This window comes from Peromyscus eremicus, chromosome 2, assembly GCF_949786415.1.
Source record: "Peromyscus eremicus chromosome 2, PerEre_H2_v1, whole genome shotgun sequence".
Lineage (NCBI taxonomy): Eukaryota > Metazoa > Chordata > Mammalia > Rodentia > Cricetidae > Peromyscus > Peromyscus eremicus.
In genome coordinates this window covers 69229903-69518260 of record NC_081417.1, presented here as the reverse complement: position 1 = coordinate 69518260, position 288358 = coordinate 69229903, and the positions used below count along the sequence as shown (strand labels likewise).

At 40.0% G+C, this 288358-nt stretch overlaps 3 protein-coding genes across 3 annotated transcripts; 2 read left to right on the top strand and 1 right to left on the bottom strand.

Annotated features, from left to right (window-relative positions):
• The first annotated feature begins 46540 nt into the window (after nucleotides 1–46540).
• On the top strand, nucleotides 46541–228226 carry Grin3a (glutamate ionotropic receptor NMDA type subunit 3A). Its single transcript, XM_059254342.1, has 9 exons — nucleotides 46541–47239; nucleotides 96526–97130; nucleotides 128850–129897; nucleotides 176109–176254; nucleotides 180846–180961; nucleotides 191738–191889; nucleotides 220888–221052; nucleotides 222341–222417; nucleotides 227411–228226. Exons 1-9 carry the CDS (start codon nucleotides 46541–46543, stop codon nucleotides 227745–227747), a joined length of 3345 nt encoding a protein of 1114 aa, XP_059110325.1. The 3' UTR covers nucleotides 227748–228226.
• On the top strand, nucleotides 209797–210890 carry Ppp3r2 (protein phosphatase 3 regulatory subunit B, beta). Its single transcript, XM_059254343.1, has 2 exons — nucleotides 209797–210413; nucleotides 210684–210890. Exons 1-2 carry the CDS (start codon nucleotides 209905–209907, stop codon nucleotides 210703–210705), a joined length of 531 nt encoding a protein of 176 aa, XP_059110326.1. The 5' UTR covers nucleotides 209797–209904; the 3' UTR covers nucleotides 210706–210890.
• A 7855-nt stretch (nucleotides 228227–236081) lies between the features above and the next one.
• Rnf20 (ring finger protein 20) lies at nucleotides 236082–259571 on the bottom strand. The gene is made up of 21 exons (XM_059254341.1): nucleotides 259385–259571; nucleotides 259069–259224; nucleotides 258080–258234; nucleotides 253465–253632; nucleotides 253202–253349; nucleotides 252735–252917; nucleotides 250121–250239; nucleotides 248671–248817; nucleotides 247660–247737; nucleotides 247368–247487; nucleotides 244382–244561; nucleotides 243368–243503; nucleotides 242916–243037; nucleotides 242428–242798; nucleotides 241174–241291; nucleotides 239847–239996; nucleotides 239226–239438; nucleotides 238447–238572; nucleotides 238160–238300; nucleotides 237431–237532; nucleotides 236082–237142 (listed from the first exon to the last, which is right to left on the bottom strand). Exons 3-21 carry the CDS (start codon nucleotides 258206–258208, stop codon nucleotides 236966–236968), a joined length of 2928 nt encoding a protein of 975 aa, XP_059110324.1. The 5' UTR covers nucleotides 258209–258234; nucleotides 259069–259224; nucleotides 259385–259571; the 3' UTR covers nucleotides 236082–236965.
• Between the last annotated feature and the right edge of the window lie 28787 nt (nucleotides 259572–288358).

Here is a 288358-nt window from a genome sequence, read left to right as displayed (position 1 = left end):
ATACTTATGATTTTATCTCTATTTTCAATACTATTTCTCCTTCTTGCTCCTGTGCCATTTATGTTTACATATCTTTCTCTACTACATCATTCACTTGACAAATATTTATTATTGAGCCAGGCACTATGCTAGTCATTTGACTGGCAAGAGTAAGAAACAGATGGTCTCTGGACTCAACGGATGTATTGACTAGCCAGAAAGATAGACAACCAAAACCCCACTCTTACACAGTGATGAGTATATACCAGCTTGTACTTCCTCCCTATATCACGGAATTCAGTGACTACTTGCTATTGTTATCATAATCTCTTCCAATACAGATCAGAGTCCAGTCACCCACCACAGGATAAATACATGTTTAATACTCCAGCTTCCTAAAATCCAGCCAGGAAAAGAATATATTCCAGTCTGGAATTTAGAGGAAATATCTCAGAGAGAAAAACCTTTATCAAGTTAGAAGCTATCATACCACAAAAAGTCAGTGACTGACATCTGTTTTCAGTGCATGGCCATTTTAGAAACATTAAACAGAAAGGCCACAAAGGTGGATAAAGAAAAATGCTTCAAGCCTGAGTGGGTCCAAGACAGTCTGATACCACACATGTGCACAAGTGCTTTTCTGTAACTGCGGGTAACTCGCACATAGTAACCGCTTGGTAGATGGGACCAGACATTGTCATTACTACCTTCTCTGAACAACAAATATAACACCAAAGGAAGAATGAGTTGAGGCTCTTAGAAGATAATTCTCTGTACTTCTCTGTACTTTCTTACATTAAAGAAAGAAAACTGTAAGAGGGACAAGACAACTCAGTGGGTAGAGGCATGTGTCACCAAGTCTGAATGTCTGAGTTCCATCCCAGGACTCATATGATAGAGGGAGAGAATGGACTCCCACAAGTTACCTGCTGACCTCTATGTGCACACCATGGTATCACATACACACACACAAAATAACTAAACAAACACAATAATTTAAATTTAAAAAGGAAGGTGCAACGTAACCCAGGTACAAAGAGCAAATCCCTTGACACATTGTAATTGAATCAGAGTTAAATACAAAACCATTTTTAGTCCCAAGATTGCCTCTAAACTGATCCTGTAAATAAATGATGGGAACAATAAGATAAAATGGGAGTGACCAAACATGTTGTATTTTAGAAGAATAATGTCTGTTTATTTTTTCCAGAAACAGAATACAATGCATGGCTGACCCTAAGCTGTCATAGTATTCCACCTTATTTGGACTGTTGCTGCTTCTTTTCATTATCCCTAGAGCACAAATAATAAGTTGATTTTCAAACTGCAAATGTTTTCTTTCTAATCAAGCTCTTGCCATTATAGAGCTAAGTTCAAGAGTTGTTATTACTTTAAAAATTCTGTCTTAACAACACAAATCACTATGGTTTCTAAGCACTTGACTTTGTCTAAATAATGTTACCACGGGCATCCAGAGACTTGAGTTTTAGGGCAATCTTATAAATCTAAATTGTAAAGAAAGCAAAGTTCAATGACTATAGTTTTAAAAAGAAAAGCAAATATTGTTCGTGCCCTGATTTTGAACACTGTGAGTTTTTTAAAGATCATATAAACAAATTGAAGATATTTTACACATAATTATTTTCAAATTACAGGTCTGAGAAGTACAGAGAATTATCTTTACTGGATATTGGCATGTGTCCTGATTTTCAGAAATTTATTTCTAAGAGTAAGCTCTTCTAGTTAAGGAATACTTTATGAGAATAAACTCTTGCTTCTACTGAACTTGATGGCTGAAAGAATGTTTAGTGTAATTGTATAGTCAATTAAATAGTTGGCCACAGGTTCCCTACCCCAGTTAATTGTAGACTATCTTTTGCTTTGACTTCAAAACATTCAAAGTATATAACATTGTATTTTGTAAAGCCATATACTTGCCTAACATGGAGATCATAATGATTCTAAGTCCTGAGGCCACCTGGTTCAATGTGGTGTCATTCATCTTGCTCCTGAACTGCGTAATAACATCTTTAAAAGCATCCTTCATCTAGTGGGAACTCCAGGAATAAGGAAATAACTTCAGATAAAGGTCTGAAAATAGTTTTTAAATGGAAGCCAGAATCTCCCAAGTGTATCTGGAAAAAGAAGACCCAGCAGTTTCAACTAGGTTTTTTTTTTTAAATGCTACCTGGTTCCCTTGAGCCTCACTGCTGACCTGCTGCAGCCACCTTTATGTCAGCTCTTGGAGAACCCTCTCCTTACCTCTAAAGACTCATGCTTGGGAGTGGAAGGCAACCCTTCTCTTCGGTCTCTTTTGGAGTGTAAAATATTGTGGTGATTTCAAACTACTGTGTACACAGGATAAAGGCAGAGTCTACAGAGGCTGTAGGCTGGCTCTTATAAAGGCCAAAACCCTTCCCGGGTTTTATCTGCTAAGCACAGGAAGATGATGCAGTCACCTTGTTTCTTCTTTCATAGTGCTACATTCCCAGGAGCACATGCATAGACTGCAGTGTTCAAACCTGGCATCACCAAAGCCTCAATCATCTTATTGAAAGAGGGGAGAAAGAATAGATTCCTTGAGAGAAAACTTAATGGGAGAGCAATAGATTGGTCTGGCCTAGAAACTATATGCAGTCCTTTGAATTAGAAATGATAATTCATTATGTGCCATAGATTTGCTTTTTTAAAATATTTTTATTTTATAATTAATTTAATTTTACATATCAGCCACAGATTCCCCTGTCCTCCCTCCTCCCACCCCTCAGCCTTCCCATCCCCCAATCCACCCCCCACTCCCACTTCCTCTAAGGCAAGGTCTCCCCTAGGGAGTCAGCCCAGCCTGGTGGATTCAGTTGAGGCAGATCCAGTGCCCTCCTCCCTACACCCAGGCTGAGCAAAGAGTCTCAGTATATGCCCTAGGTTCCAAAAAGCCAACTCATGCACCAAGGACAGGTCCCGGTTCCACTGCCTGGGGGCCTCCTAAACAGTTCAAGCTAATTAATTGTCTCACTTATCCAAAGGGCCTGGTCCATGGGGGCTCCTCAGCTATTGGTTCACAGTCCATGTGTTTCCACTAGTTTGGCTATTTGTCCCTGTGCTTTTTCCAATCATGGTCTCAATATCTCATGCTCATATAATCCCTCCTCTCTCTCGCCAATTGGACTCCTGGAGCTCCACCTGGGGCTTGGCCATGGATCTCTGTATCTTCTTCCATCAGTCACTGGATAAGAGTTCTATCATGACAGTTAAGGTGTTCGGCTATCCAATCACCAGAGTATGTCAGCTCAGGCACTCTCTCAATCATTGCCAGTAGTCTATAGTGAAGGTATCTTTGTGAATTTCTGGGGACCTCTCTAGCACTCTGCTTCTTCCTATTCCCATGGGGTCTTCATTTATCATTGTATCTCTTTCCTTGTTCTCCCACTCTGTTCCTGAAACAGCTGGGACCTCCTGCTACCCTAAGCTCTCTTTCCCCCACCCTTGCCCTCCATTACCCCCCTCACCCTCAGTTTGCTCATGAAGATCTCATCCATTTCTCTGTCATTGGGAAATCTCTGTGTCTTACTTAGGGTCCTCTTTACTAGGTAGCCTCCCTGGAGTTGTGAGTTGCAGTCTGGTTATCCTTTGCTTTATATCTAGTATCCACTTATGAGTGAGTACATACCATGTTTATATTTCTGAGTCTGGGTTACCTCACTCAGGATGACATTTTCTAGTTCCATCCATTTGCCTGCAAACCTCATGATGTCATTGTTTTTCTCTGCTGAGTAGTACTCCATTGTTTATATGTACCACATTTTATTTATCCATTCTTCAGTTAAAGGGCATCTAGATTGTTTTCAGGTTCTGGCTATTACAAATAATGTTGATATGAACATAATAGTTGAGCATGTGACCTTGTGGTATGATTGAGCATTCCTTGGGTATATGCCCAAGAGTGATATAGCTGAGTCTTGAGGGAGGTTGATTCCCAATTTTCTAAGAAAGTGCCATATTGATTTCCAAAGTGGCTGTACAAGTTTGCATTCCCACCAACAGTGGAGGAGTGTTCCCCTTGTTCCATGTCCTCTCCAACATAAGCTGTCTTCAGTGTTTTTGATCTTATCCATTCTGACAGGTGTAAGATGGTATCTCAGAGTCATTTTGATTTGTATTTCCCTGATGATTAAGGATGTTGAGCAATTCCTTAAATGTCTTTCAGCCATTTGAGATTCTTCTGTTGAGAATTCTCTGTTTAGCTCTATAGCCCATTTTTAAACTGGACTGTTGGGTATTTCTATGTCTAATTTCTTGAGTTCTTTATATGTTATGGATATCAGCCCTCTGTCAGATGTGGGGTTGGTGAAGATCTTTTCCCATTCTGTAGGCTGTTGTTTTGTCTTGTTGACTGTGTCCTTTGCCCTATAGAAGCTTCTCAGTTTCATTAATTTGCTATGTTAATCCTACCTATCCATGAGCATGGGAGATCTTTCAATTTTCCGATATCTTCTTCAATTTCTTTCTTCAGAGAATTAAAGTTCTTGTCATACAAGTCCTTCACTTGCTTAGTTAGGGTTACCTCAAGGTATTTTATATTATTTGTGGCTATTGTAAAGGGTGATGTTTCTCTGATTTCTTTCTCAGCCCATTTATCATTTGTATATATGAGGGCTACTGATTTTTTTTAGTTAATCTTGTACCCTGCCACATTAATGAAGGTATTTATCAGCTATAGGAGTTCCTTGGTCTAATTTTTGAGGTCACTAATCTATACCATCATATCATCTGCAAATAGTGAAAGTTTGACTTCTTCCTTTCTGATTTGTATCCCCTTGATCTCCTTGTGTTGTCTTATTGATCTACCTAGAACTTCAAATACTATATTGAATAAAAAAAAGAAAGCATTTTCAACAAATAGTGCTGGCATAACTGCTGTCAACATGTAGAAGACTGCAAATAGATTCATATCTGTCACCATGCATAAAACTTAAGTCCAAGTGGATCAAAGACCTCAACATAAATCCAGTTACTCTGAACCTGATAGAAGAGAAAGTAGGAAGTACTTTTGAACACATTGGCATCAGAGATCACTTCCTAAATATAATACCAGTAGCACAGACACTAACAGCAACAATCAACAAATGGGACCTCTTCAAACTGAGAAGCTTTTGTAGGACAAAGGACACAGTCAACAAGACAAAACAACAGCCTACAGAATGGGAAAAGATCTTCACCAACCCTACATCTGACAGAGGGCTGATATCCATAACATATAAAGAACTCAAGAAATTAGACATAGAAATACCCAACAGTCCAGTTTAAAAATGGGCTATAGAGCTAAACAGAGAATTCTCAACAGAAGAATCTCAAATGGCTGAAAGACATTTAAGGTATTGCCACAGCTTTGCTTTTAATTGCTACAACCATGTGCCATCACCCATGTCTCTGGTATTGCCTTTACTGTATTCAGTTTTTTTCCCAAGAAATATTTGTAGTCGAAAGATTTCCTATGTCCCACCGAGCCCACAGTTAGGACAAATCTCTCTCACCCATATTCCTGCAGCTGCTTATAAAATAATCACTCAGAGGCTTAATATTAATTACAAACTGTAAGGCCTATGGTTTTAGCTTCTGGCTAGCTAGCTCTTTCATCTCAAATTAAGTGAGTGAACCTATGTGGCCGTGGCTTACCCATCTGCTGGCATCTTGTTGCTCCTTTGGTGGCAGATGGGCTGGCGTCTCTCTATGCCTTTCTTCTTCCTGTCTCTCTCTTCAATTTCGTGCCTGACTATAACCTGACTTGTCATAGGCCAGAGCAGCTTCTAAAGAAAGGCAGAGAGAGATGTCAGCCTGACACCCAAGGAACAATATACCAGCAGACTGGTAATCCATAAAACACTTGGCAAAACATAGATTAATAGAAATGGGTTAATTTAAGATATAAGAGCGAGCTAGCAAGAGGCCTGTCATAGACTATATATATAGTTTATAAATAATGTAAGCCTCTGTGTGTTTACTTGGGTCTGAGCAGCTGCAGGACTGCAGGTGAGAGAGATTTATCCCAACTGTGCCGACAGGGAGAAATCTTTTGACTACATTTGGCACCCAGATGAGGTAGCAAGAATTTCCCCCATAAACCTGAGAAAGCTTTAAAAAAAAAAAGATGCTAAAACAGTTTCCTACTTGTGTCTTTCATGTGGGCCAAGGTACAGAGATGCTGCAGCATTCAGGCTTGAGGATAGCATGGTGGATTCCCACCTCAGTACACAGAGCTGCTCAGCACACTGCATGGCAGATTTAGCTTTTACTCATATAGACAAAAATGGTTTATGGGCCAGCTGCATGCTACCTGATGGCAGCATAGACCCCAAAGTTGGCAGGGTAAGTGTGACTCTCCCAGGTACCTCCACCATATTGGGAAACTGAAGTGGGCAGGGTCAGCATCCAGGGCTGCTCCTTCAATCTTAGCCATGCTGCAGTTTGCAATGATCATAAAAGGATTATAGATACACAAAAGACAGATTCAGATGAAATAAACCTCTAAATGTATGTAAAAATGTACATAGGTTTGAAAGAGGGAGGAAAAGGATGATAGACAGTTATATAAAGAAATAGTTTTTTTTAAAAAGTCTTTAAAGAGACGATAAAAATAATATAAAAAAATAAGCCATGTAAAGATGAAAATCATGAGGAGAGTCTGGATTATATTGTCTTTGGGATGTTTAACTGCAGAAAGACATTTAATTGTAAAGGCTGCTGAGTTAAATATGTGAGTGTGTGTGTGTGTGTGTGTGTGTGTGTGTGTGTGTGTGTTGACTTCCAAATTTGTGTCTAAGGATACCTTGCTTTGGAAAAGAGGTTCTGCTTTTGTTTCCATAGAAAATGAGAACCTGTGGATTGCTTTCAGGCTAATATGGTTTGATCAGCCAAGACCCCCTGAAAGGTCTTCAATGACACTATGGCCCAGGTGATCCAACATCCAAAATCAGCTTCAAAGTAACTGGCTGAGATGATCCATCCTCACAGACTACTACAGCCAAGATTTAATTATAATTCTTAATTTTCTCAGGATCCCCATAAGATTACCAGTGCCCCCAATCAGCAGTAAGTAGTAGGAGAAGCTACATTCAAATTCCCAAAATATTGTTTATAAATGTTTATTTTTATTTAAAGAAGGTTGATTGTAAATTCAATCCCTTTCTAAAGAAGAAAATGGGAGATAAATATGATAGGAGAAAAGGATAGAATATTGAATCTACTTTTAAAGAGCAACAACTTATTTGAAATGTTTTACATTGCTATGGATTTTAGTTTATTGATATAAATTTAAAGTTTACTTTGTTAAGTACAACAAAGTATATTTCTGTATTATGTATATTTCTACTCTTGTTTAAAGTATTATGTTTGTGCAGCTCAATTGACATTGTAATGTATAGTTAAATACAGATTAATAGCTAATCATCTATTATAATCAAACTTTTACTCATCTTAGTTGTTTTTTAGGTATACAAAGATATATTTCAATTAGGTAGGTAATCTTCAAATACTTCAAAGACTTACAGAATATGGCATTTAAAGTATTTTAAAAACTTAGACTTTATAGATAGTGAGACACGTCTGCTCCTGGCAGCATTGATTTACTCCAAAGAAGATAATGGACATCAAAGAAATTCTATACAGAGTTTGCTTTCCTTATGGCAAAAGTTAGCCATTTGGGCAAGGAACTGTTCTTGCCTGGACTGCTTGACAAAATGTTGTATAGACTGGATGTGCAGGACCTATGGAAAAACGACCATTAAATTTTGCCAAAACAAGGTGAGATGGTCCTTCAGGTTCCTGCTTCACAGAGGAGACTGCCAGACATTCTACAGGACACAGAGAAAAGTGACTGAGAGACTAGGCCTATAGGATGAAACTGAATGCCCCAATGTTGTGGAGTAACTTTGGGTGACTTTCCAGGCAGTCAGCTATCTCTGTCATTCTAGATTTTTGGAAGTTGCTTACAATGCACTTTCTATTTACTTAGGGAATATTATATCTTTCTGGGGTCTTTGAGATAGACGACTAGTTATAATATTCCTTGGTTATGATGAAAGATAAATTAGATATGAAACTTTAGACTCACAAATATAGGATAGATGATAAAATATTTTCTCTAATTTTGCCAAATACAAATAGACTAGATATTGGAACTGTAATTCTTGCTTGATAACTGTTCTATTATATGTAATTTTACCATGTTAAAATTAAAACCTTCCTTTTTGATTAGATATAAAAGGGGAAGTGTTGTGGGATGTCTTTCTGTATGCTGTGAATATATGTTGCTCCCATTGGCTAAAAAATAAAGTTGTTCTGGCCTAGGGCAAGGCAGCTTAGAGGTAGGTAGGAAATCCAAGCAGAGAAACAGGAAGAAGTAAGGCAGAGAGAAATGTCAGCCTGCTGCCCAAGGAACAACATGCCAGGAGACTGATAAGCCATGGAACATGTAGCAAAACATAGAGCAATAGAAGTAGGTTAATTTAATATATAAGAGCTAGCTAGCAAGAGGCCTGCCATAGACCATACAGTTTGTAAGTAATATAAGCCTCTGTGTGTTTACTTGGATCGAAGTGGCTGTGGGACTGCAGGTGAGAGAGATTTGTCCCAACCGTGCCAGGCAGCACACAGGAAATCTTTAGACTACAAATATTCTCATGCAAAACCTAAGAAGAACATTCTACATCCCAAGCTTTGGTTATTGGCTACAGAACAAACACAAAGTACACTGATTTCATTGTATATGTTGGTCTCCAATATGCCCTTGTCCAAGCAGTCAAGGTGCTCCCCAGTAGCTTTTGTAGTATATAGCTATTTAGAAGACTTTGGGGTTCATATAAAAATTGAGATTTATTCTGAGGTTCCAAATACAGTTACATGGACAATTGGAATATCTATGAGCATTTCATTACTAGTGACACTTAGAACTATTAAAGAGGTGATTGAAACATCCACAGTCCAAGGACTAAGCCTGTTTGACATTTAAGTCACAAGATAAGAAGAAGGGCAATGAGCCCACATTTAGAGGTTCAAGCCAGGCAATACTGGCCAACTGAGTAATATAGATGAGAGCTTGGGAGACTGGATTGATGTTTTCAGTGATTGTTATTATCTTTCTTAACTTGAGTTCACCTTACCTTGGATGTGATATATAAACACCAGGAAGCCCTTATCTTTGGACATAAGACAGCCTCTCCCATGTGGATAGGAGAGGATGAAAGAATGGCTCTCTTCCACAGTCTTCCTAAGAATACAAAGCAGAAGCTAGAAGAAGGCACTCTTTACAAGTAGAAATGTTTATTTGATTTCTTAATTTTACTCACAGAGTAAAGCCATGAACGTATCTTTATATGAATTTATAAAAACTTCAGAAAAGTTCATTATGCCCCCAGTGAGTAGCTTCTCTGGTTTATATGTACATTGCACAGATATCCATAACTGTACAGTGCCATGTTTCTTCACCAGTAAATTGGTTCTTTTATTTGTTCTTCCAAGACTCACATTTCCAAATTCTGTCTTGGAGTTTTCAAATGTCAGAACCTGATTGTTTGAATTGCAGATTACATGTGCCATAAATGCAGGCATCACAACGTATCCAACACTTTACACTGATAGATTTTGTTCTTAGGAATAATGCCTTAATAAACCTCCTTCTACTCACCATGTCCATATGTGAATACTGCTCTAAGGTATTAGAATGAGGAATTGCTGCCTTAGAGATTACACATGTTTAAGTTTTTATTAGATGCTGCAAAAATTACATCCTAACAGCCACACCAATTTGTACATCCAGGAGTAGAGGAAAAATACAACTTCTCATTTACTGCTTCACAATCACCGAACTCTTAAAATTTTGCCAGTTGTGTTTGTGTGTGTGTTACTGCTTAATTTGTGTTTCATGATTGTTTTTTAGTTACGCATCTTTTCATGTGTTTCTAGAACATTTGAATTTATTCTTCTGAATCGTGTTGCTTCTTACAATATATTTTCCATTATTCTGCAAAAGAATGGATTTTGAGGGGGAAGTGAGACTTTAACATAGAAATCAATTGAAGAGTAGAAAATAAACAAATGAAAAATGCATTGTATAGTACTGCAGAATATTGTGCCCACTTAGAGGTAAGCAGAGTCAATATCATCTATCATCAAGCTGATGTAACGCATAATATAATTATGAGAATGGGAGGGTGTAGTGTTTTGTGTAACTGTTCAGAGATTACTTCACATCTCTATAGCTCAATTATTTCATTTAAAAATGGAGACAAGATAACCTTCACAATAGGGTTGTTTTGGTTTAAAATGCATTTGATGGTTTCAATATGTTTGGAATAGTACCCATTACAGTTAAATTTAAAAGGTCCCATGTGCCCCTGTCTTGAATGCTTTATCCCCAGGTGGTGCTGCTATTTCGAGATGCTGTAGACACTTTAAAAGATAGAGCCTAGCTGGAGAAGTGGGCAGTTGAGGACAGGTCATTGAGGTGTAATCCTTGAGCCTCCCATCACACTCTTTGCTTCTGGTCCACAATGAAGTGAGCATCTCTTTTCTGACACATCTCTTGCTACTATGATGTTCCTCCAACTCACAAGGAATAAAGCCATCATGGATCAAACCCTGTGGAACCGTGAGCTGAAATAAGTATCTCCTCCCTTAAAGTTTCATTTCAGATACTTAGTACTTCAACCTAACACAGAGTCAGCATGAAGGAAATGGAGCTGCTGCTAAGACTAAACTAGACCTCACAGTTCTTAGACCTTTGGAACTAGTTTAAGGAAGGAATTTTGAAGAGATTTGAGAAGTAGAGAAGCCTTGGTTTGCTATATTGTGTTTCCATGAGTTACTCTGGTGAACTCTATGACCAAATGCTTCTTGAAGGTGACAGTGACTGACAGGCTGGTAGTGTCCAGATGTGCATGGGTACTGTTTTGTGTAGATGGAGTTTTCCTGCTTGGCCCACAGTCAGGACAAACCTCTCTCACCTGCCAGCCCCACAGCCCCTCAGACCCGACCAAGTAAACACAGAGACTTATATTGGTTACAAACTATATAGCCGTGGCAGGCTTCTTGCTAACTCTTCTTACAGCTTAAATTAATCCATTTCCATTAATCTATACCTTGCCACATGGCTCGTGGCTTACCGGCTTCTTCACATGCTGTTTGTCATCGTGGCGGCTGGCAGTGTCTCTCTGACTCAGCCTTCCACTTCCCAGCTTTATTCTCCTCCTTGTCCCGCCTACACTTCCTGCCTAGCCAATGGCCAATCAGTGTTTTATTTATTGACTAATTAGCAACACATTTGCCATACAGAACATCCCACAGCACTTCCCCCCCCACTTTTTTTTTTTTCAAAAAGGAAGGTTTTAACCTTAACAAAGTAAAATTACATATAATTTGGGAATTTAGGTGTAGCTTCTCTTACTACTTCTTGCTGGAGGGGGGCGCTGTATCTTATGGGGAAACAAAGAAAATTTTAGGATTATGGAATAGTCCGTGAGGCTGTATCGTCTGAGCCAGTTGCCTTGAAACCATTCTGGATGTTGAATAATCTGGGCCATGGTGTCATCAAAGACCTTTCAGGGGGTCTTGGCTGGTCAAACCTGATGTATCTTAATCTGGAACAAATCCATAGCCTTTGGCTTTCTGTGGGAACAAAAGCAGAGACTCTTTTCCAAAGTAACATATCCTTATATCCAAATTTTGAAGTCAAGGTACCTTTAAAATATACATTTTGATTTAACTCAACATATTTTACAATCAAATGTTTTTCTGCAGTTAAAAGTCCCAAAGACAACACAATCCAGATTCTCAGTGTAATATTCATCGTCACGTGGCTTATTTTTTATATTAATTTTACTGTCTCTTTAAACACTTTATTTTTTAAAACTATGTATTTGTTTCTATAACTGTATATATCACCTTTTTTATCTCTTTCAAGCCTACGTATATTTTACACACATTGTAAACTATTACATCTGAATCTGTCTTATTGTGAATCTATTGCTTTAAACTGCAGCAGCTGTGGCTGCTGGCTCCACCCACCTCAGCTTCCCAACATGGCAGTAGTACTTTTTCCGCCAGCTCTGGGAGCTACCCTGGGTCTATGCTTTTATCCAAGCAGCGTACAGCCCAGAAACCTCTTTGGTTTGTACCAGCAAAGGCCAAATCCACCACGCAGCTTAATGTGCCACTTGCAGAGGCCTCATTCCTGCCATACTGCAGGTCAAACGCGAACGCTAGGAACCTGCCAGTAGCTCAAACCGGCAGCTGCCGCTCATTTGAGAGAGACAATTAGGAAGCTGTTTTTTGCTCCATTTTAGAATCTTTTTTTCTCAGTTTTTAGGTGGAAACTCTTGCCCCACGTTGGGCACCATTTGTAGATGGAGTTTTCTTGCTTGGCCCACAGTCAGGACAAACCTCTCTCACCTGCCAGCCCCACAGCCCCTCAGACCTGACCAAGTAAACACAGAGACTTATATTGGTTAAAAACTATATGGCCGTGGCAGGCTTCTTGCTAACTCTTCTTACAGCTTAAATTAATCCATTTCCATTAATCTATACCTTGCCACATGGCTCGTGGCTTACCGGCATCTTCACATGCTGTTTGTCATCGTGGCGGCTGGCAGTGTCTCTCTGACTCAGCCTTCCACTTCCCAGCTTCATTCTCCTCCTTGTCCTGCCTACACTTCCTGCCTAGCCAATGGCCAATCAGTGTTTTATTTATTGACTAATTAGCAACACATTTGCCATACAGAACATCCCACAGCAGTTTTGGAAACTGAATGAGAGGCTGCTGTTCTTGTTACATTCCAGCAAAGAATTTGTCAAGATTTTGTGCATGTCCTGAAACTTTATGAAAGGTTAAGTTTAATTATGGTCCACCCATTACTTTAAGGGGAAATTTCAAAATATCATAGCATTCAGGATGTCATACAGCAGTTGCCACATTGATTTTAGCAGTATTTTCTGTGAGAACCAGAAGAATGAAGACCAGAAAATGATTTGAGAAATGTGCAATCTAGCCCAGGAGGAACAGACTGGAATCTGCCAAGAATTGCTACTTCATTCCTAAAGAACTTCAAGTCATTAAAAAGAAGGCAAGCACTTTGCCCAAGAATATTAGAAAAGCCTGGAGGGCATCTCAGGAATTATCCACACACTATCCATCCCAAGCTACATGGTATAACATTGTAAACTTATTTCAAAGACTTTCCCCTAAGAACAGAAACCACAGTCTGCTTGAACCAAGCTATCTAAGGAGAGCATTTTCCTGGGTTCAATTGTCCAAGCACTCACAGGCCCCTAAAACATAGTGTAATGGGGTCCAGATATTGCTCCAGCTGGCAGCAGATATTATCATGATGCCTATTATTCTGGTTTCACAGGAATATAGAAACAAAAGTTACAGAATGGGAATGTTTACTCTCTACCAATGTATGTTGGGGCTATATGTAACTTGCTTTTAATTTTAAACAGGAGCTCACAGCCAAGAATTTGTCTCCAAAGGGATTTTGAATTTGGACTTCTTAACAATGTTAGAATAAACAAGGCTTTATGAAGTCTTGGAAATGAACTAAATATTTTTTGCAGGATAGTAAGACCATAAGCCTTCAGGGAACAAGGGAAGAGTGTTATGGTTGGATTATGAAATGCCAGTCTCTGGCACTTATTTTGGATGCATGGCCCCCTGATGACATCATTATCTGGAGAGTTCTGAAAACTGCAGGAGGTGAAGTCTAGCTTCAGGAACTGTCACAGCCGTGAATAGATGGTGTACATTATCCATGGCCTTTGTCTGTCATATGCTCTGCTTCCTGTCTTTCAAAAAGTGAAGACTATCCCATGGTCTCTTGAAGTTGCTATGTTCTGCCCAGGTACTGTGGAATGTTGTTCTGTATGCTGTGAATGTGTGTTGCTCTGATTGGTTGATAAATAAAATGCTGATTGGTTAGAAGCCAGGCAGGAAGTATAGGTGGGGTGAGCAGATGATTAGAATTCTGGGAAGAGGAAGGGCTGAGTTAGGAGTCACCAGCTAGACACAGAGGAAGCAAGATGATAAGGCTGAACTGAGAAAAGGTACCAAGCCATGTGGCTAAACATAGACAAGAATTGTGAGTTAAATTAAGTGTAAGAGCTAGTCAGTAATAAGCCTGAGCTAGTGGCCAAGAAGTTATAATTAATATAAGCCTCTAAGTAATTATTTTATAAGCAACTGTGAGACCGCAGGCCAGGCAGGACCAGAGAGAAAACTTGCAGCTACACCCAGGTGCATGATGCCTCTTAGCCTCAATAAATTCTTCTTCCCTTAGGTAGTTTCTGGCAGATATTTTGTCACAGATGAGAAAAATAACTACCACAGTGACTGAAGATGGTAACTGATTTGGGCTAATTACCAGTGTAATATAAAGGAGATACAGATAGATATAGATATAGTTCACTGCACACGGCTAGTTGAGCAGAATTTGTTTGAAAATGATGATTTTTTTTTTATTCTTGCTTTTTTTTTTGTTTTGTTTTTGTTTTTTCAAGACAGGGTTTCTCTGTGTAGCTTTGCGCCTTTCCTGGAACTCACTTGGTAGCCCAGGCTGGCCTCGAACTCACAGAGATCCGCCTGGCTCTGCCTCCCGAGTGCTGGGATTAAAGGAGTGCGCCACCACCGCCCGGCTGAAAATGATGATTTAAAAGCAATTCATAGAGTTCCACCAACATGACAGCCTAAACGTGAGCTGAACAAAGAAAACAGTAATAGATATGCTAATGCGTAGAGAGGAAAGCCCACAAAACCTCAATCCTACACACAAAAAAAACTACAGGCAACTAAGGAAGGTGAGAGAAATAGTCTTACCCAGGAAAGAGTACACCAGTTGCCAACTAGATTTCAATACCAAAGGGTCAGCCCTGAAATCATACATACAAGTGACATTATACTATTGAGCAGGTTAAACATGTGTGTGTGTGTGGAGAGAGAGAGAGAGAGAGAGAGAGAGAGAGAGAGAGAGAGAGAGAGAGAGAGAGAATGCAGACAACAATGAAAAAAGAATCCATAGGTTTGAAAGAAAGCAGGAAGGATTTTAAGAAGGATTTGAAAGGAAGAATGGGAAAAAATAAAAGGAAAAAAAGAAAGAAATGAAATTCAAGGGTTCATGAGATGGCTCAGTGAGTGGATACTTTCTGCTACATCTGACAATCCAGACTTAGTGATAAAGACATAGATGGTAGAAAAAGAACTTGCTCTATGACAAGTTGTCCTCTGACCTCCAAACACATGTGATTCTTTGTGGCACACATCACACACAGACACACACACACACTCACACTCACACTCACACATACACACACAAATAAATTAAATTAAAATGTCTAAAAACAATGGAATTTTTAAAAATAGATTCTTCAGCAAATTTGAAATGCACATTATTTTTAACTATGGTCAGCATGCATGCAGTAGAATGCTGAAACAGCCTCCAAGTTCAGCTGACACTTTGTATCCTTTGATCAACATCTCATCTCACTTCATTCTTTCCTCCACCCCATCCCCACATCAGGTAACCATTGTTTCTATGAGACTGACTTATTCTTTGCACAACAATATTGTGAGATAGATTAATGTTAATGGGTTTCATTAAATTTCCCTACATTATAATATAAGTCAAAAAATCACATTTTGCCTTGTAATTATATTACAGTTATAATTTTTCAGTTAAAATATTTTAAAGGGATATTTTAGAAGAAAATAAAAAAGCAATGGAAAGACAGCAGAATAGTTACTATATGTATCCAGACACACAAGCTTCTCTATGCACAAAATGTAGGGTACCAAGTAATGATAATAAACTTCTTAAAAGAACAAATATCTAAGAAGTCCACTTGCTGCTGCTATTCAGTACTTTGTGGCTGTATTTACCATCCTGGTTTGTATTTAGGCCAATTAGCACTGGATAGTCTACAACAGAGTATTAAAGGTTTGGAGAGGACATGATACACCCAAATGTTGAGACTGCCTTGGAAGCAAGCGTCTACTCAGCATGAGGTGAAGAGCAAGAGGTCTCAATCAAATGCCAGGAATTAAAGAATTCTGTCTGAATGGGACCAGGCTGGAAAAATGGAAACAGAGCAGTTGCAGTAATATTGCTAAAACCACAAGCTTTGCTTTCATTGACCAAGCTTTTAGGAAGGCTCACATATAAAGGAAAGAAGGTCTTCCCCAAGCCAAGTGGAGAAAGAATGGCCATAACCTACATTGGCTAGATGAAATCTACTGCTACCTAGAATTTGCATATTTTTCCTCTGAATAAAAGACACAATATACAGCAAGCTCTCTTAACTGGGGCTCTAACAATTCTGAGTATTTCATCACACTGAAGTCTGGGGCTCAAATACATAGACCACTGTTACTAGATATTTAAGATGTGGACAGCCTGCCGATTTGTTTCATCTATTCAAGGAAACTCTTCACTCTCAGTTGATAACTATAAACACTATAATGACTTTAAAGATGTAGATAATAGGAAATGCCTGACACTATGAACAAAAGCTGATATTGATGAGAACACAAGAGATTTATTTTTTCCCTCTGTGATAAAATTCAATAATTGCAAAGAAAATCACAGAGAAAGGTTTAATCTGTGTCCTTCTGCTACTTGTAATCTATGCTTTGTGTCTGCAGAAAGATACCTTTTATTTTCTTTTCAGTCTGGGTTATTCTGGTGATCTATTGTGACCACTCCCAGTCCAACATAATTGTTTATAACCACAACCTTCCATAAGACTTCCCATGAGTTTAATTTTGAGCAGTAGGTCTGTGCAATTACAAAATTATACAGCAACATAAATTATAATGATATATTGCCAAGGAAGGAGAGGAGATAGCTGGACAGTAATTTAGATTTGAGAGATCTGTGATGAGACAGTGAGCGTCACAGACCAGCTACATAACTCATTAAACTTCCTTTCTTATAGTTGGAAAATGAATAACTGAGGAAAACGGGAAGTTCTTGAGTGATTGAAACTTTCCCACAGCTAACATTTGGAGTGCCCCTAAACAATAAAAACTCAGAGTGTACTCCATGGGTCATTTTATTTAATCCTCACACTAACCCTACAAAGTGGGAATTATTATTTTCATTTTACAAATGAATAGTTTGAAGAGGTTAAGTAAGTGCCTAAAGGTGCCAGTTTGTTTCTTGTAATGAGTAGCGTTTCAAAGCCCAGCACGATCTCTGATACTAAAATTAATGAATATTTTTAATAATGTGTTATTAATATTTTTAAATGTTATACAATGTACTTTGATCATACATCTTCATCCCAGATCTACTCCCTCCCATCTCCCTACTGACTCAAATTCTTTCTCTCTCTCTCTCTCTCCCTCCCTCTCTCTCTCTCTCTCTCTCTCTCTCTCTCTCTCTCTCTCAACCTATCACATCCAATTTATGTTGCCCAATCACTCTTTTTTTTTTTTGCACTGAGATTGTTACATCTTTATTTTCCACATTTCAGGGGTTATCCTATTTTTTTTTAATTTTTATTTTGCAATACAATTCAGTTTTACATATCAGCCACGGATCCCCTTGTTCTCCCCCCTCCCGCCCCCCTCACCTTCCCCCAGCCCGCCCCCCATTCCCATCTCCTCCAGGGCAAAGCCTCCCCCGCAGACTGAGATCAACCTGGTAGACTCAGTCCAGGTAGGTGCAGTCCCCTCCTCCCAGGCCAAGCCAAGTGACCCTGCATAGGCCCCAGGTTTCAAACAGCCAACTCATGCAATGAGCACAGGACCTGGTCCCACTGCCTGGATGCCTCCCAAACAGATCAGGCCAATCAACTGTCTCACCCACTCAGAGGGCCTGATCCAGTTGGTGATCCCTCAGCCATTGGTTCATATTTCATGTGTTTCCGTTCGTTTGGCTATTTGTCTCTGTGCTTTATCTAACCTTGGTCTCAACAATTCTTGCTCATATAAACCCTCCTCGTTCTCGCTAATTGGACTCCCAGAGATCCACCCGGGGCCTAGTCATGGATCTCTGCATCCAGATCCCTCAGTAGTTGAATGAGGTTTCTAGCACGACAATTAGGGTGTTTGGCCATCCCATCACCAGAGTAGGTCAGTTCGGGCTGTCTCTCGACCATTGCCAGCAGTCTGTTGTGGGGGTATCTTTGTGGATTTCTGTGGGCCTCTCTAGCACTTTGCTTCTTCCTATTCTCATGTGGTCTTCATTTACCATGGTCTCCTATTCCTTGATCTCCCTCTCTGTTGTTGATCCAGCTGGGATCTCCCGCTCCCCCAAGCTCTCTTTCTCTCGACCCTCGCCCTTCACTACCCCTACTCATGTCCAGGCTGTTCATGTAGATCTCATTCCATTTCTCCATCAGCCCAATCACTCTTGAGTGTGGGGTCTGCCCTGGGGTGTGGTTGACCGATGTCATCAGCTCTCAAATGTCAATACCTCCTCAGCTAATAGTGCTCAATGAAGAAGATGAAGAGGACGTAGAAAGATTGCAAGAGCTAGAAGTGGTGGAAGACTTCCAGATACAACAGGGCAGTTGTACATATGAGCTCACCTTTATTGTGCCACCATGCACAAAACTTGCTAAAACTCAAGCCAGAACAACTATCTTATATACTGCTTATGCCTATGCTTTTCTAATATGTCAGTACAAAATAATTCCTAACTGTATTACCTCCCTGCCTTCTTAGACTTCTACATTTGACAAGGATTTTTCTGAACGCCATTTATTGCTTGGTGAAACATAGAACTGTTGAGTGCTTCAGGTGTTTTCATTTAATCTTCATGATTACCCATATCATAAAACTATCCACATTTTACAGAGGAATAAAATAAGGAACAGAGAACTGAATTCCCCAATATCATACAGCTACTTGTGAGGCAACTTTGATTCAAACTCAAGTTTGCCTGGATCCAGCACCCATCCATGTAAGGATAAAACTATATGGAGTCAGACATCATTTGGAGGATATTTTAATGTCACGACATCTGAAAAAAATGAATTTAATCAAAACTACCACTTAGTATCCCTTTCATCACAGATAAGTGTCATACATGATTCTATCCTGCACTGCATTGGAGCTCAATAAATTCAGTACCAGAAATCATTTCTCCAGGGCGGAAATGGATTTCTATTTCTTCAACTCAGCATGGATTGCATGCTGAATAAGAGGCCATGTTTTTGAAAGACAGGTACCTTTAATGTAAGAATCACCCCAGCTCAATAAAGTGTTCATTTTATAAAAATTAAATGGTTCACTCTGTCAAGATATCTCTTTCATCTCGAGCCCTCATGTTCCCACTTCCCATTCCCTCCCCTCTACTCTACCCTCCCAGTTTACTCAGGAGATGTTAACCCTTTCCCTTTCTTGGAGCAATCTATGCGTGTTCCTCTTAGGGTCCTCCTCTTTACCTAGCTTCTCCAGGGTTGTGGATTTGTAGCCTGGTTATCCTTTGCTTTGTGTCTAATATTCACTTAGAGAGGATGTGGGGAGCAGGAGAAGGGGAGGGAGCAGGGAACAGGGTTGGGTATATAAAATGAAAAAAATTTAAAGAATTATAAAAAGAAAGAAAGAATTAAATGGCAACTGGAGTTGACTGATTGAATCCAGTGGTTCCTGCTTCATGTTCTCTCTAGGACACACAGTTTTGGGGTGAAATTCTTTACCTGTATTACCAATTTTATTTATTTTGAGTACATAGTATGTGTTCCTACTATATGCTATGGAGACCACATAGTAGAGTGTGCATACCGGAACAGCAATAAACAGGGACTTAAGTATTAGCTAAATGAGACTCACACTCCCTCTTCTATTCATACAGTTTCTATTGCATTTGTAAAAATTCATGTGTTCTCTTTATTTGGTCAGAAACTAACACATGTGGGAGCAAAGACCACTCTGCTGACCAGTTCACACCAGAATCCAGCAAAGTAGGTGGTGTACAATAGCTCAGATCAAAAGATTTTTATTGAGTTAAGAATGTAAAAGCAGAGGCTAGAGAGATGGCCCAATAACTAAGAGCATTCACTGCTTTTCTGGACAATTCAATTTCAGATACCTGTATATGTGTCAGGCAACTCACAACCACTTGTTATTCCAGCTTCAGGGAGCCTGACACTCTCTTCTGTACCTGCACAGACATGCATAAATAAAAACAACTCAAAAATAATAGCATATGATAATTAACACAGAGACCCCAAACTGCTTAATGCACAAAGAGTGAGAGACCTTGGAGCACTCATTTCTAAATGGGAAGTCTTTACAAAGCCCTTGACTCAAACATTAGGGATCTATGCAGAAGAGAAAGCTGAAAGACTCTAAGAGATAAAGGTGGCATGTGACTCCAAAGAAGCAGTATCTTCCAGACACTGCAGGACTGATGGTACACACATGAACTCACAGACCCCATAACAGCATACATAGGGCCTATACAGGTTCAAACCAGAAAAAATCTCAGCTCTAAGAAGGGGAAGTAGACACAGGTCCCTCCCCTAGCCAAGAAGCTGTTTGCAATCAATGCATGCTGGAAAAGGGAAAAACCATTTTCTTTAATTGAGTGTCCCTGGGAACATCAACTACACTCCAGGGAAGACCAATGTCCAGGAATAATTGATCAACACAAAAGAAACTCCATGTGTTTGTTTGCCTGCTTGTGTGTGTGTGTGTGTGTGTGTGTGTGTGTGTGTGTGTGTGTGTATAATTTGTTTTGATTTGATATTTTTATCTTATGGTTTTGTTTGCTTTTATTTTTGGTACTTTTATTAATTTTTTTCTTACAATATATTTTGACCATATTTATTTCCCTTTCCCTAACTCTTCCCAGATCTTTCCCACCTAACTACCCATCCAATTTCATGTTCTCTCTCTCTCTCTCTCAAACAAACAAAAACAAAAAAAATAAAGCAAACAAACAAAAACTTAATTAGACCAAAAAAAAAAAAAAGGAGATAAATGTCCCAGCTTAACTAGTCAGGTAGAGATCAACTTATCACTATTTCCACTGTTCTGTTCAAAACAGAAAACGCTCATGCACATTGTAGACAGCAATCCCTTTACTCAGGTGGCCAATTCAGTACCTGCTGAAAACCCTCTCCCTCTCCTTCTCTCTCTCTCTCTCTCTCTCTCTCTCTCTCTCTCTCTCTCTCTCTCTCTCTCTCTCTTTCTCTCTCTCTCTCTCACACACACACACACACACACACACACACACACACACACACACACACAGAAAGAACATTTAGCCAAATGTCTAGGTTCCCAATTATACAGTCAAGTTATCACAGGAAATTAGCCATCAAACTATCCAAGAGTATTAATGGCTGACAATCCCTGAATGACTTACTCTCTGATAATTTACTCCAACAAAAGGAATAATTTTACCTAAGATTTATATGCATGCATTCATTTGAGACATCTGCTCTTTCAGTGTTTGATAAGAAGTGAAGATAGAGGGATTGAAAACAAAGGCTCTGCCTCTTTGCCTCAATCTGGTACAACTCTAGAACCTCTGGTCTAGAACTCCTGGAGGAGACTGCTGAGGCAACCGCTGAGTCTGTGTGATCTTCTCCTTTGTCTCAACCTTGCTTTGCTGCCACCATCACCACTGGGATTATGAGAACAGCTGGGGTTCCCAGAATGTTCCTTCATGAATCCAAATTCTCAAATGAAATATTGTTTCTAGAGAGCCTATTCTGTGGAAGGCTGAAACGATGATTTGTTTTGTGAGCTCATGGTTTCTCACAGAATTCTATTCCAGGTCTCTTACAGACAGACCAAGGAGTATAACTCTTCTAGGATGACCCCACACTATTTGGCGTCATCATTCCTAGTCACATTTCCCAAACTCCTAACTTGACTTATCTACCCTCCAATTTCTGAGTTGGTTCAATGTTTATTTGAAAGGCTGATACTAAAGGTATATAAAACCATTTAACAATTGAAACATCAATCTATCTACTATAATGAAATAAGATCATTAAAACATGCCATTATTAGAGATTTCAGGGAAATTTCAAGTTTTACCCAATCGTAAAAGACCTTACATTTATTGTTATTGTTTTAATTGTGTTGTCTAAATTGGAATATCACTCTCAAAGCAATCCTGATGAGACTGTGTACAAAGATCAGCCCCATATAAGTAAATCAAAATTCAATTTATTAACACAAAGTTGATGAATTTTGTAACTTCTCTAAACCATACTTACAAAGGTCTTTAACATTATTCCCTCATGAATTCTAATTAAGGCTACAATTTTACACCTTCTGGGTTGGCTGAGTTGAGCTTCTCTGATCCCTACCTCCCAGTCTACAACCAATATATTAACAGTATTAACCAAGAGAAAAATTCATATTCTTCAATGTCTAAAAAGTGAGAACACAGTGATTCAAGTTGTGCCTGGGATTTATGTGGGTCAGCCCATACTTTGGTGGGTATCTCACTGATCATCAATCAGTTCTGACTGGAATATGAGCTTCTGTGTGATCTTACATTGATATTATGCTACAAAATAAAAAACTCTGTTCAATTACTCAGATTTGTTCAGCCTTGTAATCAAATATCTGAGCAAAACAATTTAAGGGAGACCAGATTTATTTTATTTTGGCTGCCTGTTCCAGGGTATTCACTCCACACTCGGTTGGTCCCATGTGCTTGGGCAGACATGGTTGGCAGAAGCATGTTGAGAAAGTTCTTCACCTCATGGGAAACAAAGCAGAGAGGAAGAGGAGAATGAACCTGGAACCTTTAGAGACACGTCCTCAATGAAATACTTCCTCATACTAGACCCCACCTCCCTAAATTTCTATAACTTCCCAGAATAGCACCATTAGCTAAGGGACAGCACAGGAGCCTGTGGGGATTTTTGTATCGATACCATGCCACCTGGATAGTTTATCTATATATGAATGCACATAATGGTAAAAAATTTACAGTCATTTTCCAACTAAACACATGATATGATGAGCCATACTAAGAAATCACAGCCATGAGGGTAAGAAAAGAACAATCAAGAGGCTTTGTCTCAAAACACAACCACACGGTCTTTCAACCAGAAGTGTCCCTCAGGGAATTTTGTAAAGCTGTATAAATTTAAATTGGAGGCCTCTGGAATGTTTTACAGAGAGCTACTCACACATGCTCTCTCTTCTCATAAGAGCCCACAGACAGTTCTCTGAAGAAAAAAAGCTTACATCTGGAGCGGTGCCTTCCTGCACAGAGAACCAGAAGGTTAGAACCCTTCACACATGACTCAAGGTGTCCCATAATGAAGTCCTCCCTGGAGGCGCAGGCTCACTAGATCGGGCACTGGGGTGGTCAGAAGGAAAGGATTCTACCACATCAGCCAACAGGACATACTCCTCAGTGCAGTCCAGCAATCCCAGCTGTGATGACAGCCCATTTGTACCCAGAACCAAACATAACCAGCAGTTTTATTTTCATTGGCAGCTACCTTTATGATTCTGATGCTCCTCAGTTAGACTTTCCAGAGCTTCAAAAATGATCTTTCCATATTGTCTACAAGTTGGCAAGGTGGCAGGAGTATGGGAAAGTGACTGGAAACACCATGTGTTTCTTCTGTTCTTTGTAGCTAAGAGGATGCAGCCCTTTGGGAGAGGGGGTATATATCAGGATTCTAAGATTTTTAGACTAACTACACTTTGGCTTCAGGCTCAAATTTACATAATAATAAATAGCTTTATTTTTTTCAAAAGTGTAAATCCCAGAAAAGCTTACAATGGTGCAACTAGTCATTATTCTAACTCACTAGCGTGTAGGAGGATGCAAGTAATTCACAGGAAGAAGTGTTTCAAAGAACCTGTTCTAGGTTCCTCACTAGATTGGCTAGCGATAAAACACTAGCCAGAAGCAGCTTGGGAAGGAAAGCACACTGGACATACAGCTTGAGTTGACAGGAACTTGGAGGCAGGAACTGAAGCAGAGACCGCAGAGGAATGCTGCTTACTGGCTTGTTCCCATGGCTTGCTCAGCCTGCTTTATTAAACAAACCAGGACCACCTACACAGGGTGGGGCCATCCACAGTAGGCTTACATCAATCATTAGTCATGAAAATGCCCCTATAATCTTGCCTACAGGCCAATCTGATGTAAGCAAGTCCTCAATTGAAGACTGTTCTTCCCAGGTGACTCTAGATTGTGTCAAGTTGGCAGAAACTACTCAGCACAGAACTGTAAGGTATTTTATGTATGAATCATAGAAAAAGAAAGAGATTGAAATACTTTTCTAACATTCATAACTTTTAATGAGTTTGTTCATTGATAAGTTCACAGATGTATATAATGCATTCTGGTTACTCCCAACCACTTATTGCCAATCCACCCCTATCAACCCTTCTCCTCCCTGAAGGACCCATTCTTATATATTTGTTGCTCTGTTTTGGTTTTGAGTGAGCTACTCAGTTTAACCATTGCCATCTTTGTGGCCATGGGTTTAGAACCATCCTGTGGAGCCTGATGGGCTCAGCAATGCATACACAGCTTAAGACAAGGGCTGTCTCTCCTCTAGAACCCCTCCTTGATCCATGACTGACTGGTTACTGGCCCAACCCTGTACAGGCAATCACGGCTGCTATGAAGTTATGCTTACTTATGACTGTGCTTAAAGTATTACCTAACTTAAATTATTTTATATGCTGTAATGTCATTATCACCATTGGACAACATTCTGTCAATGCAAAATATAATGCTCACCTCAAAGGGAATGAGTTAGCTTGTTCTGGAGCCAAACTCAAGCAACTAGGCCCTGGGAACAGATTTGAATCACACCAAAACGACATGTTCCAATATGATAATAATTTCATAAATTTTTAGAGTAATAGAACAAAGAAAGTAATAAACCAAGGCTTTTTTCCCAAATACATTGGTAGAAGCGTCATGTTTACAGTGGATTACAGCAAAGCAAGGCAATGTTTGCTGTAGGTCTCAAATGCAATGTGAGACTATTCTTAGCTTTGGGTTTGGTGGGAGCTAGTATTCTGTTAATTGAATACATTCCAGATAACTGTCCCTGATAGTCACAGAACGTTAGGTTAAGACATAGAAGTGGGCAATGAATGGTCATTACAGGAACTTAGTGTAACAGGGTAAAGGTTTCTCCATCTTGCCTCAGCAGAAGCCATCTTTGGTTTCTACTCTCTGCCCTGAGAAGTCCCTTGGGAAAATATTCAACCCTGTTCTAGAAACTCAGGATCAAAATGCCCCAGCTAACTGCATGTTCTTGGCTCTTATTAAACTGCTTCCTTGCTTCTCCCTGCATCTGCCAATAAGGATGTAGTTTTTCTGTGTTCTTTGTCTTTAAAAGCACCCTGTAAAATATGCATTTGGGGTTGCCCTCTGAGAAGTGTTTCTCTCCAAGTAGTTTCTCTCCAGCTTAATACAGACTCTTAATTTGAACTTTGGTCATGCCGAGTGGTCTCTGGGATTTTTATCCCATAACACTTAATATAGCCTGAGATAATTTAGCTCTGGATCTACTACAATCCAACATTCCACAACTGGGAAGTTCTAGTCAGTCAATCAGCCTTACAGAATCTTTAGCACAAATTTGACAATTTTTTCAGTGAAAATTATTTCATAATTTCCATCTTAAGTGATCCTGTTTTTAGTGTACATATTTATCACAAGGTATAAAATGCATTGATTATACGTTAAATTCTACAAGGTCTTCAGGAGACATCAGTGAGAAGTGAAAAGATAGGAGAGCAGAGGCACACATGAATGACTTCGATCTGCTAGCCTTCTCAGACTACTGCTTTGTATTCCATCTGAGAATTTCCCTGATCAAATTAATAAATTGGAAAAGATACACAGTGTGTAATTTGTATATTTCTTTCTCCATTCAAATTGTACAGAATAGGGTAAAATTGATGTATTGATTGACTAAATTTAGATTTATGGGTTGGAGAGATGACTCAGCAGTAAAGAGCATTTGCTGTTCTTGCAAAGGACCCAAATTTAATTCCCAGCACTCACGTGGTAGCTCACAACTGTCTCTAGTACCATTTCCAAGGGATATGAGGCCTTCTTCTGGTCTCCTCATATGTCTGACATGGATGTAATATACATACACACATGTAACCAGAACACTCACACACAGAAAATAAAAATGAATAAATCACTGTTTAATTTGCATGTGAGGCAGTTAAGCAAAAAAGAAAAAGTTGAAATAGATCATATATATATGTAAATTACAAAATCAAGAAATCAATACAAACATAATTTCATTGTACAAATTTCCAAGTGGACATCGCCTTCTGGTATAGACAATGAAAGGGATAATTAGGGCCAATTATAGTTCTCATTTCAGTAAAGAAGGGATTATCAGTTCTAAAAGGAAAACTGTGTTCTTCTATAAATTCCTTCTAAAACAATTATTCGGAGAAAATCTCATGCAAGGGTGAAATTAGATAGCAGAGAAAAAAATCTTTAACCTTATTTCCAGTAAATGATTTAGCAAATTTTATTGTAGCAACCAGAAGAAATGACAAGTGCCTAACACTAACTATAATTCATTATGTGAGAATTATAGAGAGAATAAGTGAATGCAATCTGATGAGTAGGCTTGTGGTGATTCAATCTAATTGAGAGAATGAGCTGCCCTCTGGCCCCTCCATACTCAGCTGAGAAGCAGCAAAGCTCTCAAGGACTTTTGAGTCACACAACACTATTGCTATTACCAACTGGTGCATGGCCCATATGCTGAGGGCCATGGTGTCCCAGCCTTGCTTGGTCCTCCCCTTCCTTGACATGTCGCCTCCTTCCTTTCTGGAATGGGAATGTTTGCACTAAGCCATGGTATGGTGGAAGGATATACTTTGTTTTTTAATTCACAGAGAGTCACAATTAAGAAACTGCCTTGAGTCTCAGGAAATGCTTTTTTCAGTATATTTATATTTATGGGTTGGAGAAATGGATCAGCAGTAAAAAGCACTTGCTGTTCTTGCAGAGACCCAAATTCAATCCCCAGCATTCCCATGGTTCCTTACAACTGCCTGTAACACCAATTCCAGTGGATCTGATGCCTCTTCTGGCCTTTAAAGTTACTTTTTGACAGATACTTTGAACAGTATTAGGACTATTACAGACTATAAGGACAGCTGAAGCTGAATGAATGGATGAATTCTGCACCATGAGGTAGCCATGAGCCACTGGGTGCCAGGAGCAGAATGTGGATGTTTGGATGTGAAATGTCTTCCAGAGGCTTGTTGGTCACCTGCAGGCAGTATTGTCTGGGAAGGGTGTAGAGGTAGGGCCTCACTAAGAAAAGCAGCCCGTGGAGCTGGCCTTGAGATTTGACAGCATGGTCCATTCCACTTCACTCTCTGCTGCCTGACTGTGGAGACATTGTGACCAGCAGCCCCTGCTCTTGCCTTCATGCCTCCCCTCTAGGATGGACTGGATCCCCTCAAACTGTGAGCGAAAATAAACCCTTCCCCTTAAGTTACTTTTTGACAGATATTTTGTCAAAGCTATGACAAACATAACTGATTCAGAAGTTGAACCTTTGTCCCCTACTGCGTCATAAGTTCAATGGTGATGTTTGACCCACTCATTTCTCTCCAAACATATGAGTTAACTTTCATTTTTCAATTTTTTTTCAAAAGCACTAGAAACACTTATCACCCTAGAGCAAATATACATATTAAGGCATTTCCTCCTATGATGTCTTACTGTCTGTGGCTACATATCTGTCTGGCCACCATCATCAGCTCGTCAGTTGTCACAAAAAGATAGACAAAGAACTTCATTTTGGAAAGATTGTCTGTTACTAATGGCCCTGATTCCAGAAGCTTCTATCAGGCGTATCTCTGTCATTTGTTGGCAGGTGAGTGTTTTATTGTTTTGATAACATACTTTCATATTCTTGCAGACCAAGGGTTGAAAGTAAAAATGCTGGCCAGGACTTGAAGCCCTGGCTGTACATACCCATTTATCAGTTTTGGAATAGTATACCTCTATTCTTCTAACAACTATAAAACAAAGAAAATGTAACAAACTCAGCTATTGCCTAGTTTATAGGAGTAAAGAAGTGACTAGTACGTGTTACACATCTCTTTGCTATTATAAGCAGATTCAAGAAGAGTTAGGCCTTACATATCATCTAAGGAAGAGGATGTCTGTTATCTCCTTATATATGGCATCAGACCCATTTTCCTGCATTCAAAGGCCCACACCTTAAAACAGATATTCAAAATGCAGAGGAAGGCATCTAAGGTAGGAAATCCTGAAGGATAGCTAGTATGCATGTCTGTGTGTGTTGAAAAACAATCAACAGTGCCCAGACTATCTCCCTATGCAATCATTTTGTGAACCTCTGGTAGCCCAGAAAACACCAACTAATCTGGCTAAAAGCACCTTAGCAAACACTAAGTTTTTGTGAAGTCAAAATATAAGATGAAAAGGAATCACAGGACACCTCAAACTCATTTCAAAGGAGCACCACAGACCCAGCCCTCTGGAGACCACAAAAGCTTTTCTCTTGGGAAAGAAATGCTTTGATGTTCATTTTTGCAGCTTTTTCTTCTTTCTAAAGCCCACAGCATAAAGCAATGCCATGAAGAATTCTAGATATTCACATCCATTAAGCTGTTCTGGAATGAAAACAGGCACTTATAAAATTTTCAAGTTACGTTAATTTGTATTCTATGATTGGAATGGGACCCATGGAAATTGAGTTTAAGTTATATGGGCTTATATTCTTAAACATATTCAATATTCATTAAGATGTCACATTGACATAACTTTTAAAAACTCAAAGGTTTTATATTCATCAAATGAAACAATATGTGTATATAACAAAATACCCAGGGCTAGGTAACTGTGTAAAAAATAAAGCTGTCCAAAGTTCACAGTTCTAGATGTTGGAGGAAATGACATCACCATCTTTCTTGCTTTCAAGTACTTATGGTGAATGACATCACAATCACAGGAGCACTTGGGAAAAGAGAGATAGCATCACCAGACAGGAAACCAAAGACCAAGGGGAAGGAGTCAATTTTGCACCTTCCCACACAGGCCTGACACTTAAAGGTCCTATTACTGGTTGACAATGCCTCATGGGCACCAAGTTCCTGACCCATGACTGATTTCTGTAATTCAGTAAATGGAGATTTTACATACAAAATTATAATCAAATTATGTACAACTCACATTTGAATTTTCCCCATGCGATTTACCAAAGGTCAAATTACCATGCTACTCTTTTAACTGTCTGAATTAAAATACAGAGTTGCTGTAACTTAAGTAACTGCACCTCTATGTTAAGTGTTATATTGCTTCCCAGTTTTCTACAATGCCTGGATTCTTTACTTTTTGAATTTTTTTCCTTTCCTTCTTTCTTTTGTCTTGTTCTAGAGCATTAATTTGCATATATTATGTCCTTTTATCCAAAAAGGTCAATTGTTATGTGACTTATTAGTTGATAAGACTTAACAGCAAATAGGCAACTCTCATTTCTTCAAAGCATCATCATTACGATTTAAATGCATCTTTGATGTTGTTACAGGATTATATTTAGTTCTTGTTTGTCGTAAAGTTTCTTTGTTGAAAAAATTTTCACACAATATATTTTAATCATTTTTTCTCATTCCTCTATTCCTCCCAGGCCCTCCCCACCTCACTACACACCCAACTTTATGTTCTTCTCTCTCTCTCTCTCTCTCTCTCTCTCTCTCTCTCTCTCTCTCTCTCTCTCTCTCTCCCTCCCTTTAAAACAAAAAAAACAATAAACAAGAGATACATACAAATGAAAACCCACAAAATCTAAAATCAAAGTAAGTAAAAGACCAATAAGACAAAAATATGTCTAAATAAAGCAAATTGAGACAAAAACTCCATGAAAGTACCATTGAGTTCATTTAGTGTTGGCCAACTACTCCTGGGCATGGAGCCTGTCCTAAAGTGTGGCTTCTCCATTAGACTGTATTAAAGAAAACTGAACTTTTCTTTACCAGCAGGTATCAATTGCAGATAGCTTTTTGGTTAGGGGTGGCAAATTATGTCCACTTCCTCCTCTCAGTTCTGGGACCTTTTCTGACTTGATCTTGTGCAGGTCTTGTGCATACTACTATAGTTTCTCTGAGTTCATATGTGTATCAGTCTTATTGTAACTGGAAGACACTATTTCCTTAGTGTCATCCATCACCTCTGAATATTACAATTTTTCTGCCTCCTTTTATACAAAGATCCATGAGCTTTGACAAGGCCTTTGATGAAAATGGCTCATTTAGGACTGAATGTGGTTAGTAATTCCCATAATATTTATGCCACTGTTGCATCAGTGTATCTAGTAGGTAGGTCACTATTGTTAGCCACAAGGTTTGTAGCTGGAAGATATGGTACCCAGTACCATACAGAGTACCTTCCACTAGTCAGTAGGGATGAAGCTTCTAGTTATGTACCAGCTCAACTTCTCCATGTTCAATGATGTGTGCCCTTGTTATCAGGGAAATCCAAATCAAAACAACTCTGAGATATCATTTTACACCTATCAGAATGGCTAAATCAAAAACACTGAAGACAGCTTATGTTGGAGAGGATGTGGAGCAAGGGGAACAATCTTCCACTATTGGTGGGAGTGCAAACTTATACAGCCACTTTGGAAATCAGTATGACGTTTTCTCAGAAAATTGGGAATCAATCTTCCTCAAGACCCACCTATACCACCTTTAGGCATATACCTAGTAAATGCTCAATCATACCACAAGGAAATATGCTCAACTATCTTCATAGCAGCATTATTTATGATAGCCAGAACATGTAAACAACCTAGATGCCCCTCAACCAAAGAATGGATTAAAAAAATGTGGTACATATACACAATGGAGTACTACTCAGCAGGGAAAAACAATGACATCATGAGGTTTACAGGTGAACGGATGAAACTAGAAAACATCATCCTGAGTGAGGTAACTCAGACTCAGAAGGACAAACATAGTATGTACTCAGTCATAAGTGGATACTAGATGTAAAGCAAAGGATAACCAGACTACAACCCACAGCTCCAGAGAAGCTATCTAATGAGGAGGATCACCTACAATATTTTTGACGTGAGCTTCTGCAAAACGGGCCCAGCTCTGCACTTTGTAAGAGATCATGGTGAACTAACTTCATGGTAACCCCACAAGCCCTATCTTCTCATACACATTTCCTGAAATGACCCTCTCCTTAAGTGGAGGCAGTATATGTGAGTGGACCTTTATCAGTAGAACATGACAAATTAACAGGGTGTATCTTTCATTACTATGTTTCATGGCTGATGTGATGTGGTGATATTAAGGTCTTTGGAGAGATGCATGAAACAAGTGGTCATGTTGAATATGTCAATGTAATAAGGAACTATAGGTGCTTTCTAGTTCTGAGGGAAACTACCAACCAAGAGCAGGCAAAAGCCAGAAAACTTAATTCTGCCAATACCAAATGAGCTTAGAAGGAGAATCCAACCCTGTCAGAATTCCAGATCAGCCTGGCCAACCAGTTTATGGGTGAGGTTTGAGAAGATGGCTTAGGCATCCTGACCACAGAAATGGTTAGATAATATATATGTGTTCATTTAAGCTGCAATTTTTAGTAATTTTTTAATTCTTGAGAATTTTACACATGTATTTAGAGAAATATGATAATGTGTGTCTTAGGGTTGAAAAGACACCATGACCATGGCAACTCTTATAAAGAAAAAACATTTAATTGATGTGGCTTACGTTTTCAGAGGTTTAGTACATTATCATCATGGTGCAACATGGTTGTAGTTGTGTACAGGCAGACATGGTGCTGAAGAAGTAGCTGAGAGTCCTACATCTTTACTCAAAGGCAACAAGAAGTGGTCTGTCTCACTGGGTGTAGCTTGAGCACAGGAGACTTCAAAGCCCACCCCCACAGTGACATACTTCCTCTAACAAGGCCACACTTACTCCAACAAGACCACACTTCATTAGTGCCACTCCCTTTGGGGCCACTTTCTTTCAAACCATCACAATATGTGTCCTGTACTTCCCTTTCCCTTCCAGCTCCCTTCATAGTCTTCCAACATATCTGTCTTAGTTAGGGTTTCCATTGTTGTGAAGAGACACCATGACCATGGCAGTTCTTACAAAGGAAAACATTTAATTGGGTAGTTTATAGCTTCAGAGGGTTAGTCCATTATCATCATGGTGGGACATGGTGGCATGCAGGCAGACATAGTGCTGGAGAAGGAGCTGAGAGTAGAGAAGGAACTACATCTTGATCCCACAGGCAACAGGAAATGAACTGAGACACTGGACATATCTTGAGCAAAGGCGATATCGAAGTGTACAGGCAAACATGGTGCTAGAAAAGTAGCTGAGAGTCCTATATCTTGACTCAAAGGCAGCAGGAAGTGGTCTGTCTCACTGGGTGAAGCTTGAGCATAGGAGACCTCAAAGCCCTCCCCCACAGTGACACACTTCCTCCAACAAGGCCACACCTACTCCAACAAAGCCACACCTCCTAATAGTGCCACTCCCAATGAGCTTATGGGGGCCAATTACATTCAAACTAACACAATATTCTCCTGTCAATACCTCATTTCCCTCTCACTCCTCAGCAAGTCTTATTTTGTTTTATATATATATATATGTGTGTGTGTGTGTGTGTGTGTGTGTGTGTGTGTGTGTGTGTGTGTGTGAATGGGTGTGGGGCCATCCACTGGACATGGAAAACATAACAATGGCAATACTCTCAAAAAAGAATGACTGTCCTCTGTCAGCAGCTATCACCTGCCACTAGCTCCTCAGTAAAGACTGGAGCCTAAGAAGTCACTTGCCTATCTATGCTAGAATTTTGGCTGGCTTGATCTTATGCAGGTAACCATGGCTACTGAGTTCATAAATACAACAGCTGTGTAATATCCAGAAGACAACATTTCCCCATCTTCCTGTTCTTACATTTTTCCAGACTCTTCTGCTATAATGTTCCATTATAAGCTGCCAAATTTTAGCAATTGGTTATCAAAATCAATGGAAAGATAATATAAGGTTGACATCCACATGGGAGAAAAGGATTAATTATATGAATACCCAAATAGCTGACAAGGATTTTTCCAGCAGAAAGAACTTTGGTCTAGCACGTTATATAATAGCCCATTAGACAGGAAACCAGGGGAAAGGCCTCAAGTTTGAAGTCACACGAAGAATTCAAACAGCTGAGGGGAGTGTCTAGACAGAGATGGCTGGCAGACTCCTCAATTTCCACCCAGCCAAGGTTTACTGAGGTGCCTCTCAGAAAGAGGTTTTCATTGCTCCCTAAAAGACACAGAAGTGACTGACAGAGCCCATGATGTGAAGGAACCTGGAGGATTTAGATCTTAAGGCTTGAACAGAAGATTCAAGCCAGCTTCAGAAGCTGTCAGTGAAGGTCACAATAAAGACAAGTGCTTCTCAGATTCCAGGACAACTTATAAGGCCACTTCTTGGAAAAGGAAAATGAGAGAGAAAGAATTCTAGGGCACTATGCTTAAGCAATCAAAGCAGCCCCTATAAAACAGACTATTTAAGTTTCTACTATCAGTGAAAATAGAAAGTTGAAAAAAAGTAATTCAATTTTAGTTACAGAGCAGTGAAATAACATTTCTGCAATTCAAAGTGCTACCCACCTGTTAAGCATATAATTTGGGTACCATTATATGTACTGTGAGAGAAATTACACATTTTTGTGTGTGCATGTATTAATAGTCTATTTGGCCTCTGTCTTACCAGGTTTCATCCCATTTTCTGATTTCCAGCAGAAATTATATTCTTCTGTTATCTCCCATTTTCCCATTGGTTCCTTATATTTAAATACATGTAAAAACTCAATTGCTATCAATGAGGTTTTTTCACTTCAAATACTTCCCATATCTCTTTAATCTGCTTTGTTGAAGCAATAAAACTTCCAACACTTATGAGATCTCGTTCACTTTTTTTTTCTTTTTTTGGGATAGGATATAGCCTAAGCTGATCTTGAACTCATTGTGTGGTTCAGGCTGACCTCAAACAGCAATCCTGTTTCAACCCCTAGAGTTCTGAGACTACGGGTGTGATTCTCCACACTTGGTTTCAGTTATGTATTTCTGCATTCTATGCAAAGCATCTGTCATGGCTCTAACACAAAGTAAATTTCCTTTCTACAAGTACATGTCAGCTGTTTTTAAATTATAAGCGTCCCCAGCCCTTCTCTACTCAGGGTAGCTCCATCAACTAAAGGAGAGTCAGATTGGAAGTCCTCATCATCCTGTCAGCTCTCTCTTGTGTCTGTTCTCTGGGGGCTCATGACAGAGAGTCCAGAAGAAAGGGAAATGTAAAAAATGTTAATGCCATGGGCTATGGCTTGGAAATCTTTAAACAGGGAAAGGCCTTGAGATTTTAAGGACAGTTCAGGAGCAGAAAAGATGTGGAAGTAGTTGCAATGAATAAGAAAATGAAAGAGGAAAATGCTTAAATATTGCTATGATTTATCTTTGTTCCTACTTTTTGAAACAAACACAAGTGAAGTATCTGTGGCTTCAAGACTGCTTTTTGTTTATCTTAAGCATAATTTTACTGATTCTGGCCATTATATAAGTCAACAGGTTTTTTGTGATGCGATGCAATGAGTGATTTTATTTCCTGGTCATTTGTGATCACCATTATACTGAATTGTACAGAAATTAACCCAAACTACCTCACTTACTTTGAAATATTTCATCTGAAAGTAGACAGGATGCATCTTGTGAAAGGTTGTTTACAATTTCATCCACATGTGTTGCTCACTTTGCCCCATAATACAGAATTGCAAAGTCTTAGAAACACATAATGCAAAATCAATCTCAGTCTCTCTCTCTCTCTCTCTCTCTCTCTCTCTCTCTCTCTCTCTCTCTCTCTCTCTCTCTCTCTCTCTCCAGACTTCTGTTGTTTACTGAGATCAGTTGGACTTATCTGCTACAGTTGGGTTTAAATATTTTCTTAATTCTTTTTATGATTATTGGAGTGGTGAAAATTCAAAGAACAGTTTCCATTGTGGGGAAAAAGACAGAAGTTCTAAAAAGCCAATCCACTGCATGTACATTTCAAGCCCTAATTTACATCACATCCACTAAAGATCCATTGATCCAAGTCTTGAGTTGGCTGGCTAAGTGTTGTATAACAATCTCCTCTAAAATTAAAACCTTCCATCTCATTAAGACACAAGATGTTAAAGAAGGATGGGGCAAAACAACAGGATGTTCTAAGGGGAGGTGAAGACTTTCAATCCTTCAGAGATGCTTTTTTAAGCTCATGAAGAAAACAACTGAGTCCTCAAGCAATCCCTAAAATTGACCAGATACAATAGTCCCCAACCTGTCCAAGAGTATATAAGTAGTAAAGACTGTTGAGAGACACTCTCACACCAGCCAAGCCATCTGAAGGACACAAATATCTACCTAGCTGCTTAGAAGATGCTCAGACACGCTGAGCCACCTGGAAGTGATGCACCAGCCAAGCTGCCTGGAATAGGCTCGGACCACCTGAGTTGCCTAAAAGAGATGCTCTCCAACCTGTCAAGCTGCCCGAAGCTGTGTCGTGAGCTCCAGGGTTTCAGCTGTCTCTAAGCTATGCCACTCATGCTGGGCTAGGCTCTTGGTGATGTAACTGTCTTTGAGTTATTTCTGCTCCTACAAATAACCCCTCAGCCATGCTTCTATAAGTAACCACAATAAAACTCATTAGTTCATCAACTTGGATTTGGGTGGCATCCTTACTTTTGATCTGTCATTGGTGTCACATCTCCTGAGAAATAGTGTCAACAACATTAAATCCCAAGTCAAGAATTGGAGATACACATACATCATAGCATAAAGTTATTTTACTACAGGGAAGAATGAAAAACTGGGACCAGTGTTTTAACCTGTACATACCACTAAAATACATTTTTATTATACTTTTTGTCTTAGTCACTGTCCTATTGCTCTAAGGAGATATCATGACCAAGGCACCTCTTAAAAAAATAAAACATTCAACTGGGGGCTTGTTCGTAGTTTCAGAGCCTTAGTCCATTATCATTATGGTGGGAAGCATAGTGGCATGCAGGCAGACACTAGAGCAGTAGCTGGGAGTGCTACATCCTGATCTACAGGCAGAGAAAGAGACTCTGGGCTTGGCATGGACTTTTAAAACCTCAAAGCCGACCCCCAGTAACACACTTCCTTCAAGAAAGCTACACCTCCTAACCATTCTAATCCTTTCAAGTAGTGCCACCCTCTGGTGATGAAGCATTCAAATATATGAGCCTATGGGGACCATTCTTATTTAAATCACCACACCTGTATTGAATTTTACATTTTTATGCATTAATGCATGCTGAAGTATTTCCTAATAAATTCATAGGATCCTGTGTAACTTCTTATTACCATGATTTCCAACCATGTAAAAAATACAGTCAAAATATATACTGGTTAATTTTGTTTCTTTAAACCATAGGGCTTTTCTATGAAGACACATAAGCCATGATAACATTTCAAAATGAATGTTACAAATACATAGATTTGACAGTCATTTAAGAACAAGATGCAAACATCTAAGCCATTCTTCTTTGTCTACTGTGACACATACTTATCTATACTGAACTACTAATTTATATGGCGTCTTGTATCTATTCCTAGCTACCAACTTCTAGAGCTAAAAGACTATATTTTGACACTGGGAAAGATACCCGCTTGGAAGAAAACATGATAACAAATTTAAACCCTACAATGGAAAGACTGATAAACCAGGAAAATCACAGCTTGATCTTAAAAACATTGAGGAGTTAGTAAAGAGACTTAAAGAAGATTCAATAGCTGGTATAAAAGAAAAGGAAGATTGATTTGCCAAAGACTATTTTCCAAACGCCGTAGAAACAAGACAGTCTACCTACTAGAAGATTGAGGACTTTCAGAAGAAACTCTACTAAGGCCAGAGGAATCTGCAAGTCTTTCAGTTAAAAAACACACAGAAATAGTTAAGGCAGAGATGACTATTATAAACAAATAGGTGGTGAATAAAAAAAGAAGAAAAGTTCAGCCCTCATCTTAATAGCATTAAATGTCAGAACAAAGCTGAAGTCTTGTGTGGCAGCAGGCAAGAGAAGAAACATCATCCTGTATGATCCTCACTCCTCCATTGGTGATGGCAACAGCAATGTTGCCTCCATGTTTTCACTGCTATGAAAGAAGCATGATTTTAGTTCAGTGTCTGCTGTTAGCCGTGGAATCCTGGTCTACCACTTACAGACTGCCTCAGGTATCAGCTACTCATATATGGTCATACGTCTACTCTCTTCTTACCTTAGAGACAATGTGGCTGGGAGTGAGGGACAATCTGCAAAATAATGCTTCAAGCTCTTCAAAAGAGAGTTATCATCCTATTTCAGAACACTACAGTTATTGTTGTTGTTTACATCCTACCTCATCCAAATAAGTCTCTTTAGACAGGCGATCTTAATGGGTGATGATGTTTTCCCACTGAGATCTTGGTAGAATCTCACATGGTCATAAGCAATTAGCTACTGACTACTATGACTTCAGTCTGGTTCTGCCTCCTCTCCACTGTGGGTACTGCAATTACAGAATTGTTGTATGTGTGGTGAGGGCAGATTGAGTTTGAACCCCAGTGATAGTGTCCTAAAATAAAAATGTACAGTGTTGAAAATTCAGAAAAAAAATTCATTCACATTCTACAACAATATCTAGAAAACTAACCTTTATTTCAAAGAGTGTTTCAGCCCTCAGAAGACTAGACACACTGATGAGATTTCCTTCTGCCCGCATCAATTGTAGTGTCAGGAAATGGTATGAGGGACAGCTCTGCACAAAGTCCATTCATCCCCAGCAGGGTGAGTTGCTAGTGCCTATTTGTGTAGTGTTAAGCAATAAGGAAACTATTCTCAATATCTTCTTACATTTTAAAAGCTTTAAAGTATTCATTTCTGTGTTCTGATAAGTAATGGTTCCATGGTTGTATCTACCCCAGTATTCCAGTCACATAATGATTCCATGAGCCAGGCCTCCCCTCCATGTCTCCATGAAAGTGGAGATTTAATGAACATGAAATTTTCTAATTGGAGCAAGAGGCTCTAATCTGGCTCCAATACTTAGTAAACGACTCCATTTCACCAACCCTCAATTTCAGCATATAGACAATAAGAATAATTGTGTGTTCATGGAATAAAGAGATCATGTATGTAAAACACCCAGTAAGCATGTCACTCAAGATTTTTAAAAATCTGTAAAACTACAAAGTTTTCATAATGTTTTAACATTTTCTGAAAGTCTTCCCTAAAGTCTCTTTCTAATGAAAGGAAATCAATTTTTCTTACTTGAAATGCTTTACAGGTGCAAAGCATGAGACCCATGAAGGCAAATTTCTTGGAGAAAAGTACCAACCTTGTGGCTACAATTATAAAGCTTATGCTACAAACTGGGCATGGGAAAGGCCTTTAAAAATGCTGCAGTATGTGATGGGCCAAGTTTTATTCTGTAACAGGGACTATTGGGGTCCAGCCCCTCAATAGTCCCCTCCTAGGGTCCAGGAAGAATTTACAACCAGCTGATAATCTAATCTTTGATGATATGAAATGACTCTACATACACGATACTCTTTAGTCCATGCACTTCATTCTTCTGAGTCAGTTCTCTCTACATGGCTTCTATTTTGCTCTCTTACTTAGCTCCTTTCTTGCCTGATTTCTCTCTACATTTATATGCTGCTCCCCTGTTACTGGACTGGACATTGTTAATATATATAATAGAGTTTTTATCTGAATCTGTCAAATGTTAATGGACTAGACATCGTTAAGGTAATCTTGACTTATTGGATATAATTTTTCTTGTATTAGTTATAAGCTTTTTTTAATTTTAGACAAAAAAGGGGAAATGTGGTGGTATTGTATTCCCCAAAATATTGTGTACCCTAATAAATTTATCTGGGGTCAGAGAACAGACAGCCACTAGATACAGAAGCTAGAAAATGGTGGCACTCACACCTTTAATCCTAGCGTTCCAGAGACAGAAATCCCTCTGGATCTCTGTGAGTTCAAGGCCACATTGAAAACAGCCAGGCATGGTGACACACGCCTTTAATCCCAGAAAGCAGCCTTTAATCCCAGGGAGTGGTGGTAGAAAACAGAAAGGTATATAAGACGTGAGGACCAGAAACTAGAAGCATTTGGTTGGTTAAGCATTTGCCTGGTTAAGCATTTGGCTGGTTAAGCATTCAGGCTTTTGAGCAGCAATTCAGCTGAGACCCATTCTGGATGAGGATTCAGAGGCCTACAGTCTGAGGAAACAGGATCAGCTGAGAAACTGGCAAGGTGAGGTGGCTGTGGCTTGTTCTCGTTCTCTGACCTTCCAGCGTTCACCCCAATAACTAGCCTCAGGTTTGATTTTATTAATAAGAACTTTTAAGATTCATGCTACACTTCTCCTATGTGATATCTTAATTTCGTCATCTAATTCTGTCCCATCTAGGTTCTCATCCATCTAGTTCTTCCCCATCTTAGTTCCTCTTTGTCCTTAGTTCCTCTCTATAATTTTCTAAGTTCTCTCTCTCATTCTTTCCCACCCAGTTCTTTCCCATGTCCTTAGTTCTTCCCATCTTATTCTTACCCACTTAGTTCTTCCCCATATGGCCCTTCCTCATCTTCTATCTCATTCCTCTAGCCTTCAAATCTAGTTCTCCTCCATTCCAGTCCTCTTCCAATCTAGTTCTTCCCCATCTCAGTTCGTTCCTCTCCAGTTCTTACCCATCTAGTTCTTCCATTCTCTTTTGCCTTCTCCATCCTCTTCTGAAAATAAAACTGTCTTTTATCCCTTTGGCCCTTATCTCTCCAAGCTACCTTGGCCCCTGCCATTTCTGGCAAGTGTGCTCAGTCACTAGGCAACTTTCGTCACAGCTAGATGTACCTGTAAGATGGAACCCTTTAGTTCTGAGTTAATTGTTAAGGGTGGATCTAAAACTAGAGATAAGACTTTGAGAAGGAAAAAGTTAAGCTTAATTAGCACATCTGCCAGACTTTCTCAAACAGGTAGTCTGGATGCTTAAGTCTGTTCTGAGAGAATGCTGAGTTATCTCTGATAAGATACTTTGGTCTGGCCGGATGCTGCTAATGATGATAATGACAGAAAGGCCTGAAATTAGGGATCCTGGCTGCATTACTTCACAGAGGTTATCTAAATATTCCATTAGTAGAGGGAAAATTGTGCCCAATGAATGGTGGGAAATCTACAATAGCACACAAGAAATTTATAGCAGGAAACAGTTAATAATCAAAAGCCAGTATCACCAAGACTCCTTGAGCCTCAGCTTGACCTCTGGAAGGCCCATGGCTTCTTCCAAATATTAGCTTGTCATAATCAGCTGAAATTCTACTTCATATATTTTTGTGGCCTGCAGCAATTCTGTAAGTCACTTGAATAAGCATTGAATTAGAATGATCATTATGAAAGAGAGAGATCAAAAGAGACCACCATATTAGCCTCCCAAAGCCCCACTTGAGTTCCCTGTAGTGGGGTTTAGGAATAGAACTGGAAAATCCGAACACTCAGCTTATAATCCTGGTGTGTGTCAAAAATGCCACCCTCTTCTAACAAATGACAATACACCCACCCTGACAGCTAAAACAAGGGCACTACAACATTCTTGCTCACAGGCAAAGCATTACTGGCCCCTCCTGATACACAGATAAGAAACACCCTGCCTTTGGCTTCCTGTGGATAGATGATCATGTGTTTCCGAGAAGACATTTTCCTCCATGGTCTGCAGCACAAGGCTGATGCCTAGACAAAACTTTTCAACTGTACAAGATGAATGGTATTTGCTTCCCTTTCTTTACCTTAGAGTCTAATTCTCTTTTTCTCCTATTTCCAATCCCTCGGGCTGCTCGAAACTCCTTTGGCAAGATCCTACTTTGATCATCTGTGGAATATTCCAGGCATGTAGAAGTCACTCAAACTAAAATCCTCTAAAATAATGATTTCACAATTCTTGAAATCTTCTGAAAATCTCCCTTAAAATCTCTCCTATCCCAAATTCCTTTATAATGTCTGATGAACTCTGCCTTCTCTTCCCGTCACCATGTTCCTGATAAGATAGTAAGTTTACAATAATTGTGATATAATAGTTTATGTTAATGTATGGTGGGATGATAGTCCTATAATCAAGAAAGTTACTTACATTTTAAATAAGAATGATTATTGTCAAGATTAGGACAATGATACAAGATATTAATGATACAAGGTATTATATAGAGATTTTTTTTCTCTCATTGGGAAAAAAGGAAAAGAACGATTAAGATCTTGAGTGATGAATCCTCTGGGTCTGTTTCTCCTAAAATTCTGTTATCCTATTCTCTACAGTATCTACTTGTTTGTTGTTGTTTGCTTGTTTTATTATGAAAGATTCTCATAAATAAACCGTAATGATTGGCAATGGAGAGGCTGGTGTGGAAGACGGTAGAGTAGGAGCTATACATTATCAATGGATAGGCACATGCTTTCATCCAGATATTAAGACGTGGTTGTTCTTGTTTCCAATCATACAGCCAGAATGGACTTAGGATGCTGAAACTACACTGCCCCTCACCCTCACCATGTGATGACTTGAGCAGTATTTCTCATTTGATTCCCCATTCCTTGGCCTTAATGACGCAGCAAGAGAATTACCTCTCTTACATGCAACTGCTTCATCTGATCTGGCCCCCTTCTCTTGCTTCTCAACCTACTCAGAAGAGAAACCAAGGTTCCTTATGAGCTCCACTGTCTTCTATGTCCTCATTGCTTCTCTGCCCAGACTTTCCATAACCCTCTCCAACTTGGGTCATTTGGCTCCAGATACCCCAGACTTCTTACTATTATTTAACTACTCCTGCCTCATTTTAATTAAAAAAAAAAACTCTACAAGTTATAAAAGGCAGACTTATAATTGGGGACATATTATTTAAAATAAATGTCATTTATTTAAAACAATACCATCACCACCAAAACCAGGTGTGGAGGAGATGCCTTGAAATTTTTCAGTGCATAAGGGGTAAGGAAAGAATAGTTTTAAAAAATCATAATATGCCAATAAACCTTCCATTTCCATGGAAGTGGAGGCTTGCAGGAGTGTGTGTGCTGCTGTTTCTACACAGACGACTGTCAAGAGCTGTCACCACAACCCATGGAGAGAGGAGGAAACTCCAGCTTTGGGAGGCTAAATGTCATACCCACAGGGAAATACTGCCGAGAAGAGATCCAACTCCAAATTTCCACAGCATCCATCACTGGAGCCTTTCCTGGGCCACATCCAGAATGTTGCAGCTTTCCGTACAGCCATTATTGGCCCCAGAAAGCACAGATGTGCACAGAACACATTTGAAACTGAGCATTTGGATTTGTGTTGTTTGTTTGACTTCCGACACGGGTTCTTAGATCAGTAGTTCTCATTCTGAATAAGATAATAAACGAAGCTCTGTCTTCTCTGGGTGAGCCAAATTTGATGTCTGACTTGCTACCAACACTGCAGCTGGGATGTACCTCCAAAGCTGAAGCTACACTGCCCCTCACAGAGTGATAGCTTTGTCAGTAACTCAGTATTTCTTAAAGTTAATTTCCCCGATGTTGTAAGGGGAATGATCATATTAGACAGATAAGACTGCTAGACTTAGCAAGAATGTTCTCTCTCTGGTGTATTCCTGCAACTGCTCCATATCTGAGATCCTGATTTCTACTTTTGCCTATCTTCCATACACTATGAAAAGAACACCTAGAGGGTTCCTGTTACACTAGTCCTGGTCATCATTGTGTCATAGGATTGTATTCCCAGCACTGGGGATGGGAGGTAAGGCAGGAGGATTGCCTTAATTTGAGGCCAGCCTGAGCTACAGAAGAAGACCTTATCTCAAAAGAAAACAAAAATTAGTCCTGTCACTCTTCTGCTCAGTTTCTTGCCATCATACCTCTGAAGCCAAATTCCATTGCTGGTTTCTGCTGTCTGCCTCCTCCTTCCAGCCTTTCTGCTCCTACCACCCACCACTGTGGCTGTTGTGAGTCATCTTGCTCTGGCAACTTTAGACCCCTCACTCTTACTCAAATACACCAGAAACATTGCTGCCTAAGGACCCTTTCAATTGCTGTTTCCTCCACTTGGTAATCCTTGCCACAAACATTGACACAAATCACCCCCTTACCTCCCTTTATCTGTTTATTCAAAAGTTACTTTCTTGGAGGGTTTTTCCCTGGCTTTCCTGTCTAAAATCACAACTCACTCACAGCCCAACACTTCATTTTATTCCTTTGTTGTTGTTGTTGTTGTTGTTGTCGTTTAATCTCTTGAGCACTAAACAATATGTCCTATGTGTATTTAATTGTGTGTTTTATTGTCTCTCTCTCTCTCACTAGCTCAGAATCTTTGTGCTGGCACTTTGTTGAGAAATTAACTATCTTAGTTTGAGAAGGAGAAAAGAATCCATTTATCCCGAGGCTTAATCATCTAATCCCAGGATAGCCTTACAGTCATACCTGCACACAGTAGGTTTTATTAACTGATTGTTGAGTGATGAAAGAGTTTTGAAATTGATGATCCTTCAGGCATGAAAAAGAAAGAGAAGAAGAAAAGAAAGAGATAAGAAAAGAGAGAATAATGTCAGAGATGTTCCGCAGTGACAAGAGAAGAGAACTGGGTGGAAAAGAAAGACAGAGAAAAAGAACAGCACGGAGCCTGGAGAGAAAGCTTGTCAGAAAAGTGCATGTCACTGAAGCCTAAAAACCTGAGTTGAATCTACTTTTTAAAAAAAATCAAGCATGGCATGGTCGTTTGCACCTTTAATATCAATGCTAAGAAAGAGAGACAGGAGAATACAGAGAATCTCAATGGCCATCCATTCTAGCCCAGTCATTGACTTCCTGGTCTCAGTGAGAGACTTTGTTCCAAAAGATAAACTAGACTTCTTCCGAGGGATAAAACCAGAAAGTGACCTCTGGTCTCTGCACACACACACACACACACACACACACACACACACACACACACACACGAAAAGGAATGACTTCTAACTGAAAGGACCAGGAAATACATAGAAGGAAACAGAAAAGGAAGATCTCTTCTTCCCCTTTGCTCAGTATTCACAAGCTTCCACCACAGCTGTGTCAGGAACTCCAGAAGTACTAACCTCAGAAATTTGCTGATCACCCACTCTTCTTTGAGTAACCAGATCAGCCAATCTCTCAAAGTCATGGTGAACTTGTGAGAGACCTGATGCCAGAAGTGAATCCACTATACATCTCACAGTTAGGCCAAGCTACTCCCTTAGGGATTCCATCTGCACACACCTGCAATGTCATGTCCTAAGTATTGCTGTTCTGAGCCACAGTCATAAAAGGGCATACCATACTCTTTAGTGCACAGACAAGTACATCTCCTACTTGCGAAGATAAGATCCTCTGAGCCATGCAAGGACTGTATATTCTATACTGTGCTTTGTATCTCAAGCACTGGGGTCCTCTGGAACAAAGGGAGATTGCTGACAGGCCTCAAGGTGGAGGAGGGGCTTTATCTTCTGATTTAGCCCCTATTCTGATTTTATTTCTCAATTATGGAAGCCCTTTGTCCCTGTAGCAACTAAGTCTTGCCAAACTTACTTTGTGCTGAGGGAAACAGTCTTCACATTGCAAGCTTCCCAAGATTTTTCTTTTTTTTTTTCCTAAAGTTTCATCATCCCAAAATTTAAAGCATGATAGAAACTTGAGCTCAAGAATCCATACAGCATTTAGAGCTAAAAGCTTGGTGCATTTTTCATAATAATTTAGCAGATCTAAACAACAGGGCAAGGGCAGGTCAAATAAATTGCCGAGGTCATGGTTTTTCAGAGGTAGTTTTGGATTCAGAATTGTTGCTCATCAGTGCTGTTGGCCACATAGTTATCTCTCCCACCCTCCTTGTAAATGATCCTGTAACATGAAATAAAGTCAATTTACTATTTGTAAAGCTTTCACAAGCCTTCCTATGACCCTTTTGTTGTCTTCTAATGTCAGATTATTCAATGGAGAGGAAGTTTAGATAATGGACTCATTGACCTCTGTTTTGCTGTATAATTGAAATAACTCACAAGGAACTACTACTTGGATACTCTTGGTTTATACTAGGGATGACTGGTGAATGTTTTTCAGAATCTGAAAGTATTTTTGTTATATTTTATGGGTTTTGTGTCCGGGATGGGTGTGAGCAGGTGGAGCACAACCATGCAGGTTGGAAGACAACGCACTGGAGTCAGTTCTTTCCTTTCTCCACATAGAACATGGGACCGAACTCCAGTTGTCAGACTTGGTGACAAAGGCCTTTACCCCTGGGCCATCTCTCTGGCCCCTACTTTGATTTCTTGAATTGCTTTGAATCCACTTTATTTTTATTCTGAGGACCCCCAAAACACAAACAACAACCCCTTTAAAAACGCAAAGGTTCCTCTGCCAAAGAAGCAAGACAAAATCAGATGTGTAAATAATTCCTGTTTTAATACCCTGGACTAGGGGAAAGAGAAAAAAAAAAAATCTTTAGAGTGGTGTCTCCAAGGAAAGCTCCTTAAAGTCACAGTGTCTTTAAACCAGTCCCTGTGACCCATTGGGTTTCAGTTGGGTTTCAGGTCTCTCTGGAGCGACTGGGAATTCAGAATTCTCCCGGGCTCGGTCTTTGCGCTCATCCGCCACAGGGAATTGTGCCAACTACCAACTCGCAGCGTTTGAGGGGCGAGGACTTTGCAGGGGCGCGGGACTGTGCGGCAGGAGAATCTCACCATCAGTGGGCGTTTAGCGCAGCCAAGCGACAGGCTGGCGCCAGGGCTAGGCTATAGGGAGGCGCCGGCTGAGGCGGGGAGAACTTTGGCGCTCCGAGCAGAACCACCCTTCGCTGGCCAGTTGTGTCGCTCCTCCGAGGAAGCCACGGAGGTGGCGCCTGGGCGAAAAGCCCGGCAGAGAAAGGAAGAGAGGACGTAAAGAGGGGAAAATGAAGCAGGCGCTGGGGGAGCCCTCGAAAGGGTGGCCGGCGGGGAAGGGAAGCAGGTTCAGCTGCTGCTTTTCTGCACCCCGGGCGTGAACGCCCTCTCCTCCGCCACCCCAGTAAATAAGGGGGTGTCGTCTGGACTGAACAGCAAGAAAAAAGAAGCCAGCCGAGTGAGAGCACCGCTCTTCTGTCACTGCCGCCCCTTTTGCAAGCCTGGAGGCTTCTTGTGGGGCCAGACGCTGTGCCCCAGGCGCCCTGCAGATGGGGTGGGCAGAGACCCGGAGCACAAGCCGCGGGTGACCCGCGCTGGCCCGCCGGCCTGCGGTGCTTGAGAAGGATGATAGGCAGAGGAACCCGGGAACAGCATCCGACACAGCCCGGCGTCCGCTAGGCTGCAACTTGGAATGCCTAGAGACCAGTTCAGCTCCTGCGACCGCTTCACTGTGTCTAGGGAAGCTGCGCTCCGGACTTGGAGGCGGAGACCTCAGGCGGCGGAGACCACCGGCGGAGGCTGCAGAGGGGCGAGCTGGACGCAGGAGGGGGCGCGCTTTCTCCCTGCGGGTCTCAGTAATGAGGAGACTGAGTTTGTGGTGGCTGCTGAGCAGGGTCTGTCTGCTGCTGCCGCCGCCCTGCGCACTGGTGCTGGCCGGGGTGCCCAGCTCCTCATCGCACCCGCAACCCTGCCAGATCCTCAAGCGCATCGGACACGCGGTGAGGGTGGGCGCGGTGCACTTGCAGCCCTGGACCACGGCCCCACGCTCAGCCAACCGCGCTCAGGACGGCGGCAGGGCGGGTGCCCAGAGGGATGAGCCAGAGTCGGGGACCTGGCGGCCACCGGCGCCCTCGCAAGGCGCACGCTGGTTGGGGAGCGCCCTGCATGGCCGGGGTCCGCCTGGCTCCCGGAAGCTCGGGGAGGGCGTCGGGGCTGAGACCCTGTGGCCGCGAGATGCCCTCCTGTTCGCCGTGGACAACCTGAACCGTGTGGAAGGTCTACTACCCTACAACCTGTCTTTGGAAGTAGTGATGGCCATTGAGGCGGGCCTGGGCGATCTGCCACTTATGCCCTTCTCTTCCCCAAGCTCGCCATGGAGCAGTGACCCTTTCTCCTTTCTGCAGAGCGTGTGCCACACCGTAGTGGTACAGGGGGTGTCGGCGCTGTTGGCCTTCCCTCAGAGCCAGGGCGAGATGATGGAGCTAGACTTGGTCAGCTCTGTCCTGCACATCCCAGTGCTCAGCATAGTGCGCCACGAGTTTCCGCGGGAGAGTCAGGTGAGAAGAGTCTGGCGCGTGGAGTGATGTGCGCTGCCGGGAGTCGGGACCAGAGTGGGAGGAAGAGTGTGGGGGAAGCATGGGGCTTTTTAACTTTGATAACCTTTGGGTTTGGACTATGACCCTAGGTGGTAGATTGGAGGACTTTAGTCGAAATAGAATATGACATTTTAAACTCAGACGGAAATAAAATGCCAAGTTAGAGGGGTCGTGGGTGGAGGGAAGAATGTAGAGATCATATGCGCGCGCGTGGGGGTGGGGTGTCTTGTTTTGACAAGCTGAGAGAAATCTAATGGATTCCAGACACCTGAAAGTTGAGGTTCAGAACCATGGACAGCGATCGAGGGATCCAGACTGGAGTGAAGGATGGGGGTGGGGCCCCAGACTCTTCACTGTCTTAAACTCTCATGGGGAAGTCAGAAAGCCTGTAACAAAAACAGCAGCAGCTGCTCTTTTCTACTTCTTCCAGAGGCGTGCCAGGGCTTTGTGGTGCAAGGAAAAGCACATCCCTCTGACTTCCTTTTAAAATTTCAATTTAAAAGTGCAACTAGTAGAGAAGCCATGGGTCAAGAGCAGTGGCTGGCAGTGTTGATATTAGAAACCACTGGAATTACTGAGAGCATAAAAGAAGATGGGGAGACTCCTCTGTGGATTCTTTGTCCCTGTCTTCCTTCTATGATGTGGGCTCAGAGGCCGGACATGTGATTGCTGTGTTGAGCACATTTCTGCTCTCTTTATTTAAAAATAAACAAGTAATAGTTTAAGTTTTCTTTGTGTGGGTTTGAAAAAATCTAAACATATTTTCAACAAAGAAACTATCTGCATACTTAAGTGTTGACAAGTAACAATGAGGAGGTTTGATAGTCAAGAAGAACACAGGTCTTTAGATCAACAGAAGCTCCCCGCATTTTGTAGACTGCTTTCGTCATACCAACTTGTGTCATCTTCTACAAGATATTGGGAGACCAGTGAATGAAAATGGTCCCATTTTTTTTTTTTTTTTTTTTTTTTTTTGGTTTTTTCGAGACAGGGTTTCTCTGTGTAGCTTTGCGCCTTTCCTGGGACTCACTTGGTAGCCCAGGCTGGCCTCGAACTCACAGAGATCCGCCTGGCTCTGCCTCCCGAGTGCTGGGATTAAAGACGTGCGCCACCACCGCCCGGCAAATGGTCCCATTTTAAAGACTGAAAAACTGAGGAAAGTTCTGGGATTCGATGAACATTGGGCTAGTAAGAGTCTAGACATCGGAAGATTTGTAATTCAGCATCATTATAACTCTGTCCTTTGGTTGGCAAGATATTTCTAATCTGCCTCGAATTTTTGGTCCATATGCTGAGACAGAAGTGAGTAAGGGAACGTACAAGTGAAAAGTTGGATAAAATCTGTGTCTAAAATACTTGGGGAATACTAACATTTTCTTTTGTTAGAAGAGGCTCCTTTCAGCAGTTACCCAGGCAATTTGCATTTAATGAAGAGCTATAGAGATTTGATCTGCAGAATGCAGGCTAATTAACTGTTATCTAAAATATTTCTATTACCTGAATCTGAATGGCTTTACGCAGCATTCATGAGAAGGCACAGGAAACAGGGGTGCACAACATTGCCAGTGGCCAAAGTGTTATAGACACAAAATTGCATTCACAGGCCACACCATTATTAATACATATGCAGGCCACACATTATTAATACTAATGAAATGCAGGAGTCAGCACACTGGCTGCTCATCACTGCTTCCTTATTACCTAATCCTTCAGGAGTTGCCAATAACGGTCACAGTCACCAAACTCCTTCCCATTTGCAGATTGTTTGGCAAGACTCTTAAATAGCGAGAAATTTCTCCCCAAATTAGTGTTCCTTGGTTGGAAGGGAAACTGTGTTCCATGATGGATGCATGCAGCTCACAGCACACTGAAAAGAGGGAGACGAGGGAGAGAGAAAAAAATAAAAACATGAAGCAGTGTCTAGAATTAGTGAGCTTCCAAGCTTTAAGGCCACTCTGAGAATGAAGTCCTCCAGGGAGGCACTTACAGTCTGGCTATAAAGTAAATACTCAGCCATGCGCATTTACTTCTATGTCTTAAATCACTGTTCTCACTGTCTTGTCATGGTACACATCTTGAAAGGTAAAGATCATTGTGTGACTCAGACCTAGCTTGTCCCACTGAAGATTCTCCTTCCATCTCCCCTTGCATTTTAAATTCATACATATCTAGCTTGCCTTACCTTACTTTTAGTATATCAGTTAAGTGTCATTCTACAATATTCTACATTTAAAATTCTCTGTTTGATGCCAAGTCACTGTAATGTGCAGTGTTGGGATACGAGCACAATTTTGCTTTCAGCAAAATTAATAGCTACTCTTCCTCTGGCTTCTCCTGGAAAGTGGGCCTTTCTCTAATATACTGATGTAATATTTTTTAAAGACCTTCTAGATATAAAAAGATGTCAAAGTCATTTTACACATTAAATAAAGTCAGCTTAATTTAGGCATTGTCTTTGGAGCCTACTGGACAATGACCTCATTTGTTGATTATCTGATGCCTGAATAAAGTATTCTAGAAGAACGTAGACTTACCCACACAGCCAAGGAAAACAAAAGCATGCCATGTATGCAAACAGTTCCAGACTGTTTTCAGAGCAGAAGCAGCAACAGCTGTCCTCTCACTTTCCCTCAGGTTGCTGATTTTTTTTCATAAAAAGGTTTTATTTAATGAATGATAGTTTTTATATCATACTACAGTTATTGAGTGGAAGGAGATATCAATGAAATGGTCAAAACTCAAGTTTTATTTCAATGTTCTACTGATTGAAAACATAAGCACAGGGCTGGGAAGATGGCTAAGTGGTTAGGAGCAGTAGCTGCTCTGATAGAGGATCCAGGTTTAATTCCCACCATCCACATGGAGGCTCCCAACCATCTGTAACTCCAGTCCCAGGGGATCTGATGCCCTCTTCTGGCTTTTGTGGGCACCAAGTGTGCATGTGGTACACAGACAAACATGCAAGAAAAACATCCATGCACATTAAATACTAACAAATAAATGTTTAAAATTTTACAAAAATATTAAAATATGAGTAGAGAGCATTTGTCATCAGCTAGGAAGGTTCCAATTTCCTTCAAGGAAGAATCCACCAAAACGAAGTGAGCCAACTATTCACTTTGAAAAACATATGCTTATTATCACCATGTAATTAAAGATTAACATGGAATGGGTCAAAGTACAGTTCCGTCCGGAAGATTCCTACTTCACCACCATATTCAAACTCCTGCCTGAGGCTGACCCATTTTACTTAGGAGATCAGTTTGTTCTGAATTCCATTGCTGTGACTTCCAAATAATGATGTTGCCATGAACCAAGTTCCATTCACATTTAAATTGCAGTGAGTTTTGAAAGCTCGCTCTCTCTCTCTCTCTCTCTCTCTCTCTCTCTCTCTCTCTCTCTCCCTTGGTACTTTTTCTTCTAGGGGTTCTGTGTATTTTCTTCAGAGATAACCCCAAAACTTCACCTGCTAGGTAGAGACAGATGCACATTCTTTGCTAAAATGCATATCTAATGCTAAAATGCCACATTGGTTTACATTAGCCAGAGCTAATGAAGTAATGTAATTGACTTAGATCCAAGTACATTAGCTTCAAATGTGACTGCACCACTATGCCCAACTGTGTGTGTGCATGTGTACATGTATAAACACCCATACACATTAAACATACACATGTACATGTGTGCAGGTGTATGTAGAGGTCCAAGGTGTGCTTCCTCAGAAACCACTAACCTTATTTATTTATTTATTTTTAATATTTGATCCAAAATCTCTCACTGGCCTGGACTAATAAGGCAATCTGGCTGGCTGGTAAGTCCTAGGGATCTGTCAGTTTTCACCTGGGTTTTCAAAACAGTAGTTCTGGGAAACAAACTCAAGTCCTCATGTTTTCAAGGCAAATACTTTAATCATGAAATGTTCTCCCCATCCCTTAGTTTTTCCAACTCTAGTTGAGTAAACCAACCATCAGTTTGTCTCATTAGCCATGGGTGCTATCTCCACATACAAGTTAGTATTTCAGATGATCCATTTTCTCTGGCAATACTAAGCTAAGGATTTAAGGTTATTTGTTTTCATTTGTTTTATTTTTTGTGTTCTTTTTTTAGGACTTGGCTAATAGAACAGTATTTTTGCATGGCTTTAAGAACAGAACATGTTTCTACTGTGTAACAAGTGCCTCAGGAGGACTAGCAAAGGGTACTAATTTTGAAAACACCAGCTCTAAGTTGTGTTGGTTTTCTTTTACTTGCCCTATGACAGTGGTTCCCAAGCTATGGGTCATGTCCCCTTTGGCAAACCTCTGTCTTCAAAACATTTTACATTACAATTCATAACAGTAGAAAAATTATAGTTATGAAGTAGCAACAAAAATAATTTTGTGGTTGGGGTCACCACAACATGAGGAACTGTATTAAAGGGGTGCAGCGTTAGGATGGTTGAGGCCCACTGCTCTATGTGAAGCATAGCACTCACTCTCTCCACACCCCCAGAAAAGTATTTTTTTTCTGTGCTTCCTAACAAATGGCTGCTGATAGCACCTAATTACTGGCAACTTGAAAAGTGATTTCACATTTAAATGTCAAGTGGTGCAAAATTTTTGTCTGGTAGTAATCTTTTTAGGGTTCTTCATCAAAATCAGAGGACTGAGATTAATTTGGAAGATTTTTATTAATTTGATAATTTGATAAATTGTTTTCTTAATTATACAATTTTTTCTCTAAATAAGTAGTGCATAAGAGAGTAGCAGACACAACCCATTGAGGAATTAGTCTGTCTTATTGTCTTTGCATTTACACCAACATCAGCTAGTCTACAAAAAATATATTTGGTCTTGATCTTATTTGACTATTATACATTAGACTTAATTATAACTCAGTTACAGTTGAGTACTAATATCAATGACTAGATGTTTAGTGCTTTGTATCTTCCAGTGTTGCAGAGGGCACCATGCAAGTTTGTGCTTTTAGGTTTTTGTTTTATGAATACTTCAGTCAAATCTCTACCACTTTAGAAAAATGGCCAAAAACTATGAAATAATGGTAAAAAGATCTCTAATCTACCTGTCTCTTATGGCCAACATAATCCTGGGCAAGTCACTCTGTCTTTGAGCATATATTCTTGTCAATCAAAAGTGTTTGTTAGTGTTACAATTTGTTTCATAAACCAAATGAGAAAATGAAAAGTACTATGGGTAAATCTATTGTGTTAGCTAAATAACTACCATAAAAGAGTTGGTCAAGGAGCTGAGAAGGGGCAGTAAATCTTCTGCTGGGAGCCATGGCCCACACAAGTGACTCTGCCCCCCAAGAAGGTAAGGAAGGAGAGTGGGTTCATGGCCAACCTAAGCTATATGGTGAGACAATGTTTCAAAAAAAGAAAAAAATATATGTCTTAATCTCCCTACTTCATCAGTCAAAAGAGCTCCATATTTCTCTCCACTCACCTCACTTTTTAAGAACAACTTGGTTCACAACTAACTAGTACACTTGGGAACACACAGATCTGTTTCTATACCAATGGTAAATTTTACTTATGCCACACCTAACAATAGCCAGAACTCTAGACACTGCCATAGAAACTACAATATGAAATGCACATGACTTGTGAGACCCCTGGGTCCTTCGCGTCCACCACAAGTTGTTTTTGTTGTTATTTTGTTTTGTTTGTGACAAATTTTTCATTCAAGAGTCTATGAACACAGAATGTGCCCCACCCCCATGTTGTTGTGCAACTTGACTTATTCAATGTTTTCTTAACAGAAATTTTCTTGAACCAACTCAAGCTGGCACAGGTATCTCATTTCTTAATGAACTGAGAACAATTTGCAAACCAGCTATACTGAGGGCCATTTCCCCAAGTAACTGTGCAGGGTTCTCACAGCATGCTACTGCTCATTTTAGCAGCAGCACGATATAGAGATGAGAATTCCTCTTGTCTTTTCTCCTGCTTATTCTAACTGTCACACCGAGAGAAAAGTATGGCACAAGAAATGTGGTCTGCAACTCAGCAAGGAAAATAATATTGCATAGCGTGCACTGCATTGCTTTTTGAATGGATGCATGAATAACAAGCGGACAGGAGCCTTAAAAACACCCAATTGTCCTTCTGATCCTTTCTTCATGAGATGGGAGGACAGAGATTAAGAGGAAAAGTAAACTAAGATAATTCTTGTCCTTTCTTTCAACTTCTCTAATCTTCTGTTGCTGTTGTTTTGGTTTGTTTTGCTGTTTTCTCTGTAGGCCCTTGAGCCTTGAAGGGAGCTTGTCAGGTTGTGTTAGACCTCCTGCACTGAGAGAGCAGGTGTGTTGGACCTCCTACATTGAGGGAGTACCTGGCCTGGGCTGGTGTGACAACAGAAGGAAACCCTTCCTCTGATTGGACAGGGTTGGTTTGTGCTGGAGATGAGGTTTCAAGGGCTTAGAGAGAAGTGGGACAAGCGCCTCTTGTCCGTCAGGCTGCAGTACACACCCTTGTTACTTACTGAAATGTTAACCTAGGAAGGGTTTCATCATATGTCTTAACAGTGCCTGTGCCTTTCGGGACTTCATCACCAGTGCAGTGATATTATCTCCTTGAGTCCTGTAAGACAGAGAATAATGTATGACCATACAGAGAAGTGGGGGATAGCTGTCTTTTAAGTACCCACGAAGAAGAAAAAATAATAACTCACTCTGCACTTAGCATGTTTTTTAGCCTCCAGTGGAACAAACCAGAAACTGTCATGATGTATGTAACATCTGTGGGACCAGGGTGAAAAGCAGAGATTTGTCTATTGCCAGCTTCGGTTATTCAAAATACATTACACATGACATTTTCAACTATGGGAATTTAGTAGAATCATGACATGGATTGCTGTGCAGTCATTCAAAATGAGAATATACTTACTGACCTAGAGAAGTAGGAAAAATTCTACGAAAGTATACATAAAGTATGACATTTTTCTGAAAAAAAAATGTGGTCTGAAATTTTATTTATAAAAATGTTAATAGCATAAGGGGTCAACTCTAATCATTTATAAATAAGACAAACACTAATTGGACTGAGCATGATATAATATATATATGTATCTATATAAATATATTATATCATATATGTGGGTATGAATATGGCTGGTATCTATGGGAGGAGCTGGATGGGGTAGAAAGGAAGTAAATATGGTGTACTTATATATGAAATGCTCAAATAAAAACACTTTTACCAGACAAAATACAGAGTTGTAGAGCTGAGTCTCACCAGATACATCTACAAAACGACTCCCACACATAAGGCTCAGGGATCCTTGTGTAAGAGGACATGTAAAGATTGCAAGAACTAAAGAATAGGGAGTTTGCTGTGGGATTTTGTCTCTTACCAATGTCAGAAGCTACATGCATGAAGTCTCACCAACATGACTGTCTACCTAAACATGAGCTGAACATGAACAATGACAACAGACATGCTAAAGTAGACAGAAGACAACCCAAGAGGCCTCAGCCAGATGCAAAGAGCTAGAAGCATTCAAGAAATACTAAGAGCTGGAGAAATAGTCTTACCCCAGGAAGAATGCACCAATGGTTTCCCAATACCAAAAGTCATCCCTGAAAACATAGATACAAGTAACCCTATACAGACTGAGCAGGCTGTATTTACTATTAGAAATATATTTGTATGTGCATATATATATGTGTGTGTGTGTGTATGTGTGTGTGTGTGTGTATAGCAATGACTAATGAAAAAGAGGCCATGATTTTGAAAGAGAGCAAGGAAGGGTATATGGAGGGCTTAGAGGGAGGAAAGGGAAGGAGAAAGTTATATAATTATGTTATAATCTCAAAAAAAGTAAAAGAAATTTTTAAAAAATGCAAAAAATAAAAGCATTCTTAAAAATGTTAACAGCAATGTTAACAGAGACTGGAAGTCCACATTTTGTTCCCATACACGAACACATACACACACACACATACACACACACACACACACACACACATAATATATATTATTCATTGTTACACATATATGACTAATATACATATATGTGTGTGTGTGTGTGTGTGTGTGTGTGTGTGTGTGTGTGTATAAGGCTAATGAAAAAAGAGGCCATGATTTTGAAAGAGTGCAGGCATCTTCTCAATACTTCAATAGGAAGAATTAAAGGGAAAATAAACCACAGAGTTTTTTTACGTTCATCAAAAATATTTCTTTCATCCTTATACTTGCTTTATAAAGTATACAGGATACATATTCTTGTTTTATAATGCAACAAGAAAAATAATAACAAATAGGGACAATGTAATGCAGTAAATAAGAGACTCCCATTGAACATGATGACTCATACCTGTAATCTCAGCACTGGGAAGCTGAGGCAGGAGAATTTATATGAGTTTAATGGGAGAAAACAGACTAGAGTACATAGCTATATTTGAATCTTAGTCTGAAAACTTCCTGGACATATTATTTGGGAAACATGCCCAATCTCTCCATGCTTCAATTTACTGAATCATAAATTGTGATCATTTTATAAGTTTATTGTGAGTGCACATCATGGATGCAAAAAGTAGTACCCGAGTACAAGATGTTCTGATGGTGATGAAGCTGATGATGATGATGATGATGATGATGATGATAGTTCTGCTGCTGCTGGTGCTGAAGATGATGGTGATGGTGATGATGATGGTGGTGATAATAGTACTGTTGCTGCTGTGATGATGGTGGTGATGATGATGGTGATGATAGTGCTGCTGCTGATGATGATGATGATGATGGTTGTGGTGGCAATGATGATGATGGGGATGGTAGTGCTGATACTGCTGATGCTGTTGATGATGATTGCATGTGTTGATATACCTGCTTTTCTCTACAGTAAACTACTTCTTGTACACTTTCAGCATGTGTGGAACAAGGCTTTGGACTTCCTGCTTTATTGAACCAAGACAGAGAATAAATTATAAATAAAGAAGCCTGCTGTTTTGAAATCCTACCAAGAGCTGTGGTCTCCTAAATTGCACCAACAATTAAAGTGCACTGTAGAGGTAGTCACCAGTGAAGTGAACTGTGAGGTTTAGTTGCAGCTCATTGCTTCTTGATACGGCTCCAAGGTGGTTGGATTTCCGGAGCAGTTACAATGGTTAACAGTCACATTGTGATGTTTCTAGTGAAGAACTCTCAAGCCTGTCCTTATCTGCTACCCTAGCTTTTTCACAGGATACTGAATAACAAAACATGAAGGACATAGAAGGGAAATGACAATCACTTCATCAGCGAATGTGTCAATGCTCAGAAAAAGATTCTGTTGAATATGTGACTTGAACTTGGAGTTTGTGGGACATTTCTTTTGAAGTGTATTTTTAATATTTGCAAATGAGTATAATGTGTTTTGATCAAATCTATTGCCCTTTTTTCCCTCCTACCCCTACCATTTTTCCTCCCAATGATGGCTCCCCACCTCTCTCCTCCTCTTCCTCCTCCTCCCCCTCTTCCTCCCTGAATCCATTCAATGATTGGATATTCTTATAATAGCATCTACCAGTTCCCAAATGGGCTAATAAAGAAGAGTGTGACAGAGATGGAGGACCAGTAGTATGTGTCTGTGCAAGAATTCAATTATTATTATCTGGCAGGCTAAATAATGGTCTCTCAAAGATGTCCATGCCCAAACTCTCAGAACATGCAAAAATGTGACTAAGTAACACGAGGTGGAGAGGTTATGTTAGTATATTCATGTGGACTCAGTGTAATCACAAGGTTCTGGGTGAGGATGATGCAAGAAGAAGCCAGATTGTGGTGGTGCAGTGACAGAAACAGGTTGAGTTGGTTTTCTAGAAGGGAAATACGAGACATGGAGGGAAAAAAGACATATGCCAGGGAATACTGACAGCCACTAGAAATTGCAAAGGAAAGGGAACAGAGGCTTCATTACAGAGCTGCCTTGCACTATGGATACTACCCTGCACACAGCTCAATTTCAGGCCTATGTAATAGATTAAGACTTCTAGTCACGGGTAATGAAGGCCTGAGGTGTCCTCCTAAGTCATTAAGTTTCTGGCATTTTGTTATAGCTACAATCAAAAAATTAATACACATGTCCACTCAAACTTATACAAAAAGAAGAAAAATAAGAGCTAGAAAGGAATGGCCTGGCCTTACTCGCTGTGGGAAGTTGACTTCTATTTCAATGTATGCATTTTGGAGCTGGAGAAAAAGTTTGAGGGATCAAGTGCATGTTCTTGTCTTCTAAAACCCAGTGGTTCTGCCCACCAGCAACAGGGAGTCAAAAGCTTTCAGCTTTTTGTTAGAAGGGGATAAAGTCGCCTCAGCATAGCCATATCTTTCTCATTCTCTGTCTGTGTGTGTGTGTGAGTGACTGTATGTGTGTGGTATGTTTGTGGGTGCATCTGTCTCTGGTTTTGTCTATCTGTGTTTCTGTTTTTCTCCGTGGGGGGGGGGGGTAAAGTACAGACACATGTTGCCACAGCACATATATGAAGGTCAGAAGACAACCATATCTGTCAGCCCTTGCCTTCCACATTGTATGAAACATAATCTCTTTGCTTTTTACAGCTGTGTATGTCAGGCTAGCTGGCCGGCAAGCTCCTGGTCCCACTTTTCATCTTGCCAAAAGAGCAGTGGGGTCACAAATGTGCAGTACCTCTAGGAATTTGAACTCAGGTCCTCAAGATAGCCTGTCAAGCACTTTACCCACTTAGGATCTCCACAGCTCCACATGAAGTGAATTCCTTTTGTTTTAGTTTAAGCTGAACGTATCAAGGCTGTATGCACACAACTTTGAGGGACTTTTCTGATTGCAAGAGCAATGTATGTGCACAGCACCATATGCATGTCCACTCTACCAGAGGAGTCATGGCTGGGCATCAAGGAGATGAAGAAGAAAGAACAAACAAATATACATATAGGTGGAAAAGTTGGGGTCAGGTATGCTGTATTCACTCTGATGGAGCACAGTAACACAAGAAACAGCCAAGGAAGCTCAGCTTGTTTGTTAAATACAACACAGGGGAAGAGTTAGCACCTCTTGGTAGGAAGTCTCTGTATGCTATTGGTCTCAAACTGTAAATATCCCAGAGAAGAAAGCTACAGTTGTTAGTTTTTGCACACTGGTCATTGTTTGTAAACATTTATACTTGCACACGCTGTCAATTTTTGCACCCAGACCAGCAGAAGGCTTTGCCACCCCACTAAGCCTCACTTCAGGGTATTTCTATGAATTTTATTCCTCCTCAAGTAAAGAAGGTCCTACCTCATATCATTACTCAAATCGGGATTGTCATCAAAGAAAGAGATAAAAGAATGCTGCAGGTGTAGGCGGGTTTCCAAAAATGTAGACTACGTGGTTGCTGAGCCTCTGCCACTCTGAGTTGATGGAATTTCGGTATTATAAAAGTGAGATGTTCCTGTGTATTTGGAATCCGTTTTAGTGTTTTTCAGGACTCTGTAAGTGGCTGAATCTGCACAATTCCAATCAATACCTCCACTTGTGTATTTCCATAGCTCTACCTGTGCATCCCTGTGTTCTCTCCAGGAACGACTTAGAAACGGGCTGTCAGTACCATCTTCTCAGTTAGGGGTAGTTATTAGCTCGACATTCTTAACAGTATTGCACCACCAAGCACTCAAATGGCTGTACAAGTTGAATGCAACCCACTGATATTTGTGGGTTTGGATTTTGTCTCTTTGTTGTTTTGTATCAAAAGGCCCCAGTTAGAAGTCAGACAGACACTGGATTAATACACTCAAGATTAAAAATAGCATTTGTTTCCATGAACAAATTTTAAAATTTATTTTATTATTTTATGTATATTACTGTCTTGCCTGTATGTATGTATATGTACGAAGTGCATGCCTGGTACCTGCTGAAGTCAGGAAAGGGGGCATTAGATTCCTTGGGACTGGAGTTACAGAAAGTTGTGAACCACCATGTGGGTGCTAGGAATTGACCCCTGGTTTGCTCTGTAAGAGCAATCAGTGTTCTTAAATGCTCAGCCAACTCTCCAGCTCCTGGTGAGCAAAAATTTTGGTATGTTTTTATTAAGTAGAATCACAGCCCAATTCAGCTGTAGAATGTTCTGTTCCAATCAGGGGGATTGTGTTAAACCATTTGCTTCTGGGAACTTTGGATTAATGCCAGCAAGTCTGCACTGAGACTCATATACACAAAGGCTAATGTGCTGATGCTATACAAAGGGTTAGATCTCTTCACACACTGGGTTCCACACATAAGGAAATCCTTTAAGTCAGGAGAGATGGGTCGGATATTAAAGGGTAGGCTCACAATAAAAAAAAATAAGAAATGCTTCAATGTGTCTAAAGAGAAATGATAAATCCATACCTAAATGACTCCAGCCTGTCTTCACCTGGTGGCAGGCATAGAGCGCCATCTAGTGTTCTGTAAATATAAGCATCCCGCGAATCCAACCTCGCAGGGTGGCTGGTGAAGGATGCCCAGATGCTATTTAGCTTCTTTACTTTTGACTGTGAAAAGTGCATCACAGGGAAAGCTTCTTCCACTTTTTGCTAAGAAGATGGAAATACCTCTGCTACTCTGCCAGTGTATTGATATCACAGCTAGAAACCATGAAGTAAAATGTCTCCAGTGTCTGTCCACAGGGCTGGGGAGAGAAATGGGAAGAGTCTTGCTAACTTTGAAAATTTATACTGGTAACTTTTTAGTAATTGTATTTTTCTACAACTTTGGCTCTGCAGCCATTTATTGGCTGGAGTGTGCCATTCACCTCACCCATTGTTTCTCCTCACTAAGACAATAGCCATGAAGATATTTCTGACAACAACATGTCAACTATAAACTGAAAAACACTCAGGAATCTACCACGTATGTAGACACATGTATTAGTTGAATGACTGGGATCAGGTTGTGTTATGAGTTCCCCTTCTCTAGCTTCTCCACATACTAAAAACACTGTCCTTCCTGTGTCATTAATATTTTCTGTGAATGGTTCATGTCATGATTAATTTACCTCACCTCTGTTATTTAAACTCATTTTTCTAGTAAAAAAAATAGATAACTGCAATTCATGGAACTTTAAAAGCCAATCATCTTTCATATTTATGTTGCTATGGACTACTCCAAGTTCCTGATGCTATGGAATACTCTCTGCCCGAGTTCTCATGACATCATGATGGATTTTTTTTCCTTCTTTTCCAGTTATTTCTCTATTGTTGACTGACTATGCCTCTGTCTTTGACCCTTTATAATAACAAGTACTACTGCACTGTTCAACATGATACCATCTATTCAAATATAGATGTTTAAATGTAATTAATCAAAATGACATACATTTTGGCATAGATTGTTCAAGCACACAGACCATGTCTCAAGTAGCCAGATGGCACAGATGGGAGGTGGCCCCTGCATTGGACACCTGACACAGAATAACTCCATTTCCAGAGTGTGTTCCTTCGGACAGTGCTGCAAAGAGCAGGGGGCAGAAGCACACGAAGTGTGGCCAGGCTGCACCAATAGAGGAATGTGAAGTACACTTTCCTTTGTCCTCTTCGGGAGCTCCTGGGTTTTCTCTCACATCCACTCCACCCTCTCTCTGAATACCAGTTTTGCCCCCTACTTGCTGTGACCTGTATGGATGTGGCTTTCAGCACAGGAAAGTTTGGAGTCTGTACAACTTGGCAGCTCTAAGAAACCACCCGACTATATTCCCTGTGTCTCTTAGTCCAAGTTCTCCAGTCCCTCTTATTCTCTCAATCCACACACAGTGGCATCTCCTTCCCAAGTTAGTGTGCACCTCCCTCCCCCTCCTAAGCCACTCAGCAGTGGCCATATTCTCAACTAGGAAGCTCAATATGAGCCTTCAAAATCAGCAGTGAAGCGGTGCTCCCCTGCAAGCTGAAAACCCACATTCTAGTCAGAGAGACAGGAAATAGGGCACGTGACCAGACACTTACAGGATGTGTTGTTATTAGTTAAAGACAAGTACAATGAAGAAAAGCAAAGCAGTGTGAAGGATTGAGAGCTACTCTAGTTGGTCAAGTGAGGCCTGTCTGAGGAGTGACACCAGAGCAGAGATTGAAGGAGGGAGCCTACCATACAACTTCTGATGGAAATACACTACAATTCAGATGAACACAAGGCACAAAGACCCCAAGGCAGGCATGAGCACAGCAATGTTAAATGAGAGAACAGATGAACTCTCTTTTGAACCACCCACAACACAATCTATACGTGGGTACAATCCAAACATGGAGCGGTAGACACTGAAGCAATGGCCATATCTGGTGAGCCACACACTCTGACACCAGGAACATCTGACTGGAATCTCAAATGTAGCTCCAGTTCTCCCCTTAAGCTCAAAAGACTTCACAGTTGCCCCAGGGTGTTCAACCTCATCTATATGGATTTTCGTATCCTATGCTTCTCTCTTCACACCAAATTCTGTTACCTTTCTCACTGTATATTTTCTATATCCCCATCCTTCCTTATTTTCACCTCTTACTGATATTCTTAAGCAGCTTTTAAACCTCCAGGTTCCTTCTATCAGCCCATGTTGCACCTGCTGCTAGATAAACCTTCCTAAAGCAAAGTCCTTTTATCCATCCACCTATTCATTCATTACTTATGTAGCTCACTACTCTGAGCTTCATGCCATGCCTCTGCTTTAAAAAAATCTTGTTATGCAATAGTCTTTCTTTCTTCATCTAACACTCCAGTGTGATGAAAACACATGCCTTAAAATCAATCACTTTCTACTAGAGTATTTCACACAATTGGAGTGGGACTCAGCCCATAAGAGAATGTATTCAAGTATCCATGTTTTAAGAGGACTTATAGTTAAAAAGACATTCCTCCTACTGACATGCAAGGAGTCAGACACATCTTCCCTAATGCTGGAAGAAAGCAAGGCAATAATTGTCAACAAAATTACAGAGCTGGTCCTCAAGGCCTTCCAACAACTTGCATGATAAACCTCTGTCGTTCTGTTGAGAAGTAAGTACTCAGAAAATACAAGATCTCTAGGAATTACAGTGTGTATATAATTTTTAATCAATTCATGTAAAAAAGGTTATTCTGTAATATATATTATATATGTTTTATATATATATATATATAAAGAGAGAGAGACAGCAATACACCCAAGCTGTCATAACCTGTCAATGAATTATGCTCAATTCAAGATTGATTTTGCCATTGAAACAACATTGTCCATAGCTTTTAAGACCTCAGCAAGGCTGCCAAAGCCTGCTTGACCCATCAAACAGTGGAACAGTGCTATTAATAGCCCTGTAGTTGTTAAGCTTCATCTGTAAGAGAGGCTTTCTATTTGAGACCCAGAAGACAATGGAGCAGGAAGGAGAACCAGATACGTGGCTTAACACTCAAGACCCCAAATCATACCAATTAACAACCAATATTAATTCGGCAATAAGAACATCCCAATCTTGTTCCACCCTCATGTAATGGACCAGAGTGGTTCTCTCTCTCTCTCTCTCTCTCTCTCTCTCTCTCTCTCTCTCTCTCTCTCTCTCTCTCTCTCTCTCTCTGTGTGTGTGTGTGTGTGTGTGTGTGTGTGTGTGTGTGTGTGTGTATGTATGTGCTCAGGCACACGTGTGTGTTCATACATGCATGTGCACACACATTTGTATGCCTGCATATTATTTTAAACAAATTCACTGAGCCCACCAGTTTGGCTAGACTGGCTCACAGCAAGACATGGAGATTCTTCTGCCTCTGTACCCTCTCCACCCCCCAAGCAACTGGGGTTATAGATGCATGCTGCCACATCTGGCTTTGTTACAGGAAAGCTGGAGATCAAACTCGGTTCCTGAGCTGCAAGCACTCTCCTGAGTCATCTCCCCAGCCCACAGAGTGTTTATTCTATGTTGTTGACAGCAGCCAGGGGGAAAAAAGGCTAGAAGAAAGAGAACTCAGATTTTATGCTTCCCTAACAAAAACCTTGAAAATGTAACAAGAATCTCTTGCAATCTCAAAGGGAAATCAGAACACTGGACTGCCCACCTTAGACCCTAAGGGGAAAAAATGGAGTTTAGGGAGCAGACATGATAGACAGATAACAGCCAAGACATAAGTTGGAATGGCAGACATTTGGAAAATCACAGCAGCAAGTTAATTTGACTAGTTTCTTGTCACAAAAATTCACTGGTTCCATTCAACATTGCATTAGTTTTTCATAGTACTCCATAGTGGGAAGTGATCAGACCCATACCATACCTTCAAAGAAAGCCCCCATTAACTCTTGCAAGGCAGGAGGTACATAAATACCTTTGCGCTTCAAACTTTCAAAGTCACTTGATGATTTACCTCTATGCACTGCCAAGAGAACCATGCAGATGCTCTTTGATGAAATGAAAAAGGCAGAAGTAATACTATGAAAGATCCCGAGCTAGTCCCCATCTCTGCCCACAGAATTCTAGTGACCTCCTATCTGGCTTCTCTGCCTCCTCTCTTGTCCCCCTACCACCTGCCATCCAAGTTGCTGACAGAAAGAAACCCAGGTCACTGGCTTCTTACAGTCCTTTCCCCCACCCCTCTAAATTGACAGCAGTGTGTCCCAGGACTTTAGGCATTTGTGGACTGTCTTAACAGTTTTGCTTTCTCTCTGCAGCATCTATTATTAATACATTTAGTTAATTTAGTGTTTCCAAGACGTTTACTTTTAAGAAATGTTTTCATAACATTAATGAAAGAGATGAACCACTTGTCATAATGGACATTAACTACAAATAGGTACACAATGAAATGAAGGTAATTCTAGCCAGGTATCCTTGCCTAGTCTGAACTTGAGCTACCTTTTAAGAGGAAATTTCCAGGTGCTGGGAAAGCGTGAGACATACTGACACCAAATGGAGGCTTTCTCCTTGGCTAAACAGCTGGGTTAAATGCTAATTGAAAAGGGATTAAGTTTCTCACTCTGTGATTCGGTGTTATTTAATGTCAAGTCCCTGAACAACCTGAAATCATCCCATGAGTCACCTACACTCTGTCAAACACTAACCTATAGGATGAATTCTAAGCAGCTCCAGGTTCAGTTGAAGACCCTTTGGCACCTCCTTCTTGCTCAATTCTCTGTTCATTTCTTCTTGCTATCAACTTTCACTTTGTTCTCTAGCAATTCCTATGGGTGCGATGTGACCCAGTGCTCTCTCAATGTTGGCATGCCATTCTCCATGTGTCTATTGAAACTCTCGTGCACCTTTCCAACTTCCTCTCACATCTCACCTCTTCCATGCAGGGAGCCTGGCCCACCATCTCCTTACCACAATGAATCACTTTTACTCCTACATGACATATATATATATATATATATATATATATATATATATATATATATATATATATATATTCTTTTTCTTTATATTGCACCCTAATGTAGCAATTCATCAGTATTGTGTCTCTTTCCTCCACTATACTGAACCTTTACAAAGTTTGTGGCTCCTGATAGATGCTCCATGACAATTAACTAAGTTGGTGACCCTATTCTAGTGCAAAAACCTCAAGCCATGGAAACTATCATCTCCCAAACTGAACCTATGAATTTATACTGTATTACAAAAAAGGGTCCTTTCTCACTGTGGTGGACAGAGTTCAAGACCACTGGAAATGGATGGTCAGATGTCAGAACAAAAGTAGAATGTTGAGTCAGAGGAAATAATGAACCTGTTCCTACTACCCTGTAAAACATTTTATACTGCCTTCATTTTCCACCAAGTCATTTTTAAACTTCCCAAAGACCAGAAGTAAGAGGAAAGTGGTGTTTTCTCATGTCTTTTTGACAGTGCCTTCCTGAATCCTCATTCCCTCCGTCAAGCCAAATTCAACATCTTTTGTAGCCAACAACTCCTGACATTCAAGTTAGAGAAAGTCAAGTGGATAAAAAAACAAAAATTACTAGAAATAACCATCAGTGGAAAAGACTCTATTGTGACCCGCCTCTGCTATCAAACAAGACAGACAAGAGTTCAAATGGGCCTGTACTAGTCAACACTCCCCCTAGCTTCCCATCCTGTTCCCTGCTTGTCTGTCACTATGTGTGACACCTCTATGAGAGGTGGCAATCTGTGTGTGAGCAGCGTTCCGATAACTGCAAATCCTGCCTCCTGTACTCAGCATGTACATACCGCTGAGGTTGAAGCTTCAAAACCTATTGATAAAACAAACAGCTTCACAGGAGACTGTGTCCACGGATGATTCGGTGTATCACCCTTTGGGCCCACATTATTCTAAGAGTCTAATCTAAAGTGATTTACCATATGTGTCTGGGAATCAGCTGAAGTGAAGCTATATGTGCTTATTTTTAACAAATAGATTTTCTGTCTCAATGGGTTCTTTTAAATGATATTCTATGACCTCACACCTGCATTTCTGAAATAAAATTCCCCAGGTGATTCATATATGCACAATAAAGTTTGAGAACTAATGGCCCAGGGCAGAGATCTCACATTCAGATGTCTTTTAGGGGCCAAGAAGGTAATGAAACTGTGAAAAATCGTCCCAAATCATGCAGAAGGGAGGACTAAAATTTTAAGTAACAGGAGAAAGCCTGACCTTTGTACAGCAGGCCCCACCACTCAACTGGCAACCAGCTGTTATTCATAAGGACCACTGCCAGATAGTCTGACTTCTTGAAGGAAGATAGACTGAATTTTTCTTCTTTTTCCTCCTTTTATTGAAAATAGATTTATAATATGTACTAATCATGGTTTCCCCACCCTCTACTTCTCCCAGCTCCTCCCCACCTCCCATCCCAACCAGATACAATCCCCTTCTGTCTCTCATTAGAAAACAAACAGGCTTCTAAAGGATAATAATAAAATATAATATGATAGAACAAAAATGCATTGGAATTGAACAAAACAAACAGAAAGGAAAGAGTCCAAGATAAGGCACAAGAAACAGAGACCTACTTGTTCCACACAGGAATCCCATAAAAACACTAAACTGGAAGCTGTAGTGTATATGCAGAGGACCTGGTGCGGATCTCTGCAGGCCCTGTGCCTGCTGCTTCAGTCTCTGTGAGTCCATGTGTGCTTTGATCAGGTTGATTTATAGGGCTTTGTTTACTTGGTGTTCTCCATCCCCTCTGGCTTTCATACTCTTTCTGCCTCCTGTTCCATGGAGTTCCCTGAACCCTGAGGGGAGTTGATGGAGACATCCTTTTAGAGGCTGAATGTTCCAAGGTTCTCATTCTCTGCAAAGTGTGTGGCTTTGTGTCTCTGTGTTTGTTCTCAGCTGTTATGAGAGTAAACTTCTCTGATTATGGCAGAGTAGGGACTGATCTATGAGTATAGAAGAATGTCATTAGGAGTCATTTTATTGCTACTATGTTTTTTAGAACAATAGTATTTGGGTTTACTCTAGATCCTTGAGCTATCTAGTTTCAGGGTCTTGGTCACCCAAGCAATGTCAAGTATGGACTTCATCTCCTGGAATGGGCCATAAGTCAAATCAGACATTGGTTGATTACTCCCACAAGCTTTGTGCCACCATTGTACTAGCATGTCTTGCAGACAGGACACCATTATCAATCCAAGGACTTGTGGCATGTTTCTCTTTTGGTAGCATGTAGAGTATTTTCCTGTGTCAAAGATGCTAGAACGTACGGGTGAAGGCTGTATGTAGGCACCAATTCTACTTCTCCATGTCCATTGAGTTGTGTAGGTGTTGTCTTTAGCAATGGGACCTTACTGTCAGTTTGTGGAGAGCAACCTATAGTCTTGGCAACAGCCTGAGTTGTTTGAGGATACCTACCCATGGGACACCTTTGGCTAACAACTCAATTATATGTAACCAAATCCTGGGACTGGAAGCTTCATTTAGTGACGAGATGGTCAATTAGAGCTCTGTGTCTCCCACTATTTGATGATTTCAGTTAGATCAATTCATATATGTATGTATTTTAAGAAGCTTCTACTGCAGTAAATTTTCATAATACCTCTCAAATGACCCTTAATTTTAGCTGTTTCTCCCTATATTCTCTCCATTGTCCCCCTCTTCCATACCCCTCCCAACTCAATTCTTCTGTTCCACCCCCCATGGATTCATAACTTTCTATTTATTCTATTTCCCTTTCCTAGGAAGGTCTATCTGTGCTCCCTAGTCCCTAACTCTATACCTAACATCTGTGGTTCTATGGGTTGTAGCTCGGTTATCATTGACCTAATAGCTAATATCCACATAAAAGCAAATACATACCATATTTCTCTTTCTGGGATACCTCACTCGGGATGATTTTTCTAGTTCCATCCACTTATCTGAAAATTTCATGATTTCATTTTTTTAATGGCTAACACTTCATTGTGTAGATATACCTACCACATTTTTTCTTTATCTGTTTTTCTGTTCAGGGACATCTAGGTTGTTTCCAATTTCTAGCTCTTATGAATAGGACAGCAATGAACATGACCATTTCTGCATAGGATAAAGCATTCATTGGGTATATCAGGCTGAAGTTTTAATAAAAAAAATCTCCTTAAATGCTAACAACACTCTCATCTTTTTAAAATACACTTTTAAATTTTATGTTTTATTAGTGTATGTTACTTATATGCATAATGGGTTTCATTATGACATTTTTACACATGTATATAATTTATTTATATCATATTCTGACACTCAAACACAAACACATATTTTCAAGACAGGGAGCAGAATAAAATATTGACTTTTAGGCACAACATGGCCTTAGCACTCTTGAATTCACAGCCGTTACAATGGAGGAAAGAGAGACTTTTTTCAAAGGTACAGCAACTGGTAATATGCATAAGTATCTGTAAAACAACCCTAATAATATCAAATCTCTCTCTCTCTCTCTCTCTCTCTCTCTCTCTCTCTCTCTCTCTCTCTCTCTCTCTCTCTCTCACACACACACACACACACACACACACACACACATACATACACACACACACTATATGAAGTAGAATAGAAGGGGGAGCTACTTGGGAACAGGAAGGGGATTAAAGGGAGTTGAAGGAAGACATCTTTTTTTTTAACAAACTTCAGTTCTACTAAACATTGTAGATCACTAGTTAAATATGTCTATTCTAGAAAATATCAAGGTATGTGTAGCAGACAAGTATAATGCCTCAATGCCTACCTGTATAATAGGAGATAACATGGACACATAGTCATTACAAGTTCTATACCTTACGAAACAACTAGAAAAACCTAGAATTAAATATTATGAAGGAAAGGTGGACACTTTCCTTTAGAAAGGTACTAAAAGATACAGAATGAAGGTAGTCTTCTCCAGCTATGCCCTTAACTGAATCTTAGAAATCTTGCTAATGAGATAGATGAGTTGGCTTCTCATAATTTTTGAAGTATGGTTGAATAGTTTATATCAGGTGGATTAATAACATCATCAAACTTATAGCATAGATTCAATATTTTTAATTTTCGGTACAGATGTAGGGGTGTAACTCAAGGGTAGAGTGTTTGCCTAACATGCATGGCCCTTTATTCAATCCAGGACCACAAAAAATAAATAAATGCATAAATACATACATAGATAAATAAACAATATTTTTCCCCTTTTGTTAAGCCTTGAACTAAAAATCAACAGGCTCCACAGAAAAGCAAGTTTAAGACAAAAAGTTGACCAACATCCTTGATTATCATGGTGTTTTGTTTTGTTTAGAAAACTGTTAACATTTCTACCATGAGATAATTAATATGACAGTTGTTCAAGCCCTTTGCAAAAATGTAATTTCAGAATACAAGAATGTCCTTGGCCCTCATCACTGTATTTCTTTCCTCTACTGTTCAGTAATTTCAAATCCTGTGCACAGGATGTTTAGAACCCTTGCAGATAATTGTGAGGTCCCAGTGGTCTGGGAAGGCTGCCTCAACTATGGCATATCTTGAACTAAGAAAACATTTGCTATGAAAACAATGGTGTTATAAAATGTGTATAGGACTAAGAAGGTGGCTTGGTAAGTTAAAGCTCTTGCCTCACAAGTATGAGGCTCTGAGACTGAATCTCCAGAACACACATAAAGCTGATTGTGGCAGCATACACCTATAATTACAGACATAGGAGGAAGAGATGGGAAACTCTTTAGAAGCTCACAAGCTGTCTAGCCTGGTGTATGTATCAGTAAACAAGAGAAAGACCCCATATCAAACAAGGAGGAAAGTGAGGACTGACAACCTAGGCTGGCCTCTCTCTCTCTCTCTCTCTCTCTCTCTCTCTCTCTCTCTCTCTCTCTCTCTCTCACACACACACACACACACACACACACACACACACACACAAAAAAAAAAAAAAAATTTAAATAGGTGTTTAAACTTGGGGTCTGAAGAAAATGGCTCAACTGTTAAGAGCACTGGCTGCTCTTCCAGAGAACCCAGGTAGATTCCCAGCCCCAATGTAGTGGTTCACAACCATCTGTAACTCCAATTCCAGAAGATCCAACTCCCTCTTCTGGCCTCTGTGAGTACCAGGCACATAAGTGGTGCAAAGACATAACACCTATATTTGTAAAATAAAATTTAAAAATTAAAAAAAAATAAAATATGTTTAAATTTTAACCAACTAACAATTTCACCACTATAACACACATTTCTTTCCCATTTTTGTCATGTATACATGTTTTTAATCTCTGTAAAGTTGGCATTTCCTATTGTATTTGACCATGTAATCTAGGGGGCTGTATTAGTTCCCTGTACATAATAGTCACTCAAATATTTGTCTCAGAATGAATGAATGAATGAATTAGTGAACTTCTGAAATTAAGATGTTGAATAAGTTTGTATTTGCTTTGCTCATTCCATTGTATGATGAAACTGTTGTAAGTGCCCACCAACTGCAAAAAAAAAAATCACACTTATTTGCCATTTTGGAGATTGTTTTCTGGTTATAAAATCAGCAGAGTGTGAAAGCTTAGGAGAAAAGTTCTTAATCCCAAGATCCCGAGAAAACCATTCTCAGGTAGCTAAGAATTTTCTCACGTCACCTACTCTATAGATCATCTCTAAGCTTAGGCAATTTCTCTTCAGATACTTAGATTTTCTTCATTGTCTCATGTAATTTGAAAAGCCCACTCTTACTGCTATTCTATTAATTATGAGTCTATGGACTATGCCTGGAATGCTGTCTTTGGGTTTTTTTTTTCATATGAATATGTTCAACAATCAAGGCCTTTGCTTGCAGCATTTTGTGCACTTGCAGATTATTGCTTACTATAAATTCTTGAAATGGGAAATAAATACTGGCTAATTAGAGTATTTCCAAGGATGCTTTTCACGGTGGGAGGTCTAAGAGTGGCATATTTTCAGCACCCTTATGTGTCCCAGTGTGTCTTTGCTATTTTTCTTACAAATAAAAGACAGATTGACAGGGCATAAAATTCTTCTCCAAACAAACTCAGTTAGATAGCACTTTCCTGTCATTGAGCATTTAATGTAGCAGAAATGAGAAGCCCTTGGTATTCATATTTATCTTGTTGAAGTTTACCTTTTTAATTTCTTTCTTCCTGAATGCTCGACAAACTCTTTTATTAAAAGACTTAGCCATAATGTAGGTATAGTTGGCTGTTAAGGGTTTTTGTCAAGAAAGATATTTCTATCAAGTGGAGATATTTAACCCTAGAAATTTTTTTCTTTAGCTATAACATTGATTTGTGTTTTAATTTTAGGAATTGCCCCCCTCCCTTGGGTGAACCACGATACTTAACTCGGTTCTTTCTTCCTTACCACACCTCAGTAACCACATCCAACCCAGAGTCATTTTGAAAGAGAGACGAGGAAGGTTTTGATATAGTGATACATGAAGGTACAGGCATGTGAAAAGAAATCGAGTGCTGACTGGAACAGACAGTCACCGTCCCCCATTTGGCTTGATATTCATCATTGTTGGTCCTTTCATTCTGTGTCCTGGGAGATTCTCTAACTTTTGTCTTCTGTTTCACTAGTTGTAGGTTTTGTGATGGTTTTCATGCAGCTAACTTCCCAAGCATAGTTTGATATCTATTATTGGGTTTTTATTTTTCCCATGTCTTTCCTTTACCACTATTCCTTTTCATTCCACCCCATTATTATTGCCTACTGCAGCAAGTTCCCTTGTAAATTTTTAATGTTTCATAAAAGTCAAATTAGCCTGCTTGCTTCTAAATGCCAGGTTCTTTGGTTTTCTTTTGGCTTCTGAAAGAATTTCTCTTCATAATGTAATCCCTTTCTCTTTATTTTCTTCTGTATCATTTGCATATGTTGGTTTAGTCTTTATATAGAAGGGATGAAAGGGTTTTTTTTCCCTAGAACAATAAGAAGTCTATGCATGTCGCCTGTTTGTCCATAAGTGGCTTAAACTGATTGCTAATTGCCTTATTGTGGATTCAGTTATGCACTGGCTGAATCCCCTTCTAATAAGCACAGGTGGGCTCTAAGTTGATGTGCACATCACCTAAACCAAACTGCACTCATCAGACTTGTGCTGGGACTGCAGATCCAGCTGACACCTGCATCATTGTTACCTCACTCTGCTGTTCATCATCAGGAGTCCTAACCGTCTTCCCACAGTACACACTCAGACCCTGTCCTAGACCTCCTGGCTCGAAATCTCAGGATTTATGGGATTAGGTATGCAATCTAATCTCTTGGATTTTTCCAACATGCCTTCTTGGCTGAGAATCATGGATCAGAATCAATATAGTACAATTTCTAAAAACTGGTAAACAGCTTTCAGTTTGGATTCTTCTGGAGTGCTCTCAGAATCTGCTGCCTCCTGTAGTAATTAAACCTCACGTTTGCATTCTTCTTAGAGATGCAGTTTGTATAGATTAAGGAATAAGGGGGCTAAGCTGAAAGCAGAGTGTTAAAAAAAATAAAAAGCATTGAGGCTTTGTCATAAGAGGAGAACCCAGTTGACACAGGCAGCACAGTAAGTCCTCCAGCTGAATAATGGAAGGACAGCAATGTCCTCACCTAAGGCATTAAGAACCAGATGAGTCAGATTACCTTGGCTTGAATCCCATTCTTCTCAATTACCAGCCAAGTGCGATGCAGTGAGCCATTAACCCCTCTATGCCTCAGCTTTCTCATCCAGAGGATACCAACATTAGGACCAATCTCACTGAGTTTTAAGAAACAGTAAGTGAAATAGTTGATAGAAAACACTGAGTTACGTGTTTCATATTGTGGTAAAGAAATATTACCTGTTATCACTTTCTAAAGATGACGCCTACTCCACAAGCTAGTATCTTATGCAGCATCCTCCCATAGTACCAATAAGTTGATTTCTCATAGACATTTTTTAGGTTTGGTATTTTAGTAGGAAGTTGAGCAATCTTTGTCCTATCAGTTTACTCATTGTAAATCTTCTCAAACAGCTACTATGTTCAGTCTTCAGCAAATTAGTGAAAATAATAGGGATAATATTATAATATTATAAAGTTTTACAAGTCATAAGAGACACACCCATGGAATTGAGCTCAATTATTGGAGTGCCAGCACCTCTACTTAACTCTGTCCCATGGTGGGTGATGCTGACACAACATTTTCTTTTGACACAAAGATGTGTTTGTATGTAGTTGATCCTTCTTTGCTTAAAATGGTTTGCTTTTCCTTTATGATCAATGAAATGATTATTTCACAACATTGGATTTAGCACATTACACATATACATAACTCCCTAGAGATGTTGAGATCATGCAGTTTCCAGTTCAACTGAAATCAGGCAATTCAGGCTTTAAAAGAAATATACTAATGTGAATTGTTTGCTTTGAGCATTTATTGTATCTTTTCGGTTGTCTAAAACCGTATCAAATGACTTTGTATCAGGAAATGCCCCCTGTCATTCATTAGCAAGAATCTTCCTACAGGAAAGGTATTTCTAGAGGCTGACTCCCTTCTATAGCCCCCTTCATAGAAATGCATTCATCTGACTGTACAACTTTGGCATAAATAGACATACCTGAGTTATAGCATGAATCTGTAGGGTAGGGTGGAAACTGGAAAGTATGGTCTCTAGACAAGTCTCTACACAAATAGAGATCTCTGTCTAGAAGAGAGAATTGTTGTTTTTAATATAGACTTTGGGCATCAATTATCTGCCAAACCTCAACATCCTTTTATGTCTTCAAACAATGACCAATATTTGCATATACTTGGCATTCTCCCTACATCAGAAAATAGTGTTTAGAGTTAATTTGTATTCATGCTTGAGACTTAATAATAAAAAAATTTGATATAGAAAAAATTTATTAGAATACAAAATTTTTATTGTCTGTCATTCAAGTTTTTTGTTGTTGTTTTGGAGACTCAAAGCCTTAATTTTCTTACCACTGTGGTTTCCATTCACTTCTGCAATTATCATTTAACTTTATAAATAAATACCTGCCTAGTTTTTAAAGCCTGGACTGACACTGCCAGTATTTTAAACTTAATCTCTTTATATTTCCTTTTTTTAGACTCAAATTACTGGAAGTGATTTAGAGTTCTCCAAAACCAAGGATTTCCATAAAAAATAATTTAGAAAACAATAAAGGAGATCAATTTTATACAGAGTAGGTTTGTGTTGGAGGTGTGTAAATTATACTTGTTGAAAGGCCCATTACGTTACTCCATTGATAGATCATAAAACGCCATTTCTGTTTTTCCTAACATATTCTTCAATAACTGAAATAATAATGCAAAAATGGAGTTAAGATAGTGTTCCATCTCCCAGGGAGACAGGGTCCTGTGGACTTGAATAATAATGTGGAATTTGCTGTTTCCAAAGCACCATTGGTCCCAAAACCTCACATATAATAACACAGCAACTAGCATTAAAAGGCCTCACCTCCTATCTCAGTCCATTTTCTGTTGCAATAATAGAACACTCAAACCTGGATAGTTTATATAGAAAACAAGGTTTGTTTTGCCTCCTAGTTTTGGAGGCTGGGAAGTCCAATATCAGGCAGACCCAAATACTTAACTTCTCACAAGGTCTTGTGCTGTATCAATTCACAGCAAGAGGCAAAGAGGGAAGTAAAAACGTACGGAAGAGAGAGACCTTGCTTTATTACAGCCTGCTCTTGTAATCAGTAAGAAAGCCTGCTGGAACAACAATTCCCTTGTAAGGGAAAGACACCCGTCCACTCATGAAGGCCCTAACCAAGATGAAACACCTTCTACTAGGTCCTGCCTCTCAGCACTGCCACACCAGAGCCCAAGCCTCTACATGTGTGCTGATGGGAGCAAACCGTCTTCTACCCATCACTCTCTCCCAAACTTCAAAAGAGGCGACTCAGCCTGCAGTAGCTTATTTCACCAGTAAGAATTAAAAGGAACTTCTCCGACTTCAAGTTCAGTCCTCTCTTCAAATCACCACAGATTCTGAGATTTTCCTTCTGAGACCTTAGGAAGCATCTGTGTGAGTGGTTACAGTGCCAGCTTCAGAACTCAAAGGTCTAGTGACTTTTACCAACATGCTCTTCCACTCCAATAAGACAAAAGGTATCCTAGCAGAGATCCCGTAAGGCAAAGCTGCCTTGTTTTAATAAATGGTTTAGTCTTTAAAGCTTTTTAAAATGTGAAATGGGTAAGTAATTCATCTCATTTCTTGCTGAAAAAGATACTTTGAGTTCTCTGAGACCTATTTGACCTTTAAGATATATTAACATATTTACTTTTAGCTTACCTTGCTCATCTCCAAGCTCTGGAAATGTTAAGCAACATAACTTCCTAGAAGAAAAAATCAATTTAAAAGAGAAAAATATAAAGAATGGGAATACAGGTTATGGCTAGGAAATGTGAGCATGCTAACAGGGAGAGTCCATTGCCAAGGGTCATGGGAGCATCTAAAATTGCCTGTGTGTTATGAGCATTTCAGTCCTTTGCAAAGGTTTTTTTAAAAACATTTGCAACAGTTAAAAATTCAATCTTGAGCTTTCTACTATTATGTGAGATTCATAAAATGTGTTCTATGACACATTCATATATCAGAGATTTACTGCAAAATTTTATATGGGAATCTGCAAAGTTACTCTGAGGACTTTTAATAAACATCTGGGAGATGTTAGTGTGGACTTCATAATGTGAGGGCTGGATGCTCATTCATCTGGTATAAAAGTGTCAGGTTCACTGTAGAAAAGCATGAGACAAATCACTGCTTCATTATTTATGAAGATTTGTGCCTTTAAACAGAAGAATGATAAATGTAATTCGATATATCTAAGCCAAAATGTCCATTATTAGCTATAGCATAGAGAGATGCTTATCTTGGTAGATTTCATACACACATTTTCTAGGACTCATTAACATCTATGACATTGAACTGATTTGGAGGCTTACATCACAAGACCCCATCTCCATTTTCTTACAGAGCTTTCTATTCCCACTGCAGCTGAGAAATGCCCCCAAGTCCTCCTGGAGACAATAGGAAAAACGTGTTATAATTGGCTTTATTTATAAGGCTATCATGAATAGCATCATCCTGTGATATAACTATATTATAATCTCAGAAATAAAAGCAATAATAAAAAGTCTTATGAAGCCACACTCACCAACATTGAAAAACACATGTGCCAGAATAAATTATTTTAAATCTTTGAAAACCATCAAATATAATTTGCTCTTGAGTCTTAAACTGAGATGCATTAGTTATGCAGTGGTCCATTGACAGTGTCAGTCGTCCCTCAATGTGTGGCCTCAAGATCTTAAAGAATGAAAAATACTTCATTCTCAACTAACCCATTCCACATGCTCCTGCCAAATGATGGCAGGGTTCTCCTGCCCCCTTTGTCTGCCTAGTACACACTTATTATCTCTATAAACTGCTCTCTGCAACCTTGACCTAGAACTAATATTCTCCTCATCTAATGATCAACACAGTGAATAGGAAAAAATCCTGGCAAAGAATTATCAAAAAGATATGAGTAACTTGATTTCATGTGCCTTCCCACTCCCCTCCTTAGCAGAAATAAGATACATGAAGCATTACAGAAAAGGGCCTTTTGCAGAGGCTTCCAAGAGGGAATACAGTTGTCCCTTTATATCTGTGGTTCTGCATCTGTGAATTCAGCAAACAGCAGACCAAAAAGAATTTGGGGGAAAAAATCGTGTCTGCACAGATCATGTACAAGCTTTTAAAATGTGTATTCCCTTAATACTACTGTATAATATCCAGTTACATAGCATTTACATGTACTAGGCATTGTAAGTAATTAAAACATCCTTAAAGGATACAGAATGATGCCATCAGGCTAGAAGCAAATACTTCACCATTCTATATAAAGGGAATTGAGAATCCATGAAAAGATTTTGGTGCCAACATGGGGTTCTGGAACAAATCCCCCACAGAGATGGAAGGACAACTATATCCCATGAAGCAAAACTTCACTACCCACAAATCCTAAATTCTAAGGGTAAGTTGTATATCTCCTCTATTGGTGGTGAAAACAGTTATCTGGATGTTTTCTCAAAATTCTAGGCACAGACACAGAGTTAGAACTATCTGTCATTTCTGAGAACTGTGAAAAGCTACCACAAAACAGAAACCACTCTTAAGATATAGACATAAATCTATTTAAACACTTTTTTAAATAACAGGATTCCCGTCTGTACCCATTTTTTGCTTCTCAGCAGGTGCCTGTTGGGAACATTTTAAAAGGCACAGGAAGACAGCATCACCAGGTCAATCAAACGTTCTCTTCACTATGCCAAAGATAGAGTTGGGACAGTAAAGCAGCCACAAAAAGGAGCCGTCCAGTACGGATAAAGAAGAGCTTCTTCTCAGTTCCATCAGTTAGCCTTATTAGACACACATAGCAATTGATGATAATAAATTAAGCTATCTATTGTGTCTCCAGTTTAGTTCATTACACAATTACCACGGACAGAAAAGCAAGGGTGTTTCTGCTGATGTAGCTACAAGCCTGGGGCCACTTATGGACTATTGTGTGAAATGCCACACTCCAAAAGACAAAATATACTGCTGGGAAATTTTGCACTGCATTTTTAACCTGCTCTTTCCACAGCTGACATTTCAGCACCACTGTCGTTTACTCTCCTGGGAGACACTGGCATCTTTTGCAAATCTTAGCTGCTGTTGAATAATTGCTTTTGGAATGTTTCTTTCTTTCTTTTTTTTTCTCTCATTTGATGCCTTCATCTCACCACTTCATTAAAAGTCTGTGATATCTTCTCTGACATCTCTGAGCTTCATCTGCAATTGAGGGGAAAGAAAAGGAGATCAAGCTACTTGGACTTGGGGGGCTATAAAACTTGGTCATTTGGCAATACATTCTCTCTCTCTCTCTTTCCTCTCTCTCTCTCTCTCTCTCTCTCTCTCTCTCTCTCTCTCTCTCTCTCTCTCTCTCTCTCTCTCTCTCTCTTTCTCTCTTTCTCTCACTCTGTGTGTGTGCATGTGTGTTTGTGTGTGTGTGTGTGTGTTTGTGTGTGTGTGTGTGTGCATGTGTGTGACCTTCTACATTTGTAGATAAGCGCTGGGATGGAGAAATCTATGTCCAAGGAACAAATTGAAGCTTCTAGTTCCACCTGGAAATTAAATGAGTTGTAACTTTGAAAGAATCAGTGGTGGCCTTCTGTTAGCACATACCAGCACTAAGCCACATACACAGGGAGGCAGTTTCAAGGAAGAGACACAATTTCCCTTCAATGGTTTATTACATAAGTGTCACTGATTTAATGTAATCATGTCAGAGTTTCCAGTGCCCTGATTGTAAAATCTGATTATGATGTCCTTAAACATTTTTAATTTCTTTCCAAATGGTGGCTTTGGCTACAAGGGGCTAGAACAGGTCAGGAAATAATCAGGATTAATATTGTTCACAACTTAGAATTACTATTGTAGGTGTCGGCAATCCACATCCATCCTGAAGGGAGACCATGGCCGCCCTCACAGTTGTTCACATGCATCTAATCCACAGTCATTCCTTCTGACTGCACACTGAGTTGAGTAACAATAAGGAATGATTATATAGCAGGTAGTGGAAAGGCCAGAATATCCACTCATTACCAAGTTCTCAACGAGGAACCTCTCCATATTTTGCAAAGAGGGTTTAAGTAAGATGAGATTGGGCAGAACAAAGCTAAGGAAATAAAACTCAAAATAATCAAACCAGCCCCAGCTGTAACACCTAAGGAATTCTTCTATGGTTTTCCAGACTCTGGCATGTGCACCCTTTATAATCCTACCACAAAGCCCAAGAGCTTATGGTGATAAGTTTACTTGAAATGGCTCTTGCTTCACATTTTTTAATGAGATTGAGTAAAAAAAAAAAAAATATTGACGGGCTGGAGAGATGGCTCAGTGGTTAAGAGCACCGACTGCTCTTCCAGAGGTCCTGAATTCAATTCCCAGCAACCACATGGTGGCTCACAACCATCAATAATGAGATCTGGTGCCCTCTTCTGGCCTGCAGGGACACATGCAGGCAGGCAGAATATTGTATACATAATAAAAAAATAAATCTAAAAAAAAAAAAAAAAGCCAGGCAGTGGTGGTGAACGCCTTTAATCCCAGCACTTGGGAGGCAGAGGCAGGCAGATCTTTGTCAGTTCGAGGCCAGCCTGGTCTACAGAGTGAGTTCCAGGACAGGCGCAAAGCTACACAGAGAAACCCTGTCTCAAAAAATACATATATATATATATATATATATATATATATATATATATATATATATATATATATATATTGATTGGCAGCAAGGCTGTTAGAGCCAGAATTTCAATCTCATATTTATTTCTTCCCAGTTGTGTCACCTTAGCTGCTTCTTCTGTGAAATGGAACTATTAGTGGTTGCTACATCATAGAGCTGCTATTGGGCTAAATGAATAAATCATTGTAAAGGATATGAACCAGTGCCTGGGACAACACAAATCCTGATATATATTAGCTCTTGTTTTAATATTGTCTAATTAATGGATTCTTCCCTGTTGACTCTCTAAAGATAGGAGGTGTGTCTATTTGCTAATTTCTACTTGCATATCACAATATAAGTTACAATACCTGGCACATAATGGGATTTCAATAAGTCTAAAATTTATCACTTAGAAATGTGAGTTACTCTGGAAGTTGACCTCAAATATCAAAGAATTAAGCTGTATCTCTGTATAACATGACAAAAAGATATGGAAGGACTAACCCCATTCTGTTCTGAAATTCAATGTGAGAATATTGTAGGAAGCATGATTGGATCCACAGGAGATCCAATTTGCAGCAAGGAGCTGTACCATAATGAGCTTTTTTTTTTTCAAAAATAATAATCACTAAAATGTCTCATTTTTTAAGACATTAGCCACAGCAACAAGCTGTTGCATATGATGGTAATGGTTTCTAATGTTTGGTAAATACAGTTGCTTGCAGTTACTATGCGCATTTAAAGAGGACCTTTGCCTTGTGTTTAAACAAGAGACAAAGATAGAAACAGAGTCACAAACAGGTAAATATTTATACAGAGAGGTTAAAAGACCTAGATAGAGATCCAGCACAGGATGGAGAAATAGTAAGAGGTATAGGGGTGGATGCCAAGCAGAAGCGGATAGACAGATTTCTACAAACTGACCAATAATAATTCATAGCAAACACCCAAATGATAATAACAGTAAACTCATTTCTATTGGTATCTTTTCTAAAAAATGCTTTTTCCCAATCTAGGCATGTTTGTGAAGTTTGCAGGAAAAAAAATAAATGTTAATTTATGCTACAAAGACATCCTGAGTCACCCAACAAATGCTATGGGGCATTGTTGCAGGCCCTGGGGAGATGTGAGAATCAACTATTTGAAACCTCTAGAATCTTATATTTTACTAGCAAGAAGTCATTTAGCAAACACATATAGAACAAAGGAAGATAACTTCAGTTAGTGGCCAGTGTTCTAAGGAAGGCAAAATTACAGCATATAAAGAACATGTTAGATCTGACAGTGAGTGCTCCAGAGGGAGGCTATTCACATTAGGATGGACAGCTCTGAAATTTGAGAATATCGGTCATGAAGCAATCTGAGAGAAAAATGTCCCAATAGTAAGGAAGAGTAATCAAAAACTACTAAGAGTGGAGGAAGCTTGAGTACCATGACTTCAGACTACAGGGGTGGAATAAGGACTGTCAGAGCAATTGGCAGGACCAGGTCACTGTAGACAAAGTTTTAAACAGAAAAAGAATGTAAATTTTAAAGTGTGTGTGAGTGTGCACGTGTGTGCGCGCACACGTGTGCGTGCGTGCGTACATGCGTGCATACATGCATATGTGTGAAGCAAACTTGGGGCCTCGTGTATGCAGGGCAAGTACTCTATCACTGATCCCTATCTCCAGCCCTAAACTTGAAAAATTATATTTTACACTAATTGTTATCTGGGTATTAAACAGAGTGCTGCTCAGGTAGTGGTAGAGATGGAACGACTAGTCTGTCCCATTTTAGTCCAGGTAACAGATCATAAAGGCTTATTCTGGAGACAATGAGATGAGAAAAAAACTCAAGATATATTTTGGAGTAGATGGGACTTATTGGTGAATTAAGGGTTAATGTGATGAAAGGAGAATATGAAGCTGATTTCTTAACTTCTACCTGAACTATTTGTGCACTTGCTTAGTTTCAGAAGACTAATGAGAACTCAATGGAGACACCACAAAGGTAGACAGATACTCAAGTTTTCAGCTGGAGAACAAAAAGATGTTGGTGTGCACAATTAAATAGGTATGAGGAGGCAAAGACAGTGTCCTATGTGCACAGAAGATGTAGAGAAATGACAGACTGAGGCGAATCAGTTTGTCAGATAAGAAAACAAGGCCTTAGAATTGAGAGGACTGGAGGATGAAGGCCCGTGTGGACTGGAAATGACCTCTCTCAAGATGTGACCATTGATTTCTTTAATAAAAGTTGTTTTATGGTAAATCTGAAATTCTGATTGACAAGGAAAATATAAATGGGAGAAATATAAATTATATGTGCATCTAGATAAATCACAAGTTTATGTACTGAAAAGTAAAAGGAATGGAATATGGAAGAGTGGCCAAAGAGGGTAAATAGATAATATTTAGAACATCTGTAAGCTGAAGGGAAGTCCTAGGGGACAGAGACACTGCTAATGCAGATTACAGAATGAAGCTATTGAGGAGGTAACATAGGAGTGGGTATGACTGAAAGTTGCCATGCACTTCCAAAAGTAATTATGGACCCAGCTCATTTGGGTTCTTAGCAATATGAACTTTGCCCCCTTGTTAAACAGTTAACATCTTGTACATCTCCAGAAGAGATGCGCCAAGAGGCAGACTAGACTGGTGAGAGCAAGGAGAAAGGACGATGTACAGTATAGTTGTCCTTTGTTACCATCTACTCATCTCCATGCCAAATATGAGTGTGTCTCTAAACTCAACAGAAACCTGACTCCTTGTGAGTAATTAGTAATAGTGATACTAATATGTGTGTTATTTTAACTTTTAAAATCTTAATGAAGCTTCTGACAAGTTCCTTTATTTGTCTTCATTCTTGTCTCGTGTGTGTGTGTGTGTGTGTGTGTGTGTGTGTGTGTGTGCATGTGAGTGTGAGTGGGTGTGTGTGTGTTCTTATGCACATACAGAGAGAAGCAAGAGGTTAGCATTGGATGTCTTCTCCAATACCTGTCCATCTTAGTTTTGAGACAGGGTCTCTCACTGAGCCTGGAGTTTGCTAACTCAGCCAGACTGGAGAGCAAGTCCTAGCTATCTTCCTGTCCCCACTCCTCCGTGATTGGGATTACAGTTGTGCTGGCCTGTTTTGCATAGGTGCTTGAGAATCAAATTTAAGCCTTCACAATTCCACAGTGAGCATTTTACCAAGCTAGCTGTCTCTGAAGTCCATCTTCTCTTAATGTTGTCTTCTTGATTTACTGTAATTTGCATTGTTTGTTCTTTGTTTTCTGGTTCTTTGCTAGTCACTGAAATTTCAAGGTCATGCCTCCAGTTCAAGTATACCAAACTTATTTAACAGATAAATAATTGAAAGATTGACACAATATTGATACCTTTGTATATTGAGTCGTGTTTTGAAAATATCAGTGCTGAGCATTTATGCAAATTTAATTATGAATAATTTATAAGCATGATAAATATTTTTCCTGCAACCTTCTTTAGTGCAAAAGAAATGACTGACATACATTGAGTTTGTGCATATCATGATTCACTCATATTTTTAATGAGTGTCTCAGGCTCGTGTGCACTTGAGCAATTCTGTCAGTCTCCTGCATTCAGGTGCCACTTTTCTGATTGACATCAGAGAAGATTTGTGTCATCTGAAAGGATGCAATTTTATGGGAAAGCAGATAATAATTACTCTTGCTTCTTGAGAGAAACCATATTAGTCAAACAGGAAGGAAAATGACTCATAAAAAAACCACCCTCCTCAGCCAAAGGTCACCCTTCTCCATCTAAATCTAAACTCCATGTCACCACTTATTCATTTATTCATTCAACCAACAAATTTTCACGTCAAGTCGCTGTTTTTCTAAGCAATGTTCTTCACGAATTTATTGTCAAACAAACAAACAAACAAAAAAGCACCTCCAGTCCCCAAATAGTTCCAAGAAGTGCAGAGATGAGAAAACTAACATGAGTGTACCACATAATAAATAGTCAGAGTGTAGATGCACAAACTGGTGAGACAGCAGATGAATGAAGCAGGTCGGGGATGCTCAACTGCAGATAAGAAACCAGAACATAGGCTCACAAAGAAAGGGGTCAAGGGCATCTCACAAAGAATATTCCCTCCTCATGAAAGGAGAGGAGACAGCATGGAGCCTCTAGAGAATTCTAGGCTTTGGGTACAAGCTTCTTAGGTAATTGGAAGCAATAAATATTTACACAATTGGATAAATAGGACAAAGAGATATCAAAGTTCTGTTTCAAAGGAACTAAGCCCATAAGGGCTAGAATATGAAGCAATGGTCTCTTCTGAGGGATCTTGAGTAAGCAAGAGATCTTGAGCACAGAGATTATCCAGAACTCAGGCAAAAAATGATTAAAAAATCATGAATTTAGCATTTGAGATGTTGGATTGGTATATAAAGACTAGATGTGTGTCATCCTTCTCCCTTCCCCTCTCCCTCTCCCATCCTTCTCTTCACCTCCCCCTTCTTGGAAATAAGTTCCTCTCAAAGTCCTCAGTCTTGATTTGTGTCTCTACTCCCTGGACTGATTTAGGAAACTCAATAATGATCTTAAGAGGTTCTTCACATTTTAAAGTTTAAAAGCTTTTGGCATAAAGTGCAAGAATGTCATACAAAATCAGGCCAAGAGATGCAAAATAATGCTAAAACTGAATCTATAAACAATAAATAATTCCAGAGGAAATTCCAGAGTCCTACAGTAGAACATTTGTACCCCATAACATGCTTTGCATGCTATTTATTAATCGTTTTGCAATAGATATATTAATATTTAATATTTCTGTTCTCACAAGATACGATGTGATTGTATATATTTGTCACTTTAAAGACAAAAATAATAAATTCATCAGTCAGTATACTCATTGTACTTTTCATATTAAAGGGATTTATTATGTTTTAAGCATTACAAAAAGGAGGTAGAGTATGCAAGTTGTGGCTGAGCCTGAATCTTTTCTTCAAAATTCAGAAGGCAAAATTTAAACAGAAGCGAGCACACACACACACACACACACACACACACACACACACAAACACACACACACACACACACACACACACACACCTTTATATTTGGATATACAGTCATACCCAAAGGAGAGTATAATACGACTGACCACCTCAATGAAATACATTCTTAACCTCCATAATATGAGAAAAATTGCTCTTCTGCCCATTAATTTATGGCACTTTATAAATTTGGGATAGGTAAAGTTTTCCCTTTAAAAACAAATGACAAAATAGTGAGTTAATTAAACAACCTTTAAGCTTAGCACTTCTATCCCATCTGATTACATGGGACAATGATGGCCTAACTGAGTTCACAAAGATACACTAAAGAATCTGAAAATTAGATACTCCTGCCTTGTCATTGCATATTCTGACCAGATTCACAAGGGCTTTCCAGAAAATATAGCCCCTTGTTCATGCAGGGCTTGTCATGTCAGCCCTGAAGTCACCAGACTGCTAAAAGAGCCTTTGAGTTCGATCACTAACCTGCCTCTGTGACCAGACTTTCAATTTGCTATTCTCAGTGCTTCTTACTGTGAACAAAGATTTGAGAAGTACAAAGAATTAATTACACTAATGTTCTCCTAGCAATTTCAGTGAAATAAAACGTCATTACAAAGCTTAATCACAATTAGTAGATCACATGTTTAAAAATAAGATGCTGAAATGGAAATGTATAGATATACTGTTTAAAAATATGCTAATCCCATTTCTAATGTTAGAGGGGTCAATTTCAGGTAGCAAGCAATGAGCAGAAGCATATTAGAATTTCTTTAAATGCCCAATAAAATAAAAATCTGTTATGCAATAGAACTGAATAATATTTAAGTAAATACATACTGACAATCTTAGAATAAATGAAAGACATATTGTGAGCTGGAGAGATGATTCATCATTTAAGAGCAGTTGCTGCTCTCCAAAAGGACACAAGTTCAGTTCCCAATGTCCACATCAGATGGCTCCCAACTGCATTTAACTCCACTTCCAAGAGATTTGTTGCCCTCTTCTGGTCTCTGAGGGCACTGCATGCACATGATGCACATAGAGACAAGCGGGGACACACACACACACACACACACACACACACACACACACACACATTACACATAAACATAAATATAATTTATAAGTATTCTTAAAAGACATTGATACCAAAACTAGTTGAATCATATTCTAAATGTATAAAACATACTTGTACCAATGTACAGAAATGTATCAAATGACAGAATTGAGAAAAAAAGTTTGTGTCACCCATGTGGCTAGAATAGCCACATGGTATTTAAAACATAAATAGTCAGCATTTAGCTGAGTGTTCATTTTCACTGCAATAGAGCAAATTAGCATGTGACATAAGCCATCTCTTAGTAACAATTCCAGGATGCACTGACATAAAGTATTCAAATTTCTGTAGGAAATTTAACTTGCACATTTGACAGTTTAATTATCTGGTGCATATTTCAGTAGTTCCCATTGTAAGAAAATATGTCTAAATTTTTCACCAAGGATTGTGACAAACTATTGTCCATAACAGTAGTTTCATTTGATAAATTTTAATTCTCTAAAACAGATTGAGAAAGAAATCAGGGAAACAGCACCCTTTACAATAGCCTCAAATAATATAAAATATCTTGAGGTAACTCTAATCAAGCAAGTGAAAGAATTGTATGATGAAACTTCAAGTCTTTGAATAAAGAAATTGGAGAAGATACCAGAAGATAGAAAGATCTTCCATGCTCATGGATTCATAGGATTAACACAGTCAAAATGGCCATCCTACTAAAAGCAATCTATAGACTCAATACAATTGCCTTCAAAATTCCAACACAATTCTTTACAGATCTTAAAAGGACAATTCTCACCTTCATATGGAAAAACAAACAAAAAAACAGAATAGCTTAAACAATCCTGAATAATAAAAGATGTATCACCTTCCCTGATTTCAAGTTGTACTAAAAGAAAGCATCTTTAACAAATGATGCTGGGGTGCTGCTCTACCTGTATCTGCATGTAGAAAAATGAAAATAGATCCATACTTACACTTTGCACAAAACTCAAGTCCAAGTGGATCAAAGACCTGAACATAAAATCAAGCACACTGAACCTGATGGAAAAAGAGAAAGTGGGGAACAGCCTTGAACACACTGGCATAGGAGACAACTTTCTGAACAGAACACTGATAGCTCAGGCACCAAGATCAATAGTGAATAAAAGGGACTCATGAAAACGAGATGCTTGTGTAAGGCAAAGGACATCATCAATCAGACAAAGCAGCAGCCTACAGAATGCGAAAATATTTTTACCAACTCCACACCTGACAGAGGTCTAATATCCAAAACATATAAATAACTCAATAAACTAGATATCAACAAACCAAATAATCCAGAAGAAAAATAGGGTACAGATCTAAACAGAGAATTCTCAATAGAGGAATCTCAAATGGCTGAGAAACACTTAAAGAAACGTTCAACATCCTTGTCCATTAGGGAAATGCAACTCAAAACTGCTCTGTGATTCCATCAAAATCACATCTTGTAACTATCAGAAGGACTAAGATCATGACATAAGTGACAGTGTATGCTACTGAGGATGTGGAGCAAGGGGACCACTCCTCCATTGCTGGTGGGAGTGCAAAACTTGTACAGCCACTTTGGAAATCAATGTAGTGGTTCCTCAGGAAATTTGGAACCAATCTACCTCAAGACCCAACTGTACCACTCTTGGGCATAAGCCTAAAGGACACTTCAGCCTTCCACAAGAACATTTGCTCAATTATGTTCATAGCAGCTTTGTTTGTAATAACCAGAAGCTGGAAACAACCTAAGTGTCCCTCAACCAAAGAATAGATTTTAAAAATGTAGTACATTTATAGAATGAAGTATTACTCAGCTGTTAAAAAAAATACGTTTTGAAATTTGCAGGCAAATGGATGCAACTAGAAAAATAATCATCCTGAGTGCGGTAACCCAGACCCAGAATGACAAATGTTTTCACTTATGGGTGGATACTAGCTGTTAAGTAAATGATAATCAACTACAATCCACAGACCCAGAGAGGTTAGATAAAGAGGAGGGCTCTAGGTGGCACATGGTTCTCCCTGGGAAAGGGATATAGAACAAATTTTGTTGGTGGACTGGGGGCTTGTGGGGATGGGAGAAGGAGTTGGAGGATTAAGATGGTGGGGAAGAGATGGAGGGAGAGAGTGCAGGGAGAGAAGGTTGGAATTAGGGGGCATTTGGGGCAGTGTGGAAACCTAGTGCAGTGGAAACTTCCTATAATCTATATGGGTGACCCTAATGAGGACTCCTAGTAATGGAAGCTACACAGTCTAAACTGGCCATTTTTGATAGCCAAACAAGGCTTCCAATGGTGGGACTGGATTTCATTTGGTTGAGTTGTTGGCCAAGGGGTTCCATGGAGATTCCTAAACAACTCAGGCTTATGAGGATAGGCTAGGATAGAGGGTTGCTTTCTGAAAACTGACAGTGGGACCCCATTGCTGAGGGCAACACTCACAGAGCTCATTGAATGTAGAGAGGTCAAGCTGGTGTGTGCATGTAGCTTTCACCTCTGTGTTATAGTCTCTTTAGTGTGAGAAGGCACTCTGCTGTGGGGATCCCTGCAGGTGTAATACAGGGAAGCAAATCTCATAAAGAGGGGTTCTCAGCAAGAGCAGCAAGTAGCCTTCACTGCTGAGCCATCTCTCTAGGCCTCCAACAGATTTTGATCCTTGTTGTTTACTAGTGGTCTTTTATGATGGCTGACATCCTCATTTCCTGTATCATCCTTTTCTGTGTTGAGACACTTTCTTTAAGCTGGCATCTCTCCCCAGACACCACATGACTAAATATGTTCTGTAGCCACCATCTTGAATAAAGCCTTCCCATCCCCAAATAGGAGGTCTACTTGCAGGGATAAGGGGCTACATTTAGATGGGGCATATATTACATGTATGGCCTTGGAAAATAAGGACCACACAGCCAAAGGCCTTCATGATTACCAAGAATCAGGTGACAGAAAAAAAAACAAACAAACAAAAAACAATCATCCAGCACAAAAAGGCAAAAGTGGGGTGGAATACAGATGAACATGTTTAGTATCAACAATTAGGCTTATAATGGTAAGTTACATATGGAGGCTTATGTGGTTGCCACAGACCAACTTGCTATGTACAGCTTAAATGCTTTTGCTATCTCTTATGCCCCCTAAAATGCATCTCTCTGCTTATGGCCTAAAATATAATGGGCTTTCTTCACATATTTTGTTGGATGAATATATCAGCTGGTTGTCTTTGAAGGCAGTTCTGATGCACATGCCAAAATTTCATAAGTGAACAATAAGACTCATAGTCTTTTCTAGACCAAGAAGTGGACTCAATCTGCATCCCTGTCTTAATTGGGGTTTCTATTACTGTGAAGAGACACCATATCCATGGCAACTCTTATAAAGGAAAGCATTTAATTGGAGCTGGTTCAGAGGTTTAGTCCATTATCATCACAGCAGGAAGTATGGTGCATGCAGGCAGATGTGGTGCTACAGAAGCAGCTCAGAGTTCTACATCTTAATCCACAGGTAGCAGGAAGTGAATGTCACAGTAGACCTGGCTTGAGCATTTGAGATCTCAAAGCCTGCCCCTTAGTGATGCACTTCCTCCAACAAGGCCACACCTTCTAATAGTGCCACTCCCTGTGAACCTATAGGGACCATTTTTATCCAAACTACCACAATCTCCATCTCTCAGCCTTCCCGAGCCTTTACCAGCTACCTACTGTAAAACATACCACACTCAGCATTATTAATTCAACTGCATCCATCCATCCGGCTTTAAAGTCCACAGTCCTGTCTTTGAAGCATTCATTATATGCACTAACTGGTGCTTTATGTACAAAGACACTAAAAAAATTATAAAGAAAATATCCTAAGACCTTTGTTGATATCTCCATACTTAGTAGTTGAAAATTTTAAGTGAGCTTTTCTAAATGTTCTTATTATACCACATACAAAACCGGTCTCCTGAATTATGTAACTGTCTTCCTTCTTTAAATAATTGTCATATCTCTAGAATTGCTGCAATGGAAATATGAGTGAAGAAAATGGCTGAAGGCCATGTGTATCCTGGGAAGCAGATAAACCCCCAATGACACAAAGAACCTCATTTAATCCATGCCATGGTTCATTTTAAAAATGACTTCATTCTGTGGGCTCTTAGGATCACCTGAAGATAGTTGTAACTGTGAATATTAAATTCACAAATGTCAAGGGTCTGTTTCCTATGTTGTTCTTATCAAGTGGAAGGAAAAGAATAGAGTAACTGTAGCTAGAGTTTTCCTGCCTGGCCCACAGTCAGGACAAATTTCTCTCACCTGCCAGTCCCACAACCTCTCAGACCCAACCAAGTAAACACAGAGACTTATATTGCTTTCAAACTGTATGGCCGTGGCAGGCTTCTTGCTAACTGTGCTTGTATCTTAAATTAATCCATTTCCATTAATCTATACCTTGCCACATGGCTCGTGGCTTACCGGCATCTTCACATGCTGTTTCTCATCGTGGCGGCTGGCAGTGTCTCTCTGACTCAGCCTTCCACTTCCCAGCTTTATTCTCCTCCTTGTCCCGCCTACACTTCCTGCCTAGCCAACGGCCAATCAGTGTTTTATTGATTAATCAGTAACACATTTGCCATACATCCCACAGCACTTCCCCCCCCCCTTTTTTTTTTCAAAAAGGAAGGTTTTAACCTTAACAAAGTAAAATTACATATAATTTGGGAATTTGGGCGTAGCTTCTCTTACTACTTCCTGCTGGAAGGGGGCGCTGTATCTTATGGGGAAACAAAGAAAATTTTAGAATTATGGAATAGTCCATGAGGCTGTATCGTCTGAGCCAGATGCCTTCAAACCATTCTGGATGTTGGATCATCTGGGCCATGGTGTCATCGGAGACCTTTCAGGGGGTCTTGGCTGGTCAAACCTGATGTATCTTAATCTTGAACAAATCCATAGCCTCTGGCTTTCTGTGGGAACAAAAGCAGAGTCTCCTTTCCAAAGTAACATATCCTTACATCCAAATTTTGAAGTCAAGGTATCTTTAAAATATACATTTTGGTTTAACTCAACATCTTTTACGATCAAATGTTTTTCTGCAGTTAAAAATCCCAAAGACAACACAATCCAGATTCTCTGTGTAATATCCATTTTCACGTGGCTTATTTTTTATACTACCTTTACTGTCTCTTTAATGACTTTATTTTTTAAAACTATGTATTTGTTTCTATAACTCTATATATCACCTTTTTTGTCTCTTTCAAGCCTACGTATCTTTTACACACATTGTAAACTATTACATCTGAATCTGTCTTATTGTGAATCTCTTGCCTTAAACTGCAGCAGCTGTGGCTGCTGGCTCCGCCCACCTCAGCTTCCCAACATGGCTACGTTTACCGCCAGCTCTGGGAGCTATCGTGGGTCTATGCCTTTATCCAAGCAGCGTGTAGCCCAAAAACCTCTTTTTTTGTTTTGTACCTGCAAAGGCTAAATCCACCACGCAGCTTAATGTGCCACTTGCAGAGGCCTGATTCCCGCCATACTGCAGGTTGAGCATGCACGCCAGGAACCCACCAGTAGCTGAAACCAGCAGCTGCCGCTCATTTGAGAGAGACAATTAGGAAGCTGTTTTTAGCTCTGTTTTAGAATCTTTTCTCTCAGTTTTTAGGTGGAAAATCTTGCCACCACGTTGGACGCCATTTGTAGCTAGAGTTTTCCTGCCTGGCCCACAGTCAGGACAAATTTCTCTCACCTGCCAGTCCCACAACCTCTCAGACCCAACCAAGTAAACACAGAGACTTATATTGCTTTCAAACTGTATGGCCGTGGCAGGCTTCTTGCTAACTGTGCTTGTATCTTAAATTAATCCATTTCCATTAATCTATACCTTGCCACATGGCTCGTGGCTTACCGGCATCTTCACATGCTGTTTCTCATCGTGGCGGCTGGCAGTGTCTCTCTGACTCAGCCTTCCACTTCCCAGCTTTATTCTCCTCCTTGTCCCGCCTACACTTCCTGCCTAGCCAACGGCCAATCAGTGTTTTATTGATTAATCAGTAACACATTTGCCATACAGCCCACAGCAAGTAACATTTAAAAGCACAGGCTTCCAATCCAACAGATTGGGGTTTGGGTTAAGGCTTTATTCCTCTATACTTGTGTCACCTTAAGAGAATTACTCTTTCTGACCCTGACTCTGTCATCTGTTAAAGGAGGCTGATTGTCTTAGTCACCTCATAGGGCTATTATGAGGATAAAGCAAGACACTGCATAACATATTGGAGATAGCAGTAATCATTAGTTTGAAAACGCTTTTGTAACTATTAATGGATTCTGGTTTCTGGACAGAAACTATGCCTTGTGTTTGCCTGATTTCTTAATGCTACTATAAAACAGAGACTTTATTTAAAATCCTGGGCTTCTAAAGACATAAGCTTTAATTTTCAGAAGAAAACAGCTTTCTGCATAATATAAGTCACTTGAGGTGAGAGATGATGAGTAAGAGAAAACCTCCTGTGGCTTTTTTGGTGAAGGAGAAGCTGCCACAGCATGGGAAGCCTATACTGAGCCCCTCAAATGTGTCTCAGCAGCAGCAGACTCATGGAGGAGAGCAAATGTCACCTCTGTGCACAAACATGGAAGCACCCTGCTCACTGGAACACTCCAAGTTCCAGCCTCCTCATCTGGATCTGCTGGCCCAGGAAAACACTAGAAGAATAGCTTCATTCCTTCACTGCTGAAGCATCATTTCTTCTGTTGGGGAATATCCAGAAAAAGAGTATGGGAAGGGAGTGACTACTGAGAACACATATCTCCAAATATCATCCTCATGTGAGATGAGCCCTTTGTTTTCATGTAAAAAAAATGGTGCAACTGATATTTGTAAAAGGCGTCTTATTGCTGAGACCACTGTGTGCAAGTAGATGAACTGTGGGAGAGGCGTAGCAATAAAATAGTGACTTTAACAAGCACTTCCAACTCAAAGACTACATTCCACAAGCAAATTTCTACAGGTACCACTTACTGGGAACTCCTTTGCCATACACTTTTCATGCATTAAATTTCCACATTTAATTAAATTTCCACATTTAAAATGATGAGGCATCTTCAAAATAGGAGATGGTATTGAGGTCATTTTGGAGATGGGAATCTATGACTCAGAGATGCTGAATTACTTGCAGGTGACCCCATGGCTTGTAAGTGATAGAGACATAATTTCTACATAGCTAACCCCAGCTTCTAAGCCCTAATACCTCATAGCAGAAGAGAAGAGAAAAATTCAGATAACTTAAGAGGGCAGTGACCCCACCAGCAAGGAGAGCTTGGAACCTAAATGAGAACATTGTAGACACCGTTTAAAAGGATACTGCAGAATCACACTAAAGGGATATCGGAGCATAATATTTAGCCATCATTCATCTAGAGTGAGAAAGATGCTAGTATTGTAAGAGAATGACCAGCTAGAGACCTTTAATAAAATGAAGTCAATAACTAATTGCTTGTGTTCTTACAGTAAACCACTGTTTATGTTTACCTATATAGTGATTATCTGTTTTCAAATATATCTCTTTACTCTTCTGAAATCAATTATAGAATGCCATACAACACAGGTATCTGCATCCTCCCACTTCTGCTGGCCTTTTCCTGGAATACTCCTCCCTTCCTAGCCCTGCCATACTCCATTGTTTGACTTGTTGTAACTGTCAGGATTTATAATTACATGAAATGTCTATTTTTCCAACTACTTAGTTGTTGTCTCTCTCTTGCTCAGTGCATAGGCAGAGGGCACAGCTCACAGTAGAAGGTTAAAATTAAAGAATAAGGGGAAAAAAAGTTAAAATTGCCTTTCTGGACTGGATGAGTATTCAGTAAAAGATTCTGTGCCCTTGCTGACTAAGAGATGTTACTGATTTATTGTGAACACACGCTCTTTGTCCATCACCATTGCTGCAAATGTTCTTAGCACTTTTTGTTTGTAACAGATTATTCAATGCCAGAAATAACAGAACATAGTATTCAGTTTAATGAATCTTGAATTCTCGCGTATTCACATAATTGGTCTATGTTTAATAATTTAATAATATTTAATAGCTATTAGTAGATAGGAATTTTTTGTTTGTTTGTTTGAGACAGGGTTTTTCTGTGTAACCCTGGCCATCTTGGAACTCACTCTGTAGATCAGGCTGGCCTTGAATTCCGACATTCACCTGACTCTGCTTTCTGAATGCTGGGATTAAAGAAGTGTGCCACCACTGCTCAGTAGGAATTTATTTTTATGTGGCAGAATTAGGAATTTAAGTTATATTATTTTTCTAAATGTTTTGTTTTCTCATCTCTTAATCTCATATTTCCTTCCATTTTGCTTTATTTTTCATATATAATTTATTAATTCAATATATTTAATTGATGTTCTTTATGTATGTTATCTTCTATTCTAGTTACTTCTTAACCCTCTTTTAGTATTTCTGTTTTAAAACTATTCTTGCCTTACAAAAATAGCATTTCCAATATTCTAATGTAGGCTAAGGCAAGACCCTTCTATTATTTTCTTTTTCAAATTTTCTTAATTTGGCTCACTATGTCTTTTTAAATTTTTGCTGATGATTTTAATGAAATTGTAATGCTCAAAGTTGTTTTAATAGCTTGAATCTGTGTGTGTGTATGTGTGCATGTATGTGTGTGTGAGTGTGTGTGTGTGTATACATGCATGTGCATGGTGGGGGAAGGAGAATATCACTTTAACATCATGAGAAAAATTGCAAGATGCTGCATGTGAAGCTGCTCCATAAGTGTCACTAGAAGCTTCTAAACTATTGCTTAATAAATATTTATTTAAAGAATTGCCTCCCTTAAGACTGTGAAAGAATTAACTTCAACATCTGGAGTTCCTCAGTAGAATTGATTATAGGCCTGAGTCTGATTACATGGATTAATCATTATCTGGTAGGGGAAGAAAAGGGCTCTTTAGCTAAAGCCCATGTTGCTTTTTCTTGCCAAATTCTTTTATGTCTCCATCTAGTGCTGGATAATCAATATGATCAGCTTATTTTATTCCTATTGTTGCTTTCATACAAGCCTGTCCCTCATGCTAATCTAGTGATTTCTTCTGTGGGAAGGTTTTGAATGACCCTTGGTTACATTTCAGGCAAAATGGTGGGTCTTGAAACTGTACTGGAAATGGCTTCCTCTCCAATCTTTTGATTTTTAGTTCCTCAGATTATGATCAAAGTCCAGGAATTGGGGGTGAATGAAAGAATAATTCCAGTTGACATACACTATCTCTGGCTCAATCTGTCAGAAGAGAGGTTTAAGACACAATTCCAGTTTATTGTGTGAGATAAGCACTACAATGCGTGCAAGGCGATCTGCAGTGGAGAGATGAACAACATAAGACATACATTGTTTTGGTAATCATCAGAAATTACCAGATAAAAACTCAAGTCACCACATCAAGAAATCAGTAAGTCAAATACATTGTAAATGTACATACATATAAACAAATGAGTAAAAATAATTTTAAAAAGTAAAAACAGGGGCCTATGCAGGATCACTTGGCTCGGCCTGGGAGGAGGGGACTGGACCTACCTGGACTGAGTCTACCAGGTTGATCTCAGTCCGCGGGGGAGGCTTTGCCCTGGAGGAGGTGGGAATCGGGGGTGGGCTGGGAGGAAGGTGATGGGGGCCGAAGGGGGGAGAACAAGGAAATCCGTGGCTGATATGTAGAACTGAATTGTATTGCAAAATAAATATAAAAACAAATTAAAATAAAAAAGTGAAAACAAAAACAACAACAAAACCAGTTCTACATTCAAAGAAGTAAGAAATAGTTTACTCTGAGCCAAATATGGTTGATCACAACCAGAGAACATGAATTCTAGTAATTCTAAATGATATAAGCCATAGTGGAAGAGTTTACATAGGCTTTTATATCCACAAACCTCCTGCCTCAACTTGTGCCATGCTGTGTTGACTCCCATGGGAGCTTTGCCCCTTTCTGGAAAGAGACAGAGGAGGAGTGGATGAGGAAGAGTAAAAGGGAGGTGGGGGAGGGAACAGGAGGAGAGGAGGGAGTGGAAACTGTGGTTGGTATGTAAAACAAACGAAAATTTTAATTAAAAATAATCACACAAAAAATCTAGTTTGTACATCAATAAATACATTCAACAAATACTTTTGTTTATGCATTAGATAGGTGGGCTCCAGCTAAGCAGGAGAATCATTGCTATAAATTCCAGATGTAATCACATTTTTAGTTTTAGGACTGATGGAGTCTAGAAGCCTGCTAAGCTTAGCAACACATTGTAAGAAGTTATCCTAATACTCATGAGACTGTCAGGTCAAACACAGAAGCTAAAGTAAATGGTTTTAAAGCATTTTAGATAGCCTGATAATTTTGGCTCTTAATCTACAAACTATTTTCTCTATAATCATATTGTTCTAGCCAGCCCAGGTCAGTCTACAGAATCTTTAACATAGATACAGCTTCAGTGAATTTTGCTTAACAACAATCTAAAAGACTTTCTAGAAATCTGGATGAAAGCACTAAGTTTGGAAAAATGAATGTAAACGCAAACAGTCTATTTTCAGGTAAAAAGAGAGTTTGCATGAAAATACTTGTCTGGTTCAAGAAAAAATGAATTATCCAGTATGGCTTGATGTGTGTTGTAGGAAAGGAAAATTATTACAGACTAGAATTTTTGCCAGTTCTCAGAGATAGTCCAATAGTTCCCAACTGGAAGGTAGTTAATTCAATTGGATCAATGCTTGTTGTGCAACTAACATTTATAAAGCTTTGTTCTAAACTTTCTCAGGGAATCATTGTGAAAGGGTAAATATGTCAAGTGCCTGCTGTTGGGAAGAATAAATTACAAATATATTAATGCTGCAAGACTACCCTTCAACTATGTAATTTATAATTTGTGACTGTTAAATTAATAAATTCTTCCTTAATTGAGCTGGCAGGTTCCATGCGCAGATGAAATAACAATTTCAGACTCATGAGTACATTCAATGGCACATTTTTGATAGCAAGAGTTCAAGATCAATGCATATAGAAATGTAATCAAGCCTTTAACATTGGACCACACACTTAACCATGATGTATGTACCCTAAAATATTTCATGTGTTTTAGAAGAGCCTTGTTCAAAGGTCTAAAGGTCTATTCTTCTTCTATATTTTCTTATACAAGAATTGCACTGTGCTAAGATGTCTCTGATGGTGGTTTCACAGAAAGCAAAGCAATTTCTTTCAATTATTTCTCCTGAATGGAAAGTCGAACAAATGAGTCATTAAACACCGTGTAAGAAATATGATGCATTAGGGGAGACTAACTGTAAGGAAGAAAAACTCCATAAAAATCTATGACCGAATACATGATTATATCACTTTGCACATTTATACCAAGAGCTGTCTGCTCTCTGGTGCTCTTAACAAAAATCATCAGGAAATTGTGATTAAAGAATTGATTGTTCATTAGACAAAGAGCATTATCTTTTCAAAGTAAGAGAATTTTATCCCAGAGAAAATATCCCAGGGGAAAATAAAGGCTTTAGGCTCACAGGAAAGCAAAAGTACCCTGTTACAGTCTTTGGGCAATACTTTCTAATTCTTCTTTTTCATTATCTTTAAATACAGAATCCCCTGCACCTACAACTGAGTTTAGAAAATTCATTAAGTTCTGATGCTGATGTCACTGTCTCAATCCTGGCCATGAACAGCTGGTACAATTTTAGCTTGTTGCTATGCCAGGAAGACTGGAATATCACCGACTTCCTCCTTCTTACCGAGAATAACTCCAAGTTCCACCTCGGGTCTGTCATCAACATCACTGGTAACCTGTCCTCCACCAAGGACCTCCTAAGCTTCCTGCAGGTCCACCTGGAGAATGTTAAGAACAGCACACCCACGATGGTGATGTTTGGTTGCGACATGGAGAGTATCCGGCAGATTTTTGAAATTTCCACCCAGTTTGGGCTATCACCTCCTGAGCTTCATTGGGTTCTAGGAGACTCCCAGAATGTGGAGGAACTGAGGACAGAAGGCCTGCCTTTAGGGCTCATTGCTCATGGAAAAACAACACAATCTGTCTTTGAGTACTACGTTCAGGATGCCATGGAGTTGGTGGCAAGAGCTGTAGCCACGGCCACCATGATCCAGCCAGAACTTGCTCTCCTACCCAGCACGATGAACTGCATGGATGTGAAAACCACAAATCTGACTTCAGGACAATATTTATCAAGGTAGGATTAAAGACTAGGTTATATTCTCATCCATGGAGCTGGGATAGCAAGCAAAATTTTCCTATCTATCCACTGTGCAGAAATCTTGACTCTAGGTAGCTTTCCAGGCCAATAGTTCTGAGGTGGTTAGGGGCAGCAAAAGAGTGGTATCTCTTGATTTGTTATCTATAATATGATTCATAGTCTTTGACCTGTATTGTAGGGACAGCACTCAGTCCTGGTTAGTTCTTCACTCACTGTTGAGTTCTTGACAGATTATTTAAAAAGCTTTGAGCCTCAATGTTCAAACTAGTAGATTGGGATAACATAGAATTGCTTGATAGAGTATAATAAATAGGTCATAAAATTGTATATGAAAATAATAAACTCATACTTGGCTTGTAGTAGATAAAAGCAAGGAATATTTCTTTCCTTTTTTATTCTTTCCCACATCCATAAGCCTGAAAAATCTCTCTAAATACATACAAAGAAAAAATTAGTCATACGAAAATGGACTTTTCTCTCCTAAAGTTGCTTAAGGCAGTTTAGACTCTGGTTAGAAGCAGAGACTTCAGAGCCTCAGTGAATTAGTCTTTGTTCTGCCTCTTGATTCCTGTATCACTTGACCAAGGTACTCAATTTCTCTTTCCTTAGTTACTTAGGTTTTATTTCTGCGTATAGAAAATGGATATGAAAATTTAAAGATATAAGCATAGGATCTGGTTACTTGTGGAATTTTTGTGATAGATGACAGATGCAAAATGGAAGACACATGATGTGTAGATGATAGATCAATAGATGATACATAAATAACATATAGATGATTGATAGATGATAGATAGATGATAGACAGATGATGATGATGACAGATAGATAGATAGATAGATAGATAGATGATTAGATAGAGAGAATGGATATATAGAAGTAAGAGAGTATTTTCCCAATATACTGTTTATTATTTTATACACAATTGCATGTGTGTATATTATAATTTGGTAACTTTATTGTTTAGTAGCTCACTTGATTCAGAAGATGGAATGGAAAACACCATCTAAAAGAAAGGATAATCCCTTATATAGAAATAGCCTCATAGTTATCAGGAAAGGGGAATGTCCTTAACTGATATTTTTGGGCTACTTGATTTCTATCTAGAAAAAGATGACCTGTGGTCAGAGAGGCCAGGTCAGAGAATGAGTGCTGATTCAGAGGGTGAATCGTCCCAGTAGACTGAGATACATCTTAAGGCAATACTCTTAAAGAAGTGGCATTGGAATATACAAAATATAAGGCAATTTTATAGTGTCTTATCTTAAGAAAACAGTCCATTTGTACCCTACTACATAACTGAGGTTCAGGACTTTATTTAAGAAAAGAAAACTTCTCCTTTCTAAACATCACATGAGCAGAGCTTCAGTTTATAATCCCAAACAGTGTTTATTTGGGAGGACAGTCATAGCAGTGAACAGGAGAAACCACAGCTGAAAATTCCACCATGTTATCTAGCATCCTCTTGTCTCATGTAAAAGGAACAACACAAGAAAAAAAATGTGTTTGGGTTCTAAAAACGTTTAGGGAAAACAAGAATATTTGTTGCCTTGGGTTGTATATATCTCAGAAATTTATTTTATCAAAGTCAAATGATCTTTCTGGCTTCCCAAGGTTTAATTTACAGTAAAATTCCATTTCTCGGGCTGACGAGATTGCTTAGTGGGTAAATCAGTATCCACCAAGACTAAGACTTGAGTTACATAGTAGAAGGAGAGAACTGGCTCACATATGTCATCTTCTGACATCCATACTTGCACAGTAGCACATACACACACACACACACACACACACACACACACACACACACACACACACGCACATGCGCACACACACACACACATGCATACATGTACATGCACTTGTGCACATGCACACACATACTTGCATTTGCACATGTATATGTACACACACATACAAACTAAATGTAATTTTAAAAATTTAAAATCTTCCTCCACAAGGATCCCATGACACTTTCTACACTGAATTCTCCAGTGGTACTTAGCCTACTCTATCCTGACCTGTCTGACTTCTGAGGAGAATACAAATTCCATTAAGTTGAAGAACTATCATTTAGCCTAGACCAGAGCCTAGTATCTAGCATGCTTAATAGACAGTCACTGAAATTTACTTACAGAGGAAGAAAACTTCTATTGTATTTGTGTCTTCCACAATCATTTACTGTGAGGAAAATGGACAGTTGGTGAGTAAATACTTTCTAAACTAAATACAAATTTTTAATTTGCCTAGCTACTTAGACTCTATTTTTCTTCTTTCCTTTTATTTCTTTTACCTTTGTCTCTGTGGTGAAAGGCTCTATCCTCATGATTGCTCCCACATATTTTATTCCACAAAGTTTGAAAGTTATAAGAATGTGAGGTTTGAAGCCCAGTTCACAATGCATAGGGGTCAGTGACAATATTTTCATCCCCGTGGGGGAGGTGTGAGAAATAAGCTCAAAGAACTTCAGAAAATATGCCTAGGACTTTTTTAAACTCCCAGAGGAATACAGTCAAAGGAAAAAAAATTCAAAGTGTCAGGACAGGGTCAGGAGAAGTGGGCAAATCCCCAGAAGGTGTCTTTATAATGAATAACTTAAAGGTTGCCTTAAGCCAGAAAACAGCTGTGGATTTTCCATCATTCTTATTTATTTTGTTTAATTTAATCTTTTAGAAAGTTAGTTATTCTCAGTCCATAAGTCACATCTGCATACAGTAATTTTCTTAATTGTCCCTAAATTTTGTGAGGCTGACCCCACTCCCTCACTGCATAATAAAAGCCAGGGGGATAATGAACTGTGACTAGATGGTGCCAGAGTTATGCAAGCTTTCATTTCTTACACAGCCATTTTCGGTTTGGGCTGACAGAATTGTTAACATTTTAAAATGTTAATGAAATCACCCCAAACATGGCATTTTCAGCACAGGCTTTTAGACTAGGAAAATAATTTCTTGTGGCAGACTACAAAGACATAATTACAGGTATAAGGGATTTCATTCTTTTGAGTTGCCCACAAGCCAGAGCAAATGTCTATCACGACTCAGTGTAGATAAAAGCACTAGAGGACCAGGGTCATTGTGTTATCTTTAACAATGTATTAAAAAGTTGTTTTAGGCCGGGCGGTGGTGGCGCACGCCTTTAATCCCAGCACTCGGGAGGCAGAGCCAGGCGGATCTCTGTGAGTTCGAGGCCAGCCTGGGCTACCAAGTGAGTTCCAGGAAAGGCGCAAAGCTACACAGAGAAACCCTGTCTCGAAAAACCAAAAAAAAAAAAAAAAAAAAAAAAAAAAAAAAAGTTGTTTTACTAAATGTTAACTGTTTGGGGCAACTGTAGGTGGCACATTATTTTGACAATGCCTTGATAAATGCATGTCCATGTGTTTCTACCCAATCAATGACCATTTCTTGAACTAGGAGGAAGTAGATATAATGAATACTTGAGTTTGTCATTTTAGAGCTAACAGTATAATATGTTAAGGGAAATTATAAAATTCCCGGGTATGTACTTCGCCCCCCCCATGAGAAAGAGTCTTCTTATGTAGTCCTGTCTGTCCTGGAACTCCCAGTCTTCTGCTCTCAGTTTCCCATGTGCTGGGATGACAAAACTGTACCTCTATACCTAGAGAGATATGCCCTTTTCCAAATATACAAAAAAGAAATTCATTAATATTCTCAGAGATTTGATGGTAGGTTTTAATAAGTGAATAAAAGTTTTATTCTTGGTGTACTTGGAATTTTCTTTGGGCCTCCAACCAGCTCCCAAATAAAGACACAGAGATGTATTATTAATTATGAATGCTTGGCCCTAGCTTAGGCTTGTCCCACTAGCCCTCTTAACTTAATTTAACCTGTTTCTATTCATCTGTGTTTTGCCTTGGGGCTTTATGTCCTACTTTCATGCTTCCTCCATGGCTGGCTGGTTGGCCCCTGTCATCTCTTTTTCTTTCTTTATTGAGCCTAAATTCCTCCTCATACTTATTTCCCTGCCTGGAAGTCCCACCTATACCTCTTTCCTTCCTATTGGCTGTTCAGCTTTTTATTAGACCAATCAGATACCTTAAGCAGGCAACACATTTTTACATTGTTGAACAAATATTTCATAATATAAACAAATGCAACACATCTTTACATAGTTAAAAAATATTCTACAACATAAACAAATGCAAGATATTTTTGCATAGTTAAACAAATATTCCACAACATTTCCTCCTTTTTGTCTAAATAAAAGAAAGGTTTTAGTGTAGCTGGAGTTTTCTCTAGTCCCACTCAGGCCCGCAGCTGCTCAGACCCAAGTAAACACACAGAGACTTATATTACTTACAAACTGTATGGCCATGGCAGGCTTCTTGCTATCTAGTTCTTATATCTTAAATTGACCCATTTCTATTAATCTATAAGTTGCCACGTGGTTTGTGGCTTACCAGTACTTTATATCTTGCTTCTCATGGTGGCGGCAGCTGGCAGCATCTCCTGACTCAGCCTTCCACTTCCCAGCATTCTCATCTCTGCTTATACCACCTATACTACACTTCTGGCCTGGCTACTGGCCAATCAGCATTTTATTTATCAATCAATCAGAGCAACACATTCACAGCATACAGAAAGATATCCCCAGCATTTTAGCTTTAGCACAGTAAAACTATATACAATAAAAACAACTATCAGGAAAAAATTACTCCATTATCTATCCTATCTTTATGATTCTAAAGTTATATACCTAATTTACTTTCTATCCTAACTTGTATTACCAACCCAAAATTATCTTTTTAGACCTCAAAACATTTTCTTAGATAAACAATTTAAGATTTTATATTTCTCGGCCTTATAAACATTACATCTCTTATGTAAGTTTCTTTTCTGAATTTGATAACAAGGAAAGCTATAACTACCTTGTCTTCAACTTCATCAGAGACCTGAGGATATAAATTATGTGAGTAAACAGGAAGTGGAGAGCAAAAAACTTCCAAAACTATAGAAATGACAAAGACATCTGGCTACCTGGACAGTTACCCAAGGTTCCTCTACAACATTGGAGCATCCATCTTTGGTCTGCAAGCCTAGAGTTTCTGACAGACTTCTTTTGAAGTACTATCCTACCTTGTCTTGACAAAGTTTGGCAGTCACTTTCTCTTGTGTCCTGCTTGTCCAGTTTGTACAGTATACTGTCAGCAATCAAGACAAAGGCAGTTTCTTGCCCAAATTGCTAGCTTTGCTACAATGAAAGCAAACTCCATATGGAGGTACTTTGATGCCTATCATCTTTTTATTAAGTAATTGGTGCTGCCAGGAGCAGACATGTCTCACTGTCATGAAACGTCTTAGGTTACTAAACATCTTAAATGTCATATTCTGCAGATCTCTGAAGCATTTGAAGATCACCTATCTATCTAAAATGTATCTGTTTAACCTTGAAAACATACCTAACATGACTACAAGTCTGGTTGTTATAGACAACTAGCTACTAACCTGCATTTCTTAATTATTCTAAACAGTTTGTAATAATGGCTTTCAAGGACTAGAATTTTATATTACATTTTTAAATGAGATACATAGGTACAATACCATAAACAGGAATAGAAATATACATACAATATAACAAAAATAGTGTTCAATTTGTAACAGTATACAAAAATCCATACCAATGTAAAATATTTGAGATAAATAGTTGTCTCTTTATTCTATATTCCTATATCCTCACTAAATGTTGACAAACATCCATAATCCACCAAATGATCAAAAACTACCCACCCCACCTCTTGAGAATATGGACTTTGTATTCTCTAGACTATTTCCTGTTGTCTTAGGGTAACAGCATCCCCAGGGGACCCTGAAAATTTTGAGATAATGGTCAAGTCCTAAGAAAACTAGCTATAACATTTGTTGTCCAGTCTCTGTATAATGGGAAACTGTAAGGCTTATCTGCCCTCCTGACTAGAATAGTCTGTGAGGCTAGACCATCTCAGCTAACAGCCTTGAAGCTGTTCTGAATGCAGAATTCTGAGGAAACTGCAGCCCAGGCACTATGAAAGGCTAGATCAACCATTTTTGTTGGTATCTGATCCCCTTTCTCTGAAAACACACAAACTTTCAAAGGTAACATACATATCTGCATTAATACAAGTATGGACTGTGTATTGTATACAAGCCAGCCAATGATGATTTTTGTTTCATATTTGAGCAGGTAGAAGATGTCTGTCAACTTTGTAAGTTTATTTGGACTGTATAACCAAACCTCTATCCATGTCATATGAAAGGATGGCATGTAATAATAAGTCATGAGGACTCTGTAGCCAACAAGATTTATCATGTCTCATCCAGTCTCTGAGCTGTTCTCATATCAAGGGATCAGTATGTACATCACATGTCTTGCAGTTTTTCTAGGTTTATTTCTTTATGTCTACAGCCAAGATTTTCAGAGATCTCCCCTAATCAAATCTTGCCTCTATTAATTTTGAAGGAATCCACAGCCTTTCATTTCCTGTGGAAACAAGAGCATAACCTCTCCTACAGTACAATACATTTTCTGAATTCCATTTTAAAGTTAAGATATCCCTAAAATATCTAGGCTGGTTTAATTCAGCAGTTCCTTTTACAATCCCATTCTCTCAGTAGCTGTCATTTACTCATCAGCATTCAAAAAATATTCAAAGTCAATAAGCACAATACAGGATTCAGACTCTCTGTGTAATTCCCATCTTTACATGGCTTATTTTTTTTATATTACTTTACTTGTCCTTTAAAGACTACTTGATTATTTTTAAACTATTTTTTCCCTATGTCTATCTATACCCATTTTTTCCTTTCTCTCTTAAGCACCTAGATACACTGTAACCTGTTTAAAGGGTTGGTTTTTTGTTTTTTATTTTTTTTCACTTTGGACCTGTTCATTCTCTGACCACTTAAGCCAAACCTTAAACTGCTAAAAGGCAGCTAGGTCCCCTGCCCTGAAGCTCTGGTGGTTGGCTCCAAGTGCTCCTGGGGTCTGTGAGAGAACCTTAAGCCTGCTGGCCTGCTAAGAGCTGTGTTTAACTGGGAGCTTACTCTCCCTTCCCAAAGGTTCTGCCTATACCTCCTCCCTCACTATTGGCTGTTCAGCTTTTAACAGACCAATCAGGTGCCTTAGTCAGGCAAGATAAAACAGCAACGCATCTTTACACAGTTAAACAAATATTTTGTAACATAAACAAATGCAACACATCTTTACATAGTTAAATACAACACATCTTTGCATAGTTAAACAAATATTCAACAACAATTTGGAGCTAATTCACAAGCATAGAAAATGTAATATGTGAATTTATTAAGGCCTGAAGAAGAAATGTAACATAATTTAAGGATTAATTGCATAGTAAGAGGACTGGAGCTGTTTCTAGAACAGTAAACACAGCATACCACATATGGTTTTTATGCCAGGCTAAGGAGTTTGCATTTCATGTGCCTAATGGATGTCAGTGGAAACAGAACATTAGCCTAGACTTATTTATAAAACTACAGTCCTGTAACAAATTAGCAGAATAAAGCAACACAGTATACAAGCCTTGAAAAAATATTTTAAACTATCAGGATACAAGAAATTATTACATTTCCTCCTTCTCATATTCTTGTGAAAGCAAAGACTGATTTTACCTGCTGCTTCTGGGATTCTGATTACTCATGCTTACCTGGAAACACTGAGTGTAAATGAATCCATTGTTCTCTGGGAAAGAACTCATTGATTTAAAATGGTCCCATCAAGGGTGATTATCCTTTAAGAATCCAAGAGCCTAGACACAGACATCTTCATCTCCCTGACCCAGGATATTTTTTACTTTTTAGTTAATCATCACAGAAATGCTGGTTATTTTAGTGTTTTTTGTGATTGTTTGTTTATTTGACTAGAGGTTGAACTTTGGGTCTCACATATGCTGGATAAGCATTTTACCAATGAGCTAATTTCCCAGACCTGTTTCTGTTTGTTTGTTTGTTTGTTTGTTTGTTTGTTTTAACTTTTTATTTTTAGATAGGGTCTGTCTAGGTTCAATTGGCTGATCACTGATCTAGCCTACACTTGCTCTATATCCCAGAGTGACTTTGAACTTGTGATTTTCCTGCTTCAGCCTCTCAAGTAGCTGGGATCACAAACCTGTGCCACCAGGTCTAGCCTTATAATCCAGCTTTAAATTACTGAGTAGGATGAATAATCTCTTCTTTGAACAGCTTCTGCATTTCATTTTGGTATTCTGCAAGAATTCTATCAATTGGACAAAGTCATCTGTTTACTCACACATCTGCCTAAGTTACTGACATTGAGCCATGCCCTTGACTGGGACCACAGATCATTGGACTCGGCTTTCAGAAAGCTCCCAATCCCTCTTCTCTGCAGGAGAGAATAAAGGCATCTGATTTTTATCCGTTTTCCTTACTACTACTTCTGCTACTGTGTATCCTCTGCCATCTGCCATTCCTACACTATCCCATTAGTTGGTGTGATCCAACATGCTGAAGACCCTTTTCCCTCCTAACTGTGTTTGTCTTTAGGTTTCCATGGCCAGGCAATATTGAGATTTACTGGCCTTCCCTTAGTAGCAATTTTTTAATTTAATCATTGATTCTGCACATATTGTTAAGAATCTATTATATGCCAGGTATCAAGAAATACTAGAAAACTCTAGGGGAAAATGCTAAAGCACATGTTACAAAAAAAATCTTTAAATTAATGATGGTGCCATGTCCATGTCCATGTCTATTCCTGAACACTAGAAAATTTTCAAAAATAAACTTGAGGTTTCATGATATTCCTGATATAATTCTAATTTTGGATACTTCTACCTATTAGCACTATCATGTAGTAGCATTTGAAACTGGTCAAAAGTATTTAAATTGTATAACCTTTAAATTTATTGTTAAACCAGTTTACCTTATCCACAGTGCAGGGCACTTTCAGGATTAATATAACCCTTCCTTAGTTAGGATTTTGTGACTTTGTAATTTATATTTTCAGTCATATGCTGTTTAAAATCAAGAGGCAAAACTGCCCATAGTAAAAAATCTCCTAAGTACCAACACCCAGGTGGCTGGTTGGCATGTAGGTTTCTCCATGAACTTTAAGAGAAATACAGTTGCACTGAACATGGAAGCCCCAGGCTAGATGCTGCTGCTCAGCACTGATTCCTTAAGAGCCCCAAGGAAAATACATTCTTATGGATGACTTTTTCTGTCTGACTGTGACCCTCTTATCTTAAATTTCTCTGCTGGAACACTTGGGGAGTTGATACGTATAGAAGAAATGCATGTTGTAGAGTTTTATATGCGTCCGTTAGGAAACCTTGTCCCTGGACAGTGGACTGAAACCTTTTGACCATTTCTCTCCTTCTGGGTCACTTAAGGAATGAGATGAATTGAGTCTAAAATTTGTTCTAAGTCATGAGTGGCGCCCAACGTGGGGCAAGAGTTTCCACCTAAAAACTTAGAAAAAAGATTCTAAAACGGAACTAAAAACAGCTTCCTAATTGTCTCTCTCAAATGAGCGGCAGCTGCCGGTTTGAGCTACTGGCGGGTTCCTAGCATGCGCTCTCGACCTGCAGTATGGTGGGAATGAGGCCTCTGCAAGTAGCACATTAAACTGTATGATGAATTTAGCCTTTGCTAGTACAAAACAAAAAAAGAGGTTTCTGGGCTACACGCTACTTTGGTAAAAGTGTAGACCCACTATTTCTGAGAGTTATGGCTCCCAGAGCTGGCGGAAAGCGGACCGCCGCCATGTTGGGAAGCTGAAGTGGGCGGAGCCAGCAGCCACTGCGCGTTTCAGGCTTAGAAGGCTGCAGTTTAAAGCAATAGGCTCAAGCTAATATAAAAAAATAAGCCACGTAAAGATGGCTACCACACAGAGAATCTGGATTATGTTCTCTTTGATATTTGTAACTAAAGAAAAACATTTGATTACAAAAGCTGTTGAGTTATGCCAAAATGTATATTTTAAAGGTACCTTGACTTCAAAATTTGGATGTAAGGATATGTTGCTTTGGAAAGGAGGCTCTGATTTTGTTTCCACAGAAAGCCAGAGGCTATGGATTTGTTCAAGATTAAGATACATCAGGTTTGACCAGCCAAGACCCCCTGAAAGGTCTCCGATGACACCATGGCCCTGATGATCCAACATCCAGAATGGTTTCAAGGCAACTGGCTCAGATGACATACCCTCATGGACTATTCCATAATTCTAAAATTTTCTTTGTATCCCCATAAGATACAGCACCCCCCTCCAGCAGGAAGTAGTAAGAGAAACTACGCCCAAATTCCCAAATATACCAAGCTGACTTTGGAGATATGTAAAGGTTAAAACCTTCCTTTTTAAGAAAAGAAAAGGGGAAGTGCTGTGGGATGGTCTGTATGTCAAGTGTGTTGCTGATTGGTCAGTAAATAAATCACTGATTGGCCATTGGCTAGGCAGGAAGTATAGGCGGGACAAGGAGAAGAATTCTGGGAAGTGGAAGGCTGGGAGGGAGACACTGCGAGCCGCCATCAGGACAAGGAAGATGTAAGGTACCAGTAAGCCATGAGCCATGTGGCAAAGTAAAGATTAATAGAAATGGGCTAAATATAAGAGTAAGAGCTAGACAATAACAGGCCTGAGCTAATGGCCAAGCAGTTTAAATAATGTAAAAGTCTGTGTGTTTATTTTATAAGTGGGCTCTGGGACTGGCGGGACTTGGTGGCGGGAGCTGGAGAGAAATTCTCCAGCAACACATGAGGACCTCAGATAAGGAACACTGGAAAATGCACATTACCGTGAGACCTTATCTTGATGAATACAGAAGGATTCAGAACCCGGCAGGTTTTACACTGGAGAATTTCTCCACATTAGGGGAGCTTCCAAGTTGTCATTTGCCTGAAAGGGAATTGTATTCTTTGTTCACATTTTTACTTCATATGCTTTTATTGTAAAATTTGGAGATAGACCAAAAAGCTCTGAATCCGTAGAGAGCAATGTTACAGCTCTACTCTGGGTTCTAGATCTGCCTCAGGACTGCTCCATTCTCCACACCCTGTAACCTTTCAGAGGAATGTCTGACTGGTAAATACTCTGTAATGTTCCATTTCCAGAACTGTGCCCCAGCAATACTGGAAGAGAAATCAGCACTGATACTGGCATTCCTGATAGATCTAAAGAACCAGCATGTGAGTTAGGGCAGCATACAACACAACCAGGAACAGTCGAAGAGTGGTCACGAACCACAATTATCAAGAGACAAAGTCCACAACAAAACCCATGGAATAAAGAAAGCAACTGGGATATGAAACAAATCTCACTTCTGTGTGGTATATGGGAGAGAAAAAAAGAACAGAAAAGGTGTCTGCTTGCCACGTACAGCACATCAAAGCAAAGCAAAGATAGGCACCTTAGCCCTGTGTCAGATTTCTAGCTACAGCCTCTTCTTCCCACACATCAATAATAGCACAGCACAAAACATACTGCATTATGACTTGCATTTTTCAGTAATTTTCTCCTCTCGTGAGAAAATTCAAGAATGTCAGCAGCTCTCCTCCCACTATGAAGTTTTACTTATAACTGAATATTGCAAGTATTGGCCAAATACAGACCCAGATGATTCATACATGTGTGCATATATTTATGGTTGAGATGATATTGTCCATTTACTAGTGGAAATGTTTTTAAAAAAGATGAGCTTGTATGTTGTTTTAAAATACAATAATATCAATGGTTACATTATATTGGCACCCAGTGCTCTGAGGCTCAAAACTTAGCAATTTCTAGCTCCTATTGAGTTCTTTATCATCAGAGAGTTTTTCCATTGAACTAATTTCTATTTTTGTATCTTATCCATTATTCAGAAGGAAACATATTAGAATCTTAATGCTTTGAACACTCTATAAACTGAAAATGCAAAAGCTTCCTGGCTGATTGAGCCCATTCTTTTGGCAAAGCAATGAGTGCTTTAAGATACTTGTCTGTTCTGAGAAGATATATATTTAACTGCATTTGCCACACAGGCACTATGGAGAAGTTCCCCTGGCCAAACACTGAAGTTCCTATGCCTAAGATTCAAAGCTGACTCCATGTGACAGATGAATGTCTCTTCAGCTTGACAGCCTGTGCGATGGAGCTGACCAGCAAAGGCAGGGTTCATTCATTCTTAACAGCAATACTATGACACTACTGCTTTTTCCATGTAAAATATGTTGAATCTCATGCTTTCAGGGATCCTGTTGTCTAAAACGTCAAAGATGGGGTTAATCAACTGACACTTTGAGAATACTTACACTTTAAGCTATGAGAAGGCCTAAGGGTACAAAGAGTTGTTTTGCAGGTAGGTTAAGAAACAACATAGAGTTGATGGCTAGCTTGGAGACTTGTCTCATAAACGAAGAACTAAAATCAAAATGGCACAATTTGATGGGGTTGGCCATAGGTGCATTCAACAACAGTGCACTGGGTTTTCAAGTTAGCTCTCTGGCTAAAATGTTTAAACTCTTATTAACATATAAAGAAACAGATACAGGGGTCTACATCTGTAAAAAAACAAGCCAAGAATGCAAACTGAGCTAGAAACAGACATGAGAATGGAGAAAAGTCCTCCAGGAATGCAAGAGAACAGTGAGATAATAAAAGAGAGCTTAAAAAATAAAGGGACCAAAGGTCATAAATAGTTGGATTTCACAAGGTACTAGTATGCAGAGAAGCTGGAGAAGTAACAGGGAAGCAGTAATAAACCAGCTGAAACGGTTCAGTGGGTAAAGGCACTTGCAACTAAAGGCGATAATCTTCTTATGCTTACTAAGATGCACACAAATGCCCAAATGCAGAAAGACATGTGCGCGCGCACGCGCACGCGCACACACACACACACACACACACACACAAATAATAATAATAATAATAATATAAATGAAAAACATTTTTAATTAAAGAAGTAGTATCTCTGGGGCTGAATAAAAACAGAACAAGAAATGAATATTCAGGTTGAGTGTGTAAGAATAAAAAAAACCTGACAAATAAGCCCAATAAACCTAACTAGAACTAGATGGTGCTGGTGCATGGGGAGTTGGAATATCAGTAATAATAGTGTTACCGATTTCTAACCAGTGCTAGGCATAGTGGAGTATGTCTGTAAATCTAGCACTTGGAGGCAGAGGCAGGAAGATTAGGAGTTCAAGGTCGTTCTCAGCCACATCGGGAATTCAAGGCTAGCTTGGGCTACGTGAAACCTTGTCTCAAAGAGGAGGAAAAGGAAGAAAGAAAATATACTTGTAATTGAGCAAAGACAAAAGGTCAAAATTAATCCTCACAGGCAAGACTATTAATAGAGCTTTATAGAGGAGGAACAGATCTCCCATTTATCAGAGGAAAAATATTAATATAATGAGATGATCATGAGGGAAAAAGTCAGCTCATTTTTCAAGGTATGAGAGAATGAGGATACAGATTTTGTTAATGAACTAAGAAATTTCCCAAGGGTTTTAAGGCTTTATAGAGAAGATAGATATTCCCATGTACAGATATGATGAATGGACTGCTGTAGTGGCAGAGGGGAGTAAGAAAATAGAGCCATGTGGAAGAAGCAGAAAACAAGTGAGAACATTTGATAGATAAAAAGTTCACGAGCCAAGGAAGAGCACAGTGGAAGTCAGTATATGATGTGTGAATAGTTGGGTATGAAAGAAGACATACAAGGACGGCAAAGCTTTTAAACAGCCTGGTGAAGACAGAATTATTTCAAAAACAAAAACAAAACACAAATTTCTAATATACATGTTTTAAAAACTCTATATGCCAAATAAGACAAATAAAAATCATTATTTTTTTATTTTTGTTTTGAACATTCATAAAATATATTCTAATCACAATTTCCCTTCTCCCATCCCCTCAAAGATCCTCCCCACCTCCTCACTCTGCTAACTTCATGCCTTCTTTTTCTCTTTCTTTAGAAAATAAACAAGCATATTAAGAAAAACAAACCAGAATTTTAAAATAAATAAATAAATGAAGAATCACAAAAATAAACCACAAAAACACAAAATCAGATGTAGATGTAACCATCTTATTAAGTAAGAAACACAGAGCCAATTGCAGAGTTAAAAGCCCAAGAGGTCAGAGCAATAGCTAAGAGTTAAAAACCCTTTCTTAGCCTACTGCTGCTGCTGTCCTTCCTCTCAGCAAGAGACCTACTTCCTGTGTGTCTGCCCTTTTACTGACTTTCTGTTCTGCCTTCTCATTGGTTGTAAACCCAACCACATGACCTCCTCGTCACTGCCTTCTATACAGACCTCCAGGTTATCTATGGTTGGTATTGAGATTAAAGGCATGTATCTCCATGCTGGCTGTATCCTTGAACACACAGAGATCTGCCTGTCATGTGATTAGGATTAAGGGTGTGTGCTACCATTGCCAGACTTCTGCTATGGTTTGCTATTAGCTCTGACCCCCAGGCAACTTTATTTATTAACATACGAATAAAGTCACATTTCAGTACAAATAGAATATCACCATAATCAGAAGCCACAAAATACAAGTAAAAGATCAGTATAGTTAAAAAAAAAAAATGCCGAGACAAAGCAATATGAGTGAAAAAAAAATATAGGCATGCTGCAATCCTTATAACCATGGAAGCTGGATATAGAGTACAGGACTATGGGGAAGGGGAGGATCTCTCAAGGAAGGAGAGATAGAATATGTAGCTAGAGTTTTCCTGCCTGGCCCACAGTCAGGACAAATCTCTATCACCTGCCAGTCCCACAGCCTCAGACCCGACCAAGTAAACACAGAGACTTATATTGGTTACAAACTGTATGGCCATGGCAGGCTTCTTGCTAACTCTTCTTACAGTTTAAATTAATCCATTTCTATTAATCTATACCTTGCCACATGGCTCGTGGCTTACCGGCATCTTCACATGCTTTTTCTCATCGTGGTGGCTGGCAGTGTCTCTCACTCAGCCTTCCACTTCCCAGCTTTATTCTCCTCCTTGTCCCGCCTACACTTCCTGCCTAGCCAATGGCCAATCAGTGTTTTATTTATTGACTAGTCAGCAACACATTTGCCATACAGAACATCCCACAGCACTTCCCCTATTTTTTTTTTCAAAGAGGAAGGTTTTAACCTTAACAAAGTAAAATTACATATAATTTGGGAATTTGGGCGTAGCTTCTCTTACTACTTCCTGCTGGAGGGTGGCACTGTATCTTATGGGGACACAAAGAAAATTTTAGAATTATGGAATAGTCCATGAGGCTGTACTGTCTGAGCCAGTTGCCTTGAAACCGTTCTGGATGTTGGATCATCTGGGCCATGGTGTCATCAGAGACCTTTCAGGGGGTCTTGGCTGGTCAAACCTGATGTATCTTACTCTGGAACAAATCCATAGCCTTTGGCTTTCTGTGGGAACAAAAGCAGAGTCTCCTTTCCAAAACAACATATCCTTATATCCAAATTTTGAAGTCAAGATACCTTTAAAATATACATTTTGGCATACCTCAACAGCTTTTACAATCAAATGTTTTTCTGCAGTTAAAAATCCCAAAGACAACACAATCCATATTCTCTGTGTAATATCCATTTTTACGTGGCTTATTTTTATACTACCTTTACTGTCTCTTTAAAGACTTTATTTTTAAAACTATTTATTTCTTTATATAACTGTATATATTCCTTTTTCTTTCTCTTTCAAGCCTACGTACATTTTTACATTTTTACACACATTGTAAACTATTACACCTGAATCTGTCTTATTGTGAATCTATTGCTTTAACCTGCAGCAGCTGTGGCTGCTGGCTCCACCCACCTCAGCTTCCCAACATGGCGGTGGCACGTCTACCACCAGCTCTGGGAGCCATCGTGGGTCCATGCCTCTATCCAAGCAGCGTGTAGCCCAGAAACCTCTTTGCTTTGTACCAGCAAAGGCTAAATCCACCATGCAGCTTAATGTGCCACTTGCAGAGGCCTCATTCCCGCCATACTGCAGATCAAGCACGTACACCAGGAACCCACCAGTAGCTCAAACCGGCAGCTGCTGCTCATTTGAGAGAAACAATTAGGAAGCTGTTTTTAGCTCCGTTTTAAAATCTTTTCTTAGGTTTTAGGTGGAAACTCTTGCCACCACGGTGGGCGCCATTTGTAGCTAGAGTTTTCCTGCCTGGCCCACAGTCAGGACAAATCTCTATCACCTGCCAGTCCCACAGCCTCAGACCTGACCAAGTAAACACAGAGACTTATATTGGTTACAAACTGTATGGCCATGGCAGGCTTCTTGCTAACTCTTCTTACAGCTTAAATTAATCCATTTCTATTAATCTCTACCTTGCCACATGGCTCGTGGCTTACCGGCATCTTCACATGCTTTTTCTCATCGTGGTGGCTGGCAGTGTCTCTCACTCAGCCTTCTACTTCCCAGCTTTATTCTCCTCCTTGTCCTGCCTACACTTCCTGCCTAGCCAATGGCCAATCAGTGTTTTATTTATTGACTAGTCAGCAACACATTTGCCATACAGAACATCCCACAGCAAGAATACATAATTATGGAGATGCAGGGAGCAGACTGGAGTAATGTGACTTATTCAGATAAATTGAATTAGGTAAAATATGAATAATGAAATTCATTAAAAATTAAGATAAACACAGCAGTTACCATTCCATAGAAAATGTATGCTGACTTTTTCTAATTTGTACCTGGAATATTTACTTGCTTAAAACAGGCTATTAAATTAGGAAGCAGATTTTCGGTTGTGGAAGTGCAAGAAGCCAAAGCTCAAACCATCTCAGTTACATGGCTCTTAGTCATTTTGAAAGCAAAAGCTCAAACTATTAGTAGTTTGTATATGACCAAAGTAATGAGTACAGTTAGGTAGATAGCTCTCAATGATCCAGTTCTAAAATTATGTAGTAAACATGAGTGGAAAAAAAAGGAAATTTTACAATTAACCAAAAATATAAGATATAAGCCATGTGATAAAACATCAAAGTGGGCCTCTCTAGCACTTTGCTTCTTCCTATTCTCATGTGGTCTTCATTTACCATGGTCTCCTATTCCTTGTTCTCCCTCTCTGTTGTTGATCCAGCTGGGATCTCCCACTCCCCCAAGCTCTCTTTCCCTCGACCCTTGCCCTTCATTACCCCCACTCATGTCCAGGCTGTTCATGTAGATCTCTTCCATTTCTCCGTCATTGGACGATCCCCGTGTCTTTCTTTGGGTCCTGTTTTCCAGATAGCCTTCCTGGTGATGTGAGTAGCAGTCCAGTCATCCTTGTTCCATATCTAGTATCCTCCTATGAGTACATACCATGTTTGTCTTTCTGAGTCTGTATTACCTCACTCAGGATGATTTTTTCTGGATCCATCCATTTGCCTGCAAACCTCATGATGTCATTGTTTTTCTCTGCTGAGTAGTATTCCATTGTGTATATGTACCACATTTTGTTTATCCATTCTTCAGTTGAAGGGCATCTAGGTTGTTTCCATGTTCTGGCTATTACAAACAATGCTGATATGAACATAGAAATCCACAAAGATACCCCCACAACAGACTGCTGGCAATGGTCGAGAGACAGCCCGAACTGACCTACTCTGGTGATGGGATGGCCAAACACCCTAATTGTCGTGCTAGAAACCCCATCCAACGACTGAGGGATCTGGATGCAGAGCTCCATGGCTAGGACCTGGGTGGAGCTCTGGGAGTCCAATTAGCGAGAAAGAGGAGGGTTTATATAAGCGAGAATTGTTGAGACCAAGGTTGGATAAAGCACAGGGACAAATAGCCAAACGAATGAAAACACATGAACTATGAACCAATGGCTGAGGGCTCCCCAACTGGATCAGGCCCTCTGAATGGGTGAGACAGTTGATTGGCTTGATCTGTTTGCGAGGCATCCAGGCAGTGGGACCGGGTCCTGTGCTCATTGCATGAGTTGGCTGTTTGAAACCTGGGGCCTATGCAGGGTCGCTTGGCTCGGCCTGGGAGGAGGGGACTGGACCTGCCTGGACTGAGTCTACCAGGTTGATCTCAATCCTCGGGGGAGGCTTTGCCCTGGAGGAGGTGAGAATAGGGGGTGGGCTGGGAGGAAGGTGAGGGGGGCGGGAGGGGGGAGAACAAGGGAATCCGTGGCTGATATGTAGAACTGAACTGTATTGCAAAATAAAAAAAAATTAAATGATTGACATTAAATATTACTTCATCAGTTTAAAAAAAGTAAAATAAAATAAAAAATAAAAATAAATTAATTAATTTAAAAAAAACATCAAAGTGATGGAATCAAATAAATCTAAGGGCTGTTTTGTCGTTTTCTTACCACTGTTGCTCATTTGTTGTGTGGTTTTGTTTGTTTGCAATATTGAGTATTGAACTCAGGCTCCCAAACATGAGGAAAGCACCGTACACTGTACCTCCAGCCTGTGAAGAGTGTTTGTTTGTAGACAGATTCTCCCTGTGTTCCCTGGCCTGGCCTTCAGTTTACTCTGTTGTCCAGGTAGGACTTGAACTTGTAAACTTCCTTCCTGCACCTCCTGAGTAGTGAGACTATAGGCTTGAACTATCAGACCCAACCAAGCTTCCTTAAAATAAGCAAACCTCTTCAAATCATACTTGCAAAAACGTAATGGGCAATGAGGAAGTAAACATAACATATTAAAGCAGATTTTTCTTTTGAAAGAACAGAATGCAAATAAGTTTGGCATCATTAGAAATATCAATAAGTCATTTTCTACTAAAACACAAAGTACTAAAATTGACTAGTAGAAAATTTGAAGAAACCATAAATGTAATTCATACAGATGTGATCAAATTGCCTACCACCACACAGAGATTGCACAAAATAGACCATATCGCCAAAAATGCACCTAGTTGGATGATTCATATGGTCTTCCAAATCTTTAAATTACAGACAATTCTAAAGATACAAAGAAAAGAATCGTAGGTGACCTGATGCAATTTGAAAGTGTATTTTCTTCATAAATTAAAGTTAGCTATTTAAAAAGTAATCTCTGTTACTGCATATTAAATATTTGTTCTAAACACATTGCCAAGAAACTTTTATACACTGTCACAATGAACTTGAGTGCTATGAACGCCTTGAACAGTGCCACAAACTGAAATGCCAGTAATGCATGAACAGGAAGGTGACTAGGAAGATATATGGCACAGGTGCATATGTACCCATATGTGAGGATGGGATGTGGTCCTGCCCCCCACCCCAGAAAATCAGACCCTTATTAGCCCCAGCTGACAGCTGTCTTTCAGGAATAGAAATCCATTATTAAAGGATGTTCTGTTTAGTTTTGTTCAAAATATTATGGCTGTGTGATTCACTAACTTCCAAATGTAAAAAGTATTCAATATATTGTCTAAAATCCCTATATATTAGAAAGCTGTAGTAACCATTTGTATAATTTTGATAAAAAAATAAAATCATTTCTGGTGATACAGATCTATTCAATCTGACTGTATTAAAAGCATACAGAAAGAAAGAACAGGACAATATCTTCAAACTTAATAGACAAACTACACTAAATAAAAATGCATCAAATAATATGACAGCTAAGGTTTTTTTCAAATGGAAAATAATGTAAGCACACACGCAAAATGAGATGTTTGTTTGTACTTCCACTAGATCTCCTAAGAAACAAATGAAGAACATAGAAGATCTCTAAAAATGTAGTTAACAAGCTTTATTTTATATGTGAAGCTAAAATAAATAAATACTTTCTTGTCCATTGAACATTTATAGAAATCTCTTAAACATTTCCCCCACAAAAGAAAAACAACTCCCTTTCCTATAATACAAAAGGAAATAAGCATGCTATATTTGATGCTATGTTTGTAGATTAAATGTCTATTATAGAAGAAGTTATGATCACAAACGTGTCCTCATTGACATAAAATAGAAAAGGGAAAGACAGGAAAACCTAGAAATTAATTAGAATGAACAAAATAAAAAGCACATTCAATTGAGAAGTAACTGAGCAAGAACCTTAGCACATCTAGTACTTTATACAGCTCAATAGCAATTAATTCCCAGAATAAAATCATTTGCCAAAGTTGACCCAGAAAGGGGGAAAGCTTAACTGAGAAGCTGGAAATGTCATTAAAGAATTACATTTTTTCCTGACTGAGGTTGAAAGCCACAAAAATCTATGAATATAAACATAAATATTCATAGGGCAGCTTGACAACCTGACTGTTTAGTGAAACACCAGGGACCATTATTTCCCTAACCATGGCTTTTGACCATGTTTGTACTACCAGGCACGAATTCCTTCCTGTGGAACAAGCCTCAGATCCAATCCAGAGAGTGGTTAGTTAGCCCCCACCCCCATCCCATAAACAGCCGTATCACTATTGCATAATGAGCACTTCTTACCTCATAGGTCAGTATTGTAGTGTGCAGGGTCCACTTAGGTAATCCCCTTGATGAAATCCCCTCCCCCTGCTGGCAGCCAGAATAGCATTTTCCAGCTCTATGAAAACTAGCCAGCAAATAGAGTTTTCTGACAAGTTCAAAATTGATTTCTCAATATCCTGAAACCTATGTGTGTAGTATCTCAGCAATAAGACCTTACCATCTAGTTCTGTTGGACAGCCAAGAGTAACGATAATAGCCTATATTGTTTTGGATATCTGGGGCCTCCCTGACCAATAACTCATAGAGAAGTAATCCATGCCTGGTACTAAGATTTTCATTTAATAACTCATGTTGTGTGGGAGCAGCATTGTTCACTCAGGCAGGGTACCTCTGTTCAAACTTCCTTTTTTGTTGTTGCTGATACACTTTTAATTAGTTCACAAAGTAGTGGGGCTTCTTAAGGCTTCGCCGTACATCTTTAGTTTTGGTTAATCTGCCTGCCGTCCCTCCTTTCTGCCACTCTATGCCCCAATCCCCACTTAAACCTTTAGCTCCTAGTATTTCTCCCTCTCTCATTTCACCTCATGGGTGTTCTACTATCCACTCTTATTTTACTTCTTATTTGGGTTGCAGGATCCGACTCCCATGCAGCTTCTTCATGCACAGTTCATTCTGGCTAGCCCTTCCCCGGCCCCCTCATTTCCTGTTCCCATCACTCCACTACCTGCTTGAACCTTTCTTTCCCGAGCGTTCCTCCTCGCTATTTTCATTTCACTTGTATTCTAGTAACTCCCTCTCTCAAATTGCAACCCCCACCAATAACCCAACTCTAGTTCCCAGGATTACACCTGAACTCCGGGTTAGATTTTATTGCAGTGGGGATGAAATTTTCAAAGAATAAAAAAGGAAAATTGCAATGGAAAAAAGCCAGGCCCGGGTAGTTTTAGAACTGACTACAAAAACTCTAGTGGAAGAGCAAAATACTGATCACTAAAATTTATCTTAATCGTTTCTTAGGAAAGTCCTTGACTTATTGTCTTTTCAAAATACCTTTCTACTTCATTTTGAAAATACAATAAAATTTCTCTCGCTGAGTTAAAGGAGGGAGATCTAATTGGATCTCTGACTTATTTTTTAATTTTTAAAATTAGTGTAAGTTTATGTATTTTATTTTGTGTACCAATATTTTGTCTGCATGTGTGTCTGTGCACCATGTGCATGCTTGGTGCCTGTGGAGGTCAGAACTGTCACATACCCTGGAACTAGACTTAGCATGGTTGTGAGCCGCCATGTGTGTCCTGGGAACTGAACTCAGGTCCTCTGCAAGATCAGGGAGTGCTCTTAACCATGGAGTCATTTCTTCAGCCCTCTATAATTTATTTTTAAATACCCTAATTGTATTTAATCAGTCATTAGACCTCACACAAACTTCCTGATGACATCTACTCAACACCTACCTGTGCCCTCGCCCCCGACCCGTATAATCTCTCTGACTTCAGTCTCTTATCAAAGGAAATGAAAGTATGTCATTCCCCATGTATGCCTTAAGTGCAACACTATTATCCTCCTCTAGAGTGTCATATTGGAAATGTTCTAGTATCTTTTCCTATATCAACACATTTTCTACTTCTGCTGAGTCATTCCTAGTATAAATGCCAGTGTATTTACACCACCAGAATGTACATACATATGTGTGTAGGAGTATATACACATGAGTAAAACACTCATGCAGTGTTTTATTTAATTTTCAGCCTCCATCAATATTCATTGTTTTCTTTTTCATAGTATAGTCCTCTAAAAAAGAATTATGCCCAGCTTCTCTTTTTGCCTTCTTCCTGAAGCTGGTGCTCTGAAATGCTGGGCTGAAAACCTTCATAAAATACCCTACAGACGTCACCAGCAAGCCACACATTTCTAAACCAATGCTTCACTTTAAGCCCTTTATTTAATTCAGTTTGTTAGAAGCATTTGAGACCCTTCATGACCTTTTTACTCGGCATCTAGAGTGCAGCATACCATTTCCCCATGTCAAGGGAAATGTGCCACCCCCACCTGTTAGAGTGCCCCAGACATTTCCCTTGGACTTCTGCTCTTCTACATTATTCACTATAGTCTCGTTGGCTTTTTTTTTCCCCCGAGACAGAGTTTCTCTGTGTAGTTTTGGTGCCTGTCCTGGATCTTGCCCTGTAGACCAGGCTGGCCTTGAACTCACAGAGATCCACCTGGCTCTGCCTCTCGAGTGCTGGGATTAAAGGTATGCACCACAGCCACCCATTGGCTCTTCTTAACTACCGTGCATAGGCTCTTGATACCCAAATTTGTATCTCCTGCATAGACTTCATATATTAACTCTAGATGATAATTATCTACTTTATGTCTACATTTTGATGTTGATAAATTATCTCAAACTTAGCATTCACAAAATAGAACTAGATTATTCTCTTCAGCCTCAAACCTGATTTGTTTTATCATTTTCCTTTTCTCAATTAACAGTAACCCCATTTGGGCTGGCTAGCTTTATGTCAACTTGACATAAGCTAAAGTCATTTGGGGAGAGGAAACCATGATTGAGAAAATGCTCCCAACCAAAATGGCCAATGGAGCACTTCTTAATTGGTGATTGAAGTGGGAGAGGCTAGCTGTCTGTGGGCAGTGTCACCCCTGGGCTTATGGTCCGGGGGTACTATAAGAAGGCAGACTGAGTGAGATATGAAGAAGAAGCCTGTAAGCCACACTCCTCCGTGACCTCTGCATCAGCTCCTGCCTCCATGTTCCCTCCTTGAGTTCCTGCCCTGACTTCCTTAAGTGATGAACTGGGATACGAAAGAGTAAATGAAATAAATCCTTTCCTCCCCAAATTGCTCATGGTGTTTTACCATAGCAATAGAAACCCTAAAACAGCAGACCCCACCCCTTCTCTATCTGTTCTCTCTCTGCTCTGCTCTGTCTCTTCCCCACCATCTTTCTCTCTGCCCATGGCAATGCTCTTTCCCAGGCCTGATTCTCTAGTACCACATCCCCCTCTTCCTCCTAACAAAGCTCTCTGTAACAAAGAAACAAAACAAAACAAAAAACAAAAAACAAAAAACAAAAAAAAAAACACTAAAACAGAAATTGGTACCATAAAGTTAGCTATTGCTAGTAACCTTACCCTGTTGTTTGTGGGAGGATTTTTTTTTTAATGTGGGGCTGGAAAAAACATTCAGTATTCAGAGACTAATACATTGTTCTAAGGAAGTTGCAAGAAAATATTGAGAACAACGCACACAGTGAAAGCCTGATTTGTGAAGTTTCAGGGAGAGGTTTGAGAACTTTTCAAGGACCTTAATAATAAATAGGACTATTTATGTGATGTTTTGAATTGAGAATCTATAGTTCTGGTTAGCTGGAGCTATAGAATCATCTGTAATTAATAAAATAACAAACACTAAAGTGAGACTTTTGCTTTGCTGAGACAATCTCTACTGGTAAGTTGGAGCTGATGAATCAGTATGGTTAAAAAGAGACCAGCATCACTGAGACAAAATCTTCTGAGAAGTGTTTCCTCTGGGTAGCACAAAGAAGCTGTGGTCCAGATGTGGCCAAGGTTGTGCCTTACCCTGGCAGCCAAACTTGGTAATGTGTGAAAGTTTCACAAGTGATACTGGTTTTGAAAGCATCAATGGGTCATGAAAAGGAGCTAAGGTTTTGTACTGAAAGAGGCCAGGAGGGAGCATTAACAAAGGCACAGCTTTAGTTTCACTAGAAGTCCCAAAATTGAAAGAGTCATAGAAAGAAGTTGAGTTTTGGCACCATGTGGCAGGGTCAGAGTCCCTGAAGAGAGTCCAGGAAAAACTGTTGGTGAAGGTGCAGCCTAGTTGCAGTAGAAACCCAAGCATTTGCTTCCATCAGTTGCTGGATAAAGGCTCTCTGTTGACAATTAGGGTAGTCATCAATCTGATTACAATAGATGGCCAGTTCAGGTACCCTCTCCACTATTACTAGGAGTCTTACCTGGGGTCATCCTTGTGGATTCCTGGGAGTTTCCCTGGTACCAGGTTTCTCCCTAACCCTAAAATTCACCCCCCTCATCAAGACGTCTCTTTTGTTACTCTCCCCCTCCATCCTACCCCCAACCTGCCTCCCTTGCACAGCTTGCCAACCTGCTCCCTTAAATACCCATTTCCTCAACCCCCACCCCTGCTCCAGTTTACCCAGGAGATCTCTTCTATTTCCCCTTCCCAGGGAAATCCACACATCCCTCTTTGAACCCTCTTTGTTATCTAGTCTCTCTGGAGCTGTGGATTGTAGATTGGTTATCCTATACTTTACTCCTAATACTCACCTATGAGTGAGTACATACCAAGTTTGTCTTTCTGGGTCTGGGTTACCTCACTCAGAATGATTTATCCTAATTACATCCATTTGCCTGCAAATTTCACGAGGTCATTGTTTTTTTTACAGCTGAGTAATACTCCATTGTGTATATGTACCATGTTTTTCTTATGCATTCTTCAGTTGAGGAGCATCAAGGATGTTTCCAGATTCTGGCTATTATGAATAATGCTGCTATGGGCATAGTTGAGCAAGTGGCCTTGTGGTATAATTGAGCATTCCTTGGATATATGCCCAAGAGTGATATAGCTGGGTCTTGAGGTAGATTGATTCCCATTTTTCTGAGAAATTGCCATACTGATTTCCAAAGTGGCTGTACAAGTTTGTACTCCCACCATCAGTAGAGAAGTGTTCTCCTTTCTCCACATCCTCTCCAACATAAGCTGTCATCAGTATTTTTGATCCTAGCCACTCTGACAGGTGTAAGATGGTATCTCAGAGTCATTTTGATTTGCATTTCCCTGACGACTAAAAATGCTGAACAATTCTTTAATTGTATTTCAGCCATTTAAGATTCTTCTGTTGAGAATTCTCTGTTTAGCTCTGTATCCCATTTTTTTTAATTGGATTATTTGGTGTTTTGGTATCTAGTTTCTTGAGTTATTTATATATTTTGGAGATCAGCCCTCTGTCAGACATGGGGTTGATAAAGATCTTTTCCCATTCTGTAGGCTGCTATTTTGTCTTATTGACAGGGTCCTTTGCCTTACAGAAGTTTTTCAGTTTCGGGAGTTTCCATTTATTAGTTGTTGATCTCAGTGTGGGTGCTACTGGTGTTATATTCAGGAAGTAATCTCCTTTGCCAATGCATTCAGGCTAGTTTCCACTTTCTCTTCTATCGGGTTCACTGTAACTGGATTTATAGGGGGAGGCAGTAGATAGGAGTTAAGGGAGAGGGAACAGGAGGAGAGTAGGGAGGGGAAACTGTGGTCCATATGTAAAATAAATGGAAAATGTTAATTAAATGAAATAAAAATTTTATAAACAAGCATTTTGGAGATGCCGATACCATGGGATGGCCACCAAGTACAGTAGCAGCTACGGAGTGGAGCCCAGCTGAGACTAGGAGACAAGCTGTGTGTGCTTTGGGGGCCATTTGGAGCCCAGTTGATAACAAGTGGGTCTCAGATATCAAACACTGAGCTTGTTGGACTTTACTCTGGTTTTTCTTTTGTTTGAATGCAGCTGTGTCCTGGTTCTTTCCTCTTTGAGTAAAAAGCATGTAACTTATATTTTCTTTTACAGGATCCCACAATTAACAGACTTTGGAACTTAAAAGAGACTTTAGAATTTTAGAAAGAGTGGATGTTTTAGAGAAACTTTAAACTTTGAAAGAGACTGGGTGTTTTAAAGAGATGAAACTTTTAAACTGTTGGAATTTTTAAAGAATGTGGGACTTTCAAAAGTCAGAATATTTTATATTGTGATATTAATATTAACATGCCATCTTGGAGACAAATGCCATTTGAGTAGTGATATAGTTTTGTGTCAAGTTGACAAGGGGTCAGTTGTGCTGGCTTGTTTTATGTCAACTTGACACATGGAGAATCATTTGACAAAAGGAACCCTTGATTGATAAAACACCTGCCATCAGATTGGCCTATGGGAAAGCTTGTGAGATGTTTTCATGATTGGTGATTGATGTAGGAGGGCCCAGCTCACTGTACATGGTGACACCCCAGGCTGGTGATTCTGAGCACTATAAGAAAGCAATGTGAGCAAGCTACAAGGAACAAGCTATTAATCACTAATCCTTCCTGGCCCCTGCCTCTAGGTTCTTGCTTTAAGTTCCTGCCCTGACTCCCTTAGATGATGGACCGTGATATGGAATAAACCATTTCATCCACAGGTTGCTTATGGTCACAATGTTTTATCACAGCAATATAAAACCTAACTAAGACACTAACTTTCCAGTTGTCTAAGGCAACACTATTTAGAGGCATCCTTGTCCCTCCTTCTTCTCAGAAACAATGTCTGCTTAGTCAGCAAATCTGTACATTCCAGCATAAAAACAAATCAAGATGCAAGACTCTGTCTACTACATCGACCTCTCAGCCCACACCATCATCACCTTTTGTCTGTGAAATGGGCTCCTAATTGGTATTGTTTCTGCTCTTGACATTTTAGTTGATCATCATTTAGCAACATAGCAATCCTATTAGGACAGTAGTTAAGTCATAGCGCTTCTCTGTTCAACTAATAACAGTGCATTCACATAGAGAAGAAATGAAGTCCTTGGAATTACCTACAACTAATTTTTTGCAAACTCATTGGTCTATACATTTTCTCTGATTTCATCTTCAAAAACTTGCCTTGAAAGATACCAAACACACACCCACATCAGTGATGTGGGACTTGGTTTTTAATAAACTGTCATCTCAGAGAGAAGGCCTTGCCATCTTTACTTTCCCTCTTTTGCAACTAGTACTCCAAAATATTCAACATGTTATTACTTTTCGGAAATGCTTACTCTTTTTCTTTCTGTAGAGTATAAGTGCATAAGCTATTATCCCCACTCTGCACCTAGCATCTAGAACAGTGCTTGGCATATAGTGACTATTAGTGAATAAGTAAGTGCTTGAATGATTGATGTGTCATCTTTTAAAACATCTTTCTTCATTTGTTTAATGAATGAGAACATCCTTTAGTTAACATGTCAAGATTTTCTATGCAAATGTTGCTTCCAAAATAGATCATAAATATATTAAACACTAATCTGGTATATACTGTGAGCTGTCTTAAAGATAGTTTAATGTAATTTTCAAAGTGCAAATTTTGTTTATGTTGTCTTACAAATCAACACTTACTATTGACTCATAACATAATTGGAAGCTTTTAATAAAGTCAAATTAACTACTGAGCCTCGTTATTTTATGTATAATGGTGCCTTGGTAGGTTTGCGGAACTTCTTTCTTTTAAAAAAAAAATCATGTGCAAAGCACAGTGCTAAACTAAATTCTTGCTTCTACAGTGAGATTCAAGCCACATGTATCTGTGTAGCCAACAATATAAAAAACATTATAATATTCTTCTGCATGGTCTTGGGGTCATCATCAATTCTTTCTTGTTTACATTTTACTTATTTCCAAGCCAATATAACTATCAAAAACCTCTAGCTATGTCATTGAACTGCTCAGAAATCTTTACAGTTCTTGTTTTATTATTAAAATAAAATTCAATCTTATGCAGCAGGTGTGCACACCTCTGTATTCTACATGCCACCTGTTTTCCCTACATTAAATTTTAATGTTTTCTACTCCACATGCCAATCAGATTGTTGTGTTTACTACTCTCTTTTATACAGTCTACCTCTTTTCTTTATAATATTTCTGAATCTGGAATATGTGAGAAGAGTGCATACCCACATTGGAGCAGTTGATTGATAAGCATAGAAATTTGTGATGTTATTATTGCTTTGGATGCAAGCTCTCAATCCTACTAAACAACCTTAAGATTACGTTTGCCTGGTTTTTATAGCCACAATGTTCTCCAGGAATATGATGAACTTCTAGTCAGCTACATCCTACAGGTCTTCTCTATATGACTTCTTGTCAAGCTGAGCTTTGTGTATTAGTACTATGGTTTATGAACTAAATGTAACCCTGTGAATCTGTCCTCTTAAAATCCTCTTTATGAAGATGAAGTATCTCTCACCTCTTTGCATCTGCTACTTGTGGAACACAGAGGGAGGGGAGGATGAGATGGGAGGGAAAGAAGGAAAAACCATCTTTCTTCACATAGGAATTGTGGCCAGCTTCTTCATCCTTCCCAAGTACCACCTATATGCCTGGCAAAGAAAAAGAATCATGTCCCTGCCAGACAAAATCCTGTCAGTGGTTCCCCACTGCCTTCACTGAGGCCTCAGATCTGACATAATTTGTTTGCCATTCCTGGTCTCTGGGCTCATTTTTTTACCACTTGTATCTCATGGCTCGCACCCTTGTTTCTAGATTTTGAATGTGTCGTGCCCAGATAACTGCATCACTGCCCAGCTTCTCTGCCTGGAAAAAAGTGCCTTCTTCTTCAAGACTCAGCCCTGCTCCTCCTGCTCTAAGATTCCTTCCTTGGTACCCTGGGTCAGAATGTCCAAGCTTGGGGAAACCCTACCATACTATAGGGGCTTGATTCACTTATTCATTTTCTTTTCCCCTACAACTAGTCTTTGAGCTCTTTAAGCCAATGAGGTGGTTTTCATCTCAACAGCCATAAGTGCTAAGCACGCTGCCAGGTAGTTTGTATCCATTTATCTTGCCAACAAAATGATTCCTCACTTTTCTTTCTTGTTCATCCAAGAAGAGTCCAGGGCAAGTACAGAAGGGCATGGTGGAATTCAATTTAAGCAAAAATGAGATTTCTACCTTCTAATCTCAGGTAATAGAGTGAAAATCCAGACAGCTACCCACTGTCATTCTTTCACAAAGAATACCTAGTGAGGATGACTGTAGCTGAAAGCTATCAATGAGATGGTTTTCATTTATCCTTACTTTAAAAGGAAAAATAAAAAAGATACAAATGAACTGTCATAAGTATGAATTCACAAACAGAATTTCTCCATGACAATTTAACAGTAAAATATGCTCTGGGTTTTTTGGTTTTGGGTTTTTTGTTTTGTTTTGTTTTTTGACAAATGTCTGCCACAGATGCACTGAGCATTGTCCTTCAGCCATGGCCATGTTAAATGTTCACACTGATAATGAGGAATAGCTTTACCAGAATGTGGGAACCACGAAATCTATGAAAGATTTATACAAACTTCTAATGCCTTTTAACTGGGAAGATTCAAATATATATTTAGTCAGAAGAAATCTCTCCTGGGTCTTTCCAGTTAAAACTCCATCATCATTAAGCCTCAAATATTCTCAAACTAATGAAGAGTTGTTTCTACAACTTTCACTTTATGTTTCTATGACCACAAAATTGGCCAAATGAAACTTACCCATTTACTACCAGACTTTTCATCCCCTGAGTTAGGCCAACAGCCCATGTGTGTGCATGTTTTAAGAAATCTAAAGGTAGGTATTGAATTAAAAACACAATCATACTTGTTCTTCTTTTGTGGCACCAAGGGATTTGTCAGTTGATTAATCTATATATGATTTTAGTGATTTGGATGCCTGTTTCTCTGAAGTAGAAAACTGTTTTAAAGTCTAAGATAGCTGAGACTTCATTACTTCTTGCAAAATAGAATTTATTTAAGTAGTATCGTCCCACTGGGGTGCATTAACATGAGTGATTGCCATTACATGCAATCTACCACAACAAATGGTTTCATTGCCTTCAGTGGCAGTAGCATCTTCAAATGTGATTCACACTTATCACTAATGAAAATTAGGGAATATTTCACACTTTCTGATTTTTCTATATCCCTTCTGCGGCAACATGACTTCTTCTGCATTTGTAAATTATGGAATAATATATGTGGGAGGCAATTCATGAATGTGTTTCTCTGGGCAGCTAGACCTGTGTCACTGGACTCCTCAAAACACATACTATGCTACACCCCACATTTCAATTTAATTCCTTTTCATTTTAAATATGCTGAAGTCACTGCTAAGGGTTTATGCTAAGGCAGTGGTTTGGTCTCCAGCTAATAACACAACATCTCTACATTGGAAGGTGTGTTGTGTATTACATGCACTGTTTGAAAGCCTTGTAATGTAACAAAGATCAGTTTCCCCATTCTTTACTAAGAATTAAATTAAATCTTTGAGTCAAGTAACCTGCTCAGGGTCACTACTATTGGGAAACTGGGTGAAGATTCGAATACAGGTCCATCTGACACCAAAGCCTGAGCTTTTATTCTGAAACAAGGTCATCATTAAGTATATGTGTTAGCTCTGTTATCTCCTCTTCCTGTTTGAGAAAAGCAGATGCTGTGACCAAGCATTTTCCTGTCTAGTCAATGTCAAAATGTATACGGAAAGTGCTGAAGTCCACAGGGCTAGAAATCATGTGGCATTTAGTCATTTTCCTTGCTTTGACTTCTAGCAGATTCTTTCTCTAGAGTTAGGGCCAATTGTTTTCTTCTAATGGTGAGGGAGGATAGCCTGAGGCTGTCCTGGGAACAGCAAGTTTATTTATCATCCTTTTCTTTGTTCTGTGGGTAATATCCAGCATGCATCTCTGATTGGCCCCATGAGGAGAGATATGCTAATTTTCTACTCTACCAGGAAAAACATTGTACAAAAGATGGCTATTCCCTGATGTTATAAATGCAATTTTAAGCAATTATAAAAGAATATACATATTTATTAAAACTCATCTCTATACCAAAAATTTCATGGAACAGATTTCATCACAATCAAAAGTTATAAACAATAGAACTGAATGTCAAAGATGTTCAGAACCTCCATAAGTTGGAAACCTGTGAAAAATATTTAATAGCAATGAGTGCCACTTTTAACAATCAATAAAAATATTTGGAGTAAAACCAATTGTCAAGCACCTTGCCAGAACTAGAACCTGAAGGTGAGATCTCATTAATTCAATGAAATAGAACATTTCCAGAAAGTCTATATTATTCTTGAAGAAAGTATAGATAGACAAAGCCTTTGTTTTTAAAAGTAGGACTCCCCAGGGAAGAGTGTACCAATTGGTTTTCCAATAATAAATGGTGTTGTACTCATTTCTCAAAACCCCCAGAGACCACCAAGGAGCCAGTTTCCAATACAAGCACCTAAGGGTCCTTTCATTGTCAGGTTCAACGTGGGCCACCGCCAGGCAGATGGAAGGAAATGCAGTGGTGACCATGGGCGCAGGGGTAGAGAGTTTTTATAGGGAAAAACCACAAGCTGGGAATTACGTGTTTTGGCAACTTAGGGTTGGGTAAAAGGGATATGAGGCAAGGTGATTTTTATATTACAATTTAAAAAATAAAAGAAATATTTTTAATAGAACTTCTTTTTATTAAGACAGAAAAGCAAGGATCAGCACTGGTTCTTGACTTTGGCATTGCCTCTTTTTCTTACTTTCTACCTTTGATCCTCTTTCCCAGGTTTTTAGCCAACACCACTTTCAGAGGTCTCAGTGGCTCCATCAAAGTAAAAGGTTCTACCATCATCAGCTCAGAAAACAACTTTTTCATCTGGAACTTGCAGCATGACCCTGTGGGAAAGCCCATGTGGACTCGCCTGGGCAGCTGGCAAGGGGGACGAATTGTCATGGACTCTGGAATATGGCCAGAGCAGGCCCAGAGGCACAAAACCCACTACCAGCACCCAAATAAGTTACACTTGAGAGTGGTGACCTTGATTGAACACCCATTTGTTTTCACAAGAGAAGTAGATGATGAAGGCTTATGCCCTGCTGGACAACTCTGTCTAGACCCAATGACTAATGACTCTTCCATATTGGACAGCCTGTTTAACAGCCTCCATAGCAGTAATGATACAGTGCCAATCAAATTCAAGAAGTGCTGCTATGGGTACTGCATTGATCTGCTGGAACAGCTAGCAGAAGACATGAACTTTGACTTTGACCTCTACATTGTAGGGGATGGAAAGTATGGAGCTTGGAAAAATGGTCATTGGACTGGGCTGGTTGGCGACCTCTTGAGTGGAACTGCCAACATGGCAGTCACTTCTTTCAGCATCAATACTGCACGAAGCCAGGTGATAGATTTCACCAGCCCTTTCTTCTCAACCAGTTTGGGCATCTTAGTGAGGACTCGAGACACAGCAGCTCCAATTGGAGCCTTCATGTGGCCACTTCACTGGACCATGTGGCTGGGGATTTTTGTAGCTCTGCATATCACTGCCATCTTTCTCACTCTGTATGAATGGAAGAGCCCATTTGGTATGACTCCTAAGGGACGGAACAGAAACAAAGTCTTCTCCTTCTCTTCTGCCTTGAATGTCTGCTATGCCCTTCTGTTTGGCAGAACAGCAGCCATCAAACCCCCAAAATGCTGGACTGGAAGATTTCTGATGAATCTTTGGGCCATTTTCTGTATGTTTTGCCTTTCTACATACACGGCGAACTTGGCTGCTGTCATGGTAGGTGAGAAGATCTATGAAGAGCTTTCTGGGATTCATGACCCTAAGGTAATTGTTTGCTTTACTCCAGCTTTCCTTGGTTGCCATGATAATTCCATGTGTTTTGTCTTCTTCTGTAGTATTTCTGTCTCCTTCATTTGATTCAAGAATATTCTCTGAGTTGGTTCAGTCAGTAAAGTAAGTGTAGCACAAGATGAGGACCTGCATTTTATCCACAGAGCTCACATAAAAAACTTGGAGGCGAGGGTTGGCATCTGCATCCAATCCTAGTGCTGCAGAGGTGGAGACACGTGGATTGTTGGCCAGTGAGTTCAGTGAGCCAGGATAGTGAGATACCTGTATCTAAACACAAGATGGCTGACATCCTGAGCAGTAACTTTCAACATCATCTACTTACATCCACATGCACATACACATAGATGTACAGGCACACACAGAAATGCATCTACATACATGTATACACAGAAGCAGGCACACATGAATATTCTCTCTGCCAACTGCATAGACTAGTGAAAAGGTTTTACCTAGTTAAACTAAATGGATTATGACTGTCATTGTTATCTGTTATTATTTTATTAAATGAAACAAAATGGGGAGCATTATTAACATTTGTTTTAGAGATAATATTGCTTGTGCAAACATCTGTTAGTGTAGCTTTTCTTGGTTGTTAAGCCATCTGACAGAATGGCTGTTGGGGAGTATTTTTGCAGCACAATAATAGTTTATAGCATTTTACCCACAGAAATCCTAACAAACTGATCAATTACTTTTAGGGGAAATTAATAGAAATAAATAAGAGAGACCATATTTTAAATAGCAAAGCATTTGTTTTATTGTTAAAATACCCAAAGAAATGGAAAGAGCTGACATGTTATCCTAAGCACACTGGGGTCAGCTGTGAGGAACCTCACAAGAATCAAATGAAGGAATTCTGAACTGAACTGGCAAGATTAGCTAAGGGCAGGGTGTCCTTACAGAGTTAAGAAAGCTGAGTAGTCAGCCACTTTTGGCAAAGGAAGGGTCCTTACAGTGTCCTTAGAATGTCCACAAGCATTTGAAAATATTTTATCTGTCTTGGATGCCTCAGACATCCAACTAGGCAGGTAGAAGAAAGTGGGGAGGGAAGACAGACACAAATCAAGATGCAGTGATTAATTATTTTAGCTTGACTGGACCTGGAATGACCTAGGGTGTGTGACTCCAGAGAGGTGTAACTGAGGAGGGAGTACCTACCCTGAACGTGGGAAGCACAATCCCATGGTCTGCAGGCCAAAAATGAATGAAAATAAGAAAACAGAGGCCAGGTGAATAATCAACATATCATTCACGTCTCCCTGCTTCCTGACTGCGGGCACATGACCCACTATCTTACACTCATGTCATCATGGCTTCTTTGCAATTGTCTGTATAACCTCAACATAAAATTAAATAATCTCTTCTTGCATTAATTTATTTTTGTCAGATATTAGGCTCTAGCAGTAAGAAAAGCAGTTAGTACACTAATACATGTGTAATATTCAGGCAAGGATAGCCATGTCTATGTTCTCTCTGGATTAAAATGGAATCCCTTTCAATGGGTGAGTACACAGAGACTCCAGCCTAACTGAATTCCAGGGAAGCCTTTGGAATCAGGCCCAAGGGTATACTGAAGCACTGATGGAGATGCAGATCCTAAGCAGGGTGCATCCTAATGTACGGAAAACAGCTGGTAGAGATGGGAAACACTAAGAACACACCATGATCAAAACAAGATGAGTTAAGTCATCTTTCAAGTGGTACCGCCATCATCATGCCTTTTCTGATGCCCCTCACCACTCACATTTCAAGGTATTGATCCATATGTCATACACCTCTTTTGAATAATTTTAATTCATTTCATAAGACATCAGAGAATTGGGAATCGCCGGGCGGTGGTGGCTCACACCTTTAATCCCAGCACTCGGTAGGCAGAGCCAAGCAGATCTCTGTAAGTTCAAGGCCAGCCTGGTCTATAGAGCGAGATCCAGGACAGGCACCAAAACTACACAAAGAAACCTTGTCTCAAAAAAAAAAAAAAGAAAAAAAAAAAGAAAAGAAAAAAAGAAAATTAGGAATCTATCAACTGTTCTCAGTAACTGATGGAGTGGCCCAGAGGACTGGTGAATTTTCATAAACAGTTGTGATGAAACCAACCAAAAGAACATGAGGAATTTCACCTATATGCAACTACAAACATCCCAAAGTGTAAAATCAGCCCGCAAGAATGGATTGAGCTAAAAATCGCTTCACTAACTAGGCAAGAAATTGTGTAGCTTCTTAATGAACACTTGGGGTTTTATGTTATGAGCTGGAACCCAGCCAAATGCAAATAAGTTCTTTAGAATAAACAAATACATCACCCCAAAGATAGACATTGGTGATGCACCAGCATTCACACTCTATAGCAGTGTTAGCATCTGCCACTTATCATTTCCCACAGTAGTCCTGTAGATCTCTTGAAGATTCAGTCTTGATAGACTTACTGTAGACTTTGTGCAAGAATCTTAGCAATGTGACTTTGCAATTAAAAACTGGAAATGGGAACTATTCATCCCACTCTAGTACAAAAACAATCTAATCCATGCCTGTTGTGCAGATTCTGGATGACTACCGTATGTAAAAGGCTGAGCACAAAACTAACTAGTTTCATTCATCAGAAGTAGGTTGGCCAAAGTAAAGTCATGGGTGCCGTGTTTGAAAACCTGAAGCCGCAGCCAGTCAGAAGATTAAGAAGAAAATCAGACAGGTAAACCATACAGAGCAGAATAACTTCTAAGGAAAAAAAATACTTACGGAGCTGAGGAGATGGTCCAGTAAGTAAAATGCTTGCTGTGCATGCATGAGGACCTCAGTTTGAATCCCCACTGCCCACTTTAAAAGCCAGGCATGGCTGTCTTTTACCCAGCATTGGGAGATGGAGCCATGAGTGTCTGTAGGGCTTGCTTGCTAGCTAGTGTAACTAAATAAGTGAGCTCTAGGTCCACTGAGAGACCCAGTTTCAAAAAATAAGATGGAGCTGGACAGCGGTGGCGCACGCCTTTAATCCCAGCACTCAGGAGGCAGAACCAGCCAGATCTCTATGAGTTCAAGGTCAGCCTGGTCTACAGAGCGAGATGCAGGACAGGCACCAAAACTACACAGAGAAATCCTGTCTCATAAAACAAATAAATAAATAAATAAATAAATAAGATGGAGAGTAACTGAGAAATAATCAATGCTGCCCTCTAGTCTTTACATGCAAATGAGCACATATGTGCACATATACACAACATGTACAAACACATTACACACACACACACACACACACACACACACACACACACACAAGAAGTAGTCATTTAATCCCCAATACCACTAAAATAAAGTAAACTTTTTAGAAAACTAACCTAGCCCACAAGAAAAAAGTCTCCTGCCAGGTGGTGGTGGCACATGCCTTTATCCCAGAACTTTGGATTACGGTGAGTTTGAGGCCAGCCTGTTCTACAAAACAAGTTCCAGAATAGCCAGAGCTGTTACACAGAGAAACCCTGTCTTGAAAAAAAAAAAAAAGTCTCCCAACTGTACTGAGTCAATCTTGTGTTACAGCAGTTCACTTCTCAATAACACAGACAAACCTAATATAAACATGCTTGGTCTGAGACAATGGATGAATACCCAATCAAGGCTCATAAAACTATGTATTTACTCATGTTATTTCTATTTAAAAATCTCTCATGGAGAGTTTTAGACATGCAGACACTCAGATTGTTTGGTCAGGCCAAGTACTTGATATCCATACTTCGCACCTGGACTTTTGTATAATAATGTTGATTACAGAGTTTTTCAGATTTTATTCAGACACATGGTATGATGTAAATTATATAATTTATACACAGAGAGATAAGGTGAGGATAATTTTCAAACCCCTTCATCACTCAGTGTTCATTCCTAAGCATAACATAGCTATATGAAAGCTCTAAGGGTGTATGAGATGCCCAAGGAAGAAGGTAGCAGGGAGAATACTGCTCTTTGAAGAAAAGCACAAGTAACAAGAATTCTGGATGTGAAAGAGGATGAAATTTTTGGAGAGATAAGGTGAAAGGAAAGGAAGAGGAGGTGCCCTGTGTCAAAGCTCACAGGACCCTGACTGCCTTTCTGTAGACTGATTTCAAAGTTTTAATGTTGATATTATCTATCTACAATGCTTAGCTTCTAAGTGGTTATCACAGAGGACAACAAAGCCAGAAGGATTAGGAAATGTGGTGTGGGTGTGAGTATGTGTGCCTGTCTCTCTGTCTGTCTGTCTGTCTGAATGTGTCTTCATGTGTGTATATTTCTGATCAAACTAAACCTTACAGGCCATAAGACGGCTTAGCATATAAAGCTGATGGCCTTAGCTCCAACTCTGGAACTCTCATATCCTGGTTTGCTTTCTGGTGCTCCAATCGACATCACAACCAAAGGCTGCATGGGGAGGAAAGAGTTTATTTCATCTTCCTCTTCCAGGTCACAGTCCATCATTAAGGGAAGTCAGGGCAGGAATTCAAACCAGAGCAGTTTGGGACAGAGGAATAATCCTGCTTACTGGTTTTCTCCCTTTGGCTCTTGCTTAGCCGGCTTTCTTACACAACATAGACCCACAGTCCCAAGGGTATACTGCACACAGTGGGCTGGACCTCCCCTATCAATCAACAATCCAGAAAATGCTCATCAGGCATGCCCATAGGCCAGTCTGATTGAGGCGATCCTCTAGTTGAGATGCCTTCAGTTCTGGCCTGTATAAAGGTGGCAGCTAATGCTCACTAGAAGACTATATAAAGGTTAGAGAGCAGAATCCACAAGCTGCACATCTCACATGTCATGCATATACACACACTAATAGTAAGTAAATTTTTAAAAAGAAACTAAGTTTATGATGTAATTTTTCCCAATGTTTTTGAATTCCATTTTCTTTGTTTTAAGTTATTTTTAGTTGAGAATTTTGTACAATGTATTTTGATCGCATTTACCTTCCCTCTCCCAATTCTTCCCAGATTCATTCCTTCCTCTATTCCCACCCAACTTTCTGTCTTTTCCCCCATCAAAACCAATTTGTGTTGCCCAAGAGTCCTCAGATGTATGGCCTTTCACTGGAGCATCGTCAATTTATTGGCGGCCATACTTTTAGAAAAAAAAAATTGACTCTTCCTTTCCCAGAAGGTAAAAATTGCTAATAGTCTCTGGGCCAGAGGTAGAACTGCAGCTCACCTCAACTCCCCATGCTGAGGTTTGGTCTGCCTTGGGCTTTTGCACAGGTCTTGTGCATGCTGTCACAATTGATGTGAGTTCATATGTTCAGCTGCCCTGCTGTGTCCAGAAGACATTGTTTGCTTGCAGTCACCTACTGCCTCTGACACTTACACTTTTACTGTCCCAACTTCTGCAATGATCCCTGGGCCATCGGAGGAGTTGGTGCAGCAGATATATTCTACTTTGGGCTGGACATCCTGTAGTCCCTTATTCTCTGCAGTTTAGTAATTGATAGATCTCTGTGTTGATCTCACCTACTGCAAATAGAAGCTTCTTGGATGAGGACTAATAAATGCTTTAATCTAGGGGTATAATGATTGGTCATTAGGAGCTGTTTTAATACTATGCCCATTCAGCAGAATTATAGTAGTAGGTTCTCTCCCAGGGTCTAGGATCTGTGTAGTCAGATGGTACTAGGTACTGGTTTCATCTTTTTTTTTTTAATTTTTATTTTGCAATGCAATTAAGTTCTACATACAGGCACAGATTCCCTTGTTCTCCCCCCTCCCGCCCCCCTCACCTTCCCCCCAGCCCGCCCCCCATTCCAATCTCCTCCAGGGCAAAGCCTTCCTCACAGACTGAGATCAACCTGGTGGACTCAGTCCAGGTAGGTCCAGTCCCCTCCTCCCAGGCCGAGCCAAGGGACCCTGCATAGGCCCCAGGTTTCAAACAGCCGACTCATGCAATGAGCACAGGACCCGGTGCCACTGCCTGGATGCTTCCCAAACAGATCAGGCCAATCAACTGTCTCACCCACTCAGAGGGCCTGATCCAGTTGGTGACCTCTCAGCCATTGGTTCATATTTCATGTGTTTCCGTTTGTTTGGCTATTTGTCTCTGTGCTTTATCCGACCTTGGTCTCAACAATTCTCTCTCATATAAACCCTCCTCATTCTCGCTAATTGGACTCCCAGAGATCCACCTGGGGCCTAGTCATGGATCTCTGCATCCAGATCCCTCAGTAGTTGGATGAGGTTTCTAGCACGACAATTAGGGTGTTTGGCCATCCCATCACCAGAGTAGGTCAGTTCGGGCTGTCTCTCAACCATTGCCAGCAGTCTGTTGTGGGGGTATCTTTGTGGATTTCTGTGGGCCTCTCTAGTACTTTGTTTCTTCCTATTCTCATGTGGTCTTCATTTACCATGGTCTCCTATTCCTTGTTCTCCCTCTCTGTTGTTGATCCAGCTGGGATCTCCCACTCACCCAAGCTCTCTTTCCCTTGACCCTCGCCCTTCACTACCCCCACTCATGTCCAGGCTGTTCACGTAGATCTCATTCCATTTCTCCGTCATTGGGCAATCCCTGTGTCTTTCTTGGGGTCCTGTTTTCCAGGTAGCCTGCCTGGTGATGTGAGTAGCAGTCCAGTCATCCTTGTTCCACATCTAGTATCCTGTTATGAGTGAGTACATACCATGTTTGTCTTTCTGAGTCTGGGATACCTCACTCAGGATGATATTTTCTAGGTCCATCCATTTGTCTGCAAACCTCATGATGTCATTGTTTTTCTCTGCTGAGTAGTATTCCATTGTGTATATGTACAACATTTTGTTTATCCATTCTTCAGTTGAAGGGCATCTAGGTTGTTTCCATGTTCTGGCTATTACAAACAATGCTGATATGAACATAGCTGAACAAGTGCTCTTGTGGTGTGGTTGAGCATTCCTTGGGTATATGCCCAAGAGTGGTATAGCTGGATCTTGGGGGAGATGGATTCCCAATTTTCTAAGAAATCACCATATTGATTTCCAAAGTGGTTGTACAAGCTTGCATTATCAACATGTAGAAGGCTGCAAATAGATCCATATCTATCACCGTGCACAAAACTTAAGTCCAAGTGGATCAAGGACCTCAACATAAATCCAGCTACTCTGAACCTGCTAGAAGAGAAAGTAGGAAGTAGTCTTGAACGCATTGGCATAGGAGACCACTTTCTAAATAGAACACCAGTAGCACAGACACTGAGAGAAACAATCAATCAATGGGACCTCTTGAAACTGAGAAGCTTTTGTAGGGCAAAGGATACGGTCAACAAAGCAAAGCGACAGCCTACAGAATGGGAAAATATCTTCACCAATCCCACATCTGACAGAGGACTGATATCCAGAATATATAAGGAACTCAAGAAATTAGACATCAAAATGCCCAACAGTCCAATTAAGAAATGAATTGGACTATAGAACTAAATTGGCTATAGAACTAAACAGAGAATTCTCAACAGAGGAAACTCAAATGGCTGAAAGACATTTAAGGAATTGCTCAACATCCCTAATCATCAGGGAAATGCAAATCAAAACAACTCTGAGATACCACCTTACGCCTCTCAGAATGGCTAAGATCAAAAACACTGAAGACACCTTATGCTGGAGAGGATGTGGAGCTAGGGGAACTCTCCTCCACTGGTTTCATCTTATGGAGCAAGACTTCTATCCAATCAGAAAGTGGTTGGTTACTCCCACAATAGTTGTCCCACTATTACACCAGTAGACATGTCTTGCCAATCCAGTTGCTTTTATAGCTCATAGGGACCACATCTGGATAAGAGTGATGATTGCTTTTCTCCTCCAGTAGTATGCATAATACTTATAGGACAATACAAGCTAATCTATAAACATTAAGTTTACAGGTCAGTACCAGCTTAATTTCTCCATGTTCTGTGACTCAAGTATGTGGTATTTTCAGCAATAGGTATCTTACTATCAAGTTATGGAAGGTAATGAAGAGCATTGTCAGTAGTTTAAAATGTTTGGGGATTCTTTGGGGCCCTACTTCCCAACAACTCTAAAAGAAGTAACCCATTCATGTCACTGAACATTTTATTTGTGAGCCTCTGGTGTCTAGTATAGGCATTATTGTCCCATTGTACAACAACTACTTTTCAACTCTTTTTACATATATGTATAGATATATTTTAGGAAGTTTCTATAGTAGTAGGTTTCCATATGACTTTTTGAAAAGTATTTAGTGCTATTTATCCCTCCCAGTTTCCTTCTTTCACCCTACTTGCTCCTTCTCTACCCCAGTGTATCCCTTCCTGTTCCATAATTCCTCCTCCTCCTCCTCCTCCTTCTTCTTCTTCTTTCTTTCTCTCTCTCTCTCTCTCTCTCTCTCTCTCTCTCTCTCTCTCTCTCTCTCTCTCTGATTCATGTGAACATGAGAGTGGGTTCACCATACTTGCATGTTTGGAGGCAGAGGTTGGCATCGGGTGCCCTCCTCTGTTGCTCTCTATCTTATTATTTGAAATACAGTCTCTGGCTGATCTTGGATCTTACCAATTGGTAGCCCTCCTAGCCAACAAGACCCCAGAATCTGCCTTTCTCTACCACTCCTACCAGTCACAAGGTCATAGACATGTGCCTCCTTTCCTAAGTTTTATGTGTTAGAGATCCAAACTCAAGTCTTCATGCTTATGCATCAAGTGCTTTACTCACTCATTTCCCCAGCACCTGGGATATATTTTATATAATCTCTCTTGCTTTCATTAAATATAAGTCTTAGAAATATAAAGTATCTCTTGGAGATAATATACTTGAACAACAAAAAAATTTTAAAAGCTTATTGACTTAAAAAATAAGATTTATGGTAGCCTGTATTTATACAGGGTCTGCCTAGAAATTGAGTCTTAGTAGCAAAAGCGTCCATAAAGCTGATGACAGACAACTTACAGTGAATGAAACACCTTCATTTTTTCTTTAATATAATTGTTTAGCATGCAAGCTGTTCATTCACACAATTAATAAAACTGTTAAGAATTAAGAGGGTGAACACTTTATCACCACTTCAGTGTTAAGTTTCATTGGCTTCAAACAACCATGTGAATCAGAAATAAAATTAAAAGATCATGTGAGACAGACCAATTTATAATTGGTTGACTGTTGCAGCAGGTAATGGATGCTGGAAATCACCTGAACTCCCAAGAAGTGGTGGTCCTTACCTTACCTACATATAGGTAACCCCAAGAGAGAGGGGCTGTCCTGCTGTGCAAAGAAAGTCAAGAGAGTGGTTTGGTCCTTAAAGTTTTTTCAATAGTAATTTATGTTGCACTTATGAAAGTGATGTATGTGCTTCACACAGATTCTTAACACCCTTCCTGGAAGCAAGTTCCATGCTTCACAGTAGGTGTGCTCCTAAAACATGAGGCCATGGAAGCAGGGTTTATGAGTGATATACTTCATAGAATGTATGTGGATATTCTCCCAACACTAAATTGACACTATAGGTCATGCAGAAAATGTAACAGACAAAACCAAATACCTGAAGTCCCTTCCCTGTAGCATTGACAACTAGATAATTTCATTTCTAACTATCAGTGTCTTAGTTGAATTTTAGCAAAAGATGTGGGTATAGACCCTCTTAGAAAATTCTATCACTGGCGTCTGTCACTATACTAGGATATACGACAGAATGAGAAAATTACTTCACAAATACTGAAGTACAACAATAAAATAAAGCTCCCCTCCCCCACCACAGAGCTGAACAAGCCCTGTTAAAGCACACAGGAGGACTCAAACTGAGCTATTTGCTGATTTTAACACTTTCTAGTATTTTTCTCTCAGCTTCTCACATAAAATGCTGCCATTAGCCTAAGTCTCTAACAAGAAAGAAAAAAGCAGCTCTGTAGAGCAGACAGGAGGCTAGTGTCACTGTTCAGGCATGATAGTTCTGCTTCAGAAAAATCCCAGTGAACAACCAGGCAAATTTTTATGAATTAGACCTTCTATGGGAGCAAGAGAAAATTTAACCAGAAATGCTGTTGTGAAGGATACTGGCCCAGCCCAATAGAAAATGAGCAACACTTCCCAGAATGATAAAACAATACTTTCTTGGTTTATCTTCATATAATACCAAACTACTGCCCAATAAAACATATGAATTCATGTCATAAATGCTAGCCATGAAGAAGGAGGGATCACCATAACTCCAATACAAAGAAAACACTGAAAGGGGGGCTTGAGGGAGGGATCAAAGAAAACCACACCACTATTTCTTCATTCTTTAATTTATCCCAAGTAGCAACTTCTATTTCTGGCACCTCGCTGGCAATTTAGTAATAAGCAGAATAGACACTGCCCTTGCAAATTAGATTTATTGGAAAAGAAAAATATTTGTTAAAGGAGCCTGTGACTCATCAAATGGTTTAAATTGAATTAAGTTGCTATGTAGGAAAATGCAACATGGCCAGTGCCTTGTAGGATAGAGTCCGAGGAGACCACAAGAGAGGTCAAACAGCTACAGAGCAGCAGGTGAGTGGCATGTTAGAGGAGAGCACTTTAGGTTGATGGGGCAGAACATGTAGAAGTAACGCTATATTGAAGTCTGTGGATCCCATAGGAAGTGGGGTTGGTAGAAGCGGTCCATTAAGCATCAACCTTTGCATGTCAACCTGTCTCTAGCTCCTGCCAGCACTCTTTGCCTCCTCTTCCTCTGTGGTGGTATTGTGTTCCCCAATATATTGTGCACCCTAATAAACTTATCCGGGGTCAGAACAGAACAGTCGCTAGATAGACATAGAGGCCAGAAAATGGTGGCACACACATAACCAGCATTTCTGGTTAAATTTTCTCTTGCTCCCACAGAAGGTCTAATTCATAAAAATTTGCCTGGCTGTTCACTGGGATTTTTCTAAAGCAGAACTATCGTACCTGAACAGTGACACTAGCCTCCTGCCTGCTCTACAGAGCTGCCTTTTTCTTTCTTGTTAGAGACTTAGGCTAATGGCAGCATTTTATGTGAGAAGCTGAGAAAAAAAATCCTAGCATTCTGGAGGCAGAGATCCATCCGATCTCTATGAGTTCAAAGCCACACTGGAAACAGCCAGGCATGGTGACACACACCTTTAATCCCAGGAAGTGATGGCAGGAAGCAAAAAGGTATATAAGGCGTGAGGACCAGGAACTAGAGTCTGTTAACCTTTTAGGCTTTTGAGCAGTAGTTCAGCTGAGATCCAGTCAGATGAGGACATAGAAGCTTCCAGTTTGAGGAAATGAGATCAGCTGAGGAATTGGTGAGGCAAGGTTAGCTGTGGCTGATTCTGTTTCTCTGATCTTTCAGCGTTCACCCCAATACCTGGCACCGGGTTTGTTTTTATTAATAAGACCTTTTAAGATTCATCAACATTCCTCCATGATGTGAATAGCATCACCTCATCTTCCTGCCACCACAGAGTGAACCTCTGCCATAGACTCCAGCGCCATGATTTCCCTGCCACAAAGGACTGAAATCTGTCTGAAACCCTGAGCTAAAATAAATCTCTTTTCACACGCTGTTTCTTCCAACTATTTTGTCACAATGATGCAAAATAATTAATACGGTAATCACCTATGAAACTATCATAATTTAACATTAGCTAGTATGCTATGTAATTATAGTTTTAAGGGTTTAACATATATCTTAATCTTTAAAAGTGATTCGGGAACTTGATCTTCTACATGTTGAAATCTCTAATAGTTTTAATAGTAATGATAATAAATGTAATAAAAATAACAGGAATAGTGATAATAACAGTAATAAAGAAAGAAAAGCTAATGCTCATTGACCACTCCTCATATGTTAGGTACTGAGGGGGTCTGGACCTTTGGGGAGGGACCTCATGAATGAGTACCAAAAGTTTCCTAAGCTTCCTGAGTTCGATGAGCCCCTCTCCTTCCCTCAGGAGGAAACATTTCAATCCAGGCATAATAGCTACAAAACATCTTGTAGAGTTTGTCTTAACATACTGTCTTAGTATTGTTCTATTGCTGTGAAAAGACACCCTGACCAAGGCAACTCTTATGAAAGAAAGAATTTCATTGGGGGCTTCCTTACAGTTCCATAGGCTTAGTCCATTGTCATCATTGGCAAGGAGCATGGTGGCATGCAGGCAGGCACTGGAGCAATAGCATGAGCTACAATCTGATCCACTGGCAGAGAAAGAAAAGTTTGGCCTGGCATGGGCTTTTGAGCCCTCAAAACCTAACCCCAGTGAGTGATACACTTCCTCCAACAAAAACACAACTCTTATTTCTCTTTTTGTTTGTTTGTTTGAAAAAAATAACTAAATGCCATTTTTATTCAAGTCGGCTAGTTAAATCATGACATTTTGAAAGTGATAATTATTATTTTAATGTAATACAGCTAGTATATAGTTTTCTTCCATATATTTGCATGTGAATATATACACACATCTGGACTAGCTATCAAGTATTTCTAATCAGGGTTTTAAAATGCTTTAATTGTTCATTTGTTTTCCTTAAGGATCATAGGATAGGAACACCCATTGTGGGATTCAGGCAGCCTAGAAACGCAGGAAATATCAGCTCAGTTTCTTTAGGTTCTTTCCATTTATTCAATTATCTCTGAGAAATTCAGCAATTTGAAGTAGGGGTCTCTATCACTGACATAAATTAGCAAGGTGTGACTGTAAAAATTTCCCATTAGAACCCGCAAGCTCCAGGTTTTATATGATGGGTTCAGAGATGGGCTACACAAAGGCTTGGCTCTGTGGGCAGCCTAACTATCCTGTGTAGAAGACACTATGGCTTTTAATGTTTTTTTTCCCCTTTTTATTATTAAGAAATTTTCTACTCATTTTACATACCAACCACAGATCCCCCCTCCTTCCTCTTCCCCCCAAACTCTTAATTCTTGTAATCTTTTCAAATAGTTTCAAAGTCCAAAGTTCAATGTCTCTTCTGAGACTCATGGCAGTCTCTGTAAAATCAAAGTCAGAAAGCAGATCACGATCTTCCAACATAAAATAACACACCATACACGTTACTATCCCAAAAGGGAGGAAAAGGAGAGTAGTGAGGAAATACCAGACCAAAGCAAGACTGAAAAACAGCTGGACAAACTCCAGATTCTGCATCTCCATGTCTGATGTCAAAATGCTCTTCAGGTCTCCAACTTTGTTTTGATCTCCAACTCAGCTTTGTTGATTGCAACACACTTCTCTCTCTTGGGTTGATGCCATATGTAGTCTGAAGCTTTTTTTGTCAGGTATCTCATGACTCTGGTAAATACTAATATTAATTATATTTATTTTTACTTTTTAGTCTCTGTCTCTGTCTCTCTGTCTCTGTCTCTGTCTCTCTCTCTCTCTCTCTCTCTCTCACACACACACACACACACACACACTGCCAATACTAACCAATAAATGGCAATTCTCCCTTTGAGCTAAGTCCTAAACAGAAGTTAAGAGGTAATGTCTTGCCCACCAATAGCAGATTCATTGACATCATGCTTTGACCCTAAGCATTATTTCTGGCTTCATATTGTTTCTTTTCCTTAGTTCACCCATTTTTAAAATGTATGTTTATATTTTCTGTGACCTTTAAATAACTTTAAGTATTTTGGTGAGTGAATCAAAGTATATATTATGTACTATTAAAGTAAATAAATAATAATATTAACATCAATCTAGAAAGTAAAATTAACCAATGAATATAAAATATGCTCAACCTTTTAATCATTGAAGTATCTAGAAAGTAAAATTAACCAATGAATATAAAATATGCTCAACCTTTTAATCATTGAAGTACTAATTAAAACAATAAGGTTATATTATACTTTAAACCCAGGAATTTTTATTGATAGGGTTTGGTTAAAAACACTAAGTCTGATGTTTTACAGAATTATTTAGGGAGTAAATTTATGATATATTTATAAATCAACCTGACCACTTGCTACCAAAAGTTTTAAAATCCTTTCACCTTTGACCTCTACTATATGAATCTGTCAAAACAAAATAATTAAAGGTGTGGATAGTAATTTGTTGTTAAAAGTCACTAAAGTTTCAGTCAAAACAATAAATGCTTGGAAGCCATATAAATATTTAATCACAGTGTAATTGATTAATTATAATGTTTCTGTATGCTAATTAAGCCAGTAGAGATGGCTTTTAAGATGTAAAAACATTGAAATACAGTAAATGAAAATTCAGGCTACAAAGTTCTACAAAAGTGCTGTATATAAAATTTTCAATTTTAGTGTACATATGTAAACAGAGAAGTGACTTGAAGGAAGTAGCCCATAATTAATATAATACTATGCATATATAATATCACAGCACAGACTTCAGGATACTGCAATTGTGGGAAATACTTATTGTGCTACTTCAATTCCGTGCTTTCTGCAATGTTCCAATAGACATATAAAATGAAAAAGAACTTAACTGAGCATGATAATAACTCGGACTTGGGGAACAGCCGCTGTATGATGGCTCTGTGTGAGCCACTGCTGTCTGAAGCCTTTCAATTCCATATAGGATGATGACTTCTCCACTATGCACTATTCCCACAGTAAAATATCCACACTTTAAACATACTTGGACTGTCCACAGAGAATTTGAGAATCAAAGTTTCATCCTCCCTCAGGCTATGCTCTTCCTAGGATTTAACACAACCTAAGATGGTCACGCTATCTGTTTGTCTGTTAATTGTGCATTTGTCTAATTTGCCACCATATTATTACAACCTAGCACAGTGTTAGGTGAACAATAAATATCCCATTAAAAATGGCAGCACCGTTGAATAAAGGTATAGCATTTTACAATGATCACTTTGAAATCAATGCTTTTAGTGTGGCTTTCTGAAACCAATCTCGTACCAGAGGCTATGGGACAAATAGCAAGAAAGTCTCACTAAAAGGACACTGTAATATAATGCAGAGGGCACAGTTCTGTCAGAAGACATATCTTAATGATGTATGTGTCAATTGCATATTGGCTATGTATTGTTTGGCAAGTTGTGGAACCTCTCATGGCTCAGGATTAGAGATCCTGGGCGAGAAATATCCACCTGATGTTCTCATCTCATCCACCACTAGATGAGAAACTCTGGCAGGAGAGACCAAATCTGTCTTATGCAATGGCAGCTCTGGAGCCCAAGCAAACAGTAATCAATTACTTAAATAAGTGTCAGTTTAAAAAAAATATCTATGACTGTGAGGCCAAGCAAAGATGACCACTGGGAGTCCAGTAGGACAGAAGTAGTTAGAGAAAAGAGCTGCAAAATGCATCCAATTGAAGTCTACAGTATGTGAGTCAGGAAACTAGACATAAACAAACCATCAAAATAAAACAAAACAAAACAAAAGAAAAATCCTAAGACCATACTCTGAAAATGAAGTTAAGGGCCAGATGTAAGATTCATATATATATAATTTTATAATTAACTTAATTTCACATATCAGCCATGGATTCCCCTGTCCTCCCTCCTCCCACCCCTCAGCCCTCCCCCAATCCACCCCCCCATTCCTACCTCCTCCAAGGCAAGGTCTCCCCTGGGGAGTCAGCCCATCCTGGTAGACTCAGCCAAGGCAGGTCCAGTCCTCTCCTCCCTACACCAAGGCTGAACAAAGTGTCCCAGCATAGGCATTGCTCAACATCCTTAATCATCAGGGAAATGCAAATCAAAATGACTCTGAGATACCATCTTACATCTGTCAGAATGGCTAAGATCAAAAACACTGAAGACAGCTTATGTTGGAGAGGATGTGGAACAAGGGGAACACTCCTCCACTGTTGGTGGGAATGCAAACTTGTACAGCCACTTTGGAAATCAATATGGCATTTTCTTAGAAAATTGGGAATCAACCTCCCTCAAGACCCAGCTATACCACTCTTGGGCATATACCCAAGGAATGCTCCATCATACCACAGGAACACATGCTCAACTATGTTCATAGCAGCATTATTTGTAATAGCCAGAACCAGATGTAAGATTCTTAAGATGGTCTTCCGAGGGAACATGAGACAGATAATGCTGCCCCAGCCTGAGCTGTTGAGTCCCCAGTTGGGGAGCTAGTTCTGAAATCTTTAGTGTTCCAGTGAAGATCAGGCAAACTGTGCAGGGCAAAAGTAGGAGCTGAAAATCTTGGTGATTCCCTTCCATCGCCAAAGATTTGCAATCAAGGAACTCTAGAAAAGTCATCATGTCCTTGCTAATTCTAGTTGATAAATGGAAACCAGAACAAATGAGCATGTGATCTATTTATTTGTTCACCTACTCCTAAAATAATTTTCAGGTGGCATCTTTACAAAATTTTTAATAACTGCAGGTTTATTACTTTCAAATAGATACATTAATTCATACTAAATGCATAAAAGTATTTTCAATTAGACACCCTGCTGAGCTTGCTTTAATGAATGTCTAAGATCATTTCCTCTGTTTGAATACAAACAGGGAGAGTGCCAACATTTTGAAAATCCTTCTCCTAAATTAGGGGAAAATTGGCTTATAACTTTGTTTACATTATTAACCTACTTAGCAGACACTTTGTCTGCACATAAATACTTTCTATATAAATCATAATGTCATAAGAGGTCTGTAAATGTTCACATAACTTACATAATTATAAACTGTTATCATCATGCATATATGTTAATGCTGTTCCTATAGTACTTACATTATAGAGACTTGGCTTATAGCTCAGTGGTAAGGTGCTTCCCCCAATACTGCAAGAAAAAGAGGACTCTGTGAATTTAAGGCCAGCCTGGCCTTCATATCAAGTTCTAGGTCACCCAGGGCTACACTGCAAGACCTTGTCTCAAAAGAAGGGAAAAAAGTTAATGAAGGCTAAATCCATGTTTAGAATTCAGGAGAAATAAGTTAATGATCATTTGCCCTGTGAGGAATCTTATTGTCATGCTCAGTAAGTATTTAAATATATGAAAACGTTGCAGACAGTCTCCTAAATGTATCTAAAATACCTTTTTCAGCTGCACAAAAAACAACTGAATGTTGCGTTTTTCTGATTTAACCCATTTGGATATTTGATCCTCAAACAGATCAGGAGCCAGTGTGAGGCCACCACTGATGTACTGTGGAAGCAAAGCCACAATCTTGAGTTCAGCTCTACTATGAGATCAGTCTGGGAAATAGGGACAGTTAGGGTTCACTTTTTTTCTAACTGCAACTAGATACAAGACTGTTCAGGCCTATTTCACAGGCATACATGGTTCTGAAACATATTTTGTCAGAACCCATTAATATTTTTCAGAGTTGAGAAGTTCTCTCACCACAGCATTTTATCAGAAGCTGCTACCTTTAAAAAAAAAAAGTCAAATGAAAGAAAATTTAGCAAAACAGCTTTCCAATTTGCTTTCTATTGCTGTAGTACAACAATTTGACCAAAAGCAACTTGAGAAGGAAAGCATTTATTTGGGTTACATTCCTGGGCTATAACCCATCATTGAAGGAAGTCAGGATAGGAACTCAATGCAGGAACCCAGAGGTAAGAATAATAGGGCAATTGCTTCTTACTGGCCCACTCTCTGACCAGTGATCAGCCAACTTTCTAATATAGCCTAGGCCTAACTGCCTAGGGATGATGCTGTCCACAGTGGCATCAAGACTGTCTCTCATGGACATGGCCACATGCCAAGGTGATCAAAGCAATTGTTCAGTGGAGGCTCACTCTGCCCAGATGACTCTAGGCTGTGTCAAGTTAAATTTAAAAATTAGACAAGTCAGCAGCCAAAACAGAGCCCATCAATGTTTCTTCCTTGAAATTATATTCCAAGTCGTGATTTTTTTATTTTGTCATGCGTGATCCAAAGACACTGTATTAATGATGTTGAGTATGTTAAAAAAAATACATGATTGAATATTATAATACAAATGTATACCTTCTATAATTCATATACTATTAATAATAACCAGTCATTATCCTAAATGTCAAATATAATGACTATAACATTATAGTGAGACTATAGATATATATTTGAGATAGGGACTAAAAATGTCAATAATAATATTTATTAGGTTTCTATGTTCTAGGTACTATGGGATCTGATTTAAATGGATATTTTTCATGAAAAATTTAGTGCATCCATACAGTGAAAGAAACTGAGCCTAAAAAACAAAACAGATAACTTGTGTAAGGCCGTATAACCAATAAATGGTAGAGGATTTGTGTACAGCAGTATCTGACTATGAATTATTCCTACTGAGTATTTAATTTACATACACAGTAAGACTGTCCTCCTCAGCTTGATTTATTCCAGCCAGTCCATTACCCACCCATGGGCTTAAGCTGAGAAAGCTGCTTGCTTACACCACAAAGAAAATTCAAGGGCAAATGCTGCTGAGGCTGTGACAGTTGAATTTGTGCACCTGGGATGAAGAAGGCAGAAAGCCAGGCCCAGGAGGATTACTTCCCATCCCCACCCATCACCATAACTCCACAAACACGATATAAACTAACTCAAATGTTGGAATTTTATTGAAATGCCACTCATATAAAGGGTGCTCAATACTAGAACACAAAGATAGCAAAGGCACCTTAAAATTCTCTGCCCACCACATATTCTAGGAATTCCCCTAGTGGCCATTGCTTTATATTAAGAACGATTCTTTCTGAAGGTCTCTACTTAGACTGCATCCGTTTCAAGATAAGACAAATGGTCCCTGAAAGAGGTGAGAGTTCTCTTGGTTTCCTATGCAGGCCATTAATTTAGGCTAGATGATTCTGCTTTTATGTTGAGAGTGAAAGACTATGTGCTGCTGAACACTGGGATGAATTTTATGGAGACACAAACCATAAGTTTTGTTGAAAGAGACCAAAGTAGAAAGCAGCCGGCACAGCTTCCTGCAAGCCTCAGCTCCCTGTCACTCTCTGAGTCTCATGGTAAAGGCTGCTTCTCCCTCATGTTAAATGCTGTCCATTACCCTTTCTTCTCCACCACCAGGCTCAAATTCTGTTCTTATTCATGAAGCTTTATATAGGCCCTTTCTTTTCAGAAGTATGTTCCAAAGGATCAGCAGTTTTTGTATCTCCAGGTCCAAATGCAGTATTGCAGAATCTCTGGTCCTACTCTAGACCTGCCGAACCAGAATCTGCATTTTTAACAAGATTCCTGGGTGTTTTCTTTAGACTGCACAATGGGAGGAATGATGTTGTTGATCAGCTCCCACATGGTTGACATACTTCTCCTTGCTGCTGGCTTCATTCCTATCCTTTACTCCTGAATCCATGACATTAGCTCAGACTAAGCTCTACCTTTGAATTGGTTCTCTTTATAGCAAGCTCACTGCTCTGGGGACTTCAATTTTGTGTTGCTGCTTAGCTCTAACAATCCCCCAGTATGTAAGGCCTACCTTGCCAGCTACAATATTAGCTCAGCTTCTTGACATTATGGACAATAGAGCCAAGCAATTCTCTTTTTCATTGTTCATGCAGACCTCCCCCATCACACTGCCAACCAATGCAGCCTTCTTTCTGTGCCTACAAGCTGGCCCATCTTCTAAAGAAACTCAGAAAATAGTTCCTTTGTAAGCTGTTTCAATCTTGGCTTCTCCTTTATGGAGATAGTAAATGACTTCACCGGTTTTATTGTTGAACCATTATTAACCCTTTCTCACCCTGTTCTTCCCAACCTGTACATCAGTTGACAAACCTCTCTTTCCAGCTTCTCTGGAGAAATGGAAGCCACTATCCCTACACTCCCAAATTTTACCATTAGCACACTTGGCCACCAGTTCTTTTCTGTGGTTGAACACTAAACAGTAAAAAGCATGACATATGAGAAATACCATTTTCTATCTCAACCCAATGAGTTCCTTTTCATTTTTACATGCTCTTAGTAAAATGATGATTTGGCTCCACTAATGATACTTATCATTAAAAAATGACACACTCCATTGTGAAACTCTTCATGGCTCCCTTCCCTCTATGGCCTCAGCTGATTAGCCACATCCTTGTGAGACTGTCAATGTATTTAAAGTGGAGGAGACTGAGGCCCAGAAAAGTCAAGTGATTTTTTTTTCAAGGCTCAAGCCGATAATCACATCCAGGTTTTCTAACTGCAGATCCATCGCAATTTCCAGTATTGTTCTGGTTTTTTGTTAAATAATTTCCAAAAAGATATTAAGCAACAGCAGTCAGGATCCCCACAGCTCCCAAAGCTGTGCTCAGCATTTAAAAAGCATTGTCTGAGGAAAACAATTACCATAACAAATAATAACTTTGTAACATATATGTACATATACATATGATTATTGCTTATAATCTAGCATTGGTGAGTTATGGATTTTTAGGTGGTTTGAGTTTCAGGATGCTGATTACTTTAAATCAAGTATGAATTCAAGCAGTCGTACACCAAGAGGCAAACCGAAGTCCAAGAATGCAGAATGAATTTTGCTTTGTGTCATGTACCAAGTGACTAATAGGCAGTGCGGGCTCTCAGGGTTATAATTTCTGCTCAAGGTTCTGGTAACTACATGAAATCCTTGAGTGGTTTATGATATCATAAGGTGAAATTATAGCTTCCCGTGGGCAAAAGTTGTTGAAAGGCTTTCAGCCGTTGAGTGCCATAACTAGCACGTCCTCTATAGCAATTATAGGGAAAACTATATTAAATGCCTAGTCATATTGACTAATGACTTTAACCACAGAAATTATTTTTCAAAATGAGAACGGCAGGTGAGAAATTCATTCATTCATCGACTCCATAAATATGTATAAGTTTCTAGATGTCTGGCCCTTAGATAAAGGCAAAAGTTACAAAAGCAAACAAGTCAGATCTCTAACTCCACTTCTCAAGAACTTTTGTTTTAGCAAAGTAATTTGACATGAGGTTCCCATAACCAGAGGTGAGTGTCCTGACCATGATTAGAATGCCCTGCCAAGTGTCTTGGTGACATCTGACCTGTGGGAAGAGGAATGAGAAGCCTTCCTTATTAAAGAAATTAACATAGAACTGACCTTGGAGTGATGACTCTAAATCTATCATTCTTTGAGAATTTCATGTATGTATACAGTGAACTATGATCATATTCATCCCTCATTCTCCCCCTTCATCTCTCTCTCAACATCCCTCAACACGTCTACTTCCCAGTTTTACATCTTCCTCTTTCCTTTACTTTAAAAATAAAAACAACTAGCTAAGTCCAATCAATGTTGTCCTTATGTACATGAGTGTGGGGCCATCCACTGAAGCATGGGCAGCCTGCCAATGGCCACACCTTCAAACATTGATGTGAGTCTGAATCTTAAAGAAAACCAGAGACATGCATTCTTATCAAGTAGGTAAAGAAACCAAAGAGAAATAATAGACTATGAAAGAAGACACAAGTACAGCCTCCCTTCGATTGATAAGAGCTAGAGAGATATGGTAGAGAAAATACTGGTAAAGAATGAGAAAATAGCATGTCTAATAATGGATCCAAGGCATGTAAGATGTGAGTAAGCTGACATGTGTAGGGCTCTTCTGTAATCTCAAAAAGATAGGGGGGTGGAGGCAGGAGGATTATGAGATGAAGGCCGTCTTGAAGTATGTAATGTGACCCTGTTTTGAGAAAGAAAGAGGAGAGAGGAGAAAATAAGGCAGAAATAAAGATGGAGGGAGGATAAAAATAAAGGGCTATATAAATTTCTCATTACATATACATATATAATACACACACATATTCTAAGTGCATTAAACTTATGTTTGTGTATATTATATGTGCATATCATATATATATTATGTGTGATATGTAATGAAATATAGAAACTACTTATAATATAGATTATGGTGTAGACGTATTTTATGTGTTTGTGTGCGTGTGTGTGTGTGTGTGCACCAGACTAAAATTTTCAGTGATGAAACTAATTTGTACGAAATGCCTCATTTACAGTCTTACAAGAAAAGAATTTAAGATTCAAAGACTGTAGAGATAATACTCAAAGAATAATTAGGATGACAAAAATCAGATAAGATCATAAAATTCTGTGCTGAAGAGAACAATAGGTTCAGGATTCTAAAAGAGACTAAGAGGTTATTCAATGTGAAGCACTTACCTAGGGGGACGATGTAATCATTTTGGAGGAGAATACAAAGATTGTTACCAAACAGAAAAATCTAAGAGTGAGTAACCATGCAAGTCATCTCTCAATAACATTTCAGTATCATTTAAAACAACCAAATTGTATTATTACATTAGTGACAACACAGTTTTCATTATATCAACATTTCATGTATTTCTTAGTTGAGTGACCTAGATAAACTAACATTATTAGACATAAATAAATCATCTAAAGGCAAACACAGGAAATGTAAAAACAGACACAAGCAAAATTATGTTTCAGGACACAAAACTATGTCAACAGTAGGTGAAGGAGAATGCAAATTAAAGATATAAAACAATAGATCAAAGCCTTTACTTAAATATGTGCCTCAGGGGTCTAAATAGAGATCCTTGCTTTAAGAAAAAGTTGGTTTTAAGTATTTTTATTTATTTTTCCCAAAAGTTGGCTTCAATTAAAAAGAGCAACATTTTCATTAAAGGCCTCAGCAATATGTCATTTACAATAAACACATTTAACAGAGACCTCACCTAAAAAGTTAAAAACTTGGTTATTATTATGTAAAAAAGATAAAAAATATTTTAAAATGTTCATCACAAATTCAAAGTCTAAAATTAACCTAAATATTTATTTCCCCCTTTGAAAAGCTATGTCTTAAGCAAACATTACCATCAAGTTATAAAACCACTAAATCACTTCAGCCATTGTTATACTAAAATATCCTGACATTGTTATAAAAAGAAAAAGCCTTGCCACTGGTAATTGCAATTCTCTTAAAATATTAGTCAGGCATTGTCCCTGGGAGAAGAAGCATTTGAGGGCCAGCTTTAATAACCATTCATACTTGCAGCTTTTATGCATTAATATTTAGAGTGAAAATGAGCAGCACTTTCCAAAGACAATAATAAATAGAGATATTTGTGCAAATGTTTTGTTTTTTAATATCACCTTGGGCTGAGTCAAGCCATGGAAAATTTTAGCTCAAAGGAAAATTCTTCCTCCTCACTCCACCTCCTACCAAGAAAAATCACAAGGATGTGAAAACAGAGGATTATAATGGAAGCTGCCCTGCACCATTAACTGCGGTGTGCGCTCCCCTAAAAGCCATAATTCATGGCTGCTCTACAGCCTCTTCCTTTTAGCAATTATGTATATTAGAGGAAAGTTTGAATACATAAAAACTAAATGCTGACAGAAAGTCAAGCCTCATAAAAGACAAGTTTAATTCCTCTAGTTTTCCCTGAAGGCAGATGTGAAAACTAACTGGATTGTCCATTCCAAGGCATTCCAAGTCCAAAAATGTCCAAAATATTATGCAACTTCAGGTGCAGGGCATTGTACAGGACTTACTCCCTGGGAGCCCTGTTGATCCATCACTAAGGCAACATACCTTTGGTGGGAGGAGGAGGCTGGGAACCACTAGCTCTCCTGAGAGTTCAGTATAGCTGCTGTTCTTCTTTACAGACAAATTGGAGTGCAGAGTTCCTAAAGCCCACTTGACTTTCTTTACTTTTCTCCCTCTCTTCTTAGAAAGTTCATTGGGTATCACAGGACATACCTAAGGAGAACTACTCCAGGCAATTCAGATCATTCTCTATGTCCAGAACAATGTAGAACATCACATTTGTTAAATATTTGCTTTAGGGGCAGGAAAGATGGCTCAGTGGTTGAGAGCACTTGCTGCTCCTCCAGAAGACCAGACTTCAGTTTCCAGCATCCACATAGGATGTCTCACAACCACCTGTAACTCTAGCCCCAAGGGATCGAATACTTTCTTCTGGTCTCGACAGGTGTACACAACACACACATACACAAAAAAAAAAAAATCAAAAGTTTTAGAATTCCTTAAAAAAAAGAAAAAGCAATTATTTGCTTGAAGTTTAAAAATTAAATTAAAAGGAGAAGAAGATCTCAAATTCCAGTTTAAAGCCAGAATTCCTGAGTTTGGGTTTTGTCTCTACTACATAACTGGATCTTGAGACTGTAAAGAAGTCACTTAAGCTCTGGTCTTAGAATTACCTATGCTCTATAATTATTTATTACATCTAAATACGCCATTTCTTGTAATCTCCAGAGTTGTAACAACCAAATAAATGAAGAATAGATTATTTTGAATATAGGAGCTAAGGGCTCAGTCCAGTTATCTGTTATACCTTAAATACCTCAAGACCAAGTGCATCCTTGACTTGTCTGGCAAGAATGACTGCCAAGATTCATGGCATTCAGAATGTATGCTTGGGCATGTATCTTCAGAGTAAAGCCCATATCATCAAGACTGTAAGAATCCTAGAGGTATTATTGAGGAATGTGAAATGTACAGACTTACATAATTCTCCAAACAAGTGACATACATTTTTGAATCTGAAAAATAAGACACACACACACACACACATGCACACGCGCACACACACACACACACACACACACACACACATACATACACAAAATGAACTCATATCATTGTCCCATGCGTGTGATCTATGTGTGTATACATATGTGAATATACATTTGTGTGTGCACTGAATTGTGTTCTTGAACATATCACATGATCCTATCTAAGGTGACAAGTAAGAACAAGAAGAAATATGCTGGAAATTTTTCAAGAAATTATTCATTTACTTGTCCATAGTCTTTCTAATAATTAATAAAATTCCAAAAATAATAGTGAAGCCCTGTAATAAGTTCTAAAAGACTTCTGAGAAACACATTTTCTCAGCAAATTACAATACAAATAAACAACTAACAGTACCACATTGCAATTGCAGGAATTATGGACATGTACCTGTCACCCATGAGAGTAGTTAGCTTTCTTGAGAGGGTCAGAGAATGGTATGGAATCTAATTATGTCTTTGGGAAAGATCAACATTTAGTTAGGGACCAAATAAAAAGTGAATTTCTTGACGAAGTTAACAGGGTCTGCAGATGCTAAAAGGCAAGATGGTGAGATAAGGCTGAGTCGCATGAGCAATGAGCATAGTTGCCAAATCTTGGTTCCATTTCTGAGTTCTTACTTGGAGTTATTACACTGTACTGGTAACCTATTTCTACAATGATGTACTACAGCAAGCAATCACAAAAATATCAGTGACATACAACAGAAGGCATCTATGGAGTTCACAAGTTACCGGATTCTGCTGACCTAGACCAGACAGAAAATTTGAGAGTCAGATGAGTTTTGGATGATACCTGGTGGCTTCAGTCATTTGCTGAGCTCATGACCCCCTGCTCTGCAGGTGTCATCCTCCAGTAAGTGGAGCTAGGCACTTCCTTCTCATGGTGGTTACAGGGACTATTACATAGACTTACAGACACAGGCATTTCCCTAAGAATACGCTGATGTCATGTCTGCTAACCTTCCAGTGACTGAAGCAGTCACGCAGTGGAATGGAGAGAGGACATCCATAGTGGCAGGCTAGAAGGATGCATCAAAAGGAGGGGAGAATTGGAGCCATTAATAAATGAATCCAACAGAGCTACTTCATCTTCTGAATTTCCCTTTGCTGTAAGTGGAGAATGGACTGATTCCTCCCTCTTGGCACTGGGTTGCTGTGAAGAAGTGTGTGGAAGTTGTTTTTGAAGTGAAAAATCAATGAACAACAACAAAATGTTTTCACAGAAATTCAAGACTAGGGTGTCTTTTGGTTTGTGCACCAACTAGGCACATATTCAAAGTTAAACGGTCATTTCATTCTCCCAAGACTATAAAGGCTTTTGTATTTCCCAAGCACCAGTAAAAATTGACACTGAAACACCAAACCATTCCACACAAAATGGAGGACAGACACAGAGAATGAGATGAACTCTGGAATCCTCCTGACTAAAAATACCAAAAATGGCCACTTTTGGAGGGCACAGTCATCTGAGAGGAAGAAGGATCATTGTGCCACAAACTTCCATTTGAGCTGCACTGTGGGGACAAACTCATGTGACACTTGCAACATTATGTAAATGCATGATGAATACAATTTTGAAATATTTTCTTTTTTTCATTTTTCTTTATTAAGAAATTTTCTACTCACTCTACATACCACCCACAGATCCCACCTCCTCCCTCCTCCCACCCCAAGCCACCCTGCATCCCCACATCCCCCAAAGCAAGGTCACCCATGGGAAGTCAACAGAGCCCAACACACTGAGCCTAGACAGGTCCAAGGCCCTTCCCACTGCACCAAGGCTGCACAAGGCGTCATACCACAGGCACCAGATTCCCAAAAGCCTGCCCATGCACCAGGGACAGATCCTGATCCCCTTGCCTGGGTACCCCCAAAACAGTTCGAGCCAAACAACTGTCTTCCATATCCAGAGGGCCTAGTCCAGCCCCATGGGGGCTCCACAGGCACTAGTCTACAGTTCACGGGCTTCCACTAGTGTGGCCGGTCATCTCCCATCACAATCTCGACGTCCCTCACCTGCAGAATCCCTCCTCTCTCTCATCAATTGGATTCCCGGAGCTCAGCCTTGTGCCTGGCCTTGGATCTCTGCATCTGCCTCCATCAGTCACTGGACAAAGGCTCTATGATGACAGGTTATTCGCTAGACCGGTCACCAGAGTAGACCAGTCCAGGCAACCTCTGGACCACTGCCAGCAGTCCAAGGTGGGGTCATCCTTGTGGATTCCTGGGAGAGGGAAGGGATGGCCAGACTGCAACCCACAGCTCCAGAGAGCCTAGCTAACAGGGAAAGACCCTAGGAGGGACACATGGATGACTCAGCGAAGGAGAAGTGGATAAGATCTACATGAGCAAACTGAGGGGGTGGTGGCAGAGGGCGATGAGGGGGGATGAAAACATAGGGAAATGGGCGGGTCGAGCGCTGGAACAGGGACAGAGTGGGAGATCAGGTAGGGAGATACCATGATAGATGAGGACATCATGGGAATAGGAAGAGGCAGGGTGCTGGGGAGGCGCTCAGGAATCCACAAGAATGACCCCACTCTGTAGCATGAATCTTAAAGGTACTTATTAATAAAATCAAACCTGAGGCCAGTTTTTGGGGTGAATGCTGGAAGATCAGAGAAGCAGAACAAGCCACAGTCACCTCGCCTCACCAATTTCTCAGCTGATTCTGTTTCCTCATACTGGAAGCTTCTGAGTCCTCATTCAAATGAATTTCAGCTGAACTGTGCTGCTCAAAGCCTAAAAGCTTAACCAGGCCAAATGCCTCTAGTTTCTGGTCCTCACGCCTTATATACCTTTCTGCTTTCTGCCATCACTCCCTGGGATGAAAGGCTCACTTCTTGGGATTAAAGGCGTGTGTCACCATGCCTGGCTGTTTCCAATGTGGCCTTGAACTCACAGAGATCCAGACGAATTTCTGCCTCTGGAATGCTAGGACTAAAGGTGTGAGTGCCACCATTTTCTAGCCTCTGTATCTAGTGGCTGTTCTGTTATTTGACCCCAGATAAGTTTATTAGGATGCACAATATTTGGGGGAACACAATACCACCACACCACCTTGAAATATTTTCATAAAGTAAACCTACTTCAATTTTCCCATGACTCTCACATGAACAGTTCATATGTGGGCCCATGTTCTCAAGGCTGTCTCTGTCTACTTTTTATTCCTTACTTGTCTGTATGTTCACACTTGACTGTTACTTACATGACTCATGAACTCAGTTCTGGTCCTAATTTTGCCATGGTCAAGATTTTGCCTTTGAACAGACCACTCAAACATGATTGAGTATGGTTTGTTCATCTGTAAGTTATAACCTCAGTTTAGGTCAAATATTCTATGATTCTGGAAATAAACGGTCCATTTATAAATGAACCAGACTATCTCAAGATTATGAGAATAAAAGAAAAGACAGAGTTGACTCAACAGAGAGTTCTTAGTTAATGGCTAAGCAAATCTGTAAAAATCAAATTTATTCATTTATTGTGACAAAAACTTATTACAAGGTGTACAACTTGACATTTTGATATATTGTATACACTGGGGCATGATGACCACAATTAACACATCTATAACCTCATATAATTAGCTTGAGAAGGCTTTTTAGGGGAAGCAGAGGATAACAACACTTAATATCTATTCTCAGGAAAATTTACATATACATGGAGTTATCAACTGTAATTATCATGCTATACACTAAGCTCCCAGAATTTATTCATCTTATCAACCACAGATTGTAACTTCTGGCCTCTCACCCCACAACCTAGCAACCATCCTTATTCTGATTCCATTCATTTGTTGTTGATGTTTTTTCCTTTTTAGATTCCATAGATGTAAACTCATACAGAATTTGTCTTTCCATGTCTGAATTACCTGATACAGTATATTTTAGGCTGAGTCCTGTTATATCACAAATGGTAGCATTTCCCTCCTTGATACACTGTGTATATAGATATATAATATATAATGTTGTGTGATAGAATATAGATATAGATTCCCTCCTTGGTAAGGTATTCCTTCTCTAATATGGTTGAATAAACACACACACACACACACACACACTACATTTCCTTTATCCAGCAATCTCTCAAAATCTTTCAACAGAAGTTGAGTTACTTATCATGCCTTGAGTTTAGTGAATAATGCTGAAATGAATTTGGGAATACCATAATTTTTCAAGTTACTGATTTCAGTTTCTTTGTATATATGCTCAGAAGTTTGTGGATTATGAGACAGTTCTATTTTACTTATGCTTTGGGTCATTTTCCTTGTTTGGTTGATAGGTTTTAGGAAACTCAATAGCTATACCATTTTTCAAGGCTTTCTTTATCCTCCCCAAAGTTTATTGCTTGGCTTTTTTTTACAGTGTCATCCTAACAGATACAAGCTAACATTTTCTTGTATATTTTTAAGTCAGGTATATGATACCTCTATCTTTTTCATCTTTCCCAAGACTACTTTAGCTATTAAGGAACCTTTCTATGTTCCAAAATAATTTTTACTGGAAAATATGGTTATTTTTAATGAATGCTCATGCAATAGGTAATGATTTTTAAATGATTCAATGATTATCACTCACAATTACTTTTTCATTATTTTTGTTCTTGGAGCTGGGAATGAAACCAGGACCTCATATGCACTTAGCATCTACCCAATCACTGAGCTGCATCATCAACCCAAAATCACATTTTTAAATTAGTGAAATACATTTAATTTATATAATTGTATAAATCAAATGAGATCACGAATCTGAGTCACCTTCCCACTTTTTCTTTCTCTACACAATGACCATATTAGTTCAAGTAACACTTAGCAACTCTCCTCTTCCTATCTGGTTGGGGAGAGAGATCTCACAGCTCACCTGCTATTCTAGTTTTTACTTAGCCTGTCTCTGCACATCAATTAAGAGCTCTTCATTTCATGTTCTCTATTTATGTGCAGAGAGGCCCTCACGCAAGTGTAAATGTTCAGTGTGTATATGACATGACTCCCCTCAGCTGTCCAACCTTAACAAAATTGCTTAGTCCCCTTTTTTTTTCCTCAACTGCAAACTTTATGAATCACTGCAATTTTTTATTACATGTGAACATTTACTAAATTTGCAGAAGCAGGAGAAAGCCAATGCCGTTTAACTCAACTGACTGCTGCCCTCTGAGGCTTGGCTCACAAAGCGAAATGCCCCTTGTACTTCTCTTGTGATTCATTTAAGTGGAGCAAACGTGAAGAATAGAAAAGATAAGCAAACACCAGCCCAGTCATAAACTGTGAGGTGGCCTCCAATGAAAACACTGGGAAGACCCCGACTGCCAGGATGCTCAGGGGAGGAAGGGAAGAGAGGACACATCCTCTCCTAAATAACCTCATTCACAACAGATGCCTGAGTCTTTAAGAGCCCCTCTATTATTGTGGCTCCATTGCTAACTCCATGGGCAGACTCTTCAGCCATGGAAAATGAAATCATGAGATTCACTCTCTCACCCTAGGGGCTACCCTAGGAGAGAAATGGAGCACAAGCAAATTCTTTTCTACCCGTTGCCCAGCATTTTGTCTTTCTGTCTGACTGAAGTTTTGCTGAAGCAGCCTTGCTCTGAGGATGACTTCCTAGGGTCTATGCTGAGGGATTTGCCGACCTACTATTGATTATTTTACATCCAACCCACCTTGAATGAAGGCCAAATTGGACATGCTTTGATATTTAATTCTTCTGAGTTATATAATGAAACAAAAAACATAAGGATGTAGGTAGACTTGTGCCAAAAGGCTTACATCATTAAACTAGGGGTAAATTTATAGCTGTTTTCATTCATTTGCATTTAATCAGCCCAGAATTGCTGACTCTAGGTTCAGCAAGGACCTGACGCCTGTTCAGGCCACAGGCTACAACCCACTGCTGGTAATGGGCAATGACTCAAGTTTCAGCGCCACAGTCCACAGGTCATTTTTCACCTTGAAACTTGGCTGTACTGCCAGCCAATTACATAAACAAAAAGCTAGGGTTATTCTGGCACCTGAAGCTTAAAGAAATCTCGCAACCCCTTTGGGAGCTCTGTAACCTCATAAGCCTTGTCTCTGGGCCCACTTTACCTGATGCAAAGCTCAATTCTGCCACTTACCTTAGAATCACATATTTAAAAGGATTATGGCTCTATAGTGATTGTATTACTATCATAATTATCTTTGAAGATCCCAAATATGACATCATCTTACATGATAGTCGGGCTTAGAATCAGCTTATATATGTGTGTGTAGCCACTTGAGTATGTGGACCAAAAAGTCTGGGAAAGTTATTTCACCTCTCTGAGCTTCATTTTGGCCATTAGTAAACTCAAGTCATTCACAAAACTGACCTCACAGGGTCAGGTCAGGCTGAAGTAAGATTTTACGTGCAAGGCAGGAGGGAGATGCGGTAAAGAAACTGCAGACATGACCCACTCCATGATAACCACTCCATGATATTGTTAAAAGGAAAGTTTTTATTGAGAGAGGGAGGGGAGAGAGAAACAGAATATCCAGAGACATCTGGAAGAGTCCAGAGCAGAGAGAGAAAGTAGACTGAAAGTGGTCAGCAGACTGGACCTGGCCAGGGTTATCTGTGTGGGGAGGGGGGATATAACAGTGGTGGAGAAGAGAAAGCACATTAAGAATAGCGTGGCAGGAACAGGGTATAAAAAAGGGTGGAGTCTGGGGAGAGGGGAGGGCCAGGAGACTGGGATGGGGGCTTGAAATGTATAATAAGTATTTATGATAACACTGAAGGAAACTGGAGCCTAGCATGTGCTTTGATATGCAACCACAGTTGTACGTCCACAAAGAGTCATGCGTCCCTTCTGCCTGTAATAAGGGAAATGGCTCCTTTTGGCAGATAGGAACCTGTTTCACAAGTTCCTGAGGGATGCTGGCTTTTATCTAACCAGAAATCCTCCTACAGCCCAGATTGATCTCATTGCTCTGTATATGGACTGCCTTTTGGAGTTTGGGGAATTGGAGTTTCCTTTGAACCTGAGAGGGATGATAAATGTAAAGGGCCAAGCACATAATCAACACAATAAACGGTAGCTACTAGTATTAACTGGTTGTTAGGGGGCTTATTAAGTTCCCACAATGGGCCATTGGCTACATGTACATTTGCTGAACTCTTTCAATTAGCCGCTTTGCAGATAATAGAGCTGAATCTTACAGCAATAAAGGGAATAGCTGGAAAAGCCAACAAGTTTTGAACTGCAAACTCTAGCAATCCAGAGCATCAACAGGAGACACACACACACACACACACACACACACACACACACACACACACACACACCTGCCTATGCTATCATTTACTGACTCTGAAAATGCAGACAAGTTAATTAGCAGTGCCAAGCCTCAGATTCTTATCTGCATCACAGCTATACAGCCAGGCATGGGGGATACACCTGTTTCCAACTACTGGGAATGTTGATACAAGACAGTCCCTTAAGTCTAGAAGTTCAAGGCCAGTATGGTCCACATGAAAATACCTCATTTAAAAGGGGGGTTAGGTATATAATAGAATCATCTTAACAGGATTGTTACAACAATTTACAAAAGATGAAATGCATAAAGCATTTGAACAATATTTAACACACAATGAGTGACACTGTCATCAACACCATCATGTGGATTATTAATATCCCATATTTAAAATAACTATTCCACACATAGTGGCACACAAGTTTTACTCCCAGCACTTTAGAGGCAGAGGCAGGTTGGTCTCTCTGAGTTTTAGGCCAGGCTAGTCTACACAGTGAGCTCCAGGACAGCCAGAACTAGATAGTGAGACCTTGTCTCAAAAAAAAAAAAAAAAAAAAAAACACCAACTTTGACACTGTTAGTGAAAAAGTTTACGTGACATGTAAGGGACATATGGGCTTAGCTCCACAAGATTATCCAATACGAAAGGAGATAATTTTCCAGACTTTTTATTTTTAAAATTAATTGATAAGATTATGTGTATTTATTGGGTGTCATGTAAGGTTTTGAAGTACATATACATTGTAGAATGCATGTATCTAGCTAATTGACTCATGCATTACCTCACAACTGCTTTTGTGATCACTACATATAACATCTATTCTCTTAATATTTTTAAAGAATATAATATATCATAATTACCTGGCATCAAAATCAATCTCATTTTATTCCTCCTATCCAATGGTGATATTTTTAGCCAATAACTCTCCAATCCAGATGCCAAGCTTCCCAACCTTCGATAACCACACTCTACTGTGTTTCTGTGAGATTAGCTGCTTTAGGTTCCACACATAACTGAGACAGTGAGGTATTTGACTTTCTGTGCCTGGCTTACCACATTTAAAATGATGTTCACTAGTTTTTCATGTTGTTGCAAATAGCAAGAGTTCGTTACAGTGGCTGAATAATATTCCTCAATGTGTGTGTACATGTGTGCGAGTGTGCATGGGCATGCATGTGTGTGTTGTTGCACTTTCTTATTCATTTCTCTGTTGATGGCACTTAGCCTGATTCCACATGCTGATTTCATTTTATTTGGATATATATATGTACTTGATAGTGGGATTGTTTGATTATATGGTCGTTCTTAACTTTTTGAGGAGCCTGCGTACTGTTTCCCATATTCATTTATATTTCTGTCGAAATGTAGAAGGGTTCTCTTCACTCCACATTCACTCCAACATTTTTTAATATTTTGCCTGTTTGATAACACTCACGCTAACAGGAATGAATTCGTATCTCACTGTAATTTTGACTTACACTTCCCTGATTATTAATGGTATTGAGTATTCTTCGTGTGCCCCTCGGCCATTTGTATGTCTCTTTTGATAAATGTCTATTACAGTCTTTTTGATCATTTTAACAACATCATTGATTTTCTGACTGTTTCATTAGTTCCTCCTATATTTTATATATCAACCTCTTATGATGTTTAGTTGCAAATATTTCCTCCCATTCTGTAACTCCTCCTACTGTTGGTTCTTCCCTCCCTGTATTTAGTTTACTATAACCCCATCTCTTGTTTTCTACCTTTGCCTAAACTTTTTTATTAACATTTGTTTATTTTCAAGCTTGTAGTTTAATTACAATGTTTCTCTTTTGCTTTGTCCCCTCAAAATCCTCCTATATGCCCTTTCTTGTTCTACAGTCAAATTCATGGCCTCTTTTTTCATCAATTGTTATTGTATAAATGTATGTATTTGTTTATACATATATATTCCTAAATATAACCTGTTAAGTCCATATGACGTTGCTTGGGTGTGTGTGTGTGTGTGTGTGTGTGTGTGTGTGTGTGTGTGTGTGTGTGTGTGTTTGTGTTTTCAGGGCTGACTGGAACTGGACAACCAATTGGTGTACTTTTCCCTGGAGAGGGCCTCAGCTCCTGCTTCTGTCTTTCTTGGTTATCTGTAGTTCTTTGTGTGGAAGAGAGGCCTGTGGGCTTTTCCCCACAAAGTTTGACATGTTTGTTATTGTCCTCTGTGTTCAGTTCACTCAACTTTTGGCAGTCATGTTGGTAAGACTTTGTGGATATAGTTTCTGATGTTGTTAGGAGATACAGTCTAACAGGAGAGTCCCTGATCCTCTGGCTCTTACAGCCCCCAAGCCCTCTTCCGCAATATTGTCTGAGTTTCAGGTGCAGGAGTGTATTGTAGATGTATCTATTGGGACTGGGATCTGCAGTTTGATTGGTTGTGCTTTTCTGTAGTGGCCTCTGTCTGTTGCAAAGAGAAGTTTCCTTAATGAAAGGTGAAGACTGCACGTATCTGGATATAAGGACAAATGTTTATAGATTGTTGTTAGAGTTTATGCTGGTTTGGTAAATTAGTGATTGTATATTCTTCTCCAATAACCATGACTTCATTGGTGTTGAGTAGTTAGCTAGGTTTCTAGTACTAAGCATGATATCCCTCTTGTTGAGCAGCTCTTAAGTACAGTTGGAAAGCTGTTACCTCCAAGTTCAGAATGACTTACACTTCAAAAACAGGGCCCAGACACTCCTGAGCAGGAACTGACTATAGTGTTCCCACCCAGAGGATTAGTTTTCATGAGACCATAAGGTGTATACAAGCTTCCAAAGAAGGGAAGCAACCAACAATCCTATCCAGCTATAATGCCCACAAACCACATCAGTGACCAGCATGGCACAGTAACCCTAGTAGTGGTATATATACCTTAGTGGTTGCCTGTACTTTGGGGGTCATATTTTTAAAAACCATTAGGGTTAAGAGCATTGCCTGCTCTCCAGAGGACTCTTATTCAATTCCCAACACCCATATGATAACTACAATCTTAAGTTATCCAACACTCACTTTTGGCCTCTATGTGTACTGCACACACATCATGCACAGTACATTAAAGCAAACACTTATATATCTTAAATCTTAAAAATAAATAAATAAAATCCCCCAAAAGATCATTAAGTGAATGAGTGCTGAATAGCATGTCTTCTATATTTTCTTGTAGTAGTTTCATAGTTTGAAGCATTATATTTTCAGTATTTCATCCATGTAGAGATAATTTTGTATGCAATGAGTTACTAATCTAATTTTAATCATCTGCATATATATATATATACCCAGTCATCCCAACACCATTTATTGAAGAGATTGTCCTTTTCCCTATTGTGTGTTCCTGGAACCTTTGTTGAAAACTGGTTGGCTGTATTTCATGGATTTATTCCTGGGCTCTTTATTCTGTTCCATTAGTCTATGTGTCAGTTTTAAGTGGGGTTTGGGGAAGATTTTTTAATAAGACAATTGGAAGAGGCTCATTGGACTGAAAAGGATAGGATGTATCAGATGAGCAGAAAAGAAGGTGTGAGAGCCAGGAACAGAGAAGAAGCAGAGCAGAATGACTTGCATGAAAGGAGAGCAGGAGACAAAGAAGTGCTCAGAAGTATTGTAGTGGAATAGTAATGATTGCTCTGCAGAAATCCTACAGTGCTCTGGCTTCTCTCTATGGTGTCTAAAGGCAGATATGTAACTTGGAGATCATGACAATACATGATCTTCACTCTTGCATTGCTATTAATGAAACAGAAAGACACTAAGACTTCCAGAAGCTCAGTAAATGGGTCCCGCTGTGGCATTCTGTAGTTGCTGCCCAGCAATTTTAATTCAGGAAATTATTCCTTAGAGAATGGAATAAAGACCAGAAATTTATAGTCTCATAAACAGTAGATGAGGACAAGTGGTTGAACAAAGGATATTATAAAGAATGATATTTTATCAGCCATATTAACATGGGGAGGTGGCAGATAATATTGGGATCAGAGTTGGGATTATTTTCTATTCTCTTCTGCACTATTTGTATGTCATAAAGGAAGTCACTTTTGCTTTTCTCATTATGGGCTTAAATGTACTTAGATGAAGAAGCAGTGCAATACAATGTGCAGATAGAGAGCCTCTGGAATCAGATGAAGTTTGGAACTTAAGCTTATTGAATGACTTCTACGGCAGGTTGTTTAAACTAAAATCCCGGTTTATTGTGTGAAAGTTGAAGATAGTAACAGGTATCTTGTATTTAGTGTTGCCGCCCTGTGCTTTAAATTACATAATCCACATTGAGACATCATCAGTATGCTTGATGCATGTAGAGTGCTAAATAAATAGAAAGCACATGCATTGACATCAATAAAAATAAGTGAACAGGTTAAATGATCTCTAACATGTCAGCCTCTCATATTCCCATTAGCCTGGACTTCATATTGCTACAGTTGAGAAACTTTAATATCTTCCTTCTAATTAATTTCTAGCTTTCATCCATATGTAAAACAAGTAGAATAAATAAGTAAACAAATGTTAAGGTGCCCAGTACAGCAATAGAAATGTGTGAAACTGTGTAGTGCAGGAATCGGGAAATTTGTTTCTAAGGAAGGAAAGAGATGTGTTCAGTTCTACACCTTGCGCCAAGATTGCTGGGCACTGAACACATGTCTCTGAACCTCATAGGACCCAGGGTGAATATCTCTAGTGAACTTGGAAAATCCATCTAGCTTTTATGAGCAGAATGCTGGTACCATAAGGCTTCTTGTGTCTCATGAATGAATAATATACACAGTTGCCTTTTGTAAGCAGCACACTCTAAATGTTGCTGTTGCTGCTATAACTATGATAAACATCTTATTTAAAGACCCAAAGGGTATCAGCACTTTGTCTTATTGTTGTAAGCTGCCACTAGTTACTTGGCTGAAACTGATCATTATATTTGTAGAATGTGTACCTTATCTATAGTTTCTCAGAGGAAACTCCCTAAAAGAAGCTATGTCCCAGGAAAAACAGGAAATAATATACTAGCAACAGTATATACCAGAGATAAAGGAACAAGAGATTGATTGTGCAAGTTCTCAGGTTCCTGAGTTCATTTCCTTGATCTGATGTTTTCTGGATGTATGGCCTTGATCAAGCTGCTTAATCATGCCATGCTTTGGTTTCTCCCTCTTTAAAATGGAAGTAATGACTATATGTGTTATAAGGGTTAAACAAGGTGATGAATGTTGCTGGAATATTGCTCATTGATGGAATGGGATATCCAATAAGCATTAGCTATCATCATTGTTAAAATAACAGAAACAATAAATAACCCTGGCATTGATGAGATGGAAGACATACAACCAAAAGGATAAGGAACAGAGGGAAGTCAAAAGAAAGATAAAATGAACAAATAACCAGCTCTCATGAGGAGATGTGTCACTGGCCCCTTCCCATAAACTCAGACCTGTGGTGGCTGTCCCCAAGGCACCTGCCCATGGGATAGGACTCAAATTTTCTTGCACTGCTGCTTCAACTTCAAATTCTGTGATTGTGCCATAACTAGCCACATGAAGAAACAAAGGCCTGTAGTCATGGAGACATTGACCTAGAAGATCAACACCCACAACGAGGGTATGATCCCATCACACAAAAGCCCACATCCATCAGCAGTGCATGGAAGCCTGCAGTGGTGTATCACACCTACCTCTGCCTACTGCCCTGCAACTGTGGTTCTTCTTAAGTGGCCACTGAGATTCGGGAGCAGACTGGAGGAAAATTGGAAACACAAGAGTGGGAGAGCTAGTCAGACTTTCCCGTGTCTCTTTGGAGGGTCAGATAGTAAAGACTTCAGGCTTTGTGGCCAGATGGTCTGCTTCACGCCTACTCAGCTCTAATGTCATAACACAAAAGCAGCGATAGATGATCTGTAAATGAATGGGCTTGGCTGTGGTCCAATAAAACATTTTTATTGCATGATTTATGAAAATAGGTGGTAGACCAGATGTGGCCCCTGGGCCATAGTTGCTGACCCATAGTGACCCATACATGGACCCGATGCAATAACTCAAGTTGTCAGAAGAACCTAGGTTAATACTCATATAAATTAAATATGATGTCATGCCAAGTAATGCTGTTGATTAGAGGTTAGCTGACCTAACAAAAGGGGCTTTGGACTGACAGTGAAGGGAGAGACAGTAACTGATTACTTCTAAATGGAGAAAGTAGCTTTTGTGAAGAAAATACAAACAATATGTGAAAGAGAATTGGAGAATAAGAAAGGTTTGCATTTGCATTAAGAAAGCACTAGAAAGGGCTCAGAAACAATACTTTTTGCCTCATTTTTCTATATTCTAATTCAGAGCTTGTAACAGAGATGAATAGTCACCCTTGTTTGTCAGAGACAGGGTTAGTGTGTTCATGTGTCTGTGTAACTGTCAACGGTGCCCTGTTTGGAAGACAACTGTTCTTCATTTGAAATGTATGTTCTATGACAAAAACCATAAAAAAAAATTAAAATTGTAGCAAAAGTAGTATGTGTCACATAACTTTTCATAAAAACTTGAGCAGTAATACATCTATAAACATAGACATGAGCCTACTACATAAGGGCAAATATGAGCTCCAAACCAGAGCTGGAGTCAAATCCAGCCTTATCCCCTTGTGCAAGTCTTAGATACTGTGCTAAGTCTGCCTGCATCTCAACCACTCAGATGTAATAATAAATAATGAAAATGGCAATCCCCACCCCCATGCTGTCCATCAAGGCCTGAGGCAGGTAGGAGCAGGAGAATTGTCCCCGAGCCCCACCAGCTGCAACCCTCAGTAGAGCAGGCCCTGCACCCCCCCTGGGCAGCACAATAGAGCCAAACCTGTTGGCAGCAGTGTGAGTGAGCCAGCCCTGAAGTTGTGAGTGTGAGAGAGCTGTCCCCATTACTCGTCTGTCATGCAGCAGTGGGGAGGGGGGAGATGCACCCCCTCACCCCTCAGTCCTTACTGTCTGCAACAGATGAGCAAGCTGACCCTCTTCCTTACCAACTACAGCACTTGGGAAGGTAGACCCTGCACCTCACCTGGGCAAGCACACAAGAATTGACCCTGTTGGCAGAGGTGTGGTCGAGCCAGCCCTGAAGTTGTGAGCATGGGAGAGCTGTCCCCATTACTCATCTGTCATGTGGCAGCAGGGACAGAGGAGAGATGCCCTCCCCCACTTGCCCATCAACTCCTGGGGCAAGTGGAGGAGCTAGCCCTGAGGTCATAAGAGTGGGAGAGCTGTCCTCACCCCCTCATCAGCTGCAGCAGTAGGGAGAGCGGCCCCTACACCTCACCAGGACAACACAGCAGAGCTTCCCTGAAGGTATACGTGTAGGAAAACTGACCCTGAGGATGTGAAAGCAGGAGAACTAGCCTAGACAATGCTGGAGAACTCACCTGGATGGTGAAGACAGGGGAGAGCTGGCAGGCTGACCAACCCTGCAACTACATTGGCCCAGAACCAGGGTTAAGTGTTGGCCCACCCCAATATCCACCCCATCTGTGATCTGCTGGAGCATGGGGATGAAGGAGTGGAGTCAGTCCTGTGGACCCAGGATTACAGGATCTCCATGACACAGGAAAACAATAGGATGTCCAGGAAGAGTCCCAGTGAGGGCCCAATGTGGATGGTGTAGCAGAGACCAGGAACCTTGAACCAGATCAATGACTCTTTGCAGTGAATGCCCCACATGTAAAAATGTATTGATAAAGGGGTTTATTGCATGACTCACTGTGTCACACTGCAGCTTCCATGAAGAGATTTTTGTTTCTCCCCCTTTTTTTCTTTAAATTATATTCTGGAAGGGGAAGAAGGGTGGGATCAGGAGGCATGATGTGAAAGACACAAAGAATAAATAAAAAGAAGTTTTTGGTTTTTTTTAAAGAGTCCTTTGGGAAAATTCTCAGGAGTAGGACAGTCAGGTCATATGCTAGATCTATTTTACTCTACACTGATCTGCATATGGCTAGAATAGTTTATATCCCACGAGCAATGTCTAAAGGACCCTTTCCCCATCCTTGCTACTGCTTGTTCTCTTAGTGGTTGGGGGCGAGACAAAATCTTGAGGCAATTTTATTTGTATTTCTCTGATGGCTAATGATGTTAGTAAAGTTTGCCAAGTACCAAAAGAAAAGAGTAATCTTGTTATATATAGATGGGCTTGCATATGATAAATATCATATTGTTTTATTTCTGTCATTTTATATACAAATAGACTAATTGAATGGATGGGGATGCAAAGTCACACTTCATATGCAGAAGATATGACTCAGAGTGACTTCCTTGTCACTGGAGACAGTCAAGCAGATTCAACATCACTTAATATTTATGTTGGAAATAAAGTCTTGCTCTTCCAAGACTGGTCTATGAAGTTGTTGATACAAAACCACAGGTTCTAACCTAAACCTAATGAATTGAATAAAAAATCCTCATTTTTAAAAAACAGCAGTTAATACAATCTCTATAATGAATTTAGACATTAGTGGATAATAAGAGTATATAGATCATACAAAAGCTCCTCTGAGCCAATTAAATATTGTAGAATCTATAGGGCTTAAGTGTATAAAATAATGTCACATGGGGAGACCTAGAAATATCTAGTAGACATCACTCAGTTGGGAAAGTTAAAAATGGCCCTTTCCACCAGAGTTGAAAGGCACAGTCCCAAGTTCAGTGCTACCTCCCTTTATAACCTTAAGAACTTCTCTCGGGTAGGTGCAAATAGACTGTAGGGATACTCTTCATTGGAATTGCTTTTAATCTGAAGCCTCATACCCACCTTGGACATAGAAGCTCATTTCCTGCTCCTGCTTGCATTTGTTTTTAGGCATTTCTCTCCTTTCTGGGAAATATCTGCCTGGTTGTTCTCTATGTGATGCAGGTAGAGTTAAGTATTCCATTAATACTGAACAACTCACACACAAATAGATAGTTTAACCTTAGATTATTTCCCCAAGGCCTGAAGAGGTTAGTACAATATAAACAGAATTGGGTGAGCTGGTAGAGTATTTAGTAGAATCTTAAAAGAAATGTTTCTCTCTCTGGGCCTGCCTGGTAGTGGCTGGAATGCAGCTCAAATGCTTTAGCTCTTTGTAAACCTTTATCCTCTGTCCCTGACTCAAGCTTTCTCATTTCTCTGGCTGTCTGCATTATGCACAGGATGGACTATGCTGACCCACTGGGATGCATCAATCGCTTCTTAGATCTCATTTATGGTTCTATTATTCTGCGGCTGCTGAGAAGCCCACTGTAATTTCCCATTATAACATCACACAGAAAAATAGAATATCTTGTTTTGAAAGCATGAAGGCAACAATTAAAGGAAATGGGTTTTAAGGAGAAGCGTATGACAAAAGTGTGAAACTTGTTATGCACTAAACCTGAGAGAATTCCATGTTGATAATGATGTTTCTCTTATTATCCCTGAACCTTCTAACATCCTTTCTGTACCAAGCAGTGTGTTTTTAGATGATGATGATGACGACAACGACAATGATAGCAGCTAACATTTGTTGAAGACTCAAATCACATGAATAGGAAAGGCTTGGGTCCTGCTCTCACGGACATGGACATGTAGCAGGCAGTTGTAACAAATAGTCTCAACTATTATCAGCACTACTTGAATCTTTAGGTATAATAGGAGGTTTTTATAGATGGCCTGATCTGCTCTAAGGATCAAGGAAGGCTTCCTTGAGGATGTGACATGCAGGAGTTATCTAGACAAAGAAGGTGTGGGAATAAGGAGAGATCCTTCCAGGAAGAGTGAAGTCTATATGCAGGAGCTTCCACAAAGCAAGAAGTAGATGGATTTAAGTCCAAGAGAAAAGTGAAAGGGAAAATTTAAATTAAAGAAACTATTGAAGCATCAACTGCCTGAGTGGGAAGATGAGCTTAGAAACAAGACAGGAACAAATCTATGCTCAGCCTTAGAGGCCACGTAGGCACTGCACTTTACCCCAAGACCATGAGGAACCACTGAGCATTAAGGGAGAGAGTAGTTGATCATATTTGAGTTCTATGATGACCATGAATGGGTTGATAGAAGACAGAGATAATGGCTACTTGGACTGGAAAAGTGGATGTGTCTATGAAATACATCTCAGTTAGTCTGGCTAATAACACGCTTTCTATCCTTGAGTCTGGTTGTTTGTTAACACTTGAAGTAATTTTCCATTCTCAAAACCTCAGATCTACTGCTTTCCCAGAGTCACATGAAGCCAATGTAAGTGCTAATGAGAAATGGCAGTAGATAGTGAAGGAGAGGAAAAACACCAAAGGCCAGCCTGCATCTGCTGGCTCCTATCCCCTAGTTTCTAGGGACAGACAGTGCTCTGATGCAGTCAACAGAGAAAAGGAGGCCCAGAAAGGCAGAGTTGCCTACAGTCAGCCCATGGTTCATAAAGATATTACTGCAGTGAAATGTGATGAAATGTACACCCAGAAAAGATTATTTTCTCATATAAAGCAAAAGTCTAATAACTAATGATCCTGTAACTTTTTCACATTAAAGACAGGGATCATCTGGAAAACCTGAGTAGTAAGCTGGACTGTGGGCACTGTTTATATGAAGTGGAATGATAAAGCTCTCACCCCCCTCTGAGTTCAAAGAATAGTTACCAAGTACCAACTAGCAATTTGTACACTTTTTAAAAATGTTTTATTTAGTAATATGGAGATTTTTATTTTTATTTATGTCTATAGTATACTTGTGTATGATGCATGTGTATGTGGGTGTGTGTGTGTGTGTGTGTGTGTGTGTGTGTGTGTATGTGTGTGTGTGTGTATACAGAAGACAGATTTGTGGAGCTGGGTCACTTCTACCTTTACATGCATTCCAGAATCTAGTCTCAGGAAGTCAGGCTTGAGCAGCCTGCACTTTTACCTACCAATCCATCTCAATGGCCAACCATAAGGCCTTTTTATTGAGAAACTATGTGATGGAAACCATTGTGGAAGGCAAAGATTAGTTAAAATGAACATGACTCTGATTTACATACACTTTACAATTCTGAGCAAAAGCTGATAGTCTAGATATTAACCAAATAATTATATCATTGACTTTAAAACTACAGTCAAAAGTGTGTGCTGTCTATGAGGTTCTGTGATAGGAGACTCTGTGAGCCCCATAGTGTAATGAACAGTACTCTGGACTGTGAAAGGAGGTTCTAGCCTAGACAATATTACAGAGTGATAACTGAACTGGGAGTAGAAGTGTATATACAAGGTCAATGGAAGAACACAAACTAGAGAATGGTGACCAAATGAATTAACTTGGTAAAAAGCTACAGAATGCTTGCAGGTGCCAGTGTCATGATCAGTAAGTAATGTACAGATGAATTAAACCAAATCTACATGCCAAAGGAGGACATCTTGCCAGTTATTAGTAGTGTAAATTTGCACATTATCTTTGTCTCAGCCAGTAAAACAAAGAAAATAACATTTATCTTGTCGTATAATGCTATGGCAAATGTTTAAAGCTCTTGACTCATCACCTGGTGCACAAGTGGTAAATTCTGTACTGACCTGAGCTAGGGAGTCATACAGCATGTGGGAGAAGGGGCATTCCACAGTGATCGCAGACTGAATATTTTAATCAGGCTGTCTGGGTTCAGACCACAGGTGCAGTACTTACAGCCTCTGTGACTTTCGGCAAATGACAAACTTTCTACTCTTAAGTTTCTTTTTCTGTGAAAGGAAGGTAATGGAAATGTCTAATTCAAAGGGAGGGCCAAAGGAGATAATGCATCCCTATGTGAAAAATTGCTCAAGTAAACACCTGGGCTAAGTGTTTTAGGTGTATAAGACATTGTTTTGCACAGGTAAACAAGTAGTTCATTATTATTTTTGTTCTTATCACTCTAAGTAGGAGAGTGCAACTAGATAAGACCAAAGGCTTAACATAGAGAATCTCAATCTAGGCCTTAAAAAGTGAACAGGTATTACATAGAAAAAAGGCTGATAAACCTTTGCTCAAGCTATGGGACAGCAATTGCTATTGTGAGGATTGGCCTGGGATTGCACACTCAAGAGAATACTAAGAAAAGGCTGCCAAGGATCTGAGATAGTGTTTTCTTCAGAAGCATGAGGACCTGAATTTAGAGCCTCCAAGCAAAAAAAAAAAATCAAGAAGAGTGGCATATTATTTGTAATCCCAGCACTAGGATGCAAAGACAGGAGGATCTGTAGGGCTTGCTGACCATCCAAACTAGTCCAATCAATGAGCTTCAGGCAAATGAGAGATTCTGCCTCAGAAGCTAAGATGAAGAGTGAGTAAGGAAGATACTCAGTGTTGACATCTAGCCTGCATGCACACCTGCACACACATACATGCACATGAACACATACACAGAGAAAGGGGGAGATAGGGAGGCCACTGGGTTGCTTGTGATGAACACTTCATCCAGCTGTTCACAGGAGCTGGAAGGCAGGATGATGTGGGAAAAAAAAAAAAAACCAACCAGCATCAGCCTTTAAATCAGACAGACTTGGGTTCTAACCCATCCATCCCTGTCCATTCTCTCTAAGTTATTTTGTACTGGTTACTTCACTTCACTGAACTTCAGCACACCAGTCATTTAAAGAAAGGAGGTATAGTGCTCTTGCCCACAAAGCCATGAGCACTAAACAGAATAAGGTGTATGAAGTATTCAGTTCCACATATGATACAATAAAAGCACTCAGTATTGTTTGTGGTTCTTGTTTGTGCCTCATTATGGTTATATTGGCAGAAAATGTTGGAATGTGTTCGGTGTGGAGGTTAACTATATTGAACACAAGGATATGTCATATTGCCATACTCAACAGTAGAGTATCCAAAGAAATAACATTAATAGTCAGGTGATCAGAGTTCAGGTTATATATATGACTTTAAGAGGTATACATCATAGGGTCTCAATAAACCATGAACAAATAAATTACATTCCTGAGAAGTGATAGTATTTAAACAAACACATACATAGGTAGTTTTGGTCAAGCCCCATTAATGTTTTTCCATTTCTGTGAGAGCACCTGTTTTATTAACTACATCTAACAAACATAATTTATACATTGTATAATATTCTATAAGGATTGACACATAGGTTATTTAACTGTTGTAATTATTACACTTTTAGTATGGGTCAAAATTAAGTCATCTTCAAATATATCAAATGCTTCTATATTGAGTGAGTGCTTAGTTTGTGGGATGTAAGTAACTTGAGAGCCTGATTATTTTCACTAAAAAGAATTCTGTGTTGTCTCCTTCCATAGAAGACAATTGCAAGTGCATATGTGTATGCAATGTTGCTTGAAGTTTCAGAAGGTTTAGAAAGTCCATAAAGCCCATTCATAGCCCCATCTCCGGGGCTTCAGATCAATACCAGTGATGTAAACTATGCCAATATGAAGCAGAACACAGAAATTGAAAGGCCTTACAGGACCAATTAAGGAGAAGAATAATCTCTATACTACTGCTGACCAAAGAATATGTGAATATGTTCATATTATGACCCAATCCCAGCTCTTTCTTCTATTTGTCAGAATCTGTTTTACACTCCATATCAGTGTGTCTCTGTAATTGAGCTGAGTAAGATGTCATGTGTGTGTGATATCTTCATTTTTTAGGTCTCAGTGCGCTGCTCCCTCCCTGTGAGGTCTTGAAACCTGAAGACCTCTCCCGGCTCTGGCCCTAATCCTGCTATCCCTTCCTCCCTTGTGCCCGTCTAGGGCACTATTCCATTTGAGAAAATGCACAGCATGACTCAGCATTGGGTACTGCAACTACTTAAAGGAGAAAGAACAATTCATAACAACACCAAAAGTAAATTCAATACATTCAATATGGAATACAGCATCAAGATTAGTAACACAAAATGAAAGTATTCATAGCATTGGACAAGGTATATTATCATCCCAGGTTGCTTTTAACTTGGCCTTTGTACAGTTCTGAGGGTTATAATCACAAAGATATATTTTAATATTTAATTCTCAATATGATGCTAATTCTACATGCCTATTTGGGCATTGCCTAAAGAATTCCATCTACTAGTGAGCCAATAAGATTACTAAAGCAAAGGTGATCGCCACCAAGCATGGTGAACTGAGTTCAATTCCCAAGACCCACATAGTAAAAGAAGACATGTGAATCCTACAAGTTGTCTCCAGATCTCCATACCTACATCATGGACTATGTGCTCCCCAACACACCACCCCCCAACACACACACACACACACACACACACACACACACACACACACACAATGTAAGTGTAGTAATGTTCTTGAAAAAATGTACTGGGTTCTCAATATGAAGCAAAATAACTGTTTTGTACATTTAGTTTGTCATTCCTATCTCTTCCCTCCTGAGGACAGAACACACTTGGATACACTCAAGCATATACCTACATCTGTGTCTTCATACTTTGTTTGCATGTTAGTGCCTTTAGGTGTGTGAAATGTGCTCAGTCATTGAATTTTGAATCCTAATGGTAAATGAAAAGGTTTTAAACAAGTAATTAACTAAGTACTGCATATTAGAGGCATTTCTTGTTCTCTCTGGTAGCTTCATCACCCTTCTCAAGGCTTCCGTTTTGGAACTGTCCGGGAAAGCAGTGCTGAAGACTATGTACGGCAGAGCTTCCCAGAGATGCACGAGTATATGAGAAGGTACAACGTACCAGCCACCCCTGATGGAGTACAGTATCTGAAGTGAGTGTCACCCCTTGGATCCTAAAAGCTTCAATAAAGGAGAAATCATTTTGGTTTTGCCTGGTTTTTTTTTTTCAATATGGTGGACAAAAATCCCTACTACTGTGTTCAGAAATAGCACCTGCAGGGGCTGTACAGGTGACTCAGTCAATAAAATGCTTGCTGGACACGCATGAAGGACCACATTTGGGTCCCCAGTGCCCAAGTAAGACTCAAGGCACACACAAACACAGCCAGTGATGGACAAGTAAAAGCAAGAGGAATCCCGGGTCCTCTTGGTCAGCCAGTCTAGCCAAGTCAAGGAACTCCAGGTTCAGTGAAAGACCTGTATCAAAAACTAAGGTAGAGCATTAAGGAAGATACCACATGTCAGCTTCTTCTAGCCTTACACACACACACACACACACACTTATTCACCAACATATAAACAATACACATAAACACACAAAGAAATAACCCATACATTGCGAGATCCAAAAGACAATATAGAATGCTGTACAAGAAATTAAATGGCCCAGATTACCAGTTATCTACATAGTCTACAGTTTGCAATGCCTTTGGTGAAAGAGCCAGTAGGGTCATTAGTGGAGTGGATGACAAGGGAAGGAAATGTTGGCTTAAACAACAATGCTGAGATGATTAAACACATGGGGAATGTGGCCAAAGGATAAAGTGTCCCAAAGCAACCTTTCCCTTCAAAGTGAATCCCTAAGCCTGTGGAATGCCTCATTTTGCCACAAGGAAATGGAAATTTATCTCAGAGATTTCCTGTGGGAAAGAAATAAGATAGAAGACAGTGACTCCTATGCCTGCATCCTTCTCATCAGAATTTATGAGAAGCAATCAGAGGCAATCATGTTGCCATGACAGACTATCCGAGCCTGTAATTCAGTAGAGTCAAATGCCAAGCAGTGCAGTGATAAGTCTGCTGGTCTAGTCTGCCTGGGAGAAGGGACTGAATGGCTTTCAGCTTCTGCAAGAGGGGTACCTGTCCTCTCTCCTCTGCCCGATAGCGTCAGGACAACAATTTGCAGCATCCAACCTCCAAGTCCCCACCTCAGTTCAACATCAGGAAACCAGTTTCTCCATGTTAATGTTAGACTTCTCCCAGTGAACAGTAAGTGGCCTCAACCAATTTTTCAAAAAGGAAAGGAGGAAAGACTTTCATAGGACATAAGGCTTTGTGTTTCTCGAGAGATCTAGTAATAGCCCCTTCAGCAATTTTATGGATTTTTTTTTAAACTAGAACGCAGAGAGACTGGAAGCTGTGTGCTCTTTGGTTCACAAAATTATTTATGAAGTTTAAGTGCTACAAAATGACACTTATTTTGCAAAAACATCAAAACATTAGAGTCCCTTTCTGACACACTTTAGAACTCCCTTGCCTCCCAGACTCTCTTCTGTTTCTTCTCCAGACAGTTGCACAGGTGTGAGAGAGCGGATGGGATGCCAGACACATAGCAAGGGCTCTCAGCAGTGGCTGGCAAACAGGGCTCTGCCAGCAGCATGGCAGAATGAGGTGAGACTTTACTCAGTGTCCAGAAGCTCCCCTGCACTCAGAGCTTTAATTTTTCCCAGTGGCTCTACCTGAGAAGGTCTTCATCTGATGCCCAGTGTCACAAAGGTAGGACATTTCCAAAAGTGATATAGCTACCAAGTGGCAGAATATATATATATATAAACTAGGATTCTAGCTTCATGTTAGTTCAGAAACCATAATGGAAGAGTCTTTGAGGATTTAAGAATAATCCATGATGCAGGTGTACCCATTTTGTAGCTGGTGTGAGGGAGCCAAACAGAAGTATAGACTCTTGAGCTCCATCCCAAACCCACTGCAGTTTTCCAAACTTCTCAGGTGACCCGTTGATTGGCATAAAACAAGAATATAGGCAGAGCTTATTGTCAGTATCTCCTCATTTCTTTCTGGGCCTGTCACTGCTTTTGACCTAGTCACTGTGGGTGTTCCTAGGCAACACTCCAAGCAACCATAGTTCTCATACTATCTTGCAACCCCAGCATTCTAGAGCTCGGACCTACAACATTCAGGGTCATCTACATAGGTTGCTCATTTATTTTATTATGTTAGAGCATGACTAATTTTGTAGTATGTAAAATATAGTTTTAAATGAATGCCTGTAAGACATGATTCTACAATAGATGAAGCTGGAGGCTGTGCCAACAACAATGATTCAGCCAGCCTAGAACTACTTATGACTGGATCACTCCAGTCCACCTCCTCCCCAGTGACTCAGATCCCATGAAAGTCTATGAGTTTGTTGTATCTAGCCTTTTCATGGCATAGAAATCAATCAAGGCCAACTAACCTCACTATGCAATTCAAAACCATGAGTATTTATTCAAGGATATCAGTGGCATAGGGCTCAGAAATTACTGGTTTCAAAAAAAATGTATATGAACCTCAAGGATTTTTTTCCCTATTTATCTTATTTTAGCATAGACATTTATGGACTATTGGCATGTTGCTGTGTGGCCCTTTTCAAGGTGCATTCTCTTGCTATGGTAATATTTTGATTAAAGATACATCTTCAGACTAGAATTTGAATTTATTACCTAGATTCCATTAAGATGCCTCATCAACAGCTCCTAGGAAATAATTCACACTCCCCAGACCCTTTATGAACTCCCTCTTGCTAGGGATCTGTGTAGTGTTTTCATTTTAGTTGATGTTAAACATGTCAAAATTAAGTTATTGTAACTTAAGTGAAATATTCCTGGAAAGATAGACGCATTCTGCAGTTTCACTTCCTGGATGAATGGGAAAACAATTTAGTGGCAATTCATGCCAAAGAGAGAACCATTTATTATGTGTCTATGTGCGTTTCAGGCAACATTAGCAATTTCTTGCCTGGTGGTGAATCTCACCTGTGTCTATGGACATCCTTCTCTTTCAAATTGTTAATGAGCCCTAACCATATTCTGCTCTAAGATTAGATGCTACTTCTCTGTATTGGATCTGCACAGCCTCACTCTGGTTTTAGGAGTGGAAGGACTGAGGCCACATTAAATAGAGAAGTATTGTCTTGCAAAGCTGCTTAGACAATTCTAATAGTAGGAAAGTCTTTATTATGAAAGAGAAACTATTTAAGGGGTAAATGAGATGGTGAGAGAAAAGAGGAAGGGGAGAGAAAAGGAGAGGATATGATCATTAGTAAAGAGAAACTATTAAGAAAAGTAGATTGGGGAGAGAAAACAGAAGGATGAGAGAGAGAGGATATGATCAAACTATTACATGCATGCATGAAAATATCAGAATGAATGAGAGTAGTGGCTGGAGTCTGAACTCAACGTATCATGAGATGGAGGCAAAAGTGCATGTGTTTGAAGTCAGCCTAGAATATGTGGTGAGACTTTGTCTGAAAGAGACGGGGAAGGGAGGGAGGGAGGGAGGGAGGGAGGGAGGGAAGGAAGGAAGGAAGGAAGGAAGGAAGGAAGGAAGGAAGGAAGGAAGGAAGAGAGACTAGGAGGGAGGAAGGGTGGAAGGGAGAGGTGGAGGAAAGAAATTTCACAATGAAACTCATTATTCTTTATAATTAATTACACTAATAAAAAGAAAAATCTTAAGTGTATAAATTCTATACTTCAGAAAAAGGAACTTGGGGTGGCTGAAAACAAAGAAATTGCCTAGCTGGCTTTCAAACTCTGCATTCCCTGTAAGGGTTGTCCACCCTGTTATTAGACACAGCTTTCCACTGGGTCATGTATGCACCCATATTCAAAACAATAGAGAACTCTCATGAAGGACACCTAAGATATTTAATGGCAACTTAAGCCCATTGTCGATTAACTGATACAAGCCTAGTGGACCTAAATTAAATTATCCTGAACTACCTATGCAGTAAGAAGAAACAGGACTCCCTGGAGACAGATTATTAAATTGGACCACTAAAATCTGTTACATAAGCTCCACCTTCAATTTATTGGACGTTATACCATAGACTTAAAGAGACCACAAATTTCTTTTCTCCAAGAATACTAGATCTTTTCTAAGTATTTCCTTGATATCTATTCCTAAATACAAAATTATAGTCAATTTCTGAATAACAAAATGGTGATTGTGGCAGGAAGAAATAAAAGTTTCAACACTGATTCACAAGAACACTTGTCTCCAACACTTAACCAGGTGTGTGGCCTAAATCAAAATACTTCAAATCTCTGAGCCTCATTTTCATCATTATTTGTTTCACAGTCCTGATGAATAATTAAATGTATGTAGAATACTGAATGCAGTACTTAACACAAGTTACTTTGATAAATAACAGAAATCAGCCTTCCCTGTGCACACTCCTATTCGATTAAGAGTTACATCTGGCTTTGATGTTGGACTTAGCAGTTAGAAGTGGGGTTGGTAGATAAACCCATGGGAAAGAACTTGTACACTCTAAAAGGAATGCCTATCTCCCTGATATTTATTCCACAAGTGAATGAGATGCCAACAAGAGCCAGTAGCTGACAAGTTTGTGCTACCCTTGGTATCCAAGTTTCCATCCCAAACCAAAGCCAACTATCAGGCTACTCCTTCCTACCCAGTAATGAACCATTTTCATTTTATTCCCTTTGGTTTTAAATATAGGAATGATCCAGAGAAACTAGATGCCTTCATCATGGACAAAGCCCTTCTGGATTATGAAGTATCAATAGATGCTGACTGCAAGCTTCTGACTGTGGGGAAGCCATTTGCCATTGAAGGTATCAATCATTCTTAGTTCACTTTTGCCCAGGATGTGTTGTTTGCTAGCCTAGGAAGTCACAGGTGCCAGAAGCAGAGAGTGATTCATCTTCCCTTGTTTTCATTTTCAACTCACAAGCACTCAGCTACTAAGTTTGTTGACATTAAAGATTTATTTTTCACCACTCAACAAATTTTTCTTTGCAAAATTGTTAGAACAAAAATTAATAGTTTCTAAAACGATGATGTCAGTTCAGGTACCATGGAGTAATAGTCATAAGGATTCTAACACTATTTAATGTGAATTTGTGTTTGTGTTTTATTTTGTGTTCTGTGCTGGTAAGGATCAAACCTTGGGCTTTGTAGTTACTAGGCAACTGCAACTGCTGTACCACAGATCTGTCCCAGGCTCTATCTAATGAGTATTTTTGATGAAGGGTCAAATACCATAATGAATCTGATTTAAAAAAAAATACGATAGGACTCTGTGTATCTTATGTATATCCCATACAATGCCAACCATGTGTGGGTTACATTGCCCGTTTGATGCTGAATCTCATTGGTATCTGAAGATAGTTTTCTCTTCAATTTTTGATGAGGCTTATCCATGTTCTCTTGTGAATTTGGGCTTAAAACAATCTCATGGAGGTGCCAAAGTTGTATTTCTAGAAATCTGTGCTTTCTGTGATAATGCAAGCCTGTAAGAAGAGTCCCAATGTAGATGAAATCTAGTCTACTCATTTTATGCACAAAAAGACCAAGAACTAATATTATATCGTATTTTCATGCCCATATAAATTAGATGACAATACTGGAATTATAATCTAAACATTGTATTTCCCAAAGAATGTTATCTGAGAGTCTGGAAATAAATAGAAAACACCAAATTCTGGGTTTTAGTACCCTTTGGGGCCTTAAGCAGAACCTTGTTTGAGCCCCAGGATTGCTTTTTTCCCACTGGCAACAAGTTTTGCTTCCAAATAGATCAACCCATCAATCAAACTTCAGGACTAAAGAAGCATTGCTTTGTCAGTATTTTCTCTCATTCTGAACAACACTTGATATGTGGACTACATAGTTTGAACCAGCAAATTCCATACCTCCCAATTCCTGGCTTCCCCTCCCTGATAGTACAGTCTGGTGCTCCTACACACTTGTCACAAAACATTTTGGTTTAAAACAATTTTATGGACTGCCAAAGTATTGCTTGTTGTATGTGCTTTTGTGTGTTAGTTGGGGTATTATAAGACTCTTCTGGTTTCAATCTCCCAACCATAGTTGGCCTCTGTCTCCTCTAAACGTATCAGTGGATTTTTTTTTTCTTCAGACTTTGTGTTTTTAATGAACAGGAATTATACAGCTGCTGTCATTTTTTCAAGCCTTTTTGTAGGTGCTATAAGTCTCCTCTCTAGGCAAGATGACAGTGATAAAACTTAAAATGTCAGGATGAGAGATAGTTGGTGGTAGCATTGTTCTGTTAAGACTAGAATATGAATATGTATGCGTGTGTGTGTGTATATAACTCTGTGTATATCTGGTGTGTATGTATGAGAGACAGAGAGAGAGAGAGACAAAGAGAGAGGGGGGAGGGAGAGGGAGAGAGAGAGAGAACTAGAAAACTCAATAGCCTATTTAATGTAACAATAGAAAAATCCATTTTGTAGCATCTAGGGATACAGAGAGACATTTTATTTATGTCCTAGATGTGTGGGGTAATTGAGGTCCCTTCTACCATTAGTGGTTGCTAACAACAAATCATTTGTAGAGGACATAAGAATAAGGGGCTCTATTTTCCACCTTTGTCTCCAGGGAGCAACCCCATCTTGTCAAAAAGTAGTGGTAAGATGGCTTGTTTGCCTCTGCTGGACCTCAGTGCCAGATGCCACACAATTAACTCCCCACTGGTTTCCTTTTTACATTTCCATCTGTGCTCCTGAGACTAAGTGTCTTGTAGTTCTTATCATTCTAGACAATGCTTTGTTCTCAAAGAGAATGAGTAAATAAATAAATGGCACAGTAAAAGAGCAAAGATTTGAGAAGAGTAAGCATGACCATCACTGTTGGTTCTACTCTCTGAATGAATGAGATGTGTGTGATGGTCAATAATATCAACATGACAGGATCTAGAATTACCTGGAAGATGAGCCTCTAGGCATGCTTGTGAGAGATCATCTAGATTAGATAAATTAGATAAGATTGGCTTAACTGAGATTGAAAGACCCACCCTGAATATAGGCAACACCTTTCCGTGAGCTGGAGTCCTAGACTGCTTTATGTTCCTGCTGCCATGACTTTCCCACGTGATGGACTGTACCATCAAACAATGTGCCGAAAAGTAACCTTTTCTTCCTTAAGTTGAATTCTTGTCTGGTACTTTGTCATAACAACAGGAAAAGTAACTAATACAGAATGTAAATGGGAAAATTTAATAAATACTGCCCCCATGAATGAGTTCACAACCTAAACTCAAAATATGTCAGTCAGCTCTCCATTCCTGTGACAGACTATTTGAAATGATTTGGGGAGCTGACAGTTCCAACAGTGCATGGTTACTTGACTGTTGTTTCTGGGCCTGTGTTGAGGCAGAACATTACGGCAAAGAGAACATGGTAGAACAAGCCTGCTCACTTCATGGTGACCATGAAACAGAGATCAAGAGAGGAAAGGGCAGAGCAGGGTACTAACGAGACCCTTAGAAGAATATAGACAATGGCCTACTTCCTCCAACAGAGGAAGAGAGCCCAACCACTCAGTAATTCAGAGCCTTCACACCCCAATCACCTCCCAAATGCCTGACCTTTAAACAATGCTGCATTGAGAGCCAAACCTTCAACACAAAAACTCTCCAGGAACATTTTAGATTCAAACCATAGCATAAAACTTAAACAATACAAAGGGATGTCATTTATAAGAAAGGTGGGGGAGATTAGTGAAGAAAGTCAATGAGCTGGGAGTATAGTTCAGTGGCAAGTACCTGCTTACCATGCATAAAGCCTCAAGGATAATCCCAAGCACTGCAAGAGAACAAAACAGACCTAATAATTTTTTTTTTCTTTTGAATTTTTTTTTGTTTGTTTTTTGTTGTTTTTTTTTTTTTTTCGAGACAGGGTTTCTCTGTGTAGTTTTGCGCCTTTCCTGGAACTCGCTTTGGAGACCAGGCTGGCCTCGAACTCACAGAGATCCACCTGGCTCTGCCTCCCGAGTGCTGGGACTAAAGGCGTGCACCACCACCGCCCGGCCTTCTTTTGAATTTTTGAGACAGGGTTTCTCTGTCTGTCCTGGAACTTGCTCTGTAAACCAGGTTGGCTCAAACTCAGAATTCCTCCTGCCTCTGCTTCCTGAGTGCTAGGATTAAAGGTGTGCACCATCACCACCACCCAGCAGATCTAATAATTTTTAATGCTGATTTCTTGTTCTTGATTTGGTCTTTTGAGATTAGTCTCATATAGCACAGGATGGCCTCACACTTCATATGTGGGTAGTACCTGATCCTGAATTCTTGCTCCTCCTCCTTCACCTTTTTACTGCTGGGTGTCCAGGCAACACCATGCCTGGCTTTGAATTCTAATCTTTTTTCAGTGTTAATTTCAATGATTTCTTAGAGAAATATTTTCAAATGTTACCTTCATTTTTCATGAAAACTTTAAATTATTATGTTTTTCTTTGGCAAAATATAGAGTTTTTTAATTTATAAAAATGTGAGAGCGACTCTTAGACTGGACTACATACATATAAAAAGAGTCATCAAAGTGATTCCTGACCAGCAATTGCCCATTTGGCACATAGGGACATTGCAGGTGCCTATCTACAGCAATCTGTCAGATCTGGAACAATGCTAGCATGAACTGATTGTGTAATTAATGATGTATTTCCAATTATGTAACTCATCAATTTAAATTCAAACAGGTACCTAGTTCACTTATTAACGCAGTAACTCAAATTTACACTGAGAGTTTGCACACACTTTCCCAAGTGTATAAATAATTTCAGGAACTTGGAGGGAAAATAAAGTCTACTGATTCCTTCATTCTGAATATATGTTGGATCAACACAACATTGAGCACAGACTGAGTAGGGTGGCTGCTGCCATCTTCTAGACTCTAGAATCTAGAGGTTGAAGCCATCTAGAATTCACATGAAATCTAGTCCTTACTGCAATGGTAGTAGGGAATTAGGGATTAGACAGAGTGATTCAGTAGATCATGAGGATTTTAACTACAGAGAAATGTCATTAGTACCCATATAAAATGGGCCCATGGGAGCTCTTCGCCACATGAAGACACTGCAAGATAAGTCATCTATGAACCAGAAAGGAGATCTTCATGAGACACTGGATCTGCCCACAGCTGTTCTTGAACTTCCCAGAACCAGGACTATGAGAAATAAATGTCGCCGGGCGGTGGTGGCTCACGCCTTTAATCCCAGCACTCGGGAGGCAGAGCCAGGTTGATCTCTGTGAGTTCAAGGCCAGTCTGGACTACCAAGTGAGTTCCAGGAAAGGCGCAAAGCTACACAGAGAAACCCTGTCTCGAAAAACCAAAAAAAAAAAAAAAAAAAGAAAGAAAAAAAGAAAGAAAGAAATGTCTTCTGTTGTTTGTAAGCTACCTTGTCTCTGAAGTTTGTTATGGTAGCCCAAAACAAGCTAAGATCATTACTAAATACTTCCCCCAACATCACCTTTCACTCTTAAGTTTAAGTAAAAGTAAGGCCAATAAGAGACAGTGGCTCTAGCTTGAGTTTGATGTCCTTTCATGGGTCAACCTTCTTTGCTAGAAAAAAGCTAAGAGCCAGAGGATGTGGAGGAGTGCTCTGAAATGCTATCTTCTGGACATGATATTGCTATAGCACACATTAATTCACTATAGTTAACGTTTCCTGTACAACCTCAATCTAGTCAGCATTCCAGCATAGATAGAGGAGGAGCTCCCAAAGCCCCATTCCTGTGGCAAAGCTGTTGGCAGTTGACTGTTACGGAAGTGTTGGAGAAAGTCACTTTCCTTCATGGGCGGGGCCACTGGCAGGTTACCTCTGCCCCAGTGGATAGCACTATAACCATGCACATACAAGCAGTACTAACTGACCTATGAATTATTAAGAAAAGAAAAATGGGAGGATGAAGTTGGGAGACAGATGTGTTGAGGAGGCCTGAGAGTGCTGGAAAGGGGAAGTGGGGGTGGACATAACCAAGATATACTATATACATATATGAAATTTTCAAAGAATAAATAAAAATATTATTTTTTAAAAAATCTATTATCAGTTCAAGGATATGCAGAAAGTGTTTGGTCAAATTAAATGCTGTGCACCAGAGGCACAAAGATATATTTTGTTCTTGAGAATAAAAGGGAAAGTGTTAAGATAAATGAACACATGCCCCAAATTTATGCATTGGCGTTAGCAGACAATAAAGGTCAAGCAGAGAGAAAGAGTAATGTAACTGCACAATAATGATCTGTGACCTTTCAGCAAAGGGCCTTTGCCTGTTTCTGAGCTGTTCTTTTACTGGCTTTCCAATAATTATTTAATGCAGTGCTTAGAGCACTAACTCCAGAGTCTGGCCCTTGGATTAAAATAGAATTGCTGTCACTCACAGGCAAGCATCTTAATCTGTCCTTCCAGCTCCTCATCTGCATAATGAAGATATGAAATGAACACCTAGCATAAGGTTGTCATGAAAGTTAAGTAAAATAGTGCATGTAAAGCATGAGAAAACACACCCACTATACAAGATGTACTCAGTAAGTCATTAATATTCAGGATATTCATTAAGTTAAAAGCCATGCACGAAAAAAATTCTCCCGAGATATTCTTCATGGATTTCAACTCCTCCAAGACACTTCTCTTTCTAACTTGATGTGCTGAAGCTAAGGGAAACTCATTTTAAATACCTCTTTCAAATTGAAACTATGGTAATATGCTTTCAACCATTACCTCAGAGTAACTAAACATGGTAAATTCAAGGACATATGTAAAATCAAATGACTCTTTGTACTTGGGGCTGTTTTTCAAAAATGCTATTTTTGAGTTCTTATTTTCAAATATCCTTTTTCCAGCCACACATTGGGAAGACTCCTTTTAGCTGTGAGTTTCTAACGTATGTTTGCTAGTCAAAGTATATTTCTACCACTCTTAGCTGAGTAAAGCTGACTTATCCATGAGGAGGAGATCAGGATTCTATTTGGGAAATCATTCTCTTGAGCTATTAAGTTGTATCCAATTTCCGGGGTGCCTGATGCCTTCATCTTTAGGGTTCAAGGATTTCATTTGCTTCATCCATCAACCACAAGACAGTCAGGCCTGTCGGTCCTGCAAAGTGGAGTTTCTAATGATAATTTAGGCAACTCCAAATAAGTCAAGCCATTTAAAAATAAATGGAAAAAAGCAATTTAAAAATAAAAACTCTTTGACCAATAAAAACAATCAACTTTGAAAAGCAACTGATAAAACAAAAGGATAGAAATGAAACTTTCAAAATTTACCATTTTATCTTTCTGAATAAAATGGATTTTTATGTCTAGCAGTAAATTCCCCTCACAGACACATACTTTTTTTCCTAGTCTTCCCTTGCTTTAGTTAGTTAATAATTATTATTAATGCTAGAAATAATTGAAACACCAATGTCCAATGTATGTGTTAAAATAAAAAATTAACAGATGTCTATCTATTTTTAGCTCTCCATTCTGAATTAATCTAGGCATGATGGAGTAGAATGATTTAATATTCATTATTTCCTGGGTAGCCATTTTTTATAAATGTCTTTGTAACTTCAACATAGCTTTCCTTTAGGGACTCTTACTGCTTCTGTCATAGTACCAAAATTATACTCTTAGAATATGTAGGTTTAATCTTAAGTTTTAATTTCACATTTTTCAAACTTTCTTAGGTATTTTGGTCTCCTCTTCTTTAAAAAAAAAAAAAGACACTACCAAGAATCAATCTAAAACACCACTATCTTCCTTTCATTTAGCAGCAATTTCTCATCCCACAGAGTGTCCTCCAATCTCTCCATTGTGTCCTGGTTGTTTATATTATCTGTGTTTCTGCCTCACTATCTTTTTTCCCAGAAAAGTCATGTAACTTTCCACCATGCTGCAGAGCTGCTAAATACGCATCAGCTCCACATGCCACCTTAACCTCTTACAAATAGGCTCTGTGTCCAACTTAACTCAGGCACCTCTAGAACATTACACACATTTTGTGGAACGTATGAGCAGATAAATATGTGCAAAAATCAGTATTTTCCAAATAAAAATGCAAACCATCCTGCCATTATTACACTGATGCAGGTTGAGATTATTAGCTTTAAGGGATCTTTATGAGAAATTTTGTAATTAGTGAGTGCCCTTCCTAGTTAGTTTTCTGACATATAATAGGGCTATTCTTATATTCTTTATAAAACTTATTGCTAAGTTTATAAACAAAATCTACCCATGAACAGTATTTTTGGCTAGTGAAAACTTACTTTTGAAGATTGTGGGGTTTTTTCCCATTTATTTGTGTATGTGTGTCTTTGTGAGTATCTGCTGTATAAAGAGGGGTCCCCATAGAGGATAGAAGAGGACACTGAATCCCCTAGAGCTGAAGTTACAAGCTGTTGTGAACCTGCCAGTGTGGGTGCTAAGAAACAAACTCAGATCCACTGGAAGAACAGTGAGTGCCTTTAAATGCTGAGTCACTTCTCCAGCTCCAAGACTATTTCTTAATGAACTAATTACCAGATTTGGGGCGGACGGCATCCACTCAGTTACAAAGATTAGGCACACACTGAATTGAAGGAAATAGGTCAAGTTTTCCCTTAGCTTATATTGAATATAGTAGAATGAACATTGATTTTTAGAATCAAGCAGACCTACTTTTAAACATTAGTTTTGCTGGCTACTGACTGTGATCTTGGCAGTTTAATCACTCAAGATTCAAATATCTTTAGGTAATACATACTGTCAGGGGTTCATACATGGCAGATATATCTAACATACAGAAGAACTAAGCTTTATGTTAGAATCCCAGAATGATATGACTGAACTGTGTGTCACAAGATAGTCAAAATTTATGTCTAATGCATAGTTTACAGTGTGGCTTAAAATATGCTACTATTGAAGAGTACTTGAGAGTGATATAGAAAGTCCTTGATAAATGTTAGAAGTTGTTGTTGAAAGCTCTTGCTTCAGTGGAGAAAATGCATTAATATTCAGCAAAGTTAACCCAAGCTAATTATCCTATATGTCAACCCTTTTCCATCACATACTTCCAAATCCACCCCCACTATATTCTTAATGTCCTTCTTTTTCTTCTCCCTCCTAAGGTCTGTCTCAATTGTAATGAAACTACTTCATGCAGTTAACTGTTTAATATGTCTCCCCACTAACATGTATGGACCACTTTACATGGTATCTGTTTACTCAATAAAATATTTGATGAATGAACAGATAGATGGATGGATGGATGGATGAGAGGCAGTAGATTAGTGAATGTTATATTATACATGGGCCTTGTATTGCACCCAGCATGTTAATAAATACTGAAAACATATTTGGGAAATTGAATTACCAGTTACCATCAATATGTTTTTTAAAGAAAATAAAAACTTCCTTAGAAATTTACCCATGGGCTGGAGAGGTGACTCAGTTGTTAAGAGCACTTGCTGCTCTTGCAGAGGACATCAGGTCCTTCGCAACCACTGGTAGCTTCAGATCCAGGGGATCTGGTGCCCTCTTCTGGCTTCCTTGGGTACCAGATATACACTTAGTGTACTTACATACATGCAGATATTCATAATGCACAATTCTTTTAATCTTTAAAAAGGTATAGTCACAACTACATAAAGTGTTACTTAATGACTCATCCAAGTTCTATTCCCATCACTCTTGCCTTTCAAATCAGAGCCACCAGTCACAAAGGAGGCCCTCTTAGTAGCTGTTTAAACAGAAAGTCCACATTATGCTTTTGACTTTGTCATCATTTTCTTGATGCTACATTCTTAAGAAACAAACACAATTATCACAAAAACAAACATACAGTGCATTAAAACTCAAAAACTGTTTGGTACTACATGTTTCTGCTCCACATCACTGGCCTCAAATTGTTCAAATGGATTGTGTATCTGCATTAAGAAAAAGAACAAAAACTAATATCTTTGGAATTGAGTTGTGAAGTGAAATAATCAGAGCAGGTATTTGACTCATTAAGTATCTTTGAATCTTTGACAGGCTTTTTAGTCTTGATCTGTGAAAAGGGAACCAACTGCATTTTTAATTTGTCTTCCTCAATCATCTTGAGGGCAAAAAGAAAAATCTTTCTTTCTTTTTGACTGTGAGATCTAATAACCAAAACAAGATGTAGTTAATTAGCCTCTTTCACACAGCTCCTCAAAGTGATTAGCAGTGTGTTAACAGGAAAGCCATGGAGCCGGACAGTGTAAGAATACACAGTCTAGGCTGGTGAATAAAACTCTGATAATACACCCGTATTTGTTCTCTTTGTCTATCCCCACTCCTGTTCCCTTATGCTTTGTGTAACGGCCATCTTGGATCTCTAAGATATCGTATCCTTGATTTTTTTTCTAAATGTAGTTTCATCCACCCATATGTATTCTTAACATGTGTATTAATTTATCATGATTGTTTTTACATGGAAAAAAATGAATTCATGCTGCAGGTTTGGGGGAATGGCATTTTCCCTAATAGCATATATGTCTCAGTTATGTAATATTCCAATCATGAAACTGTTACACAATTCATTTACTCATGGTTTTGTCAAAGAGAATTTGGGTTCTTCCCAAGTTTTGTGGTTATAGACAGTGTTCTTAACCATATCTCTAGGTGTACTTGTGGAGGAGTTGTTTGAAAATGTTCTTAGGTCTTAACATAAATGTTTAACTATATGAAATATTACCAAAATGTTTTCCAAAGTAACTACATCAGTTTGAATTCTTATTCTCCATATTTTCTCCAACATTTGGCATTACCACGTTTTTGACAATTGAAGTTAGTTATTATAAGTCCGTGTGCTCATTTATTTCTCGTGGTGTGTTATTTGTTCATGTGGTATTATGGTTTGAATATAAGATGTCTCCTTTTAGTTCTTATGTTAAGGGCCTGGTTGCCAATAGATGGGTGTTGGAAACGTGATTGGCTCCTGAGGGCTCTGACCTAATCAGTGGATAATCCCTTGATGAATTCATAATATGACAATATTGCTGAGAGGTGTATCTATGAGGGAGATATTTTACCCTCTTGTATGCCCTTCTGTTTTCTAGCTCTCAAAGTAAACTCCTCTTCTATTTCTTCTCCATGTTAATGGACTGAGAATTCTGAAATAGTAGACTGAAATAAATAACTTCTCCCTCAATTAATCTTCTCTAGAAATGCCTTCATAAACATACCCACTGCGTACCTTCCTAATCTTCTAGGCACTTCTCAATCCAGTCAAGTTGACAATTAAGATTAACCATCCCATGAAAGTTTTACTGGGAAAAATGGCTAAGAAATCCCAGACCTGGTAAAGACCTCAAAGATTGCTTCTAAAAACATCAGGAAGAGAAGGGTAGAAGGTGATAAAATGTTTCACAAACACACCTTGCACATCCCTACTTTTAAGACTCAGACTCATTGCATCTTCTCAGAGATGCAGCTGACCCAAGGGTAATCATCTCTAAGTGTATCTGGAGCCCTTTAAGGGAAATGTAATACAGACTCACCATGCCCTTGTTACCAGATCTTGTGGCCAGATTACACAAGTATAGTGGCCACCTCTCAGAAAAATATGAGGAACTCATGTGAGATTGCATTTTCTTCTAGGATATGGCATTGGTCTCCCTCCCAACTCTCCATTGACCTCTAATATATCTGAGCTCATCAGTCAATACAAGTCTCACGGGTTTATGGATGTGCTACATGACAAGTGGTACAAGGTGGTTCCCTGCGGAAAGAGAAGCTTTGCTGTCACTGAGGTATGGAAAGACTGCTGATAATGCTGATGCTCTCTATAGCTTTCCTTTGAAAACTCTAAGGACTTTAGGTTAGTTGTGCGTCCTGATCAATATGTACCAGGAAACTCCATGACATGTACATCACCTGGATTCATTTGAAAACTGTCCATACCTACAGTAATGTTCAGTGAGACATGTTTGTCTTCAATTTAAATGTGAATTTATTTCAATGGATAAAAATCAAAATTCTACTTCTGCTCCACAAACTATCCTGAAAAATTTATAAGTACAGAAGAAATGTCTCTAAATTGTAGCAAGAATGACTGGGACTAACATGAAAAGTGTTTGCTTTAACCATGAATTGCTGGTTCTGGTGTAGATTTTACAATATCCCTTAAAATCTAACTCAGAACATTGCTAGGTCCTCAGTGATGAGCGTTGAGTAATAAGCCCTTTACTGGTCTAAAACCTAGACATACCTTAACTAATAATTGTCAGATTATAGTATGATAATTTTTCAAAATTGAAAATAACCAGTACCTCTTTTATAGTTAAGGGACTAATGGCAAGAGTGACTATGTGACTGGGCTAAGGCACACAAATAGTCAAAATTTCTTCTTTCTGTTGAAATGCTATGTCTTTGCAATGTAATTAAAAAGAAGTTTGCAAAATAAGGCACAATTCTGATGATTAAAATAGGAGACCGAAAACTGTAGCCAGTGCCACAGCCCAAATACTCTACAAAGAAGAGCCAAATAAACAAGTACAAGGCCATCCTGACATTAAAAAGAGAAGAAGAAAACACATCTAAAGCCAATAATTGTTCAAATAGCTGCTATTTGGCGAGAATTCCCAACAGAGTGCATCTCTGTCTTCCTGTTTGACATCTGCTCTTGAATATCCTGCAGGCATCTCAAGTTTCACTTGTCACAAACCGAAGCCTTAATGCTCCCTCTTCACTCTGCTTCTCCTCCTGGGCTTTGCAACTTGGCGGTGACACTTCTGTGCACCTAGTCATGCATTCCACATATTGGCATGGATGCTCACTACTTCTCATGTCCATCTTTTACATACATCAACAAACCATATCCTCTATAAAATAGATCTCAAATAGGCCTGCCTATTGTCAACCCTGGTGTCATCACTCTGACCAAGCTGTCATCCCTTACCTGGCTCACTACAAAAGTCTGCTAACAGGTCTGTTTTACACCTGCCTTGCTTCAGCTGTCTTCCACATAGCAGTTCATTCTTCTGTTTGATAGCCATGCTCACTGGGACAAAATCTGAAATGTTGGCATGCCCTGTGGTACCTGCCCTTGCTCTCTTCTCAGCCCTTTCTCATGCCATGTTCTGGTTCATCATGGCTGGACCACGATGTTCCTTTTAAAAGGAAGATAAATCCATGGCTTCCCTGACTTGGATTCCCTAAACCTGCTGTTGCCTCTTCCCCCTCAAATGCTCTTCCCCACTGACATTTGCTCAGCTAATGCCTTCATAATACAAAATCCCAGCTAAGGGACTGTTCAATGGTACAGAACCTGCCTGGCATGTTCAAGGCCTTTGGTTTGATCCCAGTGCTACAAAAAAATAAACAGAAGAGTCAACAAGAGAATAAACTCACAGCTAGCATCTCTCTTTTCAAATCCCAACAAATACTGACCAATATAAGTCATACCTCCCTTTATTATCTCATATCATTTAATAGCATTCTGTCATAACTATTATTCTCTTAAATAAATATTGTGCTGTAATCATAAAAATAATCAGAGTATTTCTAGTGCATCTCTTCATTAAACTATAAGAGCTCCAGGGGCAAAAACTGCCTTATATTTTCAGTGCCTCCAAATGAAGTAGATACTCAAGAGGTCAAGTAGAGAAAGTAAATAACATACCTGAAAAGAAATAAGTGTCAATAGGCACTCACAGAGATTGTGGCCGCATGCAGAGGGTCTGCACAAGTTCAAGCCAAATGGGGTCCCTGTGTTGAGAGGGGGGAGCAGACATAAGCTCTCATCCCTAACCAAGAGGCTAACTCCAACTGATAACAGCTTGCAAAGAAAAATTATTTCTTTCCAAGTATTTTTTGCACTGAGTGCATAAATCACACCTTTAAGGGTAGGCTCCATGCCCAGCAGTAGATGGCCAACATGCACGTGCACACACACACACACACACACACACACACACACACAAAAATCAGTGATATTTTTGTAGATATTTTTGCCTCATTGCTTTGTTTGGGCACTTTTTTATCTTACTGGTCTTTTGCTTGTTTATCATAGTTTCCAATTTTGTGTTTTTATGGTGTGTTGTGCTTTTTATTGTTATTATTATTATCATCATTCATTGCTTTTGCTGATTGTTTGTTTTCTAAAGAGAGAGAGAAAGATGGCATGGAGTTGGGTGGCTGGGAAGGTGGGGAAGGTCTAGCAGCAATTAGGGGAAGGGAAAGTGATCAGAAAATACTGTATGAAAAAATATTTTCAGTTAAAAAAAAAACTGGAGTCTAAGCATGGATGAAGACAAGAAACTAAATCAGGGTGGATATTGGTAGTGCACTGGGTTGAACAGCATTCCACAAATTCATGTCTACCCAGAACTTAAGGCTTTGACCATATAAAATCATTGACAGAGTAATTGCCAATAGAGTCATTGAAAGAGTAGTTAAGATGAGGCCATATTGGGCTCTCACCCCAATGATTGGTATCATTACAAGGAGGCCAAGTGCACAGGCTCACAGGGGAAGAGATCTACGTAATGACAGAGGCAGAGGTTTTGGGATACAGACACAAGACAATAAGGAGAGAAGCATGCGAAAATTTCTTCCTCAGAGACAACCCCACTGGCACCTGCACTTCAGACTTTTGGGGGCTTCCTAAACCATGAGAGGATACATTCCTGTTGTTTTAAGACATCCAACACATGTTCATCTATACAGTATTCCTGAAGCATTAATATAGGCAGGTAATACATGATAAGAGACAGAGAATAGATAGATGGTAGGTACAATGATAGGTAAATAAAGACAAGGAGATTAAAAAAAACCTCCAACTAGAAGCTAAGGCAGACACTCAAGCCCTCAATGATTAAGTTCAACCATGATCTTCCTGGGAGCCATGATGAAAATAAATACAAGATGGGCTGAAGCCAGACATAAGGGTACATACCTGTAGTCACAGAGCTGGGAACATTAAGGCAAGAGGATTACAAGTTCAAGATCAGTTTGGGCTATATGGCAAGACTTTGCCTTGGGTCAGGGGATAGAGGAGGTGGTAGCACTGGAAAGCTTTATAATCAGAAAAAGGAAGTCTGACTTTAAATTTTTAATATAATTTTTCTTTTCAAAATGACAGTATCAGAGTTAACAGTGTTTTTGAGATGAAAACCTATTTCTTGTCTAGGTAACTGATGGCATTTTATCTCTTTTGGTGAGTATTAATGTAGCTTTTCCTAAAGTAAGTAAGCCTGGGCTTATATCAGTCAGTGAATTTAGCCAAGAAATAAAATCAATTGCTTACGTTAAGCTAAATAACAATAACTTGGAGTTCTCCATCGTGTCTGTCGCCGACTTAAATCAAAATCTCCAAATAATTCAAATTTGACAGGAAGGCATTAGCCATAAAGAGACTCTGAGCCATATTCACCAGCCAGAATTACTGAAAAAATGTCACATCCTGGCCACATGCGCACATCCAGGCTACCGCCATTTCAGAGGGTCATCAGACAAACCAAGCCTCTTGCTACACATGGCTCTGCAGCCTCAGAGCTTGGCCCTGCTTGAGCACGGTTTTGAAGACTGAGTCAAATAAATACTCAAAAAATACTCTGCCAAATGTATTCTGCTTTGAACACACCTAGCACAAAGCATGATGTATCTGAAACTACATATTTCTGGGTTTCAATGCCGATTCTGTCAAGTAGAGCTGGTTAACTGCTCTTGCGTCTGAGTGTCTCCATCTCAGAAAAGGTGTGATAAAATGTGCCATTTTTTTTCCTAAGAATAAAAGGTCATTTGTGGAGCCATCTAGCAAAAAACCTGGTACAGTAAGTGGTAAATAACAGAAATACTATTTCTTCTCCCTCTAGTCAGAGGAAATATCTGATTATTCATAGAATAACATTCGAAGAGACCCACAATTAAATTTCTTCATGGTTTGTTGCTAAAAATTTCATCTGCTTGTGTGTAAACTAATCATTGTTGAGATAATGTGATCACCATAATGGATTAGGCCAATAAGAACTCTGGGACTAGTAATGATGCAACCTACCTTATAGCACATAGAGAAGGATGAAGACCTTGAAATAGGGGAGGCAGCAGAGTGCATGTACAACTGAGGCCAACAGCCCCCCTACACACACCCTAGAGACCCTGGGAAGTTACCATTATGAAATATTTGAATCTTTCAATCTGTACAGGCTTCGCCAAAGTGACCCCAGCTTCTCTTAACATCCTCCTGGAATACGAATGTCTAGTATTCTGTATGGTGTAAGTAGTTTACAGTATCACCTATAGAGGCATCCTAGATTTGAACCCCAAGTTCTACCAGCTGTGAAATATAGGGCATGATCCTTGACCACTCTGAGCCTCCTCTTCTGTAAACTGACTAAACACATACTTCATAGATTATAGTAAAATCAAGTCAAATGGGGTTAAAATACTAAGCAGGGGTTAGTGAGAGGGCTCAGGGGTTAAGAGCACTTGCTGCTTTTCCAGAGGACCTGGATTCAGTTCTTGGCACCCACATGGTGTCTTATAACCATCCAACTCCAGTTCCAGGGAATCTGATGCTCTCTTCTGACCTCCAAAGGCACCAGACATGCATATAGTGCACAAACATACATGCAGGCCAAATACTCATATACATAACATAAATAAATCGAAAAAGAAAATGAAAATACTGAGAGTATATCCAGACATAATAATAAAGATTATGAGTTTGTATCATAAGTGTTCCAGGGGTATATAGATTTATCAACATTTTCAAAGTAATAGTATGTAAAAAGACAGACTTCAGAAAATAAGCATAAATGTAAGATATACATAAATAGATGCAAAATACACTAACTCTTCTTAAGCAAAAGTATTTTGATTTTTTCTACACATATTTGTTTACTTTGTTGTATGCATGTATGTGTGTGCATGAGTTTGCATGCATGTACAGCCATCATGCATGGCAGGGTGTGTGTAGAGGTTAAAGAATAACTTGCTAGAGTCTGTTCTCTTGTTCCACCATATGAATTCCAGTGACAGAACACAGGTTGTCAGCCTTGACAACAGTACTTTTTACCTACTGAGTTATCTCAACAGGTCTTAATGAAGATTTTTTACAAGTCAGATTGAGGAAGAGGCTTTTAGAAACCTTTGGTGTAGTCAGCTGGAAGTGTTGGAGTAGAGGCCATTCTCAGATCAAGTTGTGTTTGTTAAAACAGCCTGGGCTCATTTCTGAGGTGGTTGAATTTGGAGATTTGGAAGATTCCTTCTCAGAAGTAGAAATGGAAAGAATGGGGGAAAGATGTGCCCTTAGCTGGGCCTTCAGACGCAGAAGGAAAAGATAATTCTGCTAACATCTGTATTTAGAGAGAGAGGGCAATGTCAGTGAACATGCATAGCACTGTCATTCCTTTTAAACCAGTGGTTCTCAACCTTCCTAATGCTATGGCCCTATAATACAGTTCCTCAAGTCGTGGTGACCCCCAACCATAAAATTATTTTCATTGATACTTCATAACTGTAACTTTGCTACTGTTATGAATTGTAATGGAGTTATCTGATATGCAGATATCTGATAATGCAACCCCTATGAAAGGATCGTTGACCTCCAAAGGGGCATGACCCACAGGTTGAAAACCACTGTTCTAAGGGATGATGGTCTACACTATGAAATATCCTCATTTATGCAATCACAAACAATTCTATAAGATGTTCACCATATGCATTTACACAGTGATGCATTCCACTCTTGGGCACAGACTGGCATATTTGTCTTGAAGGACCTAAAATGGGACCTTACAATCACCCTTGCACAACCTACTGCGTAACCAAAAGCAACCAGTCCTATGTTCATCAGCTGCACAAGATCTCTTCTGTAAAGGTTCCCTGTTTTCTTTGTTCACTACACCTATACACAGTTCCCCACCTCTTGTGTTTGCTATTCTGTTCTTGTTTGTAATGTTTCCCCAGAAAAAAAAAAAAATCTGTAGAAGTGGCTATTAGCACTTCTCTTAACCACTCTTCTCATTGAATGTCCTGCACTGCAACAGTGTTTACGCAGAGAAACAAGAATCTTAGGAAAGTCACTTTGTCGAGATCACTCGACTTCGTCTCTCTGTGGTTCTTGTGAGTCATAAATGGAAGGGCGCTTTAATGAACCTCTCCCTTCCCTGTCTTCCTCCACCATCCCAGGAGAGGGGCACAGGACACAACATCACAGAAGCAGCTGTGCTCTTGACTGCACCTTTCCAAATGGTGCTCTTGACCTTGGAGGAAAACATTCCTCAGTTTGTTTCTGACCTCACACTCTATTGTTCCAAGTATAGTCCCAGTCAATGTCTGTTCCCACAAAGTAATTAAACACCTTCTTTCAACCTGAAAAAATGTCTGAGTTAGGACAGTGATTTATGTGGTCACCTGGTAGGAAATGGTGAAGGATACTTTTGGTCCTCCGTTTCTGGCAGGTGGATATTCACACTTGTCTGAAAGTGGGAACCTTGAACTATTGACCTCCTGTCTCTTCACAAACCCAACGCTGTTGAGCTACAGTTTCTCTGGAAGATAAATTCATTTAAAAAAAAATCAAGGTTTTATCTGTTCCCTAGAGTTGCCCAGGATGTTGCAAATCTAACTCTGCAGATCAGACTCTGACAACTTTCAGAGAGGAATTTTAAATTGACCTCAGATGTGTCCCCACAGTCGTCACGGGCCCACTGCGTTCTGCCACAGTGGACCCATTGCCGATCAGTTCTGCTGGGGAAAACATATGGCAGAGTGTAAATTCCCTTCATCTTCCCTTGACTCAGCAGAAAAATACAATTTTTTGAAGTCCCAGAGTGAATTTAGGAACTTCAGGGCAACAGAAATATGAAACCCGTTTTTACAAACCAGGGAGGAAGGCAGCAGATACCAGTTTAACAAGCTCCCCAAATTCAGCAAGGCATTATTCAGAGAGCTGATGAGGCCTCTCTTTGCCAGTCTCCTTTAAACAATGTTTTGAATAATTGCACCTTTTAACTAAAAGAGCCTGAAAGGACAAGGAAATAGTGGTCTTGGCAGAGAACAGAAAGCATCCCCAGAGACAGAGGGGAGTTTTAAGGTGAAAACTGTTTGAGACCATATTGTTTAAAGAAGTCAGCGCAACTCCAAGATTGGGTAAAGAGATGTCACCATTACCATCCCCAGGCTGTGGGGAATAAATGGGAAGAGCCATTCTCAGAACTAAGACATGTAATGGGATTAGGTTTTCTAAGAAATTGCCCATTTGGTTGGTGGCATTTGATATAAATTTGGTGGAGAGCTTGCCAACATGCCCAAGTCCCTAGGTTAATGACCAGTACCACAAAGAAGGAGAAGGGGGAGGAGACAGCCATTTCCTTAGGGGCTTAGCCATCCCCTAGGCTCACTGTAAGAGAGCTGGGGAACAAACGTCCTTTCTCTGTCTCCCCCACTCTCAGATCTTATTTCTCTGTCTTTGGGTAAGGAGCCTGCCTATGTGGTCCCTTGAAGTCAATTCCCAGGACACAAAGAGGATGAATAAAGATGTAAATAAATTTGGAAGAGAAAGAGCCATCTAGCACTTCCCTTTGTGGCAGAAATGAAAGGGATAGGGCCAGTGAAGCATCCCTGGCCTGGCTCTCTGAGCTCTGCTGCACAGCCTTCAGAAGGTCCAGCCTTCAGGGTAAGAGATGCAACCATCCTTAGTCAGGAAGGAGAGAGAAGGACAAGCTGAGTTCACTGGAGATCATCTGGTTCTCCTGTCATGGCAAGGATGCAGCTATAAATGCCTGGGAAGTCCACTTGGCCTACCCAGAGCTTCAGGCCGATGTTTATCTTGTTGCTACATGGGCTTCTGGATTGAATATAAGGGTTGCTACTGAGAACTAAAGGAAAGAGAAAATAGCAAGCAAAGGGCTCAGTGTTGCAGAGAAAGTTCTACCCTGGGATTGGGGAAAATAAGTGCATTTAAAAACATTACAAAAGTAAGTTATTAAACTTCTCAGTGTATCTTTTTCAATTCATTTATTTTTCTTTTAGTATTTAAATTGTTTTCATACGATGCATTTTGATCATGTTTTCCCTGCCCCCAGTTCCTCCCAGCTCCTCCCCACTACCTACCCCTCCAACTTCCTGTTATGAAGCTAAGTATTCACCTGGACTTCCTGCCCATTCCTGAACTTACCCCCGTCTTTCAGGTCACCTCTTCCTGACCACTAGCCCTAACTAGCTTTTCATCTTTCATCACCTACCCTATCCTTAGCCTTCCCAAGCATGAACACTGTTCCCTACCAGGTGGGTCTTCAAAGCAGGATGAAGGGAGAGTCTGTCACGCTCCTCGTTGTGAGGCAATTTTAAAAGCTGAAGTTTAAGTGGCTTGTTATTTAGGAGCACTATATGGGTAGATACAGAAGTAAAAATAACCATGGTAGTGAAATAGCCACATCAGAAAAGGCGCATTAAGATGTCACAAACACAAATTATCTACCTCTCTGAGTTGCTTCCCTTTGAAAATGGAGGTGTCATTTTGTGTTTTTGATTTGGAACAAAGAGCTTCTTGATATATGGGTGCTGAATATGGACAGCGTTTTTCAGATTTCTCTGGATTCTGCTATGAGGCAATTATGTGACCTCTGCAGATCACTTAAGTTCTCTGAACAGGTTTCCTTGTCTTAAATAAAAGATCATGTAGCATGGCCAGCAAAGAAAGCAGTGGTTTCCAAGGAGAACTGTTAGAGGAATCCTGGCCTAACCAGCTGAAGACTGGGGAACCTGGAACACAGAGAGGATGTCTGGCCTCCAGTCTGCCCTTCCCATTCATGAGCCAAACTGACTCCCCAAAGTCACCAAACTATGCATCTGTCTATGCTAATAACTGCTCAAATATTAGTATTATTCACTGAGAAAAACAAAACAAAGGCCAAGCTTTCCCACGGTTGATCCATTTTCCTTCTGTGAGTTTTCAGAGAGAGAAAAGAGAAGAGTTACTCAACACTATGGTCTGAGTGTGAAGTGTCCCCAAGGGCTCTGATGAGTCTCCAGCCGGTGGGACTATTCTGGAAAGTTGTAAGACCTTGAAGAGGTAGAGTCTTTCTGGAAGAAGCAAGCGACCTTGAGGTTTTGGTGCTCTGGCCCCACTTTCAGTCTGCCTCTGCTTCCTGACTACACGTGCAATGGGAACAACTACCTCTGTCCCCAGCCACCATGCCTTCTCCACCATAATGGACTACATTGCATCTCTCCAACTGTGAGGCAAAACAAACCCTTTCTCCACTAAGCAGCTTCTCCTCCAGCACTTGATCTCAGCAGTGAATAAGGAACCAATACAATCAACCATACAGTGAAAGTCACATCGAGAAGTTTCCATGCCAGCTTCCCAGCAGTCAATCTTTAGTATATTAACAGCTCAAAAGCAGTGGTTAAGACAGTGGCAGGAGGTGGATTTTAGTGCAGCATTTCCTGCTCTTGACAGGGAGGGCACATCTCAGCACGCTTCTGCCCCTCTCATCTCTACCCTCTCCCACTTCAATTTAAAATATCTGTCTGGTATTCAACCTCCTGAAAGTTACAGTGAGGCAGAGAGTTAAGGACTGTAGATGGCTTTAAACTGAAAACTCATATATGTAGGGAACCACTTTGACAGCTGAATATGTCCCTTGGAATAGCCTAAGTAATTAAGTGTAATATTTAAGCCAAGAATAAGGTTGGGGGGAACCTATCCAGGTAGCGCATTCTGGAATCCTGAAGCACAAAGCTGTACTTGTGTTCTTTCATATAATGTGAAGTTGAATAGGGCATGAAGAAGCAATCTGAGAAATGCCTCACCTCCGTCTAATTGACTTCTGGAACAAACTCAGACATTCACTCACGCATCCGCTAGACCATCTTTCCATCAGCACACATATGTTGAACCCATATGTACCAAGCTCTGTCGATGCAGACAGTATAGAAATGAATACAGAGCTCACAGGCAGAGAGAGATACCATGAACAAATTCCTTGTTCTACATGTCCTCAGGGACAGAGGAAGGCAGGTGGGAACAGTGACAAAAACAAGGTTAGGACTCATAGACCAAGAAAGAATCAAATCTGGTGCCTCAAAGGAGGTGATAACTACGGGGATTAAAAAAAAAAAAAACTACCCAGGCAAGGTGGAAGTGAGACATTAAAGGTACGAAATAAAGTACTGCAAAGTATACCTGCCCCCTGAAAACATCACCAATTATGCATGCCTCAGGGATTCTAAAATTGCAGGAGCATTCTTTCTCCCATCCACATGGTAGATAAACACAGCTAAACTCACAAACAAATTATAGGCCTTTACCTTTTCCTATATTCTTCTTTGTGGAGTCCTTATTACCTCCTCAAGGCAGGAACATTGTTCTAGGCTTCATATAGAGCACAGTCTAGTATAACAAAGAACTTAGCTCTAAAGGAGACAGCAGGGTGGACTCCCAGCTCACCAATGTGTGCTTATGTAAGCCAGACAGCTTCTAAAATTTCAGAACTAGAAGCCATCAAGATTGCTTAGTGGGTTACAGCACTTGCTGCTGTACGAACTGAGGGTTTCAGCACCAGATGTATAAACTGAGGACATGACTACTCCAAGGTATGTTGAGGGGAGGGGAAGGTTTTTATCGTAGATATGTGGGAGAGTATAGCCAGAGCCATCTGGAAGAGTCCAGAGCAGAGAGAGAAAGTAGTAAACTGAACATAGCTAGCAGACTAAACTGGGCCATGAGAGAAGAGAGAGAGAGAGAGAGAGAGAGAGGGGGGGGGGGGAGGGAGGCAAGAAAAAGGGGCCCAAGAGAGGAAGACAAAACAGAGTGCATGGCTGAAATGGCAGGGTTATATGGAAATGGGAAGCTGGGGGAGGGAAGGAAGCCCATGAGCTGGAGACGTTTAGGGTAGGGAGTGAGAAGAGCTGAGAAGAGCCACAGGTAGTTGCGATACTGAGCAAGCCTGGAGGCCAGCATGCACTTTGTTATGCAAACCAGAACCACAGAAAGCCACTTTTCCCTAGTTCCTTTTAGATCTGACAGCAGCCAAGCCTAATGAACTGAGTTCCATCCCTGGACCACATGAGTTGTCCTGTGACCTCCACGTGTATGCTTTGGAATGAGTGCACTTCACATGCACAGCCACAGACAAATAAATAAATAAATAAGGTAGATAAATAAATAATAAAATAGATAAAAGATTAAAACTTCAGATCTTTCCCTTCAAAGCCAAGGATATAATAATTGGGCCTGCCTCAAAGTGTGATGTTCATTTAATGGAACTGTTAGTGGGCAGGTCTGGTCTAACCAAGTTCTTTCTCTTTCACTGAGTAAGATCTATGTCCAAGGCAAGTATACTGGAACAGGCCCATAATGCCAGCAATCAGGAACTGAGTCAGAGGTACCATGGGGTTGAAGCCAGTCTAGGCTACACAGAAAGAGTCTGTCTACAAGTAAAAAAATAAAGTAACAACAAATACTAAAACTGAAAATAAAAACCACCAAACGATGTGCAAAGAAGAAAACAGCTTGGTAAATAACAAACCACTTCCCATAAGACATTGCATTGGTCTTATCCTAACTCCTGGAATCATTTGTACCCACCTCCAAAAACAGAGATGCATCTGTGACCAGCATCTTATTTGTTTGTTTGTTTGTTTGTTTGTTTTCGAGACAGGGTTTCTCTGTGTAGCTTTGCGCCTTTCCTGGAACTCACTTGGTAGCCCAGGCTGGCCTTGAACTCACAGAGATCCGCCTAGCTCTGCCTCCCGAGTGCTGGGATTAAAGGCGTGTGCCACCACCGCCCAGCGTGTGACCAGCATCTTACAGTTCCAGGCTGACTAGCCATTGCTTCCATGTGGAACTGAGGACTTTTGGATGGCAGGGAGAGAAATCTCTGATTCTGAATGTTCTGCCTGGCCCTGTGCTGACGGAACTAGCTTTGAGAGTATGGTGGTGGTGTTTGTTTTCCTTTCTGCCAACTCTGCATCTAGATTTCTGTGGGCAAACATGAAGAAGGGTTATACAAGCCATTAGGTAGCACTTCAAACATTTAGAAAAAACAGCAACCACAGCTATTGTCTACACTGCTCTAGGTGCAGGCCCTCAGCCCACAATTCAGGCTTTGCTTCCCCCTCAACCCACATCAGCAGAAAATCAGGCCTGCTTGTCTGTTGCTTTCTGGTTTGTGTAGTTTGAATTCTGCTACAAGGAAAGGCAATCCAGCAAGCACCCCCTTCACCTGTAGTAATGAGCAAATAAACAGATCTTGTGGGATAAGGGTCTCCTCTTTTGCATTCCAGAGAGGCTCAGGCATAAATTTCATCCAAGACCACATACTGTCAGTAGTTCCTGCTTTTCTCCTAAATTCCTCAAACTAATGAATATTTATGAAACGTCATTTACTATGCAACTAGAAGGCCTGAGCAGTGCTCAAGCTGATTAGAGCCGTTGTGAGAGACAGGTTTCTTTCCGTTTTCTCAGATTTCCATGCACTGCAGCCTATGGGGTATCTCATGAATTAGGACTCCTTCCTCATCTACTTTCTGCACAGTCCTACCTCCAGGCTCTGGAGATTCCAGCTTAAAGAAAACAAGGAATGGAAATGGGGAGTGAGCGCCCTCTAGTGGCTCTAAAGTGAGGTGCTGCAAAATAGAAAAACCACACTTGCCTATCAGAGATGCATAAATTGCACGGACTAGTAAGAGAATCTAAGGCCACTTCTTTCCCACGTGAGCAGTTGGAGTAGGTGGAATTTGTGAGACATATTAGACAAGGAAACAGCATCTTGGGGAGCCCCGGAGCCCTTAAAGGAATGTCTGCCTGCAAAATCTAAGCATACTGTCAGTCAAGGAGGCCAGGCATTCCCATTTAGAGCATCATCATTGCTTCCTGCCTCTGTCCTTCCAGAAAACTGGACTTCTGGCCTAGTGCTAGAGAGCATACTGTTTTCTTCAAGGGGATGTTGCCTTCCTGATGGCTTAACCACAATACATCAGAATGTGATCCGGTTTGTACACAGGATACAAATCAGTGTGTTAAAAATGTCTTATATTTTTGGTTGTGAGCCTAGCCTTCAGAGAAACCCTGTCTCGAAAAACCAAAAAAAAAAAAAGTCTTGATATTTAGTCACACTATAGTAAGAAGGGCCCCAAACACAACGTGACTAGTGTCCTTATGAGAAGACAACTACCATATGAAGCAGGCTCACAGGGAGAGTGGCATGTGGTGAAGGTGAGATTGGGTTTAAGCAGATGCAAGTCAAACTAGTCAGCTTTCCATTACTTTAACAACATACCTGAGATGATCATCTTGTTAAAGGGAAAACTTCACCTGAACTTACAGTTTGGGAGTTTTTAGTCCATCCTAGGCTAGCCCTGTTGCTTTGGGGTCTGTGGTAAGGTGGCACATTGTGATGGAGAACATGTCTGTTTGCTTCATGCTGGGATACAAGTAGGATAGAGACTGGGATCTCACTACCCCCTGTAAGAGCAAGACTGGCAGCAGTAGTGGAAAGGGTTCCTGAACTGGTCATCTCCTGTCATCAGATTGGTGATACCCTAACTGTCATCAGAGAGCCTTCATCTTGTAACTGATGGAAATAAATGCAGAGACCCACAGCCAAGCACTGGGCCCACCTCCCAGAATCCTGTTAAAGAGGGGGAAGAAAGGTTGTACGAGGCTGAGTGGGGGGTCAAGATCATCACAAGGGAACCCACAGAAACAACTTACCTGAGCTCATAGGAACTGACAGACTCTGGAACCAACAGCTAGGAAGTCTACATGGGACTGACCTAGGCCCTCTACACATATGTGACCGTTGTATAGCTTGGTCTATTTGTGGGACCAGAGCCTGTCCCTAATGCTTGACTGGCTTTTGGGAACCTATTCCTCATACTTGGTCGCCTAGCCCAGCCTTAATACTAAGGGGAGAGCTTAGTCCTACCTCAACTTGATATGCCATGCTTTGTTGACATCCATGGGAGGCCTGTCCCTTTATGAACAGAAACAGGAGGAGTGGGGGGGCGCAGAGGGAAGGCAGTGGGGGGAAGAGAACAGGAGGAGTGGAGGGAGGGGGAACTGCAGTCAGGATGTAAAATAAATAAAAATTTTAATTAATAAAAAAACTTCATCTTAAAAAAAAAGAGCAAGATTGGGATCTCACTAATCTCTTTAAGAGTACAGCCTTCAATGAACAGAAGGTCTTCCACTAGGCCTTACTTCTGGAAGTTTCTACTGTGTCTCAGTAGTGGGACCTCTGGAGTACAGTTAAGATGTCCTGAAAACCAATACTGAAACCAAGAAATGCCAAGCCACCAGGAACAAGGGGAAGGCAGAGAAGAATAGCCCTTCGGGTTTCCAAGGGAGCATGACCCTTCCAGCTTCTTTATTTGGGACTCCAGGCTCCAACACTGAAGGGCAACCCATCTGAAGGCACCTGGATGTTGGGACATCTACAGCTATGACACTTGTCTACCTTGTGTCTAGAAAGATTGAATATTTCTTGCAGAAATAAAAGCCTCTGTTTACTGCCAGAAAAAGAAGACTTCACTCCTTTGATGGTATCTTTCACTTCATATCTTCTCTTTCAATTTGTCACAACTCTCTTGTGCTTTAATTCACTTAAGAGTCTATAATCTTCCAGAGCAGGGACAGACTCTGAATGTCCTCAGTGCTTTGTATGTTGAAACATGATTGGCATGCCCATAAGAAATAACTGAATAAGCACTGCTTCTCTTCAGTGTCTGGAGCATGGTCAAGCCTCATGCACTTTCCCGAACAGGATTGCTGTCCTTTGACTTCTCTGCTCTAGCCACACAGGTCTTCTTGAGGTCCCTGCCTCCTCCTTTGTTCCCCTTGCTCCAGCCCTTTTGCAAGTGGGCTTCTTCCAGAACCATCTAGTTAACCTCTTCACCCCCTGAGATTCAGCTCTAGCATCACTTCCTCATGAACTCTTTGGGTACCAGGTATCTCTCACCTGTAATACATAGCACAGAGGCTCCATTATATATCAGGATGTGATGATTTTCTTATTACCCATCTTCCCTGCCTGCTTTAGGCAACTGTTACATTCCTCTCACCCAATAGCTGCTCAATAAATACTTGCATCCATAGAAATACATACATATTCAACTAGTCATTGGTTTTACAAGCCTATTAGAATATTCAGGTCTACAGTAGGCAAAAATTATTACTTCTGCCAATTCTGTGCTAGGCATTGAGCCTGGTCCTTGTGTCCTATAGTTAGTCTTTGGAATGAGTCTATGACTTAGCAGTCATCTCATTTTCCAAATCAACAGTGGCTTGGATAATTAATTCTGCTGGAGGTCATTGAATTGTTAAATAGCAAAACTTTAACTTAAAACTATACATGTCAAAATTCATATTTAAAACTATCCCAGAATGACAAAAGAGAGGCAAATCATTATGATCTGTAATCATTTTGAATGTACATGATAAACATAAAAAACTGACTAAATGATGTTATAGCTTTAAATCCATGCTCATTAAACTAGATTTCTCAGTGGCATCTTCACCACAGTAAGTCCATTATCTGGCACAAGGCCAGCCATGTAGGATATGTTCAGTATAATCTGTTGAATGTATTTAAACTTAAAGCAACATTCCTGACATTCAAATAAAATAAAAAGGATGTAGTCAAAGCAAGCAAATAAATAAATAGGAAAGGGGGCCTGGAGAGATGACTTGGTGGTTAGGAGCACTGGCTGCTCTTCCAGAGGACACAGGTCCCGTTCCAGCACCCACACTGTAATAGAAAGAGAAAGAGAGACAGAAACAGAGAGAAGAAGGAAAAGAGGAGGGGGAAAGGGAAAAAGGGAAGGAGGGAGGTAGAAAGGGAGGAGGGAGGGAGGGAAGCAGGCAGGAAGGAGAAAAAAATTAAATTGAAAAAAAGAAACAGGAAAGAGACAGAGTAGGCACAAATATGTCACCTGCCCATGGTGTGCTACAGCCATTTTAGATGTGTTTTAAAAACTTTCACTTGGGATGGTATCTTGTGTATACCAAGGTACCTACAATAACATTATGCCGTCATTGTTTCCTTCCTGTTTTGCTTGTGAGAACCTGATACTCAGAAACAGGGTGAGCTCAGGGCCTAAGCTACACCTTAAGCTGCAGGTCCTCACATTACATTGTGGCCCACATCAATATAGTTAAGTGTGGCTCCAAGAAACACCACAGAAGCCCTTCCAGGAGAGCCTGCTAGCATGTGTCACCTTGCTCAAAAACCTGTTCCCCTGGCTGACAAAGAGAAGGAGTGGAAGACAAACCACATGTCTCATCACTTCCTATTTTGGTGTCAGTTATTTGTGCATGCAACTGTCTCATGGCTCTTAATCTGAAAGTCACTGAGGAAAAATAAGCTTTTGCTTTCCAAAGACTAGGAGTCCATCACCATCCCAGTGGAGTGGCACCACAGCAGGCAGGTGTAGCCACTGGAGCTGGACGCTGGAAGCTGAGAGCCAAACAGAAAGCAGAGCAACTAGGGAATGACACAAGTCTTTAAAACCTAAAACCCTACCCCACTTCCTCAAGCAAAGCCACACCTCCTAAACCTCCCTAAACAATTTACCACCAACTAGGGACCAAGTATTCAAATGCCAAAGCCTATGAGAGGACTTCTTATTCAAACCACCACAATTACTACCTTTGACAGAGAAAATTAAAATGGCCCAGTGGCTCAGTTGCACCAATTTCACATTGACCTTCCAGCTGATTCTTCATCTGAACTAAAGAACATAGACATGATACCTGCTTGTTTTTGGAAGTGAAGGGATGCTTGCCTCCCTCAGTTTGACTTGGCAGCCTGAAGTTCCCCCAAGGCCCTTTGAACTGGATTGTTCTTGGACCACATGTACTTTTTATACATTTAGAGAATTGGAGTTGCTACTCCAAAGAAAAGAAAGATTGATTCTGGCTGAAAGAACAAACCTAGTAGAATGGAAAGGAGGAAGTGAGAAATGGAAGCTGCCACGCTGAGCACACACAGGCCTTCTTCCCTGGACACTTTACAAAAGCTCTCTAACGCGTTCTGTGGGACAGCCAGCCCCAGGCACCAGACCACAGACCTGGAGATAAATCACAGAGCAACAGAGGCCATGTCCTTGGGAACAGTGATTTTTTTATTTTTTTTAAGTGCTCTGAATTAAGTTTTTATATTTCTCGAGAGTATGTTGGTGTCTGTAAACCTAAGTAAGAAACTCTTTTTCTTAGCAATCTTCTGCCCCTCAGTTCCTGAAAGAGGTCCAGAAGGAAGCCAGTCTGGCTGCTCCCAGGGAGGATTACGAGGAATTCACCTCATGCCAATGCTTGGACTATCATTTTATCTGACCCTTACACCGGGCCTCCACAGGAAGCAGCAGGCTGATGCTACCTACCTTCAGTCGGTATTTTAACATATGTCTGTTATGTATATATTATCTGTCAAGCTACGTAGTCTTTGCTGGAGATAACACGGTGAATTATCTAGATGTGTCCCGAGTTCCCTTAGGGCTCACACTTCTTGAGAAAGGGAGATGAAGGAGAAGATTTCCAGGAGAGATAGAAATGATAAGGGAGACCTGCCTTAGAGAGGAGGCCAGCCCAACGGCAGCTATCCCTCTCCTGGGTAGCTCCAGTTTGTCCTCCTGTCCCCTCCAGCCTCTATCCCCGCCTTGCTGTCCTCAGAGTTTCACCTTCCCTCCCAGCCGCCCACCTCTGGTTCCTACGTGCTCTCTCGCGAGCGAGCTGCACAGGCCAACGGCAGTACTCTGCCTTGCTGTCTCCTTCCTCCTACTGGCTTGGGCAACCCTACTGCCCACCGCCTTCCGCCATGGGCAACGAGGCTAGCTTCCATTCCGAGATGGGCAGTAACTTCGAGCAAGATGAGATTAGAAGGCTGTGCAGAAGCTTCAGGAAGTTGGACGTGGACAAATCCGGCTCCCTGAGCAGAGACGAGTTCATGTCGCTGCCTGAGCTGAAGCAGAACCCACTGGTGACTCGAGTGATCGACATCTTCGACACGGACGGCAATGGGGAAGTGGACTTCCACGAGTTCGTCGAGGGCACCTCGCAGTTCAGCGTCAAGGGCGACGAAGAGCAGAAGTTAAGGTTCGCCTTCAGAATCTATGACATGGACAAAGATGGCTACATCTCCAACGGGGAGCTCTTCCAGGTGCTGAAGATGATGGTGGGTAACAACCTCAAGGACTGGCAGCTGCAGCAGCTGGTAGACAAAACCATCTTGGTTGTGGATAAGGACGGCGATGGCCGGATATCCTTTCAAGAGTTCTCGGATGTGGTCAGAGGCATGGAGATCCACAAGAAGTTGGTCGTGCCTATGTGAGTTTTGTGGGGGTTTTTATTTGTCTGTTTGGTTTGGTTTGGTTTCTTTAAAGGCTCCACTCAACATACTGGGCTTTCTTCTCTCATTCAAGATATCCAGCTACTGTCTCTCGGGCTAATCCGGAAGTGTTTCTCTCTGCCTCTACCACATCTATACAGTGTCATTAATTCAACTCTCGATGATGATGACTACAGACAAGGGGAGGAAGCAGGGAGGGAAATGAGAAATTGAAATAATTCTCATAAATGCCTTTTTCTTTGTTTTAGAGAACACGGTCAAGAAGACTAAAAGCTTAAAAATAAGAAAATGCACATCTTTGCCTTTCTTTCTCAAGGCTGTGTATATGGGAGAAGACTACAATTCTCACAGAGTGTTAGGCACTCTTTTCATTTACTTGTGGCATTCAGACTTTTAACAAATTGTTAACTTCCTATTGTAACAACTAGCAAAAATATATTTATCTTTGCTTAGTATCCTTTAGTCACTCTCTGGGCACAAATACTCGAATAGCAGGATGCACCTGACTCCCCATGGTCATCCAGAAATCCCTGAGCGTGTTTGAGGGATAGAAGTCTAAATGGGGAGATTCTGGCATGGTGCTGTAGCCTGCCAGAAAGTAGTCTCAGAGTTCATGTGCGAACAGCTAAACCTGGACCAAATGGCCAGCCCACCAGGTTTTCAGCCTTGTAGCTTCTGAAAAAGCAGTGTTTTGGTCAGATAGGGCATCCTCTGTTGTACGAATCTTAAAAGTTCTTATTAATAAAAACAAACCTGGAGCCAGGTATTGGGGTGAATGCTGGAAGATCAGAGAAGCAGAACAAGCCACAGATACCTCACCTTGCCAATTCCTCAGCTGATTTTGTTTCCTCAGACTGGAAGCCTCTCAGTCTTCATCCAGAACGAATCGTAGCTGAACTGTTGCTCAAAAGCCTGAAAGCTTAACCAGGCCAAAAGCTTCTAGTTCCTGGTTTTAATGCCTTATATACCTTTCTGCTTTCTGCCATCACTTCCTGGGATTAAAGGCTCACTTCCTGGAATAAAGGCATGAGTCACCATGCTTGGCTGTTTCCAGTGTGGCCTTAAACTCGCAGAGATCCAGATGGATCTCTGCCTCCCAAGTGATAGGATTAAAGGCGTGTGTGCCACCATTTTCTGGCCTCTATATCTAGTGGCTGTTCTGTTCTCTGACCCCAGATAAGTTTATTAGGTTGCACAATATTTTGGGGAACACAATGCCACCACAATCCTCCCCAGCAAGAGCCCTTTCATCCCACACCCAACCTCACCCAGCTGGAGAGAATGGGATAGAGTCAGTTTTCCCCCAAGGCAAAATCAGCAGATTCGGGCTGAGGTGGCCTTTCCCAGGATGCTGAAATGCTATTGTTCAGGGTGATGAGCGGTGCAAAGATTGGCAAACATAAGGAAAGCTGGTAACACTGGATCAGCTTGCTTCTGAGAACCTGATCTGGTCCCCAGCAGAGAAGCCAACAGTTGTCTTATCTCAGGAAAGTTTCTCCTCCACTGCAACATTCAACTTAGAGTTCCTCGTGCCCAAATAATTAGACGAGGATCCTAGGATGTGCTGTCACTTGATTCTAGACAAGATGTAATGTTACACACCTTCTTCTGCAATTCACATAGGGCCCCGTTGGTGGCCTAGGATCAGCAATGGGAGATAGTACTTTATGGAAAGGAACAAGCTCTGTTCTTTTTTGGAGTTGGTTTAAAACTACTATTTGTCCTCACAAATGTCATTAGCTCCCTGAAGTCCCTTATACTATTGTCAGTTCATAGAGTACAAGGTGTCCTGGGAAGGGCAGGTTCAGCCCATGCCCCAGCATCTGCCACTTCACAGGTTGCTCCCCGTAATGAGTCGCCTGATACTCAAAATACTGTAATAATGAAATAAACTCTTCCTACACTTACCCAGTCGAGAGACACCACTTAACCATTTCTAGATTTATTGTTAAATTTTGAAGAAGCTGCCAATTAGTCTTGGAAGGTAGGAATCCACAGATTTCATTCCTGGCAAGGTGCCCATCTATCCCAAGGCATACTGCAACACTTTTCATTTTATACTTGGGAATCACAAGGAATAGGAATTCCTGACTCTATAATTTCTTTTCCATCATAAAATATATATTTGGATTATGCAAATAATGTCATCCCTGTAGCATTGGAGTCAAACCCATTTCACGGTCGGGTGGTCATGGCGCACACCTTTAATCCCAGCACTCGGGAGGCAGAGGCAGGCAGATCTCTGTGAGTTCGAGGCCAGCCTGGTCTACAGAGCAAGATCCAGGAAAGGCACAAAGGTACACAGAGAAACCCTGTCTTGAAAAACCAAAAACAAAAACAATAAAAAAAAAACCATTTCACAATAGTTAGGACAATTAGAGACCCAAACACCCCAGGGTACGGATTCAGAACAGTGTCACCACAGCCGCTTATTAGCCGGGTAAATATGAGCGAACTAGCTTCTGTGTCTTTCCATCCACGTTGAAGATTCGAAGAGATGAAGTATGTAAAGCATTTACTAATTTCTTCCCTTCCCCTCTCTCCCTGTCTGTAAGATCGGTGTGGAAAGGATACTGGCATCCTTTGTATCCTCACTTCTTGACACTTTGCCACACCCACTCTAAAATGAGCTGGACTTCTATGTAATTTGGGCCCAGAAAGAACATGATAGGAACAGATGCCAAGGCCCTCCTCACCACTTATGTGCAAATCACACCACGTATTTCTCAACTTGAGACCTAGAACACACTTGAAAGAGAGCCTTTCATCCTAGCCCGGCATATCTGACTTTGAGAGGAAATGTTAGTAAGAATGGTGAGCATAGCCCAAGAAGATCTCCTGAGGACAGATGTTATTGCTCTGGAAATGCACTCTTTCAAATGGGAAAAAAAATTTGAAATTACAACCAAGGATTTTATTCAGTTAACTGTTCATATTTAACAAGGAAACTCTTTTGGAGTAGCTGGATTAAGTTAATTGTTCAACCAATCTACATATCATAGCTGCCCAAAGCTTTGTGGCAATATCCTTGAACTGACTACTTGTTTCTAGTTTTAGAACAGAAAATATCTGGCTAAATATTTGGGGAAATGGAACATATTTACTTCCAAGCTAGAATGCTTTTTCTTCTCTGTGGGGCGTTTACCCAACCACCCCCACAGTTCCCAAGAGTTGTCTTGAGTGTGAGCAGCAGGAAATATTAGATAGAAGGATTTATTGCGGAGAATATCGCGGAGATAAACAGGTAGAAAATAAAGGATAGCCTCGAGAGGGCCTGGAACCTTTTCCAACAGCCCCGACTGTCTCTGCCCCAGGGTTTTTATAGAGACGCCAAGGGGTGGAGCAAAAGACCTCCTCCCCCAGCATAGCCAAGTGCAGACCATCTCAGACACCTGCACTCAGGCCCGTGGTCCTAATCATCCTCTATGCGGATCTGCTGGGTAAAGCCACGAGGAACCCGAGAACGGGCTCCCACACTTCTCTTAGTTAACTTACAGTTTCTCAAAAAAACAATAGTTCCGTGTAACTATTGGCAATAACAATTGGTGTGGATGGGGTAATCAACTCCTAACTTCTATTATATCATCTGATGAGTGCTGAGGTGGTACCACCATTGCAGCCTTACAAATGACATGGGCAATCTTGTCCAAGGACATGAGACTGGAAAGAAGAAAGGAAAGACCCAAGACCACAAAGACCATGGTTCCTTTATCCCATATTGAATCCCTCTTGTTCTTAGGGTTACTATGTTCACTTGTCTCAAATTATTCTTAATAATTTTATTAATGTAGTCTGGTCAATCCAATTTCCACAAGAGGAGAAACCAAGAACTAACGAACTAACTACCTGTCAAGGAGCAAGAGGCCCAGACCTCTTCAGTTCTACGCATTACAAAGAAACAGCCATATTTTAAATGTGTGTGTGTATACATGCGTGTGCAAGTGTACAAGCACAAGTGTGCACATATATGTGAGGACAAGTCCACCCTGGGTGTTGTTACCAGGGATCATTTCAAGAGAGAGTATCTTACTGGGACCTGGGGTCACTATTGCAATTAGGCTGGCTGGTCAGTGACTCCATCTTCTCTACTCTGGGATTATAAGCATGCACCACCATGCCCAGCTTTTTAACATTCCAAAAATTGAACTCAGGTCAATTACTAAGGTATCACCGCAGCCCCGGAGACAGTTTTAAACTACCTTCCACTTTCATCTTAGCCTGAGAAACAAGTGACCATATTTAAATTAAACTGATAACAGCAATATGCTCCAAGGTTATACATATTAGTAACAACACATTGTTATGATTCTATGTTAATGGAGTGTGTCTGCTTTCCACCATATGTTATAATTTCTAAGCCACTAGATAGATGCCCTTTTTGAAACAGGGAAAATAGTGGCCTCAGCACAATTGGTTTGTATTCCAAGTCAGTTATGCTTTAGAAATATCATAAAGGTGTAGGAGTGTAGCTAATAGTCTGAGAATTAGACTGGATATTTGGGAGTGGGCTGAGAGGGTCGGATAGTAAGCATAGGACCCAGGTTTTCATGCATACTAGGCAAGCATTCAACCATTACACTTTATCCCTGGAACCTGGAATCCTTTGCAGGATTACCTATGCTAGTAGCCAATGACTATGACTTAGAAACTATGTCACAACACCTTTAAATGATTTCTAATGAAAAATAGCAGTGCATAGACACAGCAGCAAAGCTATGTAGATGGGAGGATATTCTCTGACAGTTCACAGGCTACATATAATCCACAAATAGGCATTTTTGTTGTTGATAACATCAGTTTTAAAAGATGGTTTTGCTGTTGCTTTTTAAAACCCAACAATTGCCTGGCATGGCGATGCATTCCTTTGATCCTAGCATATAAAGAACACATACACACACAACCCAAGGATTTTAAATAAAATTGAAAGTTTAGCTTAAAGGAATGCAGGCCATCCTAAGATGGAAGTGACCTTTTAGGGTATAAGCCTCTGCAGTATTGGGACTAAATTGAAAGTCTTGAAGAAATCTTAACATAGCCCCTCCATTCCCTAGCATGAAAACTCAAGATGGACTGAAGAGATTAGCATTCTCCCAAATCACCACTAAACACAAAACATTCTTCTCAAGACAACTGAAACAACAGAAGAATTTAGGGTGGGCAAAATATGCGCATGCAAACTTTCATGGACTAAATCCAAAAAAATAAAAGATCGTATAGGAAAATTTAAAGTGGAAAAAACATAAAAAGTTAAGAAAGGTCAATAGCTTTTTAAAGTCTCCTGTCTGAAATGCATAGAATAGGGAAAATGCAAACATATGATTTACACAAAAATCGGGAAAATAAGCATGGAAAAATATTCAGCCATCTAATAAACAGTAATTACAATAATTAAATCAAACTGGACTAAGGGTATAGCCAGTGTAGAGTGCTTGCACAACACACATTTGATGTTAGCACCAGAAAGGAAAAAAGAAAAACAGGAAAAACTGGTTATGACACAAGATTGGTGAAGTTATGCAGATCTGGAGCTCTGCAGCATCTTGTACCTTTGGTGGCACTGAGACCGGTTTCTGCCATTTTTTAAAGGTCATTTCAAACACCATAAATCACCAAAATAGTTATAGCCACTGGTTTCTGCCATTTTTAAGGGTCATTTCAGACATCATCAATCCCCCAAATAGTTGTAGCCATTGACCTGATAACCACGCCCATAGCAGTATTTACTGCAATAATCCAAAATGATGTTTAACTGATAAGACTTTTCTACTGCAGCAATATTTATTATATATAATAAAGTATAATCATAAACAACTAACAGTTTGAGAGTAGTAAATTATAATAAAAGAAGCAATAGACTTAATCCATTGAAGCTAACAGATTTTAGAAATTAATATTAAAGGTACGTTATTGTTTTTTGTTTTTCAAAACAGGGTTTCTCTGTGTAGCCCAGGCTGTCCTGGAACTAGCTCTGTAGACCAGGCTGGTCTCAAACTCACAGATATCTGACTGCCTCCACCTCCTGAGTGCTGGGATTAAAGGTGTGAGCCACCACTCACTGCCTGGCAAAAGTATTACTTTAGAAAAGACTTGTTTAAAAGAAAACATAGTGTTTACCACTCTAGAAAAATATATATGCCAATGATCTTAGTTCAGAAGAGAAGGGAGAATTTTAAAGCAATTGTACGAGACCAAGCATGGTAGCTCATACAATCCCAACACTACAATCCCAACACTCAGGAGACTGAGGCAGAAGGTTTTCCATGAGTTCACTGCCAGTTTGAACTATAGTGAGTCCCAAGCCAGCCTAAGCTACAATATAAGACTGTTTAAAAAAAAGTGTTTGTCCTATATTAAAAGGATATAGCAGTCTCAGATTGAACTGCTTCTAGCTCCTCAGATGGGAGTGGGGCCTCATGAGTTCTTCACTTATCCATGATGGAATATTGTACATTCAGTCTTGTACAGGTAATCATCACTGCCATGTCATGTACAGAAAACAGTTTCACAGCACTCCTTCCCATTCTCAGGCCCTTACATTTTTTTCCATTTCCCCTTTTGTTATGTTTCCAGAGGTTTGAGAGGGTGAAATACACACACACACACACACACACACACACACACACACACACACACACATCAGTGTTCTCAGCACTTTGACCAATTTTGATTCTGTATTAACCAGCACCCAATACAAGCAGAAAGTTCCTTGACCAAGGCTGAAAATCAAAAACATAAATATTAAGATGGTAGTTGATCAATATGCCCATTTAGCAAAATAACAACAGTAGATGCCCTCCTATGGCTTACAACGGCCCAGCCATAGGCTTTTGACCAGGTTTACAGTACCAGACATTCTTCGTGTGCAGAAAGCTTCAAATCCAATTAGAAAAGTTACTCCCATAACAGTCATGCTATTATTGCACCAATGGGCACATCTTGCCTAGCAGGTCAGTATTATAGCATTCAGGCTCTAGTCCTTTCTCTCAGCAGCCTGTATAGCACCTTCTAGAACTATCAAAGCTAGCCAGCAGGGAGTAAGCTTCCAGATCAGCTTCAATTTGATTTCTCTATATCCTGAAACCACACCTTAAAGTGTGTAGTGTATTTGACAATAGGGTCTTACCATCTAGTTCTTATGCGCAACCAAGAGCAATGGCAATGACCTGTATTGTTGGGGATGCCTCTGTGGTTTCCTTTACCAACAACTCACAGGAATGTATGTATCCCACTCCTGACACTGGGATTTTTACTTAATAGCTTATGGCTTCTGGTAGCAGCATTATACAGCCATGTAGGGTATCTCTGTTCAAGGGAGTTTGCTTTTAATATTAAATGTGATGTATTTGGGGATAGCCAAATAGTCTGAGTAGGGAATTGAAGAATAAAGCCATTATTTAAAATTGAAGAATAAAGTTAAGACTCTTGGTAATCATTAGCATATCACTGGCATTTAAAGCCATAAATCTGGATGATAAATAAGTATAGCAAGGAATGGAAATCATGCCATCAATTACAGTCAGAGAGATGAAGATTCGCAATGGAGACTGAAGTAGAAGCAAGGAAGAGAAGTACCCCCAAAACTAAGTATATATCAAAACACATAAATAATAAGGTGACTCACATTGACTGAAGCAGTTGGACAATAACCTGACCAGAGTGGATCCAAGTCAGAATGAGTGGAGACTAATTGGGAACAATGGATACATACAACTCTGTAAAGAACCAGATGAATGAGATAGGGTGGTTGCTGTGTGTTGTAGACAGCCTGTGAACAGGAAGAAGGATTAGTTTCATGGGAGCATCATTAACATATAAGGTTTGATTGATGAGTAAAATACTTTCATAGCATTCCTTACTGGGGTCTTGGGAATTACTTATTTATCAAACCAGCCATCAGCTGCTCTAAGTGTCCCCATAAGAACAAGATACAAAACAGAATTTGGGCACCAACAAAATTGGTGATCTTGGTCTCTACATTTCCTGGAAGCATCAATGGTCCGGGCAGAAACCACACATTTAATGATTACAGGCATCTTTCTTTATCTGGATCGAGTTTGTTCTTAGAAATGTGATGACCAGTGTTTGCACATGGTGGCAGCCTTTTCCATCACTCTCGCAGGAAATCACAAACTATATTCCCACTTAATTCAAAACCACAATTGCATTTCCTAATTATCACGAAAATACTCTTAGGCATCTATGCATGTGCATCCCTCACACACAACGTGTGGTTGTGGTATCACATTCTACCAAGGATGGCTGCATAATCTGAAGCATTTAACATCAAATCTTTATTTATTTGTTTGTTTATTATTCATTTTGAGTGCTAAAGATTGAACCTAGAGAGTACATACGTTAGACAACTGCTCTACTACTGGGGTGCAAGTGCAAAACAAATGCATAGCACACTTAAATAGAACATGACTGATCTAGTTTGCTTTACATTGCTATGATAAAACACTGACCAAACTAGGGGAGGAAAGGGTTTACTTCATAGTACTGAGGGAAGTCAGGGCAGGAACTCAAGCAGGAGCAGAGGCAGGAAAAACAGAGCACGGTTGCTTACTGGTCTATTCTCCATGGCTTGCTCAGCTGGCTTTCTTACACAGCCCACCTGCCCAGCAGTGGCCCCGCCCAGAGTCAATCATTAATCAAGACAATGCCTCCACAGACTTTCCCACAGGCCAATGCAGTGGAGGCAATTCCTCAACTGAGGTTCCATCAAGTACCTCTACTTTGTATCAAACTGACAAAAACTAACTAGCACAATAGCCCAAGGAGAAAAAGGCTGAATTACAGCATCAGCCTTCCGTCGTATCACTCAGACTCTGACACAAACACTGTGATGCTCACAGGCCAAGTATAGTGGATTTCCAATTCCGATGCTGAATTGTTTAGTAAAAAAAAGGCAAGTTGCTATAGAGAATACATAGTGAGAAATCAGATAGCAAAGGATACCTGCAAGAGAGGTTGACAGCACAGATGTCACCCTGCAGCCTGGTTCCCCCCACACATTCGTATGTTGGATTTGGGGAGATATAATTAATCTCTAGGCAATCAAATGTGAAATGGAGGCAATTAATACTTAAAGGAGTATTATACAGTCATCATATCAATATACACATATGGAATCTAGCATGTCTATGAAATTCCCAATTTAAAAAAAAAATAAACATAGAGGACAGCCAGGGCTACACAGCGAAAACCTGTCCTGAAAAATCAAAGAAAAAAAAGTAAATAAATGGATAAACATACAGAACTGGAAAGATTGCTTAGTAGTTAAGAGCACTTGTTGCTCTTCCAGGGGCCCCAGGTTTAATTCCCAGCACCTATGTGGAAGTTAACAACTGTCTTTAACTCCATTCCAGGGGATCCAATACCCTCTTCTAGCTTCCAGGGACACTTGCATGTGTTGTACAAACATACATGAAGACAAAACGCCCACATATATAAAATAAAATAAAATAAAATAATATAAAATAAAACCTTTTTGTTAGCCTATTAGTGTGTAGGTATAAAATAAGTTTAAATTAAAAATGTATAAACTCAAGACAGCTTATTAATTATTAGGATAATATAAGAAAAATGAGACTTTGTTATAAACAAGAAAACAGAAGGAAAGCCTATATGTTAAATAGCAAGGTGACCCAGTGTGAGCTGCATTTTTTTCCTTATCTTGACCTTGTGCCTTATAAAAAAACTGTGGCTCATTTAGAGTTTCTGCTCAACATTTGATGATGTGACTGTTGGAACCCAACAGTAATTCTCCATGTTTGCTCTGTATCTCTGGCAGTAATATATTAAGTCCTAATTATCAATGATAATGACACCACCACCCAAGCTTTTAGCATGTCATAAAAAGAACTTTACATAGTATGTTTTCTTATAAAGCTGCAAAACTCCTCACAAAAAAGCCAGCAAATGAGGCTCCTTTTCCTTCTTCACCACAGCTGCCTCATTTTGTGGCCTGGTGCAGCTTTCTATACCTCACTGATTTATTTCCACAACTATTAAATTAAGTCATTGAACTAAATGGTCCCAACATTCCCTGCCAGATCTAACTTCCAGGATTCTTCAACTCATGATCTTTTCTCCTTAAATCTATTCCTTCTCTGCTCCTGAAAGAGGTTCTTTCTTTCATAGTCAACTGATTCACATATCCAACTGTTACAGTTCTTTATTTCTCTGCCTCTATGAAATGGAAGCATAGTCCAAACTCAAAGCCTTTGAACAACTCCAAGGATGACACACAGGGAGTTCCGTGTGTGAGCAGCACTCTAGGACTGTGCTCAGCATCAGCCCGAAGTCACCCAGGGTGTGTCCTTCGCAGTAGGGTACAGTGGTGTTCACCCAGGGAGGAAGGGTCTCCAGCTAAAGTAAAATTGAATCAAAGAGAGCCAATGACTATTGGGCTGCATGTGTCGTGACACGGCCTTTCCTGTCTTATCACAGACTTTGCAAATGGGCATCAAGCATTTCTCTGGACTCTTCGTGCTGCTGTGCATTGGATTTGGTCTCTCCATCCTGACAACCATTGGTGAACACATAGTGTACAGACTGCTGCTACCACGAATCAAAAACAAATCTAAGCTGCAATATTGGCTGCACACCAGTCAGGTGAGTTCTGTAGGACTCTTGTTCCAGTGCTCCGGTACTTAAGCATTCTCAGGCAGGGAAAGACCCAGGAAAGCTTGTCAACTGACAAATGGCAAAAAACCAAGAGGGGGATGGTCAAGCACTCAGGGTTGTAATTCCCTTTAGCCCACTAACCCATCTACCCATAAATTGAGGACTCACAGGGTCACTTCCTTTCCTGAAACACTACTGCTTCCCATAGAAGACGTAACTGTTTTGAGCCCAGTTTCACTTAACAGAGACCATCTGAAGAGATGATGTGAAAAATCCATTCCCCACAGATTTTTTTTTTCCTTGCCAAAGTGAAAGCTGGTAAGAGTCTCACATTCCCATTTGCTTTCAGGTGGTCCCATTTCCCTGGTCTGCTTTTCTCTGTCAGGAGTTCTGAGGCTTGCTTGTGTGGGGCCATGTCTCACAGAAGGTTTTCTCTTATAACACCAACATCTAATTTACAAAGATAATTAAAGACCATTTGGACAAACTCCTTTGCACATCTCTACCTGTCTGAAACCAATGTGGACATCCATGCTGTAGTCAGAGGGTATAGCTGCGATGGAGAGACTAGCAAATTGCATGGTTTCATCTGACCGTGTAAGGTGGATGAGCCAGTGTGGGGTCCCTTTTGCATCCTGCTACTCCATGACGTGCCTCACAAGAGGTGAGGCTGAGGTGTTTCTGCTTTTGACATTCACCCATTCTGTTACTCATTGCCTTGCTCTGTGTGGTGTTTTTGTTTGTTTGTTTGTTTGTTTGTTTGTTTTTTGTCATTATTTATTTTGTTTTTGCCTTTGTTTTCTAGACAGACAACCAATTTTCTCACAGTTGAACCCATTCTTCATACTTTCTGGGGAGTCACTGGTCTCCTTAAAGTCTGCAGACAAATGATCTTCTCTGTTGTATGCTAATATATAGTTAAATTCTCAGGACACCTGCTCCCCTTCCTTGGTTTGGTTGCTTTTGGCTCAACTCTGACAACTGTACAAGGCTTCGTACCACACAGGAGTTGTTGGTTTTCACTTCTTTGTATCACAGACTATTTCACCATCCAAAGCATTTCTCCTCCTCCTAGGAATAAGAAGCTATAATTTAGAATCCTTGTTACCTTGTGACAGGTGGCTGAATGTTGACCCAAATTCATGCATGCCTGAAATTTTGGTTAAAGAAGCCAAGGTTTGTAGCCACAAGATATAGTCTGTGAAATCCTAAGCAGTGTTTTGTCCCCTGATACACACATTCTAAATGATCTCTATGAATCTGTTCTTCCTACTAGAGATTTCACAGAGCATTAAACACATCATTTGTAGAAGAAAAGCAGCCACGTTTCAAGACAAAACGTGTGGAAAAGAGGTAAGAGGTCAAAGCTGTTGCTAAAGCCCTTGGTAAAATAAAAGTTTACACGTGTGGTGATACCCCATAATCAAAAAGGAAGTTACCTCTAATTAAGTATTCAGACCAAATTTGGGCAATCTGTTGGTAAACAAAATCAATATAAATACAAGGATTTTCAGTTATAATCGAGTAAAACAGAAAATAAACAAATCCATGCATATATATGCATATGTATACACTGAAATGCAACATAGGCAAAATACTGACAAGTTTAAAAATGCAGGTATGGACTGCAGAGACTGGCATCTGGGTCCAGTCCTGTCTGCAACATTTAACAATATGTGTTATTTAACATCTGTTCCCCAGACTCCTCATCTATGAAAAAGTTTTAAAAAGTATCCACTCCCTGGAATTATTATAAGCTATAAATGAAATAGAAAGCTAAAAGCCCTGAAAGTAAATCAAATGCCTAGTAAGTACTAGCAAGTATCATATACCAAATACACAGAACCCTTCATTCGTGGATACAGCAGGCAATCTTTTTTTTTTCTTCACCTGGAATGCCTTTTAGGCATGTTTCAATTTCTCATCTCTCCAGCACTCCTGAGAATATGTGAAACATGCTACAGAGATGCCTACTAAGTCCACTTTCTGGCACTCTCACAACTCCCTAGATAAGGCCTTCACAAATAGGAAAAAGAATTAAGTGCCTCAAAGGCCCACACCTTCACTACAGCCAGCCTGTGCATGGCTGTGTCCTCTCCGAGATGACTGAAGATGTCAGAAGCACTTTAAGTCTGCTGCTTGTTGACCTCTGCTGCAACTGCCTGAGGCTTCCCTCCTGGACCTCTCACCTTCCTTGAGACCTTAGACAGGACAATGGCTTTGAGAATTGGCGGCACAAAGCTGGGATTTCTGGGTAGCTGAAAATCTGACACTAACACCTCTCGTTCATAACAGAAGGAAAATGGTCTACAACAGGATTCTTGTCTAGCTTGGATCTCCTCTGTGGCTGCGCTGTTCTCTGGGCTGCATCTAACTTGTCAGAATCATTTACAATCTCTTAAGGCTCCTTTCCAGTCACAGAATGACCTGTCACCTGGCTGTCAGTATGATATTCCCTTGTCACAGTGCAAGTCTGTTAGTGACAAGCTACAGACTAGCCAGGTCACAGCTGCCCTGTTACCTTAGAGAGATTTTCCTATAATTCTTTAATCAGAGAAACACAAGAAGACATAGCTGTGAAATACTATCTTATAATTACAGAACATTTTTTTCCAGAAATAGAAACAAGAAGTCCAGTGACTCTGTTCCTTTAATGGTACTCATACGTACCTCACCTAAGCTGAGAGCCAAATGCATCTCTTCACTCAACTTACCCACTTCTCTTATAGACTCCCTTCCTTACTCTGATGAAGAGCTAAGACAGGATATGTCTTCATCACTGTGACCCAACTAATCCTCAACCTGTCACTAACAGACTTGCATCGTGGCACCACATAGGATACCACAGACTGAGGAGGGCTGTTAGGGCTGTTAGGAGTTATCTGCGACTGGAGAGACTTTAGGAGACCATGGAAATGATTCTGATAAGCCGGCTATGGTCAAGAGAGATGGGACTCCAGCACTGGGGCTGCAAGCCATGAAAAAGAGTCATGCTGTCTACCTTTTCCTGGTATTGTGGATGGCCCACAGTTCCTGCAGCAACCTCCCTACAAGCCAGAGCCTGCACCCTTCCAAATTCTGTATGCATTTGAAGTCTCACAGTTATTAGTTTTGAACAGTCCACTGGCATCCTGAGCTTCAATCTTATAAAACTGCTCCAACGAAGCCTGTTTTGCCCATTTTATTGTGAAATACTTCTTCATTTCATTGGTCATGTTCAACTTTTAAGACCAAAGAAGGCTTGACCAAAACACAACCTAATTCCTTCTAATTACTCAATTCCTTGACCAAAATACACACATATACACTCAGTCCTTCTAATTAGACACCTTATCTATTTATGCACCTACCACCTTGCATTCATAGGTATCTCAGAGCCACACATCAATCATCAGAGCACAGTAATGCTAGCAATTAGAGGATATTATGAAGAAGTCCAGCTTTTGCTTATTATTCTATTATATTCCCACATACATGTCCCAAGCTTTGGATAACCAGACTGCCTGCCTGATTATTATTACTATTATTATTATTATTATTTATCTGATCACTATAACTACCTGAACAGTCTAATAAAATGGGTAGACAATTCTACTCCAGTCATTCTGTAGTACCAGAGTTAGGTTTGCTGACTTGGAAATACCCTTCCTTTCTTCTCTTGAAAGAATCAAATGCAAATGCCCATGCCATTATGACATGACATCCTGCTCTATTCTCCATATTTATTGAATGAATTTAGAGGACTAGAAGAATGGAAGATTAACATGAGCTTGATGGCTTGGAGAAATTCTAGGTCATAGTAATAAGGCAGATTTTAATGCACATTAATGAATATTTCAAGAGAGCTTTTATCTGTAATTCATGATTTACTCAGTGAGAAAACTTAAAGGCCAGAAGAAAACATCTAACCATATCATCTCTGATTCCAAGGTCAGGAAAGCAGCTGTAGGTAGAATCCCTGTAGCACTTTCCCCCAGACCATAATATAGGAAAAGGGAGCTCTGGTGCTCTCTATATCTATGAGACTTCAACAAGAGAACTGGTGAGATATAACCAGAGGTTTGGGGTGTCTGTGTTAATGCCCTGGGCAGGTCTAGCTCATAACATTATTTGTTTGAAACTAGACCTATAGATCAAGGAAAGGGGCCATGGACTAAAAGGGAATGAAGAATTAAACCACCTTGGCAATCTACTTCTGGGCAAAGCCACGCGGAACCATTCTATTAAGTCTTTGTGTTTTGTTCTCAACTATGTAACTCCATCAAGAATACATTTCCCTTCCCCTTGTCTTTTCCAACTCCAGGGTCTCCACTCCCACTCTCCAGGCAATTAGGAGTCCAGGAATAAAACTGATTTGGTTTTATGGGAACAAAACACAGGGATTTAATAGGGGTTTCCTATGGTGCTGTACCACATGGTAAACTGCAAAAGTGGTCATAATCTTCCTCCTCCTACTTCTCCTTCACCAGGGTAGAAGGAATCAGCAGTCATATTGCTAAGACTAAGCTGTTCTCACAGTGGGAAACTCTTTTCATTGCATCCAACCATCAAGGTGTACTTTGAAACTTGCCCAGCTCCCTCCCATACCCATGGAGCATCCTACAGCTGTGTCTCCATGATGGTGGCAAGTGGTATATGCGAGCATGAAGGAATTGTAAATCTATTTCTAGCCATCACCACCTCAGCGAGAATCAAGGGTGCTCTTATTTTTGTTTGTTTTTAAGCATCAAATTTAACTTGTCATTCTCAATATGCATAAAATCGCCCCTGTAGTGAAAAACACTTTGCTAAATCCTTGGTTAATAGGCCTTTATTCTCCCCTGAAGCCCAATATAGCCCAGAAGGGATAAAAGTCAGCCATAAAATATTACCAACCAATGAACCAGTGCTTAGAGCACTACATCTGAACAAAGATTTCTCACTCTTTTTAATCTCTATAGCCATAGGATATCTCCGGCAGCACTGCTTTCTGAGCATTGCTTATAGGTAAGGTATAGAAATGTACCTAGGTGTGGGAAAGATGGCTTAGTAAGGAAGAGTGCTTGCTCTGCAAGCAGGAGGACCTAGTTGAATTCCCATTACTCAAATTAAAGCTCAACATGACTACATGTGCCTGTAACTCCAACACTGGGGAATGGGGACAGGCAGATCCTGAGGGCATGCTGGCTAGCCAGCCTAGCCAAAGTGGTAACTTTGTGGACTCTGTCTAAAGCAATAAGACAGAAGGTGGTAGAAGAAAACACAGGATGTCTTTCTGTGGCCTCAACATGTGTTTATCCTGGCAATGAACCCACCCACCTGTGGGAGGCCTACCCATTTCTCTATGGGAGGCCCACTTCCACTTTTTCCCCAGGGTACTCCTCAGGAGGGAGGGAGAAACAGATAGAAACACAGGATAGCCTCGGGAGGGGCTGGATCAATATCCACCAGCCAATTCTATCTCTTCAAAGGGGCTTTTTATAGGAGCACCAAGGGGAGGCGCAAAAGATCTCCCCATAGCACAGCCAAGTGCAGACCCTGCCAATCACCTGGTAAACATGCACGTGGTCAAGCAGGCCTCTAATGCAGCCCTGCTGGGTAAAGCAAGCTCAGATCTAACTAGGAAACCTCTGTGGGCCTCCACACCCATCTCTCTCTCTCTCTCTCTCTCTCTCTCTCTCTCTCTCTCTCACACACACACACACACACACACACACACACACACACACACACACACGGGTGTTGGAGGTACTTTAAATAATTCATAAGACAATGCACCGTAACCAGAGGTGGAGTCTTTCTGTCCCGATTGCCTGGTCCCAAATAAACACACAGAAGCTTATATTAATTACAAATGTTTGGCCTATGGCTCAGGCTTATTATTAGCTAGCTCTTACATTTAAATTAACCCATATTTCTTATTTATGCTTTGCCACGTGGTTCATGGCTTGTTACCTTATTTTGTACATGTCTTGCTTCCTTGGCATCAGGTGTCTGCCCAACTCCGCCCTTCTTCCTGCATCTCTGTTTGGCTTTCCTACCCAGTCTTATTCTGCCTGGCTTTAGGCCAAATCAACCTTTATTATCAACCAATGAGAACAACACACATTCATAGCGTACAGGATCCCACAGCAATGCACTATTTCCCATTTCACCAGAAGATACCCAATTCCTGTGTCAAAGCAATATAAGGCTTGGTAAGACCTTCAATTCAGTTCATGGCTCCTATTTTCCCCATGGTGCTCTAAGCAGGCAGTCCACTCATGGCTTGGTGACTTTATTTCTACAAACATAACTAGTTCTGTTGTTCACATAGACGATGTGGTTTCAGGACAGAAGGGGACTCTGAATTGTCTCTGTTTCCTAGGTCCAACATGGGACCCCAGCAGCTCATGGTGTGGAATACTTCTAATCTGAGTCATGACAACCAACGAAAGTACATCTTTGGTGATGAGGGAGGACAAAACCAGCTGGGTACCCAGACCCACCAGGACATCCCTCTCCCTCCAAGAAGAGAGCTCCCTGCCTCACTGACCACCAATGGGAAAGCAGACCCCCTCAATGTAACTCGGAACTCAGTGATGCAGGAACTCTCCGAGTTGGAGAAGCAGATCCAAGTGATCCGCCAGGAGCTGCAGTTGGCTGTAAGCAGGAAAACAGAGCTGGAGGAGTATCAAAGGACAAATCGGACTTGTGAATCCTAGGCAGTGCCACTGCCCCCCTTTCTCAGTCCCCGATATTCTGAAGCCCTTGAGGCACTTTGTAAAGCTCTTTTGTATTGACTGACAAGGTATGGGGTCTGGCAGTGAAGTGTGCTATCCTCAGCCTAACATGCAACAGCAGCAGCTCTTCCCACACATGCCCCCCAGGTCTCCAGGGTAGGAATCTTTTCCATAGCAGGAACCTAGAGTTAGTCAGGGGTAAAGTCTGTACAAGGAGATCGGTGAGGAGCCAGAGGACTCTGGCTCCTGTCAACCTTTTCACCTGGTGCCACAATATTTCTGGTTTTTAGCCCTTTCTCTGCACTTCAACAAGAGTTAAAAATTGTTGCTCATACCTGTGTCTTACTGGGTTGGTTTTTAATATTATTACAAAATAGAATTATCCAGGTTTGCAGATTTGATACAACTCCCCAATCTAGATTTGATCTTACATTCTGAATAAGCAGGGTAGGAGCCAGGAAAACTGGGGCAGAGCAGATACATTAAAAGAAAAAAAAATGGAGCTCAGAATTACAAGCAAGGGGTGACTGGCTAAGCTAGCACCACATGCTTGAGCAGCTCTGGATCTCTGAGCCCACCCCAACTAACATTTAGTAGAAACATGTTGACACACCACTATGAAAGAGAAAGGGAAGCAAAGAGTGAGAGCAGAGGGCAGGCAGACGGGGAACTAACAATGCACATGGCGCATTTAAAATAAAGCTCTGGGCCAGAAAGGCATTTTGGCTAAAGAATGTATTGCACTATACTTCTAATGTAACTAAGCATCTCCACCATAGCGTGTGCCTTTTATAAAGGAGAGAGTAGCAGAGCAAGGCCATGTCCTTAGCAGGAACCTGTGCTATTCCCTAGTTAATGCCTATACCAGGGTCTGTGAGCTGACACTGTTAATGGAAATGTTCTTCATACTACATGTGAGGCTGTTTTCAGATTAGTGGTCACCTCTTAGCCTGAGGAACCCCAGAAGCAACCCGGAGTTTATGAACATCATAAATGTCAAATACTGGAGTCTGCCCCATTTCACCATCTCTCATCCTTACACTTACTGGTCTCTTATGAACTGTGGTTAAATTTTAGTCTGATTATCCTCCTGGCTCCATATAATGCCCTCAGAAATGGATGTAATTAACCCTTCTGCTTAGGCATCACTTTCTGGTCATAAAATTGCTGGCATGCAGAAAGGAAAAAAAATGCAAAATCTCTAGACTTCCTATATGCTCCCAAATGTTGGCAAGGTGATCATTTAAGGCCCTCATCAGAGTGCCGATTGCCAAGAGTTATGTTGGAGGGCCTAGCGGTGGGCTCAGAATCCTAATGTAGCCAGCACCCCAGAACACACCACAGTCCTAAAGTTACTCTCAGAGAAGCAATGCTCTGGAAGTTTGGCTACTTCCAGGCACATGAGAAGGAAGGAGAGCCTGTTTTCTTTTCTTTTTACTTCAGCACTCAACTACTTACTGACTGGTATCCACATCCCCACCTTAATACCAGGGTTCCATTTAGAAGTAGACTTTTCTGTTGATCGATGCTGTTTCATCTTCCCTCTCTTGCTTATTCAGTTAATGTCTACAATGAACGCACAACACTGTGCCAAGAAGTGCTCAGATCATTAAATGGGGCTTCCATCATAAAATTCCTCCCACTTTGGGACACAATGTCTGCACTCCTCCCAGAGCTACACAGATCCCTAGATAAAGACAGTGGCCTAAATTGTAACCAAAACATCTGAGCAATGAGTTTAATGACTGGGTAAACCTAGGAGTGCAAGTAAGCTCAGATATTCAAGAGGAGGCGGGGGGCCGTAAAAACAGATTTCAGCCTCACAGATTGAACACTCCAGTGAGGTGAAATCGGCTGGAAAACAGAAGAGGACAATGTGCTTTGCAGTGCCCTCCTACCTACCCTCTTGTACTATCATCCCAGCAGGGCTCAGCTGCCTTTAGCAGGTGCCCTCCCTTAGCCATTGCCACCTATCTGTAACAATGCCCTGGGGACACTGCTCTGAGCATCCCTGGATACCTGCTCAGCATGCAAGGCTGATGAATAGTGTACCTCAATTCACATGACAGTCATGCTTCTGTGGTACATGGACATTTGTGCAACAACTCATATTCCGACTGTACTTGAAAGGCTGGCTATTTAAGGGAACACAGAGGTGAATTCTTTTGTAAAGAATCCTTTTGTAATGCAACCAATTCTCCCTTAAGGTATCTGTTTTGTAAGTTTGGATTTTTGTATATCTAGTTTATCTTAAGCTTCTCTACTGAGGCATTCTGAGTAGTGATCACATTGCAGAGCATCCTGCCTACCCACAGAGCAGAGAACCCCTGCACACTCTTAAGAGGAACTACTTGGCCAATACTGTGGCCAGGATGCAACAAGGAGCAACAAGAGTAAAGGAGGCTTACTGCTGTCAGCACTGCTTAAAATGCTTCCAATGTCCTGGGTAAAGAAAAAACATAATTGCTTGTGAAGCAGTTTTCATGATAAATAGCAAAATTTTTAATGGTAGTAATTGAACAGTGTTTTGCAATTTGTGAAACAGTGTGCTGTGTTTTGTACAAAGATTTCACGAAAGGGGGAGTCCTTCCACACCTTTTGTTCTGCTCCACCTCAGTTCCCTCACCTACCACTCAGGCTCACAGAGGAAAGCTTCCAGGGGTAGGGCTGTTGGAATAAGCTAAAGGATGCTGCCTTACCATGTGAACTCCCATTTCATGGGATCAGGAAATCCTCTGTTCCCATCCAGGTTCAGGTACTGCAAAACCTGGAATGTGGCCCATTCTCCAAGGGGGCCTGGCAAGGGAAGCAAACGAAGCATGATTGGGTAAGCTGGTTTGTTTGACCAAGGATTCCACAGTGTATTTGCCACAAGAGAAGAAAAAGTATTCCTCCAACGATAAAAGCAAGTTAGAACACCTGGGACACTCAAGGAGGCAGCCACACAGACCTAAGAAGTTAGGGTATGTACTATGCCAGAATTTCCTATTATTCTAAGATTTGCACAAACCCTATTCAGGAATGGCTGCCTCCCTTCCCCCCTGAAATATGGTACGTGGAGCCACGTAGAACAAAACTGCATCACTGAGGTAACTCCTTGGCGTTGGATCTGCTAGAGCCTTGAGGCATAGTTGAGCACCCCTTTGCCTGGATCAAGAAAGGAAAAGAAACTATTTCAGAGTCTCTTTTCTTCTCAACTCATTTGGAAAGGCAACCCTGACAATCCACTCAGTCTTCAGCAGAAATTGCTTTTCTGGTCATTAAAACCACTTCCCCACCTGCGTTGTTTTGTTCTGCCTTCCTCCCCACCCCACCCTCCCACTCCTGCCAAACTCTCGTGTTTAGTTGTCAATCATTTTATGACAATGAAGTGCTTCTAAGTATTTCCTTAAGGTCTGTGAACAGTATTTGCCCTGCGTCTTCATTTCAGTGTGTGTGCAACTGCTCCGCTCCAAGAACTGAACCGCTGTCTTGTGAGCATGACGTGAACAGGCTGTTTTGCTCCAGCCACTTTTCTTGTACAACCACGGGGATGGACTAGATGTCCTCGGGTCTTTTCCATCTTCGGTTTCTATGACTGTGGAATAAATGTTCAGATAGAAACTTGACTTTCAGTTGCGTTGCTGGCATTCTTTGGGGATTCAAATATTAGCAAGACACCAGCCTCTTCCTCACAGGAGACACATCGATGCAAGACTTGGGTGACTTATACATGTTTCTTTGGTCTAGTCCAAAGCAGCACAAAATATGCTGAGAGAATGCAGAGCCTGGGCTTTGGGAAGCAGACACATCTTTATATAAGAAAGACATTATAAGAAAACAAAAACAAAAACAAAACCACTCTTCACGAGTCTCTAAAAACTGCCCTAATCATCTTCCTTTAGTAATGTAACAAGCATGACCTAGACAATTCCCATTTATAGATCAACGGCGAAAACACAACAGTGGAAAGGGTAGGTATGGTCTTAGCCTTGGGGAACCTTCTCTCAATTTGATCTTTCCAGGACTTATAAACATACTGTAATAGCTAACATTTATGGGCATTTACTATAAGACATGGGCTCATTTAATCATGTGATTAAATTACAACCATCTGATACTAAATACTTCAGATATAATCTAGAATAGTCAAATACTACTAGTTTACAGGTGGAAAAAAACAAGTCAGAGAGATTTGTGATCAGCCCAAGGTCACACAGCTAGCAAGAGTGGCAGAGATTAGTGTGCAAACAGCACAACCACAATACAGTACTGTTAGCATCTTGTCCAATGCCTGCCTCTCCCTCCTCCAATGCCCCTAACCTGTCTTACTCTGGCCCAAGCCTTGGCTTGACCTCCAGCTCTACAGGTCAGGAGGAAGTTGGAATGACAACTGCCCTTGCACTGGTTCAGCAGACTCAACTGGAGCCACTGGAGCCTCACAAAAATAGTACATCTGCATTTGTTCTGCTCTCTAAGTCCTGCCAAGCATGGGCACAAACAGCTTCCTATCACTCAGAAGCCATACAGACATGCAGGCAGTTTCTGACAATCCAAGCAATTTCAGCAGCTTGCAAACGTGCCTTCATGAATCTTCTAGCCTGACATATTCTCTACATACATTCTTTTGAAATATAACCAAGTCAAATATCATAAAAATATGAGCTTGCTATAACCTAATAAAACTGCCAACCTCCCCAAGATGTTTTGCATCATTCATTCATTTGTTCTGGGGGTCCAGGTATAGGACAAGCTGCTGAAGACAGCAAGGGAACAGGAGACTCTGAACTCAGGGATCCACAGGGCTCAATGGAGTTGCATACGAGATACGCAATCTAGCAACACAATGTGGTATGTATTTTGATAAGGGAATGCACATCAGGGCCAGGGAGATGACTTAGTGGGAAAAAGTAACTGTGGTGCATGCATAAGAATCTGAGTTCAAATCCCCAGAAGCCAGGTAAATGCCCGGTGTGGTAGGAGCTATCTGTAATCCCAGTGCTCTTATGGCAAGATGGGAAGCACAAAAAGGAGACTCTCTGGAAGCTAATATGCCAGGTTGCCTTGCAAACACATGGGAAAACAAGAGACTTGTCTCAAACAAAGTAGAAGGCAAGAACTGTCCTCTAATCTCCACACACATGTAGTGTCTCACACACACACATGCACTCATCATACACATATTTACCCACAAAACAAATTGTTAAATGTATATCAAGTCCTACAGCAGCACAGATGACACCTGCTGCACATGCATGTCATAAATTCAACTTTCCATCATGAATATTTGAAATCTAAAGAGTTTACTTCAATATATAAAGAAAGGCACTTTGAAAGAGAGAGAAATAAGGCTTGAGTTCACACCCATGTACAATAAGAGAGACTTCTGAACAGCTGGCAGAAGCAAGAGAGCTGAATTATTCCGACACCTTTACTGAGCACTACGATGTGCCTCTGCTACATGCTAGGATTAAGTTAAGACACTGCCCTTTCCAAATCCAAATCTCAATTATTGTAAAACAGGTTATAAGACCTTAACAGCTTATGTCAGGAAGGGACCAAAGTTGAGCAGAAATCCTTGGAAGGTAAAGCTAAACTTTATTTATCATGGGACAATTAGTATTCCTAACATTTAAGATCTAAATATTTTTTCCAAGCCAAGGATTTCTCACTGTGTAAATTCAATCCAACATACACACAAACCAACAATTTCTTATTTGGTTTCTACCTACTTTACACAAGTCAATCATGACTTTAATGACAGTAACTAGTTGCCTTAGTTACTTTTCTACTGCTGTAATAAAACAACATGATCAAGGCAACGTTCCAAAAAAAAGAAGCATTTAACTTGGGGCTCGTGGTTCAAGAGGGTTAGAGTCCATTACTATCACAGCGAGGAGCTTGGCCGAAAGCAAACATGGTACTGGAACAGGAGCTGAGAGCCCACTTCTCAATCCACAAGCAGGGCAGAGAGCTAACTAGAAATGGCGCGGGCATTTAAAACTCAAAATTCACTCCAAGTGACCTTCCTCCCCCAGCAAGGTCACATACCTCCTAATCCTTCCCAAACAATTCCACCAACTGGGAACTCAAATATATGACTCTATGAGGGTCATTCTCACTCATACCACTACAAAAGTCAAAGTACATCTTTAGACCCACTGAGACGTTATCAATCAACTGGTTATCCTCAGGAAAAATAAACAAACAAAAACACCCCACAAAAAAAAAAATCTTGAAAAACAAAATGTAAAGGCATTCCAACCAACATATGACAATGGGAATGAGACTAATATATCACTTCTAAAAACAACAAACATCACCATCCCAGTAGGTCTAGAGGACAAATAATGACTTTATTGTCTTGACACTATCAAATCATGTATCACTCCAATGGAATGCACATTATTCTGTAAGTACAGCATTTCTCTGTCCTGGGAGGACAGGGATAACTAGTGATCTGGACAGAGAAGAAAAAAAAAAGTATCCAATAGAAATTCATAAATAATATAAAAGCTAGCAGAAGCAGCTCATTACCTTTGAAAAGGACCCCTGTGAGTAGAGATAAACCATATCTATGCCTTCGATTGAGCACGCCTGATTTTGGTCAACATCACTAAAATGTTTCTAATAGAAAACAAGGGGAAGGAGAACGAGGGAAGGGAGGAGACAAGAGGGAAGGAGAGAGAACTCTCCACAATATCTGACACTTTCTACTTTAAATTGAGAAACTTTGCCATAAAGAAATTACCTTGTAATTTTTCTATGGATCTAGAGCTGTTATTCCTAACTTTAGAAGAATGTCAAATTTTGAAATTCCTCTGAGGATCTGAAGAGCTGTTAAGTCATGTACTTAAAACCAAGACAAAATGTGACATGAAATTCCAGATGTATTCCTGAAATCTATTCACAACATTCCTATTCAGGGAAAGAAAATCTGTGGGGGGGGGAAAAAAATCACCATTTTTGAACATTTCCTAAAAATGACCCTGAGAACTCACCTTGTGTTGCCTGGACCTCAATTTCTCACTTAGAGTAGCGTCTTCTTAACCCAGCATTCTATGGAATGAATGCTTCCCTCTACTTCACCCCACAGGCCAATGCTCTCCTGGTACCAAGCAGCTGCACCTCTAAGTCAATTGATATGAAAAGCTAATATTATAAACCACCCACTGCCCAAGTAGTCCAGTTGGTTCCTCGTTATGCTCAAGCTTGCCCTGTAAGTGCCAGCAGCAAGGGGAGCATGTCCTGGTAGTAAATGCAACAGTCATGTCTAGGAGCAGGGCCTAATCCTAACAAGCTGTGTGCACATAAACATGCATGTATATATGCTTGGCAGCAGAATCAACAGTCCAATGTCCTCTCTTGATACCCAAGTGAATCCCATACAAGCAGATTCCATTTTTAAATCCCTATCACATAATGGTGGGATTTATCACAAGGCCCAATGATGACAGCTGGTGAGGACAGACAGGGAACATGCCCTTGACCATTATCTAGGCCAGGTACTGATCAGAAGGGGTCTACTTCATATAAACCCTTTATCAGGCAGAGAAAACTTCTGCTCTGCTAGTTTCTAAAAAACTCAAAGTTCTCACCCAAAGCCCACCAGGGAAACTACTTATCTCCACAGTGAACTGGAGACCTAAGTAGTCTCTCCTGTTGAAGGACATTCGATCACACCATGAACCCTGAGTTAGCATTTGTACTAATTAAATAAAATTAACCTTGGGTCAGGAGGCTGTGTTAACAACTAGTTGACAGAAAGTAATCATAGAGCATCAGAGGGCATCTAAAGAGATAGAAAGATGCACCAGAAGCAGTAGGGAGGGGTTTTGAGTGGTACGACTTTAGTTTTTTGCTGAGTGGAAGGATGGGCCCTTTTGGGAGATGCCAACAAGGAGAGGTTAGCTAGTTGCTACTCAGCCTCTCTGAGCTAGCAGGTTTTCACCCTAGACTTTGAAACTTGAGTCTTATTTATAAATATAGCCACTGTGCTGAAGATTAAATAATACTCTTCCTTTTAGGTAGTCAGTATGGACTCAAAACAACTGGGAAGGGAGAAAACTACCTCAATTGATCAAAAAACTAAATATTGGCAACACAGCCACTCTATTAATTTTATTAATTCTGTTCAAAAGAATCCATTTCACTGGGGCATGGTGGCACACATCCCCAATCTTAGCTCCAGCAAGGCTGAGAAAAGGGTACTGTAGTGATTTGAAGCCAGCCTGGGTTACACTGCAAGAGACCCTATCTTAAAATTTCAGTTTTGGAATAGCAGGTATAATAAAATCAACTATTCATAACAACAACAACAAAAACCACAAACACAAAAACAAACTGAATCCTGCTTTAATTGAAGTATGTAGAGTGTATTAAAATCCTACAGAAACATTACTGAGAATCTTCTGGAAAACAAGGATCATGCAATCCCTCTGGAGAGACAAATGAGAGTAATTCATAGCTCACCAACACCTCCCTGCATTTCCAGACTACCCAGATCTCTTCACAATCTCATTCCAGATGCTTCTTAAGTTCTAAATCTGATTTCAGTAAAAAACATAGGGGCTGTCATGTCTGATATTATTCTGGCCTTAAGAAATTAAAAAACTACGAAGTATCTAAATTCTTAAAACATAAATAACCTTAGCAAGAAAGCCAAGTGACCCTAAAAGTCACTTTGGTAGAAGTGGGAAATGGATTGAATTATCTGGATATAATTTCATTAAGGCTTCAAACCTTCCAGGAGAGACTATCACAATTATACCATTTTATAACCTAAGTTAAGAAAAGGTTTACTACCCAAATCAAGAAGTATGGGCCCAAAGAAAGCTTATTTCTAAAAGCTCTCTCCTGCATAATAGCATATGTTCACTCTACCTGTATTCTCTCCTCAATGTCAAAACTATCAACCGGACTTCTTCAGGAGGAATGGGCAATCCAAGTTAATAGGAGAGGCCCAAGAAGAAAATGCTGAAAAATCTGAGAATACACAAACAAAGCTGATAGGGAAGACAAACAGTAGTAGCTTCTAGTTCATTCTAAAACCCAAGACTTGAGGTCTTTTTCACTAATGTTCTTTCTCCAGTTACTGGAGAGCAGAGCTGGACAAGTCTGAGGAGCAAGGGAGTTGGCCAACTGTCAAGGCGAGAAGAGGTAGAGGCCTGGTGATTAATGAGTAAGTGCTTGCCTAGCCAGCTCCTCTGTCTTGACTGTGATCAGCCAATGTAGATGCGATGGAAATCATTGGCACCAAAAGCAGCATTACATTTGGGACACTTGCGCTGGCGGGTGTCATAGCGAGTCTTCACGCACTCAAAGCAGAAAACATGGAAACACTTGGTCAGCACTGCATCCTTTTTCCGCATGTTACAGCAGGGGCAGGTCAGCCGTGCCTAAAAGTGAAAATCAGAGTCTGAGGAACCATAAAGCTTATGACTCAAATGCCTATGATAGATAAGCAAATCAACAAGACTGCTGAGCTCTAGGAAAAGAGCATCACTTTCCCCTGAAAAAATAAACCATTCTCTGCTTGCCTTCGTGTGAAGGTCAGTGACTACTCTCTCAGTGCTCCAGTAGACCACTGCTGCCTTTGCTTAAAGTCAGTATCTACTGTCTCTGTGCATTAGTAGGCCAGTTCAGGTGCTGACAAACACAGATACCACCCAGTCAGTTTTTCTAACCTTGTAGTCCTTTATCTCCTCCATCAGAATCTCATCACACTTGGGCACATTGTCTGGTTTCTTGGTGGTCTCCAGCTTCCTTCGAAGCCTAGATATGTCCTCCTGCAGCATGACAGCAAACACAGTAGACATATTTCCCAGAGCTGCCATTTTTGACAATAATCATTTCTCCAACTTGACCTTTCTATTGTAGAAACAAAGACCTTCCTGTCCTTTCATGTCCAACTATCTTTAGGAATGTAGGAACTTGTAAATGCCTCTTTACAAGACACTTTTGTTTCAGAACAGGCAACCCTAATCCTATCCCCAACTTAGAACTGCACCAATGAGAGCAATCTAGGTCAGGTGAGAACACAACCTGAACTCCAGAGAGCAGGCCGCCTCAGTTTGTGGTAACTAACTGATTTTATGGTGAGGGTAGACCTGGATTGAATCATTTACAGACCTATGGAAAAGGACAGAAGCCATCATAAGAGCCAGCCGGCATGAGAAAAAAGAGAATAGCAGTGCGATTTTAACCTTCAACTGAAGTTGTATTCCTACTTAAGAGTTCACCACTTTACAGATTTCGCAGCTATTTGTTTCACAACTAAGGAACATGGCATGAAGCAGAAAATGCCAGTCCCTTCCCACAGGCCCTTCAGTCCAGCAGTTCATGGTGTACACCACTCACCGCAGCCCTCAGAAAGCACTGAAAAGGTAAATACAATCAAAAACAACTGCTCTTGCCTGTGCTCGTTTGAAATTGAACAAGTCCTTTTCTTTGGTGACACTGTTCTCCACAATTTCATCCTGAAAGTCATGCAGCTTCTTCTGAGCCAGCTCTAGCTGTGCCTTGAGGTCGTCTGCAAGCTGGGCTGCCTCCATGGCCTACGTGGAATGCAGAAACATCACCTTATCCTTCCTTCTTCCAGGGAGGGAAATGATATCCAGAGTGAACTGAAACACTCCAGGCAGCTTCTGCTCACTTGCCCCCGGAGCCCACCCGTCATGGCAGGTTACAGAGGCCAGCATACCTTACGCTTATTCATCTCCAAGGCCTGAGTCCTAAGGCCTAGCTCCTTCTCCCCGGTACCAATATTACTCTGAAGCAGGTGCTCCTTCTCTTCCAGTTTCCTTACCACCTGTAACTGGGCATCCACCTGTGCAGGAGAAAAATCGTATTTTAATGTAAGCAAGTAGGAAAATAAATTTAGTTTTGTTGTTTACCCACATAGCCTCAAAAATTACAACATGTCAGAAATGTCAAGCTATTGTTGACTTTTCCCATGAACTTTTCAAAATATATCCAAGATTATGATTACTGAAGGCTTCAACTTTTCACATAAAATAATTTACGAATATTCAGAGTTTGGGAACCTAAATTGCCAAGAATAGAAGATTATATTTAAGGATATTTATCTTCTGTAGCTATACTAATCCTCAAAACATGGCCACTCCAACCAGAATATAAGCACTTGACTCAAACCAAATTTAACTCCATTTCTTTCAGAACAGCTAGAGGTTCTGAATTAGACTTTTTCTTGCAATCAATCCACAAAGTAGAGTCAAACAATCCCAACAGGTAAAAAGCAAAATCACACATCCACTTCTGGCCTCTCACTCACAAACTCCCACCCCAACATCAGAATCAACCAGATCAGAAGAAAACATCAGCTAAGACTCTAGCACACACTTTACTGTGCGGCATTTCTATCACACAAAGAAAAGAAGCATGACGATCAGTTCTGTGGGTGTCTTACTGCAAGAAGCTCCCGACCTCAACAGAACGAAGAACTCCACTCAGCCCAGTTACCTGAGTCTTCAGTGTCAACACCTGATCAGCCAACTCCTCCTTTTCCTCTTTAAGCAACTTATGGATCTGATTGGACTTGATTCGCTCTGACATTAGCTTGAAGTTTGCATCGTCCTTCTCCCGCAACTGCTGCATCAAACGGATGTTCTGCTCCTGCATGTCCTCAAAGGCCTGTCCTGTGACATCCATCTCAGAGAGGAGAGCTTCTTCCTCCTAAAATGAGGGAGTAATTAGCAAATCTGACAATGCCAAAGGACGAGCAGAGGAAAGCAGACCTTCCCTCTATTCACCTACATTAGTTTTATGTCCATGATCATAAAGTATAAAAACTTTTCTTTTCTAATCACTATATCCCTCGGTCCCAGTCAGCAGAGAAAGACGAGGTCCTCAGAAAATAATGTCTGAAACAACAGCTAGTCCACTGAAGGTAAAGATAAATTCTCTGGTGTCAGATACACAAAACAAAATAAGGGAAGGATGACAGACAAGAATTTCAATGTAATAACAAAGAAACTGATAGAAATTATGAACAACAAAGAGGAGTAGGATTAAAGTCAAACTTCCCTGACAGTAACTTAACTTTCAGATTTCTACTTCAAATGTTAACAAAGGCGTGCCCACCTGCTTGGCCATGGCTAGCTTCTTCTGTAGGTATTCAATCTGCTCCTCCACTGCCCGAATCTTCCTCAAGGCATCCTCATCAGCCATTTTCTTGTTCTCTTTCTTCTCTTTATCCTCCAAATCCTTGAGTCTTTGCCTGAGATCCTCCAACTACAGGAGGAAAAGGATCACGTAAGAAACTAAGAAAAGCCATCAAACACTTCCAAAACTCTATGAACATATGCACACATGGAAGCCCTACATAAGCAAATAGTACAGAATTGTGGAACAGGATAAATGATAAACTGAGCATAACTCAGTTCAGCACACCACTCAACACATTCCTGCATGTTATGTATTTACAGGCTGAGGCTTTGCCTATTAAACATACTTTTCTTTGGAAGTGTTCAAACTGTTTTCTCCTTAGGCCTCAAATTTTCAAAAATAAAAACATTTCTCTTGGAATGGACATGACAGTGTACATCTTTAATCCTAGCACTCAGGAGGAAGAGTCAGGTGGATCCCTGAGAGTTTGACACCAACCCTGGCCTATATCATGAGTTCTAGGATAGCCAGGGCTTCACAGAGAGACCCTGTCTCAGAAAGCCAAAAACAAACAAACACACAAAAAAATTCCTCTCAGGGCTGATGGGATGGCTGAGTAGTTAAGAACACTGGATGATTTTCCTGAGGACCCACGTTCAATTCTCAGCACTGCATGGTAACTCACAACTATCTCTAACTCCAGTTCTCGGTGCCCTCTTCAGCCCTCCACTGATAATCAGGCACACATGTGATGCACAGACAAGGCAAGGAAAACACCCTTACACACAAAATAATAAAAAGTAATTAAAAGAAAAAATCCCTCTCAAATGCAACCAGAAAAAGAGAACTACTATAGTAATAACAAAGATAAACTGGTAATAATTTCTCAGGACCAACCAAGGAATGAAAAATTTTAAAAACCTACTCCAAGTTCTTATAATTCTGACATATTTTATTACCTTGCAGAGAAAAAGCCTGACATCAGAGTCTTTTTGTTTGTTTGTTTGTTTGTTTGTTCTGTTTTGTTTTTGTATTTTGCTTTTTTGAGACAGGGTTTCTTTGTGTAACCCCAGCTGTCCTGGAATTCCCTCCATAGACCAGGTTGGCCTCAAACTCAGAGATCCACCTGCTTTTGCCTCCTGAGTGCTGGGATTAAAGACGTGCCTATCATACCCATAGACAGTCTTTGAAAAAGGGGACAAAGTTGCTAAGTTGAACACTAGCATTAAAGATGAAAGCACAAAGGACAACCCCATAGATGAAGACTGTCACCAGTTTGACAGATGACAGAAGGCCCGGTTACCTCAGCCTTCGACTTCTTCTCAGCTGCCATTAGCTGCACTTTGTCTCTCTGCTCCTTGGGGGCAGAGCGATACATATCTAGCAGCAGTTTCATCTCCTTCTGGCTCTCTTGTGCTTTCCTACATCAGGGTGGTGGAGGGAAAGGAACAACAGGGAGAGAACAAAGGACATCAGAGCAAGAGCACTGGGATGGAACGCGATTATTTCACATCAGTTTTTCTACTCTCTATCATTTTCATAGGTTACCAACAGACTTCTGCAGCGTACTAGGAAAGCACAGAAAAGAAACCCACACATATGAATCACTTCTCTCTTCAATTCTGCAACATAAAGTTATACAGTAAGTAACTGTTGCACTTCTGACACAGGCATTTTAGTGGTGCCACTCAGAAACTGAGAGTTAGTAGACAGATCTGGGATGTATTTAATCAAATCACTAGGATGATTTTTTATAGGGGGAAATGAGTGTACTTAAAAAAAAAATCAAAAACAAGGAAATTTTGAAAGTTTAAAATAAACTGCTAGTCTTAGGATTGGCAATGACAGTTGTAAACATCAGTTGGAGACTAACACTTCATCTCTTACTAAATTCTTAAGCTTAACGACATGTGAGCTCAAGTATTTTAAGCACAGTGAACACTTAAATTCAAAGTATAAACCATGAAAAATAACACTTAAATTCAAAGTATAAACCATGAAAAATAGAGTCAGAAAAGCCAGTTCCACCAAACATTATTGTTTATGCAGTAGGAAATGAGACAATATGTTATGTCGGGACAAAGATAATGCTGCACTTAGTTAAATCTATCCTTCTCTCTGGATCCTGTACGAGGAAACTGCCTAAGGAATTCTTGGTTTGAGGCTGGCATACCTTCAAACCAGTCAAATGCAAATAAATTAGAGATGTAGGATAATTTCAAATGCAAGTGATACCAGCAAATTACCCAAACCTAAAAGCAGTAGTCAATTTCCAGTATTCTCTGGTGTGCTACTTCAATATAGTATCTGTTTTCTTAATATGAACTCATGAGAAGTAAAGGCCTCAACCAGGAGCTGACTAGCTCCTAACCACTCAGCAACACTGTACAATAGCCAGGTAAGCCACCTGGCTACATATCTGATTGAAAGTCAAGACCATATTAATTGTACATTAAGCTACACCTAAAATACTATGTAATGACTGGTGAGCCATACACCCTAAAGCAAACAATTCACTCTCAGGTTCGGGCTCTGAATCACGACAAACGTCGCTTACTTGAGTTCAATCTTCAGCTGCTTGATAACATCTGCTTCTTTTTTCCTCCCATCTTCATGCTTCCCTTTCTCTTTATCCTTAGCAGAATCTCTCTCTTTTTCTGACTCTTTCAGTTTCTGTTTCTCTCGTTCTCTCTCCTTTTCCTTTTCTCGTTCTCGTTCTCGCTCTCTTTCTTTCTCCCTCCTTTCTCGTTCTCTCTCTTCTTCATCTCGTTTGGACTTAACTTCACTGGCCTCCTCCTGAGATGCCTTTGATGCTGAAGGGTGAGTGGACAGGTCCTCAGAATCTTGCTTTAGCTCTGTGGGTTCATCCTTGGGGTCCTCAGTACTAGACTGAGACTGCAGGAGGGCACTGCCACTGCGTAGCCGCGTCTAGGAGACAAAGCAAGGGAGACACACATCAGCTCTGTGGAGCAGATTCCTTCCCTCACTCCTAACACCCTCACCGTCACCATGGCAAACAACGCTTATTCCACGGTGCCCGGATACCTTGTTCAGGTCAGACTGTGCCTCTCTCAGTTTCCGCTTATACCTCAGGACCTCCCCCTTCAGCTGGTGGTTGTGATTCTGGAGGCTGCTAATGAGATGCCGCATCTCCCGGTTTATGGGACCTGAAAAAACACAGCAGCAATATGAAGAGCCTTGAAAAGGGCAAAGGCTCAAGGAGAGAAAGCTCAGAACAAATCAGGAACTTCTGAATAGCAAGGAGAGGTATTTAAAAAAACGCTCTTTCTCAGAAGATGAAAATCAAATTGCTTGAGTGAATTAAAACAAAATGCCCAGGCTCTGGGTCAAAATGAGTTATGGGATTTGATTCCAGGTGCTTCATTCAAATCTTCTGAGTTTAAGTTAGAACTAACGAATCCCAAAGAAACTCCTGTCTTATTTCAAAAAAAGAATTTACGACAGACAGAACACAGGTAGAGCAAGAGTGATTTTACCTGCTTGTTCGTTGGCAGCAAGGGTTTGCTCAAACTCTATCCTCAACATCTCATACTCTTTGCGGACCTGGGCCAAGGTATCCTCCAGCTGGATTACTTCAGTTCTCAGCTTCTTATGCAGACTAACCTCATCTCGCTGCAGATAAAGAGCCAAAAAAATTCATATAACTTTACTCTGTCTCCTATATTCAATCTGTAACAATCTAAAAAGATAAAGTGGGAAAAAAACTGCTAAGAAAAGAATGCTAACTCTGAAAATCTTCACATCGATACTTGTAAAACACCAGATGTGATTTAGAAACATGACTTCAGAACCTGGCAGAACCCTGAAGGAAATGGCACTGAAAGGACATGGCATCTAGCTCTGAGGTTACAATTCAGATGGAGAACTAACCATGAACTGTCTAGAAGTAAATATAAACTAACATTTAATTTATTTAGCCAACATACATGAAAACTCCAACTACTTTAAACATTATCTTAAGGACTACAGAAGACACAAGTTGAACATAAAAATCAAAGTTCTACCTCCACAATAATTTACCTAAATGTGCATGAAATGCCACAAAGGCACAATGTCCACCTGTTCTCCCCATATGTATGAGCTGTAGCCACAGTTTCATGAAGGCTGGTCACAGGGCACACTTCTACTTCTCTCACTACCAACACACTTTTGATCTTTATTATCCACTTCTCCTAGGAAAGACTTCATAGTCAAATCAGATGTTCTGTCTCCTCCATTATCACATCTTTAGATAAATACCACTGAATCGTGCTGCAACCTAATGAGCCCCACTCTCCCAATGGACTGTAAGATCCATGACAGCAGGAATTCTGTTATCTTATACATCCACTGGATGAATAGGATATTAATTATACATGGGAGGAAAACCACAAAATTTCTTAGGCAGGCAATCACATAGAAAAAACAAAGCAGGAGAGGGAATGGCTGGCTCAGTGGTAGTGTGCTGGGTCTCATACCCACCACTACAACAAAGAAAAGCTCACTGTTACCTCAATGAGCTCGACCTGGCGTTGGTGAGTTCCCCGGGTGCCATGAAGCAGAGTCCGAGCCTCATCCAAGTGGGCTTTCAACTGTAGACTCTCATTGTACAGGACAGAGAACTGTGACTGCATGCAGCGATATTCTGGGGTTTCCTTAACCACTTCCTCCACTGCACTCCGCAATTCCACCTTAGGAAAGCCCAAGGGAAAGGCAAGTCAGAATTGTCGCTCAAGTTACAATGGGAAAATATCTTAAACTCACTGATGCCCCACACACTTGAAGCCGTTACTCAGACCATTATGAAGTCTATACTACCACTTTTGGGTAAAACCCAGTCCCTGCATAAACTAGGTCACCTAGGACTATTTTCATATGTGTTTCACATTGTTTAAATCCCAATCCAAAGAAGCTAGAAGAGCTGCTAAAGAGTTGCATGAAACTGACCTGACCAGCACATCTGTTCTAAAACACAGCTGAAGACCCCAGTCACTAGCTGTTCTTTATTAACAGTCACAGAGAATACTTCTGATTGGCAGTAAAAACGGTCAGGTTTTTCCTCAGCAATCATTTGTTTTAATTTCCCAAGAATTTTAATGAAGTTTTTACTTTCAGTTCAAATATCTTTATTATTTATTAATCAAGAAATAAACTATAAATGACAGGCTATGGATGAAAGAAGGATAAGAAAGACTTCCAGAAGAATTTGTTCTCCTAAAGACTCTGCAAGGGAAAACTGTAATAGGCAGGAATGAACACCAATGGGTTACTAACCCTGCATTTACAGGAAACTGCGGAGTCAGATCTGTGACCCATCTCTGGCAACAAACACCATGTGACCAACACTCCTGCACAGCATGCACATTTTCCTGCCATTTATCTTATAAACACTCACTTTTACCCTACTCACCCTGATAACTCTACTGCTCATTTTTTCAACAAATTCTAAGTCAACAGACCTTGATTTAGTCTATGAATCGTTATTGGTTACTCTAAGTCTGTTTCAGAACAAGACTTGTACAGACAATGTGTGCAAAAGCAAGTGAGCACACAGCACACAAACAAAAGCTGCAGGCACGTCTCCCTGGTTTTACTAGGACTATTTAGAGCTGCACACAGTTAGGATATACAACATGGTGTTCTTTTATACAAGCTCTATATAAAATAACTACCATTAATCCACCAGTTACCATTTGTTAGCTCTTTGTATACTGAAAACATTTAAGATCAGCTTTTCAAGCATATTTTAAGTACACGATACAGAATTATCAAATTCCAGTCACCATATGGAGGTGAGGCCTCCAGTGTTTACCCAAGCTGCAACTGAAACTTGGGACCATTAATCAGTACCTCTCCAAGATCCTCTCCAATTACCAACATTCTATTCTCTGCTTCTTTTTTTTTTTTTTTTTTTTTTTTTTGGTTTTTTGAGACAGGGTTTCTCTGTATAGCTTTGCGCCTTTTCCTGGAACTCACTTGGTAGCCCAGGCTGGCCTCGAACTCACAGAGATCCGCCTGACTCTGCCTCCCGAGTGCTGGGATTAAAGGCGTGCGCCACCACCGCCTGGTATTCTCTGCTTCTTAAGAGACCCACTTTCTTAGCATCCATATATTTCAAGCAGTATTTGTCTGCTATGGGATATCTTTCTGTATGCTGTGAATATGTGTGGCTCCCATTGGATAATAAATAAAGCTGCACTGGACTATGGCAGGGCAGGATGGAGCCAGGCAGGAAAATCCAAAAGAGATAGTGGAGAAGAAAGGAGAGTGGGAGAGATGCCAGCCCACCGACCAAGGAGAAACATGTAATGGCACAAAGGTAAAGCCACGAAACACGTGGCAATACATAGATTAATAGAAAAGCGTTGAGTTAAGTTATAAGAACTAGCTAGCAAGAAGCTTGAGCCATAGGCCATACAGTTTGTAATTAATATTAAGCATCTGAGTGATTATTTTATAAGTGGCTGTGGGACCGATGGCAGGAGAGATTTGTCCAAACTGCTGGGCAAAGCAGGACCGGAGAAATTTCTGTCTATATTTGTCTATCTCTGTCTGCCTTATTTCACTTAGCATGTCCCCCAGGTTTATCAATGCTACCTCAAATGACTAAATTTCCTTCTTCAAGGCTGAATAACATTCCATTGTACAACTATACATTTTCTTTGTTCAATCATCTTTGGTTAAATGTACTATTTTTAATGCTACTATAAAATGAGATCATTTCCGTAAAATCTGTTGTTAGTGATTTTATAGTCTGCAACTTTACTGAACTCATTTCTAGTTCTCAAGGGTCTCTACAGTCTCTGTGTGTAAGATCATCACACCTGCATATGTGTAAGATCATCACACCTGCTTGTGCATAAGAACATCACACCTGCATGTGCATAAGAACATCACACCTGCATGTGCGTAAGATCATCACACCTGCATGTGTGTAAGAACATCACACTTGCATGTGTGTAAGAACATCACACCTGCATGTGTGTAAGATCATCACACCTGCATGTGTAAGATCATCACACCTGCATGTAAGAACATCATACCTGCATGTGCGTAAGATCATCACACCTGCATGTGCGTAAGAACATCACACCTGCATGTGTGTAAGATCATCACACCTGCATGTGCGTAAGATCATCACACCTGCATGTGTGTAAGAACATCACACCTGCATGTGTGTAAGATCATCACATCTGTAGACAGAGACAGCTGTACTTCTTCCTCTCCAATCTTTCCAATCTGGATGATACTGACCAGAATGGCAAGAACGGACATCCTAAACCTTGCAATTCTTCACAGGGCATGTAAGCAGTGGGCAGGTCACAAATGGCCTTTGCCGTGTTAAGGTATATTTCACTACATGTAATTTGTTGAGCTGTATCCTGGAAGAGGCTGCATTTTGTCCATATTTTTCTCGTCCCTCATAAAGTATGCAGGTTCACATGCTGATGAACAAAGCATTTGTTTCCTCTCACCCTTCAGAGCTAGGCCTCCTACCTTCAACTTTTCATTCTGTGTAGTGACCTCTTCAAAGTCTTGGCGAAGTTTCTCTAGCTCACAATGTCGGTTCTGAGCCAACTCTTTGTTCTCCTCAAGCTCTGCATTCATTTCCTCAAACTGGAAAGGATCAGGAAAACAGCAGATGAGAATGAGAAGAAAAGACTCCTCAGACATCCCACTTCATGCTTCCCAAGTTCACGGTTCCACTCCTGCCTGGAAACCAATCCCAGTCCCTAGGCACAATGCCTGTTCCCAATGAAACACCAAGTCCCAGGTGGGAAGACTCTACCTTCCGGGCATTGATGGTGATTGTACCTCCATAGAGACTGCTCCCCGCTCCATATACCTTATAGCCTTTTGAATTCACCTACAGAGAACAGAGAGACCAGAAAACTTCAGGTGCATGGGAAAGATGAGTCCTCAGAAAAAAGCTTGTGTTTGCAGTGGATGCTAGTTACTACAGACATACAACTGCTCAAAGTACTGAGAACAAGTGACAATCAAGTGCTCGGACAAAAATAGGACAGCACACACACACACACACACACACACACACACTCACTCACTCACTCACTCACTCACTCACTCACTCAGAGCTCAGGGAAGATTATTAAGGGCTAGAAGGAAGAGAGGACTACTGTGAAACAATGTCTCCTGGACATGACAGGGTTGTACTCATCAACTCACAGCAGCTATGGCTGTCTGCACAAGATCAAACTAACCAATATACTAGCAATGAAGGGGAAAGAGGTTGCCTTACCCTTAGCTGAAGAGCTACTGGCATGTGATAGCGGCTAAGGGAAGGAAAGTCATTTTTCTCTGGGGATGCAGCCCCTGGTATGTTGCCCACCCATGAGCATATAGCAGTCCTAATAGGGCTCAGTGGGTTATTTTCAAAAAATGAAGTTTGGAAGGGAGCATATGGAAAGGGGTTCTAGAAGAATTGGATGGAGGATGGATAGGATCAAAATATATTGTATACATGTATAAAAGTCTCAAAGAAAAAAAGAAAGACTATTATCTTGGGGGAAAAAAAGTCAGAGGCTGGAGAGATAATGGCTGAGCAGTTAAAGACTCTTGTGCTCTTGCAGAGAAGCCCAGCTGGGAAGCTCCCTGCATCCACACTTGGAGACTCAAGCCCATGTAACACCAGCTCCAGGGGACCCACGCCCTCTTCTGGCCTCCACAATCGCCTGCACACATATGGAATATATTCCCTTTCTCTCTCACACACATGCATATACATAAATAAAAATACATTCGTAAATCATTTCAAAAGCCTTTATAAAACAGCACTGACTCGTTCTAGGACTTCAGCCAAATGTCGGTTGAGGCGCTGTTCTCTCTTTCGGATTTTGTCAATGTCCCACTGCAGGTCATCAATCATGGACTCCAAGACAGACACTCTTGACTCAGCTGTCTCTACTTTAGCCTGCAGCTTACAGAACTACGTCCCAAAGACAGGCATTCAGAAACAACAACAAAAAGATCAAGTCAAAAAAGTTCCAAATTCCACAAAACTAGCCCTTGCTCATACACAATTTTAGAAAAAAATTATCCAAGTGTAAAAATAAAGTCATAGATTCAGGTGAACAGTTGTGACACTGCTACAATCACAAAAACAAACAACTGCTAAGAACTTTCACACAAGGACAAGGCTAGTTAAGATTTAGTAATCTCTCGAAATCCCATGAAAAACATCATTTCCCTAGACAGACCACAAATCCATCAGAAAAATGAAAATTAAAAAAAAAAAAAAAAGAAAACATCTGGTATCAAATATTTTAGAAAAATATGAATTCAAATCAATAACATCTCTTACTTTCTCTCTCTACATATCCAGAAGTGATAATTCTCATAGAACAAAATGGAAATTTCTAGCGTTTTTAAGCTGACTCTTGAGCAGTTTACAATCAGGTTGTATGTTGAGTGTAAGCATGTAGGTGTTCGCATGCATGTCCAGGCATACATGTGACACAGCTTGTTATATGGAGATGAACAACCTCAGATTAAGTCCTTGCCTTCCAATTTCCTGTCATATGTCACTTCCAGGCATCTCCAGTCTCCTTAGAGAGTGGAGTATTGGGATTAGGGACCTATACTACTGCACTCAGCTTTATGTAGATTCTGGAGATCTCAACTTTGCATGACAAGTTCTGTATCCACTGAACCATCTCCCCAAGACCAATTCTGTTAAGGAGCTATCAACCAGCTGATGCTACTCAGCATCTTGATTACAAAACTGCCCCACATTCCCATTACTCTGTATATACCTTTAGGTTATTTTTGTCTGACATGTGTTAGTCATGAAACTATTTGTGGCCTAGTCTGGAGTGAAAACTCACATTCCAAGTTCCTATGGCATTACCAATGCAGACAAGTTCCTTTACCCCACTCCCTGCTGAACTTTCACCTAGCTATTCCTCAGTACCATTGTTCACAGTCTTTTATATTTAGGGCAGTGAATTATTTAGGGATTTACAATTTTTGTTGTGTTGTGACATTTCTTCCCAATAATGAAGATCCCAAACTGTCTATTAAGCGGAGGCATGAGAAATATTTAATTATTTTCTTCCTTTAACCTTTCCACAGACTTTGATCTCTCAGTGCTGACTGTTATTGCCTCACACTCTCTTCAATACCGAAGTACGCTTTCTAGAATAAAGTGACCTCTCAAAAGTTCTCCTAATTGGGACTTGATGTCAGCCAGAGCTACTAAGAATGGCTGTCACTCCTTTCTGGTCAAGTACCTCCTGAGACATGGTGTGATGCTTCTCCTGAAGGAGGTCTGTCAGCTCCTGGAGCCTCACGTTCTCTTGCGCAAGGAAAGAGTTCAGCTCCTGCACTGCTTCCTCCACTATCAGGTTATCTGAGGAGAAAGGACTGCACTTTAGTTTAGCATTGACAGGCTAAGCTTCAAAACTGTCTATTGCACCAAACCATTGACCTGCCAGCTCACCTCACTTTCCTCAGAACGTCAGAAAGTAACCTAGTGTTTATTAGCTCACAGATAGTTAATTGGTTAAGTAAATGAGTCAACCTGCAACCATCACCTACCCTCATCTCTTTCTGTTAAGACAAATGCCTTGAGCAAATAAATGAAGGCTATACAATTTTATTCAGATACAATTTCCACCACCAAAAATGGACTCTTTAGAATTTAGAATAGACAAGATTTCTAAGCAATGTCAAAATTAAAGCAATGTAATTTTATTTTTTAAGGCAATCACAAATTCCTATTATTAGCTAAAACCAACATTTTACAATTTACATCTCTACAATTCATTACTCCAATTCATGTGTTTAAAATTAGATTCACAACTATTACAGCTCAATCTAAGTGTTAGAAATACAACCAATTATTCTCAGGACACACATTATCCTTTGGAGTTAAAGAGAATGTGTTCCCACACTACCTGATGCCATTGCTCTCTAAACCATATAGAATAGGCCAGTCAAGTTGTGGGTTCCCAGTTTCCATATAGGAAATCACTTGTGGAACTCTTTAAGACAGACAATTCCCTGAGATCCATCCCAAACTTACTAATTAAGAATCTCCATGGGCATGGCAAAATAAGTACATAAATGGTGACTCTGAGTCAACCTGAGTTAAGTACTAGCGCCTAAATTTTCATTCTTTCCATATCATAAATTCTGATGACAGGTCCTAAAATTCAATAAAAACCCAGTGAGTGCTTAGTAAATTAGTAAATAAGCCATACATCTAACTCCTTTAAACAAGAACCAAACCTATGGATGAAAATGAACTTTCAAAAAAGTTAATACTCAGAATTACAATTCATACCATATATATCTTTACCTTTTTATCAACACAAATTTCCTCTGGGTCACAAACAGGTTAGCTATTTAGAATTTATAATAAAATGTTTTTTTAAACTTAAATCCAATCTTAAAATACATTATCAAATTTTTTTTCTCTGTGTGCGCATGTGTCTGTCCTATGAGTACAGGCATGTGCATGTGGAGGTCAAAGGATAACCCACAAGAACTAGTGTCTCCTGCCACCATGTGGGATCTAGAAATTGAACTCTGGCTGGCAGGCCTGCATACAAGCGCCTTCAATGCTAAGCAATCTTGTAGACCCAGAATTCCAAAATATTTCTTAGTACTGTTTGATATACTCAGTTTAGTCCCTTTACAAATATAGCAAATAATGTACTTGATATCCACTTAAAACATCAAATTTAACATCAACATAGCCTCTGTACGTGGTATATTCCCCACATTACTATGATTTAACAATACCCTCTAGACATTCAATTAGAGCCAAGGGAAACAGAAGTATCACACAGCTTGTTTTATAGTAATCAGAAAGAGTAGTCACACCCATTCACTCCCCACTGCAGTATCCTTATTAATAATAAAATACAAATGAACAAGCTTATTAATTACTATATAACCAAAAAAGAAGCAAAACTTAAAAACTTCCTTAAAAATGAAACTATAGAATAATGTTATTTGCTTGCTCACCCAATGAATAAACCATGTTATACCTAACTAATTTATTTTAGAGACAAAGTTAAATATCTTGATGATAATCAGGGCAGCTAATATACTACAACCAGAGGACTGGAGAGATGCCTCAGTGGTTAAGAGGGTGCACTGCTCTTGCAGAGAACTCCAGTTCAGTTCCCAGCAATCCACATCAGGCGGCTCACAATCACCTGTTACCTCCAGGTCCAGGGGAATCTAATGCCCTCTTCTGGTCTCCTCAGTTACTCACACTCACATGTATATACAACCTACCATATACATACACACAATAAATCTTTTTTTTTAAAGATGAAATAACCAGACCATGGCTATTACTGAAAACTTAAAATCAAGGTATTTTATCTGCATTTGAGAAAGAGATCTGTCACAAACGACTAAAGACCTTTAGTCATTTTAGTACACTTTCTATACTGTAGGAACGTAAGTCCTACATTAAAACTCAATAATAGTATTCAAAATGGTAATTTGATTTTAAGACTTTTCCATCCATTGGTTTCCTATTCTACTCTTCAAACACAGGATCATACTTCACTATCTCATCTCTCTTTAAGAACATCAACAACAAAAGAACACATTAAAACTCACCTTTTGAAGTCCGAATAGTCAAAATTAATTCTGCTACTTATAAAAAGGTAGCATGTCATGCTAATTACACTGAGATTCACGAGGTTTAAAACTCCATGGAATTTAATGAAATTGAGCCTCCTCATTTCTGCTTTTTGGTGCTGAGAATAGAAGCCAGGGCCCAATGCATAGCTAGCCACATTCTACCGCTGAGCTGCACCCTGAGCTTCACAGAACTGAGTTCTTCCCCTCCCAAGCCTCCCAGTCTCCAGTTTCTCTCCTCACCTCCGCTGTTCAGTTTCCGAGATAAGAGCTCCACCTTTTCTTGCAGTTTATCATAGACAGTCACAATCTGGGACACAGCACGGCGGGAGGACTCCACGCGCTCCTGAAGCTGTGACTCCATCTCTTCACTGGAGCTGCTGGCCAAGGTAGCAAGGAAAGAGAAAGCTGGCTCTTGCCCTTCCCCTGAGAACATGGGGAGAGAAAGAAGCCCCCAAAATTATAAATCTGGAAATATCAAATTTTCCTTCAAATGGACAGCCTCAAAGCAAAGTTCAACTTCAAAAACTTATGTAACTAACGCAAGTTACAGAATCCCCCCCAAAGACACAGGGAGAGAAAAAGAAGCTCCCAAATTATAAAGCCAGAAAGAACAAAATCCACCACCCCCTCAACTGGCGAGCCTCACAGCAAAGCTCAAACAGCAGCCAGGTAACGAATGCAATGACAGATTCCTCGCCAACACTTGCCTCTCTCACGGTCATCTTTGCGCTCCTGATTGCTATCAGAGTCAGGCTCTGGTTCTGGGACAACCAGGGCTTTCCTTTCTGTGAGGAGGTCTCCCAAACCCTGGTCCAGATCATAACGTTTAAGGATGATACGGATGTTTTCATCGAACTGGGAAGAATATGTACAGTTAACAGAAAAGAAAGGGGCAAGAGTTGGGAAACTAAGCGAGCACTAAGAATGAAAATGCTGCTATGAACCTTGGGTAAACACACAAAGTGGCTACCTGGCTCCAGTACCGGTTTACAATCAACAGTGAGGCATCGTCCGTGGCCTGGCGTCGCTCCAGTTTTTCAATGTGTTCCCGAAGTTCATCTTCAATGGCCTGTCTCTGATCTAGCATTTCTGCTAGCTTACGATTTTTGGACTGCAGTGTTCGAATGTCTAACTCCTCCTGCCCCAGGAAACCAGAATTAGTCGCCACAAAGAAATTAGACAAACGAGCTGTTAAACTCAACAAGCTCACAGTAGTTCATTAGCTATTTTCTATAAATAAACAAATCTTTACTAGGACTAAGGACATAGCTCAGCTGATTAAGGGCTTGTCACACAAGCATGAGCACCTAAGTTTGATCCCTAAGGCCTACTTCTAAGAAAGTCAAGCATGGTGGCACATGCTGTAATCCCAGCGCAAGGAAGGAAGAGACAGGTGGATCCCTGAGGATAGCTGGCCAGCCAGCCTAGGCTAATTGGTGAGTTCTAGACCAAGTAAGAGAACTTATCTAGAAACCAAGGTCAACAGCAACTGAGGAAGATCATTTGGCCCCATACATACACGCATACACCCAGATACATACATACATAAACAAATAAATCTTACAACTAGCAATTAGGTAAGAAGTGGGAGCAGAAGAATAAAGGAACAGGTATAAGGTCATGTAAGGAAACAGCAAGTATGGTAGACTCTCAAGCTACCATCTCACTGTTCTATTAATATAAATCTCCACAAAGTAACACAACGTTAAGGCTCTACCACGCAGCTAGTTCACTATCTAACTTATAGGCACTGTCTTCAATCTCCTAGGCACCACTCTTTATTCACTCAAGATCTGGCACTTAGGAATGTTCTCTAGCCCAATACCTACCCATGTTATAAGGTGACTTAAACATAGGTATAGATGAACCATCTAATCACCCAGCACTCAGTTTGTCAGTATTTTGAACTCTTTAATGCCAAATGATTGTCTCCACCACTGGGTTTCAAGGTTGCCTTTTATTCCAAAACCTACATTGTAGGAATCATCCAGAACTCTGCTCCATTCCGGTTTCCCATTTCCTGAATAAAACATGTTTCTCCAGGTATCTCATGTCCCTACAATAGGCCTTTTACCTCATTTAGATCTCCAGAATTTTGGAACTAACTTTCTTCCACTCTGTCTCATTTCCATTACTTTCTACTTTGCTTATATACTATAATATAATCCTTCAAACACTGTCTACCATTCTCCTGTATCCTTAATCCATTATTCTATCTTCACGAACAAATCTCAACCTAAATTAATCCAGATATATGATTATTCTGTCCCTGTACTCCATATAACAAGATTTCTACAGAAACTCCATAAACCAAGAAAATTGGTGATTTTACAAAATAAATTTCTTTTTTTTTCTTTTTTTTTTTTTTTGGTTTTTCGAGACAAGGTTTCTCTGTGTAGCTTTGCGCCTTTCCTGGGACTCACTTGGTAGCCCAGGCTGGCCTCGAACTCACAGAGATCCGCCTGGCTCTGCCTCCCGAGTGCTGGGATTAAAGGCGTGCGCCACCACCGCCCGGCCACAAAATAAATTTCTAATATTAACAAGTGAACATCCACTCTTAACAAGTGAACATCCACTCTCCATTAAAGCAGTGTCAAATTCTCTGGAGCCCCCCTTTCACACAATATTAAATAGATGGCTTTGTTCCCTTATTTAGTAAGAAATATAAGTTACTAAACAGGAAACTATTAAGTTCCCCCAACTCTCTGACCCATTCAACTCACCAACCTATGCACTTTTTTTTTCCTTTCTTTCTCATTTTAATTTGAGAAAAGGGCTCATGTAGGCCAGGCATGACCATGTAAGGCAATACCATACCATTAACCTATATCTCCAGCAATGCACACATTCTGAAGACTTCAACTTCTATTCAGGCTCCTTTCCTTTCAGCATCCATCTCATTCTCCAAGGTAGGCACAGTGGTACAGACATAAAAGGCTGAGGCAGGAGGAGCTAGAGTTCAAGGTCAGCCTAGACTACAAAGAAAGACCCTCTCGTCCATCAGCAACTCCCCAGGCCTTAGTATCTTTCGACTTTCTCTAGTTTCTGTCCTTGGAGAAGCTGGGGAATACAGGAGGCAACAGTGTGAGGAAAATAATCACAGGTAACGAAACAGCAGGTGGAAAGGCTGACACTTTTGCTTTTTTGTTTTTCTTCTTACACAAAAGTTAAAGTTTATCAGCCGGGCGGTGGTAGCACACGCCTTTAATCCCAGCACTCAGAGGTGAATCTAGCCTGGTGGACAGAGCTAGTCCCAGCACAGCTGAGGCTATCGCATGGAGAAACCCTGTCTAAAACAACAACCACCAAAAAGGTCAAGTTCAAAAAGAAGCAGAGTAAACTGCTTGATGATGAGCGCAGGCTGCTGTGCAAGAAAATCAGCTAAAAGGCTAACACTCTTGATTTATGAAAAAATTGGTGAAACTGAGATTTTATTTCCCGTCTTCCCTTTCAGTTAAAAGGCTTGGTATGTCAGGGTGGTGACTAGCAGCTCCCCCGTGCCAGCTTATTTGTACTATTAGTAATGTGTCGGAACACAGTCCAAGAATGGAGTTGTGTGAGAATTCTGAGTGCTTGAGAGAAAACTCCAAGAAAACAAGACAGGAGGTCTTGTCACCTCAGTTTCTTCAAAACACAGAATCGTTCTTGGAATGTGTTTTCATGTTCCTTCCAGACGTAGCACATAGAAGCGAGTTTACTTCAGCTGTTGTTATCCATGTGCCTCTATGGAAAAACATGTTTTTGCCACCTGTAGCTTGCTTGACCTTGTGACCAAACACCTTCCAAAGCACTATCTCTACCCAGTCTCCCTAACCCCTCTCATGTTCTTAAGCTCACTATGATCGGCCTCACCACTATCTCAGCATAGGTCTTCAGTCTCCAGTGAACTACCTGGTGCCAAATGCAATGTCTCCCTTCACTCCAATCAAAACATTCTTCATTTGCCTCTCCTCCAAATCAGACTTGTCTCCATGGTCAAAGTTACTCTACTCAACTCCCTATCCACTCTAATTTCTAAAAGATACCTTAATGTTCAAAACCAAAACAAGCTAATTCACTCCCCACAGCTCCTGAACAGACTCCATTCATGTTCTTCTCTTGCCCAGTAAGAAAAGCCTTACTCCCCAAATCCTACACTGATCTTCCATTTCATGTGCTTCATCCAGTCTGTCAGGAATTCCGTCCATGCTGCCTCCTCAATCCAGTTCACAATGATCTCTCATTTGGATAACTCTAATGCCCTTCTGTTTGGAGCAAGTATTTCTGTGCTGTTTTGTCAGGAGCCAGGTTTAAAACAACTGGAGTGGACAGCTCCATTCATACTGCAAGAGTTCACAACTCAGAGGGACATTAGATTCTCACTTTTCCTGCCTCTAAACCTCAGCTGGCTCACTATAAAAACTTTAAAAGTGCATAAAAGGAGTTATTACCCTCAGAAGAGGCAGGAAAGGTGAGGCTGTCGGGGTGGGGGTGGGGGAGTAAGAAAGAACAAGAGAAACAATTCTGCTAGGTGCACACGTGATAATCTGTGCTCCCACAGGAGCTTCCAGGGTCTCCTTGTTGCCCTCTGGCTAAAGTCCAAGCAGGGATGTGTGTTCTTCTTTCCTTCTATCAACCTATTTGCTTGTCAGTACCACTCTGGAAGCTCTAGTCTACGGGCTGTAAAGCATAGCGACCAGCAAATAGCAGGTCAGGCTGGAGAATGGCATACATGCATGTAGGGTGCACAAATAAATGCTGCTAAGACAAAACCACCTTCTGGCAGCAGGATGGAGTACTAGAACCCAGGGTAGCTCCCTAAATGACACTTCATTAATAATTTACTAAGCAAGATCTTATTCTGACTGAAAAACAAAATCAACTTCCCTGAACCTCAGCGTCAATATGCACAAGAAATACAAATGGAAAGTGTCTGCACACTATATTCCCTTGACCAAGCCAAATACAGAATCTTATCTACATCAAACTCTAAGCTTCTGATGCCTAAAGATACTACTAGCCATAAAAGAAACAATACTGTATTGTCTATCGCATTACCTAGCCCAGTAACATCTAACAGCTCACTCTTCTTGCATACTTACTATGTTCAGAGCAATGTTTTAACTCTTTACAGGGACTCCCACTTTGTCTCCATCATAATCTGTCACACACAGGCACTGCAGATTCATTTCACAAACAAACATGGGCACAGGGCAAATAACACAGGCCATGCAGCTTAGAGACAAGGCTGAGAACACCCCCTAGGTTGCTGATCTGACTCTCATTCAGCACCAGCACTCTCAAAGGCTTTGCTAGAGTGCCTCTCAGAACATGGCACTAAACTTTCAGTAAATGAAAAATGCAAATGAACTATAACAAAGACGATAGTAGCCACCAGACTCTCAAAAGAACACAGAGGAACACCTTGCAAATACAGATCAAACATCAATACACCTCGCTTCAGAAACTGATCACCACATCATTTCACCTATTCTTTTCTTCTTTTCTAATGCCTCCCCCTTAATTCAAAAAGCTTCCATAATTTTTTACTTTCAGGTTACAACTGACAGAAGCTAAGCACACTTTGACAGCATGGTTTCTCATACCGTTGAAGAGACACCCCCTAGCTTGATTGTTTCCACTGTGGTCCCTGGATCTTCAACAGCTGCCTTTTTCTCTGGAGGCACAGATGTGCCCGGCTCTCCAGCAGCTCTTTTATTTCCAATCCCCGACATCTCGGCATAAGATGGGAGTCACTTTCCTGAATGGAAAAAACAAAAGACATGAACTAAGATATGCAAAGTAAGCAACAATGTAGAGCAACTATGTAAAAAAACTAGCAATGTATTCCACATCTAGAAGCACGAATCCTATAACCAGGGGGGGCAGGATCTGTGAGAAATGGGAGCTGAACTTACAGGATTGCAGATTTCTACATAAGATGTTAATAAGAAATAAAGGCGGGCAGTGGTGGTGCATGCCTTTAGTCCCAGCACTCGGAAGGCAGAGGCAGGCGGATCTCTGTGAGTTCAAGGCCAGCCTGGGCTACAGAGTGAGTTCCAGGAAAGGCTCCAAAGTTACACAGAGAAACCCTGTCTCAAATAAATAAATAAGTAAATATAATAGTCAAAGAATGAAGAGACTGAATAAATTTTAGGACTCCACTTCCTGAGACACAAAAATAAAGAGAAGGACAGTTTATTTATGACAGAAGTTAACGTTAAAGTCAGAGCTGAAAGAGATGTGGGGAATGTTAGCGAAGTCATTAATCCTATACAAGTCAGTTATCTCTGAACCTGTTTCCTAAACCAAGAATAACAATATGCTTGCTAGACTTAACTGTAACGGACAGATGACATAATCATAAAAATAGTTTATCATAATGTCAGATAAACACTATGCACCCAAGAAATGCAAGCGTTCTCTTTACAGTTCCTTTTAATAAAAGGCTCTCTTCGTAGCTCCAAACATGTCAGACCTAGGTGAGCATGCCAGCGCTTCGTCTGGGAAGCCGGATTGCCTTAAGAGACCGCATTTGCCAACAACTCCCGTTTCTTCATCTGTACAAACGAGGTACACTTTTAGTATCCCCTACCGGACTCCGGTTCCGAGGCTCCAAGGAGGCGGAATGGATGCTAGAGTCCTTTCGCGAGAAATCCGGCCATCACGAAACTACACCCGGCTGGCTTCCGATTCAAGCTCCAGGACAAGGCGGCATCGATGGCATGCAGCAATCCGAGTCGGACCTCGCCTGGAAAGAGAGGAGACAAGAGCTGAGCAGGGAGCCCCAACTTGACTGGAAAGCGTCCAACGAACGCAGCTTCGGCGTGGCTAGCTACGGGCCTGGAAGAGGGGACCCGGGAGTCCGCCGGACGGACTCCCCGCCATCACAACCCGACCCCAGGGCGAACCTGGGCTCCCGCTGCTCACGCCGCGGGGCGCGCGGCTCCCAGCGGTTATTCACGTAGGCCGGTGTAGGAATCCCATCCCTCACTTCAGACCTGCTGTGAAGGGGAAATGAGCTTCCAGGAGGCGGAGGCAGGGAGAGGAAGTAGGGAAAAAGAAAAGGAAGTTGCTTCAACTTCGCCCGTTCCACTACGAGAAGGAGAGGGCGGAAGTGACGCGTAGGAGGCCGCCTGGCGGAAGTGACGCTGGGAGGGCGCAGCGCGGTCTCGGAGGGGCGGGAACTGGTTTCGCTTTAAGACCTGAAGCGATCAGCGTCTTCAACGGCGGTCCGAGAGCCTGCGCCCTTTGTTAGCGTGTTGGTCTGTGCCTTAGAAGCTCGTTATCATCGCTGATGGAAAGCGTTTTGTTATGATCTCTGTTACTGAGTCAATCATAACTCGTCCAAACTGCCGATTAGCTGACGGTCCTGTCAGTCTCCAGACGGGCAAGCGCAGACGCCTGGAACAACTTTTTTTTTTTTAAGAAGATCAAGAGTTCTGCAGGAAAACCAAGGGATTTGACCGATTTCTGGTCTTGTACGATTTCCGTAAGGGGAATTCTAGCGGGACGGTGGTAGCACACGCCTTTAAACCCTCGGCAGGCAGAAGCAAGCGGATCTCTGTGAGTTCAAGGCCAGCCTGGTCTACAGGGCGAGAACCAAGACAGCCAGGACTACACAGAAAAACCCTCTCTCGAAAAACCAAAATAAATAAATAACCACATACCTAAATGGGGGGCTCTGTTTAGCACTACCTGCACACTAAACTCATCTGGAGGACTTGAGCCCCTTTGTAGGGTAAAAAGACACCCTTCTCCCAAACCGTTTCCATCCTATGGATTCTCATCACAGGTTTGAAAACTACTGCTTTCGTGTTTGGGGGAGAATAAGACGCTGACCAGGGCCCCGGAAAAAAAAAAAAGGATAAGAACAAATCAATTAGTACTCTGTAATCTCGGTACCAGTCTAGTTATAATATTTCAATTAATGTATTTGTGCACAATTTGTGTATGTATGCGAGTGCCCACATATAGAGGTCAGAGGACAACTTTCAGGAATAGGCGACACCTGCATGGCATTGCTCTCAAGGACTGAACTCAGGTTGGCAAGCGCCTTTACCCTCTGAACCGTCTTGCCAGACCAGTACCAGTCTATTTTAAGCTAATTAAGCTTTGCTTTTTTTTTAAAGTTAGTAATAAACCATTTCCCATTCAATTATACTAAATGCATTTTAATTATAGAAAGATAATCGATCTAACCTGCTCGTGAAAAACTGTACGGCTTCCAAAACTGTGGCAAATTACTCAGCGACATCGGATAAAGGTCCAGGAATGGAAGAATGGTTGCTGTACCTTTGAAAAACAATACATGTAGGCATGTTTGAAGAAAAACCTAATCCACACTGAATTTCTGGTAGTACGAAGAATGTGGTGTGTCCCTGTACTTGATTGCTCTTACCTATGCATGAGATAAGAAAGTCAACCGTGGAAAAGTGTATTCTCATGTTGTCTTGGACTACAGTACCTTACGTGGTCCAGAGAAAATTGTCTGTATATGGACTTCACACTCCCATTTAGTGAAGCAAAAGGCTGAAAATTGTTTCCTTGATCTACCTGTTGAAAAGACCACTGAATAGCAAACAATGGCTAGTATTGAGGAATAGCTATAAGCTACTTTCAGCATGAAAATATAGAGATCCAGTTCCAGAGCTGTTAGACACGAGCAATTACTGTCTGCACTAGAGCTTCAGCTCCCACCCCCAGGTACTGCCTCCATGCAGAGGGGCTCATTTAGGATGAGATGAGAAACAGAAGCTCCCTTCTGCCATCCCTGGCCAGAGAGTCGAGGGACTGCTGCTTCAGGTCCCTGCCCTGAGCTCCTTGTCCTGTTTCTGTCTCCTCTTTTCATCATTTTACTTCCAGGGCTCTTGTGTGAGGACTGAAACTAGCCTTCTGTCATTCATAAGAGTGAAGCCAGCAATCTGGGGGTGTAATAATGAAGAGACTCTCGGGAAAATGGAAACAGATCAACGGAGTCACCTCTAACTTTAACTTCGGAGTGCTAGAGAAAATACTGAGAGAACAAACCTTTCTTGAAATTTTAAATTCTCACCATATGAGTGATCTTTTTCCCCCAGCTGCTGGTGAAGTTATCATTTTCAAAAATTCTAGTAAGTCATCTACCACCTTCACACATGTCAGAGTTTTCTTCGGGATAACACACATACACACACGGCAACATAGAAAGAGGCCAGCTTGAGGAATTGGCTCATGAGATTATGGAGTGGGTTTGGGTTAGTTCAAATTTTGCAGACCCAGGGAATCATTGTAATTGGAGTCTAAAGGCAGTCCACTGGCAGAATCCTTTCCCACTAGAAAAGGAAAAGTTATCCACCAGGCTTTTTCCTTAACATTAAGGACTTCACTGATTGAATGATGCCTAACAACTTAATGGAGGATAATTTTTAGACCACCAATTTAAATGTTAGTCTCAGATGATTCCACTTGTATATGTCTCATCATTTTTCTTAATATTATAATTTAAATAAATAGTAATATTTTCATTTATTGAGGGGAATTGTTTGATTTTGATACAGAGCCTCACACTGTACCCTAGACTGTGGAACTCACCATGTACTCGAAAACACCGTGAGGCTGACCTCAAACTTGTGTGTTAACCTTCTGAGTACTGAGATCATCAGCATGAGTCACCATGTCCAGCTGTCAGTCTGCCTTTCTGCTGAAAGAGTTTCATCACGTGTTTCAGGCTGACCTCATACTACATAGCATAGGTTGGTCTTGAACTTATGAGCTTTCTACCTCAGCCTCCAAAGTGCTGATATTACAAACATGTGCCACAATTCCTAGCTTGATTCTTTTTTAAGGGGGAGGTGATTGAATTTCAAGTGGTTTTTCCAAATTAGTATTTGTTGACTTCAAACCTGTCTTCATCAATGACACAATTCTGCCACCAGGTGGCAGCAGGCCACGTCCCGTCCAGCCCCTATTTTACAGTTTCAGTCACCTCATACCCTGAGAAACCTGCACAAGTGCTTAAAGTGTACCGAATGCTCTTAAAAGAATGAAATTGAAATTGAAATGTTGTATGAAATTTTACTTGCTGTTTTTTCTAGTCTCTGCGAGTGTTTTTCCGAACCACTGTTATTCTGTCTCCATGCATTAATGCATTCCACAGACTCTGAATGGGTTTGATTGTGTCCTACATATAATTCTGAAAGTTCCTTGTTATTATTTTTAAAAAGTTGTATACTACCTAAAATGACATAGCCTGCTATAGAGAAACTGAGATCCACCAGACCCACCCTAGACACAGTCAGAATGGCCAGCAGAAGATGCTTCCTGTCTGGGCCTATGTGAGAAGCATTGCTGAGCAAGGTAATATCCAGCTCCACCCGAGCGAGGGTGCTGTTCAGAGGCCAGCCCTTCTTTCCTCAGTCTTCCCTATCTTACAGCACACTCTTTTCTGTCTCCACAGCCTTGCTTCCTCCTCCCTAGATCAGCAGGCCAACTGTGCCTGCCGCACTGTCCCCTGCTCACTGTGAGCTTTGTGACAACTGTGACTGCTAGAGTCAGACCTGCCCTTTAGGGAGAGTGAAGACAAGGAGTCTTAGCTGAGTCTGTGGAAACAGGAGAGCTACTAGGTGGTCGCAGATTATTGGACAGGAGCCCCACTTCACTTTGGCTCTCCTGAGAGCCGGAGAGGTGTCTATGTTAGTCGTAGATTTTTATGTTCTTATATCATAGGATGTCGAATGTTTGGGTTTCTCTCCATGCTACAGTGCAGGAGGGCCTTCAGCAAATGTTATTTGGAGTTGTAGCTTTATTTATATGTTTATTTATATGTAAATTCTGGGTATGCTTTGGCTTCTATTTCTAGATAAGCAGGCATAAGTCTCAAGTTTATGTTGGTGTATTTTTACACCATAATGAAAATGATTTAATAGATAACAAAGAATTTGTTTTCTTTCTTTTAAATGGGGGTCTGTACATTTAAGTTGGTTTAAAAAAAGTATTACTTAATTGCATATAAACTGTCTTGTATTGTTTTCCATTTCCTATCTTTTAAATTATTATAAGATCAATGCGGGAGAATTGATGTTAAATAATCTGATATAATATTACATATTATTTAAACATCTTTTGACTACAAACTTGTGTAGCAGGCTTTCTTGGACTGCCAGGCCCCAAATCATGACATAAAAACTTATTAATTATGAAAGCTTGGCCTATGAGAGACATGCCCCCACTTTTTCCCCCAGGCCCAGCATGCTGATACATTGTGAATTTAAGTTGTGTCTTACTGCTTGCTGGCAGCTCAACACTTGAACCTTGATCTTTGTTTCAGGATGGCATAGCTAAGAATATCTAAAATAATAAACACATGTTCTCATTTGCAGCAGAGGGAGTTCAAGGTTTCCCAACATATGTTTCTTACTTTTTCCAAGCATGGTTCTGAGAGGTAACAATCACCAGAGCTATAAGCACAAATTAGGATTAGTGCACTTGCTTAGAAGTTAGATTTATTTGCAAGTTGTAATTAAAGTTGTAAGAGTACTAGGTGCCCAGGAAATAGAAGTTTTAAAATCACAGAGATAAGGATAATTTTACTTGAATATTTCACATCATAGGGAATATTTTAACAGTGCCTTGACCTTTCAAATGATCAGTTGACCTTGAAACCTACCTTCCTTTGAAGCCATCCAAATTTTCTTTTTCTGTCTATTAATATAATGTCTCATGATTGAAACAAAATCATTTGGGCTGGAGAGATGGCTCAGCAGTTAAAAGCATGTGCTGCTCTTTCCAAAGACCAGAGCTCAATTCCTAGGTTACAACTGACTCTAACTACAGGGAATCCAACTCCTCTGGCCCCCAGACTCCTGCACACATGTGTACATACACAGTGACACATAATTTAAAATAATGAAGAAAATGTCTTTCTTCATTTTAAAATAGTTTATTTTTGGTTGATATATTTGTATGTATTTTGTGTTACGGTCCATGTGTACATTAGGTAGTGATCAGCTCACTGTAACTGTCACATTCATCTGCCTAAACTTTTGTCATTTCTTGGTGGTGTGTGCCTTTCTAATTCCTCTCTCCGACCTTGATATTTAATTAATAGCAAAGAGGTCCATGGTTTCAAGCTGCTCGGTGTTAAAACATCTGAAAAAGACTGAACAGCTTGTTTTTTTTTCTTCTCATAAAGAGTGTCTAACTTTTAAATGAATGCCAGTTTCTCAGTTTGCACTCAAAGCTTAAAGTATGTCAGACCCAATGGTTTCAAAGAAAACAGAATCATGCTATGCTTTTTAAAGTATGACTATACCAAATGTTTTACCATAGCATTGTGTAGCTTTAAATTTATTTACTTATAGAACAAATTTTAAATCTACTTTTAAAATAATTTTCAAGAAATTATGGTAAGTCCATAATAAATGCTTATGTAGTAACTGAAACTGTTAAGAAACTGTATTTCTTGACACGGAAATATTCTTACAGCACATTGCTGAAAGGGCTAAGGAGGTTAAAGGAATGTATGTGTCCTATTCATTTTATATGAAAATAACTTAAAGACATTAAAGCCAACATATTGTTGATTTAGGATTTATACAAATTATCTCCACTTGTAATCCCCATTTCATTTCTCATGCACTTTATCTTCTAAACTAATTGTGCTATTTATCATTGTATAAGTAAAGTCAACAAGGCTAGGGTCAGTGGTACACACCTGTAGCCCTAGAACTTCAGAGGAGGGAAGAAGGGAATGCAAAAGTTCAAAATCAGCCTGGGCAACATCATGTTAAACAGTTTAATACATAAACTGGGTACTATTGTTGCTGTTAAAAGCCATCCCTCCCCTTAGAAAAGGGAAGCTGATCAGTCTAGTTCTAACTTCCAGGGAAGTTGGATGAAGCCACAAGTGAGGGATGACGTGGGTACAGCTCACGGCAGCACTGGGGCTGGATCCCACAGCCCCCAACAGAAGCTGGAAGTCTCACAGCACTCTGTACTAATCATTGTCTCCCCATCCGCCATCACCTCTTGCCACTCAACAGCCATTGCTCTGAATCATGAGTTCATCGTTCCTTTGATTTTTTTTTTTTTTTACTTGTGTGATTTTCTTATATCTGGCCATGTACCTCGGAACAGCATACAATTTAGTTGCTTTACTGTTGCTTTGTTGATGGGACGATAAGTTAACCCTGTCTTCAGCTGCTTTCCTTCTCCCTTTCACATGGGATTCTTATCTCTAAACACTAAAGTCTATATCACATTACTCAAAGGCATATTTTCTTTTTTTATTTCTATATTTTATATTTTGGTCTTATTATTTCTTTCAAACAAGAACAAAGAATTTTTGATCACCTCTATTTTACAAACTTTTTTTAAGATTTTATTTTGTGTGTATGGGTGTGTTCTGGCAAACAAACTTACCCCTTCACAAATTTCTCACAGCACATCTTTATTATTCTTTCCTTTCTTATTTAAGTAATTCTGCAGGTATTCAGTTTTGCGCAGGTCCGTGGAAAATTAGAGTCATTCTAGGATGAATTTAGGCTTAGCAGCAGCAAGCCAATCAGCTTCTGTGAACTGATTGTCCATTGGTTAGCAAAAGTGTTTTACTGTTACACAATTTACACCCTTCTTCAAGTGGTCTTCAAACACTTCAGAGATCTACAGAATATGGCATTTAAGATTTTAATAACATAAGGCTTTTCATGATAGTGAGACACGTCTGCTCCTGGCAGCACCAATTTACTTAAAAATAGGATGATAGCCATCGAAGAACCTCCATATGGAGTTTGCTTTTATTTGTGACAAATTTAGCTGGTGGCAAAGAAACTGCCCTTGCCTGGAATGCTGACAGTATGCTATCCAAATTGAACAAGCAGGACACAAAAGAAGTCAACTGCCAAACTTTGTCAAGACAAGATAGAACAGTTCTTCAAAATTCCTGTTTCACAGAAAAGTCTGTCAGATATTCTAGGCCTGTAAGATGAAGATGGATGCCACATTGTTGCACAGGAAACTTGGGTGATTGTTCAGGCCACTAACTGTTACTGTCATTTCTATAGTTTTGAAAGTTGCTTGCTCTGCACTTCCTGTTTACTCAGGTAATATTATACCCTTCTTGTGTCTCTGATGGGGTTGAAGAAGAGATAGTTATAGTTTTACAGTTTTCCTTGTTACCAAATTTAGAAAAGAAACTTACATAAGATATGTAAAATGTATAAGGTTGAGAAACATAAAAGCTCAAGTTGTTTATCTAAGAAGTTATTTTAAAGTCTATTAGGATGGTAATACAAGTTATAATAGAAAGTGATTTAGGTAAAAACTTTGGACTCACTAAGATAGGACAGATAATAGAGTAGCTTCTCCAAATTGTCCAAATACAAATTGACTGGACATTATGAATGTAATCCTTACTTGATAATTGTTCTTATTGTATATAGTTTTACTGTGTTAGAGTTAAAATATTTCCTTTTCATTTAGACAAAAAGGGGAAATGTTGTGGGATAATATTTTTGTACACTGTGAACATGTGTCTTTGCCAAGGCACCTTCTGATTGATTTAATAAAGAGTTGAATGGCCAATAGAGAGGATAGGTGGGATTTCTAGGGAGAGAGAGGAAGAGGCGATGAATCTAGGCATGGGGAGATGCCAGGGAGATGCAGACCAAGTCAGACATACAAAATGGGGAAGAGGTAAAAAGTCACATGGAAGAGCATAGCTTAATAAAATCATGTTAATTTAAGTTATAAGAACTAGTTGGTGACAAGCCTAAGCTAAAGGCCAAGCTTTCATAGTTAATAAGAAGTCTCTGTGTCATTGTTTGTGGGCTGGCAGTCCCAATGAGAAAGTCTTACTACAAGAGAGTCCATGCCTGACATTGCCTGGATGACCAGGAACTGGGGCTGGGACAGCCCAGAGGCCTAGGATTTAAAAAAAAATCAATAAAATGATTTCTAATGATATTCTGCTATACTCACTGATTGGTGCCTAGCCCAATCACCATTAGAGAGGCTTCTGGCAGCTGATGGGAGCAGATTGCAGATATTGATGGCAAAACACTAGGCAGAGAGAGGGACCAAATTGGAGAGCTCCACTGGATCCCTCTCCTTGGAGCTTGTGGAACCCAGCAGAAGAGGAACAGAAAGGATTATAGTAGTCAGAGAGGTCAAAAACACCAGGAGAACACTGCCCACAGAATCAACTAAGCAGGGCTCATAGGTGTTCACAGAGACTGAAACAGCAATCATGGAGCCTGCATTTGTCTACTCTACATTCTCTGCACATATGTTATGGTTGTTAGTTTGATGTTTCTGTGGGACTCTTCACAGTGGGAGTGGGGATGTGTCTGACTCTTTTGCCTGCTCTTGGGACTCTTTCCCTCCTACTGGGTTGCCTTTTCCAGCCCTGATAGGAGGGTTTATGCCTAGTCTTCTTGTAACTTGTTATGCCATGTTTGGTTGATATCCCTGGAAGGCCTATTCTTTTCTTTTCTTTTTATTTTTTAATTTTATGTGCATTGGTGTTTTGCCTGCATTTATGCCTGTGTGAGGATGTTGGACCCCTGGACTGGAGTTATAGACACTTCTGAGCTACCAGGTGGGTGCTGGAAATTGAACCATGGTCTTCTGGAAGAGCAACAGTGCTCTCAACTGTTAAACCATCCCTCTAGCCCCAAGATCTGTTCTTTTCTGAAAAGAAACTTAGGAAGAGTGGGTTTGGGGAAAAGGAAGGCCTGGGAGGAATGGAGGGAGGTGAAACTGAGGTTGGGATGTATTATATGAGAGAAGAATAAATTTTTAAAAAATGATCAATTTACAAAAATAAAATAAAATTAAGTATTACTCACTCTAAGTTTTGCTCAGAAGAAATATAATTCATGTGCAATGAAAAAAATACAAGTATACATAGTCACCCTGCTGTGCAATAGGTCTTAAGGTTTATTCATACCTATCTAAAACTTGGGACCATTTTATTAATAGGTAGCCAGTTGATTCACCCCATTTCTAGCCTCTGGTAACCATTCTTGCTACTTTTTCACCAATAATAATAAATAAAAAGAATAATAATAGTAATAATAATGTTTTATTCTCAACATTTCTAAGATTTAAATCATAATGGACTAGAAAAATGTGGTTTGAAGAGGTATGGCTCCCATGGATTCATGTGTTTGAATGCTTGGCCCATAGGGAGTGGCACTATTAGGAGGTGTTGCCTTGTTGAACGAAGTGTGTCATTATAGGGGCAGATTTTTAAAGTTGTATGTGCTCAAGATACACCCAGTGTGGCTCACAGTCTCCTCTGCTGCCTATGGATCAAGATGTAGAACTCTCAGCTCCTTCTCCAGCCTCATGTCTACGTGCATGCCACCATATCCTGTCATGATGAAAATGGACTAAATCTCTGAAACTGTCAGCCAGCCCCAATGAAATATTTTCCTTTATAAGAGTTGCCATGGTTATGATGTCTCTTCACTAGAAACACTAAGACAAAAGGCAGTAACAGGAGTGGGGTATTGCTATAATAGGCCTGACCATGCTTTTGTTTCAAGGAATGTGGATTTGGGGACTTTGGATTAGAAAAGCAGCAGAATGCTTTAAGCAGGATTTAATGAGCCAGGCAGGAAATCCAAGCACAGATACAGGAGAAGGGTAGAGTCTGGCAGATGTCATTCAGCCACCTAAGGAGCAAGATATCAGCAGATCACAGACTGGTAATGTCACAGCCTCGTGACAAAATTTAGATTAATAGAAATGGGTTATTTTAAGTTGTAAGAGCTAATTAGTATTAAGCCTGAGCCATCTAACAAACAATTATAATTAATATTAAGCCTCTGAATGATTATATTATAAGCAGCTGTGGGACCAGGCAGACACAGAAAAGCCTCCAGCTACAGGTGCTGAGGGAGACTTGAACTGTGGGTGCCTGGCTCAAGAGATTTCAGAGGAAAAGAATTTTATTATGTGGCCTAGAGACTGTTCTTGTGATATTTTGGCTAAGAATGTGACTGCTTTTTGCCCTTGTATGAAAAGTCTGCCTGAGGCTAAACTGAAGGGTTTTGGATTTATTGCATTGGCAAAGGAAATCACAAAACAGCTTAGTATAGACTGTTGTGTGGTTACTAATGTAACCTTATGAGCATTTATAATGAAAAGGAGTAAACTGATCAAGTAAAAATACCAAATGTACAGATTGAGGAGAAATGAGGCACCAGGAAGTAAAATGGAGCTAAGTCCTATATTCAAGAGGATGAATAGATAAAAGAAGAGCTGGATGTTAAATGGAATAAAGGGAGTGGTGAATTCAAGGCAAGACCCCATCCAGCTAAGCTTCCAAATTGTGAAAAGGAATTTGGAAAAACCTTAGAGCTGGGTGTGGTGTTGTATACCTTTAATCCCAGCACTGAGAAGGTAGAGGCTGGTGGATCTCAAGTTCAAGGCCAGCCTGGTCTACAGAGAAAATTCCAGGACAGTCAAGTTTAGGCAGTGAAGGAAATCATTGAAAACAGAAAGCTTGGTGAAGATGTAATTGAATGAGGAGGCCATGTTCCAGCCCTAGAAAGCAATGGAGCTTGGCAGCTTTGGCCACATAGTTCTGGCTTTAAAGTCAAGGATAGGAAGAAAGGGGTTATAGGATCTCCTTCTGCAACTAAGAAAAGCTGCTGAGGCCAGGCGTATGTCAGTGATGTCCCTGCATGGACGCCTAGAGAGGCCATTGTGTGAAGCTATGAAGGTGAAGCCTGGATTGCCCTGAAGACCCCAAGATGTTGGAGATGCCAGAGTCATGGGATACCTGCTGATGAGAGCTGCTAACAGGGCATGGAACCAGCCCCAAAGAAAGAAGTATGTTGTAGTCAACAAAGCTGAAAGGAGTTGGAGATCTGCAGAGTGCTTTGACATCAGACATGGAAATGCAGAATCTGAGGTTTGCCTAGCTTTTTTTTGATCTTGCTTTGGTATGGTATTTCCTCACTATCCTTCCTTTCCTCCTTTTGGAATGTTAAAATGTTCATCCTGTGCCATTATATGTTGGAAGGGCGTGATCTTTCTTTTTTTTTTGATTTTTGATTTTATAAGCGATTACAGTTGAGAGGTTGCATGAACCTCGAAAGAGACTTTGAACTTTGGACTTTTAAGACTGTGATAGACTATGGGAACTTTTGAAATTGAACTAAATGCATTTTGCATTATATTATGGCTATAAGCCTATGGGGGTCAGGTGGTTTGAATAGGTAAGGCTCCCGTAGACTTGTGTATTTGAATACTTAGCCCACAAGAAGTGACACTATTAGGAAGAGTGGCTTTGTTGGAGGAAGTGTGTCACTGTGGAGGCAGGCTTTGAGGTCCCATATGCTCAAGCTATACCCACTGTGTCTCACAGTCTCCTCTGCTGCCTGTGAATCAAGATGTAGAACTCTCAGCTTCTCTTCAGCAAAATGTCTGCCTCCATGCCACCTGCCATGATGATAATGGACTAAACCTCTGAACTGTAAGCTGGTCCCAATTAAATGTTTTCCTTTAAAAGAGTTGCTGTGGTTATGGTGTCTCTTCACAGCAACAAAACCTTAACTAAGAAAATAAACAGTGATAGAAGAAAGGGTAGATTTGTGAATCTACTCTGAAAAGAAAAAATAGAGGATATAGATATGATATAGATAAAAAGGTAGATTATTGAATCTACTCTCAAAAAAAGATATAGAAATGATAGAATAAAGGGTAAATTATTGAATCTAATTTTAAAAGGCAACTACTGGTTTTAAATATTTTATATGGGATTAGACTTTTGTATATTGTATACAAATTATGTATACTGCTACAAATTTGAGATTGATTTTATTAGAAAATACTGTACATCTATTTCTAATCTTATTCAAGATATTGTACCTACACAGTTCATTTAACAATGTAATGCAAATTGCTAATCCTTGAAAGTTATTACCAACTGATTAGAATATAAAAAAATGAAAGTTAGTAGTTAATCATTACAATCGAATTTGTAGTCATATTAGGTATGTTTTCAAGGTTAAACAGAGATATATTTTAGATAGACAAGTAATCTTCAAACACTTCAGAGATCTGCAGAATATGGCATTTAAGGTGTTTTAATAACATAGATTTTTTTTTTCTTTTTTTAAGACTATGAGATACGGCTGCTCCTGGCAGCACCAATCTACTTCAGAGAAAATGATGGGCATTGAAGAAACTCCACATGGACTTAACTTTCACTGTGGCAAAAGTTAGCCACTGGACAAGAAAGTGCCCTTGCATTGAGTGCTGACAATATGCTATCTAAAATGGACAAGCAGGATACAAAACAAAGGACTGCCAATCCTTGCCAAGACAAGGTAGAAAGGCTCTTTAGAAAATCCTGCTTCACAGATAAGTCTGTCAAATATGCTAAGCCTGTAGGGCAAAGATGATGCCCCAACATCACAGAGAAACCTCGGGTAACTGTCCAGGCAACTGGCTGTTTCTGTCATTTCTCAATTTGTTTGGAAGTCATTTGTTTACACTTCCTGTTTTACTAGGTAATATTATTTCCTTCTCGGGTCTCTGAGGGAGTTGAAGACTACATAGTTGTAGTTACAGTTTTTCTTGTTAACAATTTCAGAAAAGAAACTCACTAAGAGGTGTATAGTGTATAAATTTAAAAGGCATCATAAGATAGTTTTCTGTTGGTAATACAAGATAGGATAGAAAGTGAATTAGGTATATTTTGGATGCACCAAAATAGTACAGATATGGAATATTTTTGCTGAATTTGTCAAATGCAAATGGACTACACATTGTTGATATATTTATTGCTTGTACATATTGGATATAGTTATTGTAATTATTGTATATAGTTTTTCTTATGTTAGTTATAACATTTTTTATTTATTTAGACAAAAAAGGGGGAAATGTGGTGATATATTATCTCTGTCCTCCAATAAAGTTTATCTGAGGATCAGAAAACTATATTAAACATAGAAATCAGACAATGGTAGCATATGTCTTTAATCCTATCACTTGGGAGGCAGGGATCTGTCTGGATCTCTGTGAGTTCAAAGCTACACTGGGAACAGAGCCAGGCATGGTGGCACATGCCTTAAATTCCAACACTAGTTAATCATAAAGGTCTGGAGGTCTGTACAGACAGACAGGAAGTGACAGAGCTGGGCTGGAAGAGGAAGTGATATAGCTGGGTGGAGTATAGATATGATAGGATAAAAGAGTAAATTAATGAACCTATTTTTAAAGAACAACAACTTATTTAGAAATGTTTTATATTGTTATGGATTTCAGTTTATTGATACAAGTTTAAATTTAATTTTGTTATATATATATATTTTTATTTTTGTTTGAGGCATTATGTTTATGTAACTCATTTAGATTGTAGTGGATAATTAAAAATACAGATTAATAATTAGTCTTCTATGATAGTCAAACTTATAGTCATGTTAAGTTTCCTAGGTATACACAGATATAATTCAATTAGGTAGGTAATCTTCAAACACTTCAAAGACCTACTGAATATGGCATTTAAAACATTTTAAAAATTTAGACTTTCTGAACAGTGAGACATGTCTGCTCCTGGCAGCACCGATTTACTTCAGAAAGGAGGATGGGCACACTAAAGACGTTTTATATGGAGTTTTTATATATATATATATATATATATATATATATATATATATATATATGCAAAAATAGCCATTTTGGGCAAGAAACTGTTCTTACCTAGACTGCTTAACAAAATGATGTATCAACTGGACATGCAGGACCCATAGGAAGGTGACCACTGAACTTTGCTTGGCGAAATGGTCCTTCAGGTTCCTGCTTCACACAGGAAACTGCCAGACATTCTACAGAGAGAAGTGACTGAGAGACTCTAGGCCTGTAGTCTAAAGACAGATGCCCCAACTTTACGGAGGGACTTTGGATGACTGTCTAGGCAGCCAGCTGTCTCTGTCATTCTAGATTTTTAAAAGTTACTTATAATGCATTTTCTGTTTACTTGGGTAATATTGTATCTTTTTGAGGTCTTTGAAGTAGTTGAAGACTAGATAGTTATAATTTTTTTGGTTATAATAAGAGATAAGATAGATATAAAACTTTACTCACAAATATAAGGTAGATAGGATATTTTCTTTAATTTTGCCAAATATAAATAGACTAGATATTGTAAGTATAATTCTTTCTTGATAATTGTTTTGTTATATGTAATTTTACTATGTTAAAGTTAAAACCTTCCTTTTTAAAAAAGAGAAAAGGGGAAGTGCTGGGGATGTTTTCCTATATGCTGTGAATGTGTGTTGCTCTGATTTGGTTGATAAATAAAATGCTGATTGGCCAGTAGCAAGGCAGGTACCAAGCCACATGACTAAACATAAACAAGAATTATGGGTTAATTTAAATGTAAGAGCTAGTCAATAGTTAGCCTGAGCTAATGGCCAAGCAATTTTAATTAATATAAGCTTCTGAGTGATGATTTTATAAGTGGACTGCGGGACTGCGAGTGCTTGTCAGGGCCCAGAGAGAAACTTTCCAGCTACAGGGCAGAGAGGAAATGAGTTGGCAGAACAGAAAGGCAATAGGTGTGGGTATACAGGAAGTAGGTTTCTTTAGAAGCTGCAGAGTTGGTGAGATGAGGTTAGCTGTGGCTTTTCCTATTCCTCTGATCTCTCAGGTTTTAACCCTGATATCTGGCTCTGGGTTTTTTATGTAATAAGACCTTTTAAGATTCATGTTACACATTAGTTTTATGATTGTTTTCAATTTCCCCCACATAATGCTTACCAAATTTAAAAAAAAAAGTTTTTAGTATTAACACAGAAATGTTGATTTTACCTTAAAGAGAAGAGAAAGTTTGTCATGGAGATATACTTAGCAACCAGGCCTAAGAACTTGGACTCAAATTGCCCCAAATACTGTGTTTAAATATGGTAATGGTTTCGTAACATGTAGTTACAGCACACAAGAAAGCCATAAATTATCTTACTTTTCCTGCTGTGGTGGTGAAGTACCCCAACGAAAAACAAGTTAAAGAAGAAACAGTTTGTTTTGGCTCACAGTTCAAGGACTGTAATCCATCATGGTAGGGATATTCTGAGAGCAGGAACTTGAAGCAGCCTGCCATCTACAGTCAAGAAACAGATGGATGAATGCGGTGCCCAGCTCACTTTCTCTTTTTAGAGTGTCCAGGACCCCTGTCCATGGTGGGCAGAACTTCCCTTCTCAATAAGCCCAATTAAGATAACCCCCACAAGAATGCCCAGAGGCCAGTATTCCAGACGATCCTAAATTCTGTGAAGTCGACAAGACTAATCAGCACATAAATCAAGGCACTTTTCAAATACATTTGTGGAAACACTGGGTAAGAAGATTACAATAAAGAGGGTGGGTCTCCGCGGTAAGTATCAAATGACATTATTAGCTTTTAGATCAGTGGAAGTAGTGGTCTGCTAACACATCTCAAAAGAAGTATGTGATAGTCACCAAAAGGGCAATGATTGGCTGTGGGGGGGAACTAAAGATAGTCCGGGATAATTTAGTTCTGGATATGCAACATTTCAATTCTCCATGAAGTTCAAATTAGTCAGTCAACCTTATATAATCATTACATAGATGTGGCTTTTCCCCCAAGAATTTCAGTTCACATAAGTTTTGAAAAAATTCTAGAAGGCATGGAACTATTCTTTAGTTTTCTGATCAATTATTAGGGATAGTTTTGCATGGTTTAAACAAAGCCGTTCAGAATCTCACATTACCATAGAAAGTCATAAATTCTATCTATATTTAGGAAAAAATTTATCATTCCCAAACATGATGGACATTAAATACTGTGTTCTAAATTTTCTTCTTTTAATAACTTGGAAACCTTCCTCCACTTTCATTTTGAACCATTTGCTGTTGAAAATTCTGATGACGATCTGATACCTGTTTCCTGGCATTTGATCTGTTAGGATTTTAAAATTATTCTTTCATGTTCTTAAATTTCACTAAAACTTGTGGTGGTTCATTTCTGGAATCACCTAGGAAGGATGTCATAATAAAGGATTATATAAATTAGGTTGTCCTGTGAGCATGCCTACAACAGCTTTTCCTAATTGGGTGATGAGGGTGGGAAGCTCCACCCTGAGTGTGAGTGGCGCCATTTCATGGGCTGAGTCCTGAACTGAGTGTAAAGAGACTTGAGCAAACATACCGCAATTGCACCCTGAGGGTACATGAGTCAGAGCAGCAAGTCACCTCCGGTATGGGCACACCTTGGTTTGTTCCAAAGCAGTGCAAGCAGGCAAGGGTTCTCCCGGTTCCTTTTGTGCTTTGTTTCCCCACAATGAGACCTGGTTACTTTTCACCCCAAGCAGATTGCTTCATCTCATGTGCTTATGTCAATTAAAAACAGCTTAGGTCACTGCAACTGGGGCTCCTCTGTTTCTTGTTTCTCCCAAGATGGCTTTCCCTCCATGAAAGAAATACCCATTGCTGCTTTACTATCTTGGTCAAAAACTGACCCAACTGGATCAGGCCCTCTGAATAGGTGAGACAATTGATTGGCTTGATCTGTTTGGGAGGCATCCAGGCAGTGGGACCGGGACCTGTCCTCAGTGCATGAGCTGGCTGCTTGGAACCTGGGGCTTATACAGGGACGCTTGGCTCAGCCTGGGAGGAGGGGACTGGACCTGCCTGGACTGAGTCTACCAGGTTGATCTCAATCCTTGGGGAAGTCTTTGCCCTGGAGGAGATGGGAATGGGGAGTAGGCTGGGAGGTAGGTGGGGGGGGGGGGTGCGGGAGGGGGGAAAACAGGGAATCCGTGGCTGATATGTAAAATTAAATTAAATTATAAAATAAAAAAAACTGAGCAGGAACCACAGACTACCCATCTCCACACTGCCCTTTCTCGGTTGTTTTCCAACCTCCAAACCTCTGTTGCTCTTGTTGCCTTGTCAGTCTTACAAGCCTTACAGCCTTGGCTGCTTGTCACTTTGTTGATGTGGCTCCACTCACTTTTCAGTTTCTCCGATCTTCATCCAACACCCCCCTGAAAGATGACTGTAGCACATCACAACCAACCTCAGGTTTGCACGTGGGATGAAGAATCTTGAAATGGGAGGTGATTTTGGGTGGTCCTGGTCAACCCTAACGTAATCATGAAAGTCTTTATAGAGAAAAGCAAAAGGGTTTAAGGAGTGAGAAGGTCAAGTGAGGACAGAAGAAGGGGAAGAGAAGATGATGGAAGGTGGAACTCAGGCCAAGGAATGTGGGCAACCTATAGAACCTTGGAAATGCAAGGAAATAGGCTCTGTCAACACCTTAATTTTAGTCTGTAAAGCTCATTTTGGAATTATGACCCCAATAATTATGAAAAAATACCTTGTGTTATTTTTAATTTGGATAATTTTAAACATCTTAATAGGAGACTAATGTAACACTGGACTAAGATTGGAAAACGAATACATGTGAGATAGCTTATTTACAAGTCTATGGCTTATGATGGGGTTGTGTTCCAATATACCCATCACAGAGAGTATATAATGGAAGGTGAAATACGTTTAACTATTCCAACACACTGAACGTACGTGGTCTAGCTTACTTTGCATGTGCTCACAACACATTATTTTAAGATGAGAAAAGTCATCTAACACAAAGCCTCTTTTCTAAGAGTTTGTCTCCTGTACACATACAGATGGGGATTTTGTGATGAGATGCAAAAGCACAGAACAGTGTCCAGACACTGCAGGCAACAACACTTTATTGTATTGTTGATTGCTTTCCGTCGAGATTGTAGGGCTGACCCGGGGCTGCAGCTCATCCCATGCAGAATCTCCAGAGTCTTAGCACAAACCACTAGCTTGGGAAAAGATCAAAGCAGGAGACATCTAGCATATCTCTCTGACATCTTCACAACACCATAAGGTAGACAAATCTTAAGTTAAACCATGGCAAGTGAGGAGAGTTCTGATTGTGTCTGTCCAGCCTCTGAACCACCCCTCCTTTTAGCAGAAACTTAATCCTGAGAGAAGTGGCCCGAAGTTCTTTGGAGGAAATCCCAGTGAACATTATATTGATAATGAAGGAAATAACAGAGATCTGTTAGATTTGTCTCAATTCCAAATTTTGTCAAGTTGACAAGATAATCCAACACATCCCTGATCAGCGCTTTAAACCCAACTTCAGATGATAGGATGAGACAGATCTGTTTCCTTTGATTTCCTCCCATTTCCCCTACCTTCATCTCAAACTTCTCTGCATGAGATCTGTATCAGTTATTTTTCTCAGTGGTGTAACAAAATCTTGACAAGGGAAACAAGAGCTGGACATGGTGGTGGACATCTGTAATCCTAGTAGTTGGGAAGCAGAGGTAGGAGGCCCAGGAGTTCAAGGCTACTTCTTCATTATATGGCAAGTTCAAAGCCAACCTTAGTTAACTAAGACCCCCATCCCATATGGATGGAATACACTTCTTGTGAAAACCATGTGGCTATCAGCCTACTCACAGAAAGCATATTTATCCTTTCTTGGACTTTTTAGTTTTATTTTTCCATCCAGGACCTAAGCTCATAGACTAGTGCCACCTGCTTTTAGGGTGGGTAGTCATGCCACAGTTAAACCTCTTTGGAAAAACTCTCATAGACAGTTCAGACATTTGTTTCCTGTTGTTTTCAAATCCTGTCCAGTTGACAAGATAAACCAACACCCTCTAATTGGTGCTTTAAACTCAACTTCAGATAGTAGGATGGGTCAGATTCTATTTCCTTTGATTCCCCCCTCCCCTTTCTCCTACCTTCACCCCAAACTCCTCTGCTCTCCTCTAGTTACAAATATCTCAACACGTAACAAAATACAGAGGCAGTGCTTGTTCATGTAGCAGTTGATTAGGTCACGAAACTACCAACCTCTAGCAGGTATTAACATCTTTTTGCTTATGAATGTAGGTGAGTATTACAGTTCTGGAGGGAAAGGTATCCTGATTGTTCTGGAAACCAGGCTATACCTGAAGTTGGGGTATGGTGGGGGATGATCTCCCCACAGTACATAGCAATGCTGCTCCTCTCCTGGAGAGTCACTACAGCTGAGCTTTTCTCCACCCCCTTAAGGGGGCTCTCCAGCAGAGCTCTGGCTCTTCTCTCCAGCTCAAGATGTTGCTTCTTCAGCTTCACTCCGCTAAAGGGGAAACCCCTGCAGGAATGTAGCAATGTCCTCTGGCTCCAGCAAAAAGTTGTTACTTTTTTCTGCTCCACCTTGCTCAGTCCCCTAACCGACATCTCAGCAAGGTTCTTCTGTTCAGCTCCGCCTTGCTCAGTCCCCCTAAAGGAACATCTCTGCAAGGTTTTTTCTGCTCAGTTCCTTAAGGGACATCTTAGCAAGGTTCTTCTTTTCTGTGCCAATGAATGAAGATCTTCACACTCAAGACTTTTGAGAAAGAGATTTATTTGGGAAGGAGGAGTCCAGGAGAGTGGCTGCCTCTGCCAGGGTGGGAAAGGACAGCCCACAACTGAACAGGCAGAGGGGTTTATATGGGGTTTATTACGGACAAAGTTTCTCCAGGGAGAAGATTTTCTGCTCAGGGATTGGTTAATTTTTCCTGCTCAGGGATTGGTTAGTTTCACTGGTAAGGGGCAGAGATGGCTCTGATTTCAAAGCCAAAGTGTGTGTGTGTGTGTGTGTGTGTTCTCCCCCCCCCCCACACACACACACTGGCCTTTTTTAGCTTTTTGGTTCTAGTTCTAAAGCCAGAGAGTATTTCCTTAACTGGCTCTGATTCTAGGGACAGAGTATGTTTCTTTGGCACTGGTTTCAGAGTAAGGGCATGTTTCTTAGATTCTGGGTTCAGGGATAAAGTGTTTCTTTCACTGGGTCAGGTCTCAGATCCAGGGTGTGTTTCTTTCACTGGCTGGCCCTTTTTCTCTACAATGAGACTGATTTGGTTATTTTGGAAGCTAATTGGCCAATGGCAATAAATCCAGCCAGACTTCCTTCTGTCTTTCTCTCTTTTACACATGTTCTTTCACTCTCTCTGCATCCTAGCACGCATGAAGTCCATTAGAAGTTAAGCAGGTTGTACCCCTTCATGATAAAGGTCTTGGAGCGATCAGGAATACAGGGAACATACCTAAACATAATAAAGGCAATTTACAGCAAGCCAACAGCCAACATCAAATTAAATGGAGAGAAACTCAAAGCAATTCCACTAAAATCAGGAACGAGGCAAGGCTGTCCGCTCTCCCCATACTTGAAGTTCTAGCCAGAGCAATAAGACAACATAAGGAGATTAAGGGGATACAAATTGGAAAGGAAGAAGTCAAGCTTTCCCTATTTGCAGATGACATGATAGTATACTTGAGCAACCCCAAAGATTCCACCAAGGAACTGATACAACTTATAAACACCTTCAGCAACATAGCAGGATACAAGATCAACTCAAAAAAATCAGTAGCCCTCCTATATACAATGGACAAAAAAGCGGAGAAGGAAATCAGAGATACATCACCCTTTACTATAGCCACAAATGACATAAAATACCTTGGGGTAACACTAACCAAGCAAGTGAAGGACCTATATGACAAGAACTTTAAGTCCCTGAAAAAAGAAATTGAAGAAGATGTCAGAAAATTGAAAGATCTCCCATGCTCATGGATAGGCAGAACTAACATAGTAAAAATGGCAATCTTACCAAAAGCAATCTACAGATTCAATGCAATCCCCATCAAAATACCAACACAATTCTTCACAGACCTGGAAAGAATAATACTCAACTTCATATGGAAAAACAAAAAACCCAGGATAGCCAAAAGAATCCTGTACAATAAAACAACCTCTGGAGGCATCACGATCCCTGACTTCAAGCTGTACTATAGAGCTACAGTAATAAAAACAGCTTGGTACTGGCATAAAAACCGACATGTGGACCAATGGAATCGAATTGAAGACCCTGACATTAATCCGCACACCTATGAACAAATAATTTTTGACAAAGAAGCCAAAAGTGCACAATGGAAAAAAGAAAGCATCTTCAACAAATGGTGCTGGCAAAACTGGATATCAACATGTAGAAGGCTGCAAATAGATCCATATCTATCACCGTGCACAAAACTTAAGTCCAAGTGGATCAAGGACCTCAACATAAACCCAGCTACTCTGAACCTGCTAGAAGAGAAAGTAGGAAGTAGTCTTGAACGCATTGGCATAGGAGACCACTTTCTAAATAGAACACCAGTAGCACAGACACTGAGAGAAACAATCAATGGGACCTCTTGAAACTGAGAAGCTTTTGTAGGGCAAAGGATACGGTCAACAAAGCAAAGCGACAGCCTACAGAATGGGAAAAGATATTCACCAATCCCACATCTGACAGAGGACTGATATCCAGAATATATAAGGAACTCAAGAAATTAGATATCAAAATGCCCAACAGTCCAATTAAGAAATGGGCTATAGAACTAAACAGAGAATTCTCAACAGAGGAAACTCAAATGGCTGAAAGACATTTAAGGAATTGCTCAACATCCCTAATCATCAGGGAAATGCAAATCAAAACAACTCTGAGATACCACCTTACGCCTGTCAGAATGGCTAAGATCAAAAACACTGAAGACACCTTATGCTGGAGAGGATGTGGAGCTAGGGGAACTCTCCTCCACTGCTGGTGGGAATGCAAGCTTGTACAACCACTTTGGAAATCAATATGGCGCTTTCTTAGAAAATTGGGAATCCATCTCCCCCAAGATCCAGCTATACCACTCTTGGGCATATACCCAAGGAATGCTCAACCACACCACAAGAGCACTTGTTCAGCTATGTTCATATCAGCATTGTTTGTAATAGCCAGAACATGGAAACAACCTAGATGCCCTTCAACTGAAGAATGGATAAACAAAATGTGGTACATATACACAATGGAATACTACTCAGCAGAGAAAAACAATGACATCATGAGGTTTGCAGACAAATGGATGGATCTAGAAAAAATCATCCTGAGTGAGGTATCCCAGACTCAGAAAGACAAACATGGTATGTACTCAGTCATAACAGGATACTAGATGTGGAACAAGGATGACTGGACTGCTACTCACATCACCAGGCAGGCTACCTGGAAAACAGGACCCCAAGAAAGACACAGGGATCGCCCAATGACAGAGAAATGGAATGAGATCTACATGAATAGCCTGGACATGAGTGGGGGTAGTGAAGGGCGAGGGTCGAGGGAAAGAGGGCTTGGGTGAGTGGGAGATCCCAGCTGGATCAACAACAGAGAGGGAGAACAAGGAATAGGAGACCATGGTAAATGAAGACCACATGAGAATAGGAAGAAACAAAGTGCTAGAGAGGCCCACAGAAATCCACAAAGATACCCCCACAACAGACTGCTGGCAATGGTCGAGAGACAGTGCGAATTGACCTACTCTGGTGATGGGATGGCCAAACACCCTAATTGTCGTGCTAGAAACATCATCCAACTACTGAGGGATCTGGATGCAGAGATCCATGACTAGGCCCCAGGTGGATCTCTGGGAGTCCAATTATCGAGAATGAGGAGGGTTTATATGAGAGAGAATTGTTGAGACCAAGGTCGGATAAAGCACAGAGACAAATAGCCAAACAAACGGAAACACATGAACTATGAACCAATGGCTGAGGGGTCACCAACTGGATCAGGCCCTCTGAGTGGGTGAGACAGTTGATTGGCCTGATCTGTTTGGGAGGCATCCAGGCAGTGGCACTGGGTCCTGTGCTCATTGCATGAGTCGGCTGTTTGAAACCTGGGGCCTATGCAGGGTCGCTTGGCTCAGCCTGGGAGGAGGGGACTGGACCTACCTGGACTGAGTCCACCAGGTTGATCTCACTCTGTGGGGAAGGCTTTGCCCTGGAGGAGATTGGAATATGGGGCGGGCTGGGGGGAAGGTGAGGGGGGCGGGAGGGGGGAGAACAAGGGAATCTGTGCCTGTATGTAGAACTTAATTGTATTGCAAAATAAAAATTTTTTAAAAATTAAAAAAAAATAAAAAATAAAAGTAAATAAATAAATAAATAAATAAATAAATAAATAAAGAAGAAGTTAAGCAGGTTGTAACACTAAATTCTTGGAACTGAACTATAAGCTAAATAAACCTCTTTAAAAATAAACTACCCAGCCACATGTATTCTGTTATTATAACACAAAATAGACACATACAATGCTAATAATTCCTAAATTAGGAAGTTTGCATTTTTGTTTTGGTTGACCACATTTAGAATTTTCCAAAAATTGTAAATTATTTGCAAAATAAGTCAGTAGAATTTTAAAATAAAATAGTTCTATCAGTTATATCATACATTTAGAATTACTATAAAGTTGTTGCCAAGATCTGAACAAGTACATGGGTAGATTCCAATTACTGAAACAAAGAGGCTGGTCACAATGAGGGTAATGGGCACTACTAACCAAATCAGATCAGGCAATTACAATTGTTACTAACAGGCACAAATGTACGAGAAATCAGAATGACAGTGAAAATAAATAGCACTGTGACTCTGTCACCTTGTGAATTATTCTAGTCCTCAGTCTCTGATATATACCCAATTCCTTTTCCTAAAGCCTTGATTGATTAATGTGTGAGTGTGAACAGCGTGTGTGTGTGTGTGTGTGTGTGTGTGTGTGTGTGTGTGTGTGTGTTCAAGCACATACCAAGATGTGGGTGTCAAGGTCAGAGGGCAACTTTCAGGAGTTAGTTCTCCCCTTCCCCCATGTGGGTTCCAGGGAGTGAACTCAGGCTGTCAAGCTTAGCAGCAAGTGCCTTACACAGCTGAATCATCTTGAGAGCCTCTTTCCCCCAAACTTGGACTTAGCTTCTTTGAAGGGGTAAAATAGATCCCTTTCATTTGGTGACTTTTTAATCTTGGGAAGATAACTTTCAGGCATAGAGCAAAATGGATTAAAGTAAGCATGGAATAGTAACCCTTCCATTTAATTCATAAAAGTCTCTCTGTCTTGTAAAATGTCTTAGAAAATCTGGCAGTTAACCCTATGGAAGTTGAAGTATATAGGACAATGTGACAGTGTGGAAACTGTATTGGTCACTGATGAGACTCAGACATCCCCCACTGACTTTGCAAAACCTGGGTGTAAATTATGTGGGTTCTCTCTCTCTCTCTCTCTCTCTCTCTCTCTCTCTCTCTCTCTCTCTCTCTCTCTTCTCTCCTCTCTTCTCCCCTCCTTCCTTCCCTATCTCTTCCTCTATTTCTTTCTTTTTGAGATTTGTGACATAGAAATATTTTTAATTAATTAGAATAGAAATATTTTTAATTAAGACAAATTTAGCTTTCCCATGAAATCACAAAGGCATAAAGTGTTCCTCATAAATATATGAATTCACAAAATGCATGTGGATAGTAGTATATTTCTCATGATGAATTCTATGCAAATCTAATATTAAAAGCTAAAATTTATCAAAGTTTGTGCACATAGACACCTGCAGACTATCAATGGTGCCGCTTGCAGTAGCAAGAATGATGAACAAATGTAGATATGTTCAAGTTAAGTGTGCTAGATACCTCAGTAGTGTGACAGCATCAGAGCCAGGTCCTGGTACTACCGCAGCAAGTCTAAAATTGTACCTGAGGGTCTAGCTGAGGCAGAGGAGCACCCCACCCTGAACTGTTCAAGAGTCAGCTGCATCCAGAAATATATTACACATCCAAGCATTGCTTAAACGCTTACTAAGGATTTGAGTCTATTATCAGGTGTTGAAAAGAAGTAAGAAAATAAAATACATTTAAATATCTAAATGCAATTTAAATTGACTTAAAAACTGAAACGGCCATTTTGTATATAAAATTATTTGGTTTATAAGTAGAAAAACAGATATAAAAATCAAGTTTAAGAAAAGGTATGATTTAATCCAACATTAATATAAAGACTACTTTTTTTATGTTGAGGTAGGCAAGGAGTTAGGAATTGTGAAAAGAGGCAGATTCTCAAGGAGGCTGCTTAGAACTTTTATTTTCCACTAAGTGATGGAAAATTCCCAATCTGTTTGTAACCTTTTCCAAGTAATTCTATTCCTATGAATGATCAAAACTCAAACAGCCCAAGGCAGCTCATACCTGATTCAAAGTCACATGATAAACTGACAAGAATAAATGCTAGCAGATATGTCCTCCAATCGAAAACACGCATTCAAGTTTCAGGACCACAGAGTTAGAACCAACAGTGCCAGAAGGTGACTAATTGTTTCTTCCTCTGTTTGTCCAAGATTTTGGAGCAGTCTCACCCTAGCCCAGTGTTCACGTCATCCTGGAGAGAGTATGGCTTTCGTAACCCACTTTAATTAAACTACAACCAGCTCAAAGTGCTGAACCAACATTCCTTTGTTCTTTTCTGGTTTGCTCTGGCTACGTCCCTCCTAGCAAAATCTAATGTCTTCCTCTGACTCTATTTTCTTAAAAGCTCCCTAAACCTTTCTTCTGGTCTCCTTAGGTACTTTTCTGGAAAGTGCTATAAAGGAGGCATCTCAAACCCTAGGTGTCGGAGGTGTTTCTCCAGTTTTTAAGTAAAAAAAAAAAATAATAATAATAATAATAAATCCACATGATTGAAAATAGTCCTACCTAAGCACAAAAACCATCCTCACCAACAGGAAAAGAATAAAAACAAAACAATATCACACCAAACTTATTACAACAATAAATAAGGGACCAAAATCACCTTTTACAAAATGTGGTGGCATGCCCTCTATATTTAATTAAGCTGTCTGTTGAGTGTGTGACATGCATGTGGAGGTCAAAGGCCAATCAGTTCTCTCCTTCATCATGTGAAAAGTCATTAGGCCTTGGAAGCAAGCATCCTTATCTGCTGAGTCATCTCCTTAGTGTGGCTGTTATATTTAAACAGGAAGTTTGAAAAAGATACATCCCAATTAGATTGATGTCTTTTCAGAAACTTGGACTAATTGTCCCAAATGAGCTTTGGGTATAAAATCAGTTGGATCTGTGAGCAGAGGGGCTTCCAAGAGCATCCCAAGGGAGCAGGATGCAGGCAATGTCTCCTGTTGACTACCCTGCACCCCCAAATAACGTGTTTTTTCTTTTTCTAAAGACTTTTCCTTTCCTAACACAACTCTCTAAAGCTATTTTTCACAGAATAACCTAAGGAGTGTGCATCACTGAAAGTTTGCCAGAAAAAAATCTTAACTTCCTTGTGATGTCAAACCGTACCCAGGAATGAGCCAAAGCCTCGGCATAACATAGAGAGCGTGAGGAAGTGTGTTGCTGGGCAGAATCATCCCATGTGTGTTCCCTCCATCAGCATACATTACCTGCCCAGATAAACTACTGCCTGCCCTAACTTTGGAAGTGACTCTCAGAAGTCCCCTTATGTGTGGCAGATAAACTTGTTTTTATATGCCAACTATTAGCATTCTGGATTTCAACCAAGAGGCAACCCCACTGGATTCAATGGCAGACTGACAAAAACATCAAGCTGTAAATAAGTATGGCAAAAACACCAACACATATTTCTAAAACTGAGCCATGAAAAGGAACTTGGGGTTCCCAAAAGTTGTTGAAGGTGACTTCCAAGACACAAGCACATTATAGAGACACATATAATACAAATAAGAAGTATTTGTTTCTATCTATATTATACATAGTTTGGTATGTATATTGTACATACAATTAATAGCTGGTTTGTTCTTAGTCCTCAACCAAAGTGGCACCTAGAGGAACACAGAATTGATGTTTGCAGAGAGTAATCAAATTTGGTGTGATGATGAATTATCAGCTTGACAGATTCTAAAATTGCCTAGAATATGGACTTTTGGGAATGTCTGTGAAGGATTATCTTGATTACATTAATTGATGTGGAAATACCCATATTTGTCAGGGACAGGGACAGAATCTCTAGTTAATGGAAAAATACAGACCCCTGATAAGACAGAGAACTAGAACATCTTGCGGTCAGGTTGCCTAGTGACAGGACATTGAGTCAGAGCCCTTGGCCTTTTCACCCTGTCAACATCCTGCATAAACATCCTACACAAACATCCTGGAGCTGCGTTAGCTTGCCCCACCCTATGCAGATAACAGCTTCCTGCTCCCCCCCACCCTGCAGGAACTATATAAACCCTCCTGGAGAAAAATAAAGTTGCACCTTGATCAGAATCTTGTCTTGGTGTATTCCTTTGTGTCTCCTGTCCCTATCATTCCATCCTTAGGGTTGTTGAGTTCCCGTTGAAGCCCTGCTGGCCGGGGCACATATTATTAAGTGTTGGTGTGAATGTTTCCTGGGCAAGGGATACTGGACTGTATAAAATGAAGAATGCAAGCAGAGCACTAGCAAGCACACATACTTGTTCTCTGTCTCCTGATCGTGGACATTGTAGACACACACACACACACACACACACACACACACACACACACACACAAAGACTAGCACAATGAGGAGTTATTCTATTTTTAAAATCATGCTGCTTTGGGTTAATTAGGCCCTTTATAATCTAGGAAAAATTGGTTGCTTTGGGGGTACTTTCTTGTCTTAGTAAAGTTTAGGAAATTTTTGTTGCTTTGTTTTTTTTGTTTGTTTGTTTTGGTTTTAGACAAGATCTTACTATGTAACCAAATCTAGACCCAAACTCACAGTCCTCCTGCCTTGGTCTCTATAATGCAGTGATTGCAATGTATGTCATCTCTGTCCAAAGTTGCATTTGATTTCATGGCACTTGCCATGAGTGTCCCCATTTTTACTTAGTATGTTGGAACCTGGTGCAGAATTTCAGTCCAAAGCTATGGTATAAATTTTTATAACATTTTCCCCAAATTCCAATTTAAAACATCTTTCTGCTGTAAGTTGAACCCAAGGGGATGCTCTGAAAAAAAAAGTGGCTAGGATAACTCCAGATCCCTCTTACTCCTGTCATAGAGGATACAACTAATATTGTCTCTATGTAACTATAATCAGACAAAATAATAATAGTAAACACCCTTGAGGCCAACATCCAACATAGAAGCTAAAACCTTATCATATTATTTTTAAACAAAATAATTGTGAAACCACTTCAAATAATCATGTATTCCTCTTGTAACATATATTGGATTAAATTTAATAGCAAATACCTAAAGAACAATAACAACAAAACTGTCTCCTGTAAAAGGAGATGTGAGAATTGGTAAGTTGGCTCTATAGGAGTGAGAGATTAAAAAAAAATACTTGACAGTTTCTTTGTCATGTTAAACATGGGACTTTTATGGGCACGATCCCCTTTTGGTCCAACATAGCTATGTGAGTCCCAGCCTTAATGTCTGTATTCTAGGAAGCAGGACCAAGTCTTTCCCCCACAAAAGATATCCATTTCCTTCAGCTTATATCTCATTTACTAACCCTGGAAAGTAGCTGGGAAGTATAGTTCTTCATCTGGAACATTTCTCAGAAAACAATTATCAAGATAAAAATGAGTATTTATTATTGAGTTAGAACCTAGCCATCTTTTACCATATTGTAATTTTCTATTACTATGATACATACCACGAACACGGTATCTTATAAAAGGAAGAGTTTATCTTCAGCTCATAGTTCCAGAAGGTTCAAGTCCATGGTGGCTGAGCAAAGGTGGCAGGTAGCTGAAGCAGCAGCTGAGAACTCACATCTCAAATAAGAAATGGAAGGAACAAGCTGGAGATAGCATAAAGCTTTTGAAACCTCAAGACTGACTCCACTGACATACTTTCTCCAGCAAAGCCACACCTCCTAAGCCTTCCCAAATAGTCACCAATGGAGACAAGTAATTAAACATCCAAAAATATTAAAGAGCATCTCAGCCAAATCACCACACATATCTTTCTTTCTTTCTTTCTTTCTTTCTTTCTTTCTTTCTTTTTTTTTTGGAGCTGAGGACTGAACCCAGGGCCTTGTGCTTGCTAAGCAAGCACTCTACCACTGAGCTACATT

Bases quoted from the DNA above. Each gene is read 5' to 3' on its own strand.
- Grin3a (XM_059254342.1), top strand. From the start codon at position 46,541: ATGAGGAGACTGAGTTTGTGGTGGCTGCTGAGCAGGGTCTGTCTGCTG. The intron at 97,131-128,849 runs GTAGGATTAAAG...CCTCTTTCCCAG, and splicing joins TCAGGACAATATTTATCAAG to GTTTTTAGCCAACACCACTT. The intron at 176,255-180,845 runs GTGAGTGTCACC...TTTTAAATATAG, and splicing joins GATGGAGTACAGTATCTGAA to GAATGATCCAGAGAAACTAG.
- Rnf20 (XM_059254341.1), bottom strand. From the start codon at position 258,208: ATGTCGGGGATTGGAAATAAAAGAGCTGCTGGAGAGCCGGGCACATCT. The intron at 250,240-252,734 runs GTGAGGAGAGAA...CTTTCTCCTCAG, and splicing joins TCGGAAACTGAACAGCGGAG to ATAACCTGATAGTGGAGGAA. The intron at 238,573-239,225 runs GTAACTGGGCTG...TCTCCTGCACAG, and splicing joins TGTTGACACTGAAGACTCAG to GTGGATGCCCAGTTACAGGT.
- Ppp3r2 (XM_059254343.1), top strand. From the start codon at position 209,905: ATGGGCAACGAGGCTAGCTTCCATTCCGAGATGGGCAGTAACTTCGAG. The intron at 210,414-210,683 runs GTGAGTTTTGTG...TCTTTGTTTTAG, and splicing joins AAGAAGTTGGTCGTGCCTAT to AGAACACGGTCAAGAAGACT.